This window comes from Clavelina lepadiformis, chromosome 1 (genome assembly GCF_947623445.1).
Source record: "Clavelina lepadiformis chromosome 1, kaClaLepa1.1, whole genome shotgun sequence".
NCBI lineage: Eukaryota > Metazoa > Chordata > Ascidiacea > Aplousobranchia > Clavelinidae > Clavelina > Clavelina lepadiformis.
The window spans coordinates 20,673,815-20,904,864 of NC_135240.1; the positions used below are offsets into that span (position 1 = coordinate 20,673,815).

The 231,050-nt window shown below is 35.4% G+C and overlaps 23 protein-coding genes and 1 long non-coding RNA gene across 46 annotated transcripts; 14 read left to right on the top strand and 10 right to left on the bottom strand.

Moving 5' to 3' along the window:
• Positions 1-7,346: 7,346 nt before the first annotated feature.
• On the top strand, positions 7,347-21,716 carry LOC143455227 (uncharacterized). Its single transcript, XM_076955072.1, has 22 exons — positions 7,347-7,534; positions 9,599-9,685; positions 9,772-9,859; positions 10,027-12,473; positions 12,558-12,690; positions 12,795-12,838; positions 12,965-13,035; positions 14,570-14,664; positions 15,143-15,193; positions 15,291-15,377; positions 15,543-15,638; positions 15,812-16,787; positions 16,894-17,038; positions 17,116-17,225; positions 17,356-17,501; positions 17,689-17,763; positions 18,452-18,544; positions 18,706-18,792; positions 19,690-19,817; positions 21,135-21,198; positions 21,278-21,438; positions 21,546-21,716. Exons 1-22 carry the CDS (start codon positions 7,436-7,438, stop codon positions 21,585-21,587), a joined length of 5,325 nt encoding a protein of 1,774 aa, XP_076811187.1. The 5' UTR covers positions 7,347-7,435; the 3' UTR covers positions 21,588-21,716.
• Positions 21,717-21,841: 125 nt separating this feature from the next.
• On the bottom strand, positions 21,842-23,226 carry LOC143469500 (WASH complex subunit 3-like). Its single transcript, XM_076967225.1, has 5 exons — positions 23,085-23,226; positions 22,578-22,742; positions 22,303-22,493; positions 22,099-22,194; positions 21,842-22,029 (listed from the first exon to the last, which is right to left on the bottom strand). Exons 1-5 carry the CDS (start codon positions 23,142-23,144, stop codon positions 21,924-21,926), a joined length of 618 nt encoding a protein of 205 aa, XP_076823340.1. The 5' UTR covers positions 23,145-23,226; the 3' UTR covers positions 21,842-21,923.
• On the bottom strand, positions 23,196-24,245 carry LOC143469494 (RPA-interacting protein B-like). Its single transcript, XM_076967211.1, has one exon. The coding sequence runs from the start codon at positions 24,147-24,149 to the stop codon at positions 23,496-23,498; it is 654 nt and encodes a 217-aa protein (XP_076823326.1). The 5' UTR covers positions 24,150-24,245; the 3' UTR covers positions 23,196-23,495.
• A 4,577-nt stretch (positions 24,246-28,822) lies between these two features.
• On the top strand, positions 28,823-33,466 carry LOC143453689 (tyrosine-protein kinase JAK2-like). Its single transcript, XM_076954958.1, has one exon. It carries the CDS (start codon positions 28,904-28,906, stop codon positions 32,315-32,317), a length of 3,414 nt encoding a protein of 1,137 aa, XP_076811073.1. The 5' UTR covers positions 28,823-28,903; the 3' UTR covers positions 32,318-33,466.
• A 12,444-nt stretch (positions 33,467-45,910) lies between these two features.
• Positions 45,911-49,709, top strand: LOC143444349 (wee1-like protein kinase 1-A). Its single transcript, XM_076943554.1, has 10 exons — positions 45,911-46,096; positions 46,504-47,398; positions 47,471-47,540; positions 47,735-47,904; positions 47,973-48,094; positions 48,192-48,338; positions 48,424-48,516; positions 48,612-48,865; positions 48,953-49,098; positions 49,175-49,709. The coding sequence occupies exons 1-10, from the start codon at positions 45,994-45,996 to the stop codon at positions 49,341-49,343; spliced, it is 2,169 nt and encodes a 722-aa protein (XP_076799669.1). The 5' UTR covers positions 45,911-45,993; the 3' UTR covers positions 49,344-49,709.
• LOC143444348 (uncharacterized) lies at positions 48,400-84,985 on the bottom strand. Of its 3 annotated transcripts, none has more exons than XM_076943551.1 (93): positions 84,799-84,985; positions 84,603-84,725; positions 83,957-84,357; positions 83,768-83,816; positions 82,111-82,210; positions 81,875-81,983; positions 81,286-81,457; positions 80,609-80,687; positions 80,059-80,269; positions 79,687-79,797; positions 79,354-79,464; positions 78,892-79,134; positions 78,683-78,827; positions 78,459-78,549; positions 78,239-78,344; positions 77,903-78,011; positions 77,593-77,773; positions 77,241-77,401; positions 76,688-76,814; positions 76,408-76,580; positions 76,079-76,251; positions 75,821-75,886; positions 75,587-75,702; positions 75,379-75,520; positions 75,146-75,264; positions 74,934-75,028; positions 74,713-74,862; positions 74,355-74,464; positions 73,743-73,924; positions 73,374-73,561; positions 72,968-73,126; positions 72,750-72,859; positions 72,322-72,494; positions 70,800-70,990; positions 70,492-70,661; positions 70,201-70,302; positions 69,967-70,091; positions 69,730-69,840; positions 69,506-69,648; positions 69,290-69,411; positions 69,127-69,199; positions 68,858-68,986; positions 68,312-68,441; positions 68,032-68,196; positions 67,772-67,900; positions 67,544-67,692; positions 67,264-67,467; positions 66,921-67,086; positions 66,054-66,251; positions 65,777-65,981; positions 65,539-65,704; positions 65,274-65,420; positions 64,231-64,404; positions 63,865-64,109; positions 63,451-63,621; positions 63,176-63,272; positions 61,849-61,931; positions 61,493-61,669; positions 61,125-61,301; positions 60,772-60,948; positions 60,490-60,663; positions 60,290-60,375; positions 60,133-60,223; positions 59,696-59,881; positions 59,487-59,580; positions 59,098-59,237; positions 58,864-58,977; positions 58,554-58,737; positions 58,279-58,448; positions 58,089-58,192; positions 57,739-57,905; positions 57,287-57,460; positions 56,938-57,089; positions 56,581-56,741; positions 56,368-56,494; positions 56,078-56,251; positions 55,826-55,999; positions 55,338-55,517; positions 55,168-55,269; positions 54,861-55,038; positions 54,487-54,587; positions 54,176-54,394; positions 53,690-53,920; positions 53,223-53,454; positions 52,917-53,044; positions 52,544-52,730; positions 52,186-52,333; positions 51,642-51,833; positions 51,249-51,463; positions 50,775-50,950; positions 50,430-50,567; positions 50,207-50,363; positions 48,400-50,101 (listed from the first exon to the last, which is right to left on the bottom strand). In XM_076943551.1, the coding sequence occupies exons 1-93, from the start codon at positions 84,935-84,937 to the stop codon at positions 49,845-49,847; spliced, it is 14,163 nt and encodes a 4,720-aa protein (XP_076799666.1). In that variant the 5' UTR covers positions 84,938-84,985; the 3' UTR covers positions 48,400-49,844. The 3 variants fall into 3 exon arrangements, with proteins under 3 accessions (XP_076799666.1, XP_076799665.1, XP_076799667.1); XM_076943550.1 differs by having other exon boundaries at positions 67,264-67,476; XM_076943552.1 differs by lacking the exons at positions 48,400-50,101; positions 50,207-50,363; positions 50,430-50,567; positions 50,775-50,950; positions 51,249-51,463 and having other exon boundaries at positions 51,808-51,949; positions 67,264-67,476.
• Positions 84,986-87,907: 2,922 nt separating this feature from the next.
• Positions 87,908-95,991, bottom strand: LOC143453330 (protein O-mannosyl-transferase 1-like). Its single transcript, XM_076954624.1, has 14 exons — positions 95,135-95,991; positions 94,911-95,043; positions 94,150-94,301; positions 93,498-93,644; positions 93,113-93,348; positions 92,769-92,912; positions 92,555-92,648; positions 92,296-92,408; positions 92,084-92,221; positions 89,858-90,004; positions 89,381-89,557; positions 89,002-89,242; positions 88,663-88,846; positions 87,908-88,167 (listed from the first exon to the last, which is right to left on the bottom strand). Exons 2-14 carry the CDS (start codon positions 95,030-95,032, stop codon positions 88,011-88,013), a joined length of 2,052 nt encoding a protein of 683 aa, XP_076810739.1. The 5' UTR covers positions 95,033-95,043; positions 95,135-95,991; the 3' UTR covers positions 87,908-88,010.
• On the bottom strand, positions 91,443-91,839 carry LOC143453339 (uncharacterized). Its single transcript, XR_013115159.1, has 2 exons — positions 91,709-91,839; positions 91,443-91,575 (listed from the first exon to the last, which is right to left on the bottom strand). It is a non-coding gene; the product is annotated as an uncharacterized LOC143453339 (long non-coding RNA).
• A 1,659-nt stretch (positions 95,992-97,650) lies between the features above and the next one.
• Positions 97,651-99,974, top strand: LOC143452583 (BTB/POZ domain-containing protein 19-like). The gene has a single exon (XM_076953616.1). It carries the CDS (start codon positions 97,723-97,725, stop codon positions 98,617-98,619), a length of 897 nt encoding a protein of 298 aa, XP_076809731.1. The 5' UTR covers positions 97,651-97,722; the 3' UTR covers positions 98,620-99,974.
• Positions 99,659-107,445, bottom strand: LOC143452574 (high affinity cationic amino acid transporter 1-like). Its single transcript, XM_076953606.1, has 13 exons — positions 107,274-107,445; positions 105,927-106,046; positions 105,073-105,201; positions 104,498-104,653; positions 104,083-104,187; positions 103,653-103,802; positions 103,345-103,567; positions 102,443-102,582; positions 102,168-102,314; positions 101,967-102,101; positions 101,590-101,750; positions 101,358-101,466; positions 99,659-101,149 (listed from the first exon to the last, which is right to left on the bottom strand). Exons 1-13 carry the CDS (start codon positions 107,383-107,385, stop codon positions 101,052-101,054), a joined length of 1,785 nt encoding a protein of 594 aa, XP_076809721.1. The 5' UTR covers positions 107,386-107,445; the 3' UTR covers positions 99,659-101,051.
• Positions 107,446-113,009: 5,564 nt separating this feature from the next.
• On the top strand, positions 113,010-117,685 carry LOC143461734 (protein O-mannosyl-transferase 2-like). The gene is made up of 12 exons (XM_076959614.1): positions 113,010-113,988; positions 114,097-114,233; positions 114,356-114,561; positions 114,654-114,769; positions 114,882-115,050; positions 115,128-115,296; positions 115,439-115,581; positions 115,718-115,795; positions 115,912-116,107; positions 116,195-116,322; positions 116,852-117,070; positions 117,138-117,685. The coding sequence occupies exons 1-12, from the start codon at positions 113,936-113,938 to the stop codon at positions 117,645-117,647; spliced, it is 2,124 nt and encodes a 707-aa protein (XP_076815729.1). The 5' UTR covers positions 113,010-113,935; the 3' UTR covers positions 117,648-117,685.
• On the bottom strand, positions 117,593-121,641 carry LOC143461606 (mitotic spindle assembly checkpoint protein MAD2A-like). Of its 2 annotated transcripts, none has more exons than XM_076959498.1 (5): positions 121,493-121,641; positions 121,194-121,343; positions 120,891-121,023; positions 118,243-118,337; positions 117,593-117,967 (listed from the first exon to the last, which is right to left on the bottom strand). In XM_076959498.1, exons 1-5 carry the CDS (start codon positions 121,560-121,562, stop codon positions 117,801-117,803), a joined length of 615 nt encoding a protein of 204 aa, XP_076815613.1. In that variant the 5' UTR covers positions 121,563-121,641; the 3' UTR covers positions 117,593-117,800. The 2 variants fall into 2 exon arrangements, with proteins under 2 accessions (XP_076815613.1, XP_076815531.1); XM_076959416.1 differs by having other exon boundaries at positions 120,891-121,044.
• Positions 121,642-124,706: 3,065 nt separating this feature from the next.
• On the top strand, positions 124,707-131,506 carry LOC143461429 (retinol dehydrogenase 14-like). Of its 2 annotated transcripts, XM_076959251.1 has the most exons (8): positions 124,707-124,914; positions 126,808-127,009; positions 127,451-127,638; positions 127,760-127,892; positions 129,135-129,244; positions 129,931-130,099; positions 130,457-130,676; positions 130,811-131,506. In XM_076959251.1, the coding sequence occupies exons 2-8, from the start codon at positions 126,835-126,837 to the stop codon at positions 130,917-130,919; spliced, it is 1,104 nt and encodes a 367-aa protein (XP_076815366.1). In that variant the 5' UTR covers positions 124,707-124,914; positions 126,808-126,834; the 3' UTR covers positions 130,920-131,506. The 2 variants fall into 2 exon arrangements, with proteins under 2 accessions (XP_076815366.1, XP_076815414.1); XM_076959299.1 differs by lacking the exon at positions 126,808-127,009 and having other exon boundaries at positions 124,715-124,914.
• Positions 131,507-137,633: 6,127 nt separating this feature from the next.
• Positions 137,634-138,830, top strand: LOC143461544 (coatomer subunit zeta-1-like). Its single transcript, XM_076959285.1, has one exon. The coding sequence runs from the start codon at positions 137,737-137,739 to the stop codon at positions 138,265-138,267; it is 531 nt and encodes a 176-aa protein (XP_076815400.1). The 5' UTR covers positions 137,634-137,736; the 3' UTR covers positions 138,268-138,830.
• A 43-nt stretch (positions 138,831-138,873) lies between these two features.
• On the top strand, positions 138,874-139,755 carry LOC143461536 (methyltransferase-like protein 22). Its single transcript, XM_076959274.1, has one exon. The coding sequence runs from the start codon at positions 138,874-138,876 to the stop codon at positions 139,744-139,746; it is 873 nt and encodes a 290-aa protein (XP_076815389.1). The 3' UTR covers positions 139,747-139,755.
• Positions 139,756-143,432: 3,677 nt separating this feature from the next.
• Positions 143,433-148,222, top strand: LOC143461197 (neutral amino acid transporter 9-like). 3 transcript variants are annotated; one of them, XM_076959061.1, is made up of 11 exons: positions 143,433-143,682; positions 143,833-143,934; positions 144,053-144,210; positions 144,390-144,563; positions 144,682-144,783; positions 146,222-146,455; positions 146,550-146,656; positions 146,802-146,906; positions 146,993-147,141; positions 147,281-147,370; positions 147,472-148,222. In XM_076959061.1, exons 1-11 carry the CDS (start codon positions 143,588-143,590, stop codon positions 147,635-147,637), a joined length of 1,482 nt encoding a protein of 493 aa, XP_076815176.1. In that variant the 5' UTR covers positions 143,433-143,587; the 3' UTR covers positions 147,638-148,222. The 3 variants fall into 3 exon arrangements, with proteins under 3 accessions (XP_076815176.1, XP_076815257.1, XP_076815339.1); XM_076959142.1 differs by having other exon boundaries at positions 146,249-146,455; XM_076959224.1 differs by having other exon boundaries at positions 143,433-143,660; positions 143,833-144,210.
• Positions 148,223-150,081: 1,859 nt separating this feature from the next.
• On the top strand, positions 150,082-154,741 carry LOC143470124 (uncharacterized). The gene has a single exon (XM_076968035.1). The coding sequence runs from the start codon at positions 152,570-152,572 to the stop codon at positions 153,947-153,949; it is 1,380 nt and encodes a 459-aa protein (XP_076824150.1). The 5' UTR covers positions 150,082-152,569; the 3' UTR covers positions 153,950-154,741.
• LOC143470053 (uncharacterized) lies at positions 154,718-160,571 on the top strand. Of its 6 annotated transcripts, none has more exons than XM_076967911.1 (20): positions 154,718-154,852; positions 154,945-155,042; positions 155,392-155,465; positions 155,616-155,664; positions 155,843-155,910; positions 156,142-156,269; positions 156,711-156,849; positions 157,008-157,150; positions 157,253-157,354; positions 157,627-157,682; positions 157,844-157,928; positions 158,040-158,114; positions 158,254-158,385; positions 158,476-158,598; positions 158,717-159,072; positions 159,265-159,392; positions 159,512-159,643; positions 159,739-159,861; positions 160,026-160,116; positions 160,196-160,571. In XM_076967911.1, the coding sequence occupies exons 2-20, from the start codon at positions 155,024-155,026 to the stop codon at positions 160,216-160,218; spliced, it is 2,046 nt and encodes a 681-aa protein (XP_076824026.1). In that variant the 5' UTR covers positions 154,718-154,852; positions 154,945-155,023; the 3' UTR covers positions 160,219-160,571. The 6 variants fall into 6 exon arrangements, with proteins under 6 accessions (XP_076824026.1, XP_076824043.1, XP_076824034.1 ...); XM_076967928.1 differs by having other exon boundaries at positions 154,719-154,852; positions 154,945-154,999; XM_076967919.1 differs by having other exon boundaries at positions 154,720-154,852; positions 154,945-154,995.
• LOC143470076 (chondroitin sulfate N-acetylgalactosaminyltransferase 1-like) lies at positions 160,355-167,462 on the bottom strand. 3 transcript variants are annotated; one of them, XM_076967968.1, is made up of 12 exons: positions 165,735-167,457; positions 164,031-164,086; positions 163,561-163,650; positions 163,182-163,271; positions 162,940-163,016; positions 162,599-162,783; positions 162,232-162,442; positions 161,941-162,125; positions 161,681-161,797; positions 161,324-161,497; positions 161,027-161,179; positions 160,355-160,672 (listed from the first exon to the last, which is right to left on the bottom strand). In XM_076967968.1, the coding sequence occupies exons 1-12, from the start codon at positions 165,871-165,873 to the stop codon at positions 160,563-160,565; spliced, it is 1,587 nt and encodes a 528-aa protein (XP_076824083.1). In that variant the 5' UTR covers positions 165,874-167,457; the 3' UTR covers positions 160,355-160,562. The 3 variants fall into 3 exon arrangements, with proteins under 3 accessions (XP_076824083.1, XP_076824092.1, XP_076824100.1); XM_076967977.1 differs by lacking the exons at positions 164,031-164,086; positions 165,735-167,457 and adding an exon at positions 163,717-163,999; XM_076967985.1 differs by lacking the exon at positions 160,355-160,672 and having other exon boundaries at positions 161,033-161,179; positions 161,324-161,466; positions 165,735-167,462.
• Positions 167,463-167,476: 14 nt separating this feature from the next.
• On the bottom strand, positions 167,477-183,522 carry LOC143470096 (uncharacterized). 5 transcript variants are annotated; one of them, XM_076968003.1, is made up of 9 exons: positions 182,507-183,521; positions 180,530-180,985; positions 180,072-180,313; positions 175,379-175,596; positions 171,313-171,394; positions 171,098-171,175; positions 170,575-170,834; positions 170,244-170,424; positions 167,479-169,278 (listed from the first exon to the last, which is right to left on the bottom strand). In XM_076968003.1, the coding sequence occupies exons 1-8, from the start codon at positions 182,692-182,694 to the stop codon at positions 170,395-170,397; spliced, it is 1,554 nt and encodes a 517-aa protein (XP_076824118.1). In that variant the 5' UTR covers positions 182,695-183,521; the 3' UTR covers positions 167,479-169,278; positions 170,244-170,394. The 5 variants fall into 5 exon arrangements, with proteins under 5 accessions (XP_076824127.1, XP_076824135.1, XP_076824139.1 ...); XM_076968012.1 differs by lacking the exon at positions 170,244-170,424 and having other exon boundaries at positions 167,477-169,278; positions 170,725-170,834; positions 182,507-183,522; XM_076968020.1 differs by having other exon boundaries at positions 167,477-169,278; positions 170,244-170,834; positions 182,592-182,739.
• A 2,306-nt stretch (positions 183,523-185,828) lies between these two features.
• On the top strand, positions 185,829-190,278 carry LOC143448270 (small ribosomal subunit protein uS11m-like). Of its 2 annotated transcripts, XM_076947931.1 has the most exons (3): positions 185,829-186,954; positions 187,217-187,311; positions 189,213-190,278. In XM_076947931.1, the coding sequence occupies exons 2-3, from the start codon at positions 187,241-187,243 to the stop codon at positions 189,910-189,912; spliced, it is 771 nt and encodes a 256-aa protein (XP_076804046.1). In that variant the 5' UTR covers positions 185,829-186,954; positions 187,217-187,240; the 3' UTR covers positions 189,913-190,278. The 2 variants fall into 2 exon arrangements, with proteins under 2 accessions (XP_076804046.1, XP_076804040.1); XM_076947925.1 differs by having other exon boundaries at positions 185,830-187,311.
• LOC143448265 (voltage-gated potassium channel subunit beta-2-like) lies at positions 187,222-189,208 on the top strand. Its single transcript, XM_076947916.1, has one exon. It carries the CDS (start codon positions 187,341-187,343, stop codon positions 188,331-188,333), a length of 993 nt encoding a protein of 330 aa, XP_076804031.1. The 5' UTR covers positions 187,222-187,340; the 3' UTR covers positions 188,334-189,208.
• Positions 190,083-196,272, bottom strand: LOC143449490 (uncharacterized). Its single transcript, XM_076949709.1, has 4 exons — positions 196,215-196,272; positions 195,489-196,022; positions 192,795-192,995; positions 190,083-190,988 (listed from the first exon to the last, which is right to left on the bottom strand). Exons 1-4 carry the CDS (start codon positions 196,270-196,272, stop codon positions 190,459-190,461), a joined length of 1,323 nt encoding a protein of 440 aa, XP_076805824.1. The 3' UTR covers positions 190,083-190,458.
• A 14,474-nt stretch (positions 196,273-210,746) lies between these two features.
• On the top strand, positions 210,747-228,658 carry LOC143444250 (calcium-activated potassium channel subunit alpha-1-like). 5 transcript variants are annotated; one of them, XM_076943421.1, is made up of 31 exons: positions 210,747-211,176; positions 211,325-211,458; positions 211,601-211,781; positions 212,387-212,448; positions 212,948-213,041; positions 213,780-213,891; positions 214,279-214,430; positions 214,622-214,702; positions 215,364-215,545; positions 215,895-216,005; positions 216,161-216,349; positions 216,729-216,834; positions 217,029-217,148; positions 217,268-217,377; positions 217,452-217,520; positions 218,208-218,240; positions 218,821-218,907; positions 219,862-219,953; positions 220,414-220,470; positions 220,892-220,939; positions 221,458-221,574; positions 222,399-222,528; positions 222,821-222,968; positions 223,738-223,962; positions 224,184-224,376; positions 224,533-224,628; positions 225,065-225,195; positions 225,366-225,560; positions 226,136-226,209; positions 226,418-226,567; positions 227,457-228,658. In XM_076943421.1, exons 1-31 carry the CDS (start codon positions 211,117-211,119, stop codon positions 227,836-227,838), a joined length of 3,921 nt encoding a protein of 1,306 aa, XP_076799536.1. In that variant the 5' UTR covers positions 210,747-211,116; the 3' UTR covers positions 227,839-228,658. The 5 variants fall into 5 exon arrangements, with proteins under 5 accessions (XP_076799536.1, XP_076799538.1, XP_076799537.1 ...); XM_076943423.1 differs by lacking the exon at positions 221,458-221,574; XM_076943422.1 differs by lacking the exon at positions 218,208-218,240.
• Positions 228,659-231,050: the final 2,392 nt, after the last annotated feature.

Here is a 231,050-nt window from a genome sequence, read left to right on the forward strand (position 1 = left end):
ATAGATCTTATTAAACGTTGTTCTCATAAAATCGCGAAGATTAATGTTGACAAGAATTGGACTATGATAAAGCTCGTGTGTTATCATTCGCAGCTCTTCTATATAACTCGCTTCTGAGGTTGCAATAGAAGAGTGCGTGGAATCTGCCACCGTTGACAAGACGCGTCTTCTTGACCCTGAATAGATAAAACCCAGATGTAATATTTACAGAATTATTGTTATCGCTTCGTTTGAACATGTTATGTATAGTTTATGTAACAAGGCTAATTAATGTTGACATAGTTGGGTATAATCGGATCTCTTAATAAACGTTTTGAACAAATAATTTGTATTGTTTTGTAAAGATGTTAAACGGTTGAACCCAATAACTCACTTTTAAGGCTCCAAAGGAATCACTTTGATTGCACCGCATTGTATACATGTGTTTGCAAATAAAGAAAGCTACTTCATTTTGAAAAAACATGTCATCAATAAACAAATAGATTAGGACATAGGCCTATATCTATATAATCGTAGAAAAAAGCAAAAAATTTTGTTGTTAGATTTAAACTATATGCTGTTATAAAGTAAAACGATATTTGCCAAATATTTCCTTAACCAAAGTGAGGGGCAAGTCCAAAAACAATTTGGTATTAAACGAAAGAGTAATTGTCAGTAAATATACTACAGAAAGGATTTGTACTAATATGTAGCGATTAAGCAGTTATTGCCATACATAAATGGCAATAAACGCAAATTCATGGCTTAATTAGACGAGTTGGCGGCTCTTATTACGACACCATAGCAGATAATAGGGATGACTCAGGTATTTGTATCAAGTGTGAATGGAATTTTTCCGGTGACAGACAAGTAAAAAGTAATAGGTATAATTATAGTGTATCGTTAAGTGTATAACAGGAAAATTTTGCGTTAAATAAGTCTAAACTAGCTTACTTTTGGTGTATTTGTACCGGTTAAAGAAAATGCTAACCTACAATACAGTTCAATCTTGGCTGTGGGTTCTAGCCTGGTCCGGTACCGGTGTCGAGCCAAAATTTCTCTGGCTGTCAAATTTGTTCCAAATTTGCTTTGTGTCGCATGACTCAACGCAAGTTTTTCGATCAAAAACTTTGTATTCCTGGTAAATTTGCATGTATTGTTTTCTTGTTTGTAGGTTTAGCTTGTAACCTTATAAGTTTTCCCAGAACCCAATGGGAATATCCTAGGTTTTCAAGCGGAAAAATTATGTTGAGTCAAGCCATACCTCTACGGCACAATGCCCGGAACAAATTTGGCATAATAACAGTAACTGCGATAAAAACAAGAATGCTTTACCAGTTCATATACTGTCGTCAGTGACAGCCTTATGTTGAAAATAAACATTACCTGTTACTGATCACGTACCTATAGAGACGTATTCCATCCAAAACGTGTCAGCTAGCCTATCACAGCTAATACAAACCCTAGTCATCAGACATATAGTTTTTACATGGTGACGTCATAATTACCACGGTCTTCGTCTTCGTTATAAGTTATAACAGGAAATTAAATTTGTGATACAATTTTGGCAATAACTGTTTAACCAGTACATATTATTAAAATCCTTTCATCAGTATGTTTACTGACAACTATTCTTTGATTTACGGCCAACCTGTTTTTGGACTTACCCCTCACATTAAACGGCTTTGAGTTTCTCATTTGCAAGTTAATGTTTTTGAGCATAATAATTAGAAGCCACAACAGTTTTATCTAGTGTAGGCTTACGTTTTTCTTTTCTTAAATCATCTCTCTAAAAGTCTTCTATGTCTTTAAAGCTGCAGTAATTTAATTTGCAAACCAATGTTAGCCTATAAAAAAATTTCCTTTCACGTGCTGCTTTCCTTTCAGCAAAAGCGCGAAGAGTTTATGTCAATAGAGTTGTTACTACTCTGCTTTTAATGTAGAGAAAATTACAAAAACGATAAACGGTTGTTGCTTTTTTGCCAATATCAGAGTGCCTAAAAGTAACTTTTTTTAGAAACTGAAAAAAACGGAATTTCAGCGTTAATTGTGACATACGTTGTAGCAACGATATGTGCATGACGTTTTTCTTCGGATGAAATATGGATAGAACGTTTCTATTAAAGACAAGATACTCGAATAACTTATCCGAATAAGATATGAACTTAAGTAGAACATAAAAGAAACATCTTGCTTAAGTCCGATCTAACGTAACTTGTACTTTTGTGTATTATACTGGTGAAGTATAGATGCTAATTTATAGCACGCTAAGCGAAACTTTCGCTAGCACATGCATAAAGCACTAATAACAATTGTTGCTGCATAGTATTTTATGGTACATACTCGTATACCCTAACCTGTGACATTTCCGTGCTGAAAATAAACATTACGTATTTTTTCAACATTACAAATTAATCGCTTACCTGTATAGTCGTATTCTAGCCAAAACGCGTTTGCTAGTCTATCACTGGTTTCTACGAAATTTGCAAGATACTTATTTGATAAAAAAACTAGTCGTCAAAAAAGTTGATTTCACTTTGTTACTTCACATCATCTCCGACATAATTATATAGCGCGATTTTGCAATACATTTTTGGCAATAACAATTTAACCATTTTCTATTTTTGAAAAGCTCATTTTCTAGTATACTAATTGACCAAAAAATAGCTAGTCTACTACTATTCCACTTTCTCACATCACATAACTTCTTGTCGCATACATAAACAATAGTTAATTGTTTCATTGTTGTTGAACATGTTAATAATTTGTAAATAGTCAACATGTGGGCTATATTTTGTCACGGTAAAACGTATAAGGCAGTGATTTGCACAGACATTTCTAACTGCAGATTTTGCTTGTTGACGACAGCCATGGTTAAATCCATGCTTTGAATGTTACAAGAGTCTTCTTTTTACACCCAGGAGACACACCAAAAAAATCAACATTTTAAGATGGTTCTGATCTTCTCAAATAGTTCTGCTTGGCATGTGCACAGTAACTTATTGCTTACGTAAACGGTTACTTTTGTTGGTTGTAAATAAATGACAGTGAAGTGGCCAAGTGAATAGGCGATAAAAGACGATTTTTACTTTAGGTGAAAGTGAAGATTTGCAAACCAGAGCGAAGAGCATTTCTAGTTTTGACCTCTAGTTTAGTATGCAGTAGATCAATGGTGCTTCCGGCATTCAGACTTTGCCCGAATTACAGGTTATGATTAAGCTTTAGAAAGAGCTTTTGCTTTTTTTTTTCATATCAAATCTTTGCTAGCAAAAAATTTTGGTAATTAGAGAATTCTACATCTACCGCACTTTTCGTTTTGCTATCTTGGCACATACGAACCCCGAAACTAATCTAACCTGTAGCGACATCCAGCGTTAAAAACTATAGTAATCTCATTTCTATTCGACTTGATCATAACTTAATTATCACGTCAGCAACTATTGTACAAAATTTTCTATAAATACATAAGTTTGTAAGCTAATGTTGAAAGTAAGATAACACCAGAATCGGCTTGAACGAGCTGGAAACAGAAATATATTTCGCCTACACTTGGGCATCATTAGTCTGTTAAAATAAAATTAAATAACATAAAAACACGACCAAAGGCCAAAATATAGGAAAGCCTACGCCACATAAAAAATAAAACTACAAATAAAACTAAAATACACTATAAGCTCCGATGGAAAACTTAACCTGTAACCTGTTCGAACAAAGATAGTAAATGAGGCCGATACAAAAAGTGTGACGTAACCGTCATAAAATCGCAAAACAATTAAAACACTTAACAGCAGACTTAGGCTACGTTGTATGACGAGTGGCAGAAGAATACGTGGGAAAACGAAAAAGCTATTGAAGAAACAGCAAAAAACACCTAAGTCGAGCTAAAATCATTTTGGTTATAGTCAATTTGCGACCTTTAGTCACGTCTGGCAGTTCAATGAAAAGTTAAAAGAATAAAGGAATAAAATTTGTTACCAGGCTTGCTCACTCAAGTGTAATTGTACCACCTGGTTCTTGGTCTATTACCGGTCGCAATGTCCCAAGTATATGCCTCGTTTTAGAAGGTTTTCCTAAGGCTTAATCCTGAAATGGCGGTATTGGAAAACGGCGGTGACCAATGTTTCCGTGGCGAACGATGGATATGAAGGCTGATGTTTCCTCTGGATACGCTCCTAAAAGCGTAGAATGCTTACTGAAAAGCGACTTGGAAGACGCTTAACGGACATCACCCGCAGGAGAGAGAGAGAGAAATAGCCCCAGATAATTAATCTGACTACAGAAAAAGTTCTGTGCTCTTCTCTGTTAGCGTTGCATGTAGAGTTGTAGACCGCAGGCTTGTCCATAGGAATGGGATTCCCACGGGAATCCCATGGGAAATGTCCCATGCGATGGGAGGGGATGGGACAGGCATGAATTGATAGACATGCCTGTCCCATCCCATCCCATAATTAATAATTTGACAATAAATTGTCATAGATAGACAACTTTTCTGAACTTTAAAGTTAACAAAGTCAATAAATTTTGTCGTTTTGTATCTCTCTTTGTACATGTAGTCAATTCTAATAGACATTAGACTTAAATTTCCATAAATTTAATAACACTTATTGAATTGTATTTTGATGGGAATCCCATGGGATGGGATGGGATGGGACAGGCATGAATTGCTATGGGATAGGATGGGATGGGACAGAAAAAAATGTCCCATGGACAAGCCTGGTAGACCGACATTGCCAACAAAAAAGCGTCGACAAAACTCGTATTAAAGCGAAGCAAAGCAAAGCAAACTAAACCAAATAAACTGAACGGATCTCTGCACAAGACGTTCGCATTTATCTAAGAAGCCAATACATTGATTTATAGGCAACTAGCGGAAAACGTATATAAAAATGTGGAGAATGCAGGGTGCTAAGATATGGGATAACATTTAAGTTAAATTAACAAGAAATTGTGGAAAATAGCTTCATAAGCACGACTTTCGTGATTAAGCACGATGGCTGCCTTTTTCATATTTTTAGTCACAAAATTGGTGTAAGTGACGATGCATGAATGCTTTGAATAATAATCTGCTTTTTGAGTTTTTTTCAAAAAGTTTTTAAATTTTTTTGCCGGCAATGTACTTATGTTCTTGGTTATTCGTATTTTTGAGAAAGTGTACAGCACCTACATTAAAAACCTTTTCTTGTGAGCTATTTCTGTTGTAATAGAGACAGATAATTCAACAGATAAAATAAATTAAGATACCCTTATAAGTCAAAATGGTCTCTGCACATTGTCATTTATTGCTGATGCTGCGGAGGCAACCATAGATATAATAACGACTAAAAGTCACATAATACTAGTTATTGTTTTTGGATCATACACATTGTAAAATCTTTGTTACGAACGATTTTGGGTATACAGTATTTAAAATTTTTGTTATGAATAAGACGAAGACGTTTTTGGTTAGTTTTGTTATGCATCACTGCGCCAAACGTTCGTGGGAAATTTCAAGCGGATGAAATTGTTTTGATTGTGCTGGGTTTTAACCGACCAAAGGTTTGAAATAATAAGCAGGTTGAGTGATTGTAGTTTGTAGGTACGTTGAGCGTAACCCTCTTTTAAGATAGATTTATTAAACTGGTTTGGTGTTCGAATTTTATTACGAAAACCTGGATCGGTACTGGTACTGGCGGTAGCTATGGTTAGCTTATTCCAGTTTTGCAACATTTAGTCCTTCGCAGACTGGTGAAAGAGTAGAAATAATTTCACAGACCGTCGTCACGAAAGTGTGCAACTAAGCCTAAACGTGTATTTGATGTGTGATAAACTTATTCGCTTGTTTATGATAGCTTATTTAATACAGGATGAGTTGAATTTTCGGATTTATTTAGCCAGCGTCTATTTCACCAGGAGCTGGTCTATTTCACCGAATTTAGAAAAAGCTACTTCGATAAACGGCTAGCCGGTTACGCAATTGGTATTTTCTTACTTTGGTAAACGGCGGCTGATGAAGTAGACACTTATTTTACCGACGCTCTTTTCCGAAGTAGGAAAATACGAAGATGGTTAACGGCAATTACGGTTGTCAGTAAATTGAAATGTATGCTAATTTCAACTTAAAACCACATACTAATTTTTCCAAAATTCAAATTAGCCTAAAACTAATCCCCCCTGACCCAAACTCTCACTTTTTCACTAAATTACTAAGGTAGCTTGTGAATTGAAATAAAGGCTATTTTTCAACTAAAAATAATCTTTTTTCGAAAGTAGAAATTAAAACTAAAGTTTTAATTTAAAACTAATCCACTCTTACCTCTCACTACTAAATTAAATTAAAAATAAATTTCAACAAAAAAAGGAAATAAAACAATGGCAAGAATCGAAAACGAGGCCTCTAGCATACAAGACCCAACGTTAACCATTAAGCCACTGCAATGCAATGTTTTTCTTCTCGCCATACAAAATGAGAGTCGTGAACTCATAAGCAAAAATCTGCTGGTCACTCTATTTTTATTCTGTAACTTTGGTGAATGGACGCCGGTGAATTAGACACTTCGATTTACTTACGGCTACCACTACATCACCAGCAAAAATCTTGCATTCAAAGCTATTTTTCACAGTTTTTTCGTAACCTAATTTAAATGTGATAACATAGCAACCTATATCTACCTTCTAAAGCTAACTCCAATAGAACCTTTAATAAATAAAATCTAATTTTTGCATTGCTTTTTTGCTAACCTGATCGCCTATCTTTAGCAAAGGGCTGTGCGATCTACATAGAAATACAAATAATCACTCTATTTATTTAGGTCTGTGTAGGCTATATGATGCACTCTTTAACGAATGTAAAATTATGAGACCCAGACTCATCATCAAGCTAGGCTGTGTATATTGTCAAGCCAAGTCTTATGCTTCTGCTTACGTCATTGTTTTGGGTCTAATATACAAGTGCACAACCACAGGATACCTTTCTTTACTAGACCCTAGCTACTAAAATTGTGACGTAATCTGGTTGTGCACTTGTATCCTAGACTCATTTTTTTCTCAAAAATTTCCATGTTCTAGTTTGGGCCAGTAGGGTTTAGCCAGCACTATTATGTATGGCCAGATTTTTCATAAAATTATAATATAATTTTAAAGAAAATATACCAGTGCATATGTCAATCTTACCACAGTGGTTTATGCAAAAAATTAGAAGTTAAGGAAATGTTTGCTAGTCTTATTATAGCAGTATGTGTACTGTATATATATACATACTTATATGCATTTAAGATAATTATGGTTCATTGATTAGATTGTTTTCTCGTCTCGTAATAGAATATAACTGTAAACACAAAAAGTCTGATAAAAAAGTATGGTGCTACTAAAAATTTCTATTGTGCAGGCATATCGTTGTAAACTGTAGCTTTTATTTCCTTATGATAATACGTAAAAATGTATTGAATACAATTTTTGCATATGCTTGAGTAAAATTAACATGTCTGAAACCTCATTTGATACAAGTGCAGCAGAGACAGCTGCTTCAATGACAAGTGGGCTGTCACTTGGGCAATGCATTAAGCAAACAGCAGAAGAGGTATGAGTGAAATTGATTTTCAGCATGCCACCAACATGCTGATATATTAACTGGTTTGCTTGAGATGCGGAGGGTGTCAAACTCATTTTAGGTCAGGGGCAATGTAGAGCATTTGCTTTCAAGTGGGTCAAACCACAGTAACTCATGTTTCAATTATTGCGGCATATATGTACCTCTGAGTGAACTTTATGATAGATATGTAATTGAATATATACAGTATATGCAATTATAATTGAACTGTTACTTGTACCATGACTGCGACTATTATCTTGAATTGATTTTTTTGTTGAAGCACAAGCAGGTGTCAAACCACAAGAAAATTTGAATTTTGGGGACACTTCAAAAAGTGATTTTGCACATCCATGTCTAAAAGATGAGTGCATTAAACATGAATTGTGATAAATGATCCTTTTTTTCCATTTTTTCTGCCAATAGATATGGTGTCCTGCTGCTACTAAACAATCAGTTTAGTGAATGTTACAAATTAAGCATGCCATGAATTATTCCTTGACACAACTGCCCACGAATGTCATGTTGTCAAATCAAGTGTGCGTAGTGCATATTACTTACTATTCAAGAGGCTACCATCTTCATATTGGTGGAAATAAGGGCTTCAAAAGTCAAAATGTGGATGTGCTGAACTAAAATTATTTGGGCTTGCGCGAATCCGAATATGTTCGTTTGTTATGATCAAATTAATAACTTTATTCCTGATAGAAAGCCTGTTTGTCTGCCAATAATTTGGCTAATGATACTAAATATTTTTCTAAAGAAGTTTTTCATGACATCTAATGATACGTACCTGGTCAAATAATCATTGTAAAATAATTGCAAGTATTTTGTCAGACCCAAATCACCCAACATAAATTTTCGTAATTGCATCTAACACTTTACATTGTTTTGAGTAAAGCAACAGACACATTCATTGCTGTTACAATTGTTTTAGGAGCAAACTGTCCTTAAAAAAAACATAACCAGATTGTTAAATTTCTGAAGTGATACATAACAGCAAACAAGGCAGCATTCTTATATCACATCGTAGTAAAGCGGGCAGCTTAATCTCGTTTTTATTTAATTAAAAATGGTCATGTATCTCGCCTAGATGGAAAGCAAAAGCGAGTTTCTTTTCTCATATCAGCGTAAAGTGGATGGAATTGGGTTTATTAATTAAAATAAAATAGTTTTTGTTTTTTACATTGTTAAAACAAGGTATGACCAAACACTGTTTAGTATCGTTGCAAACAGTGAGTTAACGCAATAATTGATCATATATTTACGTTGGAAAAGCAACCTGAAGCTCATAATTAACTCATTATTAACTTTTGAGATGCTATTGTATTCTGCTTTTGTTATCCCATTGAGGTCAACATGGTTCTGCCTACTAAAATTAACAGTATTGTGACCAATGGAATTAATTTAATCACTAGTGCAGTGGAATAAACCTAAACTCACAAAGCATTTTCATTTTACTCCACTTCACAACAACAATAATAGCGTGTAATGAAAAGAACCTTGTCCTCTGGTTTAATAAAAACCAGGAAACTATGGATCAATTCACGCTTAGTTACAAGTGATAACTTCCCCCGGTGGAGCTGTAAAATTATAAATATTCATTCATCGTATTCGTAGACGAATAGAGCACATTATTTGTATGAATACGGATGCTGCTGATACGCTAATTTATTCTCCGAATATATTCGTGTTCGTAGTGGCACATCCCTAATCTTCTGTATGGTAAATAAAAGGCTCTACCAAAATTTAGTGGTTTTAGAAATACAGAAAAAATCAGTCTATGTCATTATATATTTCACTATTGCAATCATCATATTTGGATATTTGTTACCATGATGCGATTGGTTTGTACTGGGGTAGACTAATGTGTCTTCGTGATGTTTTACAATTTGCAAAGTTTTTCTGTGGGCCAATAAGATGCATAGCGAAGCTGGTTTTGGCCCACATGCAATATGTTTGACACCCCTGGGTTGGAACACTACTACTAATATGTGTAATAGGTTTATGAAATTTATACCAGTACTAAATATTTTGTACTGTTATGTATTTTAGTTTAGCAAACCTTCTCAAGACTGGTTTGAACTTAATCCATCAACAGAAAAGGAATGGCACACTTTGGAGGGAGAAGTTTCACCCCAGGTGATCAAAAATTCAAAATTAATGTGTACTGTATCAGCCTCTGCTTTGTTATTGCATATTGTATTCTAAGTCTGCATCTGCATTAGATGACTCTGCTAGATGAAATGACTGAATTGCCTATAAGTGATACTTCCACCTGCAGTGCAAATGCCGCAAAGGAAAATGAATCAAAAGGTTAAGCAAAGTAGCTTACTGGCTTTCTATAAGTGAAAGCTTCTTGTAAATTTGTCTTCCATTTATTATATTGTGCTTTATCATTAGTTGCATTGTGATATGCTGTAGTAGAATATGAAACATAGTACATAGATTAAGTTTTTAATAATTTTATGATACATTTTTAGTCTCAATGAACCCTGTGTCACGCTTGTTGGATAAAACTAGCACCAAACAACCGGATTACAAAGAGCATGTCAGGCAGTATTTGTCTGATGATCGTCCAAATAAACAAATGCTCACTAAACCCCTGTCAGAAGATTTATGTACTCCAGCTATGACCTCCCAGAGGGGAAAGTTTCATGCTTCAAATGCAGCTAACTCTTCAATGAACTGGCATTTTCTCCCTCCAGCAATGAAAGATCAAAACACAAAGGATAGTATGCTTCTTCAAATGTCAACCACCCTTCATTCGTCTGGAATTTCTAAAGATTCTAGTCAGCAAGAAGGTTATTTTAATGATCGTGGTATATCAGTTCAAAATTTATCCAATATTCTAGAAAAAGATGATTCTTTAGCTCAGCGTGTACAAGATTTATTGGAAGGTGATAGAATGAACAAAGCCCAATCCTTGCAATCGGATGCTTCTTTGCTTTCTGACAAGGTTACTGTGCGTGATGAAAGAAGCAGATCTTACCAGAGTGACGAAAGTTATAAGCCTCTTCCAGAAGCAACACTTTCTGAGTCCGACACCATTTGTGAAAGTGAACTTAGTGAAAAGATTCAATTGTCGGACAATGGCATATCAGCTACTCCAAAGCTCACCACACCAAGCATGTTGCTTAAAACTCTTAATCTGCTTGGTGAATCAAGCTTCGATACGAGCCATTTTACTGAACCTCAGTTAGCTGCAGAAACCCTGGACAGTTTGAACACATCTAAAGGCACAGAGTATGGTGATTTACCTGACGCTGTGGATATCCCTCATGACATAGTGAAGCGCTTGCAAAACATGAGAATGATCGGCAAAGAGTCGTCACCAACAACTCAACCACCAAAGAGCGCGTGGATGAAACCATCGACATCACAGCCTGTGTTGATGAACAAGGGAACTACACAACTGAGTGGTGGTGTTCCTATATCTGGAGATGTCCAATTCTATACCGGGTCGAATCCAACGACTCCACAACTTCCAGTAGAAGAAGATAAATTGAAGCAACTTCAGTCATACATAGAGAAGAAAACGGGAATTCCCCAAATTTCACCTCTTGTTGTTACTGAGACTGCAACTGCAACACCTGACGCCTATGTTCAAGTAAATAATGTTGACGTGCCCACGTCTTGCAAAAGCCAAAAAGATGTTTCTCCTTCACCAGACAACCCAACTGTTTCAACAGATAACCAAAATGTGGGAAACGTTTCAGTAAATCTTACATTTGGATCTCCTGAAAATCTTACCACGGTGCCAATTTCTCAGATGGAAATCTCTGAACATCCTTTGGTCTTTTCATCAAATAGCTCGCCATCTTCTCCTAAAAATGTAGATAACATAGAGAGAAGTGAGCCTGAAGGTATGAGCCCTCCTGTTTTAAATGCAGCATCAGCATCAAGTGGTCAGAAACTGGCCTTGGCTGGCGATAAAAGCAAGGAGGCTCTTGATAGTGGTCTAACAAGAGCCAACACTTCTTCCATTAAAGATAAAAGAGTTACTAAACACAAACCATTGGATAATTTGGCAGCTAACCAAAGCCATTTTGATGAGAGCCTTGCAGATGAGTCACTTTTGGAAAGAATTAAAACTGTTCTTTCTGATTCCCTTTCGCAAAAGCAGTTTGGATCCAATGTTGCAGTTGAACAGTCTGAACTAAGTTTGGCAAGCAGCATCGATTCTTTAGCTGTCCAGGTGAAAGCATTGCTAGAAGAGGAGATGCCTCATATGATGGAAAACAATGAAGATCTTGAAACCTCTAATCTCAGTGAAGCAATAGAAAAGTTTGAAAATACAGATCTATGGAAGTTTGTTGCTCAGTTTCTACCCACAGCAGCTGACAACATCAAGCTGTCAAGTTTGGCATCATCTAATGGAAGCATTTGTTCTCGAGCCAAGTCACCAAAGACTGCAGAAGAAATTCAGAACTCATTGAAACACATTTCCTCAGATGAAAGCACGTCAGGATTGCATACTGTGCCATTCAATTTACAGAGAGATGAAGAGTATAGTGCTAAAAGACAGTCAAAAACTAGTTTAAATGTTGGTTCAAAATTGCTTGATCTGTCAGGTCCTGCTAAGTCGTATCTTTCCCAACCTCAAAATTCATCGAAAGTGGCAAAGGCGTCACCCCATTATCTTAACTATCCATCCATGGCAGCAACACCAACTGGGTCTTCATTGCAAGGTGTGTTTCTGCCTGCAACAGAGTCCAACAGAGTATCTGTAGAAAACAACATCAATATGCAGCGACACACGGCAGCATGTAGATTGTATGCAAATAGTACTTCCTCTGAAAAAAACATCGTTGATGGATACTTAGATCCCATCCCTGGTATACCTGATTTCAATCCAAGTGTTTTGCGACCTCCTAGTTATGAAACTGTTGTCTCTGTAAAAGCGGGGAAAAGTCAAGATCTAGATAAGGTACGTAAGGTTTATGATTGAGTTTTCCATTTTATGCTTTGCATTTTGCCAAGTTTAATTTCCATCATACTGTATACTTGTTAGGATCCACGAACCGATTCGTACAATGATGACTTCACTGACTATAGGACAAATGCAAAAAGTGTTATAGCTTCTCAGTTAAACAGAGCTGCAAATCGGAACTTTGACGTTACAATGACGCCTGCAAAGCACCATGGTAAGATATCTTTACACTTAGTTGCAGTTCCTGGTATTTTGTGCATTTTCCTTTAGATTTTAATTGTATGTGAAATAACATGTTAACTCAATTTGAATTTTTAGCGTCTCTCTTTCCTGAGTGGAAATCTAAGAAACATGTTGAGAAGGTTAGTGTGAGTAGTTACCTATATTGTATAAACTAGTGTTACAATTACAATAATATCGTATCTAATTCATAACTTACTGCTATCATTTGTTCGCAAGTTACTTGCAAACTTTTACCTTGTGCACAGGACCAAGAAGATTGTATTTCACACAACCATCCTGCTTGTTCTAACAAATTACAGAAGGATGTGTATGCTAAGTAAGTACATATGTATTCTGTAGCAAATTGTGTTGGTAATTATTGTGCATAATGCAGTCAATCCTCGTTGCTACACACCCCATTTATCACATTTTCACTTTAACAATATTCAGGTAACACATTATGCCTTTTGCTTGTATCGGTTACAGCAAACACGTAAGTTTGAAAAGTAAATATGGATACAATGTCCAAGTTTACTTCGAAAATATGAAATGTTGCCTTCATTAGTTGATAAAAGCATTTATTACTCTTAAATTAGCAATTATTTACATCACAAATGTATTGCGAAAATGACAGACGATTGTAACACAAGGAAACTGAGTGTTTTTCAACGACCATTTGATTTTGGTATTTTTCCGATCAGCAATGAAAATCTGTGTGATTTAGTTTATATTCCTCAATTATGAAACCAGAAGAAAATAACTTCTGCACTAAATCACTGATAAAACATGCTTTGTAAGTTGTTGTGATGGTCCTCCCATGCTGGTGGCTACTGATAACTCAAAATACGCTTGCTACACTTGCACACAGCAACTTCTAAGCTGCTTCAAGTGTACAAAATGCCATTGTTCTGTGGCCAAGATGGCAAATCATGTGATATGCATTAGTTTAATAATATTTTGTGTTTTTTCCTGCACTCTACATGAATCTTTTCATCACTTAAATAGCTTGAAACATTTACAATGAACTACAGTATAGCAGGGATATGGCGTACACATTTTCAACGTCCCCAGGCTGATGTTATAATGAGGTTCAACTGTAATTATTATGTAATAATAATGAATAAAAGAAATAAACCTAGAAATGCACTAAGAGGGTATTTGCTTCCCCCAAAGTACTTCCAGCTCATTGTTCCTAATCCTATGTGGCATTTGACGGAACACAGCGTTGTTTCATTGAAACTGGTTTTTGTATTAGTACTGTATGAAATTATTCTAACATTTGCAATGCAGCTAACATCTAACTCCACAGTGAGTAATCAGAAAATTTCACATGGTGTGGCTATATTCAAGGACGGCTCATATGTTTTTTGTCGTTTTTGTACAGCCCATGAGCGGCTTAGAACTGAGCATTACAACTCATAAATATTATTTCCTGATGTTACCTGTTTTTGGTTAGTATAAAACTGAACAGACAGGCATAAACCTGTGCTTTTATTAACCCAAATTTTAATTAGTTCTTGAATCATAGCCAAGCTATCCTGAAGTTTGATCAAAATCAGGTAACAAGTTTTGAATAATGTAGGCTCCTTGGCCTAGATAATTTGTTAGTATTTATCGTTATAACAATGTGGAAATTCCAAGATTCATAATGCTTTGAAATACATGTTCAGTGCAATATGAATGATGAAAAGTACAACATGCCTGTTGCTCCATGATTAAAAAACTTCACCTCTTTCATTTAAAATTTTGCTTGTGATATTTCTCTATGCCACAGTTTTTGTTCTGTATTCCGTTGCATTACAACTAAAACAGCAACACCTAAAGTGTGAAAACTACATCTTAAATGTTGACTTATCTTACTTTTAATCCAGGACTGATGAATTAAGAAACCAAAGTTTAAGTCAACAAGCACTTTGTCATACTAGCACACATTCCTTTAAAAGTTCAAGTGAACCAGAACACTCTGGTAAGTATAATGATGTTGCAAATGTAAACATCATATAAATTTCTATTTCTTCATAAATATGGATATATGACCTCGACTTGTATAAAAAGGCACTGGAGTATGCCAAGTAGAAAATGATTGTTATTTGTGATAAAATGAATAATAGATTTTGATAACTGTGCGAATCCCAATCTGCCAACTACGGTTATAACCATAAAGGTTAATCGAAATTTCTGTGATGAGAGGGAAGCATGCTCAAAGTTGTCACCTCTTAATAAATGATAGAAATCAACTTATTTTTTGCTTATACAAAATTACTAAAAATCTTGGCTATCATTCCAGGCCAGTGTTTGTTGAAAGCTGGAAAATAAGAAATAAATCATAAAGATTAATCAATTATAATTGAATAATTATTCTAGAAACAATTGATATTTTTTTACCAAACATTATACTATATTAAATACAACCAGGCGAATCTGACTCAAACTCTCCTTTTTAGATGCAACTTCACAACCAAAATCATACAGCGAACCTTCTGTCACACACACAGGTAGAGTAAGTCCATGGCCGAAGGATATACTTTTTAGTGAGATATGTGTTACACTGAGTGCTGAGCTTCACTCCTGATCATTTGTGATTTTTTACAGAATTTAACAAGGTCACGTCTACTGATGTACCTGTTTACTCAAAGTCAAATGCAACACAACTTTTTAAAACATATAAAGAAAATGAAGGTTCGTGAACTCTAGATTTGAATGAAAAATTGTTCTACTGTAAATAGCCAAATGGAGTTTTTTAAATACAGTATTTTTCTTTGGACATTGGATGTTTTTATATTGCAACGCACCATTAATATTGCTTATTGTCAAAAACAAGTTGAATGTATTATTAAATCGCAGCAACACTACAGCCAGTAAGCGGCATCCCATTGGAAGCATCCGTTTCAAGCAGAGCTGCAGAAAAGTCTGCTTACTTCCATTCAACTTCTCAGTCAGGTTTGCTCTTTAATCATAAATATTTTCAGTGGAAATGCCTGTGCTAGTATATATTATTTTATATCACAAACATGGACATAACTATCTTGTACTGAATAATAATTAATACTCGGTGAGGTGTAGATAATTAATCTTTGTAGATATTTAAAAGGAAATGCATTGATTTTCCTCAGGTCAAAAAACAGGCACAAGGATAGAAAGCTCTAAACACATCGCTCTATCCTTACCAGAAATGACAATGTCTTCTCCAAGAAAAATATCACCATTGCGTGAGAGAATGACTGTGCAAGATTGGTTGTCTTCACCAGAGCGCAAAAAATCTTCCTCCAAACAACTTCCTACTTTTCAAGAGTTGATGCAAAATCAGACAAAGACAGAAATTAAAAGTAAAGAAAAGGTCTCAAAGCAAGATGAACTGGACATGGTGCCCACTTCAGACCGAGAAAGATCCTTGAAACCTAAAATACTAAATATATCTACCACACCTCTCCAACATCCATCTAAACCGGCCATGACTAAATCCTCTTATGATCAGATTAACCCAGCGCTACTCAACTCAAAATCTGCAGCAGAACTGGATCAGGCTTCTCTGCAGACACAAGTTGACTGGAGTGACTCTTATCAAGGTGCATCTTTGGATATGACTGAAACGCAATCTCCCCGTGTTTCTTCATCATACAAGTTTGACAAATGCTCATCATTAGTCAATGGTAAAAGTTCTGGTACAACAAAAAGTGTTACCGAAATACCAAAAACACTCAAAGATTTTGAATCCCTTGATGATGCTTCCAAACATCAAGTTTTAAAACGCATCTTGGAATATTTTAATAAATCAAGGACAAAGAAACATCAAGGCAGTCAAGTGAAAAGCAGTTCCAGTGCTGCTCCAAAACGAGATTCTATGAAGAAAGCCTTGTCAGTGAACGACATCTCTCTGAACTCAAATCAAGCTGTATGTGACAGTGACAGCACTGAATATTGCGATCTGCCATCATCTCGACCGACAACAGCACAAACAAATGATGATACCTTCCAGCGCTTGCTTGGTGTTGATGAATCTAAAGCAGAACAAGTAATGAAGAGACTTCTAAAGAAGATCGAAAATCAAAAATCTTCACAGGGTGGTAAAAGAAAGACTTCAACAAAAAGGTAATGATATGCTGGCGCTACCTAACAAAGCATATAGTTTTTTTCCATAATCTTACACATTTTTGTGTTGATTGTGAATATGGAAAGTATTCTTGAATGATCACAGGGCTCCAACATCATCAAGCACTCCTCAGAAGAGTCGACCACCGCTTAGAGTACCAGAGGCAAGTTCCATTGCGTCAACCGACACAGATGGTGACAAGCAAATAATAAGGATGTACGAAAGATCCAAGCACAGTCATAAGCAAAAGGTGAACATTTCTTCCATATTCTGATCCTAACCATTTCCCACGTTGTTTTATTTCACAAGTTGCAAAATTTCAAATAGATTGCTTTTGTTGAGGAATCATCAAGCAGTGATCCTATCATAATCAAAGTAAAGAAACGCCTTAAGAAATCGGATATGCCATCTGCTGAAAGAATCTATCTCTATGACAGGTTTGAATCATGAAACATGTGCTTTAAATTACAGTATATTATTTTATTGAAAATAAGAATCTAAATACTTTGTTGCGTAAACCTGGACCAGTATTTTTCCAACATAACACAAATACTTATTCTTTAACAGAGGAATTCAGACAGTTTCACCACGAAAGACAAAACAGGAATCTGGTGGACAAGATGCTGCAACAAACTTTCCTTCTCCTGTTAGGCGAGAAAGAACTCTCAAAAAATCAAGAGCTGTTCAGACTGCATCAACGCAATCATCAACCGGTATTTATTTTTTATCATTATGTCCTTCGTATTCTGAAACTCATTGAAATGGGTGTTTCAGCATTGACCTCGTGTGATGGATTTTTTGCATTTTCGTTCATTAGAAGTCTGTTGAAGTAAAACATTCTGTGTTTGTGAAGAAATGTTATTGTTATTTTAAAATACTTAAATAACAATGTTAACCAAGGTAACGATGAAGGGGAATTCCTGAATGATACTATCACAATTGTCGAGAATCACACTGAGGAGAAAGAAAACATAGGTACAAATAGTTGTGGTGGTGGTTACAATGATCTGGATTCTGTAAACATCTATGATTTTAACACTGTTTAGTTCAGCGTACTGTTGTTGTGTAATTAAATATAGCGTTAGCTGTCTGTATTTTTTGCAAGTTGTCTAAGTTGCTTAAACTGAGGGGAACAAGTTGACCTTAAATCAAAAGAGTCGTCGAAAAGGATACCAGAGAAAGAATTTTTCAATAATATCTAGTGGTAAAAAAGTTATTGACATATGTGTATGACGCTGGTACTTAAATCAAGTTTGAGTAATAGGTAGTATGGTTTAAACTTAAATGCATAATGGAATATTTTGCATAAGTTCGGCCAAGCACAGCTTACACTTGGTGTATTTATACTTATGATGCCAAATGCTAAGTTACCCCTACAGCTCACTGGTCTTGGGTGTTAGCATTCACCTGGCCTAGTAATTGCCATAAAGACACGGTTGATTCAATAGTACAGTATATGTACTATCAGCAGCAACATGTTTTTATGCTAAAAATGAACATTTTCTGCATAGGTACTCGCCTACCATTGAAGGCAATTACTGATAAACCACAACATATTATTGAAAATTTCTTTGTCCTGTGTGGTTACAGATAACTATTCTTTGATTTAAGGTCAACCTCTTTTTGGACTTTCCCATTATTTAAAGCTGCAATTATTCTGCAGATTCCAATGGTCAACAGCCAAAAACACATAGATATTCTAGCTTTCATATTAATATGACTCCAAAGCTGAAGAAAAAACCTTCTGTCAAACCAGGTCTGAACTCATTTCAGATAATTTTGTTTGTAGATGTCCGTAGGTAATATGTTTTAATATGTTTTCCTGCAACATTGCTGGCTGAACCAACTGCACAGTGTTCACAATTTCTCAATTAGACATCTATTATGACATGCTGTCAGCCTACGTTTGTGTTTTAGAAAAATCTTGTGTGCAACCCGGTGTGGCATGGTATGAACCATATGAGTATAGACCAGCGTGGTTACAAGAAAGACCAGTATGTTCAGGTATGCTTTTTTGAGACCTACAATTTAATGTAATGATGTGACTCTTTCACCAGCTGCCATTTATCGAAAGTGGTGAATCGCAATAACATAGCCGAGTACTTTCCCGCCTAATTGTACATGAGCACAATATTTTGATCATTCAACAGACAGTGACACGGCCTAGTGGTTGGGAACTTGGAATGGTGTAGGTTTAGGGTTCAAATCTTGTGTTTGCCATTTGCCTTATCGGTACTTTCTGGATTTGGTAACCAGCTGCCATTTAAAATATTGACAAATAGCATTTATACTAGAAGACATGCTTTTAACTGAATTACTGTAGCTTTTGCTAATTTCTGTAGTTGGCGGCTGCTGAAGCACATTGTTTCACTGGTTGCAGTACTGTAGGAGTAGAATATTAATTATCATGGAATCATAGTCTTTGTTCTCGGACTGACTGCAATAAAAGAATTTACTTTTTATTACAATCAAAATCCTAAATGGTTATTTTTGTTTCTTGGTCATTAGGATGGCATCTCTTTTCAAGGCTTAAAGCGGAACAAATTAAGCAATAATATGCTTTATAAAATCACACTGGGTTCCTTTTCAAGTAGTTAGAGTTATTTAGCTTAATGCCAGAACAAAAAATTGACACTGATTTTTATTCAAGCAGCAAATATCCATAGTTTATTGTTGAGTAACATAACAGATATTCCATATTTGTAATATTGACTTGTGATCTTTCCCCTCTTGTTTTTGAAAACACCATTATTTGCATTTTTAAGGTTTTTATCACATAGCTGGGACCGTTCTGACGCAGAAATGTAGCCAAAAGTGCTAAACATAACTGTTTACTAGAAAAATAACTTTGAAAAGCAATAGGTTTCAAAAGGTTAATCACATTGTGATCATAATTCGCAGAACAACCTGGCCTTGTCAGATTAACCCTACAGGAAGCTCTTGCGACTCAGAATCCTGCATTTGTATCGAAATCTCGTGAAAGACAGCGTCGCATCACGATTAACTCAGATGAACGCAGAATGCAAGAGGTGGGAGTTTGATTCATTGCAATGGGATTTTAATGTACTATATTACTATTTAATGCATTTTTAATGTTTTGTGTGTGACACATCAGTTACAAACATTAACGATCATGAATAACTCGAAGCCCTTTAACTTGAAATTTCATGTTGTGGTTCATAGGGCATAACTAGCATCAGTTATCATGAAATTAATCAACAACCATCTATTATGATGTTAACATCATGGTAATTACCTTGGTTCATGGTTTGTTATAGGGCAGGCTATAAACGTCAAACGTTAATTTTCCATCTATAATTCTATTCCTTCCTAACGCTGATTTCCATGTAAAGCATTTAAGAACTTGAGTTGAGGTGTTTACAACCCCGTAGTTTTTAAAAGGTTGTAGAGATGCATGCAACACTAGAAAGAAGCAAATGTAACATGAACTAATTAAACTAGTAAATAAGAGAGACAAATAAAAACAGATATACCAGTAAAGTGCCTGGTAAAAAGGTTTTAGTACTTCTTGAGAACTAGTCTAAATGAGGTTACTGACAAGTAAATATGCTTGTAACTCAAAATTCAATTTTGCTATTTCATATTGTATCATTTTTGTTGATTGGCAAAGCAGGTTTATATCACAAGTACCGTAATTACTTAATATTGAGTTTCAGTTTCCCAAAATTTGCATTTCTTTTCGACGACAGTCACTGAAATTTTCCCAGAAAAAAAATCGATTTTTGTAATAAAGCATTTTTCCATTTATTCTTGTTTTATGTTAAAGGAAAGTTGAAATGTAAGTAAGGTAATTAACAAAACCCTTATTAATCGGACTTATTTTCTGACAAACGTTTTCTCAAACTTAACTGCTATCGTAACTTTATTGATGTATTGTGTAATCCACTTATGCCCGAAACGCGAAAGCGATATTCTTTATGGGTTTTGTGCAGTGTGATATCACTTTAGTGTAATTACAATTAAGCAATGTCCCTGCCTTACTGCGTTTGAATCGCTTTTACATGTAGTGAGTACAGAGAGATAAAAAGCTAGTTATCGATATTTTTTGTATATAAAATATACCGAAACAGTAGATTGTGCAACAACGTAATTTGTGCCAATAGTTCGTAACAGCAGCTCCTTGGTTATTGTCAATTGTGTGCTACGCTACTGACAAGAATAACGTGTTGATTGATTGCTGGAATTGCATTTATTATCCCCAGTCACATTTTGCTAGTTATTTGCTGTTACTTTAAGCTTTGATGTCATAGTTGCATTTGAATACTTAGTTTTTTTCTTATTAAATGTGATATAATTTCACTGCATATTTTCGTTTTATTTTGTAGATTTGGGAAGAAGAACGTCAAAGGGTGTTTGGGGTAAAGGATACGAAGTCTAGAAGAAGTGCTCGTAGGTTTTACCACTATTTCTATCACTGTGAAAACCATGTTTGACATGAAATTTAATGACACTAATTTTTGTTGTTTAGCTCCGTTTGTACGCCCAAAGCCAGAAATTACTCGCAAGGAAGCTATTGCTGAGACAAGAAAAAAATATCAGCTACTCCCTGAAGTGATCAAGAGGAAGCAGGAGGAGGAAAGGAAACGGGAATATGCATCTCATAGACTGAAGGCACAACTTTATAAAAAGGTACAGTACCTAACATTTTCTGCAGTCAGTTTTGAATTGATGCCTAAAATCCTAGACAGTACATACGTTCCATATTTACGGTTGTGTTTTGTCTTTGTTTCTTTCAGAAAATTCAAAGCAAAGTACTGGGAAAGTATTTCTGCAGCTGAGATGCTTCCAAGTGTAATTAAACATATTTTACTGTACGGTGCCAAATTATATAGAATACGTATTGAAAGCTTGTGTATTTTTAGTTTTGTAATATTTAACTATTCTATTAATAAAAGGAATTAATTAAATTTTTGTGTTGACTTGAACAGTGTGACGTGACATGGTTTAAAAAAGTAAATTAGCATGAAACTACCTAGGTATAGAACAGAATGCCCACTCTTTTCTTATACAGTAATAAAAAGCAGTCTGAATATACCATATTCAAAAGGTTGCATGTATTATTGCACATTTAAATGAATTATTAGAAGGATATAAAATAATATTCAAAACGAAATTCAATCACTAAAGTCATCATCACCAGATGACAAACTTTGGCTTTCATTGTCAGACTCATCGCTGTCTTGTGGTGGTACAGCATCAGGAACAGGTGCATCTGGTGTACTAAAATATGTATATTGTACATTTATTGCGTGGACAAAATTACTGCAAATAAGTTAAGCAATTGCTTACTCCAAAAGTGACGAGTCTAAGCCATCATTTCTCATTTTGTTTTCGATTGCCGCTTTTGGAACACCAACCATAACCATTTTGAGGTATTTGGCATATCTACATACAGCATAGGTAACTTCAAATAACAACTTTCTATTTTTGCGATTGGAATTTTTTAAACATGTTGACCATTTTCATATCTGTTGAATTCTCCACAAACATTACCTTGGATCTTGTCTTACAGTAATCACATTTTTGACTGGAGCCGTCTCTTCCGGTGGAGACGTAACTTCAACAGGGAGAGATGCATCTGATGTCGAAGGTTCACTCTGAGACACTTCATCTTCTTGTTTTGAAGCAGGTGTTGTGTTATCAGTTGATGGCGCTATTTTATCAAGTCCGGGAATGGAAGCAAGCTGGGTGGGTTCGAAAAAATTCAAACTCGTTATCTACAGGATCTTAGTAGCTCTACTGCATGTAATTGCAGTTATTAAATAAACCTTTGCTTCCAAGATATTGAGGGAAATCTCCAACTTTTGGATTTCGGCTGACTGCTTTGCCAGCTGCTCTTCTGACACAGCAGAAAAATTATTCAAAAAGTTTGCTGTGTTCATGAAAAATTGGTTCATAAATGTGACGGATCTGCGATGATTAAGTGAAGGAACCTACAAAAATGTCATAAATGCTTTTAAAACAACAAAAACGTGCATGTTGATTTAGTTCATTGTAACTTGGTTTCCGAGTCATTGGTGTAAAATCATACAACTGGTGTAAAATGCAGTGTCTTTGTGTCAAATGTGTCTTTTGGTAACCAAGGAATTGCATCCATGGGCGTAATGAATTATTTGATCACTGGTCACACTATTTAATTAAGTTAGTTTTTATTATCGATTTTTAAGGCTGATCATTATTATTTGTTGTTATTAAAATAAAGTTCCTTCCAAATACATAGATGTAAAATTCACATTGGAGCAATTCCTAGAGAATAGTGTGTTTTTATACGGTACCTTATTTAAATCCACCGCAGGCCCACTCAATCCAATTTCATCTGTGGCATCCTCCATCATTCCAAAATCTATACTTGGAAAAATCTAAGCTGGTAAATCTTTTCTAGAGGACTGGAAACAAAAAATAGCAGGTGGCAGTACCATAGAAATATCTTCCAATGTAAAGTGCATTGACCGAAAAAAAAACATGAACAGTATATAATATGACATGGAGATTATATACAAATGATAACTGCATCACAATACATAAACTGGCAAAAATTAACTTTTGAGAAATGCGCCACACTAGCAAGATAATAATAGCAGAAATAACAGATGATAAAATATAGCTATATGCAATTGCTTACACAAGTAAAATATTTTCCCGAACCAATTTTACTTAATTTTCTTGACTTTTAAAACTAATATTAGCTAAATTACAATAAACATGTAATCACAAGCTGAGCAGGTTAACAAAAGATTTGTACAACCAAAACTTTCCACCACATTAAAAGCCGGAGCCGTTGAACAGTTTTGTAAGTGTTCTGTCACACCCTGTTCCAAACAGGTTTTAATATGGTGAACACCTATTGAGTCTTGGCCCATATCTATACGAAGGCCACATTCACATCGCACCGAACCCAAGTGGACTTGAATGTAATTGTTGTTACATACTGGGCAAACTACAACTTTATGTTCATCAATACCAAAGTCATGTTGATATACATCGGCATCCATAGCTTTATTTTCATATTCCAATAAGATTTCAGTTTCCCATTCCAACAATTCTGCTTTGACTTCCTCCATTGTCTTCAAGACATCATCAAAATGCAGCTCATGTTCCGAGTCTGATTTCGAATCAAATTCATCCATCATTTTTTGCCATTCCTCATGCATCACGTCATCAAGAGAGTTTCGTTCACAAATGTCAGTTACGTTACGAAAACGGTTCAACAACTTTGATCGACTTGAACGTAAACGTTCTGCGCAACGTTTCTTGTAATTATCTTTCCATGGCATGGACGAAGTCAATTTATACATCGCTTTATGTTTTGTAATTGAATCAGGGGTTCGTGGAAAAGCCATCTTTTCTGAGAAAGAAGCACTTTTTTTGCTCAAGGTAGTAATTAAGAACAATTATCTAACCAGCATATGTACCTGTACAATACAAACTATAGTAAAAGAACATGTTGTGATATATCAGTCCTTATTACTGGACATCTCTGTACTCAAGAGATAATTCCTTTTTTCAATAGTCTACTACAAGAAGAAGAACATGTTTTCTATGTTTACAAACTTACTCTGAGTTGAAAACCTTGCACTTTGGCTGTCAAATATTCTACCATTTCAATTACTAAGTAAATACTTTTTAAAGCATTTAATTGGAGTACTTCCAGACTTCATGCTCTTGGGTAACATGAAAGACATGTTACACTGTCACATGCAAATGAGGGCGGCAATGAGTAAAAACTTCTATTGTGTAAGATTAACCTGTGAGGGACATATTTGATATTAGCTTCCGAAAGTAGACCAAAACCATAGCAAGAATTTATGACAGTATCACAGGTCATGATTGGTAAGCATACTCTTTGTCACTGTCTGAAATTTCTTAACCAAAACTAATTTATCACTCCACACAGACAGCCAATGGCGAAAATAAAAACACAATAGCTTACTGAGAACTGTGAAAAAATAAACCATGTTCAAAGGATAAAACAAAGCAATAGGCCTATGTAATGATCAATGAAAATAACCTTGGAAGACATATTGTTTTTATTTTTCGCCATTGACGATGGCGGGCAAAAAGATTGATGCTAAACTTGCTATTACAAAACATAAGAAATCCACTCACAAACAATAAATGAACGGGTTAAAAGTGGCAAAGCCCAAAGGCTTAAAACGTGTATGATGTTTAGTGTTTAACTATATACTGGTACTGCAACGATGGAAGGTTAGCATGGCCACCAAACCCAAGGAACATCTCTAGGCTATGGTTTGCAAGTCAATCCAAGCCCAAAACCTTGATCCCGGAATTAGTTGTATAGTCAATAGTCATCCGAAACTGGGGTTACAATCATTAAATTTGGATATTTACTCTACCACAGTTTGGCAAGTACTAAGCCTAGTTAGTGCCTCTGTATCAGAAATAGTCCGCCTGCCCGACTTAAACCAGTGAAACCGATTTCAATATAATTGCGACCATATTTCATGAAAAGATTGGTACCATAGTGTCCTAAAACATGTCTTTTAGTATACTACGCTTATACTTTCCTTCGAAGTTTCATCAAAATCTGAGATAATGGATGCCAATTTTCAAAAATTCTAAGTGAATTGACATGAAATGACCCATTTGCATCATATCCGATGCATGAAGTTTGGTGCGGCTTGCAATTTGAAGGATGGATAAAACAGCCAAGATATTTTTTTCTTAATTAGCAGACATTTCGTTTCAATGTAGAAACATTCTCAGGTCTTTCGCCACCCCACACAAAAAAAACTTAATTTTTATTGTCATCACCTCTTCCAAAGACTATCATTTTTGCTGTACAAACTCGGGCTGATCAACAACACCTTTCGTTAGTGTTGTGGCCAAAAGAAACTGAGCTCTTGCCCTGGATAGGTTTTGTTTTTCTATCAACTGATGTACAGCTCTACTAGGCATTGAAGCGATTTTCATTCATCTGTTGCTTGAACACACCACCTGCTCGTATGCTTAATTTCTATTTTTTTCAACTTACGTTTTAATGATTTAACTAATTAATTATAGGTTTAGTGGCCGTGCCATTTATTTCCAGCAATTAGTAACGTTGTTTTTCTTGAGCACGTTTTAAGCCTTTTTGGCTTACAAAAAAAATTGCACATTTTGAACATGTTGTGGTTTGTTGTTTTATCCTTTTCTTATAGGTTGTTTACAAGTTTCTTCCTGTATTATCAACGGTTAATTAGTACCTTACGTTTCGTTTTCTACAATTAATGGCAAAAAATAAATGTTACAAAAGAGGATGTCACTATATTTCCCTTACATTACCAATCTTAACGAATAAGCTCAATAAGAAATAGTTTTTCTCATTTGCCAAGTGAACACTTTAAAACAAATCAATTGCTGTTCCTAAACGATGCACGAATTTGATATACAAGTTGATATACAGATATACATATAAAGGCAGCTGCGCAAAGCTGCACATGCACAAAATAGAGGGACCCCTGGAGTTTAAATAACTCCGGTGTTAAGGAAGAATAGGAGTATGACGTCATTATTGCCCGTGATTCGCTGTGGGCAAGCGCTTGAAGGGTCCATTCGACTGATTCGACTAAATAATGTAAATCAATTTCGAATCTACGTATGTCATAATGATCATAACCATTATATTATTATTGTATTAAATTAAATAATTTAATAATTGGTCAGTTAATTTGGTTAATTAATAATAATCCTTGATAGACAGCTTTTCGGTCCTTCAAAACATGTTAAAAATATGCTGCGCACCACAAACAGACGCCATTCCACAAAAGTATGTTTAGGATAACTTTACTTTCGTAAACAAATAGGGTCTACTGTCTTGAGTACAAGAGTAGTACGTATTTGATCGTATGTTGTATTTGTATACAATTGTTATTAGTATTCTATGATACAAATGCACATTGCACAAACAGATGACGTCACAATTTGAGTACTTGGGGTCTAGTATACAAATGCATCCTGTGGAGGTGAACTTGTATATAAATTCAGCATATGTTGGTTTCACTTCAATTTTCGCAAGCTACCACTACTAGGCCTATTTGCCAAATTAGGACAAATCAATTTAACAAATTGTACCGGTAGTCACCAAATTCTAAAAGTACGAATTTATTTTCTGCTCAAATTAATTGATCTGATTAAGGAACAGGGTAATTTTCGAAGACTGGCATACACCAGTTGGCAACAAAAACGGTTCACCGACATGCACGAGTGTGCACCAGATGTTCCTGTTTGGGAATTAGATAGCTTACAAAGTAACTTTCTGACCCATTTTGTGCACCAGATAGGTACGTTGTGCACCGGTCATGCCCGGTGCACAACACTTTCTTTCCATATGGGCCTACAGGGCTAGGCTACTTATGAGATTCTGATCGTAATTCTTTACCCACTTTTCATATAAATATGATCTTTTACCATGGCCCCTTGTCCTCAAACTATCTCTTGACAACAGTGATTTCTGTAGTTCCACAAATATTCGGGACATTCTATGGTATTTAGGTACATTTAAGTGAAAAAAGTCTGGTCATAGCTGAAATTTTATTTACGATACGCCACCTCATACAAAGTAGTTCTTACGGATACCACACGCTGGATTATACACTCGGCTTATGGACCCCAATCCCTAGTTTGGAAATATAGTGGAAAGGGGGCACTTGATTGCATCAGATTCGTCAACGTGCACACTGAACTTTTTCATCTTTACGTCAATTTGTCATCTTTGAATGTCAATTTATTATAAGTATATAAAAAATGGAGATTTCAGTGCACGCTAAAATAAAATTAATAGAATTACCTAGAATGAAATTAATAATACTTCTTATTGCCATTAACACTATTCTTTAATTGTTGAGTGCAGTGTTTTGTTAGGTTTGATGTATATAAACCTGTCATAGTCCAAGCTTAGTAAATATATGTCAAGTTGTTTTGAAGCTAATGTAACAATTAACAACTATTGCAGTTGATTTGAAGTTAGGTGTAGTACACCGCTTTGCTCTACTGTATTTTAATTATTTTCTGAAGGTGATTATCCAAGGTATGGTAGTTATTGTAAAAATCAATCATTAATTTCACCCAAAAAAGCACTGTAATGTATTTGGATTAATTGACTACCAACATTGAAAAATGGTTTATGTTTAAATCAAGTAATGCATGAATAGTTGCGTAATCATATGTTTCATTAATTCATTACAATAGTATTTAAAGGCCAAGTAAAAATCGAACAAAGCATTTTAAAGTTATGTAATTGCCTACCTTTAACTTTGGTCACCTGCGGTTAATCTTTAAAATTCACATACAACAGTACTATTGTCGTTTTTATGTATATGCAGTGAGACCTCGTTAATCCAAACCTCAAACAACCGGAATCCCCGTTATCCGACACAAAACTGCCAGGAACGAATTTCTTTCTATGCATTTTACTCCGTTAATCCGGAAACCCCGCTGTCCGACTCCTACACAAAAGTTTTGGAACAAATGTGCTAAATCAATAGCAATAAAAGCCGATAAACCGGATTATTAAGAGTGAAGTGAAAATGATTCACGATTTTCCTAGATACAGTAGTTAGTTGACGAAAACATCAGCCGGTTATCTACGCATACTAATGTCGCACTTCAATAAGATCGCGGAGATAACCTAATGATTAAAGCATTTGTCTTATACGGTAGTTCTGGGTTTTGACACTGGTGTGGATCATACAAAAAAATATAACAAAAAATAAATATAGTTTCTGTCCAACCAGAAACTACCATATTAAAGGTACGGTAGTACCTTAGTAGTACCATACTTGAATTGGAGTAAGGTGCATACTGCTTTTTAAACACGGTGCTGCATTTGCAAGATTGATCGATTTTTCGCTTACCAACAATCCGGATATCCTGTAAAACCGACATTTTATGACGAAACAAAGTGGTCCGGATTAATGAGGTCTGACTGAATATGTATGTAATATGAATACTTCTTATCATCAGTATAATGATAGGTGTTGTTATATTAAATTTCTCTCCATTCATACATGATAAATGCTGAATACATTATTGCAGGTATGTCCGTAAGTTAAAATGGTTATAAGGTGATCTTAAAAACTGCCAAGAACAGTAAAAAATGGATTTTAAGGTCTCTGTTAAAGTGTATCAATGCAATGTTTCAAACGATCAAGTTAATGACCAAAAGTACTTTAAGGATTACACATTTCAGGAATTGAATGAACCAGGAACAACCACATGTGATAACATTCTCCAGAAATGTGCTGACAAATGCAAAATATCACCCCTTTATTTGCTACATTTTGCTTTGCGTGACGTTGTGTCAGATTGCTGGGTAAATCCTCGGATGCAACTTCAGGCCCTTAGGCAGACTAGTAATGGTACTTCAAGTCATGAGAGTACTAGTTTGTTGTCTGAACACAACCAAATTCAGCTGGAGCTTAGAATTCGATTTATTATTAACAGTACAAAGAATGTACAGCCACATAGGCATTGTTGTGTGGATGGTTCCTCCAAGTCTGTTTTTAATGAAATTGGAATCAAATATCTATTTCATCAGCTTCGATCTGACTTCCTTGAAGAAAGAATAAAATTAGAAGGTACTGTAATGGAAACTTTCTCAATTGCACTGGGTGCTGCTGTGTTGGATGTACTGCGTCTTGCTTGTGAAATGAATACAGACCTCACCAGAGCACTTCATTATTTCAAAAAAGTTTACAAGCTCATACCTAAATCATATTCCGTATATATGAAGTCACTCAACGTTATTAATCAGTGGCAAATGATACGAAAATTCAAATGCCATGTGAAGAGATTTTCACCATCATATAGCAGGTGGTGTTTGGATGATCAAGGCCTTGCATTCTTTTGTGACAAATACATTCAAAATCTGCAAATGTTTGTGGAAACTGATCATTGTGAAACATATACTATAGAATCAGGAGAGAGCCCAGACCAAGATTTCAACAAAGTCACGATTGGTGCGGAATGCGGTATTGCTAAGGGTGATAAAGACAGGGCTAGATGGTGCAATTTTGACCAAATTGCTGATCTAACACTGCAAGCTGGTCGAAGATCCCATCCTGGTGATGATAATTCTAAGCAAACGTGGGTGGTGACTGTGAGTCAATTAGATGGTTCTACTCTTCACCTTCATCTGCCATCTCTGACCAAAGCTGAAAACTTGGCGTCTTGCATCGATGGCTATTATCAGTTATTTGTGGACCCCCACCATTCTTTGTGTAAAGAGGTTTGCCCTCCCTCATTAGTTGAAAGGCTGGCATGTCGTTGTCATGGTTCTGTGACAGCACAACTTGCAGAGGATATCATCAAAAAACAACCAGGCTGTCAACCTGGCACCTGCATTCTTAGACAGAGTAGAGAGTCATGTTTTGAGTATTTTATAAACACTGTTATTCAAGTCAACCCGGAACTTAGTATTAAGAATTACAAGTTGGCTTGGAGGGACGGAAAATTAGGTATTTTTGGATTGGAAGATTCTTACACATGTCGAAATCTTACTGCTTTCATTGACACTTACAAAGATGAAGATCCTGATAATCTTGTTCCGTTCAAGTTAAACCAGCTCATACCTCCATATGGCAAAGAAAATGCTGACTTGGTGGTTTGTTTGTGTGATGGAACCCCTGCTGAAATAGAAAATGGCTCAAAACTGAAAACTAGCATTGGAATTATTCAGTTAAAAGATTATTTGTATAGTACTCAGCTTGGGGAAGGTAAATTTACTAAAGTTCTGCTTTATGAACACAAAGAGCAAAAAAGCAAAGTTGCAGTAAAGAAGCTTAAACTTGTGAAGGAGTATGGACAGAAGCAACATGTGGAAGACAGTTTTCAAACAACGATATCTATGTCCATCTTTTGTGAGAATGCACACATTGTTCAAGCTATAGGAATTATGTCAAGTATGTTGGTGCTGGAATATGTTCCTTTTGGTTCAATAACAACATACCTTAAGCAACTGGTAAGCTCAAGGAGAAGTAGGGAATGGAACAGTTGGTTTTTGTCTGCTTTATGGCAGTTGACTCATGCATGTAATTACTTGGAATGGAAAGGTATACCCCATGGCAACATACAGGGAAAGAATGTTTTGCTGCAGAGGGATTCACCTGATCCACATATAAAACTTAGTGATGCTGGAGTAAGCACTTACAATAAAACCTCAGAAGAAAGGCACATTGTTTATACTGTACCTATGTTACAAGCACCATGGCTTGCTTGGGAATTTTGTCATATGAACAACAGGGCACCATTGAATAACAAGCCGACAGTTGCCGGAGATAAGTGGAGTTATGCAACAACAGTATGTGAAATATGTGAGTGGGGTGATTTAGGAATTCAACGTGCAGATGCATGGAATTTATCGGCTGATTTAAAGCAGAGATATAATGGATTTGACTCTGGTATTGCTCGGGTCGTAAAGATTCCAGAGATCCTCACATCAACGTCGAGTAGCATTGATGGCCTTATTCAAGAGTGTTGGCGTATTGATCCGGGCAAACGGCCACCTTTTAAGAAACTTTTACGTGAACTTGGAGGAGTTTTGACCAGTGACTATGTTTTACCGTTCCCTGCTTCTGAAAGTTTCACCCCTGGTGCAAGCATAAGTTCTGGTGCCAATGAAGCTGTTGTTAACACAGCCAACCTCACAAAGTACAACGATTGCAACTTAAAAATCTTACATTGCCTAGGACAAGGAAACTTTGGCACTGTTCACCTTTGCTTGTATGAGCAAGTTATAAATGGAAGATGTTATTCGGAAAAAGTGGCAGTAAAAACACCACATGATCCTCATACATCACAAAGCATGTATGTACTAAGCCAAGAGGTTAAAACAATGCTAAAAATTAATCACCGACATGTTGTAAGGATAAAGGGTATTACTGTTTCACCACAAAAAATTGTGATGGAGTATTTAACAGGTGGGTCCCTATGTGATCATCTGCATAGAAAGGCAGATGAAGGGATACCAATTACTAGCCTTCACCCACAGTTGTTAGATTTTGCAATGCAGATTTCGCAAGGAATGACTGCTCTGCAAGAAAAGCGTGTGATTCATCGCGATTTGGCTTTGCGTAATATTTTGCTCGCCCAGGATTCCCCAGACAGTCCATGTTATGCTAAAATATCAGACTTTGGCTTATCTAGAATACTAAACGAAAATAGTACTTACTATTCCGGAAATCCTGTTCAGTCTCCTATTCTTTGGTATGCTCCTGAGTGTTTACAAAAAAATGGCCCCCGGGCTTTTCACTTGCAATCAGATATTTGGTCTTTTGGAGTGACAGTTTGGGAAATGTATTCCTATGGTAAAATTCCAGAGTACTCAGTGAAGGTCATAGATGCTGAGCAGCTTCCTCAGTTGCAAGAGCGCCTAAAGGTTGGAGAGAGATTACCAAAGCCCGAGCATTGTCCAAGTATCATGTATCACTTGATGAATGAATGTTGGAAGAATAAACCTACAGACCGTATGTCCTTTGAGGCGCTCTGCAATGAACTTGAAAAGATGAAATAACACATGAATAGTAGATATGTTGAACACATGGTGTAACTAACTTTATGAAGTGACAGCCCAATTGAAAAGTGGAAAGGTTAGTTTAAGGCCAAAGGAGTTTGCATTAAACAGCCGAATTTTTTTTAGTTATTTTTTTGCAATCTGTCTTTTGTACAAATGTATTCTTGTCTGTTTTATTGAACTTATTGCAGTACTAATAGACTTTGTCTTTTTTGTTTATTTTAGTGCATCAATCTAGCATCTTGCAGTCTTTTTCTTTATGGTAATGTTGGCAGTGTTGTTATTAACAGACCAATAATAATTTGTCATGTCTTTGGTAATCTGTGATCATGTTATTTTCAGTTAAACTCAATACATTCTTTGGTCTATGAACTAACGTGCAATTCTGTGAATCAAAACATATTTTCGTACTATTTCAATCAACATATATGTTTTTTCTGCTTGCGCAATTTTTTGGAATATCAGTGAACTCGAAGAAAATGAAAAATCTATCATTTGATTTGTAACACCAATCAAAATCACATGATCATGTTGTATTTACTGTCCTGAAAAGTTCTTAGCCGATAGGCATTATTATAAATTTTCAATATTAATTACACATTCCTTTTATTTTTTTGCCAGTGTACTTCAAATTTTCCTTGAGTTTTTGTTTAAATTTGCAATATTAATTAATGATGCACTACTCAGCTAAACCAAAACTTAATTTTTATCTTTAACATGTTAAATGCCAGATAATTATGGTATATTTTAAGACGACCCCTAAAATGTCAACTTTTCGTGAAGCAAGTTATTGATATTGTCATATTTTGTGCATACTTTTGTCTGTATGCCTTACATTGTATTATTTTGTACAGAAAGTAACATGTAGTGTTGTAAAAACATGCAATTCATATTTTAATGTGTCTTTTTAAAAACTAAGTTGAAAGTGCTTCAGCTCCTGCCTTTGCTAGCTAATAATATAATGTTGTTCTGTGCTAGTCATAATTTGGAAAGTGTAATAATTGTCATATGAATTTTCTATAGTGGCGTTACAATAACCAGTTTCGTTTATATAATTCTCTGGATATTTCAGGTTGTTTCTATTGTCTGGATTAGTCATTGTATGGGTGTAAGATGAGGAAGTTTTTTTAATAAAGAGTAAGGATCTTCCCTGTTGTAGTATTATACTACAATATTTTCTGTATATTCAGGAAAAGGTGAAAAAAATATATCAACAAACCACATATTCTAATACAGTAACATTGATTATTTTTCACTATAAAAGGAGTTCAATTTATTTCTAGAGCGCCCAAGCCGTCGGTGTTAAGATACACCTAAACAGTTAGTATATGAGCTGAAGAGTGCTATAGACGGCAGATTTTTACAGATAGTGACAAGATTATTTGTCACACTACACCTTAATTGCAAAAATCAAGTTTACCCGGTATTGCGATGTGCACAGCCTTTTCTCTAGGGTTAACTTCTATTTTTAATTTCACTACACCTGCTTGTTTGTACATAACTTCTGCTTTTTTATATTACTATGTACTGATTATGTCTATATACTTTGCATACAATAGAAATTCCAAAAAAGCTTTGAATTTTTTTAAATTGTCAGCGTTCAATATACATGAAATCATATAAATTTCAACAGATGGATGATGCAAAGCTTCTATTACACAACAAAACAAACCAATTTATAAATTATGTATACACTTCAGATCTTAGGGCCCATTTTGTATCATTTATGGTGCGTTCACGTAAGTGTATAAATTTTGTTTGGAAACAGGAGCCCATGTAAACTAACTGGTACAAGATTTTAGCAGACTTAGCATTGCATTTTCAAACTTTCCGTTTACAATAGCAATGCAGATAGATTTCAAGTGTCACGTTGGAAAAAAGCGTCTTGAGAAGTTCTATTTTCACTAGATGGGGCTTCTCCACACAGTCACAGCAAAACGTGACGTACAGTTGCATTGTTTGCTGTAGAAACTTGAAAGTTGGTGACTTTTCCTAAAAAAGTTCATAAACATTGTTTTATAAAGTTGGATTTTGTAATTTTTGAGAAATTGCCATATTTTCATAATTTTACCCTCTCTCCGCATTGAAGCGTATCATTTTCGTTTACTCATTTACGCACCACTAACTCGACTAACTTTTCTCTTGTGTTCTCTTCTCGTGGTCAGCTGGTTTTCCGCACAGCGGGGCGCGGTGTAGCAAGAAAAACTTCTAGAAATGTATCACTTGTAGAAATACTTAATCTACACTAAATGCACTTTCTTTAGTTTTACAATTATGATGTATACAGGAAGCCAGATGTTTTTGCTACTAACCTGTAAAAATCCGAACAGTTTACGAAGTATAGTTTTCGAGTAATTAACGATTGAAAATTTGTGTGCAGTGTCGGCCACACCAAGTTGAAATAGTAATCTCGTAAGCCTGGTTTGGATAGGTTGTGACAACCAAACCACAACCACGTGATTATATGTTACGTCATAAGTCTACGTGTGGAAAACATCTGCATTGGAAATGATCATGTGAAGACTGCGTGATCAGAAGCGAAGAAAAAGATCTTACCTCGATTGAACTGGTGCAACGATTGGTAAATACACACGTGGGAATTGAGAGGCCAAAATTAGCCAAGATGGTGGAAATTTCGAAGTCAACAACAATGAACAGAAGAAGGATTTATGCATCACAAACAATTTACGTCATCATATAAATAAGCGATGAATTTCATTTTTTAGGAATATAGAGAGAGAGAGACAGATAGAGGAGAAATGAAAAGTTATTTTTTATACTGTAAAACGAATGTATTAAAAGCAAACGTCATTACTACGATCGGGCGACTGGAAGTTATAAATAAAAAGTGTATTCTGTTTGCTGCTGTTGTGTTTATTTCCTTGCAGGCGATTAAATCAATGAGTAAGTGTGCGCTAAATTGCATTTATTTATTGATAAAAGCGGAACCACCAAACTTCACGGTTATAAGAGAAAGAGACTCATCAGTAGACAAAAAGATAGCTAAATCCACGACAGCTATCTATTGTGACGTTTAATGGACTTTGCTTAAGTCGTAACGAGTCACAGTGACGTCATAATTACGTCAAATACGACTAGGCAACAAAACAAAGCGTCATAAGGTTAAAGTCCAGCGGTTCTCAAACTTTTTTAAAAGAAAGTACACAACGGTCTCCTAGCAATTTTGTAAATGCCTCACGGTCCCTTAAAAAATCAACACAAAACAACACGTTGGTTTTTATGGTATCAATGTGACGGGTGTACCTGCTTCTTTGCAACCAGTTCAGCAATGTTTGGTTCCGTTTTGGACAAAGCAACCCTAATATCGTGAATCACATTCAACCGATTTCGAGCTTTTGGCTTGATGGCAAGAAGTGCCGTTTTTTTGGAAGGTGCTTCGCGGTCCCAGAAAATTGTCTCGCGGACGCCAAAAGGACCACGGACCCCAGTTTGAGAACCACTGGGTTAAACAATATTCCCTAGAAAAAGAGTCATTATTTGTATGTTCCTAAATTTAGTATCTCTTTGGTACAAAATAGTAGGCCTATGGGCGATTAAAGGTGTCGAAATGTCAAAAATAGCCCTAAAATTAAGGAGCAAGTGAAAATAAAGACATTTCTTAGAAATAAAAACAAAAATATTTTCTAAGACACAGACCTTCAAAATAAGGACGGTAAGGCAACCCTGCGCTTGCGTAATAAATAATCGTTGGAAAGGACAAAATAACTATTGTTGATTCTTTATATTGTGTTACACGAAATAAAGAGTACTTTTGTTTGATAAGGAGACGTTTTAATTAGTGATGTAACCTGTTTAAGACAGCGTTGAGGAGAAGGGTAGCCAAACGCTTTTAAACTTTGCCTTTAAATTCCTACTTTTCTCACCTTGACCAAATTGCAGGCGCGCAAAAAGACGGGAATTTACGTTTGAAAAACGCTTTGCAACGCCTCAAAATGAAATGTATTCTCAATTTTTAGTTTACAATTTTTAAACGTCTTATACCCGCCTATTATATGTTTTCCTATTGGTGAAAGCTGAACAGTTATCGCATGCAAACGTAAAAAAGCCAATAGCCCAAAAAAATTTGGTTCGTGAAGCAGGGCCCCAGGGATTTAAGGGAGCCTGGGCCCCAGGCTCCCACCAATTTTTTGGCCAGCTATAGGCCTACATGACGTCAAAAATGAGAAAAATAAACTGATGTATGGACTAATGCAAAAATATTCACTAAATTTGAAGTTTTGCCTTAATTTAACATTTAAATTGCATTGCATATTTATTTCGTTTTAATAGTTTCAAACTGCACTGGAAAATGTTATTTTTTAAACTAAAACTAATTGAAAGCCGGCTGCACTCGTCGACGACTCCAAAAGGACTTGCTAAGATTAATGTATTTACGGAGGAGACCATAATTGGGACATAGCCCCCCTACAACGAACTCAATTTTTGGAGACCATAGGTGTTTCCACGTCTGTTTGTTCATTGTTTTTTTTTTCCTTTGTGACTCCTCGTCTGCTGTTTTATGTTGCTATAATAACCGCTGCAATACTTTGTATTAAGTACCATGCTATGACATGAAAGCTTTAGTCAGCATTATTGTAAAACCAAAGTCAAGAACGTTATTGGCTAATGTCGAAACACGACAGGTTGCTTGTCGTTCAGGCTATCAAGCATCGAGAGAAAGTTTGTAAAGAGTCTATTTCCAACAATGCAAATTGAGCATTGCAGTTGCTGATACGGAGTTGTTCACTGTTTGATCGAGTTGTTAAAGCAAAATAAAGTAATCCACGTTGATGGTGAAGGAAATGGTATAACAAAACTCATTGTGAAGTGAGTACGGCTACGGTCCCTACCAAATACAAACTTCCTTGACAGTTATGCCCAGATTTTTTTGTTAAAGTATAAGTGGTCAAGAAAGTATTAAAATTTCGTTGATTCCACTAATCGCCTACTATTGAATTGCATAGGTATTTTCTAAATATGTTTGGGACAAATCTATTTTAGCAGATTGGCGTAAAAATGCCGTTCAAAAAAACGTTAAAATCTTAAAACATTTTCAGAGAGTCTGCCATTTACCTTCATAAATACTATTTAATGCTAACACTAGCATATTTAGGGAGGGGCATTGGGCCATTCCCCTCACGAACCTAACACTTTTACATCATAGAACTTCTTACGTTTTCAGTCTTTTTCGTTTATTGCTTTTTCTTGTTTGCTACTACTTATCAGCTACAACCTATACAGAAAAACGTATATTAACGTAAAACATATTATGTAACGTAGATTAATAAGCGGGTTTATGGCGTTTCAAAATCGATGTACAATGTGCGGCCTTACAATTTGTGCAGGGCGTCGCAAAAGTAAACGAACACTATAATTTGGCTGTTGTATTGCCCACATAAATATGAAAATACGTTTCGTGTAGAGCGTTTTAAAGCGGTATTTGAGGCGCAATAACACAAAACGCAACGCGAGATAAACATGTTCAGGAATTTTAAAACAAATTTTAAAACTTTTTGGCTCCCCTCAACGCAACCCTAAATACGCCGCTGCATGCTAACTATGCGCAGTTTTCCTTGCTAAAGCAATAACTTATTACAATGATGGTTATCGATATTTTAATATTTTCACGCTAACGCTGTTTTTTTACGTATAGGGTAGTTGCGCGATTTTTTATCGATTTAACAATAACAGCAGCAGGCTAGTATAATAATTAGACATACAAAAAAGGTGTTCGAGTTCATAAACCTAAACTTGGCACATTGCGCTTAAATTATAATTTTATTAATGAAAGGGTCCCCGCCAATGCTGGGCTCCAGGGCACTCCACTGTGTAAATCCAGCGCTGTCGTGGGGCCCAATAGCCCCCTAGACGCTAGTGGTTATAAGTATTTAAGTTAGTATTAGTATGAAACAAAACCTCTATAGATTTTTTCTGCTGAAGTTAGCCAGAATAAATCAATCAAATGGAACGAGTAACCTACATGTCATACAAGTTATGTATACATGGTAATTACGAATTATCACGTCAGTGGTGATAAATATGATTTTGAAATCAACACGGTGACACCCTGAAACTTTTCAAGTCTAATAAGCGTGAATTCAGAAAACACAGCTGAAAAGCGGTACGCATATGCGTACTGTGCGTATACGCTGCGGGTGCCTATGATAGCATAGATCTTGATTTGAGCAGAACTTCTGGGAAAGTTTAACTCTAGGATCGTAACATAAAAAAGAAAGATCGTATTTGAATGTTAAAGGCGATAAGTTCCCAAGATACAACGAGAGAACAACTGGCACGGCTGGTTTTTCCGCACTGCGTAAATTGAATTGCTTATTTTTCACCATTGACTGTGGGGAGCGAAAAGTATGGTGCTAACCAAATCCATAAGAATGTCATAACGTCTTGCTATAACAGTTTTCATGACAAAATGTGCCAGCCATGCGCCAATGTGTGTTAGTCACATGTCATAGACTAGGGCTAGGCGTATACATGATAACATCTCGATAAGAATTATGGACGCTTAATACTTTATTCCAGTCAGCTGAATAGACTCAATTACTGAGTGAGTTTATTCAACTGACTTTATAAGTGGTTTAAGTAAGATATGCCAGCGCAGCTTGTTAAAACAGTTTTGCCGGTTTAACTTTTTTTCTGCTTTTTGTAAACACTTATTAATTGAAAATGGTATGAAGTCAAACAAATGAAACTAAAATATATGCATAATCACATGCGTTTATGTAAGATCGCGTCAACTGGGGACAAGTGTGTTTTCAATCCGTACCATATGCTCTGTTTCCGTAAATAAACTTTTAACTTACGAAGAAAACGAAACAAACACTTACGCAAACATGACGTGAGAGCAACATAAATTGCTGGGCAAAACTCTTGTGCATCAATGGTTTACAATACATTGCAATTTACATTTACACAGTACGCTACTGACGGAAATAATGGTCAGTTGGGTAAAGTAAAACATTTTCAATTGAAACGAAAAGTGTGCATAGGTTTTCAGAAAATAATATATGTAAAGATTGGTTGTGTAAATGAGGATAGCGTACTGGTGTTCACGTAGACTTTGAACATCTTTGACATAAACAAAAGTTTTTAAAATTGGTTCAGTGGCTCTCAAAATCCGTTGCCTGTTGCTCATCACTAAAAAATGTAGGTTGTTGATTGCAAGGCACGTTTTTATTCACTACTGCGTGTGAAGGAGCCTTCGCGCCGCTAATTTTCCACCGCACGCATGCTACGTAAGCAAGCACGCACTGCTTACTAGTAACTATAACAAGTGCATCCGGACACAGAGAGCCAAAAAATATAAACGTGAGAGACTTGAAGTGTCCCGTTTTGCCTCATCTTCCCACATTACTACATCATAGCCCAGGAGTGACGCCTCTGATGCTGGCTCCTCTGTGGGGGGGGGGGGGACTGTTTAAAAAAACCCTGAACACTGCAATAAGCTGTCCAGTTCTCAACAGTATTGAATTGAATTGAATTCTACTCTATCAATCACGATCTGCTGTTTATTACGTCACGAACAACAGCCTGTTAATTACAAAGTGGCAACCAAAAGCAGGTGCTACTCGAGCAATCACAGTCTGTTGTTCGTAACATCATGAGCAGGCAGCCTAGCATTAAATATCACCAACAGCAGCCTGTTAATTACTGAGCAAAGACCTATTTTCAGAGGGATGAGAGATACATGTCACCCCCAACTTTCGAACAAGAGGAGACCTAAAAGTAGGAGAACAAAATCCAGAAATAGACACGGTCATTGAGTTTAAAAGAATTCCGCCCTGGGGTGGGTTATAAAACGGTGACCACTGTAGTATAAATATCTAATAAAAAAATTAAAGAGACAAATTTGTTTCATTTCACATCAAAACTTTTATCAAGACTATTCATTTTATTGCATCATTTAATACGTATCATAATTAGAAAAGTATCCGGTAACGGCCAACAGTGGTGGGCAGTCGGTACTTTCAAACTGCTGTACCGTCGGTCACGGTACAGGTACTTGGCAAAAAAATGTGGCGACGGGACCGATAGTTAACACTGTTTCAAAAAAGTAGTTCCGTACTTGGTCGGTACCGGTACTTTTTGCATAACAGATCCTACTACAAGTACAATTTTTGCCCTTATTAAGGCACAGCTACAAGTTACTCCAGGCACCGACCAAGTAAAAAACAAAAAACATATACGTGTAAACTGACTTTTTGCGACTTTATTTACTGCCATGCCTTTCTAAATCAATCTATCAGGATCATCAACAGCAGGGTTCTATACCGATTAGAAACGACACGCGACATCACCAAGTTCAAGGTGCTACTCAAAAACAGTAAGGTGCAACTAGTGACGTCACGAGAAAATTTTAGCACGTGCCCAGTTAAAACTTCAACAAGATGACGCAAGACTAATTAGCTGTTCTTACTTCCAGCTATGTCTATGTAATTAACGACGCGACGTTTAATCTATGGGTACGCGCAAATGTGGAAAAACTAATTTCGCTTTATCTCACAAACTAGAGCCAATTCGAAAAAACTAAGTGCATTTTCGGAATCAAGGGCTCTGAAATAGATGTGGGAATCATGGGCCCTAAAACATTTCTCACATTCCGTGCCTTTAAAAAAAAATTTTTTGTTGGCCGGCAATTAACGGCGCTTGGGTTGTGACTTTTCCTTCCAAATGCATTGCTTTATGAAGATAATGACCCGCTGCAGCAACAGTCTGGGTTCTTTCCTCGAAGAGTAATTTTCTAATTGCCTATTGAATTAAAAGTATGGGCTGACTGGTCCCCTGCTGTGAAGCCGACAGTTCTGCGCTGTACAGGCAGTTGTGAAACTTGCGTTTATTTATTTTGATGTTTATATACTATTAGGCCTATAACGCTATAATATTCTACAAATGATATTATGCATGGACAGATGGATCGGTACGGTTGAGTACGTCCATGTGAAAAAGTTAGCGAAAAGTCATTTTAAAGTAAAAGCGTTTTTAGGTTTCCTTTCCTTTTCTTTCATCGCTTTTTTGTTTGCGTCTCGTGATTGGTTAGAGCCATTGCAATAAGTACCGTAGGAGTTGCAAGCATTGTTTTAAGACAATGACTGTACTCAAAGAACATAGCTTGACAAAATCATTGTATACAAGGCGTCTCAAAATTATATGCCATAAATTGAATACGTGAAAATACCGTTAATTTTGAGGTAAGCTTTTTAAGCATTTTTTGTCAGACGGGAAAAAGGGTGGGTTTGTGGTCTGCGCAGTTTAGGCAGATTGGGTACGCGGGAATTTTAAAAGCAACTTTCAAAACATTTTTACCTCCCGAGGCAATCCTAAGCACGCCACTATGCTCTTTTGAACATTTTTCGGTAAAACTATGAGGTCCAGTCCACCCCTAATTAGAAGCTGGCTTTCCTGATATGCCTATTAGTTAGCGTTATACGGAGAAATTGGCATATTTTTTGCGCTTTTTGGTAGGGTAAGCGAGCATCAAATAGAGAGTTGGTTCCCCGCACCACGAACTCTTCACACAGCGCTATACATGGCCCAAAACAGTAAGTTAGCTACGACAGATTTGGAATATAACTGACAGACTCAAAATTTTGTGTCGTTGCAGATTATCTTCTATTCCTTGTGTTGTGTCTTTATGTCGCATGTAGGCCGCGTGACGATAGAGCCCATCTGGCCGATGTAAGACAATGACAAACACTGAGATGAAACAAACATGCACACTTAAATTCAAAATCCAATTGGTCTACGTCTCTCGCATTTAAAATCGTAGTGCAAAACCAAAATGCATGTTAACACGGAAAGTTTCTTGAATTTTAGTTGCCCACATATTGCAAAATTTTTTAGATTTTTCTGAAAGAATTTACTGCGGTTTGTTATGAAATGAATGTATTCTGCTTTGAACGACTCTTTTAGTCTCTCTAATAAATCATAAATGATTTTTCTTTCTTAGGACGTCCAGAAAGACCGCAATGGACTTGGCAATCTTTCTATCGGAAAAATGGAAATATTTTATATTTTCTGACAGAAGTTAAGGTAAAATAAATAAATAACTAAAATAAGCTTAAAACGCTCTTAACAATAACTGTGAGTGTTGTCGACATCAATTATGAATTTTATAAAGATGGCTAACATATAGGCCTGTCGCCCTGACCGGACTGTTTTAGAAGTATAGCCTATTTTGATATGCGGAAGACAATTAAGCCGGTGGATTAAATTTTAAATAAGCGAAAATGGCTTAAACTGCATAAAAAAGTTTCAATAAAATTTTGGATATGAAAAAGCATTTACTCGCATGCACCTCATTAATTGAATCTGACCGAATAAAACGGATGTTATCCGGTATAACCTTTTGTCTCATTTTGACTGCATGTCGATTAAATTAATTATCAAAAGGGGGTTTTATAGTGATAAACGCGAACATCTGTTCGATTTCGTGCAACACTTTTTAGCTGGTCTCAATCAAAGGTAACGACAAAGCGTCAAGCGGAAGAGAGGTGCGAATATATTTGCGGTCGTTTCTTGAAGCGTTTGATGTATGTAGTCAATTTTTTATCAGATTACAAGGGCATTACAAGGCGAGGAACTTCTTTCGACACTTATCCTGCGACTATGATGAGATGGATAAAAACGCTAAACTAAAAAGTTTTGCTGTATTCTGTCAAACCTTTTTCCCCAAACATGCTCTACTTAAATGTTGTTATAAAACACACCTACCTAGTTCCACTAAATCATTATGCAAGTCAATTCATTTGCAGTACGTACTGGCGATAGGAGATACGAATTTTTGTGTAATCATTTCAGCAATATGTCAGTAAGAATCCATTGCGAACTAATATGTCGACTAATGTAGCCATATACAGTATGATTTGATACAGGTAATAGCCTAGGCGCCAACAGAAAAGCAGTAGCCTACAACGGGTATAGGCTTGTCATAATTAGTTGACTTCAGTTCAACAATTATTTAGTAATTCGGTTTTCATAAATTTTATGTTTGGTATCACCGTATTTGGCAGTTAAAATCTATGATTTTTCGAATGAAAGCAGACTACGGTGTGGTTAGGTTTGTTTGGTACAATAAAATATGATATTTTCAAGTTAATATACAAGTAAATAATTGCTTATTCTTTTACCGTATATCCTTTTTTACAAAAGTTTAAAGCCTATTTAAATTAAATGCGTCTTGTCATAGAATTATAAACGTGTAGTAATAATTGACATCTTGTTTGTTCTTAAGTAAGTGTAAAAATAGCATAATTTATGTATTTTTGTGCGAAGACCTTTACCGAAAATTTCAAAGCCAATATTGTTTTTATTGTTTTTCCGATCTATTTGAGTTTAGTTTTAATGGGTCGGATATTGCTTATTTCTTGTCTTTGGACTTCACTTTGTCTAGTCCTACTTATGGTCATTATTAATTATCCAGCCATCTGTTTTCGTTCGTGCCTCGCAAAAAAGAAAAAGGCACGGGTGACGGGAATGTCGACACCCGTACTAATGAAACCCGCTTTGATTGGCTGGTAGTGGTTTCCCGCGCTTGTGAAAGCAAAAAGTTACCAGAAGCGCGTGAAGGAAAATGACGTTTTGAGGGACAGTTGGAGTGTTTTTATCTGGGGTATCAAAACAAACTATACCTGGGGTAGTCTTTTTATAAATAGTGTTCACATGTTGATGCATCATGCTGAAACTATCAGTTGTTTAGCTTGCGGGAACTATTGTTAAACGAGGCAGGTAGGCATTGTGGTATGAGGTATGTTAATTATTGGGTTTTCATAGACCCCGTAGGCTACCGCTGTACCGTGGGAACTACAGAAACAAAACTAGGCTAACAGTCAGAAAAGAATTTTTCATAAATATAGCCTATCGATTAGTGCAGAACTGTTCACATATAGCCTAAAGCCAATGGTTTCTTTATTGATTTAGTTTTTAGGTTGGTTGATTTAGGAAATAGGTTACTTTGGCTTGCCCATTGTCTACACTCTACAGGCTGTCAGGTAGGTTTATAGGCGGGTAGGTTTACACGCCATAAGCTACTGCTTTCATGCTACGACAGTTCGGTCAGTTGGTAGTAGACAGATAAACTTATGCCTGGCAAGTTCAAAGTTAGGGAATTTCACAAAGTCAGTAAGTGTTTAGGCTAGTGTAGACACATACCGTACTGGTATAGCCTACACACAAAAGAAAAACGGAAAACATGCAGTGGTTTGTTATGTCACCATTTGACTATGATAGTTGTGACTTTTATCTTAGGCCCCGGTAGTTAATAATCCAGTACCTCTAGTTTATGCCCCGTCAACTGCCCTAACTCCAGACAAATTTCGTTTCCAATCTTCAATATATATGGGGTCTAGTAAACAATTGCACAAACATATGATGTCACAAATTGAGTAATCGGGATCTAGTATAAAAAGGCATCCTGTTGTTGTACACTAGACCTTAAATTATTTTTTTGATGCTTTTCCTTCTATGATTAAGTTAGTACCAAATGCCGTGAGTAGTTCCTTGTTATCTAAGAAGCACAACTTTCGCTCACAGCACACAACTAACTTTCGTTCCGCACAGTTAATGGCTAAAAATAAATAGTACAATACAATATTTTAACTTTTTATTGTCCGAAGTTAGGGACCTTTTTCCTAACTTTCAACAAGATACTTCGAAAATTGTTTTCTGTATTTCTACTAGGATACAAAATTCAACACAATTTGAAGTTTTTAAATTGTTCCGAGAGAAGTAATATTAAGAGCGATATATTAAAAATTAGATAATAGTTTTTTTCACATTAAAGTTTCTGTTAACAAAGTGTCAATACTATTATTCCAAATTGTAACCAAAAATTGAGACTGCTTTGCGCTACCTGTCAACTTTTACAGCCCTAACTTCAGATACTTTTCCAATTTCAACCACACTAGACATATTCCATATATTTTATTGCACACTTATATTTGTAACAATACATCCTTAATCTTTCTGTTTACACATGATTCAGCTTTCAATGTAAAAACTTTTCTTTTTATCGGCATCAATATACAGACTACTTCAAAAACCACAGTAAAAATGCGTACACTGGGCAAGAAAAATTTTTTTTTTAAAAACAAGTTAAATGCTCCCTACCATAACCTAAAAAGGCAAAAGCGCCCTTCGGTGTTCGTAGCACTGAGAGTTAATGAAATTGTCCAAAGTTAGGATGATTGACAGTATGTCATGCGCTACTTAGTCAAACTATCCAGTAGCTTGTGGGTTTTTGCCCCGCTTACATTGTGAGATTGTGTCATTGGCTACATGTAAGTTTTGGGTTTTTATGTACTTTTGCACTTTGGATTGAAGGCCTGAATGGGAAGGAGTTATAAGGTTATAGATACATTTATGATGTTATTATTCATCAACACTGGTTCTCGATATAGGAGTTCTGAATTAATATTGTTTCATCATGCCGGGGGATTTCTCACCCAAAAACAGAAAACATCTGAACCTAAAGTTTTCCTATGCAAATCATTTGGCCTCCAACTTAATCATGATGACACAGTCGAAAGTTTCAGCAATTAGTGTAAAAACAAAAACAGCAACACTAGCTGCAGAGGCCTGGTTTTTCATTATGATGCTTTTTAGGTATGTAGTAAATTTTGACTGTGTATCTGACATAACATATTCTAGTTGTTTCTCTTGTGGAAATGGCGCTTCTGTCCTCTTCACTGGGAAATAATCACCAACACACTTCCGAAGAAATTACAACTGCTATAAATTTTAGTAATGTAGCTATGGAGGAAGATTCAGGTTTGATTTTTGAAAAATAAATATGTTTCTCTAGCATATATGTGTATTTACATCAGTGATTCCCAACCTTTTTTGGTGTCGGGGCCAAATTTCAAACTTCAGAGTACGTACGGAGCCGCATGAAAACACTCAAGTAATTATAACAAAATTTTAAAGCATGTAGGCCTACCAACGAATAGCAACATTAACAAGAAAAATAACACAAATCAATTTAATGTCCAACTTGACTCCAACTCCAACTGACAAGTCAAAAAATAATCGCCTAATTATTATAAATAGATGTTTCATATTTTTTGAGGGATTTTCAGGGATCAATGAGAGCCGCAAGAAGGCTAGCTTGGAGCCGCGGTTGGGAATCACTGATTTACGTTATATATTTAATTTAAATTATGTGGGTAATTTTACAGGCTTATGCATTGGATCACCCCGAGCACTAAACAAAAGTTGGAATAATGATGGACCAAAGTCTTCACCTTCACCAGTGAAAAGATTATTTGCTCAGTCTCCAGTGAAAAGCTGTCGGACTAGATCTGCTCTGAGGAGAGTAAATAGACCTGCTCCATCAGAAACACCTCGCACGCGTTGTACTCCACTTATGGCTGAAGATTATAAGCCTAAAGATATTGCATCTTGTCCTGCTAATTTACCATTTAAAATGTACACCCATCGCCAAGATTCTGGATGCATGGACAATGATGATGAAATCCCAAACACATCACCACTTCATCCATCGATGTTAAGCTTCAGCTCATGCAGTAGTGGTGAAGAAAACGGTGATAGTTGTTTCTCATCTCCATTAAGACAATCCGGCTGTCATTCTCCGATTCACAATCCCATGACCAGGTTATCAAACTCACCTGCTTCTTCATCTGGAGTGTCATGTACATCCCCTGTGCGCTCTCCTCCAGAGACTCCACCACACACTAGAAAGCTGAGAGCCCTGACCTTGTTTGACACCCCACGAACCCCGAAGACTCTTATGAGCAAACTGAAATCACGTTTGGGGAACAATACAATGGAAAAGCTGCAGACATCTACCAATATCTTATCAACGAACACTGGTTTTGATAAGTGCAAAAACACATTTCATCAAACAGAATCGTCCATGCAAAGCCCCTTTTCAGCATACAAAAACAAGCATACATCTGCAGATGAAGATGAGGAATTAGTGATACGACGCTCAAACGTCCATTCAAGCATTCCCAGGCAATCGGTCTTGAAACCGTCACCACTGGTAAATGTAAATCCATTCACACCTGATAATCGATCAGCTTCCAAAAGAATGCGATCACATAAGCATGGGTAAGTCCATCCTATTGCAGTAAGTTATCATATATATTATGTGATGGTTTTAATTTTTATTTGTTGTAATAGGGACAGCTGTGGTGGTATTCCAATGATTGGTATGGATGAAGACGTGGAAGAAGAGGCAAGGCCTGCCAAGGTATATCCAGAAAAGTGTAGTGTTATAAACATCACACAGGAATGCAATAAAATATTTGTCACAGACAATTCTGACATGGAATCGACCAAAGTAGAAAAAACAGCATTGTATTGAAATGTGGTTTTCTGTTACTGGAGGTTGATAATAATTCCATCTGCATAACTAACAAATTTGCTGGAAATTTTTGTCTCCAGAGAATGCATCTTCGAGAAAACAACATTTCTAGATATGCCCAGGAATTTCATGAAGTTTGCAAGATAGGAGATGGGGAATTTGGCTCTGTCTACAAATGTGTCAACAGATTAGATGGTTGTACTTACGCCATAAAACGATCCAAGAAACCTCTAACAGGATCAATTGAAGAGTAAGAAAGGCCACTCCGGACAGCAATGAATATTGAAATGATTCACTAAATACCTAAAATATTTTTAGAGCCAATGCTATTCGTGAAGTTTGTGCACATGCAGTTCTCGGCAAACATCCTCATGTTGTAAGATATTACTCTGCCTGGGCTGAAAATGACCACATGGTGATTCAAAATGAATTTTGCAATGGTAAGATCAAACTAATTTTCCAACTACGGACTTCATAATTTTTTTCAGTCACTTGAACATTTTGTTATTGTAAACATTTAAACATCTTGTGTGGTAGGTGGTAGTTTGGCTGATATGGTAGCCGAACTGAAGAAGAATGGTGAGCATTTTTCGGAGAAGGAATCGCAAGATGTTCTGGTTCAAATTGCAAAAGGCCTTAAATATATTCACTCTCAGAACTTAGTTCATCTGGACATAAAGCCTGGTAACCTTGCATAAATGACACCATATATGTATCATTCTTTCGTTTTTCAAAGACACAACACTGAAATTATAACATTTATTGTTAGGGAACATTTTTGTGTGCAAGGAGCTACGCACATCCACACCAATTCAACAAGAAGAATTTACAAGATTTACAGAAGAAAGAATTTACAAGATAGGTGGGAGTTAATACTGCATAAGAAGCTATAATGTATTTATTTACAGTAGCTGTAATGACTAGGATGATTTATGGGAATGAGCAAACTGTTTACAGGTGATTTGGGTCATGTGACTTGTGTGGAGGACCCACAAGTGGAGGAAGGAGATTGCCGTTATCTTGCTGATGAAGTACTTCAGGAGGACTTCTCACAGCTTCCAAAAGCTGATGTATTTGCCCTTGGTCTTACCATATACGAAATAGCTGGAGGAGGTACGCCACCAAAGAATGGTCCAGAATGGCACGAAATTCGCAAGGGTGAATTGCCAACGCTCCCATTTTACTCAAACGAGTTTAACTCGTTACTGAAGGTAACATCTCCTTTTTAAGTGCATATAATCAATAAATCGTCTGCCGCATTGACCATTCATGCTTTACTTGCTCGTTCATCTATGCAGAGCATGATTGACCCAAACCCATCTATAAGACCAAGTGCAGCTGAGCTCTTGCAGCATACATTATTGTCCTCGTGTTCTAACAAGACGAAACAGCAGCTTCGAAAAGAGCTAAACGAACAGAAGTTTAAAATCGAAGTTTTAACAAGGTATGTTGAAAATTCCGTTTATTAATTTTTCAGTTAGTGGAGTACTGTTGTATTTGACATTTACTGTCTGTTAAAGGGAACTTGAATCTGCTCGCAAGGAACAAGAAGCTTACCCACAGTGCAATAACCACGGAATTCGTCGCGGCGGTGCAACAACAAAACCCCACAGCTCAATGAGGGGCGGGAAGACCGCTCGTCTCGTTGGCAAGAAATGCAATCGTAGCATGAGCCTAAATATTTGCTGACTAAAAAAGCCATACACCTTTTTAGTGCCAAGATCATTATTTATTACCAGAGTTAACGTGCCTTTTTATTACATAATCACGCTGCCACTTTCCCCAATCATGCCACTTCTTAAAGTGTCTACAAGCACCATGTATTATGCTTTCCTTTTTAACGATTTTCATGTTCCATGTATGGTACCCTTCTGCTTAGAGTCGGCCTGCCGTTTTAAGCGTGTTATCAATGCTGTCTGTCACCTTACACGCTTGTTCTTCGTTTTTTCTCCTGCTATTTCATTGTGGTTTCTTCAGCCTTTCGGCTATATGGTTCTAGTTCATATTGTAGCGTGTTGTTCGTGGAGGTTAATTACAAAAAAGCTGCCGATTGTACCATCTTAAATATATAGGTAAAATGTAAAAATGACAAACATGCAAGCAGTGGCTGTGTACAAGCGTAAAATAAGGTTGATAGTAAGTAAGAAAGGTACAAAATATAAAATTGATGCTGTTTGTTAGGCGTTATAACTAAAAAGTCGGAGTGTTTGACATGTTGTCCATAGGAGCCGCTTCAATAGCAGCAATGTTATCAGGACAATGTAAGGGCGAAATGCAGCTTCCTTCGTGTTCGACATTACCCGCGACGCACTGACAACCGGAAACACACGGCAGGAAGCATTGTTCCTCCACAGCGCCAGGCGGAAGGTTTTTATTCGCGCAAGTCCTCTTGCAGGGCGATCCGCACTCATCAAAAACATAACCTCGCTCGGTGGGACAATGAACAGCTAAATATAGTAATCTCAAATTAGTCTACACAGCTTCCAACATTTTGCCGGTCATAATTAAATTAGATTATAAGGCACTTGAGAAACCGCGTGAAATTGACATACCACACAGAGTAGGTGATCTCCATCTTACAACTACACCCGATCTTCTGCATTGGGCGGCGTACGCTTCAAGGGCGTCACACAAGCAGAAGCGGTTATTGTCACCACACGCGCACACATCATGGAGACAAGCCGAAAAGTACATCTCGGGATTAACGACCTAAACAATACGTTAATGTAGTGTGTAACTTTTTCCCATGCGATACGTATAAAACAAGGAACTCACTTGATGACAAGCGGAAAAGAGCTCTGATCTGATCACTTTGCACGCGTTATTAACTCGCTTTCTTTGCGCGTAAGTGAGTGACTCGCAAGGATCTACGTCTTCCACATCAGGGCATGCTGGGATGTTACGGCCAGCAATCTGCAATGTACATGGATAAATTTTGTAGCCACTTTTCATTCTGAAGGCCGAGTGTAGCGATTTATCTGATTTTATCGTTTTCATGTTCATGGCCAGTGTAAAATCTTGACTATTCCAACCATTCCAATGTTAATATTAAATTCCAGCATAATCTGTACGTGCCAACTGCAGCAGCCAGCGATCAGCTACGTTAAAGTCCTTTGTTACCTTCCAATTATTTCCAAACACAACTTCACTGCTCGTCATTCTAGCATTCCGCAAGCGGAGATCGTCCTGTGGGTAATTATTAAAGTTTCCGCACAAACCACAAGTCCGCCGTTTGTACGTACCCGGGACAAAAACTTCGAGATGTCGCTGTGCCGCATTCCACAACACCTGTACCCCTGCAAAAACGACTTATTACTATTGGAGTAGTTACACCTACTTCCAAAGGCGAGCGACTCATTGCCAAATAGAAGAACTTTAAAGTGAGAATAAAGTGTTGACAAAGAGTTTTTCAATAATATAATTAATGGTCAGGCAGTTATATGGTATACTTATTATAGCTCTTCTTTGATTTAAGAGCAACTTGTTTTAGCACCTGCAGCTCGCTTTAACTTCGAAATGCTTCAGAAAGGTGTTTTATTGGACATATATAGGTCAGAAGATGACAAAAATAATTTAGAATGACTCAGGAGTTACCAATGTGAGAGTTTAGTAAGATCTGATTCCCCGATTTTCCTATGAACAAGTGCGGTGGAATCAGTATGGGCAGCTGTCGTATGTCAGTTCCATTGATGGACACGTTGTATTCGCTGTTTAATACGACTTTATGAGACGCGATCGTAATAAAAACTTTATCCGTCCAGGTCACGGCACCGTACGACCCACCGCGGTTGCTGTTTTCAACTTCAATCCTGTAATTAAAAACAAATAGAAAATGGAATGGAAAAGGTTGTGTTTTTAAGCCGTTATGCACACATGGCGACGACAGGAAGTAACAAGACCGCGCTATCCTTCCTTGATCTTTCTAGCACAGGATCTACAGTACACACGGAGCAATTAGATATGAGGTATGACGCCATTTGACGTTACCTGAAGTGCCCTTTCATGCAATCTGACGTCATTAGGTATCGACAGGTACCCTGGAAATGAACCATTCTTCCGTCAAAAGTTCTGTAATGGGGGTCGCCGAACGCCATGCAATTGCCAGGCTGCTCCACACATCGAGAACAGCATTCGCCCGGTATGACGGTGGCCACCTCGTCAGAATTACACATCGGCATTCTAAATATCAACGTCATGTACAGTCAGATGATACTTACTGTTCCATCAAACAGAATTTACTTTCATCCACCACAACAGGGATCTACGGGTCGGCTATTACGAAGTCGTCTGACAACCTTTTCATTGAAATTACCATAGAATAATTCCAGCAAAATTTGAATAGTAATTTCAACACACGAACCTTAAGCAATTATGTTTAATAAAAATTATGCATTTTCATCCTTTAACTGTACTAGCCCCCATTTTAGTATCTATGCAACGTTACAACAATAGCAACGGTTCGAAGCACGCTCCGACCAGTAACATACAAACATACAATGTAAGTAACATACATTGGTTACAACGCAAGTACCTGCATCTCTGGGTGACGCAGTTTACTTTACCAGCAAAGCAATGGCATGTTGTGCATTTATCAACTAACCACCTCTGTTGTGGACCTATGGAGTGGCCTTCATACACACATCCCGCTCTCGGATTTACACATTCCTCACAGCATTTGCCTAACAGTACGACGAAGGCCATATAAGAATAATGCTTAAAAGATCTGGTTTTATATACAATCAATGATAAGTCTACTGCTATCCATAAACCAGATAGTACGTTTCCAGTCCTACCATGCAATTAACAATAAAAAATTAAAAAATATACAAATCAATCTTCAAATCGATATTCGGTTTTGCATACAACATGTTGACGCAGCATGAGCTAACCTGGTTGTTTGTATTTTATCATGGGCGGGTCACAAGTCACCATTTGACAATCGTGCCCCAGGCAAATGATTGATCCATGGTCGCAGCGACATGTTCGGCATTCATCGATCTTCCATACGTAGCCGTTGGCAACATCACGATTCTCCATTGGCAAGTGACATGCATCACATATGGGACAGCATGAACCCTGTAAATGTCAGTGTTGACAATCAAGAGAATTGAACTACCGTATATGAAAACAAACCACTAGCACAGTAACAAATGAGTAATACATGTTAACCGAATTAGCTTTGCTACTCTTTTCTTGGTGTTCAATATAGGACCTATATTAAAAATAAAAAACATTAAAAATTCACGTTTCGGTCTTAATTACCTTTGGTGTGTAATGTCTTGGTTGTGGGCAGTCCAACTTCGGACAGTTCATGTGAGCACATACCCATGTGTCATTACTGTTACAAACGCAAGAATAACAAGGGTCATCGAAAGGGTGAATTTGTTGGCCTGCGAGAAAGGGTAAATTGTAGTCGCTTCAACAATATTAGTACACAAGCATGCATTAAAGAGTTTGCCAAAACTTTGCTACAACGACCACAGCTAGGTGGACACTTTTTGGTCTGCGTTGCTTACTGCGGCTATTCGCACTACAGGTAAAATTATGCTATTTCTTGATAAGACCAACCGTGAATTGCTGGAAGACAATTTCCGTACGAACACTCAGGTCTGTTGGTACAAGTGGGGCAGCAGGTGCCAGGCTCGGGCTGGCGAATGCATGAACGAGGACAGTCCGCCATGGATGGACATAACACATGGTGGCAGGAGAGAGAAGGCGAGCCGTTTGCAGCTGCCGTGCATTTGCATACTTCGCACGGGTCCATCGGGTTAGGCTCAAATGTATCCCCAATTGAATACGCCTAAACGGAAAATTTTCATACAAAAGATAAAGCGAAAGTTACTATGTTCCAACGCCTTTGTAAGCAATGAACACGTTGTAGTTTCTTTTATTGCAAATTTCAACTAATAAGACTGCGGTTCTTTTATACAATAACGCTTCAGAAATAAAATTTCCTCATTCAACCTTAAGAGAAAAAGGCTTAAAGAAGCAAAAGCATTACAAGCTATTACAAGTATTCATCCAATGCCACGCACCTTACTTCCAAACGAGCACCCACGACACACAGGGCAACATTCTCCAGGTACATGGTCCATAAGCTGACATGCAGGTAAACATCTGGTTTTGCTGCAAGTAATTACGCCATTTTGACACTGACACGATGTGCAGACATCGTTCGGCAAAGTCCAAGTATCTCCATCGGCATGCTGCTGATTTTCAGCTGAACAACTGACGCATTGTGGACAGCAGTTATTGCCGACACGAACCTAGGTAAAACGGAAGATACTAAATTCCAAACCTTATGCTTTGAATTACTTAAACTCCTTTGATATGGTGACGCAATGTACAAAGCGATACCGTTAGGTAGTAATTGCTGGTTGAATTTGTCAACAACAAAAATGTACTGATTTAGCAAGAAAAAGACATGGAAGACATGTAAAACACATAAGGAATCTAAACCAATTGCCTTAGAAAATACAGAGCAATTAGTCTTAAAAAGAATACAAAAATTAAGTAATAACCTGTTGCCTGGCTGTACAGGAGAGAGGCGCGCATGCCTTGGCAACGCACCTCACGTTGCCCCCGGTACAAACGCACTGTTGGCAGTTGTTGGGTTGAAACACAGCGCCGTTGTCGTAGGTGCGATTGGCGTAGAAACAGGACTCGCACACCGGGCAACATCGATTCAAAATCGGTACCGGATTCGAACATTCGGCCGAACATCTCACCGCTATGCAAGTCTGCATGGAAGCGAGCTCGTTAATGGAAGCATTCAACAATAGCTAATATATCTGGGAAAAATGAAACCGATAAAATTTTGTCTGAGACGTACCACGTCACCGGTATCGTCGCAAGAGCATTCACTGCAGAATGTTGGCGTTCTCCGTAACCATCGAGACCCGGCTTCGTACAAACGGCCTTGTTCAAAGCAACCTGTAAGAATCGCAACGCCTTTTGCTCGAATTCAATAGTGCCAGTTATTGAGTTTAATTGACAGTCTGGTTCAATAATGTTAACTTTGAAATAATCTTCATTTATTAATGGTATATTTATTTCACAAACCATATTAAAATTAAACTAAAGCTGAAATGGGGGAGTGTGATTGGTTATTATAGTTAATCGACACGAAGAAACTGTTAACACGTTTCCCTACTAATGTCAAAGAAAACTGATTGCAATAAGCAAAACTATCACAGTTCTAACTACCATTGCTCAGTTCTTCAGGGCATTCGGGGCAGCATTTTCCTACGGGAACGCGTGGACTGGCGCATTCGGGTCGAGGGCACCGCTGATCCTGACATAAGACGTTACCGCGATAACACGAACATTTTCTGCATGGATTGTTGTGTGACGTGAAAAGTTGGCCTTCTTCATAAACACGACCCTGCGCATGTCAATTCCGTCAATATTTCGCCTCGCCTACTTACTGTGAAATTCTTGATCATTTTTCGACATAGACTAACGCCATTACGACTGCGACACATAAACTCCGATGAAATTCCAACATCTTTACCTGATAGCTGCAAGCAGTGCAGTCAGGGCAACACTGCGTCAGGGTGCGTGGATGTGAACAAGATCTTTCGCATCTCTGTTTAACGCACCGAACCTCACCAGACTAAAAAAATAACGAAAACATTAATCCACGAATGAAATTCTATCGGTCTGAGCTTATCTTTAACTTACGTTGCAGGTACACGTAGAACATGAATCCGATGGCAGAACAAAGTTGGCGCCGTTTTCGAACACTTCACCTTCCACAAAACAAGTGCCAATGCATTTGGGGCAACATTCACCGTACGAGGTTACGGGGTTGGAGCATCTTACTGGCATGCAAGCCAATGGAGCACACTGCACTGTTCCCAACTGATGATGATTAGAAAAAAATGTTTTTAGTTTATGTGTTGGGTTTAGTGGCCGTGCTAATCATCATTCATATCTGTCAAGTTAACTTATAAATCTTACACGTTTTAAACCATCTGTGTTTGTTCGTGGAGTTTTATTTTATCCTTCTATTGTGGTAAGCAATTATTTTTTGCCCCCAGAGACAAGGATAAAAATTAGATATTACTGTAAAAAAATGTCAAATGGACATAATACTGGCTTCATAAAGCAAGACCCCAAAAATTGCAGTCTTTCAGTAAAAAATTTAACACGTTGTAGGTTTCACTTACTCTGCATACGCATTGGTTGCATTTGTTCATAGTATCAACCAAGTTTTCGTTATTTTCGTACTCAACGCCAAGGTAGTTGCAGTTAAAGCACACAGGGCATCCACATCTGTCTATACTGGGATTCACGCAATCCACCTCTCCGCATACTCTGCTATGGCAAACGACGTTGCCATCCTAAAGCAATGACACAAAAGTGTAAGAGTTGCGAAAGGAAAATGATTTTGCAAATCTATGCGCTGTAATACTACTGACCTCGCACATACAGCTGTTGCAAGTGTCTTCCACGTCCGAAAATTCCTCCCCATTTTCATAAGTGTCCCCGTCATATTTGCAATTTTCACATTCCGGGCAGCCGCAAGTGTCGAGCGTTGGATGCGTGCAAGATGATGATTGACAGTGATTACGTCCACAGTTTACATTGCCATCCTATAAAATGCCACCCCCTTAAATTGTTAGGCAAGTTATTTATGTAAACCTAACTACCTCACCCACACGTAAACGACCAGCTTGGTTAGGCTCAGCTTATGTAAGAGATAAAATACCTGGCAGTAGCATTCTGAACATCTTTCGTCCTCTGGGTTGGTAAATTTGGCGTGATTGTTGTAAAATTCTCCCAAGTAACTGCATCCTTCACAAACCGGACAGTTACAGGCTCCCGCAGTGGGATTTCTAAGAGGGCGATAAAATATCAAACTTAATTCTCACAAAAATTTATTTTCAGCCAAGATACTACCGAAATATAAAAACAAATCTACCTGCAGTTAACTTTGGTACAACTTTTGGCTTGACAAACGATTGATCCCTTTTCACAAGTGCATGAACGACACTGGTTATCTGAATCGATAAAAGTAGACCCATCGGTGTACAAGTCATCCCCGAGTGAACAATCACCGCCGCAAAGTGGACAGCATGAGTTCTATATTAAACACACCACCACAATACAATAATAATAATAATAATAATAATAATAATAATAATATTTCAAATAACTAAACTAAAATATTTTTGCATTAAGAAAGCACGAAACTGTATAAAATGGCTATGTAAGAGTTATTGAGCAAGCGTCTTCAATCTTATTACTAAATAGCCAAGTGCAATCGATTTGAACTAACGTGAGATAGCACAGGATGAGTGCATTCAGGATCGCCACAACCTTTCCTTTCACATACAACATTTCCTTTCCTACAGGTACACTCATTGCAAGAATTATCAGCTGATTCAAATCTTTCACCATTATTGTACATTGTTTCGCCATACAAGCAACCTGTCATTGCAGATAAACAACGCTTAGAGTTTAATGTATGTACAAACCTTTACGCTATAAACAATATCATAGTAAATGCTTTAAACATGCTCAGTAATGCTGGAATTATGCAACACTACTACACTAGCAACAAAACAGAAAAATATACAGTATAGTGCAAACTCCAATAGAGGTTAAACGACAGATAATGATTTTACCTTTGCATGATGAGCAACATCCATCTGGGGCAGGATGGGAACACGATAAGTCTGGGCATGAACGCCTGGCACAAACTATATCTCCGGACATACATCGACATATTTCACACTCATTTTCAGACCCATTTGGAACGACGTCGCCATTCTGATAATCAATGCCAGACATTTTGCATCCTAGTTTTAAAATTTTTCAAAGGTAAGTTATTAGAATACATCCAACTTAAATAATTAATTAAAAAACAAAAGGATATTATTAAAAGTACAGCTATATCAAAAAAAAGTATAGTTATTTTAAAAATGATAAATCATTACACAAATACAAAGTTACAGTAATAATAAATGGCGAAGTAATTATTATTAACAAGAAATATACAAATAAAATAACAAAACCAAGGTCTTAGTTGGAAAGTAAATTCGGGGATATTCTATGAAGTCTTGAGAAAAATTCTTACCTCCACAATATCTACAGCAATCTCGAATAGTTGGATGACTACATGTGGCAAGTGGACAGCGTTTTTGCTTACATGATACTAAACCATCACGACATTGGCAGATCTTGCAATCATCTCTGAATTGTTCACCTTCTCCAACTACACGACCATCATGTTCACAACCAGCACTGAGTAATAATAAAAAATGTTTTGACTTGACATTATTTTTTGTGTCAGGTACATAAAGCAAGTTATTTAATTGCTATATTGCAATAAAAAACCACCGTTATATTTAATTAGACAGAATAAATAATTGCTTTGTTTGTAAGTAATTTGAAAATTACAAAATTTCCATGAAACTAAACACTTACGTTAATGCTGCCGGACAGACGGGACAACAAGCTCCTTCAACATTATCGGGATTAGCACATTCTAAAGCAGGACATTGCTGATATTTGCACCTTACATTTCCATTCTAAAACAATACAACATAAAAACAGGTCTTTATAAGTCTTAGCCCTGTAGGTAAGTTATAAGCACTACCAGTGACATGTCACTCACTCTACATGTGCACTTCCTGCAGTTATCACGGTGGTGAGTAAAAACTTCACCATTGTAATATTCTTTTCCATTATAGTAGCATCCATCACAATTGTTACGACAGCATTCACCACTTATTGGATGAGAACAACTGGGACTTTCACATGCCCTCTCACACTGGAGTGTTCCTCCTGTTAAGTAATTAATATGGAATAACCTTTCTTAAAAGCAACTTAACATATCTGGTATTCTACTTTTAAATCCACATCCAATTTTATTAAGTCAAATTAAGTTACTTCTGCATGTGCAAAGCTGGCAAGGATCATCTGGTTGTGCAATTTTTGCTCCATCTTCAATAGAAACGGTTTCATCCACAATACATGAAGTAGGGCAGATTGGACAACAAGAGTCTCTTTTCATAACTGAGTTGCTGCACGTAAGAGGTGGACAACGAGATGTTTCACAATGAATGTTGCCAAACTGGAAAAACGTAGTCAGTTAGTTTCATACTGTGTAGGGAAATATGTTTGCAGACTGAGAATATTTTTAGGTAGAAGTGTGACTTCTCCAAAACAGCTAAATATTTAAAAACAATTAATCAGATACCTCGCATTGACAGACTTGACAATGAGCTGTTGGATGATCAAAACTTTGTCCGTTAGAAAATACCCGGTTGTCCATCATACACATTTCACATTTCGGACAACATGTTCCAGAAAGCTGAAAAGGGGCAATACCACACAAGTTACGACCATACCGCATAAACATCAATCAAAGCTAAACACTGCGACCATCAACAACGAAATGTTTAAAGTATATAAATGTTCATGGATAACTTACCATTGCTGGATGGGAGCATGTTGTCATCTCGCATTCATTCAACTGGCACTCTATTCTGCCTGTTTCACATGTACAACTAGTGCACAGGTCAGCAGACCACGAATCCCCAGATGAATAAGTAACATTTCCAAATTCACAAACTGCATTTTCAGCAAACCGTAAACAATTTTTTTACAACTGAGTAAGCAATCAGCTTCCAACATAGCAAGATGGCAGATATAAATATGTGTAAGCTAAGTGGAAAATCCAAATATTAAAAATATTACAATTCTGCAGCACAAAAAAGTGACAGTAAAAAGTTACACATGAGTTGCAAGTTGTAACGTGTTGTTAGCTGAGTACAATAAAAAGGAACTGTTTACAATTCACCATTTTGGATAATCCTTTACCTTCACAAACAGGACAACAACGCTCAGGTGACTGAACTGGATTCTGGCAAGCGATCCCTTCACATTCATCAGTTTCACAAGTGACAATGCCGTTCTAAGACAAAATATTTCTTTGAAACTTGAACATTAACAAATGAGTGCTACGTAAGTTGACAGTAACCAACAAAGCCATAATAATAAGATCCAACATTGTATCAAATTCTACTTACCACACATGAACAGACGAAACAAGGTGATGCTCCTGGTGGTGTAAAAGTTGCTCCATTTCTGTAATTTCTTCGTTCATACTCACAGTTATCACATGCGGGACAACAGCTACCATATTCTCTCCCAGGATGTGAACACTCTAATTCAGGGCATTCTTGATCAATGCGACGACAAGTTGTTTCACCAGACTGAAGTTATGAGTATGACAAGAAAATCATTAGAACAACATTTAACATTTATTGTCAAGTACTGGTGAAAAAATGATGTCATGAAAGTCAGAAAAAAAATTCCATTTTGGGTTTCATATGTGCAGAATAAACTACAACACAATGTAGTATTATAGATAAAGTATGACAAGATGACATGGATAACAAAATTTATATCAGAGAAGTCTAATAATATCACATAAGATTTTCGTATACAAATTGTAAATAATCACCTCACAAAGGCATTCTAAACAAGGGTTTCGTGAACTTATAAATGTGGAACCTTCGCTATAAATTTCTCGTTGATATGTGCATGATGAACAGCTACAAAATAGAAAACATATTATGTGTAGCAGCGGTACAAAGTTAGACAAGTTTTAAGTAAGTTACCTTGGGCAGCATTCACCAGAAATCGTAACTTGAGACAAACATTGAAGTTCTTCACATTCACGTTGGCTACAGACCACGTTGCCATTCTGCATGAAAAAATGAATACAACTGCAATTTCATTACAATGTATAAAGGAAAACCAAACAGCTATTATAGTTATTTCAAGATATCACGTTTTATATATCACAGCTGAAGTATACCTGGCAAGTACAACTCTGGCAAGTGTCAAGTGATTCTACCATGTCACCATCGTTATATGTAACACCTTGATATGCACACCCTGAGCAAGAGGGACAACAGGTATTTGGCAAAGTAATGGGATTTTTACAATTCATCTCATCACAGTCTTCAACTGAGCATACAATCCTTCCCTCCTAGTGAAGGAGAAATAAAGACAGTTGTGAAACAGAATTGGCATAAACGACACTGCATGACACAAAAAAACAAACACCCCCAGAATGATCACTTTTTTTAAACAATACCTGGCATGTGCAAATGGTACAAGCATCGGTATTTAATCTCCAACTTGACCCATGTTCATGACTCTCCGATCCATATCGACATGCTTCACACGATGGACAACACTCGCCCACTAGTGTGCGTTGTGATGAGCACTGTAGTGTTGGGCATGATAGTATTTCACAAGTGACATTTCCGCGCTGCAAAGCAGTAAAATTTTGCATGGTAAGAAACTGAATTGATTGATTTGTTTGATTGAATTGAAGTATGTGGCCTGACAAGGGCAGAAATATTTGCCTGACTATAACCTGTCAGGCTTCCACAACACATCAGATACATATCATCTCAAGGCCCTATCAAATACAAGCTAACTCACATTACAAGTGCAACGCTGGCAAGGGTTGTTTTGAGCACTAAATACTTCACCATCTTTGTACATTCGGGAATTGAACGAGCATCGAAGACATTCCTTGCAACATTGACCTCTGACTGTCACACCATGAGAACATTGTCGCATGCAAGGATTTATACTGACGCAGTTGATGTTTCCATTCTAAATGTAAAACTTGCATGTTAACAAATGTTTTAGCACGGACTAAAAAATATAACACAAAGTTGGAGAGTTAACAGAGTCATAATAATCAAGTGAATTAAGACAAATATAGTCTATAAAGTCCACAATATACAAAATGCGGCAATAGTAACTTAAAAGTACAAGCTTTATCTCTTTGTTTGGTTACAGACCTCGCATCTACATCTTTCACAGCCATTTTCTGACGTCCAGACTTGACGATTACGATACACACGATCTCCATAATGGCAATTGGTACAGGTGGGGCAGCAACTGCCACCAGTCATTACTGGCCTTGGACACGTGCTAAGTGCCTGACAAGCTCTACCATGACACTCGACCTGATTATTCTGCAAACATAAATTTATCAGTTAGCCGATTTGCTTAACAGAAATGGTTAGAAAAAAAATTTTAAGTTTACAAAACCACAATGAACACAAAAAACAACTACATGGGAAACTAGTATGCAGTTGATAAAATGTTGATGAAACTATTTTAATTGTGGCATTCAATCTTCATTTTATTTTACCTGGCATACACATTCTTGGCATGGAGTACGAGGTGGTCTGAATGTATCACCATTTCTGTATGTCTGACCATCGTATTCACAACCTGTTTTATAAAACATCCTACTCAATAGCTTACATGTCCTCCACGTTTAGCATGAAAATTAAACATGGCTATTAAGAAACAAACACTTAAAGGTCATGCAAAGCAATGGCGTGCAGTATGTGCATCATGCAAAGATTAAATGATGACTTGGAAATTTAGAAATGTATAAGTGAAGAAAGAGTAATTTAATGTTCAGTCATGGACCCCAAAAACTTCAGTCACCAAGTTGTCGTTAGTATATTTCAAGTCTCACAAACAAAACTTCCATAAAAGTGATAAGGTTCAAATGATAAATAATGACGAAAAACACTTTCCACCATCTAATCGTTATACACTCTTTTATATTTTACCTAACAGTATCAAAAATAAGATTTAGCAACATACCTTTGGTAACTAGCTTTTCACGCAGTTTGCACTTTGGCTATACACTTCAATAAATGTTTGAATTCTATACAAAATAAAATGAGTGCAATAAACCCAGATTTAAGATCACAGGAATTCCACGTAATTAAAACCTATTTTGAAAGCATACACGGCGCTACAAATGGTTTAACCAAACCAAGTTTGTGGGAAGTTGTAGGTTTGCATATAACAGACATATCAGATGCTATAACCAATCTATCCTACACTTTATTTTTGTTTACCACTCTAACAAGGAAAGATTCTGATTTCAAACAAATAAAAAATATTACCGGTACATATTAACTGTTACATGGTTTCAAGGCTATACCTGGCTTTGGACATCAGGCCACTTGTAGTTTGCATGCAAGTCGTATTAAACAATTTAAAAAGAGACCAAATCATAGCTTGAATTTGCTATAGCGATACCATAACATTTTCTAATTACATGCGTGGCCATTTTCTGAATTGATAACAAGTGGTAATTTGTAGTAAGCTCATTTCAACGGACCTTGCAAGGTTAGCATGCAATATTAGTAAACATTAAGCAATGTACAATTAAACATATTACAGTGAAAACTTGTTACCTTGAAACTAGAGAGACCAATCAAATTAATTTTCAGTTATACAAAGTCTGACTTATCCAAAGTTTTGAGTCAAACAAAGTTGAGTTAACAAGTTTTCACTGTATATATTCTAAGTGATCTGAAGTTAACAATGGAAACAGGTTGCTAAGGTTTGTCATGATTGGCCAATAAAAAGTAACACTTTTAAATGTCAATAATTTAATTCATGAAAATATCAAAAAGAATGGCAATCAATGAAGTGGTCTCAAGATATTCTACCTGGAACACACACTGGGCAACAGCTATCTGGTGGAGTAACTTGGTTAACACACTGTAGAGGTGAACACTGTTGTACAACGCAGTTGACATTCCCATGCTAAAACAAACAATCAGCTACATGTTTCACGATATGACATTAAACATGAAAAAAGGAGATATCACCAAAAGGTAACGACAACCATAACCTATAATAAAGTATAATTTCAATAATTTCACACAAAATTTACTAAGTTAGAATTAGTATAACATGGATTTTACTTGATTTGTTTACTCACACTGCAGGTGCATTGAGTGCAGACATCTCTTCTAAAGCTCTCTCCATTCAAAAATATTCGTCCTTGGAATTTACAGTCTCTACATTGTGGACAACATGATGTTTCTGGTTTGTAAGGATGATTGCACTCAACTGCAGGACAAAGATTTTCTTCACAGCGCATTTCTTTCCCCTATGCAATAAATGAAATAATAAATCAAATTACAAAATCTGTTTGCCATTATGTAGTAAGACCAGTTGCCAAGAGCTATTGCACGAGATATCAGAATTATACTAGCCTAGTGCACCATTTTGTTTCCTTGTCAATTATATCTGCTGTTGAAACTGTGCCTTACAGTTATGATAGCAATGTTTTTAATTCCTAGATATCTTTCACTTTATATGATTAAATTAAAACAAATATAGGGAATCTTACAATACAGCGGCAAGTGCGACAAGGCCCCATGCTCCACGCATCGCCTTCTGAGTGACCTTCACAACCGATTGGACATGATGGACAGCATTCACCTGGTCGCCTGACTGGATTTGTGCATGCTAGGCGTGGACAGCTTGTGGTAACTGCATGACAAACAACAGAGCCCATGTGGCACTGGCATGTTTCACACCGGTTGCCTTGCATCTGTTCTCCATTTCGATATACCTTGCCTTCATATGAACATGCTAAAAATAAACAATCCAAGATGTTTGTTAAATCTATCTATGTTATAGCATCCAAATTACATGTCACAATTCAAAGCAACTATGGTATTGACAAGGTATAGTCTTAATTCCGCTGACCAACCTTCACAAGATTCACAGCACTGTCCAGGTAACTTGGCAGGATGAGTGCAAGAGGAGGTTGAAAGGCACATAACAGGAGTACATGATATCATGCCGCCTTGACAAATACACGATGTACAGTTTTCCTGCCACGTTGAAGTCTCAGAATGAACTCTTCCTGAGTTATCAATGCACCCTGAAAGAGAACTTTATTAGTTAGTAATTTTAGCGCAGCGTCTTTTAAAACAATTTGAAGCTTTTGTGGCACGCTGATGAAGGAAAATTTTAGAAGGAACATAAAACAGGAGGATACAGCAACAAAATGAATAATTTACATTACCCCATTAGATATGGGAAACAGAAAAAGATTCGGTTTTATAGGAATATAAATATTGAAACTAAAATTTGATTTTCATGCGAATCCAACTTTACCACCTGCACTTAATAAATATCTATCAAGCAAGCAAGAGAATCATACTTAAACTTATCTCATCAAATAGCAATAAATCTATTCTACACTTGTATAATATCATGAAACTTTCTTGTAACCATTTCAGCATTTTACAGTTATTCAAACAACTGAAAAATTGAACATTTTGGTAAAAGTTCTATTGCTTCTTGCAAAGCAAAAAATTAGGTCCGCATCTGCTTGGAAGATTCGCACTTGCGAGAAAATAAAAAATGACCATGTTCGAGCATATTATTAGAATCTATTTTAAACTTGGCACATTTCTAGTTAACATTTATTTAAAATTTAATGTGATCTGTTGGTCTTGGGCTCAGAACACTTTTTCCCATACCAAGAAGTTATTGACAATATGGCAAACGAACTGCATTTTGATTCTTGAATAATATTTTGTCTGTATAGTAGCTAAATCTGGTCAAATATGTGGCGAATGAAAGCAAAATGCGAAGTGCATTGCAGCATCAAAATTTTGATTTGAACAGAAGTTCTGCGGCGACCCTGGAACTTGTCCCAGCGCACATTTTTGGGAACTGCTGATTAAAATTATAAGCGGCCATCCAACTTAAAGTAAATAAGCTTGAATTCAGTCAGATAGTTACCATAACAAGTATGGATTTCCCCAGAAGCACCATCATAAAATTCCGCATAGCATGATCCACAATTTTTCGTACGACATTGAGCATCAGGATTACTTGCGCATTTGGACATTGTGCAAAAGTCAACCGGACAGTCAACTAAAGGTGTTCCTTGAATGATACAATGATATAACAATTTTAAATAAGAAAATGCAAATAAATTAAGCCAAAGTTCTTAAACAATGCTGCATATAAAAAGGTGACATAATTATGCCATTATCCAATTTACCCAGTGGACAGCCACTATACCAATGTAGGTCAAAACAAAACTGCTTGTCTGGAGTCACAGGGGCCCACAGGCCATCTTCCGTAACGGAAGATTCTCTTCCCATCCATGTTGTATCAGTGGGGTGAATTCTAGCCCATGCCTGTTCCAGCGACTTCACTCTTTCAGCCTAAATAAAAACCATCAGAATTTAATGACAATGATGGTGAAACAATTGAAGGCTTCATATTCACTGACTCACATTGGCTAACCATCCCTGTGAAACCCACATAGGCAGTGGTGTGATTGGAGAGCAAATACGTTTTATGTGCTCCAAACTATCTTTTTGTAACATCTTCAGTTGCATATGTGCAAAGAAGAAAAAGCGCATGTAATGTGGCCCTCTACTGTAATAGTTGCAATTGTCTTGATCATACCCACGCAAGTTGAAACCGTAAGCTGAATTACTGCAAGCAACAAAAATCACATTATTTTACAAACGTTTTTAGATTAATCCAAATCCATACTAGCTAACATACCCATTGTAATCCTGTCCAAAGGAATTTAAACCAAAACGATTGAATCCAAAGCGATCAAAGAGCGACGCTGCATAACCCTGATCTGCTCCTACCGCAAATGACCCATTTCTGAACAATCCAAACGGCGTTTTTCCATCACGATCAAATCCAAATTGATCATAACCAGCTTTGTCATATCCCTCAATATCAATTCCGTCTCTTCAAACCATACAAAAAGGCAAAGGTGAAAGATTTTTTTTGGTTGATGATTTTTTAACAACAAATACTGCATGTCTCAACCATAGGGGAAAATATATGTTTACCTATACAGTGGATGCCTATTAACCTGACTTTGTTTAACTCAAAAAAAAAACTAACAAGTCTTAAAAAAATGCTTATATTTATATTGTGCTACCAGATCTCTCAGTTTTGGATAACTCATGTAAGTATATGACGGTCTTGACCAGTGATTCTCAACCTTTCATGGTTCTTGCCCCCCTTACAATTATCCTCAGAATACATGGCCCTAAGCTCATCAATGAAAAATGTAGATTATTGATTGCAATTCACTTTTTACTTCACGACTTTGTGTGCAGTAGCCTTTGCGCCGCTAATATTGCACAGCAAGCACAAGCATAAAAATGTGAAAAACTTGTGTCCCCCTTTGCCTCGTTTTCCCCTACTACTACACTATAGCTCACTAGTGAGGCATCTGCTCGTGCCCCCCCTTCACCCCGTAGAACTCCCAGATAGGGGACATTCTCTCCCAGTTGAGAAACCCTGGTCTGGACCTTCAAGTTGACAAGCTTTCATGTGCAGAAAACTGCAAAACCATCAGTGTTTTCGGAGATGGCAAACATATCATAAATTCTGATTCTACATTGAAACCTGTTAAAATTCATCCTATTAAACCCATAAGAATCCCAGCCTTGTGAGTCAAATCCTGAGCGATGGTAACCTGCCTTTGAATATCCAGTATTGTCAAACATATTTCGAGCGTCACGGCGACCAAATCTGTCTCTGCCATTTCCATCAAATCCTTCAATGTCAAAACCTGCACAGAATTATACAAGCTTCATAATAATTATTATTTAAATCTTATAATAATGCATGCAATGGTATTGGCAACATAGATTGTAAAAATTGCTGTCAAAAATTTCTGGCAAAAACAGAAAATGTATTTGTTCACTTAAATGAATTAGTTAAACATTCAACTAGAAGTAATTCAAACCATTTCTGTCATATCCATTTCTGTCGAAACCATTTGAATTTATTGATAATGTATGCTGAACAATGGATGAGTTGCATGGCGATCCAAGTGTAGGAGAAATGTAGTTGACACACATTTGCTTCTGTGATGACAATACATCATCAGGGGTGACATCAAATGGTTTCAACTGGACATACCGCTGAGCAGTGGGGAACCTTGATAAACCTGACGAAACTAAAACGTTTAGATAATTTGGAGATAAAAAAATTTAAAAAAAAGCATTTTAATATAGAAAAATTACCCATCGGATTTCGCTTTTGCCATTCTGACCACATGTAGTCCATAAATGCCCAATGAGACAAGAATATGGGATCATAAGGACTAAAAGGAGATGCCATGTGACCACCAACCCACAAGTGAAACAATGCTGACATTGCCTCCAACTGCAGGCTACACAAAAGACATAAATAGAAAATACATAGTCAGAAAATACCAAGAAGATTTTGGGCCTAAAAAACACGCATTCTACCTAAACGTTTCAAAATCCGGTTCACGAAGAAGTAAATGGAAGTTTATTGCATCAGGAAGTGATATTGATGAGTTGAACTGGCGTCTGATGCAAGGATGCCATCTGTCCAGCCCATTAAAAGGGTGGTGGCTGCATATAAAATGAAACATTTAATTTACTTACTTCACAATTAAAATTTACAAACAAAAAACTGAACCAATAGCAATGACTTAAACATTTAATCCAGCTGCTTAGGTTTTATTGTATCCAAATGAACTTACGCAACACAGTTTGTTTCACTCTCTCCGTTTCCACCAAAGTAGGCTACACTCCAAACATATGACTCATTCAATGAACCAGAGTCAATGGTCCAGTCAAAATAAGGTATGTATACAGTGCAACTGGACAGCTTTTGAAGCTCACGCTCAACATTTGCCAAAAAGTATCTAACACAAAAGAGGATGCATGAAATGCTCTGTTTTATTAATAAAACTAAAAAACAGTAATGTTGTAGAAAACCTTAGCCGAGGTTATGGTCTATTTTAACGGCACACATTGTACCTATGCCATGGTAATGCAGTTAACCTTCCATTCGCATGAGGCATGTGTTCCGAGTGAATGTTAACAAAGTAGTCCCATTGCCCTGACTCATATAGTTTTTGTATGGTTGACTGATATAAAGTCCTTTCGCCTATAGAAAATATATCCTTACTGAAAAAGAACCTGGAGTCAGATATTGCAAGGAGACTAAAGCAGTGGTTCCCAAACGATGCATTACAGCAAGTTGCCAGAAGCACCGCAAATCTTGCCTTTGAATTTTAGTTTCTTTCAGAAAAGCGTGCAATTTTACGGCAAAATGTGAAATCATTTTCCAGGATTGTTTTATATCACAATTCATTCATTAATGAATGACAATTGTACAGAGGTGAAACAGCAACCAGATTCATTTTAAAACATAATCTCTATTTTATTGCTTGTTTTGATTTGATGTTGTTTTGTATGATTTCCTTTAATAAGGGCGCTGTGATGATTTAAACCTTAATATAGGGATTAGGGAGCCATATCAAGATATGTTTGGAAACCACTGAAATAAGGTGTAAAATTTACTCTTGGTTAAATCTCTAATTTCCTTCCTTTTTCCAAGACGCAGGCAAATGCAATCCACTGTGCCACCAAGTGTGCAAGTACACTCCTGACAACCATGTTGAAACTTTTCACCAAATCTTCGAACTTCACCTAAACATACACTCACCATCAACAGTTAATGCAAAGTAAATTTTGACACCTATGCTCTGGCTCTTGACAGTTCATTTAAGTTAACAATAAAATAGCTAACTGATACATCAAATTTTTTACAACATAAACAATTTACAAACCATTGAAATCACATCCGCATTTATCACCACAATGTACTTCTTGACACGATTTTCCAGGTGAAAATGATAAAACCTAACAAACACAAACAAATTAGAAATAAATTAGATAGAAGAAAATTTATCATGTTGAATAAGGATCATCTCACAACGCCTTTAGAACTACCTCATGTGTTTCACTCATGGCACGGCATTCACTGTGAGACAGGGACTGACATTCATATGTATATTCCCTGTAATAACCAAAAGGGTTGTAGCCTTGCAAGTTGAGTCCATTACAGCGGAAACCTGAAAAGCAAGCGTTTATTTACCATAATTGCATGTAATACAAAATTCCCGGGGCCAAAACATCTTTTAAAACATTTCGAATAAATTAGAATACCTGCCCTGTCCAGGCCTTGACGATTAAAACCATCCTGGTTGTATTCAGTTAACTGGTCATGTCCACCTTCCCTGTTAAAACCGGTTCTGTTGTAGCCCGTTACATTGTGGTAGCCATCCCTATTATATCCTTGGCGATCGCAACTGCAAAAGTTTCATTTTACAATGAAAAGTACTTTTCAATAGAGTATAGGATCCAGATTCACTAATCAACAAATTTTTTACCCCAGCTCATTAAATCCATATATGTTATAACCATCATAGCCAAAGCCTTTTGGACCCAGTACTTGATTTCCAAGAGGTAGGGAATTTCTCGATGTCATAGGCTGACCATTTCTAAATCAAAACAATGTAACAAAGTTTTCAGTTTCTCTGTTTTCATTCTGTTGTTCTTAACTGCCATGAATTCCAAAATATATTCTGATTGTTTCCGAAAATAATATCGTCCTATGTTAGCATCACCTGTTAATTCCGCTTTTGTTGAAACCATACTTGTCATATCCATCTTTGTCATACCCTATTATTTGTGAGGTATTGCCAAGAAATCGATAGCAGCAGGCACCCACAGCACAGCGAAGGTTGCATATCTACATACACAGATGCAGCGGTTTTATTGTATGTTATGTGCCGTGACGTTGTTTTTATTTAAACCAACAGAGCAAAGGCCTAATAAATTTGCTAACTTCAAAATGTCACCTGTCTGTTACGAAAGTTGTTGAGATTTCCACCACAACCAGAGTAAGTGAATTGTTCACAAGACTGAGTGACCTTGTTGTAGTACCATCTTCTAACACGTCCCTGATCATAAAAAATATCAAATTTTGCACAAAAGTAACATGGTTTTTCCTCATCAAAGGCAAAATGACACTATAGTTTTACTACCAGTAACATTCCTATAAAAATTCCAACAAATCTATGTTCAATAAAATACAAAAAACAATGAAAGATGCTGTTTAGGCCATCTACTAAGTTTTAGCACAAACATACCGTACAAGAACCAGGTAGTGATGGTAGCATACATAAGTCACCCATCTGTCTCTCACACAAAGATCCAGAAAATCCACTGGGACAGGTGCACATAAATCGTTCGGAGGCAGATGAAAATCGTGAAGCCGTGCAGGTTCCTCGATTTGCACAAGGATTTGACTGGCATGGATCTAAGTTTACCAAGCATTTGCATATTATACGTACAAAATAAAATCCTTTTTCATCATCAAATTTACACAACTAACGGTAAGCTCAAGAAAAATTGAGCTTAAATTGGTCAGATAAAGAGAAGTTTGTATCCTATTTACCTTCACAGTTCACTCTCCTTCCATTTAAGAAGAATTCTGCAGTGCAAGTCCCACACATATTAATATGGCATCGAGCATTTGGATGAAGTGGACAATTTGCATTGTAACAAGGATTTATGTGACAAGTTGCAGGATAGCTTCCCTCCAAGCATGGACACCATGACATTATCATATCAACATCCAAGCAAAACCTTGAGTTGAAAGAGTGATGGTGGAATTATTGTGTTAATGGCCACATTTTATACATAATCACTTAACAGTTTTATGGAGGCGTATGGTTCAAAAAATAAGACTTCTCTGATTTCGTTATACTCTTATGTAGGGCTTTCAAAAACCTGTTTATACCAATAAGAAGGCAGCATGGTTGGTGTTGTTTTCTAGCCTGGGCACATTTCAAAGTTATAGGTTGTGCGAAAAACTTTGAGAGAAATTTGCATGAAAAAGTGGGAAATGTGTGTTTCAGGCCCAGCAATCTACTTTTGACTTTGAACCTATGTAATGGAATATAGAGATATGTGATTTTTTCCATATTCCAGTATTAGATAGTATCAGACAGGCCTAGTTCATGTGCAAAATTTCAGGGATCCTCATGGAGCGATTTTCGAGTAATTGAATTTTTAATAATTTTACTACATAGACAAATAAAAGAAATTGACCCTTTTTTTAAAGTAATTCGCCTCCTTAAGATTGCTGTACAATGTACAATGTGTGTGAATGTGTGGTCCAGTAATGGAATGAAGACAGCAAATTTGTAATGTGCAACAGTGTCATGCTTTTCCACCTTTTGCAGTGAACAGAGAAAAGCAGGCGTACTGGATAATGTAGGCATATTGTATAATTTAATTAACTAAAAATCCTTAACGCAAAAAGCAATTTTGTATGCAATTACTGTATTAAAAAATAAAATCACAGTAACATCAGAATTGCTGTGTTTTATCAACTCAACGACACTTTACACACAAAAATGTACATTCTATTGAGAAAAATAACTATTTTAAGTTCTTATTTGATAGTTTAATTGGAACAAGTTCTAACAACCAGACATCTTATTATTATTATGTATTTTTATACATATACAGTAAATCGTATTAAGTGTGTGCCTTGTGCAAATGTGCACAGCTAGTCACCAGGATTGTTGCAAGTAATACAACATCAAACTGTTGCAATTGGTATAATAAATGCAGTGATGACTTGTCAACTTCGAGAATATGTTAGGTTTGTCAATAAAGTATATATATCTGCATTTGTTGTATTAAATTTAAAAGAAAACATCAACCAGAGTAAATTCGGGTTGCCCTTGACAAATATTATGCAGCAAAGCAAATGTCACGTTAGCAAGCTTTGCAAAAGTTAATGACATTGACGCGAGTTATTCACTGGAGCTACATTACTGGAGCTCGACTTAAACAAAGTCAGAACAAATGACTTGGTAGCAACTTCGTTGAAGAACCAGCTGTACCCGTTTACTAAATCAGCATTAAAAAAATCAACATGGAAAAATTGAGAATTAATGTAGACATACTTCTGGGATAAAGTTGAGTTTATCGAATCACTTGCTTGCAAGATTGGTATCTGATTGGAATGTTTCAGCCAGTTCAGCTCTAAAAATGTCCTGGGCTGTCCTGACAGTGACCCACATGGTCTTGATAAAGTAATCAGAAAAGACCGTGGTTGAATGGAAAGGGCTGTCCACAGCTTAATAAGAAAATACAAGCTGGAGTCAAGTCAACGAAAACGTCATGTTTACTTACAGTTACCCATAACAACAGCAAGGCAAAAACAGACCATCGAAAGAAATAACGTATTTAATATTTATAGCATGCAAGTATTTGCATTAAGTGAGTTTAATTAATAATTAATAATTGCAATTTCCAACAACACTGAGTGCCTATGGCAATCTGCAATGGTTAATCAAAACTTTAGACATAAAATGTACAAAAGATATGATACCTTATCTTGGTAATATAAAGAATGAGGGCCATGAAAAAAGTAGCTGCACTGATACATATCATAGCCAGCCGGTGAAAACCCAAACCTATCAAGGCCAGATACTGTAAGACCTGCAAAAAAGACATGGGTAAAAAATATTCATCGCAATTCAAACATGCAGTTGGCAGAAGCATTCTATCTATTCACTCCCTGTGGCTGCATTGAAGTGAAACACATACCATCCCTAGAAAAGCAGCAGTCGCTATATCCAGTGTCACTATCATAGAAATCTGAATTATCCTGCATTCCTCTGTTTGAAACACCATAGATGTCAAACTTGTTCCTGTCAAATCCGTTTTTGTCAAAGCCATAACGATTGTAACCACTGCGATCAAAACCTTAAATGGGCAAAAGAATAAATTAGAATAACAACAGAGATCAAAATGACAACTGTCATTTAGATTTTACTGTGTCCTGATATGTCAGGAGGCATATAAGGACACAATGACATAACAGACAAAAACATAAAAAATATATGCAACTGTATGTTCCTTAAATAATGCAGTGATACAAATTTTAGCTTTCAGTCTTTTGCAACATAGTTGTATTAACGACAAAAGAATAATTATTAACACTATGCCGTACCAAAAGCATCATAACCATCTCGATCGAAGCTGTTGCAAAAACCATATCGATTAAAGCCCCTGCGATCAAATCCAGCCCGATTGTAACCTTCGGCGTTATACCCATCATAAATAAATAGGGAACGAGAGTCAGGGCGGCCGCTGCGATCTTGTCCCATTGAATTGAATCCATCTTTGTCATATCCTTGTCTGGTATAAGTACAGCTTTTATTACAGCAATGTGTGAAAAACTATTTTAATACTGTTGATCTATTGAAACAGTGTTAATTTCTAAACTATTCTCTATTGCTAATTTTCTTTCAGTTGAAGATCTGGAGTACGTAGCTCTTGGAACGAAAAATAAATTTAAATAAAAATAAATAAAACACACCTGTTAAAACCTTCTCTGTTAAAGCCTTGGAGGTTATATCCATCTTCGCCAAAAACATTCGAAGACACATCGCTTCTATTGCATGGTTCCATATAACCCATACTAACATACGAAGCACAGGCACCAGACCATACCAATTCAGCAGGCATACCAAATGGAATAATTTCTAATCCAGAAGGCATCTGGAAATATTAAACATCACCAGTACATGCTATGGTACAGTAACTTCTTTTGTTCACGTTACATACTGAAATAGCAAGCAAAACATGGCAGAACAGCTTTAGAAAACTTAAGCTTAAAATATGTGCAAAACTACACACACTGTTGTAAAATATTAATTATATTAGTTGTACGGGGAACCTAAGTCATAGTCTTGGTGCTAAAATATAATTCTATATCGTGAGTTTTTGTAAAATACTGTATATCAACCAATGAAAATGTTTGACTTCATATGTAATTTTTATAAAAAATAACATAGTTAAACAAACAAACAAAGCAAGGTATTTGTATTACCAATACATAACTTACAAACGGTTTCATAGATAAAATAGCTACCTCAGAAGGAGAATTATTTTCCCCACCAGAACCCTGATTATTTTTATAAGTACCTACCCCAATATCAGGGTGCATTTCTTGCCACTGTGAAAAGATGTTATCAATGAAAGCATGAATGGACAAAAATAAAGGATCATAAGCACAGGCAGGTGTTGCCATATCACCTCCTGCAAACACGAGTTATCTTTGTTGAATATATAGTTGTTTACCATGCAAATAAGGTTTTCGATAACGTTATCAAAATTTCTTTAAATAGCGTCTTGCCATTTTAAGAAAATCTGAAATAAAGACTATACACTGATTAAGTCCCACAAAATTTTTGAAAGTTACATTCTCTTCACATGTCATCTATTTATTAATAATAATCTTATCGTTGTTTGTTACAGCACACTGCCAAAATTTCCTAATTTCTAACCAATGTATGCTTTCACATGTGAAGCCACTTGCATCAAGCTGGAACTTAATTCTTCTAAATTTTTAGATGACATCGTCATAGCAACATCCACAATATTAGGTATAGCTACATTTCTATCAAAGTTCCTGATCAAACATGGATTCCAATCACCTTTGAATTAACAAGAAATTAGAAATATATATTGCTAGGAAAATATGATGATGTTCTAAAGTATATTTAACCTTCTTCTGTGTTTTTAAATGGATGGTCAGGAATGCAATTTCCATCACTTACACTGCCAAAATAGTTTGGCTGCCACACAATGGATTCATTAAATCTGCCTAGAAGAACAAACCAAATTGAAAGAATTGCAATTGACTTTAATACACTGCTGTGCTAAAATTTTTTACTAGCCTTCCTATACATGATGATTACTAACACAAAAAATTTGAACTTGCCCGCATCCATTGTGAAGTCATAATACGGTATTGCAACTTTGCAATTTACTTTTTGCAAAAGCAGTTCTATTTGCCTCAGAAATACACGATTCCATAGAAGAAAATGAGCACCTGACTGAGGAAAGAACCCGTTTCAACAAGATTTATCATCAAACATAATAAAACATTAAAACCCAACTTCAAAACCATTAGCAGCATAAAGGAAGCATAGTCATACTTGCGCATTTACCTGTGCTATTGGTGCACGATGCATGTATTCATCACGCATTGCGTCCCATGCATTTCCACCTGATTCATAAGGTGTCATTTTCAATGTCCGAATAGCATTCTGGTAAGATTTTAGGTCTTCAGCAGTAAGACGTCGTATTTCTCTGACAATATATTCAATATGATTCAAAATAAATCCTCAGACCATAGTTGCATGAAGTTACCAGTACCTTCTCACAGATGTCTCTATACATGGACAGTCAAAAACACCACCATCAAGGCACAAACATGTTTTTCCACATCCAAGATCAACAGAATCACCGGTGTTATATGATACTCCACCAAACTAAATGCACCAACAAAAGACAAAGAAACTTGAGTATCTCCTAAAACCTCTGTATTCTGGACAGAAATCATATTAGTAAAAGAGGTAAAAATAATAGCTTAAATAGCATAACGGTTACCATGCAAATTTCAGAACTGAGGCATGTTGTAGTGGCACATTTTTCACCAGGTTTAAATCTTATAACCTAACAAACATAAATACAACATTAAAAGTTTCATCATTAAGCAATATCAGTGCATAAAATCAACAAAAACACAAATATAGTTTATAAGAAAAATCCACCATCCTTTGAACATTGCGATTGCATGTTCATAAGTTTTAACAACATCAATTCATTTACTATTTACTAATCATTTTAACATCATGATTCATTTACTTGAACATCACTTCTTTCAGAGTTTATTCGTTTACATTGCCCAAGGGATTTCATTCTACATATTGTTGTTTTTCGTCTGCTGGCCAATAATGGCACTAAGCAGCAAGCACCGATAATACACTTCTGTCGGCAATTTTGTCTTGTTGCAAAGTTGTTACTGTTACCACCGCAACCTGCAGTACAGACATATTTTGATAATGTGCTAGTTGTAAAAATTGCCGCATTATTAAATCAAGGAAATTAACTGTGTCGAAAAAAAGTTTAACTCAAAATTTGTTTCAGCTTGGGTATCATTCATCTAGAATTTAATTGAAATTATTTTCACCTACCAGAATACTGCAGTGATTTGCAAGACTGGGTGAATTTATCATAATACCAACGCTGTTCAAAACGTGGCCTTCTTTGTGATGCATGTCTTTCACACTGCATGCCCCGATCAGGCAAAAACATGCAAAAATTCTGCTCAAACTCACAATGAGCACCTTCAAGTGTTGAGGGACAGCTGTAAGAAAAATATTGTTCTTTACTGAAGTAGTTTTCGAAAATTTTGCAACAAAGAAATCATTGAACAATACTAATCTTGCTGCATTAAAACAGTGCGGATCGTACTTGCATGTGATAGCTCCGTCATTATTTTGGCATTCTCCTCCATTTTGACACGGATTATTATTAGCACAACCATCCATGAAGGAACAATCAATACCATAAAATCCTTCCAGACACATACACAAAAAACCTGCATTTTAACAAACAGTGTGGTAAGTGACTCAAAATATCTTTATAACAGATAAAAATCGAAACCATAAAAATTTGCGCCATAGTACTATTCTTATACTAATAATATACTATTAAGCTGAAAAAATACTTTATAAAAAGGTACTATGAAGCAAATTAGCGTGATTTATCATGACTATTCAAACTATCTACATATATTTCTAATAAAACTTTGCAAAACAACAAGAAAGAGCCTTAAAAGAAAGGACACCCACACTGCAGAACTAAACTCCGTTTCAGGTGACTTATAACTGATTCACAGGTAACACCACTGAAATAAACTTAAATGTTCACACAAGCATGGGAAAACAATTTCAGTCAATGATATTATGTTACAAACTACTGAGTTTAGCGTACAAATAAAATATAACTACACTTGGAATATTACCATCCTCAGCATTCACGCATGAAGCTCCATTTTGGCATGGGTTACTGTGGCATGCATTGAACATATCACACTGTGAACCATAATGGGTAGAAGGGCATGTGCAAGTGTAACTACCGTCATCATTTGATAAGCATTCACCTCCATTGAGACATGGATTGCTCCTGTACATTAAAAGGTTTGCAATAAAATCTTATTATACATGGAATTTGAATCTCATCGAATTTAATGTTAGTTTACAAACTATACAAGACCACCTACTACCACAGATAAAACAATAAAAATATCATAGAATTATTCAATCATCAGTCAAGATTAATCAGCTGCAACATTAATGATGATTTTATAATATTACCTGCAAGGATGAGGATTTTCACATCTTCGGCCCATATGGGTTTCAGGACAAGAGCAAACAAACCCTCTGTCTTGATTGGTGCATTCTCCGCCGTTTAAACAAGGACTTCTTTGGCAATAATCCAGATATTCACATCGGCTTCCAAGGTAAGATTCAGGGCAATCACAGAAATATTCTGGTCCTTCACATGAAAATAAATGCAATTATGTTGAGTCAAATTAACAGTAAAATTGAAAGCAACAAAATACAAAACTATTATATTTATATGGTAATATAACTTACGGCATTTATGTATATTAATTGAAAATACCTCTTACAGAACATTTGCCTCCATGTAGACAAGGGCTGGAACTGCAAATATCCCGTGTTTGGCAGGTTAGACCAGTGAAACCAGCAAGGCAATCACAAGAAAATGGTTGCTAGAACAGGAATAGAAATATTCAAACCTTTGTTTAAAATACAATCATCAAAGGACAAACAATTTTTTCATAATGATTTACATGTCAATCAAACTTGAGTATAATTGGTAATTGCTAGAAGTACATATAAACACTACTACATATCAAGGAAGCAGCCAAACCTATAACAAAAAAGACAAGCGGAAGCAAATTTGTCAAAAACCACAACTACAAGCTTTTTTAATCACCTGTGGGTTATGCGGTGTGTTTCTACATTCACCACCATTCCTACATGGGATTGCTCGACAGTAATCTGTCTGCTCGCATCTGTCGCCATAGTAATTTTGTCGGCATCTGCAAACACAAACCACAAAACCAATCATTCATCATCCCAGCAAACACCACGTAATTTAACTTCAGTGTTAAATTCAAAGTAATTTGTGATGGATGGGATCCTCCTTTTTGCACCTGCAAGCAAAACCGTCGCTTTCTGATACACAGGTTCCTCCATTCATACAAAAAATGCCAGAGCAGAAATCTTTTCTTTCACAGAGTGAACCTGAATGCAGACAAAACGAATTAGTTTAACTGCAAAAAATCAAACTGAGTAATGCATCAAAGTAGACCAGCATTGAAAAAATGAACCTTCTTATCACAAATTAAGATTTGCAAAGATAACCAATAACACTAACCAGAATATCCATCCGCACATTGACATTTGAATCTATCGCCAATATTCACACATGTCGCTCCGTTCATGCAGGGTTCAGTAGAGCATTTATCAGAAACTTCACATCTTTCACCCACAAATCCTGAACGACAGTCACAGCGATACCCCTAAGGAAATGGCATATTAATAGCTTATCTCATATTGGTCATTGCCTGAGCAGTGGTGACTCACTTCAAGCTCATTTAAACACCGGCCTTGATTATTGCAGGGCGATGAAGCACAATAGTCATACAGCTGGCAGTTTTTTCCAGAGTAACCCGAGGGACATTCACACTCGTAATCATAGCCACCATGGTCTTCGCTGGTAACTAAGCTCCTGCACTTTCCTGTGTTCTGACAGGGAGAAGTCTCACAGAGATCGCTATATTGACAGTGATTGCCCACAAAGCCACGCCGACAACGACATCTATAACCCTGATGTATAACAATTTATTATTTGAGATTAATAAAACTAAAATACATAAACGCACACAAAAGCTAGTATTATGCTTGTTTTCATACTGTTTACAATAACGTATGTTTAGGTTTGCCAATTTATTTCAATTTATAACATACAATACTTCAAAATTTATAACATCGTAAAAGTTTGGAAAATTTCGCTTTAGAAAAAGTATGACATATAAATCAATTTACCTCAGATTCACTGACACATTCCCCATGGTTTAAACAAGGCGAGCTGTGACACCAATCTCTTCTTTCACATCTATTACCCACATATCCATTTTGACATGTGCAAGTAAAGCCCTAAAAGGTGTTGTAAATTTATATTTTTTTCATTTTAATTAAGTGTACATATATATATACATACAGTATATATAACATACTATTAAAAAAGAATTTAAAACATGATTACATTTTTCAAGATTAAGCCTACTTGTTAGATTAAACTTTTATACAAAGGAAAGTATATACTTTTAGATTTCTGCATGGTGTACAGTAATTCAAAAACTTAAGTAAGATCAATACCTCCACTTGACTGTTGCATTCACCACCATTCAAGCACGGTGACTCATAACACCACTCGCGTATCTGACACTGAGAGCCAGAAAATCCATTTTGACATGAACATTCATATGTCTGTTAGCAACAATCACAGTTGATATATCACAAAAATTTAGGAATTCTTTTAAGTTAATGCGGCAATTTCACCAAAAATTTTATGCTAAACCTTTATGTAAAATTGTAAATGCATGAGGTAAAGCAGTTTGCTAGCATCAATTTCTATCTCTGACAATCTTTCTGTAACTTGATATTGCGTGAAATTGAGCATAAACAAATAGGGCAAATGATATCTGTTGCGGCCACAAATCAATAGGAAAAATAAGCAGTAAAATGTACCTCATCCCCGTTTGTGCAGACTCCCCTGTTTCTGCATGGTGAAGACATACACCAATCAACAAGTTCACAATGCCTTCCAAGAAACCCAAGCACACAAGTGCATTGGTAATTATTATCTGAAAGTAACTGACACCGTGCACCATTCTGGCAAACAGATCTGGCACATTGATCTATGAGTTCACACTGATTTCCTCGATATCCTATTTGGCACCTGTCAAGTGTTTTGGTAGGCAGGTTTAACAATGATATATATAATCGGACATCTAAAATGGGAAAAAAATTAAGTAATTTTCCCTTTCAGAGAGTTTGCCGCAGACTTTGTTTGCAGAGAAAGTTAAACCACTTGAGCATGTAGTATTATCATTGTTTGTGGGAAGTACATTTACAGACACTTGACTCTAGATAAGTTAATACAACTGCACCACATATAACTACTTGAAAACCATCTTAAAATTCAACAACTGGAGACATCATAAAAAATATTCCATTTCATTCATTATATAAATATGTAAGAATATAAGATATAAAAGCAAACATTTTCACAACTTACTGACACACAAAACCATTGTTTTCAATGCGACATTCTCCTTCATTTTGACATGGTGAACTGCTACATGAATTTCTTAAGCCTGTAAATTTTATGATATGTTGATAAAAGTCAATTATATCATATGGACTGTTTACATAAATATATACCCACATGTGCTTTGTACTGATAACCCAGTGCTTTTACAATTAAAGGTGGCTGTACACTTTGCAAATGCAAAACGAAATTAAACGAAAAAGAATGCCATGGGCCACAAAAAATCACACCACATGCACTTATCTTTACACCAATTGCGTCACACAGCATATCTGTTAGTGACGTCTACTTTGTGTTGTGCAGCAGTACAATAATATAGCCTATGGAGTTGGTGTTATAGTGGAAATAATGCAACTTTCTCTAATAGTCAAGTGTTGAGATTATGTGAACACACTGACTGATAGTGTGCACCAGGTACATAGCCAGTCACATGGCCACCTTGTATGCAATGCAGGAATGCAAATAACATTCATGTCGATGTAATTGTTTCAAGACAAACTCACAACGTAATCCATGGCATGTCGTCGCAAAAGACGTTTTTTATGCAACTGCATGTAGTGTACAACCACTTTTAGTAAAAACAACTATGCATGTAAAAAGAAATACTATGATTTAGGAAATATATAGCCATAATTTTCACAAACCTTCGCAAGTGTTATTTATCTGGCACGCAATGCTACCACTATTACAAGTACAAGTTGTGCATTCATTTAACTGCCACGATTCATCTTGGCCATATTGCTGCCCATTGTCAGCAACACAAACAGGTTTACATTCACAAGTTTCCAGGTAGCCAAGCCTCTCCTGAATGTGATTCTATAAAATAGAGAAAAATTTAAATAACTCCATTGAGTTTCTATCTTGCTTTGTTAATCCCTTAACAGAGACGTCATCTGACCACTTCAAACACATCAAGAAACACTGAACAATTCACAGACAAAGGTCACTAATGGCCCATTTTCACGCATAAATTAGCAGCCATAAGCACTTCAAAAGTTGACAGCCTCAAAATGCCAAAAGATTCTTGGCACATTTATCTAAGCTATATGTATTTCTCTTTTTAAGAATTTCCCTAAACAAGGTTGAGATAGTCAATCAAATTCTCTTTAAACTGTCAAGGAAAATTGATGACAGAAGAAAAGCATGGAAAAAACCATTAAGAGCTTGGGTAGATGAAATCTATTATAAGCAAATATAACCAATTCACTATTAACCAAAAAAAAAATGTTATACTTGGGAATCTTTGAGCATTGTAAGCATGTTGTTGACACGTCTATTTTCTTCTTGACACTGTCTTATCTCTGATCGTAAGGTCATTAACAGTGTTTCATCTTCAGGTTCTCTAAAAATTAAACCAAAACATTACCAGTACATAAGTATGACATAACACATTAATTATGGCAATCTGTTAACATCAGTGAATGTTGAATGGTGGTAAAATCTCACGGTTCACTTGGTACAAATATTACCTTGTTCTCAGCATATGACGTGATGGACTTGTTGTCTCCACTGCAGGTAACGGTTTCCTTGGTGCTCCTCTCTTTTTAGGTTCAGACAGTGATTTTGTGTCTGAGAGTTAAAGGCCAAAGGTAAGATAAACAGAATAACAACCACCTATATTACATGAAACAATTTGATTGTTATGTGGCATATAACATTTCTTGGTGATTTAACAGAACAGTTGACACTATGGTGATTTAACAGTTGACACTTGGTGATTTAGCAGCTCACTTATGATCAATCAGTATTTAAGAACATGTTATCTGTACGCAAGTAACACTTTGTGGGTAAATGAATTGAGGTGTTTGATCCAGATAAATAAAACAAAACGAACATACTATTTGTTTGTTTGTGTCAATCGACAAAGAAACATGATGTTATTAAGTAAACTAGTTAACCAAATATTTTATATTAAACCAAATTATCAGAATCAGCTAACAAAAGAAAATAATCGCAAGCATATTTATCTTAAAAACTCTCATTAATAACGATAAATGAGACCAGAAGAATTATTAATAAACTTATTCAAACATGAATATTCTTTGCAAATGTTAAGTGAAGGTAAAATGTTTGACTCTACATTCTACTACTATAAAGTAAATATATTAATATTAAAGGAAGTGCAACAAAAAGCACAATTTATACTTTGCACAGTAATTGGATAGTTTGTGTTGATCAAGGTTACAAAATACTGCATGTTACAAAATTGTACCGAACTGTTAAAAGTTAATTAAATTGCTGTAGTTAAATATTTGTGTTAACAGACTCACATTAGATTAGATGCTCAAACTACTAAATTAAATGTTTACTGCCTAACCTAACATATTAGCACACTAAGTACAAATTCCCTATATGCATTGGATTAATTAAAGATCATAATATCAATAACTTTATCAATAAAAGTTTAGGAAGTTGTAGAAAACCTTCTATCAAAGAGCTTTATATACCGGTGCCGGTAATTGATGACACACTTAACACTATTAATTATTTCCTTTATAGCCAGATTAAGTCAGTGTTAAACTTCTGACCTTTAGTAGAGCGCACACATGTCAAAGATAATAAGATAAAAAAAACATTGAATAGAACATAGATAAATGTAACATGACAAAGGTCTGACAGTCTTATTAATTTACTGTAATAACAAGGGCCTGTCAATCAGGCAAAGTTTATTTAATACATATACCCGTATATAGATATGTGATTTTGGCAATAGTGTATCAGTAAAAGACACAATTCCTAAAGAAACCACAAAAATTACGATAATATAAAGATCAAATTGTTGCATTTAAAGAACATCGTCAAAAAGTGTGGTATATGTTACTTTAGGGAGATATTGGTGAGTATTTAAATTGCTGCCATAGCCTGTAATCTTATGCCAATAAAATTGATTTGTTAATAGTTACATAACCTATCCTTTCTAGGGCAATGTCTATAGAAAGAAGTGTTTAAAAAATTTGTAGTGTTATCTTAGCAAGTTTCTTCAGAGTAGACATTAGATAAAAAAACAAATAAAATTACTCTGCTGCACAGGAAACTAAAAGCATATGAAAAATGTTTATTAATGTTTAAACAGCAAACAATTCACAAGTTATGAGTGATTATTTTCTAAATTTAGTATCATTTTACCTCCAGCAGCAGGTATAGGAATATAGACCATAGCTTTGCTTATCATGCCCTGAAATAAAATAAAATCAAAAAAATAAATTATTTTGTAAAAAATGTTTATTACACATAAAAGCAGACAAATGGTGCTGAACTATAATTTGAAAATTAATAAATCCAAATATTAAAGTGATTGTTTTAACAGCAACTTACAGAAAATCGTTTTGGTGAAGTAGCTCCTTTGCCTCCAATATGAAAAACAGTATCTTGAGGAAATGGCAAATATATACCATCAGTGACAACCAGAGTTTGTACAAAGTCTGTACCTGCACTGCGCATTGACACAGTTGATAAATCTCTATTTTCACTCAACGTAACTTCAAATAAAACCCATGTTTTGTACATGGAGTTTGGCCAATCAAAGATATACTCCGTCGGAACTTCCTTATTGTTCATGACAATTAGATCAATAGAACTTGTTGGATAGTTTAAGATAATATCCAGCCAAGTTATAAAATTTCTTTCATCAGTGAAGGAAATCGCACGAAACAAAGAAACTTTAGCTCTTTTGTTTAATTTCACACGAAACTCCAGTGATATTGTACTTGAAACACCTGAAATATAATATTAAACAAATATAAGCTAATTCAATTAAAGTATTAAAAGTGATAGACACATTGCGCGTGAACTACTTTAAAAACCAAACTAAATAAGCATGCATTATAAATAGCTACAAATGGATGTAATGTTAGATACCAGCATACATATTTGAATTTAAATGTATGCAACAGCAACGGTAGCAAAAATAAAGATTGCAAGCAATATCGAGTTTATAAATAGTTTGAATTGTAATAATTACTCTGCAATATCTCTTCTCTAACATGCTCCTGAACAAGAGCGTGTTTGGACTTTGACTTCCATTTCCAATGTTTGTTGAATGTAACTCGATTCATTGGAGCCATTTCAGCAAAAAGATTTATACCTGGAAGCCAATAAAAAAAATTACAGTCAACGGAAAATTAGAAAGTAAAGAAAAATTTCTTATTGTTAACAACCTGCAACATTTGCTGAAGTGTTTGCTCTTCTTCTGCTAACTTCCTTTGAGTTGAGAAGGTCTGCTCTTTTCCTAGAAGCATCAAGACCAAGCATGATTGCAAACAAAACCAAAATTTGCAACAGTTTTGAGGGCAACATATTCTATTTTACAAAAGTGAAAAAACACTCAACAAATGTATCGATATATTCATCTACAATAGACAGAATTAGAATAAATTTAACAATTATGTTACCAAATATTTATTCATATACATCATTATTTTAATTTGAATCATATAAGGTTAGGCATTATCAAGATACTTTAAAATTCCTCTTTGCTTCAATTTATTTAACCGGAAAACAGATAAAAAGGAAAAAAGTAATTTCATAGCACAATCTCATACTTATTTAAGATGTTTCAACTCAACTAATTGCTGTATTCAAAATTAACTTCATTTGACCTTCACCGACATATCGTAATTACTGTGATAAAATCAGTATTTTGCTTGCTGTACAACCATCAGCAATAACATATTTACACAAGCAAAACTTTTCCCTGAGTCTCTCCACCCAACCAATTCGTGAACACTCAAGATACAATATCAAAAAAAGTTTAAGGTTTTTGACTGTTTTGGTATCTGCGATTTATATGAAAAAAATTTCATCAGTACATCACAAGACTCTCTCCGCCTTCTAAACTATTACACAGTCATAGCTAGACCTTTTTCCGTAGCCATAAGATGGCTACCTAATGAAGTTTTAAATGATGTCTGTGACGCAGAGTGAGGTCATGTTAAACACAGTAAATATTATATAGAAGTAGCTGAAACAACTGCATTGTACCACAGTATGCAGATTAAAAATTATCAATGTAAACTGTTCATACATATGTAAGTTTCAAAATTTTCTCAAAACCAGGAGTAGAAGGCCCCAAAATTAGATTATGATTCAACAATCAATCGAATGCACCAGAAACAAACAAAACATAAAACAAAATTTTCTTAACTTTAAGTTGGTCCAATACAAGAGTTCTTTAGTTTTTCGCACTGCATTTTTTTTATCTAACCTTTTTTATCATCTAAATCTCTAACATTTCATCATACAACTACTGTAAGTGTTTCTTCAGAAAACAGTACAGTTTTCCAGGTGTCAGAGAATAAGGCAGGCATTATTTTATAAAAACGCTGGCATTACAATTTGCAAAGTTAGTAGTCCAGTATTTAGGCAAAAAAACAGTAAATATGCATAAGATTACTTTTATGACTGTTACTACTTCCACCTGCATGCTCAAAATTCATCAACGTGCACACCGAATTTTGTAATCTTCACGCCGATTTTTAACAAAGAAACAAAGAAAAAGTGGTGGTTTGAAGGCCAATTTAAAATAAACAAACTAAAATTAAAGCTTCAGTGCACACCTTCATGCAAAAGTTTGCGTCTTTGCATGAACAATTTCTGGTCTAGACGGGCTTAAACCTAACGTAAATGTTTCTTCTAATCTAAATCTAACTTCAATCAAACCCTACGCAACTAAAATCAAGTTTTGCAAACCCATTCTCCTAACCTATACTCCTGTCTTCACCTAAGGACGGCGTGACCTACTTACGATGAAATAATTACTTCGTACATTGTCATGCTATTTATAAAATCTTTTCCTAGAATTATTTTTACTACACCATTTTTTAAACCTCAATACAAATGCTTCTGTAACACTTCACCAGAATTATAGTCATTATAAGTTTGTGGAGTGGATGTGGTGTCAACACTAGCAGACAAGCAGCAATTAAACCGGTTAATTACACGACGGCAAACAATGAAGTAAGCCCGTGCCACTTAGCTTATTTAGGTCGCTGTATAATCCTATTTGCTTTTACCTAATAGACACTGTTGCCCGGCAAGCCTTTTTTTTTGTCTGACCTATGCTCATAACGAAAAAACTACCTCTTTGAGTTCTTGTTTACAGAGAATGGAATAGGGGATCTCCCGCTAGTAACAACGCTATCTGATTTGATTGAGCATTCGATTCATATGTATTTGATACTATAGTCATTATACAACAGAGAACACCCCCAGTTATTTATATTCAGCATATAATGCGCTATAAAACACTGTCTCTACACATTCTGTTAAATGGCAAACGTTTTGGCAACAAATGCCTCCGGGCAAATACGATCTAGAGTAAACTGTATGCACAAACTGTTTAGGATTTCTTCCATCCCATTTTGTTTACGACCAAAAGCGAATTTAACGAATTAACTGCAGTTCGTTTAAGATGATGCAAGAGTTTTAAAATTTATAAGTAACTACGTAAATAAACTAAAGCAAAATATACCAACTACAAAAGTGATAGCATTGTAAAACTTAAATTTTGTTGGTAATTTTTTTATTTTTGGATAATTGGAGAGTTTGGGTTAGTTTTTGGATGAATATGGAATAAAATTAAATAAATTGCTACCATTGTGTAGTTATTATTATTATCAAATAGTTTAGTTTTCTAAACATTGCAATTAATGACAGTGTGCACACTGTTCTTCCTAATAACATCATTCTACATCAAACGAATATAACGTCAGATTCAATCAAGCTGTTATTTTTTTGTATAACTAGTGACGCCTAGGTATTTATGTTTATATAATAGCGTACAGTAATAACTAATAACATTGTTTCGTAATCAACTACGTAACAGTAATCGGTGTCGTATTTGCAGTATGCGCGTTTTTCGTGTTCGCGGATTCTTTGAAAGGACCCGAGTTGATACAGAACACATCGCGCCGTAAACGATGGTTCGATTCTAATTTATATCGCTTGTGAAAGTTGTGATGCATGCCATGGAACAGCCCCTTTAGGGGAGTCAGATAACCAAGGAGTTCTACAGCTCAACCGAGCTCTATCAACGGCGGCTTCTTACATATCAAATCTCACGGTTACATTGCAATACTATATATAGTTACGCCGTAAATCCGTCTAAATAATATACTGCAGAGAGCCTGGATCTCTTTCATCATATAACTGGAGCGCTGACTAGCAACCTTTTTTCACTTAAGGCACACAACTTATAAGCCTACTCACCCCTACACTGTGTCCTTCGACACTCCTAGCATAGTCTTCTAACTCTAACACACTGTATGGTGTGTTTCTGAGCGCTGGAATATATTACAGCTACTGCAATTCACTATAATAAACACATGACAAAGTTATTATTTGGTCATGGAAACTTCATTTAGCAGCTTGTTCAAGTTAAGGGCAAATCCCAAGACTGCCAAAGTTGAAGATGCTCCAGTTCCTCCTGACATTTGGTCGCAAATCCAAAAGTTATTGAACGTAAAATCCAGTAGCACCAAATCACTGACGCGACGTAAATAAAGATTACAATTAAAGCAAGACGTTCACTAGATAAAAAAAGACAAAAGAGAATGAAATACCGGAGGCAGCAGACTAAAACAAGGATAAAACATGGATAACAGTAGACTGGTATAGTAAGGTAATGTTTATCCTCGAACTGATGTTTATTATCTTTGCACGACTTAAACCCGGCAATGATTCCTCATCGCTCGAGCCCCGGTTAAAGAGCTAACGTTTGTGCAAGTTCCGATTGTGACACATTTTTATTTTGTTTTTTTGAATTTTACATACAAGCTTTTTGCCCGAATTTAGAACTGTCCACTAGAACCAGTGAACAGGAGCAAGTGTTGTTAACGCCTTGCCCAAGGGAATTATAACGCCACTGGGTATCGCCTACGGCCGCATTTTTCGCGAGGCCCGCGCTCGAACTACAAGGCTACCGACGCGACTGATAGAAAACGAAACTTCAAAATAAACTATTTTCAAAAAGCTACCACAAACATATTGTAAAAGATGTTGTTGCTAATATGTAATATACTCACCAATAACAATAAAATACTTCCAAGGCACATGCTTGGAGCATATGCAAGCACACAACAGATGGCAAATACTGGTAAGCAAACTTTGGCGAAGGAACAACAATTATGTAATATGCCATGTGGAAAACATATGCACTACCTAATATCATCAGAGCATAGACGGATTTCTGCCATAAATGCAGTCGATCTAAAAGAAATGTTACATGGATGATAAATTCTTATCACCAGCTCTATTTTGCATATGAAAAGAGCACCATGAAAAATTTTAACAGTTAATTTTTATAAAATGTCAATTCTTATTATCAATACTGATAAAGTTTATCAAGGAAAATATAAGCCTACCATTGGCAATAGCATGATTACGTCGTTGATATAATGCAAATAAAATGCAGTTAATGATGAGCAAGCTTGAAATCAGAATCCCTCCACACCAGCTTGCAATATTTCCAGTGAAATGCAATTGAGCGTTTGTTGTACTATTGTACCAGTACGCTATGCTTGACTGACCAAAAGGCCACTCATATGGTTCCGATGCAAATCTGTGGTCAGGCCCACTTTGCAAGGACAGAAACCAAGTCATGCCCTTTGAAAGAAAAATCGAGGAATTACTCCAAAATCTAAACTAAGCTACACTAAACAGTTGACTGAAGGACAATAAACAGATTCAACGTCTACAACTACATAGATGAATAGCATCAATCATGTCGCAGTGCAAAACTACCAAATATTCCACCACATTATTAAATGTTTCATGAATAATCTTGTATGAAGATGTCTTTTTTGAAGATGGAATCGTTTCAGCATTCCATTCTGTTGCACAGTCACCAGTTTCATCCAAGCCTTCAGTAGCAACTTCCAAGCTTCCTAGACCCCATTCTGGAAGTGTATTTCCAGTGACCTTCATAAACAAGTCGAATATCAGTAAATATTTCCCAAAGAAGTTAGAAAATGATGCTTAACCATACTAACTGATTAGAAACACTAAAATTCGATCTGCAAACATAAACCTCAAAACTGTGCAAGCAAAAATATAAAAATAAACTACAAGAAATAAACATCAACATTCTAGGTAAGTCTTAAAAAATTTATGAAGCAGTTAATATACATGTAACACTTACAATAAATTCCAAATAACCTTAAAAGCATTTATGATGTATATTTCAAAAACAAGGACTTTATTAATTTATACTTCACATACAACGAGATAAAATCCAGTGTTAACATGCTCAAATAAAACTTTAGAATGCAAATTTTTCCAAGCTTTATTTCCATTAGTGTTGACTACATGAACCTTCCACGTTTGCATCTTTGGGGAATGCATTTCATTGAGATTGACACAAGATACCTAAAATTATCAAAACACAGTTTATCAGATTACACTGGCCAACAAAAAAAGTTTTTTTTCGTGGTGCCAAATGATGTGTCAATGCTTTTAACCTAACTTTGGGTCGCTAAATCCAAATTGGACTCAGTTTTTCTCTATCAGGTCTGGTTTGTCTGTTATGATGCACCCACTATGGTGACAAAATAAGTTTATAAAAGCATCGCCGGTGTTCATTGCAAAAGCGATAAAATGGTAATGTATGAAAAAAATGCATGTTTATTTTTTTAATCAACAAATAATAAGCCAACTTAGTGATTTTAATCAAGTATAATCAATGTAAAATCTTTTAAAATGGTCAAATATCAGCCATAAATGGGCGTTTTATTGATCTCCAAGAATGAGGGGCAAAAGCATCGCCACGTTTAATTGACCAAGAGTAATCCGCTAGTATGACAGTATCCCAACTCTCTTGATATCTGCATTTTAATTCACTGATATCCTGATGAAACTGCTCCCCCTGTTCATCACTCAGATCATTGAGGTTTTCAGGGAAGCGATTTAGGTGACTATATGGAAAATGATGCTTGATGCTCATGTTAACACCAATATCCTGTAAACTGATCAGTAAATTAATCACAACCTCTTTGTAGCTTTGGAAGCTTTCCTATTTCCCAAAATATTTTTGACAACTTTCACAAAAGCACTCCAAGCACAGCTTTTTCATTCATGGAAGTTATAATTAATAAGTATAAGATAAGTTAGGATCGTTTATAAGTTTTCCGATCTGAAGCCCGTCAAAATGCCAGCTTTTAATTTTTCTATTATGATCCCGGAAATTTGATGCTAATATATCTAAAACAGCCACCATCCTTGTTGAGTGCTTTAACAAATTGTTTCATAATGCCCAGTTTGATATGAAGAGACAGAAAAACTATTTTAGATCCTTCCACCATGAATGAGGAAGAGCTTGAACATTTTTCACGCCAGGTGCCAATTCTTCTCTCACAGGCCAAGTTATCTTTTATCCAGTGTTGGGCCTTAGCTCTGCTATCCCACAAGCACAAAAAGCATGGGAGCTTCATATATCTACACTGCAGACCAAGTGGAAACTCAACCATTTTTAAATCACCACAAATAATCTAGTTGTGTTGATAATTTTCTGGTACAAAATCAATTTCGATATACTTTTCTTGGAGAATTATTGAGTGCCCTAGAGGAATAGATCCAAAAGCGTAAACATTATGCAGAAGAACACATTTCAAGATGCTTTTACAGCTGTCAACGAAAAGTCGCCAATCATTAAGATTATATTCTGAGATGCCAAGCTTTTTAGGAGGCCTTCAACATTTCTACCAAAAACGATCTGATTTTCTTGTGCGAATTATGGCAAGAATTCAGCATAATATTTCCAACAAAAGCTGATGAAAGTGCCTTTTTTTAAATGATTTTTTTCTTTAAGCCTAGAGGTCATGAGCTCAGAAGATTCTTTTGAAAGATTTAGAGCTCTTGCCAAGTCAATAAGATAAAAGAGACGGGGGAAATTGTTATCTGCAAGGATGTTGTCATTGTCAGTTGAAACATCTTCTTCTTCACTTGAAAAAGAAGATTCTAGTTGTGGTAAACTCTCAAAGACAGGAACTGGAAGTTCTTCACTGTGTGGAACTGGCCTGATTGCGGAGCATAAGTTTGGATATATCACACAATTTCTATTTTTCCTATTGATACCTTTAGCTTTCACTGCAGAAAAATAGCAGTTGTTGCAGTGGTCTTTAGGTTCTCGCAATACCATTGCACATAGGTTCACGCAACACAGAACATACGAATTAGGATTTGGGATTTGTGCTGTCATACGGAAGTCAAAGAGCATGGCCTATTTATTCATTTCGGCCATCACTGGAAATGAAATTTTTAAATAACTAAAAAAGTTGACCTGACAGAGAATTTTGCATTGCAATTTTGCAATTTATGCATTTCTGAAATCAGCGATCAAAATTTAGTTTAGAACAGCTCTAAAACCCGGGCACCAAAAATTGTGTTGGCCAGTTTTATAACTAAATTGAAATAGAAATAACTTATAGCTGTAAAACAAAACTACTATACCTCTTGTTTGTATTTAGAAACAGGGGCAGCAACATCATGAGTATTTAAAGTCCCATTAGTATTGGAATGTATCAACAAAATAAAATCTCCATCCCTCACTTCCATATTTTGACTGTCAAAATTTGTGGGATGCAAAACCTAAATACCATTGAATGCATTACAAAAAAAAAGCAAGCGCACTTGAGAGTATAAGCATGAGGCATTCATCATACATTCCAGGAAGAAGCTTTGTATGAGCAACCAACGACTTGCTGGCCTGAGCTGCCTCTACCATCTTCATGTGTGAGGGGGTAAATCTGTGCAATGGAATTCAAGTAGCAGGATCCTGTGTCAAATACAAACTTGACTTTAATTATGACATTAATAGACTACACGTAAAAATTAAATAATCAAGAAAATAATAAAGAAAATATCTTATCAAGAAAGAAAAAGCTTTGGGAAAAAATAAATCTTTGTTTAAACGAATCAAACCATATGGAGGAATATCTCCAGTAGCACGTAGCCGGATCACTGACCCATACTTAACAATGCTTCCATCACTTTTTAACCCTCCATCAAGAGATGCCTAAAAGAAAATTGTATACTTAGATCAGTGACCAAGATTTGACCACAGTTCCAAAAAAATTAATTGATAATGACAATATTGTTAAGAGCAAAAGTTTAAATCTTTGAAAAGTTCTCTTACTTGAAAAGTAGAGGACATAAGTATGTCATGTGGTCCACTTAAATTAACTGATTTCAAATGCACTGTAGTGCACATCAATAATACAAAGATTGGTACAAGTATGGAACTGACAATGTACAAGCATCCTTTCCCAAATCCATGCGCCTTTGAAAACAACTCTGTTTTAAAAAATAAGTTTGACTCGATCTATATTTCAATTAAACTCATTATTAGTCACATTCACACACCGAAATGCAAGAAAATTACATACTGTCAAAATTAACCTTGTGGCCACAAGCTACCATAACACAACAACAAACTAATTTACTTCAACTCATGGTGACATAACAAAAAACAAAAATTACCAGCGAAACTTTGCGGTCTGTACATATCTCCCAGGCCTTACTTAGTGCAAGCATTATGATGACAATCCACAAAGCCAGTGATGAAAGGTGAACGGACATTGCAAGACCAATAAAAATGCTTGATAGCACAAAACAAAACCAGGACTTTATGACAGCAAAGAATATAGACAGTAGTACCAGGATAAGTTGCAGTGAATCCGCAACCATAAATCGACTTTGTATAACCAAAGCATTATCTGCAAAAACTTACATATATCAGTTAAGTACCACACAGCCTTCAAAGAAAACCTGTATTCCAGTATTTCAAGTGTATTACTCATATACAATACAAGAATTAATTTAATACAATGACAATTCTCTTTATGTAGTTTTAGTTTATACTTACCAAATGTAACCAATATTGCAGCAAGTAGTGCAGCGTCAACAGTAAATCCTAGTTTTAGAACAACACCAAAAGCAGTAGGTATCAAAAGTGTGCCCAAAATAGCGGGTAATAATCTGATAGCCTGCGGACTAAATTGGTCTGGAAAATCTTAAAAAACACTTGTATAAATGATCGTCAAATTAACACTGAACAAGCTTTATCTGATTTTCATCGGAGAAAAAACAGTACTTTAAATTGTTTACCATGTTAAATTACGTTTTAAAATTAAAAAGTTTACAGTTTAAACAAACAGCTATGACACTAATACAGACCAATAACACATTAGGATCTAATCTTGGGATAATATATATTAAGTAAGAAAGACGGTAATTGCCAAAAATAAATTTATAGTTATTCATGATATTAAACACAGTACAGTAGAACCCGATTAATACATCCACAGTTAATACAACCAACCTCTTATTACATCCAAATTATTTTATACAGTACAATACGTTAATTAGATTTTTATCCCCTAGTGAGCTGTTCAGTAGAAGTTATAGAATACCGGTCATTACTACCACAGATTATTGCATCCAAAATTGCCTGGACCCGAGGTGAAGAAATTAAGTAAATTCTACTGTATATAAAAACTTCAAATTCATATCTTTACCTTTTCCAATATTTTCCCACATTGAAACAGTGGAGAAGTAATTCGGAAACAAGTTAAACAGCAGAAGCCTAAACAAAGGTGGTTGTTTGTCGATGTGAAATCTTTGACTTGAATATAAAGTTGTTACAGATCCATAATGGACTTCATCAAATCTGTACCACATGAATGAGTTAATTAAAAACTTTAGTTCTTTGTATGTCTATATTTAACTAACATGAAAATTTTAAACATGCAGTTTATGATGTCCTGGTTTTATCAAATACTTCTAATACTGTGCCAAATAATTTTAATATTTATTATAAATTAGAGTGAAGATAAAAAAAGTTTAGCAAGCACGTCAGATGAGTCTTGTTCGTGCAGGTGCCACACTTTCCACTACAGTGCAAATCAAGCAAAATTTTTATAACTTTTCTAACAGTCCAATCTGTCCGCTTGGTGGTGGAATAGTTAACACACCTGGTTTCTAGTTTTGTGACCAGGGTTTGGTACCCTGTTGCAATATTGTTGTACTGTATTGTCCTTAGGCAAGACACGAACAACACTTACTCTTGTTCAGTGGTACTGATGAACAGTTCAAAATTCGAGCAATACGTTATAAAAGATCAAAAGAAAAATATGTATGTGACAATGAACACCTTCATACTAATACAATCTAGGTAGCCGGTACCCAACGAGTAGGGATCATCGCCGGAATTAAGTCGTTCAATTTCCTCAGTCCAAGGATAAATATCGAGATACCATACCATAATTTATCGACTCACGTGACAGAATTTGGATAATGTAAATCACAGCAACGGTTGTACATCCCAACAACAGTCAAAAAACATATTCCCACTATGCCATGATCAATCTTGCAAAGGTAATCCATAAATTTTTGTAACATGGAAAAGCATACTGTGAAAGCAAAATAACTTAAATAACGTTATACGCAACAGAAATGCTACATACAATTATGTTCATACTTCTGGTAAAATTTATGTAATACCTAACACGGTCTCGCAAATTCAAGCACCAACCAAGCTTGCGATTGTCTGGTCAAATTATCAGACTAAATGAATAAACATTTAGATAAACTTTTGATTTTGTTCTTTCCTGACTGTTAATACGGTTTTGTAATAGGGAATTACCCAAAGAAGATAAACACTGCAAGGAAACAGGAGTTTCAATTTATGGGGGGTTGAAGAGTCAAAATCAAAGTGCTGAGAGAGAAGAACCCCAACTAAAATAGAACGCTTTATTAAAACGTCATAAGGTAACTACGTTTTAATTGCCTTGGTTTACTTATATATCTTATATCAATCACTTGAGCTGATGCGTAGCTAGGGTTTCCAGCGCCCGAGACAAAGGTAGCTTTTGCAGCATTTGTCAAAAAAAATAACAAAAAGGAACACCGAATGTGCATGTGGAGTTGGCTAAATTCCTGGGTCATAGCTGTAATCACACACGATGAATGAAAGGAAATAAAGATGTGAAAACGCCAATGGCCCCCAAAGTTATCTTTGTGAAGAAGCGTGACCCAATGCCCAGGTAGCAGCTATACGCAGATTAACAGTCTTTATTGATCAACTGCGACACTTCAACACATGTAAATTTAAATTAACAAAAACAAATCATAATGATGTCATAATTAATAGCAACACTAAACTGTACTTTTATGTTGTTGCATTGTGGGAGTCTGGAATATGCTTTTATATTAGACAATCATACTTCAATATCACCAGCACATTTGCCATTTTGTAAGTTTTATGAAAAATTCTGACCTCGATTGGCGCCCCCATGTGGCCGCGACCGGGGACAGATGTCCCCTTTAAAAAGCGCTGAGCTAAGCTAAATCAAAATCATAACAAAAAATCTAAACGCTCTGAACATTGGTCTTAATAAATTCCAGTTGCACAGGTCACATTGTAATGCACAGTATGACAAGTATGGCACTGTGGTACCAATAAGACCATCTGGGGCCTACGGGAGAGTGGATGTCGCCCGCAGGATGAGGAAATATGATGTAGAACGCAAATAAATGTCTGTCAAGAGGCAAACAGCAAGTAAAAATGTGATACTTATATATCATTTTATTATAAGATGGCTTTGTATACACACATCACGCTTGAAATTTAAGAAGATGCAGTGATGTGTTATACGGAACTACGACCGACATAAGAAGGCTATGTCAATTTAACCTCTAACATCCGCAGCACTAAGAATTTTTTTATTTTTGACATTCCTGAGAGACGCGTTGTACAGTAACTTATATTGATATGCTATACTGAATATGCCAATATACTCACTATCCAGTATCCTGTTAAATAGCCTACGATCAGCAAAGACCGGAAAATCAAGGTTACAATTTTACGAAGAAAGCTAAATCTGTTTAGTGTTAAATCAAATGGGACTAGTTAAAATTATACTTATATATATTTTGGAAGCTGAGAGTTTATAGAGTGTTAATTTATAAGTCATAAACTTCACTTAGCCTTGCTGATATCTCCCTGGGCTTGTTTTCCATGGCGATGAAAATTTAAGACATGTTTTAGTCATACTTGAGTAATTCTTCTTCTTCTTTTTAACGAAGGTCGCGCCGAAAAACTTAAGCTTATACTATATAAATGGATACTTTGCTTTTTGTCGTTTTTGTATCTTGCAAACAGTTGGTAATTAAATGGTTTAGGCTGTAATTAAGAAAGAGTAATAATAGCCTATACCCTTTATACATGTTTTTGCCAATGAAGTAAATAGGCTTATTTGTCACATCCACAACAACCATTACTTACGTCATCAATTCACGCAAATTGTTAAATGCGGTAGAAAATTACGACGTAATTCATACATAATAACGGACAACGTATGCTCGCCTCCTTAAATATTTTGAAAAAAATACTCGTCGGTTTATGTTAATTATCATCAGAAGCAACATTTGTCAGAAAAGAGAAATTCGATGATTCACCATGAACCGTTATAACACCAATAAACAAAAAATAAGAGTCGCAGCTTCTCATATAAGACGATGCCGGATGAGCCAGTTTGCGCACGGCCTAAGGCGATATACTTCAAGTGCGAACATCGGTATAAGCGTATATAATGGAACAGTTTTACATAGATTAATGACCTTCAATAGAATCTCCAGCACTTTTCTGAAGGAGTTAAGTAAAGTATAGATTGGAGAAAATGTTAATGTTTGTTCCCGCGGTTAGTTTTTTGAATTGCGTCTTTTCGGGAAAGCAGTTATTTTTTTTGTAGTCGGAATAAGCAGATGTTGTTGAATTGTTGATTTGTGAGAAAAACCTTTGCCATTTAGTAGCATATATAGTAAGCCATGTAGGCCATATTTGCCGTTAAATGTTTTGTAAAGCAAAGCTGTTGCTCTAAGATGGGAATTTCTGGTATTTTTTAAAAACAAGTAATCGATTTTAAGTAGTTGATGTTTATTATGTTGTGTGTTATAACTAATACCTACATGTGCCTGCGTGCCAAAAGCAATTGAAAAAGAAAACACCTAAAATTTAGCTCAATGTGTAAATCGTATTAGGTATCTTTTGTTTTACACCAGGTCCATACCCGTTAGGTTAAATTTGTTATATGGTAACCTATTTGCAAGTGATGGATGAAAAGTTAGTGCGCGGTGACCAAACAGCGTTTTATAGTTTAATGAGAAAAAGGTGCATCAACCACAAAGACTTCAGTGATTGCATCTTCTTAGTCGGATCTCAACGACAGCTTATCTACGGTCATCGATGCCTTCTTGCAGGCCGCTCAGAGGTTTTTCGGTCAATGTTTTCCCAGCAACCAATACACGCAGTCGCAAGTAGAGATTCCCCTTACGCGCTTCCCAAGGTACGACCCGAGGTCTTCCTTACAGCTCTAGATTACATGTACACAAATTGCTGTACCTTAACATCGGATCTTGCTGCTGATGTTATGTCTCTTGCAATGGAGTATGGTCTAGATGGTCTGAGAAGGCTATGCGCGCGATATCTTTTGGATGGTTTGAATGTTGAAACCGCATGTGACGTTCTGCAGGCTTCGGTGATTCATGCTCAGCCTGATATGTTACAAAAGGCCTTGGATTTCACAATGCGAAACGGTCAAGACGTCATGAAAACTGAAGGGTTTCAGCAACTATCGACTGAATCACTCGGAGCGTTTCTTCGTGGCGATTCACTAAACGCTGACGAGATGGACATTTTAAATGCTGTCCGACGCTGGTCAAAGAATAACGCGTCTGTTACAGGAAGGCACGTAAAGGAGTTGGCGTCCCCAGTGATTCCTCTTGTGCGTTTGCCTCTATTGACTCCAGAAGAATTAACAAAAGTGGAGGAAGAGAACAAGAAGGATGGAATTATTCCGATGGACCAACTAGCTGCTGCCTGGCGTTTTCATGCCTTGAAAGAAAATACGCCCGCGTCATACAGTACTTGCCTTCGCGCTGGCACAACCAGCAGGGAAAGTCATGATTACTTGCCGAAAGCAAAGTAGCAAAGCAACTGCATTTCGATGATCTATCTCTACCTTGAACGTAGACGATATGCTTACAAGAAAGCTCGATATTGTCTAAGCCTGCACCAAAGCGACTCAAGTATTCGGAATATAAATAAAACCTTTTCCAAAAAAATTGTTTCTCCACTTTCCTTGCATGCACAACGTTGTTATTATCGAAATCCCAATATTATGTAATCAATATGGTTGTAACCGTCGCTCGCTTGCCATACTCAGCTTTTGATTATTAAGTAAATGCCTTCGATGGCGATCTTGAAACTACACACTATTGAATGTGGGTGCTTTTGACTTTGTTTAGATCTAAAACCTTTCTGCATTACTAGAAGGCGAGCACGTCATTCAGTACTTTATTGAAAGGCTACTTACAAGAAATGTCTTTCTTGTATAGCATCGAATGATTTTATTGCTTGGCTAAACAACGGAACACGAGACGAATAGCGTAATACCTAAACGCAGTAATTACCATGCTGTTTATACTTTTGTCACCGACTGTAGCTCACTGCGAAGGTTTTCCTTCCCTTAACCGATTTTTTTCTTTAAAGTTAATTGCGGTGGTATTTTTTCGTAATTCCAAATTATATTCAAAAATGGAAAAGTCATTTAGTTAGCATGAGAAATATGTTGAAATTCGTTTATTAATGATTTTCTTATTTTTACACTGGACTGATATTGCGCAAAATAACAGCACTAGTTGTATGGGTGTAAATAGCGGCCCATGAAGGACTGACCTGTGACCAACAATTCATGACTTACCTGTGAGGTAATTCCAAAGTTCCAAACTGCATTCGCAAGCCTACACCAATTACAATAACATACTTGATTGAAACACCGGGCGTCATGCATTTCATTTTGCATTGTGGCGTTATGATTGATGCCACCTCCGTCACAATCAACTGTAGAATTTCGAAAATAGGGTAACGAGCAAAAATCTAGTTGGTTTACTGCTAACTCTTCTTTGATTTAAGCTTTACTTGACTTCTAATTAAGCCGAAATAGTTTACAGTAATGAAATGCAAAACAAGGAGAATGTCACTTTATTTCGAGGATAAACAAGAACATGATTAATGTAAAACCCTACTGTGAAGTTTATTTAAACAAAAATGATATATGGCGACTCATGCTGCCAACAATTATATATCATCAAATAGCATATTCAATGTACAAGAAATGAACAATATATGAAAATGTGGAACGAAATACTTTTTCACAAAATCATGGGCATATTGTATAGTTGCATAACTAACAAGAATATTGCAATTATTAAGTACACCAACAAGCAAAAGAATTATTGTTGCTGCAAAACGATGATTAAATTACTAAATTGCAATGAAAATTTGCAGAACACAATGTACTTGTGCTGGGTTAAAATGTATAATTGCTAAACACCTTAAAAGCATCAGGTAATATCTTGCACTAAAATTAACTTCGACACGATTACTTTATAATAATTAACCATTAACAAGGTAAAATATTTTAAGTGCCTAATAATTTAACACGCATCAAGTACCTTAAAAGTTCAAAAAGGTGAAAATTTGATACAATTACATAATTGAAACAATTATAATAACAAAATAGAAGTCACATAGAAAAAATTAACAACTGATGTCTTTTCTTGACATAAAAATTAGACCAAGATGCCAACCAGTACGCGGTGCAAGTGAGATGTAAGTAAAGTTGTTATAGACAGGTAGAGGTTTACTTTGATAACCGGATGTTTCATTCAAAGATCATTATGATGGTAGTTTTTTAAACGAATTTATAGATAACGGAAAAAACTAGATCCTTTAACGATGAAAACACAGCGCATTGTGTTTATACAGTCCAAAGCTTATAACGATGTGGTAAGACGTAACGCGTTAAATAATTATTTATGCATAAAATTGTTGATGTCATTCAAAAGTGTTATCCTAGATAACATATTTTAAGACAAAACACAAACAAACATGCAACATTATACGAAAAATCATGAGTCAAGTAATCAGCTTAAGTGATTAAAAAACATGGTTCGAGTTAGACATTGCTTGAAGTAAATTATTTTTTTGCACAGAAACACAAAGTCTAACAGCAACGAAGAAAAGAATCTGCTGTGGACGTTTTTAACATCAACTCTTTACCAAACATATATTAAAATTTTGTGCATCTGTAATAAAGAGTTATCACAGTAAGTAGACTCCTATGTTTTTCTTACAAGAATTGCAACCCAAGAGCTAAAAATGATAAAAGGACAAGCTTATTTACATAAAGTTGATTAGGTACCAAGTACAACGTATTGAAAATGTGGTGTGGAAGTCTGTTCCACATTAACTGCATATAATTGTAAAATTACAATAACACGAAACCACATTGAAAGCAGATAATAACACTTGCAACTTTCAAAAATAGTAACACTGCCTTTTTAAAATAAGAAAAAATTAATCATGTTCATTAATTATATCTGAACTTTTCCCTTCCACTGAACGCTTTCCTTCCGTACTCTGTCTTATGCCATATCCAAAATAAACAAGTAAGCCTAAAACAAATGGCAAATATAATATGAATTTATAATCATTTGTTTTCGTTCTTGGTATTAGCAATGGGTACACTCAGTGTATTACAGTGTACTACACTGTATTACTTAAGGTTCATTTTTTGGCCTCATTAAAGTATTTTGTCATTGAACATCACACAAAAACTGAGTGAATATTTCAATGACAAAGATTTGCAAATTTATTTCTCACCTATAATCATCCACACACCAAATCTAACCCAAGTCATGGATGGCAACTTCAGCATTAAGTAAATGTTGAAACACATGCTTAACAAAGGAATTGATGGAACAAGTGGTGTCTGAAAACAGATAATTAAAAAAATCTGAAAAATTTACTACAGTATGGAAATACCATGTAACTAAGATACCCATTATGTTCTATCGAAAGGACAGGGACCAATACAACATTAAATAAGTCTCACCTTAAACAAGAGGTGCTTTATGCTCATTGGTTGTCTACTTATTACAGTTGCTAACGTAATTTGGAGCAGAAGAAGTATGCAGATGAGAAGTATTCCTGACCATTGGGAAAGGTAAGCATTTCCCCAGACAAGTAGTACACCAAGTAGTATCATAAGCGCCACTAAAACGCATAAAAATGTTCAAGAAACCAGATTGTCTAAAAATTAAACGCTTTGTGATGAACATGTACTACTCTTTTGAAGTTTCCACATTATTGTTCAATAATTCACTTTATTTAATATTACATTCTGTGACATACATGCTTTGGTGTCAGTAATGCAATAAGCATTATGCATGTAAAACAATAAGTTGTTCAACAGTTTATCAAACAACTCACCAATCAATGCAGTTGCCCAGGTGACCATGTTACTGGTGTGAGGTGTAACGTGTTTCTCCTTGGGAAGGCAAAACTCACTGAGTTCAGGAAATCTAGCATTTGGGGGTGGATTTCTACCAAGGAGTAAGGAACGCTCTGAAACAAAAACCTCAGTGACAGAGATTTCGAAGATGCTCAATATATCAAATCAATGATATTTACCAGTGTCTTGGGCAGCGTCATTATCACAGTCATCTGGCTTGTACCTCAGCACAAGTACTGAACATGCAACTAGAGTGTAAGCCATCAACGTTCCAATAGACATCATGTTAACCAAGTCATCCAGATCAAACAATAAAGCCATGACACCTGAACAGCAGTTAAGTTACACAAGATAGTCCTAATTGTCTGCCAGGTTAGCATAACATTTTCTTCTCACCAAATCATTATTGTACCGATTTGGAATGTTAGAAGTAAAAGAATAATTATCCACACACTTGAAAAAATTCCAGACAGGATGGTTGCAGCAACTGGAGTTTTTGACTTTTGTGAAACTTGCGATAGAAATCTGAAGATCAGACCATCCCTTGCCATTGAAAAGATTATTCTGGGCATTCCTACTGCAGCACCCAGGACACTTACATAAGAATAAATGTTGTGAGAGCATTTCTTACAAAAGAAACCAAACATAATTAAAAGTAAAATTGTGAAAATATGCATGCACATGCAAAGGGCAAATTTATTTATAGTATATTATAGTAGATGGTAATACGAAACAACCACCTACTGGTCATGCATGATGTAAACTGCTTAAGTATAGTTCTTGGCCACAATGGAAATCAAAACGCTGCAAACTCCATATATATCATAACAAAATTATCAAGCTGAAAATATGAACACAGAATTATTTTAATTTAATAATATTCAAGTATTAAGTAAAGTTAAAATCATAACCAACGATAAATAATAATGTAGAGAAAATGCAATGTTTCTGAAAAATCTGCATAGAAAATCGAAATTTACAAATCAAAATAAATCAGTATTGATTATTAAAATTAACTCCAATGAAATGCTAACATGTATGCTGTATATATTACATACAAGGTTTAAATGCTTACAACTGACTGAACCAATGACGTTATGATTGATAATTTAAAATCATAGTTGATGTCAACACCAAGTAACAAAAATGTCACATCAATTTCATTAATGCACTATTTCACAACCATGAAAACATTGCAAAATTGTAATCTGCAAACAGAATAACTTAAAATTAGGCAGATAAATACAACAGAAATTTTTTGAAATGATGCAAACAAGGGAATCAGAATAATTTTCACCATTTTGTTATGTTAATGACTGCACTAACTTCAGCAAATTATTGGATATATTTGCATACCTGGCAATAAGAGCACACATGGAACCCACAGCAACAGGCTTTGCAGCCCATGACAGACCTACGGCTTTAAAGGCATCTGGAAGTGGTGCGTTCTTGTCCAATGCATAATATGGCTTCATAAGTGTAACAGCTGATGACACACTGACATATGCAGCAAGACAAATTATTAAAGTTATGACGATTGAGCGAGGAATTGACTTTCCAGGATTCTTTGCTTCTTCACCTTTATCACAACCCAAAGGCATACAACATAAAAGAAAGAAATTTTTTTCCAAAACATTGCGTTGTTTGGTATGAACAACTATTACCTACGCAAGCAATCGTATCAAAACCAACAAAAGCAAAAAAACAGGTTGCTGCCCCTTCCATCATTTTAGAGAATCCATAAGGAAGAAAACCTCCATTTCCAAAACCATCTGGTACTTCACTAGCTGGAATGTTCCAGTTATGGCTATCCGCTGTAGAAAAAGTTCATATTACGGTATGTTGCTAGGAGTATTTTAAGTCAATATCTAATTTATTAACGCCACTTAAGATCAATCAAATCAATTAACTCCTTTCAATTTTCAACAATGTCTGATTAGTTTTAACTCTTAATAGGAAAAATCAGAAAAATGTGAGATGTGTAAAAACATTGGTATATTTTTGTTGAATGTGTTAACTGCATGTAATAGCAATGTAACGTAAACATTGTGACATAATTCATGATTCTACAACAAGCCAATGCACAATAAATACCTTTTATGAAACCAGCTATGGAACAGAATATCAAAACAACAATATTGATTGCTGTTAATATAGTCATTAGGAGGCTGGATACTTTCATTCCAACAGACAACATGACTTGCAAAAAAACAGAGATTCAATTAGGGATTCTTAAAGTTTGAAATTTGACCATAAAATGAACCAGGAAATAGAATATCACTAGCCCTAGATTAATGACACTTATAAGCAAGCAACACAAACTAGTAAAAAGTTAAGAAGGGCTGTTTTTGCTCAAGCATATGTCTGTATAATTGCACCATATTTCATTTCATCTTATTACATCATCTCATTTTAAAACACATTGCCTAATATTCAAGCACAGACAAGTTGAGCAGACACTTTTCACATGATCAAAGACAAAAACACAACAGCTTTAAAGTTTACTTACTCGTGACAAGTAATATTAATCCAACAGCAAGAAAGTCTGGGTAAGTTGCAAGCCCAGAAACATTCATTGGCATTGCATTACGAAATGCGTGGGCAATAACACCACCAGTCAAAGAATCCAAATTTGCACTCCAAGCACGAGCCACACTTGAAACTCCTAATGGAAAATTAAGAGCTTTCAGTTGGTGATGCATCATTTTGCATAGCTTGTACATACAAAAGATATTACACAAATACAGGAAAACCCTGATTAACAACCACTTAAACATGGTGGGGTAAAGTATAAATTTTCATAAACAACAGGATTGCGAAAATACACGCTATACTTATTACTTAAGGTCTTATACAGACAATAATGATGTCATGCTCTGATGTGAAATATACTAACGGCATAACGTAACCACCTCACTAACACTACTACTTGATTTTTGACAGTGCCATGGATTGTAGACTTACAAGGATTGTGCTGTATACCAGAGAGATACACAAATGTACAAAAGCAGCCATATCAGTTTATTATATTATCAGCACCTGCTAATGACTTCTGGTACACTAAAAGAAGAAGATTGTGTTTACCAATGATATATTCTAACACAAGATTCCAACCGATGACAAAACCACAGAACTCTCCCATGGTTACATAACTGTAAATGTAAGCTGAACCTGCTTTTGGGACTCTTGCCCCAAATTCTGCATAGCATAAACCTAACAAAACATTATATTTACACCTAGATTGTATATCCAATAAGCTGTAAAATTTATTATAGATAGTTCAAAAATTTTAAGCCTATATTGCATACATATGATACAGACAACAGGGTTGGGAATTTAGCCAATTTTGTCTGGCTGTTAGTTGAATGGCATTAGCTGCAAAATTGTCATTAATTGAGTCACAGTACTATTAGCGGTAGGCAAACCTACAATTTTCATAGGAATTGAAATAAAAAAATTTGTATATATTGATGAAGTATGTCATGGTAGACGCCACATTCCACAGTTAAATGTGGAACAAAAATATTCAAGTATTAAAATAATTTAACAAAGCAACGCATTTCCATGGGTCTACTGATTACCAAAAAGTTTGCCAAAATTCTTTCCAATTCCTACATGTGCGTTTTCTACTTATACCTAACAAATTTTTCAATGACTAAAAGCTTTAGCCACTAATTGACCAGTAGCCGGATAAAATTTCCCAGCCCTATTAGATAAATAATAATTATATAACAAACATATAATGCTGTAGAACTTATATATAATTTTTGTCTTTTTATTTTATCAAATAAAAAATAGAATAACACATCGCGCCATCATTATGATACCATAGTCAATAGAAAATGCACTACACTTCAGTACAAGACACAAAGAGGCACTAGCTCAAAATTTGTACAACCATTTGAGTAAATTTCAGGCAATTAAAGAATAGTACAAACCTGCTAACATGGAAGCAATGGCAGCTACTGTGAAGGACAGAACTATTGATGGGCCAGCATCTTCCCTAGCAACAGAACCTGTCAACACATACACTCCGGCTCCCAAAGTACTTCCCACACCTGCAGAACGTGAATAAAGTTAATCTTATATACATGAAACAGATATAGAAAAGGCTTCACATGACACGAGTACTGAGTTTGTAACTTATATTGTTAAGCTGAAATATCCGCCAGAACAACCTGAGGGTAAAGAATTTAACTTATCCTCCACTTGCATTTTATGCAAATCAATGGCAAAATACAGCGGAAATTTATTAACACAATACTTTGCTTAACCAATACTATTTCAACCAGGTTTGGATATAACTTAAATTTTGGATAACAAGTAACTGTATATGTCAACTCAGATTTCACTAAACAAGCTTCCACTGCATAGCGTAGTACAAGTAATGAAATAGAAGTGTTTAAGTACATGTAAAAGATAGCAAGCAATGAAACAAAATTATTTGAAAATAATTTTTTCATACAGTCATATATACAATATACCAGACACTGTGAACCCGTTTGGGGATCTGTGGTAAGGCTTTAGTCTGGGGTTGGTGAATATCATGATGAACTTCAAGTAATTAATTAAAAAGAATTAATTTTATTTTTGATTTTATATACTACATTGTTCAGTTGTAGTGGCCTGCATAAAGCTAGACAGGGTTTTAAATTGGTTATTAAAGCAATTATAGAATAATGTGAGCAGTCATTATGATAAAGATACCATAGTACAGACCAACAACGGTTAAAAAATTTAATGAGTTTGTTGAACCTTATATATGAGAGTTTGCATTCTTCAAAAACTCTGAGAGGTCTGTGACCAGAAAAAAGTTGAGAATCAGTATAGTACATCATTAAACGTCTCAACATTGTACTGTAACTGTGGTTTGGTATCAAAATATTTATCCTTGAAGTGGGAAAAATCTTAACATGGCTTGTTTTTGTGCGTTTCTCATTGATATAAATTTTACATAGTTTTTGTTCTTTTTGTGGTCTTGTACGAATTTGATACTGTTCACTCTGACTGGAAAGTATGGCAGTTTTAACAGAGAACTTGCACATGCAAAGCCGTACATTTCGGCATGATGGTGTGCACTGTGCACTATCTATTTGTTTATTCATTTATTATAAATTAGCGTTAAGATAAAAAAGTTTGGCGTGCATGTTGATGAACTTCGTACATGCAGGTGCCACATTTTCCACTATGGCTGTTCAGTGTTCACCATGTTTACTGAACAGAAACAAGGATGGTAACTGCTTTGCTGGCTTCTTTTGAGAGTCATGAAGCAAACCAAAACTTACCTACAGCCACAAGATTAAATGTTGAAAGGCATCGAGTAAGATCTGTTGACTCAACATCATCTTCATCAAAATATTTCTTGCGAGTAAGTTTGTTTAGAAACTCTTTAAACATACTGCAGTTTCAGTAACAGCTCCAATAGCACTTAATACCTATGAAATCTTTTAAAAGCAGTTGTATGTAGTACATATAAACTTCAAATAAATTGATGACAAGTTATGCCACTTTCCTGTCCGCCTCTAGTTATACCCAATTGCAGTTTCCAATCTTATCCAATTTCATAACTATCTCTTTCTTCCTTAATGGGTGTCTGCATCTCTGAAGATCCAATCATGTTTACTCAGAGGCTAGCATATCTCTCCTGTTTCACTACGTTTTTGGAAATTCAATTTTGCAAAGCAGCTGGCTTTAGCTTATATAAATTCTAGCACTAACACATCGATGATTATTAATTATTGATGATTCCATTTTCATCATGAACGATTTATGCTTTTTGTATAAGTTATTACAGTATTTGAACTACCTGCCTTAGCTTTTGTACCAGAAACTTTTAGTGTATTCAGTATATTTTCTCCAAGCATTTCCAGCAAACTTGCACAAAATATGTTTCTATTACCTAGATTTGTTCTACAATCTACATGCTTTCATAACATACATTATGTGGGAGAAATGTATATATGGAATTTATGAACTATGGTCACCGAGTTTGTATAAACACCTGTGCAAAAGCATTGTATCTCAAAGAGAGAGAGAGAGAGAGAGAGAGAGAGAAAGTGAGACTGACAGAGCTTCTCTCTCTTTGTACTATTCTTCATTTTTCAACTTGGCGATTAAATAAATCAGTCAACAGACATGTTATTGATTGAGGAAATGTATACCTATGAGAAAGTGTCAGACTAGTCATTTTTTAACCCGGACACAACAACATTATCATAAACTTTGAAGCAATAGCAACTCAGGCCAACACAGTTCATGACTGGAAATAGGGATGTTTTCGACAAGAAAAAGTGTGTGCAAAGACGCAAATTTTGGTGCTATGGCATGCACTGAATCCTCAATTTTTTGCTTACTAATAAATTGGCATTCAAACAACCAGTTTTTCTTTGCACATAATAATTTAGCGTGAAGATAAAAAAGTTTAACGTGTGTGTTGTTGAAGCTGGTGCTTGCCAGTGATGGAAACAACCATTAATGGTCGTGACACAAGTCAAGTCACTAACAGCGCAAGTCCAATTCAAGGCATTTACTTACATTCCCAAGTCAAGTCGAGTCAGTGACGTTTATCAAGTCAAGTCTAAATCTTAACACATGCCAAGTCACCATTTAGGATTTATTTTTAGTTTTAGGTCGATAATAAGCTTTCTGAACACTCATAACGTAAATATAATCATAAAACCTAATTTTAACCATTTCTGACACTTGCATAGTGATTTTTTACTTTTTACAACTTTTTTTACAAATATAAAACTAATTTTACAACGATTTGATATAATTTGTTTTGTGACTCGAGCCAAGTCAACCGAAATTTACATGTTAACAAGAGTCAAGTCAAGTCTTTCCGAAAACCTGACTGGAGCTAAGTCAATGACTTAAGTCTTTCCATCTCTGGTGCTTGCAGGTACCACACTTTTCACTATGGTTCATCGGCTTCTGCTCTTTGTATGAATGCAAAGCAGACTAGCCAAGCAGTCGGCCATAACAACCAACAAAAACCTTTTTATTCGTTAGGCTACAAGCTTATAGGCTACTTATAGTTTTAATGAAATTATTCAAGTAACATATAGGCTATGATAGCTCACAAAAAATTTTGTGTTGCTTCTACTGAATGTCTAAATGTTCCCAATGACTGCTAAATGAGTGTTCATGAGACTCATTAACCTGCAACTGGACTTTTACACGTTCAAGCGGATATATAATACACAAACAAAGCTAAGCTATGGTTGTTTGAACGCCAATTAAAAATAAATACAACCATATAGTGGTGGTGCTAAGAAACGTTCACGTCATATTTTTTTAAAGAGAATTCTTGCCATGTATTTCACAAGCCATGCGTTCCCAAAAACAATATAGAATCTTTTAAATACCGTAACTATGATAGGCTATAAGGTTAGAGTACAAGTACGCTTATAGGCCTATACAAAAAACATTTGCAAAATCTTTTGATTGCCTTAATCAATTTGTGCACGATGAGATGAAAATTTTTTTATTGCGCCAATTTCCGTGAGTTACTTTTTCAGGAAGAATTAATTTTCAACTGTTTTAAGAAAATTTTTTGGAAAACAGCTATACTTCTTTGGGAAGCTAATGCCTTAGAAAGAAGTTTTTCTCGTTTTGTTCTAGTGGTTATACTGGTCGTGTCGGTCTTGTACGCTACTGAGTCAGTAGTACTGACTACACAACGGAACGTCGTTGCGCTCCAAGTTAATAGAAAACCTTAAACTATTAAAATTATTAGATAGGCCTAGTAGCCTATACTAACTGGAAAAACAGAAATCAGCTGATCGCACAATATTTACACACGGTCTATGGTGTGACTTACATAGATATCTGATTGCTGATCTGTGCACAGACTGTGACTGCAGAGAAGTATGTGGCTGTAACCCCAAAAACATGCTGAAATGCCGATGTTGATCAATCTTTGCAGGTTAAAAATTAAATTTTAAATGCTCTTGAGTTAACTGGAAAAATGCACTGCTGAAAACGACGTTGAAACTTTGTAATTACAATACTAACATAAACCTTACAAAATTAAGTGATTTGTAATCTTGATTGTTTTCCCTTGAAAAACTAAATACTGTGTAGGTTTCTCCAATGACGACGATAAAAAATAAATTAAATGGCGTTACAATTTCACGCAGATGTCCAGTTTCTCGACTAAGTAAGATATGGAAAGTTACCAGCATTCGTGGTTGAATTATGACGTACCAATCACTCAAGAAAAGGCACTATGAAACGAACAGCATAATTTACGAATTCTAACTATTTTTGTCATTTTTATATCAATTTGTACCCAAGAGACAGCTGTTAAAGTGGTCACAATTTACAGCAGACGATGTGTAATGGTTGAATTGCTGATTATGCATCACAATCGTTTTTTTGTGTGGCTAGTGAATGAACTGGCCACTCTATTGAGTCTCATAATGACAAGGTCGTGAGTTCGTTCCTCACTTGGGGCACCAAAATTGTAATGGTTCTGCGCATTCTGTAACATCACCTTGCTGAAGAATCTTTTCCAATTTAATGACTATTGTCTTATTCAAGTGCCAAGTTGAAAATTGAAGAGCAGTGCACAGAGTGTGGAACTCTGTCCGACTCTGTGTCATCCAGCAGAATGAAGGTTGCATGTATGTAGAACGAGAACACTATCAATATGTACAAGTATATATATACAAGCGCTACTGCAATAATCAGTAAACATTTCTCATACATTCAGGACGTTGGTCATAGTAATACGTTGAAGAATTTGATGTAAATTCGCTGAGATTGTTCGGAGAAAATATACTGAAACCTGGTACTGAAACTTAGATAGATTGTTCAAGTACGACATTTATACCAATAATGCTACACATGAATTATGAATACGACGTAAAACTACAGAGAAAAGACAATATGCAAACATTTTATCGCACATAACTATACTACAGTACTAAAGTTTACATTCGATATGGAACAGATGGTCAAATTGCGAGTACAAAAATAGCCAATACAGGAAACATGAATTGGAGACAATTTCTGGTATGCGATACCACAAGGCACAGCGCGTGATGTAATAAAAAATGTGTAATCAGTAGGGCAACCAAAAGTCAATATGGTCAATTTTTTTTAACCTGCTCAGAATGCTATCAAACAAGTACAAAACAAGTTTCAGCTTTGTACGACGTGTGGTATAGAAGTTATTAGGTCAAATAAAGTCAAAATGTTACGTTAGGTCAAAATACGGTCAAGTTGTTTCTTTAGGTCTTCTTTTTAGGTCAAAATCTATTAAACTTGTAATTTTGTAACCATTTTGAGGTTGGAAGTTTGACTTGACATTTTCGAACTATGACTGTGTGCGGGAGAAGCAACAGTCGATTCGATCAACAGTCGATTTGATCAACTGTCGCTTTGATCAACTGTCGGTTCGATAAAGTGTCGTTCGATCAACTGTCGGTTCGACCATCTGTCGTTTCGATAAACTGTCGTTCGATTAAGTGTCGTTCGATAAACTGTCGTTCGATTAAGTGTCGTTCGATTAAGTGTCGTTCGATTAAGTGTCGTTCGATTAAGTGTCGTTCGATAAAGTGTCTTTCGATTAGGTGTCGGGTCACGGGACTCCCAATGCCCTGTGATCATACACACAAGGTCTTCATTAAAGGTATTTGCTACTGTACAACAAGTTGCATGTTTTGTGTTCACACTTAACTTTCCACACTATTCCAACAAGCATAATGACTACTTTCGGGAAAAACAGTCAAGTGCTTTTATTAATACCATTTCATGAGAATTCAGTTATATGTACCATTTCAAGAAAAGTCTGTATAAATATGTATAGGTGAATAGTAAAGAAATTCTAAATGAATATAAGAAAACACAAATTTATGCCTAATTTACATGGTTTGACATAAGTAGATGGGAAACAGGAGAATCACAATTTACACATTATTAAAGATGTGTGAGTAAAGCTTTAAAGTCATGTTCCATACTTCAGAGTTTTTCAACTGATGTATTATCTATCATCTTCACCTACTGTAAGCATGAAGTTCATTCTTTGGTCATAATCAACTACAGCTTTGACAAACTTATTTGGCTTGATTTTGCTTTTATATAGCTGTAACATAGCAATTTACATCAGTTTACTTAAACTATGACATACAGTATATATAGCAGTGGTTCTTAAACTGGGGGGCGTGTAACATTCATAAGGGGGGCGCGAGAGATGACAAACTGTCTATTATATGAGCTATGTCTAAACATGCTTTCTTGACTTTCGCTATAGGTTCATTTTTATTAAAATTTTAAAGTGTGTCACGATGGCAATTGTATTTTTGAAATTTGATTCTGAAATACGTCAATTGTTACGTCATAATATCTGTTGTCTCTCCGCGTTGAAGCGTATTGTTTTCCTTTACTCATTCATGCAATCCTAGCTCGACTAACTGTTCTCTTTTAGCGTGACCTGTTTTTCTCACAACGGGGGGGCGGTGTAACAAGAAAAACTTTTACAAATGTATCACTTGTAGAAATACTTAACTTACATGATGTAAAACTGATGATGTAAAACTATGTAAAACTTAAATTTAGTATTGATTTAATAACCAGATATTTTAGTAATTAAACTAATTGTATTGAGTGGAAAAAAGAGAAAGTATGACCAAAATTATCTGACGTATGGCTGTATAGATACCACAGTGAACGAAAAAGTCGTACCGCAATGCGTGATATGCTTAGAAAAGCTAAGCAACGACGTTTTGAGACCAAGTCGTTTGCAGCGTCATCTTCATGAATATAAAGACAAAACCTAGGAACAAACTTGACTGTGCAGCCGACCTAAGATGTGCATTATCTTCCACAAAGCCTCGAATTAATCGTTTGGTTTCCCAAAAACAACTACATCCTTCTCATTAATGAAAGTTAATTGAAAATAAATTGTTGTTTTGTTTAATGCTTTTTTATTTTGCAATGAGGGGGGGTGCGAAATTTTTAGGTACCGTCAAGGGGGGCGTGTGCCGAAAAGTTTAAGAACCCCTGATATATAGGGTCCCAATTTCATGCTTTCAAAATGTCAAAGTTACCATTCATAATTATAGCAACTTGCAGATGTACTGTTAAGCCCTCAAAGATTACCTTTTTTCTCGTTCGTTGATAGTATCATTGGTATGTGAGCATATTTTTCTTCTATATGCTGGAAAGGTTAGCACTAGGGATGTGCCGTGAGGAAGATTATTCGAGTTTGTGTGAACCCAAATATCATGAAAGTCGACACGAACGAATCCCGAATCTATTCGTATTAGAACCAAACAATAAAATTTCCTCCAAAAGTTGTCAAGTCTTGCTTCTAAAATGATGTGATCGATAAACAAATCGCTTTCTTTCAAAAAATAGTGTTTAAAAAATGATCGAAAAAGCAAAATCGTTAGGAAAACGACCTTCATTGTAAAAACTGCTGACTCTAGTTTAGCATTGTCGGGAAACTAGATCATCATTTTTTACGAAAGTCAGTAAATTTATAAGTAATATTATATTCGGGTTTGCCATTGTTGGTATTCGTGTTCGCCCGAATCTTCCATAAAGGTGATATTCGGCGAATCTATTTGAGTTTGGGTTCGTATCGGCCCATCCCTAGTTAGCACCATCTATTTTGCTCCCCACAGTTATGGTATAAGCTGTGATTGTGATAAAATGCTTTTAAAAAAAAAAAATAATTTTAAATAATACCCTAAAATGCAGTGTTCTTAACTTGTCTTTGCTTATTTAACCAGCCCATTCTGTAGGTTTCAAGGTGTACTATATTTACTTGTTCTAATGAAATTGGAAACTGCGGCAATAGCAATAACTAAAGACAAAGCATGATGGAAATATGAAAGAAAAACGCTGAGCGGAAACATACAACTTTTTTCTTTGAATTTTTTGAATACTTCGAGGGTTTTCAGTTCCACAAAATGTGAGGACTGTTATCTTCAAAAACATGCAATCATCATTGTTGTTTGTTTGCATTACTTTTATTGGTGTTACTAGCAGGTAAGCATGTTGGTGATTGGTATTTTTTAACATTTTATAGTGAACATTAACCTAGAATATACTATCAAGAACATGAATATTTATGAAATCATGGTTTATTTTTGGTAGATTGTTTCGCATTAATGAGCCTCGGTATGTATGTTGGGATGAGACACACTTCGGCAAAATGGCTGGATTTTACATCAACAGAACAATGTTTGCGTGTGTACATCCTCCTTTGGGGAAGTTAATCATAGCCACCATAGGTAATTAATTTTTTACAACTTATATGTTTAAAAACAAAATTGTTTTACAAAGCTTCCATTGGTTAGCGTAATTAAGTGCAGGTAATTGAACGTACAACATAATATCTGAAGTTTGCTTTCAGGTTTAGCTGGTGGTTATGATGGCCATTTTTCTTTTACACAGCCTGGTGATACATACTACACAGAAAATGGAACGCTATTAACACCTTACATTGCTATGAGGGTGGGGTGTGCAATATTTGGCACGTTAATGATTTCTGCTGTGTATTGTATCATTCACACATTGACCAAAAGTGTTGGTGCGGCGGTCCTTTCTTCGATGCTGCTGGTATTGGAATAATGTGTATGTGAATATTTATTGTGTAATGTATTTACTTTATGATACAATCAACTATATTTCCTTAATACACTTGTTTTTAGATTTGTGATGTTGCCATGGTGACACTGTCTCGTTACATTTTGCTGGACCCAATCATGCTATTTTTTATGTTTGCTTCAGTTCTGGGTGTTGTTAAGGCATCTGCTTTACAGACAAGGTTCCTTATTTGGTATAGATATTTGTTAAACAATTAATATCAGCACTTGAATTTTCTTTGATTTGTATTGTGTTTAGTTCTTGTTGTAGTTTTGGATTTGTTTTTAAACCAGGTGCTCAAAACAGGACAAAAGTTTTACCTCTTACTGGTGGGGATGGCTTGTGTTTACTGGAATTTGCCTTGGTTGCACTCTTTCTGTAAAATTAGTTGGTGCTTTTACAGTCATGTTTGTTGGTGCATGGGCAATAGCTGATTTGTGGAAATTGTTAGGTGACACTGAAGTAAGTTATAAGATTTTTGTTGGTGTGTGTGGAAATTTAGCCGTATTGACAAAATTTGTCATTTTTTGATTCTGTAGATGGTGTCGTTGCAATTACTTGGAAAGCATTTTGCTGCTCGTGTACTTTGTTTGATATTTTTACCAATAGCTATTTATGTTGGTGTTTTCTACTTTCATTTTCACATTCTTCACCAGTCTTCAGATGATGATATTTTTTACAGTTCAAAATTCCAATCAACCCTACATGGTAAATATAAATCTAATGTTATAGGTGATTTTAAATTTAATGTAAATTTTGTATTGTAATGTATTTGTAAACTTTTTGTTATTGTTTATAATCCCTATTTGATGGTGAACCTTATGCTGCTGCTTGATGGATGTTTCTCCAGGTAATCTTTTACACAAGAAGAGCATGCCAATGCATATTACTTTTAAGTCTTCCTTGACTATGCGTAACACTTTAATTGAAGGAATGTTTTTACATTCTCATCCTCATTACTACCCTAACATGCTGGAGCAATACTCTCAACAGGTTTTTACTTGACATGCTCTTTTTTATTTACAACCAGTGAATAAAAGTGGAATTCTTCAAAGATAATCATTTTATTTGACATAACTGACATTCAATGGTAATGTCTTTCGTGTCTAACAAAGATATAAAAATTTAGGTTACTGGTTACAAAATTAGAGATGGAAATAACTGGTGGAACATAGAACCTGTAATCCAACAGGCAAAGAAACTGATGGTAAATTTGCAATAAAGCTAAATATAATGATCCACTGATATCCCTTTCAGTTGTAATTAAATTTTTAAATTAAAAATTAAATTTTACTTACAATGTCACAAAATTTTTTGATTAAGGACAATGTACCCTTACACGATGGTGACCTAATAAGTCTTCATCACATGGTTACAAATAAAAGTTTGTCTGTGGTAATTGACAAAAATGAAAAATGGCATGCAGCTCCTATTTCTTACTGGAATTCTATGGTGGCAAGCATTTCAAGACAAAACTCTAGTGGAAATGACTACAAAAATTGGAAAATTGAGCTGAAGGGTACGAAAAGATAATTGATTTCAATCGAATGTACAAATTGAATAAGTTACGAATTACTTTTACAAAACATGGGACGTTTTTGTTTAGCTTTGCAAAACAGAAGTTCAGGGATATGTGCAGTGGACTGTGTATTCAAGCTGGTCAATGTAGCAGCAAGATGTTGTTTGTTTGCATCCCTTAAGAAACTGCCTGGATGGGGAAAAGATCAGTATGAGGTTAAATATTTATGTCTTGCTTCTAGGCAGCATAAATATTGCATATGTGATTTTATCTAAGTTTAATCTGCAGAGTCGTAACGAAGTCATCAAACTCGAGTCGCAATTCAAATCATTTACCATTTAAGACTTCAGTCAAGTCGATTTTTTTGTAAGAAGTGACTTGAGTCTAGTCAGTTGATGAATAAGAGCCAAGTCAATGTTTGAAAATTTGCTTCATTTTGCACCCCCAAACAAACTTCATTTTAAGGATATATTTCAGTGTTTGGTTAAAAGAAAAAAAAGGTTATACTTTAACACTGAAATCTAATCAACAAGGACTGAGCCAATTCGAGTTTTTGCAAATATTGACTCAGGTCAAGTCTTTTACGTAATTTTCTAGACAGGAACTCAAGTCAAGTCTTTGCAAAAGGTTACTCAAGTCATTGCGACTCGGGTAATCTGTTTCATCATCTAAAAATCATTTGGTACTTTTCTAATTTCTAAACTGGTATGGTATACTAAACTATTATTCACTATCAACAACTAGATATCATGTTACCATGGAAGGAGGTACGAACAAGGATGTTGGTGGCATGCTGAGGAGGTTTTACCTTCCAGCAATGCTGCCACTACCGCAATCAAACCTCCATCATTCCTGACTAATCTTTTTGAAAGCCATAAAGTTATGTTCCACTTAAATTCAAAACTGAAGAAAAAGTATGGAGACCGTGTCTCTAAGCCATGGCACTGGGCAGTTAATTACAAGGCAAGTATGATTTCATGGATAGTTACTAAAACTTGCAGTAGTGAAAAATTTTCATGTAACTTTGCAGCCGCAACTATTTTCCAAGAAAGAGGACAAGCTATATCTCACAGGAACTCCAGTGGTTTGGTGGATTAATGCCACTGCCATTCCAACATATATTCTTTTCTACCTCTGTGTTGCCATTACGCGAAAGAGAAAGTACCACTTAAAACGTGATCAAAATCTGAAAATAAAATCAAAATCAATTTTACAAAACAATTGCATATGCTGCAACGAGATAATATTAAATGCTTGCTTTGTTGGTGGATGGTGCCTCCTGGGCTGGTGCTTACATTACCTACCGTTTTTTGCAATGTCAAGAGTTTTATTTTTTCACCATTACTTTCCTGCCCATGTGTTTGCATGCATGTTATCAGGAACACTGCTAGATTGTTTTTGTAAAACCTTAACCGAATGGTGGCATTCTTATCTAAAGCTTAGTCCACTAACAATTCATCAAAGCCTTATGGTAACAATTATAGGTGTGTTGTTTCACAATTTTTATTTGCACTCACATTTTTGTTATGGCTCAACATAGCAATGCAAAATATCTCTAATAAATGAGACTCAACCACAGGAGAATTAATGATTTTTTTTATAAAAACATGGCAGCTGGAGCATATTAATTCTAAACAACATAATCACAGACAGTATCATGAATCGTTGAGTGTAGGTATCAGTTATGGCAAATTTACATTGAAAACTTGTATGAAACAGCGCCATCAACCCGATGCACAGATGTTGAGAAAGAGCGTAATTTCACTTCTTCAGAGTTGGTAATTAAACAAGCGCTAGAATCTTCCCACTGTGATGGCGCTTCAAGATTTTTGTCAGTATAAAACAATAAATCAAAAGAACCTGCAATACACAGTAAAATGTTTAAAGACATACTTGCTAATTATTTCACTGCATTTCATTCATAAAAGCCTCAAAAAAATCTGTTAAAAAGTCTGGTTAAACATGCTGCCACTACGTGAAGCGATTTTCTTATAAAAAAGTACAGTGTTGCATGTATAACTGACTATCTGCATTACCTAAAGCCACTTCAATTGAAGACAATTACAAATACAGTTTAATCACAATACTTGATTAATCTTGATAATTAATCACAACAATATACCAAACTTTCTTACATGGTGTTTCCAGAAGAGGCAGAAATGTAACCGTTGCCGTGATCTGTCGAATAACTGCTCGGATTTCTGAGTTGATTGTATTTACATCCTTTGGCCTACAAAAAACAATTATCACGACACAACAATTGTCACACAGACAATATATTTTTGAAAGATACAACATGTCCTGGGCGCAATGTTAACCTACATCCAGGTAATAGAGTTTAGCTACTGTACTTGAATGCCACTGCTTTCTTTCAACCAAAGTGAAGTGACCGACTTACATCTCAGTGGTCGCTAAAAGCTGTGTGTATTATACATATATTTCATTCAGACATTTCTGTTGTGGTACCAATCAAAGTTGAGTATGTAAGGGCAAGTGAGTCGACAAACAAGAAATCATGTGTCGGGCCAGGAAATCACAGATAATGACTACAGAAGACCGTTCATTTTCTATTCTGCATCTGATTATTACTGTGTAATGTGTCCAATGTCGCAAAATTTCACAGCCTCCCCTTGAAAAGGAGTTGGGATTGGGTAGAAGGGGCTTGAAACTTTGGTTAAAATCTTATCTAGGAGAGGTGCACTATGAACACACCTGCAGTAGGCAATGACAACTGTCGTACCTTGCCAAGAAAGTCATACGATGCCAAATGTAATAATTAAGTAATGTATAACGGTGTAAATGGATCAGCTTGTCAATGGTACTTGCAAACTCCATATCCGGTTCTTAAAACAGTGAGCCACAGGTGGTTCTGTCACATCCATCATCCTGTCACTGTGAGGAAAACGGTTAAATTTTCTACATCAAATGTATAGATACTCCACCAGCATGAAAAGTTTGAAACTGTTAAACAGGAGATGCTGCAGTTAAAAACATAATTCGTTTTCTAGTGAAAGTTTTGTAGAGTTTTTCTTCGTTAGTAACAAGTATGAAAAAGGTTTTGGGTTCATTGTAGACCCTACCAAGTCAAAGGGTTGGTTTTGGCCCGTATAAGGTGGGGTAGTATTTAAACTTCCCATGTATACATTCCTATCCCTTCCCAGCCTGCACAAACTTCATAATTTAAATTTCAGATTAAACTTTAGAAGAGTCATCATAAAAGAATATGCACCTACCACAAGATATAAACCCTACTTGATAGGTTGAAAAAAGCTGAAATGTTCATGGGGAATACTATTTCAGTCAAAAAGAAGTAAAACCTGCTTAACATACTGACAATTCGACAGCATTGAAGACTGCAGTTTCCAATACAACTACCGTGATACATCCAATAGCAACAAGGTTTAGAATTAAAAAATTAAAATGACTTCAACCAATATTTCTAGACTTCTTCAGTGAGGTTCTAACTTCAAAATAACTATGACAATGAACATGAACATGAACAACAAAATAATACGAAATGGTGTAAAAAAAGGGTTTATTTTGACTTCTTGAATGTTTGGAAAGTAAAATTTACAGGTATATTGAAAAGTAAAATTCAGCTTATTTGCAAATTCATGGTTAAAAATATATTGAAAATTTTGTATGACTATGGACTCCGTATAGGTTAAGATTTATTAACCAAAAATTTGAACCGAACTTCAATGGTGCTTGTTCCCTGATTTTAAACTCTAATATGGTTACGCTGATAACTGCAATAACCCAATTTTGTGCCAAACTCTGAAAGTCACTTCCTCCAAACACATTTCTGAATCTGCCCCCGAGTACAGTGCACAAGTCTATTATGAGGACGATGACATGCAATCTCCAACATACGTATTCCTGCTGCGAATGGCACAACCTGCATAAAACCCAAATCGAATTGACATGGGCTGTAATGAGTAAATTGTAAAATTGTTTCATGATGAGAGAGGAGCAAATCCAACAGACAAAACATGGATTGACCCTAATCTAAAATTGCCCATGCACTGAAACAAACCAAGCTGCAGGGCCAGAAGATATAACAACTGTGCTTCCCAAGATCTTGAAAACTTTGGTGTGAAAAAGTTGACAGAAATAGAAACTGTAGTCCATAACAAAGGAAACATTCCAAGTGTGCAATCTTTGCAGCAAGGCAACTTTCTGACATTTGCAAGATCTCCGAAGAGTGAAAACGAATGACCATATTGTATACAACATTAGATACACTGACGTTCCTGCGTTAATAGCAGAATAAATTGGAAAGTTGACATCACAACTGAATGCATTGATTAGTGCAAGTGCAGAGGCTGACCAACAATGCCTCCAAGACAAAATATATGGTCATCACTAAAAGCAGAAAAGAATGTGGCAATAACCCCAGCGAAGACTTCCATATCGAACAGGTAGATTGTAATGGAAATACAGTGTACAATTGGGTTCGTCCAAAGTATTGTTAAAAAGATGAAAAAGATTTTTCAGAAACAAGACAACAAAATAAAAACCAAGACTCATCTCTTGAATGGTTGTGTGTATTCCACTTTAATGGCAGCAGGACCTGGCCTAAAAACAAGTTCTGCACAGACTATATGCAACATATATGTAGTTCTTACATAACTTGCTCAGCATTTCATGGTTAGGCCTAGAAAATGAGAAGACAGGCACCTAGAGATCATTATTAATGATATTTGATAGTAAATAGTGGATCCTGATGCTCGAATTCATTATTGCACTGAATGAATGACATTGCAAACAAATGTACACTAACTTTGGTGGGTTATTGCTATTCTTCTGCTCTTCATCTGACTGAATTTCAAACTGCCATCTCTCCAAAGTTTCATTTGTTTCTGATTCTCTGATGACAACAACGAGTCGGCGAACAGCCCCCTTTTCAAGCCATTCTGTTAAGTTACAAACAATGGCTGTTTTTGATTAGTATTACGGCTAAAATAAATTTTGCAATGATATGAGAAATTTATACAGAATCCACCTAAAGAGCACCCATTGAAAAGATGGCAAAGAAAATGGCTCTTTAAATCGGAAAATAAAATTTTTGGTAACTTCTCCATACCTGTTAACTGGGGCAAGATATTATCTTTTAGATAAGTCAATAAGCCTTCATCTGTGGTTACAAGTATTGTCAAACCATACTTCTTTTCTTGCTTAAACATCTCTGGCGGGTAGACCCCACGTTGATATAAAATGTTGTTTATTCCATAAACTAAAACAAAACATAACGTAATTAGAAGTATCTACAATACTCTAATAACTATAGTATAATTATAATATACAAATTTAAGGAACTACGCTATTGATGTTGTTAAAATTTAACCTACCAACAAGTAAATTAACTACACCACATATACTTACAAAAAAATTCTGAAACAATTGCTGCCGATCCTTTTAAAGTAATTTTATTAAGTTGCTTGGTCGATGTCATTTTTCTATGAACTGATTATCATTGAAAACAACTAATAACAAAATTAACTTTTAAAATGCTAAAAATGTTAAATACTTGAAAATTTAGAAAAGAAGTAAACTCAGACAGAAAGTAATCATTGCTCTTCTTGCACCATGGCGATTTACTTGTATTATATATCTGCTATATTTCATGAGCGTTGAAAATTTTTCATAAAAGCTGAAATACCATGTCATTGTGTTCAAAATAGACTTTCAAAAAGTTATGACAAATATTATAATAAAATAGCAACCAGTACCCTACTATCTGAGGTTGTTAGGTTACTACCCTCGTATGTAAGTAAGGTTTCGGAAGATAGATTCACAAAACCTCTCAGTATGGTGCCGAAATATAGGCTAGTTTCACAATTCTAATACTAAAATCAACCCTACGGAAGAAATTTTTCAAAGCAAAAGGTAAGAAGTTAAACATGAAAAAAGCATCAGAGCCAAAATGATCAATAGATTTAAAACAAATATTGTAGCATAACGTGTACAGTCGATAACGTTTTATTTGGCCACTAAATAGCAGTGGCGATCAAAATAACAACATAAGTTACTTAAGTAGAAGTATCTATCTAAAACTACTAAAATTTGAAGTAAACAGTAGCATATTTTAAACTACCCAAGAGAAAAGTAGTTTGGGAAGTAGTTATCGATCTAAAATATGAGGTTGTGAAAGCACAAATTACCAAGAGCTTGCTAAGCAATAAGCAGGGAAATACATATTTCTATGAAGATAAATAGTTTCAGACATACTCTTGTCCTTCGTCAGAGCATTGTTATGCGAAAATCAAGTTGTAGTCTGTACATAAACGTTTTGTGAAGTGGACTACTTAAGTAAAACTACTTCGTTACCGACCACCGCTGTCGAATAGTCTGAACAATGTCCAACAACTAAAGAAATTCAACATCACCAATATACCGCTAATTCTCTCATTTATTCGGACAAATCTCTGCTGATTTTGGACGACAGTATACAAGCATATATGCATGGATTTTGAGTGATTGTAGTGTAACATAGAAATGACAATTATGTTTAAAGATCACAGTAATCTCAAGACAAATAACGAGATCAAAATTGAACAAAGGAACAAATGCTTCTGTATTATCGGAAATAAGATAAACCAACTTCACTAGCTGTAAATGAACATTGAACACCAATTACCTTCCTGTATGGAAAGTTTGTAAAATATATTATCTCTAGCGTGTTGAAAGAGCAAATATTGTTAAGACGCTGGCGTAAACATCATTCGGCCTTGGCGTCATAAAATTTCACGAAAATTATACACGGTTATAAATGCAGTGAAATTCGCTTTAGTTTCATCTCTAGACGGTTGTAACTCGACAGTTGCAGTGGAATTGATGAGCAGGGCAAAGCAAACGGTCTTAAAATTCGCACATTTATTAAAGAGAGTGACTATTTCACCGTAAGTAGGTCACACAGCCCATAGTAAAAGATAGGAGAATTGGTATGCAAAACTTCATTTTATTCAATTAGGGTTTAATTAAAGTTAGATTTAGATTAGAAAGATTTGGGTTAGGTTTAGGTTACTTTGTTATAACATTTAAACAGTTTTTGCGTAAATCAATAATTTGTTAAATTCTGCGTAATTTGGTGAAATGCAAGGTTTCCATACAAGACCACCTTTTTATAATAGTAAAAATAGATTGTATAATAGTAAAACACGATCTAGAAATAATATCCCTTTGGCGTATATCTCTTGGTAATTCAGACAAGCTTGTATCTCCACTTAATTTTTACAAATCAGCCCTAACCACAGTGGTCGAATAAAGATTAAAAAAGAATAAAATTCAATTCACATTTCATTCATTTATTTTATTTTTTGCCTTTAATGTGGGGGACAAAAAATTTTTCTGACGCAGGTGGTTGCAAACATATTAGCAGTTATGATGATGATAAACAAATTCGACGGGCAAATGTAGCAAGGCCTCGAGGGCAAAAACGTGCGTTATGGAATAACACGAGAATGTAAAAAGTTAATAGCGTCAGCACGACCACCAAACCCCAAACTAAGACCAAGGCCCACCAAACCATTCCATTTACTGTTTTGTTTATTATAATATTTTATAATTAGAAGTGTTTGGTATACTAGACTGTTGCTATACCCAAATTGTGATGTCTTATGGCTGAGCACTTCGGCACTAGGTTACAGAACGTAAATTAGATTTTCGATCAAATCAACCTTTTTGCGCTGTTTCGAACACCGAAGATGCTCTATTGCAGATATAGACAAAACGCAAAGTTAGCTTATCTTCCCAAACCGATGGTGAAATTTCTCCGTTAAACTTCTACTGTCCTTATCCTTAGCCTACTTTTCCTCCGATTCATTTACCGCCAACGCAGCGCGCAGTTTTCATTGGTACAAGCGTTTGGTCTTCTATCTTGGGTATTTCCCTAAATAAAGTATCTCCTGTAAATTGACCTTGTTAACACGTAAATATTTACACTTTTTTTCGACATAAAATATATAAATATGCGTTATGGGTATAAAATATCGTGATTAGAAAAACTGTTTGAAGTCTGTTTAATGAATGCATTTGTTCTTTTATATACAATGTTAACAAAGATAGGCCTATAACCTATGCCTAACTTAAAAATTGCTTAATTACATTCACGTAACATTTTACAATTTTTTTTTGTATAACACCTTTGCAAAGCACGGTTTTTTATTTAAACTGTCGCTTAAGTTTTAGTTTAGTTTATTACTTGTCTGCGCATAAATGCTGACTTATAGGTCTAATTGTATAATGTATAGGCTAAATTGTTTTCTACTGTTGTAAGCACCAAAGCCATAGCCAGGGTTGCCATCGGTCTCAAATCAAAAATAAGGACGACTAGGAAATGAAAGAGGAAAACCACCTTAAACAGTGCACAACAGAAGAAAGCAACCAATGTTCCTAAAAAACAAACGAGACACTATCTGCATGTTCTTAATTTTGGTATCTCTTTGGTACAAAATAGTATACTAAAGGTATCGAAATGCCCAAAATACGAACCTCTGTCCTAAAAATAAGACGAAAATAAGGACGCAAGTGAAAATAAGGAATTTCTTAGAAAAAAGGACAAAAATATTTTCTAAGACACGGACCTTTAAAATAAGGACAAATCTTAGAAATAAGGACGGTATGGCAAGTGGCAACTCTGCCTATAGTCAATACTAGATACTAACTCCTTCTGCTCTGTTTGGCAATGCTAATCTTTGCTGTAGTAGTTGATTAACAAAAATTCATTGCTGTTGTCCAAGTTGACTGTCTCAGGATTTTAACCATATGAAAGCTTTGTATTATCTGCAAACGTATCATCATGGAAGGTACCGTACTATCTTTCAATTAGGCTAAATTTAACGCTTTCAAGTGTTTGTTAATTAATAGGCATTTGTTCTGTAGTGTGTTTCTATGAAAATTGTTGTCGTTGCTACTTTATGCCATATGTGTTTTAGTAAAACTAATAGCTTATATCAATGTTGAATTGAGATTATATTTATTTTGTTAGAACAAAAACCAAACTTGCAGATAACCAAAACCTATTAAAATTGACTTCATGAATTGATTTCATACAAAGCCGATGACAATCATAATACCATCGATCTTAGCAATTCTTTTTACACATCGTGGTTGCTGCTTTGTAATGTTTTGTGTTTTGGTCATTAACAATTGCTATTTATACGATAATTAACTTTGCACGAAATTTCTTGTCATAAATTAGGGGTAACGCATCGGTAGACAGATATACATTGATATATAGGTATACAATTGAATAAACTTACCCAGGGATATCTAAATTTCGGGATGGGGAACTTGTCACAAGGGCTGACAAATGGAGGGTAACATTCGTGAAAACACTTTTTATAAATAAACGATTAGCTGTTGTGTTAGAAATGTTAAAATATAATTTTATTCCTTGCATTGCAATAAATCACTTTTAAAACGCGAATTTGGCGAAACTGTATTTGCTAACAAAACCAAATTCAAAATATTTATATTTGAAGCTTACAAAGCTGCCAAAAGTTGTTTTACAAAATACTGCATTGCACTAAGAACAAACAATTTGTGGACAACTCATATGGTAATTAAATAATAAACAGAACAATATTTCGCTTCTTATTACTACTGCTTGACGTTAATTTCCTAATTTTTCTGTTACTAGATAATGTGTCAGGAGTAACTTTTGAAGCATTAAAACGTTTCAATTGATTTCTTGCAAAGCAATTAAAAGCTGTTTGCATGATCAGCACAAAATTGAAATGACCAGCAGAACATTTTTGTTGTAATAAACTTTATTTGAATCGCCTGCAGTAACTTGACTGGCAGCAGTGGTGAAAGCTGAATGTTGGTTAGGTTGAGCAAGCAGTTTTGCTTTGATCGCCTCATCAGCTGCAATTGCTGTGTAAAACTGCACAGCAACTGCAGTCGTCACAAAGCAAAGTTGGGTTGGTCCAAAAAGACCACCATGATCAGCAGTTTCAAACAGATGAGCATGCTCTTTTGGCATGCATGCTTGAGGTTGTGGCTTGTCATAAGTGTCCACAAGCAAATGTTTGCAACCAGAGCATTTTCTCCAACGACAAATACTGCGACCAATATAGCACATTTTCAGAAAGTTTGTCTAAACTCACTGCAGATAAGAAGTCCACCAGCCATGAAAGTTCAGGAGTGCTTCCAGAGAAAGCTGTTGTGTCATTTAAAGGGACAGTGTCCACAGAAACCAACCTAGATGCTGTTGCCAAAGCTTGCTGCTGAAGAAGGCTCAAGCAGTGAAATTTTTTCTCTGCTTGCAGAATTTGCTGAAGTGACACATAAAAATTTTCCTCCATTTGCTTGTCGATACCATCCAAAAAGAACATCGATTGGGTCTGATAAAAACTTTCCAGGCAGCACATAAGAAAATGCATGTCTTTGTTTAAGGTACACAGCAAGATCATGAACTGTACCCATGCTACGAATGCATGCCGTGAAATTTTTGTACAATTATATCTTAGGTTAACTAGGCTAGCTCAAAATCTTTACATAACACGTAATTTTCATAAAGCCACATGCCATACCTGGAACCACAACCATCACACACTCCAAACTGAAAGCATGCGTTTTGTAACAATTATCTTTGCACTCTATTTGTCACGCAAAAAAGAAAAAAGGGCGAGTTACATGATATTTAACTTTTTCTGGTACATACTTACGTCACTGTCAATGTATGCATATTTAAGCAAGCTGATTAAACCATCAGACTGGACATGGGTGAAATAATTGACCGTCTTCAACTCCTCCCCACAACCGACCTGTGTAAAAGATCCTTACCTTTATCTCTTCACATGCCACCTGAACTGGACTTTGTTCCCTTGGATGCAGTTCATTTTATTGGGGTATTTCTTTTTCCATCCAGACACTCAGGTCAATTCCATCTTGACGGTAACACATTGCTTGTATCCTGCCAAACTATCAGCTTAACCTTGGTTTTATTTTGATGTGTTTTGTCAGTTATGTTTTGTGGCCGTGCTGACACTAAAATATTTGTTCTTTCACTTCATGCCACTGTAATGCATGTTTTTGCCTTAAAAACCTTGCCAAATTTGCCTGACTTATTTGTGGTAAATATCATCGATATTGCTTATGTGTTTGCGACCACCTGCGTCAGCAAAATTTTTTGTCGATGATTTTTTTTACTTTCATCAACTTTGTTTGACGTCAATCAAATTTACGAACGCTTGTAGTTATGTATTGTAATACAAATATGCGCATAAATGTATGAGCTACATTCACTTCTTATTACTACTGCTTGACGTTAATTTCCTAATTTTGATGATTTTGCTAATTTTTGTTTATTATTGATTTTACTAACCCTTTCTTTAGACAAACCCAAGAAATCAGCTGTAAATGGAACAGTTCAATGTGATGTGAAGCTGAATGGAAAAACTGTTCTTATAACTGGAGCCAATCAGGGCATAGGTTTTGAAACTGCCCTTGACTTGGCTGGAAGAGGGGCACGTGTCATATTAGCTTGTCGTGATCTTGAAAAGGCTGAAGCTGCCAAGGAAAAGGTTTATAGATTGTCAGCTTTTTAACTGAATCTTTCCTTTTATTTATTGGCCTACATTAAGTATGTGGCAAGCAGTGTTTATAAACATTTAAAATTGCATTCTTTTTATCATGTAAAAATAGATAAAAGAAACTGTATCGCCGTCTGATATAGTTGTAATGAAACTGGATTTGGCATCACTAGATTCCATTCGTGAATTTTCGAAAGCTGTGAATGAAAATGAATCACATTTAGACATTCTTATCAATAATGCAGGTACAGCCATTTTCAGCAATGTGTTTAAATTGTTTTGTATGGTATTGTTATCAGTTGACCTTTAAGTTTTTAAAAGTGTTATATTTATTATGCAAAAAATACTTCGTTATTATGTAAAGATTTGTGTAGTTCATACATCTTGTTACTGTACTTAAGTCGTATTATTCCACCCCACAGTTTAACTTGCACAAGTATTGTGATATTTACAACAGATGTTGGTTTTACATTAGATGAAAAAGTTATGCACTGTATCTAGGAAAATATTAAAAATTTGTTTGTCAAAGAACGTAGGACCATGTTTCCTCATGGGAATATTGGACATTTCATAAGAATATTTTGTACAAATATGTCAACTTTGGAGGGTTTGGGTAGTCGAGAAAATCTTTACTCCTACACTCTGATAATACTTTAATGCAGTTTTGCTACTAAACTTGCATTAGTAATTAGAAAAATTTTCTCTTTTTGTAACACAACGATCAGGAATTCACCAGAGTATCATTAAAAAATAAGAGTAAATAATGACATGTCATTTTATGTCAAATGTGTATAAATTTACGTTGAATAAATGTTATTATGCCATTTTTCATTCACTGATTTGTAAATAGTTACGGTAGTTACCTCCAATCACAAAGAATATAAAACAAAAATAATATTCTTCAATTAAAGATCCAATTGTCTTCACGATTATCTGAAAAAAATCACATCACACAAGTGACACAAATTATGGACAAGGTAATATATGCAGTGCAAATCAACTAAACCATTAACACAAAAATTATTAAATAAAAACCAACACCAGGACATCATGGTGTTATTCAAACAAAAAACTTATTTGATAGTTAAAAATTCTGTTATCACTATAACAAAAGCAGAGGCATATTACTGGGTAGAAATCTAATTATATTCAACCCAAAAAGGCAGCATAATGTATTGCAATGAATACGATGGTTGAAGTTGTTTATCTACTCTAGGGCAAGTTAATAATTAACTTCTTGGAAAGTTATGAATAGTTAAGGTGCCATATTTTGTTTTCATTCACCACAGTCCACAATATCCCTAATTTAATCCGATTGATTTTGCAAATTATGAACCATTTTGATATGTTACCTAAAGTATGTGAAATAATGGTAATGGTGCACATGCTTGGCACCATATCCAAACATACTCAAAGAGAATATGAAAAGGAAAAAATTTTGTCTCTGTTGTTTGAAACCGCATTAACCTAAATTTTTATGATATTAGGAATTATGGCCTGTCCACAATGGAAGACAGCTGATGGCTTTGAAATGCATCTTGGGACGAATCATATTGGACACTTTCTATTAACAGAGTTGCTGCTAGATCTTCTTAAGGTATATGTTCTTTGCCATACTTCTGCTACCGTAGCCATTTGTTTTTGTTTCAGGAATGTATACCATGTATTTTTGTTAGGTTTTTACACCATCAAAAGATCAGGTTGTGTGGACATACAAACAAAAGATCTGCTGACTTTGCTTATTTTATTTAATCAAAGTACTTGACGAGCTAGGGGGTCATGCTTTAACTTGTCACCTTTTTGGTGAATTAAAAAAAAGTTTATGTATTATGAGTTAATTACTAAAAATTCTCGCAATCATTTCAATGTACAGTCAATTACGTGATTCAAAACTTGAGTGGTTTGTTATTGACTTCTTACTTCATGCAAAATAAAGGATTCAACTCGAATCCACTTGATTCGGATTTTTGAAAATGTCAAAAATGATAAATGGTCAATGTGTGTGTGTCAGATTCGCGTTAGTAATTATGGTAGAACCCCTGTCTATGACCACCGTGATAATGAGACCATCACAGTATCACGATCACTTAAACTTAGTTTGAAATATCTTGTTTTCTATTACAATGTATAGCATTCTGTTTCACTGACGCCACCCCACAGACATGGTCAATTGACAACCGGTGGATGATCAACTTATCGGGGTTCTGCTGTATGTAACGATAATTGCATGCATGTATGTCAGATAAAAAACCAACAACTTCGTGAAATTTTTGTGTTTGTTAGAAATCCGCTCCAAGTCGTATTGTTATCGTATCCTCATCTGGGTATAAAAGAGGAAAGATGGACTGGAATAATATGATGCATGAAACAAATTATGATCCTTTTTATGTTTATTGTTGTAGCAAGCTAGCCAATGTCCATCACTGTTTGGAATTAAGTAGACGTCTAGAAGGTAAAAATGGCGATTTTTAGAATTGTCATATTTTGTTTGGAAAGGTTGTTTGTGTCTTTTCATAATAACTTTCACATGTGCAATATAAAGTATTGTCGATTTCTAAATTTTTGGATTAAGTTACTGTGTGTTTTTTAGTTTTGGTTTGCATGCTATGAAGTAATCATTTTGTAGACCTGGAACTTTTTAATTTTGCGTGATCAGTTTGCATTTGATCTGAACTCTTTAGAACAAAGTGGCCACAGCTTTTTCCTCATTTTCTACTTAAGAAAATGGAACTATATTTATATATACTATATTTGTATAACTATATTTTTAAGAAATTATGCTTGATAGTTTAATGTTAATGTTTCGCAGGTACAGGTGTTACTTGTAACAGTTTGCATCCAGGCATTATAAAAACAAATCTTGGTCAGTATATGCGAGGAGATCACACACCATTTTTTCGTAGAATGCTATATACAATAGCTTGGCCTCTTGCTATGGCATTTTTTATGACTCCAAAACAAGGAACTCAAACCTCAATATATTGTTCTATTGCCCCCGAACTGGCTGATGTAACTGGAAAATATTTTGCGTGAGTAGAGTAATTTGTTTTTTATATTTAAAATAATGCAGAGGTTTTACATGAGTATGTGCAGATCTTTTTGTGCAATTTCCATACAGCCATTGTGCCCATTACTTTTTGAATTTGTTCACAAAAATATTTAGGAAATGTGGTGAAGAGCCTTTGATGACCCATGCTTTGAATAAAGAAGATGCAAAAAAATTGTGGGAATTGTCAGAGAAATGGATTGCTGCCAAGGAAACAGCTGACTGATAAATCGGATTCTAACCTTCAAGTGAAATTGTTGACAAACTTTGCACGTTTTGTACAAATAATATATTTACTTTTCATCACAATAGGTTTCATAGCGACATGAGGTAGTTTTGTAATGTATACGTAACAACTTAATTAAGAAGCAGTCAGAAGAATCAATCCTATGGTTTTAAATGGATGTGGCCTAGTTGTAGTAATATTATTAGGTGACTTTCTACTGCATGCGAGTGCAATATTTGCAGTGTTGTTATGGAATAAATAAACATAGTGTTATTTTGTTTAGGATATATTTGTGATTCTATGCTGATATTGCTATCACACACTACTCACACCCTGTTTTTATATGGCTAGTAAGAAGAAATTGCTGACACTATTAAAGTCTTTTGAGCCATGACCATTAATATTCTGTTTCGATTCGTGATTGCTTTGTGTACTGATGTGGGCCATATTGCAGTTTACAATCCTTTTGGTTTTATTTCAGTAAAAATATACACACTATACTGTTATATACACTATATATTCATATTATACTATATATTATACACTATATCCATGTATTTGTAATATACTTGTTATACCAAAATTGATTATGCCGCTACACTCCTTAAGGCTGGAGTATATATTGTTTGTTGGCTTCAGAAGAGATTCAGCTGCTTAACCATCGAACTAAACCAGTATACTTTAATAAACTCGTCAGATATAAAAAAGTTTTCCTACATTTCTCTCTTGGTTAATAATGGTATCAAGGAATACAATCAATTGATTGATGCAAATGGTGATTACATTGATTTTGATAAGCTTGTGACCGAAAATAATATTGAACCTAATAACCAGCTCTTCGTAGAGTATATTAAACTGAAATCCGCCATTCCGGTTGAATGGGAATGCAGCATCACACCAGCTAACGATATAATAAACACATTGCAAACGCTAAAAGAATACATTCTGCTTACGAATAGCTACGAGTATTTTCGGAAAAAAAGGGACAACTATCAGCAAGGTCCAGAAAAACTGTAATAAAGAACTTAGTTGCTGCAAGCCCCAACAACTTTGGAACGAATTATATTGCGCAACAATGGATACAAAGCTTCGTTCTTTTCAAATAAAACTTAACTTGAGGGCAATAGCTATAAATCAGGCGCTTTATGCATTTTGAATCTCTGAGACTGAGCTTTGGGGGTTCTACGAAAATAGTGTTGAAACTTCGCTACATGTATTTGTACATTGGAAACAAACCCTTCTTTACGGGGAAAATGTTGTAAACTGATTGGCTGAGCGCTTGAGATGGCCTCACAGCCTTTGAGTAAACAACCTACCTTTTGGTATTTCTGAGTGATCTGCTTTCTTAAACATGTGAACTGTTTACTTCTTATTGTCCGATTTACGATTTGTAAGGCCAAATATTCAAAATGTAAACCTTGTGTGCAGAGATGTTTGAACTGATGGTAAATTGTATTGAAATGTCTGAAAGAATAAAAGCGATTAGATTAGGCAAGAGGAAAGATCACCACAAGTGGGATGTTTGCTTACCTTGCCCGGTGTTTTGATAACGTCGGTATTGATTACTAATTTACCTTTCCATTTTGTACATATTTTTCTTTGCGCCTCTGTCTATGATGGTATTGTTGTTTTATGCCAATAAAAACATGTGAACGTTATGACGAATGTTTGATAATTATTTTCCAAAAAACCTTCGCATATTTAACAATTCAGAGTTCTCGTTAAGCTTACTAGACATAAAACATGCCTTGTTTATTTAACTCAGGCTTTGACCAACTAAAAGAATTGAGCATGTCCTTCAATACACAAAACACGTTACTTAGACTAAAGCATGTTATAGCAACCAAGTAAACGAAATAAATTAAGGAACAGAACCTAACTCTAGAAGAGCAACTAAAGCACTGTAACATGAGTTAAATGAAAGTAAAAGAGCTGAAAGTAGTAGAGGTCCAGGTTTAGGCCTATTGTGAAAACGTCTGTGCTGAATCGGCCTCACAGCGCTCCGTATATCTTCCATGCTTCAACGATCTAAATTGCTCTATTCGAAAACGATTCACTGACAACCCTTCATTTTTTGATAAACCCTTCCTCGAAACAAACCAATCAAGATGAGATTGGGTGCTTATATTCTTTGGATAATCTCAACAGCGAAGTAAGCCTGTGGCAATCTGCTTTGAGCTCTGAAGTCAACAGCAAATGTTTGCAGGAGCATCTTTCGAGCGCTCAAGATTAACCAAGCGAGCGCAACACTATCCAAATCATTACGGAGTTACCCACACAGAGTCTTTTTCGTGCATGAAACGAGTCAAGACATGGTTACGCTCAGCGATGACTTTCGATTTCTCTGACCTCTCAGACTTGTGTGGACTTCATTACCATCGTGAATGGATCAGTGAGGAGAAGATCAGTTGAGTTGTAGCGAGCCTAGCTGACGGGAAGCGACGAACTTACTTCTTTTAATCGTGGTGTTATTTGCTAATGGCGTTGTAAATATTTGTTATGCTTTAAATAAAAAAATTCTTTGGAAAAGTGGATTTTATATTGTTAAAAGCTAGCGACTTAACTTTTAAATTATTAAGTTAGTTTGCCAACTAAGCATTTTTTCGTTATTTTCTCGGATAAGCGGCGCCCCAAACAAAGTATCGTTAATCGCTTAAAGTGAAAATATTGCCCCCACAGAAAGAATTTTGGGGCTGGCTACGCCACTGAGCATGAGGCATTATTTACAACACTAACAAAGCTCTTCAAAAATACATAAAGTTATCCTTTAAAAGCTCTTTGAGGTTGTAATACTTGTTGTTGTTCAGTCATTTTATTGGGTTTTGATATTATGCGGTAAGCTAGGCTAAGTTCAAAATGATGATTCTGTAGGAATGTAGGTGGTATGCACAGTGAATGATGCTGTAGAATTGGTGCGAGGCTACGACTTATTTTTGCATCATGAACATCATCAGGTGCAGGGTGCGAATATCATAACGACGAGAGCACAGAACAGGACAAGTTAACGATTCGTTAAAAAGCAACTTAACTCATAACGAATAGCGGCAGTGGTGGTGAAATTATTCACATAAGTTACTTCATCAGAAGTATTGTTACTCCCGAAAAAAATCTTTTCTATTGCAAATAGAAGTATTGCTGTTCAAAACTATTCAAGTATGAAGTATAACGTAGCCCATTTTAAACTACTCAAGTAAGTAGTTTGAGAAGTTGTTATCGATCTAAAGTGTGAGGTTGTGAAAACATAAATACCAAGAGTTTGCTGAAAGCAACACAACTGCGAAGAAATGCATAATGTTATGAAAGCTAAAAAGTTTCAAACATAGTTTTGTCCTTCGTCATAACATTGTTACGTGAAATACGCGAAAATCAAAGTTGACTTTTGAAAACAGTGACTCCTTTTTACTTCAGCATTTGGTAACCTACTCAAATACGTTGCTTCAGACTAAAAACTACTTAAGTAAATGTAGAAGTACCCATGAACAAAATTACTTTTAAAAAGTGAGTAGTCGAAGTAGAAGAAATCTACTTAAGTAAAACTACTTCGTTACCACTGAATAGTGGATAGAATAGAGATTATATTTATGAAGCACAGATAAAGGCCCCAGCTTCGAACCTGGTTTTATTGCATTTATTTTATTCATTGCATTCATAGAAATATTATATTTTACAGTGCAAAAATAAGATGTTTGTTGGACCGCTATTTGTTCTTGAGAGCGAGAGCAATGGGTACACGTCGATCGAAATTGCGTTTTGACGTCGTTCCAGCATGGCTAGTCTTCAAGGAAGATTGATATTATTATAGTGCATGCTTTCCGAATGCCGTAAAGTAGCGGTATTCCGCAGTCAGCCTAGTTTTTATTAATTCACAGATGTTATTATCGACTAGGCCTATCAAGGCTTTCATCGTTTTTTTTGTTTTATCGAACTTCATCTCAAAGGGCCAGACTGGAAAATAGGGCAGGTTTCGACAATAAAGCGTGCGTGAAAACACGCAAATTTTGGCGTGATAGCGTGCACCAAAGCCTCAATTTTTGTTTATCATAAATCTGTGTGAAGATAAAAAATCAAGGTGCACGTTATGACAGCATGAATGTCGTGTTTGAAGCTGCCACACTTTCCACTATGGTCAAAAGATAGGCTATAACTTTTCAAACAACAGTCTAAAATTTCTAAAACGGTATTACTCACCTGTTCAACCCAGTGTTGCCAAAAAAAGACACTATCTTTTGCTCGATATCTGATAAACCGATATATCACATAACAAGCTTGGTAAACCAGCTAAAACCTGCTCAACTTAAAGCAATATCAATCATGACTTGATCATGTATCCCTAATGTATAATCACGTGAGGCCTTTATGCCATCACAACCAAAATTTTCTGTTCTTTTTCATCCACTCACAGCAATAAGCACAGCTTACCAATGTGTAAAAAATGGTGGAAATGTAAGAGCGGCACAACGTTTTTGTTGTTGTGTACTGTAGTTGTAAATTCTATGTAGTGACTTGCAGTTCCAGTTTGTCCCCTAAACACATTATGCCTACGTTTATTTGAACTATAAGCATAAAACGAATGTCTTAGTTTAGTGTGAGCAAGCGTTATTTGTCAAAGAAGCAATCAAAAATTAATTCAAGAACAAGGCAATTTCAAAATATATATTGTAGCTAAAATATGCAAATATAGCTCATTGTGCAAAAAGGTTTAAAGGGAATCACTCTTTACTTGTTGATATGATTTTACGTAGTTATATTCAAAAGTAACTACATACGGGAAAAAAACATTTGACGTTATTGAATAAATTGTATGTTTGAAGCAAGTTTTTGTTTAAATTGTGTATTTAGATATTGAACTCGACAAAACTGAACAGCTTTTTTGCATCAGTTTTCCGATAATCTAATTGCCTAGCATTGACAGAAGGTTGGTTGGGTTATCTTTCTTTGGCAAAATAGGTATTTTTAAATTTTTTTTTTTGATATTGTTTTAAAGCTGATTAACAAACTTTCAAAGATCTCCAAGGTTTATTTTGCAATGTTTCTAATGCCACACTTTATGGTTGCGCTTCAGTTGTCAAACTTGTTGGTCAAACACTGAAGAAATTGAATGAATAAAGTCACAAATTTGTCTTGGTTAGACTGGATATTTCAAAGTTTTTTTACACAGTTAAAAGTTGCTTGCAACTCTCAAATTGAATCAATTGATTTAAACATTAAAAAGTTCTTTAATTTCTCATTTTTTGTAAATTATTTTTGGTCATATATTTATTCATTATTTTATATCTGCGAATAAGTGTCGCATTTCTAACTTTCCTCATTCCGTGAATTAGTGTTGTGTTCTGACTGGCTAGTCTAGAATTGTTAAGTACAGTCGACTTTGCTTTATCCGGCCATTTTGGTCACAGCTGAACTTAATCGAATTAAGCAGAGATATGAGCTTGTTTGAATAAATGGAAGACTTGTGTTAAGGGGCTAATATGTCTTTTTAACATATATACAGTAAAAGTGTGGATGGCTACCCAACACTTATGCAATGAAAATTTCTAGAAATGAAACCCTTAGAATGATTTATGTGCAATAAAAAGATTAAGCTAAAAAAAGCCTTAAGTGTAAAAGCCTTGTTTATTTCAAATTGAACTGAAAAATATGTAGCTTTGTGGAACAGAACAGGCAAAGAAGTTGGCTTCTCTAGTTTTTTATAATTCAGCTGCAAATTGCAATATAATTTTATTGCTACACCACAATTGCTCAAAATGCATGGATATCATAATCCGAAATAAACGTAGTTTGTAATTATACAAAAGAATTATATGTGTGATTAATGATTGCAATTTTGGGCCAAATTTTAAAACCCGGGTTTCGGGTATGTGGCAGCAAATAACCGGGTAAACCAGTTTTTTTGGGTTTCGAATAAATGTGATTTTTTTTCTCTCAATAATGAACTCGATATGTACTATAAAAGACCGTGTGTTTTGGTTCAGTTTGTTTCGATAAAGCACACTTTTTCACTGATTTTCGTAATGAATGAGGTTCTATAATCAAGTTTCAAAGTTTGTTCGCCTGTCTATAATGGAATAGAAATGAACTGCTTGAAGTTTTGGCGCTTGTATGCCTGTTTCTCCGCACTCCCACTTTGCGCTTATGTCATGCGCCGGCGTCCTTTGTCAAGGTGCTGCGTGTGCCTCTGTGTTAATATCCTGTCACACAAGCAAGGATTGAAAGTATGGACAACGAGCGAACATTAATTGCGTGTATGCGCAAAGTGCCAACGAGCGTGTGCGACGTAAGTGCAGAGTGAGAATGCGGGGGAACAGGCACAGAAGCCCCGAAGTTTTTTTCTTTCGCAACAATCGTATTGCGATGAATGACGAAGCAGTAAGCAAATAATGAACAGTATGAATAGCATTCAACAAATCGCACATTAAAACATTTTGTAATCTTTTCCTAAAAAACCTGGGTTTCCATTTTTTTACCACCCGGGTATCGGGTTGAAAAAATAGCAAAAAAACAGGTTTTGGGTTCGGGTAAACCCGGGTTGCAAATACTATGTGTGATGTTTACTTTGATTCATTCTTGAGACCTTGCCCAAACAAAGTGCTTGTCTCGATTATCTGGTAACTGGATGAAGTGCAGTAAACTGTATTCTTTATTGTATGCTTATGTAACATCTCTATAGACACTAAGTAGCATCACTACCACACTTAATGGCACTTTTATTGTACATTAACATGTTGACTTGCCTTAGGTCATTCTGTTGTAATCTTTTTGACTTGTTTCGCTTTAGATTAATCTGTACTGTATAAACATCATCCATACTAATTCCACAATGGAAGGTGTCTTGGAACCATCACTTTATACAGTAAAGGCTATACTAATTTTGGATAATGATGGAGAAAGGCTTTTAGCCAAATATTATGATGATACATACCCTACCGTACGTGAACAGAAAGCCTTTGAAAAGAACTTATTCAACAAAACTCATAAATCAGATTCTGAGATTGCTTTGCTGGAAGGTTTGACAGTTGTTTATAAAGGAAATGTGGATTTGTTTTTCTACGTCATTGGAAGTGCTCATGAAAATGAACTCATGTTGATGTCTGTGCTAACGTGCGTCTATGATTCCGTTAATCTTCTTCTTCGGAAGAATGTTGAGAAGCGAATTTTGCTTCGAAATATCGACAGTGTCTTCCTTATTATTGATGAAATTGTTGACGGTGGAGTTATCATGCAAGTTGATGGATGCAACGTGCTAGATCAAATAGCAACAAGAGGTGATGACATACCATTGACAGAGCAAACCATATCCCAAGTTCTGCAGTCAGCTAAAGATCAAATCAAATGGTCCTTGTTGAAATAAAATGCTGATAAACTAATGAACTTGGTTTATATTATCTGCTGTGCATAGTGTTTTGCATCTACAGATGGTTTCAGGTTAACTTACATATTTTATATAATGTTGCGTTGGTGCCTGTGTGAAACTTTTCCAGATAATATTTTAGTGGAAAATTTTAGAGGTATTTGCTCGTTTTATTATGGAAACAGAAAAAATAAACTGTTGCTGCAGTTGTAAATATGGTCATCAACAACTAAAATTGGGAACTTAAATATGATCTCTGTTTCATCATATCCTGTTGCACCTATTCTGCGTTATGTATATTGTGCAATACTTTTATCCACTTGGGTTCCTACTACATATCACTACTAGATAGGAATACTGGATTGTGTTGTAAATTGAAAAATGTGTCTGGATAAAATTTATTGTTGTCACAAAATCTGAAATTTTGCTTTGAAGTTAATTTCTGTTCTATAGTGGCTTGTTATATTTGCCGTAAAAGCTCACTTTGATGTTTAGCTAATTGAAAATATCATAATGTCTATTCAAGTATCAATGTGAAAAACTGATATACAGTATATCATAAGGTTAGATTTATAGTAATAAAGGATAAGAACTTATATACCAATAATGTATGATGATCTGGTTTTATCAGACGTCCATATGAACAAAGCGGCACAGGACTCAAATGACATTCAATTCACTCGATTTAAATTTTCTACAAAACGTAATGAAACTTGGGACATTCAGACGAAGGCTACATATGTAGAAGAGAACATTATTTATGATGAAGACGGGGACTTGGTCATAAAAAACAAAAAGAAAAATGATGACTGTGATGTAATTGGAATCTACCACAGAATGTCAACTTCACTCGACCTGGTTGGTTTGCAGCTGTGGCGAGGTTCATTGTTAATGTGCGACTATGCCATACACAATGCAGAAATGTTTAGGGACAAGAATATTCTTGAACTAGGTGCGGGAGTTGGGTTAACTGGGATCTTGTTGGGGCAATATGCAGCTAGTATTCTTTGCACTGACTTTAATGATGGAGTTATTGAAATGTGTAAGAAGAACATGCAAAACAATCGTCGCTTTTTTAACAGTAATTCTAGCTTTTCATGTCAAAAACTGGACTGGTTTAAATGGCATAAAGAGGAATTGCAAGCTTTGTGCCCTAATGGAACTGACATAATAATTGCGTGTGATTGTATTTACAGTGACTCTTTGACAGATGCCTTGTTCAAAACTATTTATTGTCTTTTAAAGCACTGCAGCTCAATGGGAAAAATGGAAGCGTATTTACCACTTGAAAAACGATTAAATTTCACCCTCGATGATCTTGAAGTTACTTGTCATGAATACGATTACTTCAGAAAATGCCTTGATGCCTTGGCAGCAAAAAATTTGAATGTCGAAATTGTTGAAATTGATTGCCTTCCACAATATTTTGAATATGACAGAGTAAAACAACTGGAGTTATGGCGAATAAAATGCATTTAGTTCTTGCAATTTGCCGGTTTTGGCATGTTTTTGGAATTTCTATTTGCAGCATAAAGTGACCTTTTGTAGACTTCCGTTTGAATTCGTTTCTCCACCCCTTTCAAAGTTTTCAAATCCATTGGCTGTTTAAAATGTTTCAGGAAAGATAAGCTAAAACGAACTGTCACTTTCTGCTCTGATGTTCCACAGTACCGGTAGAATAAATACGTGAGAATTTGTATCAAAACGCACTTTGTGCGATGCGATTACCCTTCCACCCCCCATATTGGGTTGAGTTCACTTTTGAATTTTGCTTGTATTTAGCATTTGTTAACTTCAACTTTTGTTTTACCATGTATGCCCCAGTTACAATCGTTTACATTATTTAAAATTAAATGAAGAATAGGAAGAATCACGGTTATCTAAAAAGGGGACAAACAGCCAAAACGAAAATAAAAAACGTATTTGGAAAAAAAAGGGTCATCCCCAAAGTGGAAAACATGTTGTCAACAAATGATGTCAAAGCTATGGGTGTGTAGTCTCCTCAGTTTAGTTTTTTCTTGAAGCCAGATACGCTTGGTATGCCTTACGGCAGCATTTGGTGCAACATTGCATTAAGTTTTGTCAGACCCTTTAATCGCAAAAATCAATTCTTAAAAGGTTGAAAGCTGACATTACAATGGTTATGACAATACGATAAAACTAACAACTTCATATTTACAGTGTACGGATAGGCTATAACAACAACGTTTAATATAGGGGAATGTTGAAACATTCCACAGTGAAAAAGCTTTTAGATTAAAAATTTCCTTGCATAACACTTTCGCGTGTATGCAGTAGAGCGCAGGAATGCGACTTATTGCCGCTTTTGGCTTTCACAAAAACTTTAATCGAAATATTATTTTAACAAATAAGATTTGCAAATTTAGATTTATGGATCAGCCCAACAACGCAACTACACTAATAAAAAGTTCATGCTGAAAATGTTTAAGTTATATTACAAAAACAAGCTCAACTAACATCAGAAAATTCTAGCTTAGGCCTATGTTAATTTTATAAACTGGTGAAAGAATTATGAGAAATTGTTTGTACTTGCAGACTTTTCTATCCGAGTCGACACTCTTTGAAGCCAGTTCACTTCACTCCTAAACCAGAGGGAAGCGTTCCTGTAGTGTATAATAAAGGCTTATGGCTATAATATCACACTTTTAAGCCCTACTCTACTTACGCACATCGCAATGTTCTTGCATTAAGTTAATCAGAAAGTTTTAATCTACATTGTATGCTGCATTGTCTGTTTTTAGTAGTCAAAAATTAGCAAAAAAGAATAAAAGAGTTTTGGCATTCAAGGCCAGGCCCTTTCAACTGAGAGCGATTAGCCTTTCTAGGTTTTCTGTCACGATTTCATAGAAGAAATTGGTAGGTTGTATACCGCCATGACCTCCAGACAGCCTGTGCCGACTTCTGAGCTTGTACAACCAAACACGCACTGGTTCAAAATTTGTGGGCCTCCATCTGGGAGAGGCAAATGTAAAATCAAATTGACCTTAAATCAATGAAAAGTTGTCTGTATGTACTGTATAACAATCAAAACATTTTATGTAACGGAGCACTTTTTGAACATGTATTGCAAACTTACCACTATTTATGACGGAATTGGCGGCAATCACCTTACAACATCATTATGTGAAATCAAAATACCTCTTTACGGGCTATCGCTAACGCGCATGGGTTGGAATGGAATATAATACGACTCTGCTAATAGTACATGTTGCATAGTGTTACATGTTGCATAGTTTTATTATGCTTATTTATCACTGTTAAAAGCAAATTCTGGAGATCTCCAAGACGCTGTTGCATTTTCAAAGTCGGCCATGTAAACATACCTACAGATTGTCGTGATATGAGCTGTATAGTTACTTTGAATAACATTGCTTGAGATTTTGCAAACACACATAGCAAACTTATATCACCATCTGTGTAACCAGTGATTAACCACTTACCAATGTGTGCGACTTAGCATCAGGTTTAGAAGAAAAGGCTATAAGCATTGACACATTTTTGTGCATCACCATTTATAATTACCCAATAAAGTTGGGACAAATGATTTACTGAATCTACTATATGCATAGGCTACTAAGCTTACATAGTGAGTGCAACAACGGTATTAAAATTTGCCACGTCCAACCTATAATTATAGGATATGGTTTACCGACTGTAACCACGTGATGATGACGACTTCTTCAATAAATAATTGAGAAACCACGCCAACAAATGGTGTTGTGACCGTTACGTCACGAGTCATAGGTTGTTTTGTAAATGCTGAAATTTTATTTTGGAATCTTGCAATTCAGATGTTGACCAATTTTAAATTCTCCTTAATGACGTTAAGATAAATTACCTCGTTTGAACTGGTGTGCCATGTTAATACTGTTGTAATGTTTGCAATCTCTTCTTTACCTTTTTACTCTTTCACTTGTTACTACTGCGCAATGTAACATTCAATAAGCTTCGCCCAATAGTGTAAGCCTTTGTGTCTAATAATAAAAATTGGAACTTTATCATTTAGTAATATATATAGACAGAATTAAGCAACTAAACGGCATAGTCACGCCGTTTGAGGAATGGGAACTCATACCATCCAGTCACAAGTAAAACAAGTTATCAACCATCAATCGTCCTCGCTCATATAGTAACAATAACCGCCAGTGAAGCCGGTCTTTATGGCGAATATGGTTGTTGTGTAATACTTCATACAAGTAATACTACAATCGTTCATATTTGTCATAGTGTAAGCACGTGACAATCGTGACATAAATCTCACAAAAGAACGATTACGTGAAGCATGCCTCTGGGCCGGCAAAGTAGAGCAATCCTTTTGAAAGGCACAATCGTTTCCTCTTGTTTTGCCTACTGCAATGCGATTACTAACTGCATGTTATGTTACAGTAGAAGTCCAGGGTAGATGTTAAAGGGAGCATGTGAGGTGCAGTGGATCATCCGTAGCTGTAACGTAAATAAATACAAAATAACAATTGATTAAATTAGGAGTGAATCCGTTTTCAAACATAGGCAGAGTGCAGACGGGCAAATTGGCTATATGCAGGCAAATATAGTGCAAACAGCATCGACTACACATTCTTGGATTCATTCAACATTCAGCAGCCACAGCATATAGCCGGGTTTTAGCCTCGTCAGCCGTGTGGTTAGAATGCTGGGCTTGCAATAATGCGGCCCGTATTTCATACTCAGTGGCATTACCGTTGCAATGCCCTTGGCAGTGGTTTTTAAGGTGTTTTGAGAGAGCAGAAGAATAACGGTTTCTTAAATTAGATACTAAAATTAGAAGTTAGTCTTAAAAAGTTGTGAAATTTTCTTAGCGTTCATCAAAGTCAAACCGTAAAAAACATTTCCCTTGGGCAAGACGTTAACGACGCTAGCTTCTGTTCAGTGATCCTGCAGAAACAAGAACATTATGATAAACAGTTACAAATTCGGGCAATGCGATTCAAAACAATAAAAAAAAACAAATAAAAAATATTTGTATTAATCGGAAATGCACAACGGCGAATTCGGTAACATGGGCTCAATCGATGAGGAATTAATGCCGAGTTTAGGTCGCGTAATGACTTAACCTCAGTCAGTCCGAAGATATATAAAGGTTGTGATACCATATGAATTAATTTTATTCTTTCTTAGAACTAAAACGTTTCCACACATTGTAATTAACTTGAGGTGTATCAGACGAAGTACATTTTAAAGCTTATATTTAGAGATTAGAAACTGATAGTGAACGTTAAATAAAACAAAGTGGAAGTCATAAATAAATAGCCGATCTCCGCTTTTTCATCGCTCTTGAGTGATGAATACCGACATAAACGAAACGGCAAGGCTTCTGCCAGAAAACTCGTGTAACCAACAGTTGTACGGATCGAGTAAGCAAACTGGACCGTGTGGGCAAGTATAAAATCGATATATGTGGATAAGCTGTTTGTTTTATCAAGACGAGTAATTACTATGTTTTTACTGAACCTTGAACCTTCATATTTATTGTGTCCTAACGATTCTAAGCAAAACAAAAACGATAACTTTTTTGCCTCAGTGTAGCGTTGACAATTTGCGCAATACCGATGGTGATCAAGATGCCAAGATTGTTAATTCAAACTACCAAGTGGAAGACGAAACATCACAAAACAGCGCCGTGACAATGTTGGATCGTCCAATACTGTTTTCACCACTATATAACTAATTACAATTTTATGGTTAAGTACGTATACAATGTTATCATAATTGCATCGTTAGCAATTGTTGCATCCTTTTTTTATAGATTTTCTTTTTGGAATATGTTGATGGGAACATCTTTATTGTCTATGCCCTGGGCTTTCCAACAGGCAGGAATGGCGCAGGGAATTATAGTTCAAGTGGTTATGTGTGGACTAGCCGTTTACACTGCGTACCTTTTACTGATAGCTTCTGAAAAATTAAGTAATAAGTTCATTTTATCCAGAATTATTTTATTGTTTTAGGATGTGCAATATAACCTGTGAGTTTGCACTGGTATGGCGGCTGCTAATCACGATAAAAATATGCTACATGTTTAACGTTTTCTTTAATTAAATCACTTTTTTATCTGTTATGATTATTTGATATCATTTAAAAAATAGCGGACCCTGTCACGAAGAAAGCGCCAGAATATACGGAAATGTGTCGAAATCTTGTTGGACGTTGGGCCGAATGGCTCAATATATTGGCTTCAACTGTGATTCTAGCCAGCGCTCTGATCGTTTATTGGATTCTCATGGTGGAACTTTTATACAACGCGGTTAACTCCGTTTATTGTAAGTTACTAAGAAGCATAGAGAAAACTACACCGGACAATTTACGATAATAAATTGGTCAAGTACACGGTCTAAGATTTACTTGTATCTTGCACGTACGTAATGTTATAATTTATAGATTTCGCAGGAGGATTGAATAATATACACCACTCCAACGTTACTAATCTAACCGGTGAATTCGATAATGAGAGATGCATGGTGCAAGAAAAGACTTTTAGCTGTAAGTACGTAGGCTCTATGCAGGGTTATCAGATCGTACTTTTGCCTGAGATTTATCCCACTTTGTATCGTGAAGAACGATGTTCTAATAGCACACATTACGTTTATAGCTATGATTGCTCGTTGTGTTTTATTGGTCGATAGACTTCTCTATTGCTGAAAAACGTATGTAAAACCAGTTCATAAGCAATGATTTTATGTTCGAAAATAAAGACCTCCGTCTAGCTAGCCTATAAGCTTTAATTGATGATAACTTCCGTTCAGCACGAAATGAAGTGTTACGGCTCCTATTGGAGATAGGCCTATATTCGGCTTATATCTTACCCAATGGTCTACATAAAGTTGCGCGTGGAGTCGAGACGTTTTGAAAGCTTGCTCCAAAACTTTCGCGTTCGCCCACCCCGCTTGAAAGCACCGAGTTAAAAAAGATTGCGCTTTCACGCCTAAAACACTTAAAACGCTTCAGAATTAGATACAGAATTTTCTCATATGTGTATAGGCCTACGTAAGCTGGCAGCTTAGGCAGTACAATTTTAAAAGGTGTATACTAAGACTTTTAACGCCATATAACCCGCCAATTACAGCTTATAGGTTCTGCTAGGACGTGCATTTACTTACATCAGTTGTAATATAATTACATCAGTACATTTTGTTAGCAACAGCTTCATTGGCGAATTCTATAGAATAAAATACAGCCACCCAGTATTGATTTATATGTGGGCCACGAGTACGCCACACGTGACAGCCGAGTGTCAGCCGATCGGCTGGCCGTTGGTATATGTGTTTAAAAGTAACATTGGGCCATTCGTGGATGGCCAACCAAAACACGCGCCACAGATCCCCGCGCGCAATATCCAACTGTATGCCTTACAAACTAAGCTTCACATTACCCTCACAAAATTCTAATTTCACGACAACAGAAAATTTGCCTCTCCATAAAATCTGCTTACCCGTTTGCAATTTCTATGCCTTCATTATGAAACAAGGCTGCTAATATGACTTTACCAAATGTTAAAATAATAACAATAAGCATCTCTAATAACGCAAATAACATTTCATGTAACGCAATAACTCGTACAAAAACGTATAATCACAAAACATTTGTCAAGGTATGAAGGAAAAGCAATTTTCAGTTAAATCGTCCATATAAGGATTTAATTGCTCTCTTCGTCGTTCTCTTTCTTTTAACGTCTCTCCCACCCTCCCAATCAAAAGAATTTCGATTAACAGCTTTGACTTGATCTTTTACAATACTTACGTCCACCAGGTGTCCATAAATCAGGCTTAGTGTGTCTAAAAGGAAGAAATAAATGTTAGTAAAAAATACGTAACTGTTGAATTTTAAGCAGGCATACTTAAACTCTATAAGCTATAAAGCTTGAAGTGTTTGTGTGATGTTTCGCTCTTGTGCAAATTAGATATGAAAACTTTTTATACAGATGATCCATCTTCGTCATTGATTCCAGGGTGGAACAAAAATTTAACTGTGCCTTTACTTTTCATTCCAATTTTTTTGCCAATATTACTGTTGAAAAAGATGAGTTTCTTCGCCAAGCTTGGTGCATTAGGAGCTTTATCGGTGTTTGCGTTGATGAGTATCGTGTTCGTGAAATACGTACAATGGGGCTGGAATGCTGACTTTGCCAACACCAAAAACAAACATTACATCCCACGTATGTGCATTTCTATTGCTAAATTTTTTGTGGTGGGCTATACGTTAATACTTGGATCAATAAGCTAGGCCTATTGACTGCAAATGTTTTACAGAGATTCTCGGAAGTTTTCCATCATTATCCGGATTGCTTGGAATGGCATATTTTATTCACAACTCTGTAACCACTATTTTTAAACACAATAGAAATCAAGGAAATAATGTAAGAGAATTGTGATAGCAGCCTATTAATGCACATAAATACATTTTTTCTATCAAAAGTAATAGTTATTGGCCCATAAGTAGAGTATTACGCTATATACACGATAAGATGTAGTCTGCATAACCTTAAAGTGTTTTTTTTACAGGTACGTGATTTAAAAATAGCTTACATGCTGGTTTTGATAACTTACATGTTCATTGGCCTTGGGGTATATTTAACTTTCCCTCTGCAGAAAAGCTGTATTAAACAGGTTAGGCTTGTGTAATCGTATTAAAAATTACTAAGCTATGTGCTCTTAGCCATATTAGGTTAACAAATTAGCCTTTATTTTGAAAGAATTTTCTGGAAAATCTCCCTTGGAATGATTACCTCTCGCTGGCTGTTCAAGTTCTGTTATTTCTCCGCATGGTCACAGTTTATCCTATTGTTGCATATATTCTACGAGTACAAATTTTCGCGGCTTTAGTTGGTAACGAATATCCCGGGTATGTGAAATGTAAAAAAAGCATAGCCTATATCAGCATCAGCTTCGCCGTAAGGGACGTAATTGTTGTCCAAACAAAACCCTTGTGTGAACTAACAGCCCTAAGCAACATACCGTCTAAGTAAACTACTATTTTGTAGAAAATTTTACGTCTTTGTGTTCAACATCATTATAATGGCAGCTTGCGTACTGTGTGCCATTTTTTATCCGAACATTGGAGATATTATCAGGTGAAATCCGAAAGCATGAGAAAGTTCATTACTTTTCATTTTACCTTATAGCGTTGTTTGGGTTTATAAACTTTGAAAATGACTGTAAATCTTTTCTGCAGGTACGCTGGAGCGTTTTGTGCAATGGCATTGATGTTTATCCTGCCATGTGCCATTCATGTGATACTTTTAAGAAGGGATCAATCTTTATCCAAAGTTTCTTGTTTTATTCACTTCCTTATTGCTGTTGTTGGAGTAATCAACTTTGTGGCACAATTCACTCTTTAATCATAAATACCAACAATAACGAAAACATTTACTAAGTTAATTACCTACATATTATGTAAGGATGTGTAGCCTACGTAACCTAACTATGCAGTGTGTTACGATTTACGATAAAGATCGGTCATTTTCTACAGCTGTGTTGGATTACTAATTAACATCTTTCATTAACTGGTCATGTATTGCCATTGGTAACAAAGTTTGTTATTAGGCTTTGGAGCTGGTTAAATGCTTACACCCACGACATGTAAGTGTTACTTTAGATATTTGCCCGCCCCAGTCTGCCCATTCCTTTATAGCGAACGATGAGGCTGTTTTTATTTATTGGAATCACCTTAAGCGAAAAGGCTTTTGTCCTTTACGATTTCGCTTGTTTCTTCTAGCGCTTCGTTTTTTTTTCGCAACGAACACGACTTCATGAAATGTTTAAAATTCTTATCTTCCGATTGTAGCCACATTTTAACTACATATTAGAATAAACTCATTAAACATCACTTTTTAGATGTTTTCTAAACAAAACAACAAAATCGCGAATGTCCTAAAATCAAAAGTCTTCTAATCATGTTCAGTCAATAAAACATATTCATACTTCAGATGTGTGATAAGTTGATAACCAAATAAAAATCGACACCTATGCAATGCTTCATAGAAAGATATCCTTTCTAACCAAAGAAAATCTGACAGGAAGATTATACGTCAGCAGAGAAATGCTAACAAACAATCGTGGACATTTCTAGTATTTTGTTGGTCAATTTCAATATTTTGTTTCAATACATGCTTCATAGTTAAAACCCAACAAAACTTTTTATTATTTCAAGTATCATATCAATCACCAAACTAAAACACAGCAACATTTCGAATATCAAATGACACATTTTCTAGCTAGATGACAACAAAGATCATTTAATTATTACGCCAATTTATGCATTGTTACAATTCACTATTAATATCGTCATATACCGAGATTAACTAAAGTTACTAAACACATAAGGTTATTTACGGTATTACGAAAACACTTGCATAAAATGATTAATCCATACCATAACAAAGCTTATTTTTATGGATTAATTCCTAACTAACGATCATAAGATGTAAAAAGGATTTTAATGATTTTAGTTTGATTTTTTTGAACTTAAAATTTTTTTTACCAAATTTGTGAGAATTAATTAAGCCAGTGGTTCTCAACCTTTCATGGTTCGTGGCTCTCTTACAGAAACCCTAAAAATTCGTGTTTGCAGTAGCCTTAGTGTCGCTAATTTTGCACAGCAAGCACAAAAACGTAACAATAGTAAGGCATCTGTTCGTGGCTCCCGTAGAACGCCCCCATGGTCTCCCAGGAGAGCCACTGAGCGCCTGTTGAGAAACCCTGAACTAAGCAATCAATCTGATTATTATTATCAACGATCGTTTTTAACGTATAGTGAATAGGCCTATGTACAAATACAATGTTTACCTCCTACCTGTGTACATACATTCTGCACTGTGCCATGTGTCACTACTCGCTAGCTTTTAAAAATATAAACAAAATGTTTGTTTTTTTTAAATTTTTATCCACCTCACAACAGTGTGAGTGCGCGAATGTATAACCTACAGGCTACTCCAGGTCAAACGATCTCATGCACTAATAACATCGGTCCCTAAGATTTCATTAGCGATGTATGCATAAAAAAGAAACATCAGGCCCTGGAAGTTGACAGTAAAGTTAGATTAAAAACATACATTTTTTTAAACGCGAAAAACGAATGAAAATATATATACTAAGACTATACTAAGAAATGTCCTTTTCTTTTACACAGTTCTTAGTACACCTGAAGAAGCAAGCTTATGTTAGCGAAAGCTCGAGTAGAAAAATCTAAAATCAAATTAAACATTACAGTGCCAACCTATATCTTATTTTTTATTTTTCTGTATACTATAGTAACTAGGTTAGTACGGTGCAGTCACCATTATCATGATTTTTATGTGGTTTTACATAGCATGACGTCACACTTTCAAAAACTTCGCCTTATAAAACAAGGTGACTTATTCTATGCATCGCAATTACATAATCTAAGAATAAAGTTGATACTAGCGTTCAAATACGTGAAGAATTTCTTAGGACAACATTGCGGGTACAACTTACCCCTTTAAAAGTTCCTGGCTTCATCACTGTCAGTCTCTACTATCCACTTGGCCACAAATTCGACAAATTAAAGATTCATCTTTACGAAGGGGCCGAGTTGCAACATTGTAAAGGTTTTTCAAAAAATACTTACAAGATTGCTTTCAGCAACATCTTTCGTGTTAAGTTATTACCTTTAGATTTTACCCAATATTTTCAAATTAAGTGGTGTGATCTTTTTAAGTTCAAGAGTCTAATGGAATTTTTAGATTTTAATGACAGCGCTCAGGCGTATCTGGTATTTTTCTTCGGTTGCTTTAGCAATTAACAAACTTTGGTGCTTTGTAGGTAGTTGGGCATTTGGAAGTGATGCGGGTAGTTAACAATACCAGGAGGTCTGGATCTCTGGAAAGTGAATTTATAGATATGAGCAAAAACGCTTAAAATGCCCGCCAGCTCGCGAGCTGAAAAATATTAAGAGCATGCTCAGGTTTTGCGCAATTAACAATGTTCGATATCATCTGACCGTATTATAGGCCTATTATAAATTCTGAAATTTACAAGATCTGTTACTATTGTACTCCTAGCAGAGGTGGGTAGTCGGTATTTTGAAAGTATCATCGGTAACGGTACTGGTACTTACTAAAAATGTATAGACGGTTCCGGTACTCCGTACTATTTTAAAAAGTAGTTTTTTTTCTTTGTCACTACTCGGTACCGGTGATTTTTGTGTAAAAGATGCTACTGCAAATGCAATGTTTGCCACTATTATGCTCCCGGTAAAGGTTATTCCAGGCCAAAACATGTGTGACATTAATTGCTTGCAATTTTGCTTGACATTTCTAGATTGAAAAAGATCAACAGATGCTAAAATTAGTATTAAGGATTAATTAACATGTACTTTTGAAAGCATAGGATACTTGTTAAAATTTTGAAATTATCACGTGAAAAGTACGGAGTACGGGACTGACTGAAATTTCTTGAACAAAGTAATTCGGTATTTTTTTCAAAAGCACCGCGGTGCAACAATTCAGTACTATCCACCTATTACCGCTAGGCTATTAAGATTAACAAATAATGAACTAAAAGAAGCGAACCTTTACATGGAGACCTAAGAGCTTACGAGTGCCTTTAAGTAATTTTACCTTTTTTCCTGCTCGTTAATGGTTTGTTGTTGGTGATCATATGTTTCATTGTGCTATAACTACAACGGTTAGTATCGTAACTATCGCTCCGCACAATTAATGGCAGTAAACACTATTAAGTACAAATTTAAAAAAATTATACTAATACAAAATATCGAAAAAAATTACGTTAAACTCTTTGTATCCATTCAGACTTGCTCAAAAACAAGCTCGGTAGCTGGGATCACCGTCGAGTTTAAGTTGCGGAAAGACTGTCGGGTGCAGAAGTGCACAATCAAATGATGTTGCAGATTTACGCCAACAGTCAAAATAGTTTATTTAAAAATCTGTTGACTTGAAAAATATGCATGTAGAAAATTTATACTCCAAAATCCACTGGTACAAAATTTGTGTTTGTTCCATCTTTCATTTTCGGCGGAAAGGGCCTAGATTCCAGTCTGGTAGTTTGCTAACGCCCACATGCAGACCTTAGACTCTTGAAGGTATTTATATATATATTAATAATCAGTTAATTTCTCCCCGAAATGCTAAATGAGAAGCTTGGTTTCATATATCATAGGTTATTCGACCTATTTGTCTGTAATTACTGGAATTTTTGTTGTTTACACCCATTGCCTGACTGGGTCGCAAAAATAAACAAAATTATATTTTTATTACCTTTTGCAATTTTGGACTTTCATGTTTTACTGTGTGCCAGATATGGAGTGATAATTTTTGTGTATTGCATTATACAATGAAATTTATATGCCTGTTTCAGAGTAATATTTTTTCTTAATATCTGTAGAAATTAGAAAGTGACTTTCATAAATAAGTAGGCATTCACAGAATGCGTGCTGAATGACTGACTGACCATCAGTGGTTTTACTTGGAAAGCATATTTTATATTTTATGTGTATGTTACTAAAAGTTTCATAATGAATTGAATCAATAACTTAAACCCATGTAACAAAAATAACGTTAAAATGCAATTTAAATAGTAGGAGTTTTTATATGGGCACATGGCACAGGGAAATAAAGCAAGTTTTGTAAAAACTAGAAATATTTGAAAACAGCATTATTATCCTTTATGCCTTCAATGTTTATTGCCTGAGATATTAAATAACTTAGTTGACTCAAGTCTCATTTATACCAAACGACTCAGCTTGACTGTTCCTACTGGGACCAGAACATTTTGGACATAATCCAAGCTGCTACAGGACTGTTTAAGCACACCTTAATAGATCTGGTTAGGCATAAAATGACAAAAAGCATAAAATTTATCATTAATTTCATCAACATTAAACAGCAACAATTGAAGTTAACATCATTAGATGAATTGAGAATATAAGTAGAATAATTTTCACTGTCAAGCTGCCAAAAATTGACACCAAAAATTGATAGAAAAGTTTGAGAAAGTGGTCATAATATTCGAAGATTGGTGATAGTAAGCGCAGAATTTTATATGACAAAGCTTTGGATCGTACGAAAATAGTCATATAGAGTGGGTGGTCATATTGTCTGAGGTCATATCCAACAGATTCTACTGTTGTTGATATATGTGCCAATTTACTGACTCAAAATTTTGCCACAATCTTTTCTGTGTAGTTTTTATTTTTATGTGAATCAAGCTCCGTTTGAAAAGTTATTAAAATATATAGCAGTCTTGGTAGGTGATGTTTCATAGTAAATGCTTGTATATTTGTGATTTAAATTATGGATTTTGAAGATCAGTCTAACGTTCATCTTGTACCATGCAATTACTGTGGAAGAACATTTTCAAAGGAAAGTATTCACAAACATAGACAAATTTGTCAGAAGACCTCCCAAAAAAGGCCTGTTTTTGATTCTAGTAAGCAGCGGGCATTTGAAATAACTGATCGAAAAGCTAAGTCAAAAAAAGCTACGTTTTCTGCAAAGCCAACAACTCGTGGCACTCATTCCAATTGGAGGCAAAAACATGAGGATTTCATAAAAACAGTGAGAGCTGCTCGTGAGGTGACTGCCGCCATCAAAGAAGGGCGAGAATTACCACCGCCCCCTCCTCCCACCATTAACCCTGATTATATCCAATGCCCACATTGTATGCGCCGCTTTAACGAAAATGCCGCTGAAAGGCATATAAAGTTCTGTGCTGAACAGCAGAAGCGACTAGTAAATAAAAAGAATTCTCCAAGTAATACTAATTCTTTGGCTGCCACTAGATCTTCTGCCAGGCAGAACTATCGACCACCACCACCGCAACCTTCAGCTGGTAGGAGAAAGCTCGATGATACCAGATCGGCTCCTTTCCGAAGCACACGTGCTCGAACCAACAATGATCATCAGATTAGCTCAAACCAATTTAAAAACAATACGTACAAAATTAATTCAGTTTCGGGTAAAACTAACTCTGCTGCTCATGAAAGATTTTCCAGCACTAAACCTCGCAGAGCTACAAATCCTGAGTGGGATGGTACAATTGAGCCTGCATCTTTAAACACGGAAGTTCGAACGAAAACCGGTTTAAAACCAGTGGCTGCTGCAAATCATAGTAATGATAGAGCTGGTCAACAAAAAATTTCCAGCAATTCTGCAAAACCAGCGGTTCGGAAAGTTGCGGGAAGAGACAAAGCGGATAGATACTCTAATGGTGGATGGAACAAGAAGTCGTCTCTACATCAGCGTCCTCGGCATGACTGGTCCTCAGATAGCAACGACACTGACTCTGGTGGGGAAGTTGGCAGGTATAATGCTAGTGCATATGACAGCTCTTCTAGAAATAGGTACACTGTGGTTAATGGAACTCGTCGATCATCTGCTTCTTCAGATAGTAGCAAAAGAGCAAACAGTGTTGGTAAAGGCAAACAGATGCAACATAAAGGAGCCATTAAAGGTTACAGTAATGGTTTGCGTGAAGGCCTTACAGACTTCTCTCATAATAGAGATGATTTTTATGACTGGATGCAAGCTCGTCAGCCGAGTCATGAAACCACTGTGACAAATAAAAAAGCTAGTTCACAGCCATCAAAATTTTGCCATGAATGTGGAGCGCGTTACCCTGTGGTAAATGCAAAATTTTGCTGTGAGTGTGGAATCAAAAGAATTACACTTTAATCTCTGTATGTTTACTTTTTTAATGTCACTACTAAAGAAACCGTTTTTGCTTTGCTAGCCAACGTACTGCTGTTGACAAAAACAGAGATCTTTATTTTTTTGTGATTTTTTTATATTGTTTTTAGTGTGAATCTTCCATTTTTCTAAAGGATATAAAGTATGTTACAGAAATATTTTCTTGCATATTAGAAAGTTACGTACTAGCAGCATGTATATACATATCACTAAAAATTAAAAATAAACGTTTTCGCATACTACAATCAACCTATGAGCGAAAATTATTAAAAAGAAAATTAGCCTTACTTTTGTCGCATCGTTATGCTTCTAGCCTTGTACCAGTTCTAAGGCAACCATTGCTTGTATTCAAACTGTCTGATATGGAATTAAGACTATTGGCTTTAGCTTAATGCTTAAAGTTAAATCTGTTGAGTATGTAAAGTATTTTAGAGTGAACAGATGCGATGTTACCATACTGTTGATGCTACAAATGCATCAGGTTTGTTGCTGTAAGTACAAATGTTCAAACTCTATCGCGAAGTTCATTAAAATAATCTGCAATCAGATAGTTTCTTGGTGTTAGGTAGACAGTTGATTGTTGAATTTACATTAAGGGTTAAATCAGTGACAGTATTGGATTTATATTTCACCATCTGTTTTGTATTTTTATACTTTATTATTCACCATAACTTCATTTGCTGTATATTTACTTGTATCAATTTTTTATATTATTTAATTTTACAACGCTCAATTTTTGTCATACGCGGAATTGTTGAAGTTTTAACCTGATCTAGATGTTGCACGTAGTAGAATAATATCTGATGATTACAATGTAGTAAATAAAGAATAGAACTGGAAAAAGAGCTTCAAGTTGGGATCTTCAACACCTACCAAGGCATTATTTAAGTAAGAGGTTTATATATTTTGTTTCAGTTTTATTCAAGTATATTACTTAGCAAACGTTATTTATGTCATTGTTCATTGCACTATATGTTTAGCACCACACGACCTGTAATTCCTATGATCCAAAACCCATCTTGAAGACCAAGGTGGGTGCGTAACCAAAGTTGGATTAAAATGCTGATTACTGAAATAGGTTCAATTCTATATCTATTTGTCTTACATATCAAGTCATTTTTAGTAATCTCTATATAATCACTTAGTCCATATCTTCACATCAGTCAAACATTTTATAAATACTTTACATCACTTTAAACTCATAATGGCCCTGCAATAACATTCAAAGTATTAAAAATGCTTACTCCTTAAATGTGATAGAAGTGACATGGTCAGAAATGTATTTTAATCATCATGCCTAAAGCTCATTATCATAGAACTCATAATTCATGCCATTATATTTTTTTGTAAAATATTTAAACAATCAATAGACGTGTGTCATGTTCATGTATATTTTGTCTTACTTGTTGATAATTATTTTTGCGCAGATATGGAAAGTACTTCTGAGTTTGATGATAAAATTGAGCTTTGTGTTAGTGAAGACAGCATAGCAGGTTTTTTGGTGAGTACCTGATGGTTGCTATCTACATGTTGTTAACATTTTTTTGTTTAACACAAAGTAATTAATTTGTGGTAGCGCAATATAATTGCAGGCATTGAATTGTTAATTTCTAAGTATCTGATTGTAACTTTTTATTTTTCTGATTTTCAGACAAATAAAGAAACTTGCAAATCTGCTGCCGTGCAGTGTGACATAAAAGGTACAAGTTACTCTAAAGTTTATATACTCTTTGCAAATGCGTACCATAACTGGTTGAATGTTTTCTTTACAATTTTGTTGCTTGAACGAGGGAAAATTCAACTATGCACTTCATCTTTATGTTGTGAGGGTGGACACCTTGTTGAATAGTACATTGGTTTTTTTTCCTGCATTTATAGGTAACCTGTGCGATCAACCACAAGAATGTTTGTACAGTGAATTTTCGACAAAGCTCAATGAGTTACGAGTGTGTTTGAAATTTGATTACGATAATTTTGTGGTTTAACCAGATATATAACTTTTAATTATATGTATACATTTTAAAATGAATGAACTTGTTAGAAGTGGTAAATGTCATGACGGTAATAATTTGTACCTCATTATGATACGTAGTAAATAATTTATAACAAATTTAAGTTGTTGACCTAAAAAAGAATGGCACATAGCATGATTATTTATTGTGTCTAATCCTATTCAGAAACAACACTGCTATTGTGATACCATACTGAAGATTGGTGAGAAGTCTTGGAAATGTCACCGAATTATTCTTGCTTCTGCGTCACACAAGTTGCATGAGGCTATGACTCACATTTTGGTCAGACTAGGGTAAAACTCAAAACTAAAGTTTGTTTTGTTTATACTTAAACAGTTCTGCGGTTGCATTTACGAAGTTGTTTCAGTATAATATACCTGTGTTTTATTTAAACCTAAGCAACCCTCAGGCATGGTTTTGGCCAGTATTTATATCCTTCAGTAATGTTTGCTGTGTATCAGGTTCATTGATCAAAGTTGATGTGTCTTAATCTATAATCTAGGTTGATATCGGTACTTGCATTTACGTCCCATAGTGTAATGTTAGGATTAGGACTAGGCGATATATTGAATTGGTTGAATTATTATTGAATTAACTTGAATTATTTACTTATTGAATTAATTATTGAATTATTATTAATTAAATTGAATTAACAAACATATCGGAAACTGGGGTAGTATTGTTTTGAACAGCCCAGCTAGCACTTGATTAATGAAAACATGTATCCCTTGCAGAAGCATGATTGAAATAAAACTGCCAGACTGCTTTAATACATGTGCAATGGATGCTCTGATGGAGCTCATTTATCTTGGAGATTTAAAGCATGAATCAGAGTACGGCAAAGAAATGTTAATTATTGCAAAATACTTGGAGGTAAAATTTTTACTGAGAAGGAATTATTTTGCTATTTTTTTCCGTATTCGAATGTACCAGATATTTTGCCTCACTAATTGTATACTATTATAATTACGGTCATGAAAAAGATTATTTAAGTAACATGTGCTAAGCTAAAAACATGACTGTGGATATAGATATCTTTGCCAAATTTATCCAGTATCTCAGCGGTGGATGACAGTGACCTATTGCGGGCAGACAATTCTTTTTCTGATAATTATGTAACTACAATTGCTGAACCAGTTGTTCTGAGGCTACTATATGATGACACTGCCAAGGGGTAAATGATTGAACCGATTCAATTTTGTGGTGTTTGTGAAAATAACAGTTTAAATAAGAATAATAAAATTATCTCTATCCAGTTACATTTTGTTTTGTTCAGGACACAAAGACAAAGGCGACAACAACAAAAGAAGCACCGATTGAAAGATTATGTTTATGAAGATATTTCTGAAAGAGAAGAAAAGACAGAAATTTGTGATAGGTAGTAAGCTAAATAGTAAAGTAATACATTTAAATTGCATAGTATATGAATTCTGAATTGCAATGGTAAATATAACATATGTATGTATGTATGTATGCATTTACAAATGTTTACAGCATTTCCCTGCAGGTGTTATTACTGTGGCTTACATGAAGTGAAGCCATTTTCTTGGCTATTAGTTTAATAAAAGTGTTAGTAGTAGTCTTATTCAAATGAGTTTAAACCAATACCAAGTATCATACCAATTAAATTTCGAACTTTTTCTTTGGCAGGTTACAAAGCAAACAAGCTTGTAAACTTTTAAGCCAACAATATGAAGACAATGCGAGTAAGGTTATTGCAGTACATCTGTTATGAAGTTTGTTTTATATACGACCTAGGACCTAGGTATTAATGTTTACGGTAATTGTTTTAAGCTATGTATTTTGTCTTGGGAATGCTTGTTTCAGATGAATTATTAGAATTTAACCAATTGTAGTATATTTCTAGACATCGAAAAGAGAAACAGTTTTTCCAATCTTACCAAAGTTGCTTCTGATGCTTATGAGAACCTGGAAACTAAAGAGGCCAATAGGTTTGTGAATTTGAAGCATATGCTCAGCAATTTGTCTTGTTTTGTAGAAATTTCGTAAACATTGTCTGCATACTACTGTATTGATATAAAATGGTTTTATTGGTGGTGCAGGTGTTTGCCATGTAACATGAAGTTTGAAAACAGAAGACAGTTTTTTAACCACCAACGTTTGAAGCATAAGAACAAGTAACTTTAATCTCGTGTAAACTGTAACTAATCTTTAATAGTCTAAGAATTATGTTAGAATTAGTTACTAAAATTAGTTTACAACCAGTTGGTTTGACTTATATTTATATCATTTATTGAATTACGCTATATCTTTTAGGAAGTATCCTTGTGGATTTTGCAAGAAATTATTTAATCGTAAAGCAGATATGAAGTTACACGAAAGAAGAAAACATGCTGTGACCAAACCGTATCCTTGCAAAGAGTGTGATGCATCTTTTGCTCAAAACAGGTCTGATAAGGTGCCATAGTTGTCTGGCAATCGTGTAAAATATTTAACGCAATATCCATGCATCATCTCTGAAAACTTTACATATTACAGACAACTTCAGCTGCATTGTCGTGTGCACACTGATGGGCATGCGTTTAAATGTGAAACATGTGACAAAACGTTTATATCTTCAGAGGGATACAAAAACCATTTGCAACATGCTCATGCTGAAAAGTGAGTTCTAGCAAAGATTTGTTTTGCAGTTATGTGAAAAAATAATTTCCTATTTGTTTATTTTATGAGATGCTTTCCTTGACTTAGATAAAGTTAACAATGCTTATACATTTTGCAGAAAACACATTTGTGACAACCAAGGCTGTAGTTCTGCATTTTCTTCAGCAAAGCAACTCAAAAGGCATAAACTAACTTGTAAAAATGACGTCAACCTGTCCTCTTTTAAGCAGTTTCAGTGTGAGAAATGTGGCAAAACGTTTCGCTGGTCACATTTGTTGAAAAGACATTGCAGTTCGGTTCATTTGAAAATAAAACCATTTAAATGCAGTGAATGTACTCGTTCGTTTAACAGAAGTGAACAATTGGAACAGCATTTAACAACACACTCTGGTAAACGAGATAATAAGTGTAGTGAGTGTGGAAAAACCTTCAAGCAAAAAGCAGGACTCTATGTTCATCAAAAAATTCATTCAAGTTCGTCTTCCATTTATCAGTATAGCTCTTACTGTAGCAATCTTATAATGAAGAGCAAAATTCCTAATGATCATTTTTTACGAAACTGTTACCCTGATTCCTGAAACACAAAATGCTAGATAATATTTTAGTTAAATAGTTTATAATTATTATTTCTATGGAACCTTTAGCATGCAAGTTTTTCTGCTTTAGATATTTTCAAAGAAGTTTGTGATGTGTGTGGTTATTGCTGCCATTCAAAAAGTGTTCTGAGAGTTCATCAACTCACTCATTCTGATGAAAAGCCTTTTTCTTGTGAACGATGTTCAAAGAGTTTCAAGGTATAATTTTATTACCATGTTGCATGCAGTAAAATTTAGTTAATGCAAAACTTAAAAAATTGGAAACTACATAAATGAATTTTACTAGAACGTAGTAGTTATGTTTGTGCTATCTACAGGCAATGAAATATCTAAAAAGACATGAACTCATTCATAACAAGGTTAAGACAAAGAAGAAAACTTTCACCCCTGGAAAAATCCCCCTTGCAAGTGCCACTCCTACTACAACAATCACATCTGCTGTCCTTACGGTTAGTTTCCAGTTAAATTTTGTGACAGAATGCATTGCAGATTGCATTATACTGTAATCGCTGTTAACAAAATTTGCACCAAAAATATTTTTCAGAGTACTTCATTACTCCAGCTTGATCCTGCACTGTCGCCGTTGTTGCCAGTTCTTCCTCAGTCCAATGCTTCCGAGTTGTCAATTTCAACAGAACCTTGTTTTGTGGCATTAACGCCTGCTGTGGTATGGTGGTTTTATTGTAGTTAGGCGTCTCCAGGTTAACCCAGATAGAAGGTTATGGTCATTTGTAAACACAGGTTTAAACAGTTCCAGAATTATCAAGTACGCTAAATTATTCCGGCTATAACCTTCACTCAACAAGTATTCAATTTAAACAAAATTTTTAGGCTCCATTGGCCACAAATGAGGAAGACGCATTGAGTATTTACTTCAACCAAGAAAGTTTACAAGCTTCTCTTTTTTCAGTAGAACCTACCGGTATGTTTGTTAAATAATAATTAATTTAAAGGAATTTTGCAAGAATTGTGTACATGATAATGCTTTTTGCTTTTGTCAGATTTTGTGCCTCATAGTCAGTGAAGAAGACTCTTCATTTCAGTGGTCAAGAGAAGATTTACTTGAATCATATTAGCGCACTGCAACGGCTACCTCAGTAAAATATAAAAAACTTTAAAACTCACATGTGCCTCTTACTGCAGAAATACTGCGAAAAACATTAGCTGAGGCAAAATATGTTGTTAATTTAAGCAATCATCAAAAAAGCAATACGGTGAAAAATGTAAAAAAACGATGGCAAAGTTTGTGCTGAAAATTGTCAGGTTGCAAGACAAGAAATTAATAAATTAATTCAAAGTACATAAACGTTTTTTTTTATAAAAATACTCCAATATCACAGTGATGTTTATCATGAATAAACCACGTGGTCAAGTGTGCTTAGATTCCAGTTCCGCTTTCAGTTGAAAATATTCCAAACCCAAGGAAAGTTGTGACCCTTCTGTTCGAGCTCTAGATCGTAGGCAGGATTCATACTGCTCTAAACATCATAAAACATGGAAATTGACACATACTATTCAGGCAACGTTGTAATATCTACCCAGAGTTGCAAACCAAGTTATTTTTTCTGACTCAAGCTATGTGTGCAATAAATTTGTTACTGTAACGTCATGGCTGTCTAGTGTCTACAAACTAGTCTGGTTGATACTTTTTACAGGGAATCACAATTTTTTTGAAAAATATCCGTTTCTGTTACCTAAAGTTGTTTTTCTTGCGGTCAAAATCGTCATAATATGACTCGAGTCAATAATAAAAGAATATCAATGAGCACTGCGTTATTCCATGTCCAAGACATTGTTACCATTACACCATGAATCAAAGTTGTTGCACTTACCTGTTGCCCAAGTTTTATCACAGTGCTTTGTATGCCAGTGATGAAACAAGCTGTTTACTGGACTTCTTATCACCATTGTGTTGCTTTGTGTGTACTTTCGAAATAAGAGAGTATCTTCAGTTCCCCAACCTTTGATAGTCAAATCAAATCCACCTGAAAAAATTGTTTTGTATGACAATTGGCGAAGCATAATAGTTCGAAAAAATATTTACTTATGAAATTTATTCTTAAATGTCATTACTTAATCAGTCTCAAAACTTTCAAAAAACCATATAGTATTACTCGAGTGTCCTTTACCAATCTTTTTAAAATCAGAGAGATGTTGGCATGACATTCCAAACCCAAAGTCCCTCCACAAACCATTATTGCTTTTAATGACTTGACGATCACGCAAAGTAGGTATCTCGTTGTGCTTGTAGACAAGAGAAGGATTGAATAAACTGAAAACAATTGGATAGAAGACAGATTTTCCTGCGCCATAAAAGAAATTTTATTGGAAAAAGTTGATTTTTGAATTACCTTTCAAGTTTTCGCCGCTGTCAATTTTTTATGTATTTTGGTGTAAGCATGTGTTTGCCAAGACAAGCAGCTAATATAATAAAAGCATTAGCAAACCATAAATTATTTAATGGCATAGTTACATCTTTTGTTAACCTGCAATAGTATGTGCACGACACTGGTGCAGAAATTCTTTTGTGAAACCTATGTCAACATCACAAAAAAACATCAAAGGATCATCAACATTTAACGAGCTGGCTCCAAACTGAAGTGCTGAAAAGATTTAACTTTACTTCAGTGTTTGTGATTTACATGTGCAGGATTTACCTAAACCAATACAAATTGCTGTATAAAACAAGTAACATTCTTTAATTCTATATTCGTGGCTTTTGTAAAAAAGCTTGAACAACTTGCACCTTTCCCTCTTGAAAATTCTTCATTTTTCATTGTGATGACTTGGTAATGCTTAAATCCAGTTTTACTGGAAAGTTCATCTAAAAGTTGAATGATTTCACTTAATGCTTCATTTCCAAAGTAGACCACAGTGAGATATACATTGCCATCAGGAATGCAAAAGTCCTTGAAGTAATCCAAAAAAATTCTGAAAAATGCACTAGGGAATAAAACAATATGTTGTTACTAGTAATTTAGAGAGGGTCACAATATAACAATTTTATCGAAAAGTTAAGACAGTTTTATTACAATACCTAAATGTATCTTCCCTCCCTTGCAACGGCACAATAAAATAAATAGTTTCAGATGTATCCGTGGATGATGAGCTTATGTGAGTGACTGGAGCAAACGGTCGAAATAAAGTTACCCGAAACAACTGAGATTTGTTGGGTACATTTGAACTAGACTCTGGTTTGTATACAAGTTCGTACTGGGTACCAATGTCTCTTTCCGTGCGAAACATTCCTTCAAATTAGCATGAAAATAAACCTTGGTGTGATATTGTGTTAAGCCAGGTTATAACAAGTGACATTAAAACTAAGAAAAAAACAATATATAAATATACCTATGCCAAACTTGACATATCTACTGACTAATATACTAATTATATACCAGACATACCATGCAAAAAGTCTTCTGAAGTAAAACGATATGTTGGGCTAACTTTAAACCTTTCCGGGCCTCCGTTAAGGGAACGAAGAGCTTCATCACAAACTTCATTCAGTTCTTTGCTCAGGTCACCTCTGCGTAATATGACATCCTGTGGCTTCGTTCCAAGTCCGGTGTCAAGCTGGTAAACGTAATGCCTGCATAACACATACAAATGCACTAAGCCACGTATACTAATCTTTGAAAACATAATCGAAAATTAATGCATAAACAACTGGCTCAATATATTCAGTATAATCACACTCTAATAACAAAATGTGCAGTAAAAGTGCACCAACACTGTAAAAAATTACCTATCAAACATAGTGTATTCGTTGACATTGTATTCACTTCTTAGAGGTGATCCTTTTAATATCTTGGACCTTTCCATCTATAGTTAGAAAAAATATTCAAATAGAATTATGTAAATCATGGAGAACTTATTTGGGTAAATTTTGAAAAAACACATAAAAAAGATAAGATAATTTTAATGACATAGCAACTAAGTACGTAAATCAAGGCTTAACAGTGAGTCTTTCTTTAAAATATCACTTACCTGATCTTTGAGGTAATGAAAGATTCTGTCACCATCAGCAAACATCTCATTGTCAGGTAAAACAATACTTCGCACATTTTCAAAGTCAACCTGAATCATAGCATAATACTGTTACTTACACATCACATTTACATTGGAATATTTTATACACAAATACGATTAAAAGCATTTTGCTACTGCTAGGCGATATGATGTTTACTAATGAAGAAGCAGTAGTATGCCAAAATGAAGGTTGAGTAATCACTAATGTAATATCAAAAAGTAAGATACTTATAACTACTTTGGAAGTACTAAGTACTGTAGAACAGAAATCTTCAGGAAAGATTTGGTGCACTGTTAAAAGAAGTGCTTATTAAACCTTGCTATCAAAAACTATTACATTAATTTTCTTGACAGCTTCTAGTTGATTTGTTTTTGTTTCCAAAACCTTTCTGAGATCTTCAATCTGATGCCGTAAACTATCGATCATCTAAGTCAGTAAAAGCAAATAGTAAACCAAACTATCAACTACATAGGTATAAAACTGACTGCTTACATCAGCGTTTCTCAAACTTTTTTAGCCACAGAACACCAAGTACTATTATTTCGCTTCACGGAATACCTAGAAACAATACGTATTTAGGGGGTGGTTGGGGAAAGGGTTCGATAAATAGTTAAATAGATAATTGGTTAAAATAAAAAATATTAATAACCCCACAATAAATAGTTGCATGCCCCAGTGCTAATATCTCAATTATTAGTATGCAACATAACTGTTACAGTGGATTACAGAAATGATTTGTTTGGCGGAACATTTTGATGAAGCTAATGGAACACAGTTTGAGAAACGCTGGTTACACATTCACTCACCCTGTCATTGCTTTCTCTTTGAAGATGGTGATTTGCGCCTCTAGGCGGCATACCAACTGTAAATACAAGTTAAAAACTAAAAATGGAATAGCATAGTAGACACACAATTTGATAGTTATGAACACTTGGTAATATGAAAAGTTATACACTGTGTTAATGATTCTACTTTTTTGCAAAACTAATAATAACAATTTATAATAAACAATAATGATATATGTCACAATCCCATACAACGCACACGGCTATAGTACATTAGCGATAGTAAACAAGATAAGTGAAACCAGCTGTGAAGTAGTCATCATACAAAACTGTTTGGTGTACTTCCCAATTTTACAGGAAATTCTATGGACAAGCATATACTAACCAGTAAAAACACGTTTGACTAAGTTACAAGTTAACCTAGATATTAATATCTGTGGGATTTACTCAATCATTCACAAACCAACAAAGATCCTAAATCAGTGGTTCTCAAACTGTGGTACGCGTACCACTAGTGGTACGCGAGAGCTTTTTAAGTGGTACCGCGTACCGCTGAACATGATTTTCGATGTGCTGTGAGTAATGTGTTGCCCCGGATAGACAAGCTTGTGCAGAAGAAACAGTTGCTTCTATCAAATTAAATCGTGTTTTCTTGCTATTCATTGGTGTTATGGTATAGTAATAACGGTAATAACTAATAAATACCGGTACATTTGAGTAAAATAAGTCATTCAGGAGCCAGGTGGTACGCAGTGTAGCAAAAAAAACGAACGAGTGGTACGCGATCGCAAAAAGTTTGAGAAACACTGTCCTAAATGTACCGCAGTGTGTAGAGACACTGAGTTTTAACACAAGATAAAATTTGTTACCGTACCAGACAGTTTATGACACCTTTCAGTCAACTATTAAGATCTAGGAAATAACAATGCAACATTGAAACAACTAGTCCCACATCTCTTTTCCTGTTGTTCGTTAGTTATTTCAGACGAAGAAATGTGGGACCAATTGTTTCAATTTAACTGATTTTAAAGTGGAAATGGCAAAGTAGGCTCTAACAGATAACCAAATAGGATGATGTGAAGTAGCCACAAAACGTTCTAAAGGTAGCAAGACTCTATGACTACATTTTGCAGACCCTTGTTTTAGTATGCAGTGTTGGATTTTAGTGGGATTTGGTGCCAAATTTTGAATTGGCACACAGAGGTTGCCCATTTAACTGACTTCTGGATAATGCTATTGTTTAAGGTGTGATTCGTGCCATGCCATGTGCACAGCATGATGAGATTGTATTAAGAGATGTATTTGCAACAAATGACTCTGGTAATTGTGGCTACAACATTGGGGAGAAAAAGAGCAAAGTTTTTATAAAATTTTTAACCTCAAAAAACTGCATCGTTGATTGTGTCTGTTGGCAGATTAAGCTTAGTTTACCAAAGTTGGATATCCACTAAACACAGTTAAGGGTATTCACTGGTACAATATGAAATACATTATATCAGTCTTCTAGTAAACTTACTACACAGCGTTAATGTGCTGATTTTTAAATTTGAGATCAGTGGGATGTATTTTTTTGCTTACCTTGACCAAAAAAAAAAACTGAGCAACTTCACAACATATTTTAACAATATCAAACATGCTACTTAAAATAACCCAATTGCAATAAATTTGTATTGTTCAGTTAAATTTTCAGCTAAAGCAACATATAATACAGAGCACTAAACTCACCTGGATCATTATAATATTTCTTTGAGTATGGAAAAATATGACCATAGTATGGCAGAAAAACATTCAAAATCATTAAAAAAAGAGTGACGAAAAAGGCAATGTATATTCCTCTCAAAAGTCTTTTGTAGTTGCTCGGCATGATAATGTGGCAAGGCAAGTTACATGTATATATATATAATACGACCTACAAGATAGTTTGTGCCAACAATCACAGAAACTATAATACCACATAATAATAAAAACTCTGTTCAAATTCAATTAAAATACAGTCAATATGTATAAATAAATACAGTTAGGCATTTGTGAACTATGGTTGGTTTCTTTGCTTGCAATGCAAAATTTTCTACTATGTGTTCATTTTAAAAAGGTATCCAGAGGGTTCTTACTATGGCAAGTTATTACTGTACCACTTTAATCTGGTGGGTTCACCTCAATCCCAAAAGATTCACATGACTGCATGGGGTGCCCAGATTCGCTTCGCTGGATAAGTCATTAATGAACAGTAGCTTAAGACTCAATTATGAGCTCTCTTTTTTGGAGTGATCTCGTCAGTGATGGTCTTTTTTGAAATTAGGAGCAGAAGCATGAGTGCACTCTATATATAGGGTTTACAACACTACGAATGCGTAAATAGTGAATAGACAAATGACTGCTTTTGAGACCAATTCACGCACAAATAATATAGGTCAATTTTTTGGAAATATCTAGACTCTAGAGCACCTCTCCCAAAACCCATTTCTGAATCCGTTCCTGGCTAATGGTTCTTCCTAAACTGACAGATCGTAAGACCATTCACTCATTCATTGTCTATACCAGTGGTTCCCAAACTTTTTCAGCTTGTGGCACACTAGAAAAATTAGAAAACGCTCGCGGCACACTTACAAGAGAAGAAATGTTGCTTTAAAAAATTACCCTACTCTATCGACAATGCTATAATTGGTTTCATCGTCACATGTGGTTATTTCTCAGCTATTGAAGCAGCTAGAAAGCTTTTAAGTCGCATATGCTTGTCTGCGTGCCTTATTTTAAATATTTATACAGTTCTTTTCCAAAATTCCAAAAAGATTCGCGGCACACCTGAGAATCTGTGGCGGCACACAGTTTGGGAATCACTGGTCTATACAATAGACCTCTTCGGAGTCACCGTAGCCATTTTTGCCATCTTGCAGATTTTTTCGATCGCCTTTACTTAACAATGGAAATTGTTAACCCACTTTTACAAGCATTTTGGGCATTGGATTGTAAAGATTTCACACGAGTGAGTACCGTAAAAATTTTGAAAATATGTTGCCTAGTTCATATTTTACATTGGATTGAAATATTGAATCCTATGCACTTAACTTGTTCCATATATGACGTCTAAATATGTGGTCAGTGAAGCATGCGACGTAAAATGCGTAGGAATTTGCGTGTCATCTGCGGCGGTGTTACATAGGTTAATTTTGTTTTGCATATCAAGCAAAGTTTAAAATAATCAACTAGAAGTAAATACAAACCGTATTATTAGATTCTAATGCGTCACAAGTACCACAGAACCATCATACCATCTGGCACTAGGTTAGTTCAGTAGTTAGCCTAGGTCATTTACTTGAACATAAACAGAGAAGTCGACTTATTACTGAGCCGGTGTCATGCCAAAACTTGTCCCCCAAAAAATTTTAGACCCAAATTTCATTCTGATTACGATTTGACTCAGCAGACAAGGAGCAGGCCTTGGAGAGCATATTTTGGCACAACATAGGCCTGTAGAGGTTGGGGTCGTTTTAGGATGTAGAGGTTGATGCCGACAGATGCAGATACAGATGCAGAGTTTATCGGTCTTAGCTTACGTTACGTTATTGACTTAGTTAACCTACTACATTAGTATCTGACTCTATTGTTGCGTGCGGTTAGAATTCTCTAACCTTTCTGACAGCCGAACGTTCGTATTATATTATAACAAATACCGTTTGCCAGAAAAGGCTTTTATTGTAGGTGCTGTACACTTTCTCAACATTACAAATAACCAAGAACACAATTCATGCGACTGTTTGCACGATGTCTACTGATTTACGTCTGCGTCACCGTTTGTGTCTGAGGCTCTCCGGGAGTCTCGCACAGAAGTTCAAGCTTATAAAACGTGCTGCGATGTGGCGGAAATATATGACAAAAAAGGCATGAACATTTCAAGGCGTGTGGACGTGAAAAACAGTGCGTTTGCAATGCAAATTACATTCGGTTAAGTTGGAAACAGTTTCTTGGAAGCGACTTGGTAACGTACAAATAAGGAGCTTTCACACGAAGTTATTCGTAGCAAGTTTACAAATATACCAACAGTAGTTTGCAGTGTTCTGAAAAGCAAGATTATAAACTCCAATTACTAGCTGGAAAACTCCTTCCTAAGAATGATGTGGCGGAACTGAAGGTTTAAAAACTCCAATTGTTCTGGAAAACACATTTCTAAGAATGTCGTAATGATTTTACAAAAGCCAGCCAAGCCGCCACAGGCCTTTGTGGGAAGTTCTTGCGGTAGAGACAACGGCAGCAAATGGTTACGCAAGAGTGATTTTGAACCTGCAGGGTGGCAAGCTTGGTGGAGCCTTTTTTCCATGATCCCAAAGAAAGCACTCTCCTTTTGTCAAAAATGCACAGAGCGGCATAGGATTTTTCTGAGAAAAATTGTAGGCTATGACAATAAAAAACGACATATGTTTTTTTATGATGATGTGTAACTGATTCAGTTAATGTTGAAAGGAGTAACTTAATAGCAAAAAGAATTACCGTACACAAAGATGATGAGATTAACAAACTTACAAGAAAAAAGAAACGTGCATATTACATAGCCAGTAATATTTTGATTATTGCCACAAACATGCTTAGCTTATTTTGAAAATAAAACCCTTTCATACAATCTGAAGTATCCAAAAGAAGCAATAGTATTGAGTTCGCATAATCACATTGCACAAAATAGTTGCTCCATTACAATAGTTGCTCAATTACAGCACTAATTTTAGCATTTGAGATGATTCCAATACTAAACATTCAAGTTGTGGTTTTTAAAACCTACAAACATAATAAAACAATGCGTACAGTATTTTGTTTACTTCATTTACATCCAAAGAATTATTTAAAACTCATATTTTGTGCAATTAATTCCAATCCTCCAAAAAGGTAAAGATCAAAGAGTGAATTACTACATTATAAATTGAAATAAATAAATGTAAAATTAACACGAATAGGAACAGTATGTTTGTCAGGAAACTGCACTGCAGTCCATTACCGCTTGCTTTGCATTGGGTTATTAAATACAGAATAGGAAGGCAAGGTTCCAGCCTTACAAAAACCTGATCCAATTCAATATTCGGAAAATGCCAACTTTAAGCATGTTCAAATCCTTTATAAGGGAGATGGCAAAACCTTCTTTCCTTTCGTTAAAATGTTGAAGAAAGTTACTTATTAATTGAAGTTAACGCACACTTGTTAGTGGTTACTGCAAAGTGCAATCATCTCTTGGTGCCCTGCGTGCTTGCATGTAAGTATTAAAACTTACGTAAACCTTTGGATTCTGAAATACATAAAATATGGCAATTGTTGAGAATTACTTCATGGCTCAAAAACGGCAAGGCCTGAAAGCTCTATGGCACTTTGTCAAGGGGCTTGCTTAGTTAAAGCCAATGTTAATTTTATTAGGTACTCAAGTTACAAGAACAATCGATTTCAAAGGCCTTTGCCTGAAAATGAGTAAAATATGAACAAAACACGCTCATTGACAACAAACACTGGTAAACAGCAGAACTGTATACAAATACTTATTTTGCATATTGAGTACAAGTACTCAGTTTATCAAAATATTTCAGTACAAGTGCCAGGCCAGGTGAAAAGTACTCAACATAGGTACTGGCGCACTTCATTATTACATGGAAACTATGGGAGAAAAGTGTTTAATTCCTTTATAATCAATCTCTGCTGTTAATCAGGGTCATCCCATTCTTTCCTCATGTCACCCTATAATATCTTATACATTATACCAATAATTCTAATGGTGTTATAAAAACATTGATAAGACGGTCAGTACTACACTGTTGCCCATAGCTTATTATTTAATAAACTTAAATACGAAAGTTAAAAATACAATAACAATTTAATTATAAAAACTGAAAAACAAGTAGCTACTAACTCAAGTACTTTAAAGGCAATCAAATGCTGTACAACTGAGTGTTGGAAAAATGGTACTCAAGTACCAAAAAATTATACACGAGTAGTACTTGAAACAAATACTTTTCTCCATTAAGGCAGCTCTTGTAAACTCTCTTATATACCATGACAATAAACTACACCAGCCGTTTACATTTCAAATCGTAAGTTATTACCAGCTACATGTGGTATGTTCAAGAACAGCAACGTTTTTATGAGGTACTGTATAATAAAGTGGAATGTTTCACCAACAGGAAAGTACATGAAAAATATGATTAATTTAAAACAGCTCTTGGCACATACGGACACCATGTAGCAAAAAAAAGATTTTCTTACTGAGGTTCTAAGATTGTTAAGAGCCATTTGCATCGCCTTTTTTTTATCAGTAACGTTGACATCTTCATTTGAGAAATAACCCGAAAGGCTTAACCAGTCAGTAATTTTTGGGAGAATGCTGGCAATTTCAGACACTTTGACTTGCTTAAAATCATTGTAACCAATATTCAGCATTCCTAATCTAAAGCAAAACAGTTCTTGGTAAGTTTGGCGTTTCCAAATTGAAGGCAATAGATTAGGCCATGCTGGGGTGGGTTGCCTTAGCTTTCAGCATGTTAGATTTGGTAGAGTAGGTTCCTTATGGAGTGATAGCCCAACGCTTTGTTTTTACCTGTGCTTTCCTTGCTTTTATTGCTAATGATATGTTACGAAAATCAGCAGCTCCTAACGTGCACCAAGACAAGTCCAGTTTGTGTATATGTGTTGGACTCTGCTTCAACATAAAACAAAGTAATGAAACTTGATTACTGTTCAGCCATACCCATGACATATCAAGGACACGGGGAAAATATTCAGCTGCTTTTTGTATAACATGATCATCATTCAATTCCTTGACATGTTTCCATAGATCCAATATCTTGAATTTGTGATCTGTTGATATAAAATATTACAAATCACTAAATGTGTAATCGGCATGTTGACTTCCAATCTTAATACTCTGGTAAAAATAGTATACCAGAGCATAAAATATTAAATGTGAACAATACTAACTTCTACATTACCTGTCCTGAAAGTTAAAGTTAAAGGATATTCAACCCAATTAGGACAAAAGTATTTAGCAAGCATATATTTTGAAATTCAGTATAACTGGTAAGCTTACACTCTTTATGACTAAATCCAGTAATTTTCATTACCTCTTTTGCTTACTTCGGATTGCATTTTGCGGAGTTGTTGGACAAAATAGTTTTCCACAATTTCCTTCCGGCTATTTTCTAAAGGAATAAGAGTAAAAATTGCGGTTGTGCAAGTTTGTTGAATTTAACGAAGTGAGCTTAGCATGGTTCCTATACAACACAATATTTCAGTACTGCTAACAAACTTATAAAAAATTCAACAAATCACCATTTACCAGCTTGAGATTTTCTCATTGGCACATTGTTGCTATTCACTGGAACTAGACTCAGTGTTTCAATTTCCTGCTGAAGTTGTTCCTGTAAAAAAAGTTTTGGGACATTTTTGTGACTCTCACTAAAATGCTTCAGTACAGGAAGTCATTCATGATCCATAACATGATAAAATAAGTAGAGTTAGTCTTTTCTCATTAAAAAAATATGTCGGCAGTGGTTTGTTGGGACAAATGGAGTCAGCCGTTGCACAAAGAAATTAACCCAGTAAATATTATGCATTCCAACAAAGAAAGCCAGCTCCCAATCCCTCTAACTTAACATTGGGCAAATAAAAGTTGCAATGTACAAATAAATTAAGACTTGATGATTTTTTCAAAATATCTGATAAAAATCTTGCACTATTGTCATCGGGTTAGAATTTTTCAAGCTATGTTCGTGTTTTAACATGTAGGTCTATAAGTTTACCAAATGTTTATAGTATATCATAATGTTTTTTAGTATTATGTCTTTTAGCGATGCCTTTGTTTCTTTAGAGCAGGACTTTCCAAACTGTTTTGTTAGCAGCTCCTTCCGTTTGACAGCGATAAACAGTTCCAAATATACACAAAATTTAGCTTTACTAGTAAATCTCTACCTTAGATTCTACAGTCATTCTATTGTTTGGAAGTGCATTTTTATGACACAATAAACCACAAAGTTAATAAACAAAAAAATGCATTAAGCTGGGCACAAATAAAAGCATTCATTTCTCATTTAATGTGTCACACCTCAGTTAAGATTTCTGTTTGTGATTAGTTTTGAAATTTTTGATTAGTAATTGTTTCGAAAGCAAGAAAAAGTAAAATTTATGTAGATGTTGTTCTTTAGGTGAAATTGGTGTATGCTTTGAGACTCCTAAAACTCATCGCGTGACCCTCAATTTGGGAAGCCCTGCTTTAGAGGATGCATCGTTATTGAAGCGTGAAATTCTTGTTGCACTGTCCATCAATAGACCATTTATACATATGCATTGCATACACTATTTTTGCAACTTGGTTTGGTTTTAAAAAAATACTGCCACACTATTTTTATACATGCCATGTTATCTTGCAGCTTTTTGCAAAAGTAAAAACAATATATAACCAATCATAGTTCATCACAAATTTCTTTCAGATTAGATCTAGTGAACGTTAATTGTTTAATAATTAAGCACGATGTAAATATATTATGCTTTAACAGCAAAAAGTGAGTAACAAGGTTGGTTTGTAAAATGTGCAGTCTGTTATTTTCGATAGCGTAGTATTATACCGTACATACAGTACAAACCAATCAAATCAGCTTTTATTCTCAGCAAGGTATTGTGAATGCAGATACAAACGCAAATCAAGTTTCACACTTCATTACAAAACGAACAAATGTGTGACATTCTAGTGATTTGTATTATAAATCAACATATTTCATGGTACTATGACACCTTATCGAAAGACACTTTATCGAAAGACACTTTATCGAACGACACCTGATCGAAACGACAGCTGATCGAAAGACACTTTATCGAACGACAGTTAATCGAGCCGACAGTTGATCGAACGACACTTTATCGAACCGACAGCTGATCGAACGACACTTTATCGAACCGACAGTTAATCAAAACGACAGTTGATCGAACGACACTTTATCGAACCGACAGTTCAAGCAAGATTTTTGCGTGTTTCTCAAACATTGAAACAATGAGCCATTGTGATGTGCGGTCTTTGTAATGGTGTGCATTAATGAATTGTGATGTATATATCATAAAGTTGACGATTTATATTTTATATCTATATTTTATATTTGTATCATAAAGTGTTCGATTTCGCATGGCGGCCGGCCCGCCCACATATTAATAAGATATCACAAGAATACGCACGAGAATTACTAAGTACGAGATTGTCTGTACAGTAGACTAGACTAGTCATTATAGATACAAAGAGTAAGGAATTGAAGGCAAAATTTTATAGCAAGGGGCATGTCGCTGCCTGACTTTTACACAAAGTAGCTTCTTGAAAGTGGTCTTTATCCCAGCTTGACCGACAGCGCAAAATAAATGGCTTCGATGCTTGGTAGCACGTACACATGTGAACAAATATTTTCAACAATGAAATTCACGAAAAGCAAGCTAAGATCACGCATTTCCGGCGCCTATTTGGAATTGGAATGGAATATGATATTAATAATGATATTGGAATGTCTTCCACCGGGTTCAAGATGACCTTCCACGAACGAATAATAGCATTGAAGGATGGCACAATGCTTTCAGCAAGCGTGTCTCAATATCCCATCCGACACTTCGCAGACTCGTCAAAAAAATTAAGCAGGAACAAGGTTCCAACGAAATGTTAATTGAGCAATTGAGTGCTGGAATCGATGGCCCACCTCGGAAGAAGCGCTACGACGCTGTCAACCAACGGCTGAAGAGCACAGTCGAAAATTATGACTCAACGAATATGGACATAAAAAGTTATCTTCGAGCAATTGCACACAACTTGTAATTAAATGAATGCGATTGAAATGTGCACTTCGTCAGTTGTCGTGCTTTTAACAGTGCATATCGTCAGTTGTTTCGATAAATTGTGGATCTTTTAACCCTATCCTAACCAGGCTCGCGAGTTTACTAAAAAAACTAGGTGTGGCCAACCCCGCACACACATTTGCAATCGTTAATTACTAGAAACCTATGCGTCGTAGACTGATGAGATTATTACAGGTTAGTAGAAACATCATCTGGCTTCCTGTATACATCATAATTGTAAAACTAAAGAAAGTGAATTTAGTGTAAATTAGGTATTTCTAAAAGTGACACATTTCTATAAATTCTTCTTGTTACGCCGCGCCCCCGCTGTGAAAAGAGAACGAAAAAGAATAGTTAGTCAAGTTATTGGTGCGTAAATGAGTAATACGCTTCAATGCGGAGAGAGAGCAAAATTATATAAATATCACAATATCTCAAAAATTACAAAATCCAACTTTATCAAACAAACATGGACAGATAGCTGAACATCACAATGACTCATTGTTTCAATGTTTGAGAAACACGCAAAAATCTTGCTGGAACTGTCGGTTCGATAAAGTGTCGTTCGATCAACTGTCGTTTTGATTAACTGTCGGTTCGATAAAGTGTCGTTTGATCAACTTTCGGTTCGATAAAGTGTCGTTCGATCAACTGTCGTTTCGATCAACTGTCGTTTCGATCAGGTGTCGTTCGATTAAGTGTCTTTCGATAAAGTGTCGTTCGATTAAGTGTCGTTCGATAAAGTGTCTTTCGATGCTAGTTAATTTGGGGCTAATGATTAACTTACTACAGGTTATCTAAAGCTGGTAAATTAGGTAAATGGTTGCTGAATCTGGGAAAGTTGCAAATCTTATACGAAAGCTCTTATTAAGTAAATTTGAGTTAATGAGCTTCCACTGTATATTGCAAGCTTTTGTGCGGTGTCTAATAACATCATTACTTAGTTTAACTGGACAAAAGTTTGAAGTAAAATGTGCCCTAGAGAAGGATCGCACATGTTATGCTAGCTCACCTTTATCAAAAAATGGCATGAAAAAAATACATATTTTCTGTATAAAAAATATAGTTAATGATTGATAAAGTGTCGATCAAAAATCTGTCTCAGCTAAGAAGTGTATTTTTAAAGAAAGGCCAAAAGCTTGCTCTTGTACGTTTCATGCGTCTTCAGAGCCCAATATGGGGTTAAGTATCAAACCTAAGTCAGCCCAGGCCGCATTCTAACAAGGCCATATCTCTATAATGTTAAACCAAACTGCTTTAATGACACAGCTATTTTCATTGTGGTTTATCATAGTACCGGTATTTATAGTTATTTTATTAAGTGCACTTATTAATCTTCGTGATTTTTTCATGATTTGGTATTTAAATAAAATAGAGTAATTAGACCACAAATCTCTACACAAGTATCTAAAAACAAAACTAAATCAGAGTGGTAAATTAAATCACCTGATTAAATTTTTTCATGTTCATATCAAAATAAAATCATGCATTAAACATTTTAAATGGCGGTGCACACTGCAGAATGATTATATTAGTACCGTTTTCTCTATTGAAGGTTGTTTAGAATGAGATGTTCCTTTTATACTGCTTTGTTCTGGCTTTGGTCCTTCAAGGAATGGGAATGTAAACTCATTCAGCTTTATTTTCATGCTGGAATTAGATTTGGACGTGTTGCTTTGAGATTTAAATTGACCAAAGTTGTAATCAAGAGAGCCACATTTTAAAGAAGAGAGTTTCTTTTTAATCAGTGGATAAACTGAAAATACAAAAATGTGATGACAAATATAATACTGTACACAAAAAACTCACATTAATTCTGATACTTCAAAAATGTGATGCATTTGGTGATAAACAGGGACTTTTGAAGTACTTAAAGCAAGCTTTGCTTTTACTGGATTAAACGACAACAAGAACACTCAGTAAAATCGGTCAAGTTCTTTCCCTATTACGAAAGAAATCCCACCCACAAGACCAAGACACAAAAAGGATGTGAGGCAAAAAAACTGAAGTGAAAAAGTTGTTGTTGACTTATCATCTGATAGTTATGCACCCTGCGAAAGACTCGATAAAAAGATTTGTAGTGTGGCTAGAATGGTACTACGACACCTTATCGAAAGACACTTTATCGAAAGACACTTTATCGAACGACACCTGATCGAAACGACAGCTGATCGAAAGACACTTTATCGAACGACAGTTAATCGAGCCGACAGTTGATCGAACGACACTTTATCGAACCGACAGCTGATCGAACGACACTTTATCGAACCGACAGTTAATCAAAACGACAGTTGATCGAACGACACTTTATCGAAACGACAGCTGATCGAACGACACTTTATCGAACCGACAGTTAATCAAAACGACAGTTGATCGAACGACACTTTATCGAACCGACAGTTCAAGCAAGATTTTTGCGTGTTTCTCAAACATTGAAACAATGAGCCATTGTGATGTGCAGTCTTTGTAATGGTGTGCATTAATGAATTGTGATGTATATATCATAAAGTTGACGATTTATATTTTATATCTATATTTTATATTTGTATCATAAAGTGTTCGATTTCGCATGGCGGCCGGCCCGCCCACATATTAATAAGATATCACAAGAATACGCACGAGAATTACTAAGTACGAGATTGTCTGTACAGTAGACTAGACTAGTCATTATAGATACAAAGAGTAAGGAATTGAAGGCAAAATTTAATAGCAAGGGGCATGTCGCTGCCTGAGTTTTACACAAAGTAGCTTCTTGAAAGTAGTCTTTATCCCAGCTTGACCGACAGCGCAAAATAAATGGCTTCGATGCTTGGTAGCACGTACACATGTGAACAAATATTTTCAACAATGAAATTCACGAAAAGCAAGCTAAGATCACGCATTTCCGACGCCTATTTAGAAAATGTTCTGGTTCTTGCTTCATATGACTTGTCACCAGATGTTGAAAAACTTTCACAAAGCAAGCAGCATCAAGTGTCACTTTAATGCTGTGTTGTTGAAGTGTGAATACAGATATTTTGCTCTTCTTGTGATTGGTACGATTGAGATTGCAGAGTCAATGTACTGAAGTGAGTGTGAATTATTGTATTAATGAGGCATCAGGTAAGTAAATGAAACTACTTGGATTGGACGATTGTGTCGCAGGAATCGTTGTCAACCTCTATTTCCTATCCGGTGTTGGAATGTTTTCCACCGGGTTCAAGATGACCTTCCACGAACGAATAATAGCATTGAAGGATGGCACAATGCTTTCAGCAAGCGTGTCTCATTATCCCATTTGACGCTTCGAAGACTCGTCAAAAAAATTAAGCGGGAACAAGGTTCCAACGAAATGTTAATTGAGCAATTGAGTGCTGGAATCGATGGCCCACCTCGGAAGAAGCGCTACGACGCGGTCAACCAACGGCTGAAGAGTATAGTTGAAAATTATGACTCAACAAATATGGACATAAAAAGTTATCTTCGAGCAATTGCACACAACTTGTAATTAAATGAATGCGATTGAAATGTGCACTTCGTCAGTTGTCGTGCTTTTAACAGTGCATGTTGTCAGTTCTTTTAATAAATTGTCGTTCTTTTAACAGTGCATATCGTCAGTTGTTTCAATAAATTGTGGATCTTTTAACCCTATCCTAACCAGGCTCGCGAGTTTACTAAAAAAAACTAGGTGTGGCCAACCCCGCACACACATTTGCAATCGTTAATTACTAGAAACCTATGCGTCGTAGACTGATGAGATTATTACAGGTTAGTAGAAACATCATCTGGCTTCCTGTATACATCATAATTGTAAAACTAAAGAAAGTGAATTTAGTATAAATTAAGCATTTCTAAAAGTGACACATTTCTATAAATTCTTCTTGTTACGCCGCGCCCCCGCTGTGAAAAGAGAACGAAAAAGAATAGTTAGTCAAGTTATTGGTGCGTAAATGAGTAATACGTTTCAATGCGGAGAGAGAGCAAAATTATATAAATATCACAATATCTCAAAAATTACAAAATCCAACTTTATCAAACAAACATGGACAGATAGCTGAACATCACAATGACCCATTGTTTCAATGTTTGAGAAACACGCAAAAATCTTGCTGGAACTGTCGGTTCGATAAAGTGTCGTTCGATCAACTGTCGTTTTGATTAACTGTCGGTTCGATAAAGTGTCGTTTGATCAACTTTCGGTTCGATAAAGTGTCGTTCGATCAACTGTCGTTTCGATCAGGTGTCGTTTCGATCAGGTGTCGTTCGATTAAGTGTCTTTCGATAAAGTGTCGTTCGATTAAGTGTCGTTCGATAAAGTGTCTTTCGATAAGGTGTCGCGTCACGGGCTAGAATTGGGGGACTGAAGGCTTAAACAATATTTATTCTGGAGTTTTCTATTTTCCACCTGTGACATTGAATTCTTTTGTTATTATTCTTCTTCGTTCTTTGTGTGAAAATGTGATTTCAGCAGTATAACACCTTCAGCGTCGTTTGACGTAAATCTACAGGTTAAGTTTTTGCAAAACAAGCCAAACACTGTTTATTTACATCATTTTTAATTCACCATTTGACATGATACTAATAAAACAATGATACTGATTTTACACTCCCATAACTTTGTCAGCTTTTAACTTTCACTTTTGACAATTTTCCACTTTCCTGAACGCTTTGAAAACTAAAAGCCTGTTGGAAAAAGGAAAAAGGCTGTGCTTAGTTTCCATTAAATTGCATAGAGTTGATAGTGACTGGCCCTTATTGTTGTTTTAATGTTTGAAAGTGGTCCACCAACAAAAAATATTGCACAATCCTGCTCTATACTTTGAAAAATGTCTAACAAGTAATACTGAACATATTCCCAAACGACACATTTCTAATAACATCATATAGCACACATCACCAGCTTATAAGAGAAGTTATAAAATTGGTTAACTGAGGTTGCATAAGTGCATCAACCATTGACGTACCAAATCAAAACCCCAAAACCAAATACAGTGGGACCTCGTTAATCCGGACCCCGAACAACCGGAATCCCCGCTATCCGACACAAAACTGCCGGGAACGGATTTCTTCCTATGCATTTTACCCCTTTAATCCGGAAACTCCGCTGTCCGACTCCGACACAAAAGTTTTGGAACAAATGTGCTAAATCAATAGCAATAAAATCCGATAAACCGGATTATTAACAATTAAGCGAAAATGATTCACGATTGTCCTAATACACTATGTACACTGGGTAGTTAGTTGACGAAACAATAGCCGATTATTATCTACGCATAATAACGTTGCGGTCTTTATTGATTCAAAAGTACAGTACTATACAGCATTGCGCTTTGTAAAAATTTTTAGCCGCACAGCTTTTTAGTCATACTATGAAATACTGTACAGTATTTTAAAAACGAAAAAATAAATTGTTCATCAACAGTAACAAACAACGCTTCCGCGGTCGCAAAAAAATACGTACAGTACATCGGTTGAGTGCGGCAATCTATTGAAGACATACTGCTGCAACTCAATCGTGCTATCAGCTTTTGATATCGCATTGCGCAAAGATTGGAAACAGGTCAAAGAAAGTTCAAGACTGCTGGTCCCGCCGGAATGCTTTGCCATGCAAGAGCGGTTGTCAAACCGATTTGCGGCCGAATGTTCGTCACTTGGAGAGCATTCGTCTTTAATACGGTGGTTCTGGGGTTCGACACTGGGTCGGATCATACAAAAAATATAATTTTATTTTAGTTGCTGTCCAGCCAGAAAGTCGGTACTTAGAATTGGAGTAAGGTGCATACTGCGTTTTGAACACGGTGCTGCATTTGCAAGATTGATTGATTTTTTACTTTCCGATAATCCGGAAACCCCGCTAAACCGACATTTTTTGACGAAACGAAGTGGTCCGGATTAACGAGGTCTCACTGTATATGTACGCATCGGCGTTGGTATACCATACACCACAATTTATAATAAATTTTGCAAGCAACAAGAAACCATACTGGCATGTATATATTTTTTCATTCAACAATATCAATTATACAGAATCATGAATCACATATTGTTGTACTGTTAAGAAAATGTTACATATTTACAAGTATTGATATAGTTAAGGAAGGTAAATTTTTTTTGCAACATTTTTATTTATTTTATCAGCTTATAGGAGCTGAGCAGTAGCAAATGTGTAAAAAAGTTTCTGTATAATTGTACATAATCCAGAAATATCATGAGATTACTAACATGGCACTAGTTTAAGAAAACAGGTTTTACCTTTCTGCATCTCAGGTCTTTCATTTGGTTGAAAATTCCAGCATTGCCTTACAATGTCCATGAAAAACTTATAAATATCATTGTCGTTAGGCTTTGTCATTAATGACTTTTCCACGTTTTGAAGATGTTTTTCATTTGGTTTTTGTCCACGGCTTATTATCACTGAAATAAGTACTGCCAAATTTTGAGCATCATGAAAAACTTGCAGTCTTGTAACAATTTCATATCCAATCATTCCAACACTATTTAAAGAAATAATAATTGATGTAAAATATATATATTGTGATCAGTTAAGGACCCGTCAAACCTTGTACCAACAAGATATGCATCGTGAGGGTAAGCTCTCTCAAATAATACTACTTAGCAGCAAAACTTGTAACTATGCCATTTAGCACTACCCAGATCAAAAGAGGTAAGTTAAATAAAAAAACTACTTTACTTGCTATTAACATGCTTGCCTGTACACATCCATGGAAGGTTTCTTTTCCATCGTAGGATCATTGAGAAATTCTGGTGCGGTATATATAACTGTATGCTGGTTCTTCTTTGTTACACTGAGTGAGGTGCTTGCACCAGATTTAATTGCAATGTTCGTTGATCCAAAATCTGCTATTTTTATCTTCAATGTTTTAGTTAGTAAAATATTTTCTGATTTAAGATCACAGTGAACAAACGTTTTCCTCTCATCATGATGATGCAAATAGGCCAAAGCATAACAAATTTCGTATAAAAACCGCAATCGTAACGGCCATGGAATATCCTGTACTTCTTCAGAAAACAAAAATTTGTCAAGGCTGCCTCCATCGACGTATTCCATAATTATACCCATGCAATTTTTCCATTTTGTGTTCCCAATGACCTGGACAATATTGCAATGTTCCAGCTGGAGAAGAACTTTAATTTCATCTTCAACCCTGCAAAACAAAACCTTGATATTTATAGCAGAATCTGATAAAAGCGAGGGGCAAGTGCAAAAACAAGTTGACATTAAACCAAAAAGGAGTTTGATTATACTGATGAAAAAAGTTTCAATAGTATTTAGTTGATAAATAATAATTAATTATTGCCAAAAATTGGTTACAAAAGCACAAATTTGGCACTAACTATTACATACGTTGGTCTACTTGGGCATGTACTGTGGTAGCTTGGCCCAATGCTTTTCACAGACCACTAGCTGGTAAGATCCTTAGAAAGGAAAAACTTCATATTCACTAATAATTTCAAAAACCCCATAACAAAAACACCACAAAATATTTGCAATGGCGCATAAAATCTGAACCTTGAAGCCAAAAATTGGTTTATCATGGCCTAATCGTGCATAATACTTGTAAATAGAGAAAACTGACATAATACATAGTGGCAATTATGATATCATAATGTACAGAAATGTACATGAAAGTGGTGTGTAGACCAAGGCTAAATGAAACGCTTTGTGTGCGCGACAACACATAGGTATGGTTAAAGAATACTTATGTGGGTAACAGGAATATCTTGCGTCAATTAAGCCTAAGTGAAGCTGCAATTGGGGCATTTGTACTAGTAAAGATAGATGTCAAGCTACAGCTCGCTGAGCTCAGCCTTGACTGAAAATTCCTTGGCGGTACTAAACTAACCCGGTGCCATAGGTAATTGCCGTAAAGACACAAATGTTTTACCAAATGTACATGCACTCAAGGCTGTGAACTCAATATTTTGCCAAACTTGAACTCGAAAAATACAAATTCCTGCACCCAAAACTCGAAAATTTTTTATTTCACTTGAGTTCACTAACTAACCAATGCACAAAATAAAAACATTTTATAAATTCTGTCACAGCAACACTACAGGCTATAGAACTTTACCCATAGAAGGCTTTACCATGTAACGATTTGAAAAGCCTTTTACTCAACGTTGAAATGGTGTACGAGAGAGTGCTATGCCCTATTATGCTTTTGAAAGTGAGTTTGAACTTACAGACTAGTTAGTTTGGTAGAGCCTTTTTCTACTATTTACACAAAGGCATCTACTTTGCCTTCTTCATTTGAGTGATGGGTAAAAGACTTAACCAATTACTATCTAAAAGGATTATAAACATGTGTTTTGGACTTAAAACAGCTGTTTGTATTGGGCAGTGTTAGATAAACTTTGATGCTGATTTGTACGAAGTTGTTGATGGTTATAGACAGATTATTAGCTATTTTACTGAGTATTAGTTTGTTACTAGCTAACAGTCATATGCTATTAAATGTGATGTTTTGTACGTAAAGGTGTGAAGCAGTATTGTCATATGCACCGTTACAAAATATTATACTGTTTTGCAAGGTGTAATAAAAACCAATCAAAATGACAAGTTGATAATAAAATGACCCATCAAAACTCAAGCAGAAGATACAAACATACACAAAATGTTTTTAATAAATTTATAGTAAAATATAATTTGTGCCGTATTAATAAACCTTATGGTAGCCTTTTTTTGTTGATCAGGAGTTCCTCGTATACAGAAGCATTTAACAACAACTGTTCCTAATTGAGTATGATTACATTTTCGCACTGCAGCGAAAGCCCCTTCTCCCAATAAATCTTTATCATCCCAGCTTGTTAAGAAATCAGATGCATGATGCGTGAGAACAGGCTTAGAAGGCATAAGCAGTTTATTAGTGTTTTCATTAAACACTGTATTAAATGTAAAGCAAACAAAAAAGAATGTAAAATAATATATCAGTACCTGTACCACTAAGCTATACTGTAACTACTTGTTTGCCATACCAATAGTGTAGTATATACAAACTTTTATAGTCTAAAAAGCTGTTAACACTCAAATTAGTTTTTAAAATATTTATTTTTAGTGTTTTCTACTTTTTATGGTATTAGCATGCATACAAATAATCTGGGATTTTGGTTTAAATATGCCTCTGATAATTGTCAAAATGGGAAGACAACAATCCACTAATCTGAGTAATACCATAAAAATTTTTTGACAGCGTCTAACAATATTTATTCACATGCGGATAAAACCGATACATGCTAAATTACTGTAATCACATACAGCAAACTTTATAGTCTGAGAAAGACTATCCAGTTTGATACCACATATTTGGTTCATCCTATTTTGATAGTAACTGGCAGGGATTCTATGCTGGTTATTGGACTGAAGATACCTTATCTAACGGTAATAGAACCAGACTTGCATAATTACAAATCAGACACACCAACAGCATCGCCTCTGAGCTGCCTATACTGCTGCATTTAAGATGCGTTATTTTGCAATTAATGACTTGGATAGAACTTCTGTGCCCTCAATTTTTAATTGATTTAAAGATTGAATAAGTTAAACTGTGTACATTACTGTGTAATTGCGCACCCAAATGCGCACTACTATGGCTTCTGAGCATTTTTGCGCACTGCTCTTGTCCTTTTTGTTTGTTTGGCGCGACCAAGATCTAGCTGAGAACGGCCATACTCTGCAGTTCGACTGTTTACTGGATCTGGTAGACACTAGACAGTTTTAAATTCGAGCAATACCTTAAAAATGAAAAAAGGCAAAAATAAAATTACAGACTTGTGATTTACCAATTGGGAAAACATACCTGGGAAATTCCCCTAATTGAACTCTTTGTAGTGAAATGTTGTTTGTATTTCCAAAAATTACTAACAACAATTATTATTATTAAGGTACGATATAATGAAATCCTATGGTTTTGAAATAAATGTAACCTCAAGTTTGAGCTTAATGGCCGACCATGCAAGCTTTTATCAGCAAATTAATACCATCGGAATTTTCAAAAACGTTTTAAGCTCTTTAGGCTTTGTCACTATTCCTCCATGTATTAATTCATGTCATTATTAACTAGTACCGGTAGTGCTTTTTCGTCCCACCGCGGCAATGACGAAAAAATTAAATAAGTTATACAAACTGTAATTTATATCAAAAGTTGCCTTCAAAATTTACTGGTTTACTTTGCTTGCTCGAAGGTTCACCTCTGAGAACGATATTAGTTACGTTCTTTTGAATCCCTAGGAAGGTTTATGTAGAATAAGGATTGCTTGCGACGATTGTGGACAATCTAAGTTTACTTTTCAACTTGTGGTGATACTCTGTTGTTGTTTCTATCCGTTTCTTGTAGTTACTTTGTGCTATGCTTTTAACTAAAGACGATTAATGTACGCTTCGAGCTAGCAGTAGCCTATTTCGGACTTGCTGTACGTATGGAATTATAATTTGCTCGCTACTATATGTATTCATTGATTTATATTGTATGTTGGGTTTAGTGGCCGTGCTAATCATTATTCATCTGTGATTGAGGCTGATCTCACCTATATTCACGAAACAGTTTCCAAAACCTTTAAAATCACCTTCTTGCACATGCTTTCTAGTATTACATCCCCAGATATTAATGGTATTTTGTCTTTGCTCATCATTTTGTCTCTTCTATGGAGTATTATGTGGACCATTTTGTTTTTTAAACTATATAGTCATTCAGTTACTGATAAACGTTACTCGCCCCCGGCTCCTTCGCTTTCAACGTCAACGTGACAATCGTGTTGACCTAACTTGCAGTGCTGTAACCAAGTGATTTTTTATAGGACTCGAGTGAAGTCAAGTCATTTGGGAAGTTGACTTAAGTCAAGTCGAGTCAAATTACTGATTGGATCAAGTCAAGTTAAAATATAATGCAAGTCAAATCAAGTCATGCCATTGGCTATTCCTTTAACCGATCGTTGGCAATGAAGTCAAATGTCTGTAATTCAGTTGGTAAATAAATTAACAACCAAGATCTAATGACTTGGTCAACTTTCCGAGACTTGAGTCAAGTCAAGTCATTTCAAGCGTTGACTCGAGTCATTACAACACTGCTACCTACTAGCAAGGAGAGTACACCATTAGATGGCCGTGATTCTGATCCCACACCTCGTGCTACTCTGTATCCTGAATTGCCCAATAACGAACCCTATTATGCGAGCATATTCCGTATTTATGATTTGGGTGTGTTTTTTTGTAATAAATTATGAAATTGCAACGTTTGTATGGTCTGTCATATGCTCTAGTCTTTTCGAATGTGTAACCTCTCCTGTTTTTTGAGTTTTAGACATTATGCGCTGTTTGTTGTGTTGTCGGTGACATCATATGTTCTTTGCCATTCACCATGTGTTTTTCGACCAATCTCACTCAGTCGTCTCTGGCTGTTTCCTTCGTCTCATGCCTCGTGCTTTGTTTCACTACGCTCAAGCATGAAATGGTCTGGGAAAAAGGACTAATTGTGACAAGTCACCCAGTGCATCAAGTGACCAGTACCACGTTATCGAAAGAGTTTCGGACAGTCGCATATTAATGATAGGTACCAAAGTAGCTTAAGTAGGCTGCACCATTTGACACGATATAGGGCAAAACTGTAAACAATAAGGTTGAAAGAAATTTCATATTATAGAATAATATGCAGTCATGATAAAAAGTTATTATAAAATGTCAGCCATCAAAACTGCAGTGTGCAACTACAATACAGTAATGCGTTTCAGAAGATTTTTTTTCGTACGAGCTGGGCATCGACGCCTCTATGTTAATCCGCCGTGAAGCAATGCTTCAACAGATTAGGCTATGCCCGAAAATATACCGAAAAGACAACACGACGTCTCGTCCATTCGATGCGACCCCTCTTCGGAGCGATGTTGGTTGTAGTTGATAGTTCCCAAAGGAATCATGCTAATTCATAGACATCTTATTTATAGTTAGTTATTCATTTGGTGTTTATGCTAAAAAGCAGTTTGGTTTACTTTCTTCCATTGAAGTTGAAAATCGGTTACTGGTAAGCAAACGGATTTAGGCCCTACTCTTGGCTATAACCGGGACGAGTAGCGACGTACGAGCCGAACTGCAATTTTTAGCCTTTTTTGGACAATATCGTGATTGCACAAAAGATCTAAGAGTACACTTCAAGTGCGCACTCGCAAACTGCCAGGTGACGGTTTTCATGTTTTGGCAAGCCTCCCAGGGAACCTTTAAATACTCTGGGGCCTGAGCTCCTACAGTTGCACAGATTACTTGAGTTTACCCTTGGTTCACTTGCTTTCATGTCTGTATTTTGTGGCAGCTGCACACCCGAGATAGTTTGTACATGAGAGTAACGTAAATCGGTTGCAGTATGACTGCCAAGCAAACAGTTTATTTTCAATTCCAAGGTCATAAATCGGTGTTTTTCCAAAAATGTGTAGTTGAAATCGCTTGCCATGTAACTAGATAAATTTATATTTGAGTAAGGCAGCAACTCTAAATAAATTGTGCCCGATAGAAAGAAGTACAAAGTCTTGCAAGCTCATATTTAGCCTGACCTTATGAAAAGCACAAATGCAAGAATCATTATTTGTCAATAGGAATTCTCTGAAGAGGTTCATTAATAGAATCGCCAAGTTTCATAATTCTAACTTAAGCAAAATATGTATTTTAGGGGAGGAGGCACAAAGCCCCCTCATGTGTATTTTGAGCTTCTTTAGTACCTCTGTAAAATAGGGTTAAATATATTCAACTGTGCAAAAACTTTATTTGAAATTTATCTTGGGTGTGCAGCTGCCTTGAAATGCAGACTGGGGTCCTGAAGTGCGCTACTGAATATAATTATAACTGCACTTGAGTGCACTCTTGCCTTACTCTGCTGACCTAAAGATAAAAACATTTTGCAATTCGATCATTGGATGTTTTACAGAGGTTTAAAATGTTAAAAAAATTGGAGTTCCTTTTTAATAAAAGATTATGAGATCGAATCGACGACCAATTTAAGTTGCATGTAGAAAAAGTATATATATGTATCCTTTCTGTGGTGTTCTGGAGAAATTTACAGCATTATTTAATGGTCATTTTTGACTATTTTTGTTTGTGTGATCTGTTCTGATTTGATCTTCTTTAAAATCAGTGGTAAGTTTATTTACTACCAACTAACAAAAGAAAACATGATCGGATGTGGCTACTATAGCATTCTAGTCACTCAAATTCAAGAGAGGTTAAATTTATTGATAAAGAATAGAACAGAGAGATTTAGGATGAGTTCACAAATGGTCAAAACTCATTTTTTACCAACTATCAACCACTGTTGTTTGTGAATTTCAATTTGATCAGAACAAAACTAAACCATTCAACTTTTACTGAAAATATCTCACAAGGACTTTATGTATTGCAGAGAAAGGCCATACTATTTCCTTCAATGTTTATTATTATCAACAACAAAGCTTATAACTACATACACAAGTTGACAACAAGCATTTCAACAGGCAGGTTGTGGTCAGTTATTTGGTTGTTGTAAAATGATTTATAGGAATTTAGGAAGATCTGGACTTAGGGTGTCTTGCATTGGATTGGGAACATGGGCAACGTTTGCAAATCAGATTTCTGATGAACTTGCTGAAGAACTAGTAACAATTGCTTATGAAAATGGTGTCAATCTATTTGACACTGCTGAGGTTTATGCTAGTGGAAAAGCTGAAATACTGTTGGGCAAAATAATAAAAAAGAAGAAATGGAGAAGATCAGCATTAGTCATAACAACAAAGTTATACTGGGGAGGTGTTGCAGAAACGGAACGTGGTCTCTCTCGTAAACATATAATTGAAGGTTTGAATGGTTCTCTACAAAGACTTCAACTTTCATATGTTGATGTTGTATTTGCAAATCGCTCTGATCCCAAAACACCAATGGAAGAAATAGTCCGTGCGTTTACACATGTCATAAACCAAGGTTTGGCTCTGTACTGGGGCACATCTAGATGGAGTGCTGCTGAAATAATGGAAGCCCATTCTGTTGCTCGTCAATTTAATTTAATACCACCCATTGCAGAGCAAGCTGAATATCACTTTTTTCAAAGGGAGACTGCAGAAAACTGGCTACCACAACTGTCACAGAAAATAGGAGTGGGTATGCTGACATGGTCACCTTTGGCTTGTGGCATAATAAGTGGAAAATATATAAATGGGTTTCCAATGAACAGTCGTGCTGAAATCAAAGGCTTTTCATGGCTAAAAGAAAAAATAGCTTCTGAATCTGGGAAACGACAGCAAGCTAAATTAATGGAGTTACAGATTATTGCTGATCGAATTGGATGTACTTTAGGCCAGTTGGCAATTGCTTGGTGCATAAGACATGAATCAAATAGTGGTGTGCTTATAGGGGCATCATCTGTTGAACAGTTGTATGAAAATCTAAAATCTCTTAGTTTTCTTTCTCATGTCACAAATAGTAAGGTTTTGAAGGAGGTAGACACAGTTCTAGGAACTGGTACCAATTCAAATGGAAATTTATAAAACTTTATTATGTACTGTACTTGTATTGTGTTAAAATTGTCCACTTTTATTTTGATTTTCCGTCACATTGGTGATTACCATCATTTATTTTCCAGTATTTTGTAGCATGTAAAATTAGTACAAAAAACTACAGTTGACCTTGCATATGACGAATGTGTATATAATGAATATTAGCCTATATTGGACGAAGTCTCTGGTCTGAATGGTTTTCTATCCCTTTTAATAGATTGATTATTGTATATAACGAATAAATTCTCCAGGCCCTTTTGAGTTATAACAATCTAAAATACTTTGTATGCATATACTGTAATAAATTCAAAATTTTGCCAGCTCAAACCAATCAACATTTCCTTTCTAATGATAGGTCAACTACATTACTTTACGGTAGTTGCATATAACATTACCACAGTCTACCAATTGCAGTTTGTGACAATTTTGTTTGACCATACAGTGTTCAAAAACATATCAATTGAAAACTGTCCAATTTTGTAACATTTTACTGGCAGTGACACAACATAGAATATAGTAAATCATTTCGTACAGAAGTATGTTTATGAATTGTACTGTAATAAACTCAAGAGTGTGAGATGTGGGAACCTGAATGATGTGCCTAGGCCTAACTTTGTATACCACATATAACGGACATGTATTGCCAGTCCCAACTTGACCGTTATATGTGAGGTCAAATGTAGTTTTTGTTTAGTTTCCTGCATGGTGCCTAGTCAGTAAGTTGTACAATAAATTTTGGCGTCTTGATATAGTACACACTTGTTTTTCATACTTTTTTAGTACATCACTATTCTGTATTTTATGATTACTTCTTAGTTTTTGTATAATTGGACTGTGATAAAATATATATTTTTTTTAATTTTTAGGTAGGCTGTTCAGCAATATGCTTACCAAACTGGCAGCTGGTATTTTGCAAAGGTGCACAGTTTTATATTCTGATGGCTGCTTGGCTGCCTTGCAAAATGGATCTATTCAGGTTACATTGAACAGTGCATTGCACACTGTAAGTGGTGCACGAAAGCTATCAACCTCCACACCAAAAAAGGACCAGATGATATTAAATTTAGTGGACAAACAACACGAATCTGTCAAGAATCAAAATTTTGGACCCATTCTTTTAAATGAATCTGATGTGAGTGAAGGCCATACTGCCAAATCATCTTTTGAATATGCAAAAAGAGAAGACTTAGTTTTTAATGGTATCCCATATAAGAAACTTCCAATTGTAAAAGTAAATGCAAGATGGAACAATACTCTGATTACTGTAAGGGACGCTGATGACCCAGAGATGATGTATTCTAATTTGTCGTGCCGAAAGGTTGGATACTTTAATGCTGCAAAAAAAACTGAACTTGCTGGTGAAACGACAGGCGCAGCTGCTGCTACAAAAGCATTGGAAAGAGGATGTCCTGATCATGTTCGGGTTAAAATTTATGGTATTGGGCCAGGCAGAAGACCTTCCATTCGTGGTTTAGTGTTAGGTGGTTTTAAAGTGGTATCTATAACTGATGTTACGCCAATAACCAATGAGGGTTTATCGCAGCGACCACGTAAAATTCGAAGGATATAGTTCAAGAATTCGTTGGGCTTGGCGAATGACTGCTAACTATTTTAAATCTTTGGTTTCTTTAATTTACTTTCTTTCCTTGCTGGAGCTTACACTTATGGTAAAAAAAATTCCATTATTTTTTCACTGTTTCGACTATTGCTTACTGTTGTTTTTGCAATACAAATTGGGAATGCAGGTAAAAACGTTTTGTTTAATGACTTAATAGGTTTAGGAAAATAAAAGTTTAAACCCAATGCAAAAATACATCTTTTGGCTTTCGAAACCATTTATGAAATCGATGTTCTGAAATACATTTGGGTATTTTTGTAATTCTTAACCATGTGAAGTGGAATTATTAGCTTCCAATAATAAAAGATATAACTTGTACGACTGAATGCAAATGCTTGGCTGAAATGAATAAATAGACTGTATATCAATTTATCGAATAACACAAAGCATCAAATGTGAAGATAGATGTTTTCTGCAATGCATTGCTGCTGTTTCAACAGTTCATCAACGCACAGGATTGTAGATAATGTAAGATTTTTTCAACATGCATAGATGAGGCTAAACACTCGTTTCTCGTCCCACAACCAAACTGGATTGGCATTGGCCGCAGCGTTCTGAGTTGGATGAGTTAACGTTTTCAGACTGATTCGCCCTGGAAGCTTTTGGAGTTTTGTGCACGACGGCTCCATCTATTGTAACACCATGAATAATAGGCGTACCTGGCCGGTTTCGATATTCCGGTAGATTGCTACCGATCTGACTGTATAATTTTGCCACAACAGCTTGTACTAGATTGTCGTCTGACTCCAGTGAGTTACGTGGTGAGCCGTGGAGCAACTTCTGGTCAATTTTTCTTGCTCTTGACCGGCATCCGAACCAACTGCTTATTAAAACTGCTCCCAGAATAAGCATAAAAATGCCCATTACCAGCGGGGCTGTGCTGAGTTGTTTAAGACGTTCCTTGTCTTTTCCAGTATTTGTGTAAGCGCTGATTCCGATGCACACGAATACAAGACCACCGAAGACCATCAACGGAGCAAATCCACTTGATAACTTAGAGCATCGACGTGCACGTTCCGAATCTTCTTCTACGGGTACAAGGAAAAAATTGTTAAACGTCCTGTTTAAAAACGTGATTTTTACAAGTTTTTTCATAACCAACATCAACATATTTTATAACCTACAACAACTGCTTAATAAATTGAACAGCCAGCCACAAATAAAATTAATACGTAAGGTTGAAATAAGGTCATGGCTTACTTTTTCGTAGTTATTTACTTGAGTTTGCAATTTTAGCCAATTTTCAGAATTTTTGTGAGTTAGTTTAACTATGTAAGTTTTAGTTTTCCTGTTCCTGCGAATTCTTGCCTTTTAGGCCTTTTCAGTATGACACTTCTTTGTTCAGTATCACGTGCTAATAACAACTGGTTTGATTTTTTCGTCCCCACCGCACTTTTGACAAAAAATAGAATGATTGGTTGACTAGCGTAAAAAATCTTTCGAGAATGTAAAAATAATTGGGCGAACAAAGTTTGGTCGTGGTTTTCAACTCCCTTGGGCTTGAATAGGTTTGTCGTCACTGCGCGGAAGTGTTATCTTATTTGGCTCTTGACAAGTAAATATAGATTTTTTACTTATTATAAAGTTTAAAGTTTTAAAGTTTGTTTGGAGTTTTAAAGTTTGTTTTAAAGTTTTAGTATGTAACTATGTAGTTCTTTAGCCTTTATTTGTCGCTTTTTACCCTGCTGTTCTGGATAACCAACTTATTTTGTAGTAATTCGGCAAATTTTGATATCAACCAATAGTTAAATTTTACATAATCTAAGGTCAAAATTTTCCGCTTTTGGGGAACAAAGTTGGTTACTTCATCAATAGGGCCATTTTTATTTTGACCTAATAAAATTTTTTTTTGACTTTATTTTTATCAAATTTTGACTTTATTTTGACCTAACGAAATTGCTTATTTGTAGAGGCCACAGTTCTTCCTCCAGTTACCCAAACATAATATTTTGTCGAAAAGTCAAGGTGTTTTATGGATTATAAAAAGTGCGTCGTGTTTTTTGGCGATAGATTTAGGTAGCTTGTGTTATTTTGTCCTTGTGAAAAGGGCACTTTGCCTCGATTTTCTCCGCATGATAAATTCAAATAAACAGCAAATTAAACAGGGAATGCTTGTTGTTGCTCCAATCCAGCTTGATGGCGTTTACTTTTCCTGTGGCTTTCAACAAAATACTTTTTATCGCACTTCACTATAACCTCGCAAAAATTGCACCTTAAATCACCCCCGGGAGTTGCATTAAATTCATCAGAAAAATCTCGACAAATCTGTCTAACTTTTGCTGAAGACGATTTAGCTTGCTTGGGCATTTTTGTATTACAGAATGTCAGTAGGCTATTCCTAAAATCCAAACTGTTGATCTTCGAAAATACTACGTTTATGAAGAGGAAGTGTTTTATAAGAATTATTTAAATACGTAACAATGAATAAACAATGGACAATTTGCGATAAAAGTTACTGCTGATTCAAGTGGGCATTGTGACTTATTTCCTGCTTTTATGGGTTAATATGGTTTAATTGTGTCGCAGTTCCTGATTTACAATGCTTCCACGAGGATTTTTACAAGAATTACTCTCAAGAAACACAAAAACTTTGTAAAAAGCCATATTTTGACAAATTTTGACTTTATTGAAAATTTTGACTTTATTGAAAATTTTGACTTTATTGTAAATTTTGACTTTATTTTGACCTATAAACTTCTTAGAAACAATCCCCTAGGTGCTGAAAACAACTTTATTCTTTGATTCGTGGTCAGACGAGGTCCTTAAAAATTTTTGACTTTATTGACTTTTGCGGGCCCTATTCATCAGGCTAATATCCTATTAATTAATTTTACCTAAATCTTTGATTTTATGCCAATGATGGCGTGTCCATTCCTGCCCAATACTTCTTCTTGTGGAACTTCTTGATATTCTTGTTGCATTTCCAGCTAAAGGTGATTGATTCAAAGGTATCACGGTGATGTCACTTCGAATCGATGACGTCCTCGAAATGTAGGATATTCCTCCGGCAGACGGTGTACGAGAGTGCACTGGCCCTTTGAAGTGAGTAACACCTACGTTAATAGCTACTGACCAACCACATTGCTAAAGACAGGTTATAAAATTCTTTCTAAAGTCGTGTGTAATAGCATTAAAAATATTTGCCTACAATCATGGTCCACTCCGACCAAACTAAATTTATTCCAACAGATTAATCGGAGATAATACAAGATTACAATAGCCTCCTCCGAAAAAGAAAAGCTTCCTGCTAGTATATTCTATGTAGATATGTAGGGCTACAAAGTTTTAGACAGGTTAAATTGGAAGTTTTATTTGAAATCTTTCCGCCGTTTTGGTTTCGGAAAAAATAAGCTATAATGATAATGATACATAATCAAGTGAGGCAAAATATTTTATAATAAACATCGGTGCGTTATTTTCAATAACTAGTTTATGTCGATAATAGCAAGGGTGCCCTTACTCAAGGGGATCCTCTTTTATCAACGTTATTTGTGCTGTTCACCGAATATCTAGCAAACGCTGTTAGGAACAGTAGAGTTAATTGGAAGATTACAAGTGGGTCCTACAGCGCTCAAAGTGTCTTTATTTGCTAACGATACCCCATTAATCTACAGGAAGGGTAATACGTTGTAATTTAATGAAATTTTTCCGTTCTAAACTTTTTCAAGAAAGCTTCAGGATTCAATGTAAACATATCAAAAAGCATTGGCTTTTACGTAGGAACCTTGACAGGTCAAACAAAGTTAGAGGATGTAAAGGAAAATGTATTTTGGCCCCCCAATATCGTGGGAATTAAATTCCACTGTTTTTTTAGATAATGACTTGTTCAACGTGTGCACTTTTGCTTCGTGCTACAAAAATTATTTCTAGAACGTTCATTTTGTGGAAAGTGTGGCCTGCGTAATCTGATACTTTTAGAAAGAGCGACAATGTCATAATTAAAAGCATCATTATTTCCACATTTCTATGCAAATTGTATGGTTTGTAATTTTACTCAACAGCCAGTAGTGGCCTTAGGTTTGGGGAGAGGGCGATGCGATATATTGTGGGACTTAGTTTGGAGGTCCCAAAATTACTTGAGACGTTTAGCAGTCCACACGAGGGGTTCCGGGGGTGGGGCATGCTCCCTCGGAAACTTTTGAATTTTTATAATCTAAAACGACTTAAAGTGAATAAAGTTTTGCTCTACTTTAAAAAAAACAAACTGAGGTTTTTATGTGCATTTTTTTCGTTTATGACCCGATAAATTTTTCTCTAGGGCCGAAGATATATTCTTCATTTCGTTGTTCCTATCGAGTGCCAAATACCTCAGCGGTTCGCCTGCTAAGAACACAACTTTTTCTTCGTCTTGACAAGATGTCTCAAATCACGTGGCCGTTATGAAAGTAATCTTAGAGCAGGAGGGGACCAATTTTCACCGAGATCCGAATTACACAACTTCTCCTATTTTAAATACAGTTCATACAACTAATGAAAATAAAACAGTGAACGCCTCCTGTCCTGAAAAGCTGTGACTGGTTAATGATAATAACAAGAATACTCTTATGCAATGTTGTTCTTTAAGAGCACGTTTACAAACAAGGCTTCACTTGTTCACTTGCTTCACCCTACAGCCACTATCGCTAACAGAAAAATTCTGCTTGTTCTACACTTGATCCTGTATCATTGAATCATTTAATTCACCCATTATGCGTTTTTAAGCAGACGTTTTTCAGTTTTAGCTTCAAATTTTAATTCAAATTTTAGCTTACAAGTTTAAAAATTTAATTTTGTCAATCACAATTTGGTAAATTTACTTGAATTGCAATTACACATTATGTATAAAAATACCCACTGAAAACAATTAGACTTTGTGTCTTTTTGGTTTGATTAAGAAGATGTTATTATATTTTAAGCTATTTTTTTTTTAAATTTTATGTTATTCTCGTTTCGCTATGCGTGTCCAATTTCTGTATGCAAAGAGTAACTTCGTGTTTCCGTACTATGGGAATCTAATCCAATTTCAGACAGCGTTACCAGCACTGCGGTTAACGCGCTTAAATTTAAAATAGAGTAGTCAGCAAGTCATCAAAGCTGATATAAAAAAGGCACCAACAGCAGAGAAAACATGACTATGTGACGAAAGACCATGCAAGAATAAATTTTTCAGTAGAAATTGATAATCTTACACTGAGAGTTTCGGTATAGAAACGCGTACGGCGTAATCACCAAAAAAATGAAACATGTCTCATAGAATGCCAACCGGCTCAACACCAACGCTTCATAAAAAGTTATCGACGATAAAAATAACATTTCTTTTATCAACAATAATGTCTATTGCCCATTTGTAACACAGGAAGGTTTTTATTAAAAAAATTCACTCATTTAGGCTTAAAAATGGCCAAAATACAGCTCTTTTAAAGCTAAAGGTTTAAAGAAAATTATTTTTGCTGCCTGTAAAAGGCACTGAAATCAACATTTTTTTCTAAAATATGTTTTGTCACTATATTCATAAGTTACCTTTACATAAGCTTTTAGAAATATTTTACCTTGATTATCCATAGAAGAGCGCTGTACTTCGTTAACATGGGCTATTCCAGGTGGTAGGAAAACGTCGGAATTATGATATTCCACGTGTGAACCTTGCATCCCATGATAAACATCATCCATTGAATAGGAATGAATTATTCCTCTTTCAGTTACACTTCTGCCAAAAGCAGGAGAAGGTGTTCTACGAGCAAGGCTCCGCGTGTTATGTCTTTCGGCATTATCCGAAAAGCGATGAGAAGATGGCGCTGAATGAAGATCTTTCACACTTCCTTGCTCCACGACCAGCTTTGTCGTAAATTCGCATCCTTTCAGCAATCTTGAAGTGGAAGATTCAGATGATGGCGAATCTTGCTGATCTCTCCTCTCCTCCGATATCAACCTGTGCGACGAAGTTGGCTGATCGTCTTCCATGGACGGCAGGTAATAACCAAGTTTAGAAAATAGTAAAATACATTCTCTTCCTATCACTATACGCGCACTTTGTACTGAAATACAGAGAAAAGATGAATCCACGTACCGCAAACTGCTGTGGACTGGTTATAATTTATTACACATCCATCGTCTGCAACGTATTTATCCAGTATTACGCCACAAACATTATCGCGTCATGTTTCCTGCAGTGTGACGTATATACCAGGGCTCAGGGTATGACTGTATACTGAGCGTTCGAGAATAATAGGAGTGAATTTATGACGTTCTTAAAATGCATGCACGTATGAAATCACTTAAAAGCTCGATGTCCAGAACAGCAGTTACACAATTGGACAATTTTAGCATTTGCATTTGCTCATAATTTCATGCTATTTTTTTCATAAGATATGAATATAAAGCTCTTTTCGAAGTTTCTATGGTACAACTTTCATTACAATGGTGGTTTCTATCACATGAAAGACGATGAACGTATGGTATAGCTTTGACATGAGTTTTGCTAAATTACTTTGTACAGTATAACAAAAAGTGCATGGGGCTATATATAACTATTTGTACTTCATCAAATCATAATATATCCTTTAACCGGTAATTACTTAATGTTTATAACCTTTGCATGCGTCATGGCAACCAACCCTATATTTGGGCCAGCTTTTTTACGAGTTAACGGAAAGGGTGTATTATATTGTCAAGTCAAGTTCAAATATTTGTTAAAAGCTGTATGTCGTAGAATAAATCTGATTTTAAAAAGCTGACATTAAAATTGCTTGGCTTTGTGTTCTCAACAAAAATAAGAAAGTCCCTATTTAACCATAAGTCACGTACGGTCGCGAAGTCTGTTGTTAAAATAGGCTTAGGTTAGGTTAGGTCGATAGGACAATGAGTACATGCAAAAAGTTGGTTTTAGCTGTTCATAGTTTAATCGAGGTTATATTTAGAGTTAGTAAGAAAATTGAGGTTAGCTTACTATATGAATTATACAGTACTTCACGATAGGTGAACAAGAAACTACATGTAAGTTTTGAACTAGTACGGTTTTTCTTATAAAATGTTGAGAGCAGAAAAGCGCCACCTTTGTTTAATAAATTTGAAAATTTTAACACTTTCCTTTCAATTGATACACTCAGGTTGTGCGCAAATCGCTTTTCTTTCTATGTAGTACGATTGATCGATCTCTCCGAAAGGATTAATGAGTATGATGAATTAATTTCAGATCGACCTAGCTTGCTGCAACGGATAAATATGGTAGTAACTCTCACGAAAAAAGCAATCGCTCTGTCCAATCATGTTTGTTGTTATAAACCAGACTAATGTTGGTGTTTTGCTTAAAATTTGCTATGACTTTTTGCTTAAAAATCGTTTTTGTTCGACCAGATCGAAGAATATGTGACGACCGAAAAGTTAAAATCTGTTCTCATAAACAGCAATAAATTCGAAAAAGACCACAGAAAAGTCAATGATACAAGCAAACAATGTGTTGCAAGGTCAAACGTGTACCCCTTGTTATGTTAACCAGTTATCGAGCCGAAAAATATCATAACTGTTTTTAAGTTGTGCGCGAACTTTCCAAAGATAAAAATACTGCTACGGTTTGAAAAAAGTAAAAATACATATATATACTTTAAAATATATAAATACCCTTGTTTTACAATAGGCTGATGCAGCAGTCCTCCTCTCCAATAACGTGAATTAACATTCTCCCTGTTTTTAGACAAACGCTTCTTTCACTGAATGACCAGTGTTTTTTTGTGTTTTAGGTTCTATACATAAAAATAGTAAAGTACAGCTAAACAAAATGTAGCTATAGCTTTATACAAACTCACGAGGTATAAGCTTTTTGTTTCACTTCTAGCAAGCATCTGAGATGCAGTGAATGAAAAACTTTCTACTCGTAGCTGTAGGACTTACTGGCATCTTTCAGTTAATATGTTTGGGCTTTTCCACTATATGCTTATAAGTAGACTATAAATTGACATATAAAACTTATCTAATTTTGCAGCGTGTTTTTTGATTGTATAGTTGAATGCAACGCAACAAGCATTCTTTATAGTATATTTAACCGTTTTATTGTCTTTCATATCAAACGCAAATCATTGTGCAAGCGATGTATTGTCTCGCAGCCTTTTATCACAACAAATGTAATCTTCCGGCTATACACAGCATTTCTTTTTTACGCCATAAGTCATGATGGCACGTAATTTCCGGAACAAGTCTGCTACCGAAATACCATCAGATTAAATGGTGTGGCTGAGGTTTCGTTCAAAAAATCGTTGCGTAATGCTTGGCTATAGCCGTATACGTATACGTGTGTAGGCATAAGAGCACCTATAGCTTAGCGGAAACAGCTAATAAATTTAAGCAAATATGTCAAAATAAAAGGAGGAAGCACCCATGAAAACAAAAGACTCGGCCAAATGTCGTCACAAGCATTAATAAGCCAATCTAACTCCAATTATTGTCGACAATTTTGTATCATTGTTTCCCAATGTTTTTTAAAGAAGCGTATGCTTTTTGATCTAAGGCGTCTCTAACCAGAAGCCTTTGCCATTTATGTAAGCCTATATATTTTATTTGACTGCTGCGAGACGAAAAAAAAGCACGTTTAAGTTTTTTTATTATATCCTTCTAATAACAGTATTGTTTACTTGAGAAAATTGTTGACCAAAGTCCAGTATTATAGCAAAATAACCGTTTGCAACATAAACTCCGCATATAATTAATTGTTCGACCGTTCTTTCCGTTCAGATTACAAAGTTATCTACATGTGAATTGTGAAGCTTTCTCTTCTTTGTCAATTAGATGCGTAACAGTTACTTATTATCTAAAATGCATCTCATCAGCAACAAGATTCTTCTTCGCCATTAATTAATTAAACTATATAGCATTAAACTCATACATGTACTTTAATCGTATATATCCAGTCCAAGTTTTATAAAGCGTTGAACATAAAAGAACAAACTGCAACCGCTTTTTGACGTTTAAGCGTTGTATAAAGTGCAAACCCTAATTCGCAAATGTCATCAAAACATTGAAAATGATATAACGTTAAACACAATAGAGCAACAAATGATTGCTGGGATTTGAATATGCGATTTAAGATAACCATAGGTAAAATTTATCAATTGTCTAAACTTTTATGACAACGGATAGGTTTGTGTAACATGTTTGTCGTTAAAGGTGAAACCTGCACAATAAATTTCCTAATTCATAAATCTAAGGCGGCGAGTCACCAAACAACTTAGCAGAACATAAAATAATTTTTTAAAGAATTAAAATCATGTTTTAACTGTACAGCAAGTGCCACTTTTGCAAAACAAGTACAAATAAAATAATTGATTTAGGCCTGCTGGTTGAAGGTATTTCTTAGCTCTTTAATAAACTAAAAACATCTTATTATCCAAATTCAGGACGAAATGGTAACAAAAAGTTGTTTGGCGGAGTGGTCATGCAGTGCCCGCCCATCATCATCATCAATATGAAACTCTAATTAAATGGGCGTATAAAAATGCAACAACTTGAACCCGTAGTCTAATAATTGAGCATATAATAATTATGGAAAATATGAAATATTTTAGAATTGTAGAAAATAATAGCCTATTAAAAATACAATATATTTAAAAAAATGGAACACTAACATGTAGGTTATGGTGGTTTGTGGAGCTACCGTATGTGTTTTCTATCTCAACGCGTGCAAATGGCAAATACCAAAACATCATTGCGACAATGAGAACAACACAAGAATAAAACCAGCAAATGTGTTAAAATTTAAATTCAGTTGTTTGATCATTTTAATTTTTTTGGTTCATTTTTGTCTGTTTTGATTTCAATGTTCAGGAATGTCTTTTAACCTTATCTTTGGTTAGATTTTCTTTTCTTGGACTTTATGTAGAATGACGTACCCTATACTTTTAAATGCTTTGATTTTCTTGATTCTTTCGATTCTTTGGGTTTCCAATATAAGCTCATAATTATAGTTTTATAGTAGTTAGAAATATCTACATATTACATAAAATTTTAAGTGTCATTTAATTTTATTCGCAACGAAACTTTTGTACTTTGACTTGGTGAAAGACTTCAAGTAGCCTATCATTCATATCTTGAGTATTTTTTATTATAATTGTTTTCAGTAAAATTAGAAGCTTTTTTAAAACCATATCATGATAAACTTGTTTATCATTGAAAAGACTTAAAAATACAGCCAAGACAAAGTCGTAATTGTTTTTTAACACGTCCTTTTTTTGTGCGGAATAGCCCATGTACTATCTAAATATAGTAAAGTTCATGTTTATAAAATGGTACTTTGTATTTCAAAGGTTAAATGTTTTTGTAACAATGTCAGCCAAATTATATTTGACGGGTTTGATTACGAACGGACAGTTTGTTCATTGTTTTATCGCGTGTCAGCTCCGCGATATAGTTTGCGAAAAGAGGCTATGTACTGCAGGCTTTATGAGCTGTAGTTAAAATACCACAACTAATCGATAAGATACAAAGAGGTTTTCAGTTCGTTATCGCAAAATAATTTTCACTTTCAGCGCGTCAAAAACATGTTTGCTTGAATGGAAACTTTTGTTCAATCAATCAATCAATCAATCATTTTATTTTTCTTCGAAAGCGCGGTGGGGACGGAAAAAATCAAGCCGGTTGCTTCTAGCATGTGCTAATCAACGGGAAAAAACGACAAAGTCAAAAAAACTTAAAACGTGCTAAAAAGTTAAGGCAATAATTGCTGGTAACAACTATAGCGCGGCGACTAAACCCATAATGTTAAATGTAGACAACAACGTTGCACGTACTCTTGACAACTGACAACGTAGAAAACACGATACAAATATAAAAACAGTGCTGAACTGCTGTAAACAAGAAATACAACACAACGCAACGATCCTGAACACTTGCCTTTCAATATGAGAAGTTAACTACATGTGTTCCAAGAAACTGAATACACGATTTGCATTTTAGCAGCACTATACGCTGATGTTTCTCTTATAAGCATGATCATAAACCGACTTCTTTGGTAAAGGTCACAAGCCATGCGAGGTTGAAAAATGTGTGTTGTCTAACTCTAAAATATACTTAAGACAAAAATGGGCTGTGAATAATCGATCCATATAACGTATAGGCTAGTACCCGCAGAATTGAAGTTCGCAACGCAATCTGATCATGATCAATGGAAATTATGTTTACATATTTGAAACGAGGTATTTCTATCTTTATTAAACACCACTGAAATACAATAGTTTTTCAAGAGTACTTGTTTTAACTGGTTTAACTGTGTAGTGCACAGTTGAAAAGGCAACAGATATAATCAGAAAATACTGAAAAAGGGCACCTCGTGAGCAAACACTTAGCATCGATGAGTTAGTCAAACTTTGTACTGCTATGCGTAGCATTCTCAGTAAATTTATTTGATATGCGTGTGTTTTAGCTTAGTTATACATGCGTGCGCAAGACGCGTTACGTTACGGATAAAAATATCCGACGTTTTTTCAAAAAAAGGAAAAAAAGTAGCTTGATCATTTATAATAAAGAGGAAACGTTGTCTGCTGTTGAGTAATGATTTTTCTCCAGATGATAAAAAATGCTTTACAAAAGGACATCGATGGGTCGTATATAGAATACGACGTCATGGCAAACGTTTTGGTCATTTATTATTTATCGCCTGTTGCTGGAAGGCAAGCTAGCAATGTAATTTATATCTGGCTGCGATTAATTCCCGGTTAACCTTAAGCAGTCAGCTAAAATGGTAATTATTGATCGCTTAGAATAAAAGCTTTTGTATGGATCGCACATCTCATTTTTACGACTTTTTATACCTAAATTCTGAGAGTACAAGGTTAAGCTAGAATTGGTCGACCTTGAATTGCAGTCTACTTATAAGTATATACACTAATTTTTATGAAAAATTGCGGGTTGGAGCTTCTAATAACTTGGTTTTAAACAGGTTTAGCCACAAGTGTTATGGTGTAAGTGTACAAATCTTTCTTATTTATCAGGACATGAATTCATTTTAAACAAAGCTCCCCCAGCAAAGACCGAATTAACCATGTTGAGTTTCGATAACAAAAAATATCGAGTTTGCTGCAAAGGTTTGAACATAATCATATAAGTATGTGAAGGACAACAATTCATCAAAACTACAATTAACCGGTTGAGTGTTATGCAACAAACGAGGAATGTTAATAACTTTTGATAGGCCCAATACAGTACTATAAAGTTCTGAAAATAGGCCTCAACATTTTTTGGTAAAGGCAAACAAAGGATGACAAAAAGACATTGATACACTTATACAAAGGAATAATCCCACCATACAAAAGGTTGCAGCTTAAATTTTGATATTTGTCGATAATTCCATCGTTTTCATATAATTTGGGGAGCTTGAGTTTGAGTTTCCATCAATTGTGTTGTACTAAATTGAAGAAGTAGGAAAATATTTTAAAGCAGTATTCTTGTTACAAAGTTGAAGTTATTTCGGTGTTAGGAGTAAGGTAGGTGTCCAAAAATGAGTGCATGCTTGAGGCGCACTTTCAAAGGTAAGGCATGATGACTTAACTCAATATAAAAACTAAAAGTGCATATGTAACCTAGTCTTGGTCATTGTTCTTATTGTGGTGCACGTTGTTAGGGGAAAAAAATCAAAGTGGGTTGCCGAAGGTTTGACTTTTTGTTTCTTTCTAAATGCAAATTGAAAAATTGAATCCCTATATAGCAAACCATGTGCTGCACTAGCGCACAAGAATTAATTAGTTTAACATATATAGTTGTGTGCAGGATTTTTATGCTATAAATGTTGTATATCCTACTTAGCAATTTAGAATTCTGCGTGTCTCGTTAACTGTAAAACACAATTAACTACATGGCTACATTAGTTGATATATACTGTATAATGTATATATATATGAACAATAACATGAATGACAACATTTCCAGCAAACGCAGTGTACTAGAGCTTATACGCGTAGCCTTATTTTTAAAAGTAAGGCTTTCTCGCTTCTTTGAAGTTATTGCAACAAATCTTTTAATGTAGTTCAAATCTACGGGTTTTCTGAATTCCTTTATAGTTAAAAATACTTTCGATACCTCAGTGTTTGATTTTAATATGTGTTATTTGCCTTTTCGTGAAGCCTATGTTAGAGGTTAATAAAAACGAAATATTTGTATTTTTAGAACTTTTCATTTTATAGCGAAACACCATGGCAATGTTCATTGTACAACGAACAACGAACAACGAACAAGAAACATTTTCTTTTCTCCGTTTGCAGAGCAAAATAATCTTTGAAAATGGCGCCAGTTTGTCTAGCTAAAGTCTTGGAATTTTTAAAGCAAATGTTAATGATAAAATACAAATTATAAGCAAGGACTTTAGACTATACTGTAAATTACACGTTTTATACTTGTGGTTTTAAATATGTTAGGCTTATATCTTATGTAAGATAGTTGGGGTTTTGTTGTTCTTATTTAATTGTTTATACTTAGTATACTCTATTTTACGGTTGTAAACTCTATTATAGCTAGAAATAAACGATAACTTACTTTTTTGTTGTTGCTCATTTAAGCCAAACACAGCATAATTTTATAACGCGAATGTTTAGATGCACGGTTTGATGCATATTCAATGTCCATGTTATAGGCTGCTTCGATGCACCATAAGCTTTTTATGTGTATGTTTCTTGGTCTGGCTACTATTTGCTGGCCTTTCGGTAAAATTTATTTAACTTCTTGTTTTTGTCTTTAATGCTTTCGAAGCGAGATAGCCTAAGCTGGATTATGTTGGAAAAATGTATTTTTTTCAGCATATAGTCCAGTTGGACAACCGACCGCAATAGCATGGCTTCTAATTTGTGCTACCATAGCGAGAACTGTGAATACGGCTTAGGGCAGTACTTTGCTTTCAAAATAGAAAATCCTAAAATTTCGAATAACTTATACTCATATAGTCTGCATAACTAATAACATATATTCCGATTAATTAAATATTTTTATTGGATCTGATGTTCTGAAATGCACCTCCTTGGACCTTAAATCTACTTTCCATTCGTGTTATTTATATTTGTAAAAACATTGCATGATGTCGCCTAAATTTCATCAATGTGACAATGTCAGCTGTATAATCAAAGATCTAGCTAGAGTTTTCAGCGCTCGTAGACAGAGGCAGATTCTGCACCCCATCTTGTCAAAGTCAATGGAAAAGCAAACACCGAAGTTGTAAATAATAGCACAGTTTGCTAAATCCTCGCGGTTGGTCATCCGTCCAAAATGCACGGAGCACAAAAATTGTCAAATTTTTAACCGTGTCAATTTTTTATGACTCGAATCAGGTCGAGTCATTTTGAGTTGTGACTCGAGTCAATTTATGTTAGGACTCTAGTTAAGTCGATACGGTTTGATACTGCGGCTCGAGTCAAGTCAAGTCAAACGCTATTAACTTGAAAACGACTCTGAGGTCACACTATGCGTTGCATTAAATCGGTTACTATAACGTCATGGCTGTCTACAAATTAGTCTGATTGATACTTTTTACAGAGAGTTAAATGTTTTAAAAAAATTCTGTTTTTTGTTACCTATCAAGTTTGTTTTCTTACCATCGTAAACATCATAACGTGACTTGAGTCATTTTAGACTTTGCCTCGAGTCAAGTGAATGGCTCGAGTCATAATATTGCTTCATTGCCACCAACACATTTGCGATTTTGCATACTGTATTATGAAAAAGTCTGATCTCATTTTGCCCCTCCATATGGCTACGCCCGGGTACAGACCTTTGTTACAATGGTTGAAGAGGAACGGAAGTCATTTTCAATTTAATTTCTAAAAATGGATAAAAATACGCTGATTCCGAAAATGTAAACGAAATTCCTCTATCTGTTTGCGTTAACCAGTTATTGGCAAAACCGTTTTCAAAAAAACTGTGCGGGGAGCTGACGATGTGACGTCACGAAGTTGGTTTGTCTTCAAACATAATTCAAGCGCATCTCAGGTCCATGAAAAGTTGTTGTTTGAAAAATCAATGAAAAGTTGCTTTTGGAATGTAGTGAGCGTGTTGGACGGCCTTTTTAATATTTCTTTAGTAATACATGATTGACTAATTATATAAGAAAGGTTTTTAGTTACATAAATATTATCTGCAAAAGCACGGCGTGACCGTGACTACTTTAGGTAGTCTAATTCTAGTCCTCAGAAACTACACACCTGATATACCAACAGTTGTATTAGGCCAATTTGAATTTCAGCTTTCCAGTAATGTTCATCAATGCAAACTTTTATGTCCTACCAAATTTAGCAAAACATTGTTCAAGATAGCTGTTGCTTGAGCGACTAAAAATAAAGTTGACTTGGTAGTAAGATAGCAGGACAGCGTGAGTGAAAAGAAGCTTGCCACGATAACCACTAGCTAGAACAGCAGGATCAAGCTAAAAGTCAAGTGCACAACCATGTTGCTTCGTTGCTTGACCTCTTCTACTCAATGTTTGACATCATGCTGTTCTGCACTACTAGAGCAAACAGTTGAGTAAGAAAGTGTTCTTAATTGTAGGTTGTAAGGTCACACAGTGCACATACAAATAACACATGTTTGCTTAAAAACCCTTCTTATATAATTAGTCAATCAAACATTACTGAAGAAATATTAAAAAGACTGCAAAACGCGCTCACTACATTCGCCAAAACGAGTTTTCCAAAGGCGACTTTTCGTTGATCTGATATGCGCATGAATCATGTTTGAAGACAAACCAACTCGGTGATGTCACATCGTCCGCTCCCCACACAGTTTTTTGAAAACGGTTTTGCCAATAACTGGTTAACGCAAACAGATAGAGGAATTTCGTTTACATTTTCGGAATCAGCGTATTTTTATCCATTTTTAGAAAGTAAGTTGAAGATGGCTTCAGTTTCTCTTTAAAGCTGATTCATAAACAAAATAACGTTGTTATATTTGCTATTTGGATTAAATAATATGATTTATACATATTGACTATTGGAAGTTTTGCAATGCCGTTTTTCATGGCATAGGCGATTGGTCGGTATACAGGTTACAACTGTACTTGTTATCTTCTTATGTCAGCATTGTTAAATTTCTTACTTTAAGGTAATCAACAGGGATACAACGTCGGCTAACCGCTATTCCATAAATTATTCATTTTTGTCCATTTATTGTTGTGTCTGGCTTAGGTCGTTCTCTTTGGCGATTCTAATATAAGGTTATACGGTGTCAATTCATTTCGATAGGGTGATTCATGTCAATGGGGTTACCGCAAGTTAATACATGTTCGGCTGTACTTAACCTTAGAATTTAGTATTCTTTTTGTTCAGTGAAAGTCTTGAAACGCTTAAACAGCTTAAAATAGTTTATTAAAAGTGAGAATTTTCTAGGGCCACGGTTTTAGCTGTCGGTTAACTGGCTCTGCGAAAACAAAAAAAAATCAACTACACGAAAAGTAGCAGTCCATGAATAAAATCTTGCAACTTTTCGTTTTATAAAAGATAACTTTGAATCATAGTATATAGCACAAAAACTGAAGAAATTCTCACAACTAAGTAACTCGGATCCTTACGTGGTTTGGATTAGGATTGGTTGGATTAGAATAGGACACCAAGGATTGGGTGAACAAGTAGGCTATATGCTACCATCCAAAACTTTAAACAGATCCAAAAATTCATATTGGGAGATCCTGCATCACACAATTTTATTGCATTTAGTTGTTTGAATTATTTAGGTCAAGCCATCCAGCTTTAAAATTAAGATAGGAGACCTTTCAATTGTATAATCGCTGTAACGAAGGTGATTAAACTACGAGATTTCTCTAATTTCAGTAAATGGATTGCCAAAGTTCACCTTGTTGGGTTGAACAGGTTATCTAATGAACAACCGTATAGGTCTTATTTTGCAGTGAATATAGGTTTATTGACATGTTTTAAACACCCATAGGCCCTATGATGTAGATTGGTTAGGAAATGATCATTTGAACATGTAATAGGTATCCCTCTAATCTTCACAATTGCAAAATTCGTACGATCGCTGGTAACCGTGGTAGATTTACGTTTTAGCATTGAGCGTTTGCTTTTTGCAAGCAGAAGTTACCCTTGGGAATAAACTGGGAAGGGGAGGGTTGAGATCCATTCATTTGCAGTCCACTAAGCGGTAACTTTAATGCATGAGTTAGCTGTGGCTAACTTCACGTTTTGCTTCTTTTTTTAGATTGAACGTCTGGGACGTAGCCTACGACATAGTAGCACTGTAATTCGTTTCAAGTTCAACTTAGCTCTTTGCGACTTAGTTAGAAAGAAGCTTTCTCGATAGGCCTACGGTGGGGGATACATCTGCTAGTAACCTTTTTGCCTCTGTGGTATTGAATATCTTACCTCGTAACAATTTCAAAAACAATTAAAATCAATAGTAGGAAAGGTGTGAAAAATCAGATTATCTGTCGTCGCGTTGCGGAGCGTATTTCGCCATGCGTGCCTGCTACGTCAATCACAACCGTGTTGCGTCACGATGAAGACAACGGTTGTTAGAAAACGGGAATTGGTCGTGCTTGGAATAGAAATTTAAGCATCAATAAGTGCGTTCCATAAACAGAGCTATCTTAGATAGGTATTTTGTACTTGTTGTATTCGTTTATTGATACAAAGCGTAAACTAATATATATTGTTATGTGCAAGATTATATCAAGGTAAATAGTTGTTAACAGTCCGAGCAGCTTATTCATGATATGAACACTATACTTTGTTGATATGAAGCCATATTTTTTGTTGAGTACATCCATGTAGCTTTTTTACATTTTTCTATGTGGCTGATTAATTAATTATTATTTTGCTCAGTATGATGACAGTCTTTATTGATCGGCGTGACTATCTCAAGAAATAGTTTGCAAACTTAGACTTTTTATCTGAATACGAATGACAATGACAAGTGAAAATATGGGTATGTTAAATAAAATGACTATTTTACCGCATTTCACTATGCCACGCAGCCCGTTATCATATAATAGGCGGTTTGGTTACGCGAATAGGTATGCAAAACGAGCTAATGAAGGTTTAAATGAAGTTAGAGTTAGATTAGAAAGCACATAAGGATTTAGTTTAACTTAAATTATTAGGTACTGTATGTTATAATATTTAACTTTGTTAAGTTAAGTTGTTGTTAAGTTTTCCAGAAAATTAGCTTTAAACGTACGATATTTTCCGGTAAAGTAGTAAAAACACATATTAAATTATGATACTGTATCCGACACCACGTGTGTGGCCCTTCGTGCTGCAACTGTGTTCAAAAGCCAGTTTTAAAGTTAATCTTTTAGTTCACCTGATGAAGCAAGCTAATGGTTACGGAAGCTTGCGTTGAGAAATTAAAAATAAAAGTTAGACCTGGAATGCTATCCAATATTCTTTTTATTTTTGTTTTGGTATGTGTACTGATTATATACTAGGTTAACACGGTTCAGCCTCCACCAATTGCGTTTAAATGATAAGGGGATAACGGATAAGATAGGCTGATTGTGATTTGCTAACTTTACAGGATGGTGTGGTATCTTTTTTCTCGCACTGAAGATGTTTTTTGTGCTACTTTTTTACTTTTTGTTTCTATACCGTACTGCCCGAATTTGAAACTGTTCACCAAGACCACTGAACAAGATCATGCATCGCTCAAAAGCATTACATTACAAGACAACGTTGCCGCCACAATGTATCATTCGATGGCATCGTTGCGAGCCAGACGCTAATCACTCCACGTATAATACTTAATCACAAAAAATATATGTGAGAAAGTGAATTCTTTATCTTGCGTATTTATTGCTTTATAGTTATACTAACAAAAACATTGTATTTCATATTTCCTACTAAAACTCACTAAGAGTTATTTTATAAGTATCCTCTATCTCAACGCTTCAAATAAATCCCGTGTGTTTGTATCTGGTAGACAGGTAGAGCAACTGATTACAAAGTAAACATCATAAGTTTTTAGTTAGGGTTTTACTTGAATTAAGGTTATTCGCTTGTTGTTTCACTCTAAAATGTAACTTTCTGAATTATGCGGCGCAATGAACTGTGAATTGTAAACAGGTCTTACCTTTTGCTGCTAGGAAGCGAAGCCCAGTGTCTTGTTTGCTGTCTGCGTGCTACTCGGAAGCAAACTAGCCAAGTGGTTCGAACGCTGGTCGCGCAACAAATGTGATTTGAGTTTGGTATTCGATACCCAGTGGCGTCACACCATTATTATGCCTCTCGGCAAGGCATTAACGACACTTGCTCTTGTGCGGTGGACCTAGTGGACAGTTCTAAATTCAGGAAATAGTAAAGAAAAAAAAATCAAAACAATACGAAATATGTTTGATAATCGGAACTTGCTTACAGGCTAGCTCAGTAACCAGGGCTTGCGCGACGAGGAATCATCGCCGGATTAAAGTTATGCAAAGACTTTCCTCAGTTCGAAGATAAAAATTATCATATCATTGAAAAGAGAAATCTTGTTAAACACCAAGCGTTATTAGTCATAAGGATTTTTGAGTTTATTTGTATGGGCATATGTTGTTTGTATGCAATCGGTCATTGGATTATTTATCTGGTGCTAATGTTGCATGATGCATATGCTGTAATTGGATGCAACTATTTAAACAGACATGATGTTTAAATGAAGTGTTCGTACTAGTAGATTTGCTCATTGCAAAAATTCGTATTCATTTTCACAAGGCCTAGGTAGGGCTAACTATCAATTCTTTTTGTGGATCTTTTATTTTCGCCCACCTCCATTATAAACCATAAATGCTTTACTGGTTGTATACTAGGCCTAGTTTAGATGAAGTATACTAATGTTGCATTGTAGTCAGATGATGTAAGCATATTTTTATCACTTAATTATTGTATAACTTATACAGTAGCCTATAAGTTAGTAAGTTAAGTAACATATCACGCCATCATAGTGAAAATATAACTTTTAGGGCCTAGTGCAGAAGTGCAGTAACCAAATGACGTCACGATATGAGTAGCTGGAGTCTAATATACAAAAGCATCCTGTGGTTGTGCACTTCTGGCCTATTCATAAACTTGGCCTATTAAGTGTAGAAATAAGCAGAGTGGCTATTTCGCCGTAATTAGATCACATAGCCCGTTGTTAAAGATAGGTGGTTAAGTTTATGGGTATGTAAAAAGTTGATCTAGGCTTTTTAGGGTTTAATTAAAGTTTAAATTAGAAGATAGAATTAGGTTACGTTTAGGTTACTATGTTATAACATTTAAGTTAGGTTAACAATAAACCATCAAAAATTGCTTTGAACATGCAATTCTTCTGGTGAAATAGTAACAGCCAAAATAAGAGAGCCCTTTTTGTTAGGTTCTAAAGCTCAGGTTTGGTTGATTTGATTAGGTTTCTTGACTGTTTGTTATAAAGAAAAAATGCAAGCCTATGTTTTAGTCTGAACAGGTTTTTGTTTTATAACACTTAGGAATTGTACTTGACCGTGTGTTAAAGTCAAAATGTACAGGCCTTAACATTTTAACTACAAAGAAATAAATCTTACACTTCGACACACTTGATAAACATCTGCTAATGTTTGCATACTTACTATGGGCAAACAATACAAAATTTTAGGCTTAAAGTATTAAAAGTACTATAGTACTAGGCTTTTAAACAAACACAGTATTTAACTACTTCGAAGTGAAGTAAGCTTAATTTAATGTCTTTTAAGACTTCTCCCTTCAACATAAATGGAACTTACTTTTAAAGTGTTAGTCATTATTTTATACCCATAATGGCATTATACACTATGAAAACTTGTTTACATCACAGTCTGGAAATGTGTAATGTAACTCTAAAGCCTTAAATGTTTTTAACCTAAGAAATGTGTTATGTTTTTAGCTAAGGCGCTGCTGTCTGGTATCAAAGTAAGATTGTCACTGTGGTATTCTGACAGTGTTTTCAACATTCATCTTGCATCTAAGGATTAAGGATTTTTTCTTTGAAAGCAATAGTTGCGGTCATAGTCTTTTTGATTTACTCTGTTCAATCATTTCCACTGACCAAGTTCTGTATATTTTTATGCTGATGGACATTCATATCAGCTATTTATTGAGCCTTGGCTGAACTTTTAATGTGCCATACTAACTGTACATCAAGCTAGTTTGTGCAATGGGAATACCAGATGTTTAAATCGCTTGGAATATTTCATAATTGTTTATTGCTTTTGTTGGAAACATTAAATTTTAAAATATGACAACTCCTCCTAACTGCAACTGCTCATCTACTCCAGGACCTCTTGTAGAAACAATTGTAAGCCTGTATGCTATAGATTTGCTTGTTTATCAAATTATATCATTTTTTACTTTGTATATAAGTATAAAATATGTGACTTGGTACTTGTGAATATGAACTTACTTTGCTTTATCATGCTTTTTTTATTAAATGTTTGTGATTTCAGACAAAACCAGCACAATGTGAAGATACTCGTATGTGGTATGCTTTTCTTGCTTCCTCTCTGGTTACCTTCCTTGGCGGTTTGGTGGTTATTCTAGTGTGGAGGGTATTCAATTACATGTGCTGTCCAAATTATGGGTATGGTGGTGATGATAATAGTTTAAGCATTGACTTAGTTTACATACAGCAATATGTATAGCTCACACATGAAAGTATTTTTAGTTGATTTGTTATAAGCTGCCATTGCTTTGATTTTCAACTTCCACGCTGTTGTTTTTAGACAAATTTCATCGTTCAATGCCTCTGAAAATCAATCTGATTTATCAGATGAAAGTGAGGATGAAACAAATAATTCGAAAAAGAGAAGAAGAAATAACATGATGGAGGTTGGATGGATGACTGCTGTTAAAGACTGGGCTGGAGTGATGATTTCAGCTCAGACTTTAATCGGAAGAATTTTGGTGCATTTTCAAATATATATACATTCATAATATGATCTCTCTCTATATATATTATATAAGTTATATATATATATGTATATATATGTCATGTTTGTATGTTTATAGTTAGCCCATGGTCACTTACTGGTACTACTCCTAGTAATTATTTCTAAGATGAACTCTTTAAACAACTCTTTAAAAGTTGCTGTTGGCTTTAACTTCTCATATAAAAGAACTATGATATAATATATATATATATATTTATTTTTGTTTGTATATTAATTTATTGTGCTGCAAATATTTGTGTACAAATTTATGAGCTTATCTGGTTAAAATTTACTGTAATAAGAAGCTTGTTTTTACTTGCAGTGATGTCCAGTCTGTCAACATTTACTCGAATTTATTGTTTACTTTTTTTTGAAAAGACTATCTAGGAATAAGAATGAGCTTTGAACGCTATGTAGTTTGCTTTACGGATATTAAAAATTTTTAATGAGTAGTTTATTTTGCTCATTTATACGTAATGGCAAAATCAATGACAAAATCATCGATAAAGTTTTCCTCAAATAGACTTGTCTACTATATACATTTTGAGATTGTGATTTTTCTTTTAACGTCTTTTTCAGGTGGTGCTGGTCTTTGTGTTGAGCATTGGAGCACTCATTATCTATTTCATTGATTCTTCAGAGTAAGTGTTATGTGGTATTAACTAAAACAAACATATGGTGTTTGCGGGCAATAGATAACATATTTATAATTCATTAAAGGCTTTTTATGTTTATTATCTTGCATATTTTGCTATGTTTGTATGAGTTTAACTTTGAGATGAACCTGTAATGCAATACATCAAACTGACTTGTATATACTAATAGTAATGTCGTTGAGGTATTTCTCACCTGTGCTGGTAAAAAATTGTGAATTAATTAATTTACTATTAACTGCTTCATCAGTTTTAAATGTAAATGCAATGGACTGAACATTTAATTCTTTTTAATATTCCTCTGATTTCCATTACTTTGAATTTGTTTGTTCGATTTAATTTATAAAGTGTGTATATCTGAATGCTTTTGTCTGATTCTATCTTTTCCCAAGTATTAAGTGCCCTGTTACAGATATCACTGAAATTCAATGACTATTATATTATTACTTACATGTCCATTAATATTTTATGAACATTGCTGTTTTAGGGAGATCGAGACTTGCAAGCATTTCTTTACAGATACGACTCTGCAAATTGATTTGGCTTTTAACATATTCTTTTTGCTTTACTTCGGATTAAGGGTAAGGATATCTCTTTAAGTGATCAGGTCGTGCTCAGCTTCCCCACAGGCTGGATTTTTGCAAAACTTATAACTTAAATATAAAAAGTTATATATATCTAAAGTTGACCATTATTCTTAAGAACGTATGTCACTTGTAACTTTTAAGCTCCAGTTAGATGACAAAGGATTGTTGAAAATTCTGACTGGAAAATTAGTTGTCAGTAGTGTTATGCGTAATGACTTTTTGCAACATTTATACATCCCTAAATTTATAAACATGCTTTTGACAGATTCAAATACAGTAGAATCCGCTTAAAATGACCACCTGCTTTAAACGACCGTTTTGGTACGGCCCCGAATTTTACTATATAAAATTTTCTGTTTACTATGACCAGTCTTATGACCACTTTTTCCCGTATTGTTTTCATTTATGCAATGTGACAGTGACAATTGTGCCATGTGTATTCTCACTTCACTTACTGAAATTGACCGTAATGTTGTTGTTTAATGTTAATGAAACACATGATGAATTCCAGGTGTTTTGTTATTTTGTGCCTAACTGTATCGACCCTGGTTTGGTTAAACAGCGCTGTAGCCGGTTTGGTTATTGTAACCATTCTGATATTATGACTTAAATGGTCTGGTCCCAAGGTGGTCATTATACGCGGAGTCTACTGTATCCTACTTAGTCAGTTAAACAATGTAATTCATAGCAAACTCTTAGATATGCTTTACCTGATTGTTGTTTTGTTTTTAGTTTATTGCAGCCAATGACAAATTGCTGTTCTGGCTGGAAATTAATTCCATTGTTGACTTTTTCACTGTTCCACCAGTATTTGTTTCTGTGTATCAAGGCAGAACATGGCTTGGTAAACTGATATATACCAGATGCTAACATGCTATTTAATGTAAATTATGCTTGCGCATTTAATGTTTATTGTTGCATCTATTTAGAAAACTTTGTAACTTTTTATTCAATTACCCCTACTCTCGTTTGAGATTAATTATGTTTCACTTGAAATCAAATACCCAGGTTTACTTTGTTCTCTATGTTTGGAAGTTTACTGTATTACTGAGTTTATTATTACTTTAATTTATTACCCATTCTGTGTTGCCACACTTGTTTAAATGTGTAAAAAGTTTTTTCAGTACAAAGGTAAATATTTGATTTCATAATTTCACCGAATGATATTGCAGGAGCCTCTCATCACTTGCATTGGTAGAGTGTAAAATAAACTAAGTTAAATATTTTGTAGGTTTGAGATTTCTTCGTGCTTTGCGTCTCCTCCAGTTCTCTGAAATTCTACAATTTGTGAATATTTTGAAGACAAGCAATAGCATTAAACTTGTGAATTTAATCTCAATTTTTATCAGCATATGGCTAACTGGTGCAGGATTTATACATTTGGTGAGCGTACCATTTAATCTTCCTGCAGGCGTAAACTGTAATATAACATAAATTAAAAATCCACAACTATCGTAGTTTATTTACTTCGAATAGACCTGTTTGATTATGCACGGGCACTTAATGGCTTCTACGGGCACTTAATGGCTTCTACAGGCACTTGAACTATATTAATGTATCCAATCAATTTGCAGGTTGAAAACACAGGCGACCCATGGCTTGGTTATACAAATCCTCAGAATATTACTTATTGGGAAAGTGTCTATTTGTTAATGGTAGGTGACTTCTAGCTAAAGACTCAAACAGCATTACCAGTATTACTATTTTAATTCATCCATTTACTTTGTATCTATTAGAATAAAGATTACTTTTTGCTTGTTTGACAATTTTGCAGAAACGTTTAACCAAAAATCATGCTCACTTTCAAATTTTAATGAAGATTAAAATCTCATAATATAGGAGTATTCTCTTTGAAACTAAATCTTATATAATACATGATTACAGATAGGTGATATTCAGACGCAGTTGACTAAACATGACCCCCCCCCCTGGTAGGCGAACCAGATTTTTCCATCCTCAATACCATATCCATTTTATCCTTTTACACCCAGTTTATTTTTAATATGACCTTTTGTCACATGTTTAATCGATTGTTCCCTATGGTTTGAATATTCTGGATGACTAGTAACTGATTACTTGTTTTGGACATACCCAGCGTATGGCATCCCTAAGGGAAATGATGTCATTGGACATCTATCATTGGGACCCTGGGTTTATTCATGACATTTTGCTATCATTTTTTTTTGTAATTCTGAACTAGTTTCCTTTGGTGTTACATTGTTTTTGGTGTACAACACACATAGCATTTTTGCTGTTGTAGAAATTACTGTTTTATGGCCGTATGATATATGAAACATTTATATCATATTTGTTTAGGTCACTATGTCAACTGTGGGGTATGGTGATATTCTTGCTAAGACAACACTAGGTCGATTTTTCATGGTTTTCTTTATATTTGGAGGACTTGCTATGTTTGCTAGCTATGTGCCTGAAATTATTGAGTTAATAGGAACAAGGAAGAAATATGGAGGCGCCTACACCTCTGTCAGTGGCCGAAAGTAAGTTAATTAAATTTTAAACTAATCTCTTGAACCCAGATTCCAGACTGTTTGATGCTGCTATATTAATGTACTTGGAGAAAAGTAATTCACAGTGATGCTTTGGCAACACCTTCTCTATATGGAGAATGACTACAATACATCAAGCAACGTTTCTTGCGTTGTGGTAATCTCTTGGGATCTTTAATTCATGTTTGCTATAAATTCTAAAGAATGTAATTGGGTAATGAACACGAATATTTTAGTGGATGTTAAGTGATCTTCATTATATGTAAACCAGTTATAGCGCCTCAACAGACTGGTTTTTCTAAAATGGTACAAACTTTTTAGTATTTTACCACATTTACAGACATATTGTGGTCTGTGGACACATTACTTTGGAGAGCGTTTCATATTTTTTAAAGGATTTTTTGCACAAAGATCGTGATGATGTCAATGTCGAAGTGCTATTTTTACACAGGTATGACATTATAAATTTAATGCATGAATCAGCTGACATGATATCAATTCATGCTTTGATGAATTTGTTTGATTGATTTTATTAGTTTTTATACCACACTTGAAAAAATAAACAATATTATTTTATGGCTTGTGTCATACTAATTTCAAATTTAGTATCCCACCCAACCTTGAACTAGAAGCATTATTCAAGAGACATTTCACGCAAGTTGAATTTTTTGAGGGTTCTGTATTAAATTCAAATGATCTTTCACGAGTCAGAATAGAAGAGGCAGATTCTTGTGTTATCCTTGCAAACAAATACTGTCTTGATGCTGATGCTCAAGATGCTTCAAATATAATGAGGTGAGAAATGAACTCGGGCTTTCAGTAATTTGATACAAACAATCCAGTAAGAATAGTATAATTTTCTGCCCTTCTTTTGTAAATCGGTGCACTTGATGATAAGCGTTAAGGTAAATATTGGTTCCAATTATTTAAAGTACTTTCTATGGGACTCGGATTTATTTTATTTCTCTATACTGAGTTGCGAGAAATAAAATGCTAATTTAAAACATGGTGCAATGATAGCGTAATATCACTCATTTATGGTTGTCAAACTTGTAGAAATTCATTTACTTTTATGATTAATGTTCTGCTTCAATTAATCTTTTATTGATCATAAAATGAATTATTCCAGATGCATTAGCAGTTTGCTTCACTAACCTTATTTTATGACTTTCAGAGTTATATCCATAAAAAATTACCACCCAAAAGTTCGAATTATTATTCAAATTATGCAATATCACAATAAAGCCCATCTTCTAAACATTCCTAGTTGGAACGTGAAGGTAAAGCAGTTTATGTAGATTGTTAGAACTCTTTATTTTACCCAATATTATCTAGTAGCATTATATACTATATGTATTTGCATGTATCAGTGAGTGTTGTTCAGAAACTATTCTTATTATTTGATTAAGTTGCTAATGCTATATGACCATGTTATTGTACAGCCTTCACAAATGGTATTTTCTTCAATTCCTAGGGTGGAGATGATGTTATTTGCTTGTCAGAGTTGAAGCTGGGATTTATCGCTCAGTCCTGTTTAGCTCCTGGGTTTTCTAGCTTAATGGCTAATTTGTTTTCGATGAGATCTACCATGAAAGTAAAGAAATTTCAATTCTGTCATGGCATATAGCTTTCGTTTCGAGAAAAATAATTGTTTGTGAGCAAGTTCTCCAGCAGCACAACTTTTTTGTTTGTTTTTATTCAACTTTCTTTTAGTTTGATGGCGACTCATGGCAAAAACACTATCTCGCCGGTGTTGGCACAGAAATGTACACGGAATATCTTTCTAGTTCTTTTGTTAATCAATCTTTTCCAAAAGTGTGCGAGTAAGTACTAACCACTATTTTGTGTGTATGGATGGAGATGTCTTTAATTTGTGGTTCATAATTTATTGCTGCAGACTCTGCTATAAAAACTTGAATCTATTGCTGGTGGCAATTGAAGTTAGATATGAAAACGACGAAACAAAGTAAGAAAAATTATTGCTCTATATCTAATGCAATGTATCATACTCTACTTTTTTATTATAAGACCTACCTTGAAGGTAAATGTCAGCATGATTTTTTGGATACCCAGTCACATGAAACCTTCCTAAATATAAACCATATTTCAAAACACGCTAGAAGACAAAAGGTTTCACTCTGCATTGTTATGGAATGATGCCGTTCATTTTTTTCATTCAATGTTACGGCTTGATAGTTTTATCATGTATGTTTGAATAAACTTCAATGTATTTTCACTACAAACAAACCAAAATTGTTTCATGGTACAATAAGTAAGACTGTTACATGATCGTAGTGTGAAACCTACTTCAAAAACAAGCCCTGTGGACTGTTTGTTAAAAAGATATAAGAACTTGTGTTATAATATAAAAAATTTGATAAACTAGAAATATGTTTTGTGCTTTTGTTTTTTCTTTAAACCAAATGCTAAAGATGATTTTAAAACATTTTGTGTGCATGTGAAGTACAAGTAAATTGACAATCTTGGGTTTAGTTTTTTGTGTTGTATATTTTCTGCAACTACTTTTCTTTTTGCCTAGCTTTTATGCAGTAGCTATTTCTGAGGCTCAGATTCTACTGATAGTGATAAATATTACAAGAATAATATTTCAGTTGTTTTAGATTATCACCTTTCCTGATCCGATTATTTTTAGCCCTGGCTTTCTAACACCCATGCGTCAAAAGCGGTTAGTAGGTCATTTAAAAGCACATTGGTAACTTGCACATCACAGGGCTAAGTTCAGCTTCATGCACAAATCTTCTGCATTTCAACCTTACGATATATTTAGTTTGCAACTGATGCTTGTGCCTTTTTCTGACTAAACTGCAAAAACTCGCAAGTTATACATTCCTTTTTAAAGTTACAGTAAAAGCGAACCTTGTTATGCAAGATGTTTTTCACTATCATATGTTGTAAAGTTTTGCAGTGCAAATGGTGTCACAACCTCGGTTGTCACTTTTTCTGGTGTAGCTGCAGTAATGCTCTTATTTATTAACAAAACTTACTCTCTGTTGCCTCTGTTGAAATTTTAATAATCTCATTTTGGTAATATGAATTATTTTGTGAGTGTGCAATATTTCTTACCATTCCCAAATTTATATTCCATTAATACATCAACCACTAACATCAACCACCATCAAATCAAAGAAACAGTTTTCTTGCTACAAAGGCTAAACATTGTTAGAGAATGCCCTGTTGCTCGTTACAATATTTATTTTATTTGTCATTAATAAAAGACATAATAGTTTATGTGATGTGTTTTTTAGAATCCTAATTAATCCAGGAAACCACGTCAAAATCCAAGATGGTACGCTTGGCTTTTTTATCGCACAGTCTGCAAAAGAAGTTAAACGGTAATTAGTTCAGTGCCAGTATGGTTAATAATGCCTGTTATTTGAAATAACATCAGAAGCATATTTCCGTTTGGAATTGTATGTCTGTGTATCTTTGCTTTGCTTTATGTAAACTATCATTTATGTTGCGAATAATGTTCGAGGTTATCGGTGAATATGGCTGCTAGTAGCTATTTATTATGTGGTATTTTCATAAACAATGATCTTGACGTATGAAGAGGACGGTTGGCAAAGAATTACCGTAAATGCTACGATTATTTTAAGAGGGTTTTTCATATGACAAATAATAAATAAAGGAGACAGATATTGTCAACTACATTTTACCTTTCTGAATTTAACCATGATTAGTTCATCTTGTATGTAACCATGCATATGGAGCACATGGCTGATATGTTTCATTTTCAAAATTACGCCTTCTCATGTGATTGTAACCATGCTCAAGTGAATACGTAATGTGAAAACCTATTCAGTACCGTTCTTACTTTATTACTTTTGCTGAACCAAAGCAGTTACTTTCCCATTGCATTAAAAGCAATCACCACGAATATCGTCAATATGAAGTTCATATTTTAAACATCTATAATTTGTATTAGAATTTGTCTCATCTACTGGTTCTAAACGTCAAATGTCTGTAGTAACTTTAAATGTTCTGATTTTCAGAGCATACATATATTGCCTAATATGTCATTGAGACTGTGAAACCCCTGAGCAAATGTGACCTTGTCTGTGTAAACGTAAGCTTTAGTCCGAAAAAGCTATTTGTATAATACTCGCATGTTAACTTTTAGTTTTTATGAAATTCACAATTAAACTATTCGGAAAGTGATACAATGTGTACTGAAAAAATGCAGAAATTGTATTGGCAAGTACTGTAATTTGAATGACGTTATATAACTTATTTTGATTTTTTTCTAATTAATTCCTTATTAGTGCACACTCTCTCTGACTTTCTAGAGCACTTTTTTACTGTAAATCTTGCCATGAAGACATCTCTAATCCTGACATGATTAAGTCATGTGACTGTAAGAGAAAGCAGGATTCTGGAAGTAAGTAATGGTGTAAAAAACAACTTTTTTTCTGTAGATACAAATCGTGAAAATATTTGTTAAGTTTGGTTTGATATGAAATACCAACAATAACAACCAAAACTAAAATTTACTGAAAACAATTGCTTTACAAATCAAAAGCTTCATATTTTGCATCATTGATTCATTATAACAAGCCGTTGTTTTGCATTCAACTTTCTACGATTCAGTAATGACTCATAAGCAAAACTAATGCAGCTGATTAAGTTGTGTTTGTTGTGAAGAATGATAACTTGAGCTTGGTGTTAAAGTTATGATGTTACAGTTATGCTTGCTAACTTGGTAAATGATATTTGTTATTATGTGTACTTAAATTATAGTTTTTGTAGTGTAGTTGTTTTTGTGTAATGCATGTAACATCATGTCAACTAGACATTTGTAGAAAAGGCATGTGTGTCGTAAATCGCATTGCATGTTTCAGGAAAGCAAGCACTTCTTGCCTGCCTTGGGTTTACCAGTAAATCAAAATCAAAAAATGGTAAGTTTTTCTCCGTCATGTTTAGTTAAAATTGTATTTTAGTTTAGGTTAATTGTTTCGGTTATTGTGGAAATAATTGCAATGCAAAATTTTACAAACAATGCTTATCAGCTAAAGTGCTGTTTTGAGGAGGATAATATTTGTTCCAAAAAGATGCTTGCTTCTACGGATAATGTTGCATCGATGTTCATACTGTTTGCCTTTGACACGTTCGAAGACCGCTTTTTGTAAAAAGTGTTTGTGTTTTACGAAAATGTTTTTACTGACCTCACATCATATTTCACGGCTTTAATGAAGAGTATTCATTGCTGCTGTCATTTTCTCTTTCCACTTTCTCTTCACAGTCTAATCAATGTATGGAAATTATATATGTAAGTTCTCTGATAAGTATTGATTACTAATATTGACAAATTTGATCCAGTCAGAGCACGTTTGTTGATTCCAATAGCAAAATATCGTGATGGCTCAGGTAAGACTGAAAAGCTACTAAACCATCATCACTTAACACATGCTTAGCAGTACAGAACAAATAAATTGTTGAGCTCTTTAAAAAGCATTGTTTCAGTTAAATGCATTGACAAGCATGGTGTATTACTTACAATCTTACATCAAGAAAATATTGCAGCTCATATAATAGACTACCGATACTTATTGTCAACTACAATACATACATGCCATTATATCATATTAATGCATTTTAATTGTCACTACTTCAATAAACAAAACAATTGGTGCCTAAAATTGCTTACAATTGGTATTGCACTAAAACTTTGTTAAGGTTTTTATGGTTGGGTATGGCAGTGCTGCTTTGGTCATGATTAAGCGTGTGCATGTTTATTTGTGCTGGTTCAGTTTACTAACATCGGTGCAGGCATTCACATTGTTGCACTTGTATGTATGCTGCTAACCCTGGTCAGCATATGCACTGAACTATATTTCTGATGGTATTGGATTCTTCGATTTCAAATACTTTGATCATAACTTTAGACACCTTGCCACAAATCATGATGTCAACAGGTGAAAAATCATATTTGCTTACTGATGATCTCATGTCCACCGCACCATTAAGTAAAGTCAGACCTATCCAAGGAGAGACACAGATTTGTGAGTTAAACTGTCCAAGGCATAATTGTATTGTTTATATTGGAATAACTGCTTGTTGTCCCACTTTAATGTCTTACTTGGCCATTCAGTATATCAGTTAAATTCAAAGCCAGAAAGTTTCTGTTGAGTACCCTTTGGTAAATAGATTTTATCGTTTGTTGTTTGAAATGCTGAAAGTGAAACTTAGAGACTAGAGCTAAAAGTAAAACAAACACAGGCTTGAAATCCAAGGGCAATTGATGATAAAACTTTAACATAAAAAAGGAAATCGATGTGATTTTGTTATGGTACAGTTGCCATTCAATCCGTTAAATAGATTATGGGTAAATGTACGAAGCTGAAGTGTATGTTTGTCACTGTAAAGTGTTACATTTTCTAGTTGTGTATGTAACCTCGAGTTTACAGTTTTCTTCATTTGTTTATTTAAGTTTGGAGATGTGCTGTGAGCACTTTTTTCTGCAGGAATATTTTTATCGCATGTCTTCTATTATGTGGGTATTAGTTTGCATGGTGATAAAATTGGAGTGTGGATTTTATGACTTTATAGTAGTGATTCTATAATTGCAGTATGCATTATGAAATGTAGGCTTCCTGTGAGCTGCAGTATTACTTAGAATAGTGAATCTGTCTGCATGTTTCACTGCTGAAATTTGCTTTGTTGATAAATTTGTTGTCAATTTTACTTTGCCATTTCTGGATGTTCATCTCAACGGTAATAATAAAACGGAAAATATAAAAAATGATATTTACTCAATAGTACACACTTGCTGTATAGTGTAAGGGTTCAATAAAGTCACTCACTCATTTGTAGCATTTGATTTCAGCGGACCGCTTGCCGCCACCTCCATCTTATTTAAGTGTAACTCAGAACAGACCATCTGCTGGTAATCGTCAGCAAATTGCATCACAGCAAGCAAATAAAAATGATCGGCAGGCAGAAAATATTCCAAGCAGGTATGCTTGGTCCTTACTATGCATGTTTGACTGACAAAATATTTTTTGATATGTCAAATTTTAAACTAAGAAAGCTGTTCGAAGATGTGTCAAAGTGTTTCTAGTAAATTAACAATCACGTTTTTTTTAGAACTATAATCTGATATTCTTGACCTAACCTGCTGAGCTGCAGTTCTGTCAGTTTTTCAAAATTATTTCAAATAAATATTAAACAAAAATGAATGCCGCAACACTTTTTGCAAGTAAACCATACAACCACAGTGAGATCATGCTTTATTTTCTGACGTAACAGGAAAGGGAGTAGTCCAATTATAACGACCTCTCTGGCACCGATGCATCTCGGCCAAGTTCAACAACAAGATGTTGAATCAACAATGAAATTTGATGTTACAGGAATGTTTCACTGGTGCCCCACCAGAGATCTCAACAAATCTTTGCTGGTATTTATTGGTATTGTTACTAGTATTTGATCTAGAGTAGCTATGTCTAACTGAAATGCTTTTCTCGGCCAAATATAAAGTCATTTTTTGTAATGAGCGTTGCACATTGAATAACTTATCAAACTTGGTTTAAGTTTAATACAATGTACAGTAGAATTCGCTTATATCGACTTCGAATATATCGATAGTTCGCCTATATCGACACCTTTTTTGATCCCCCAGAACATTTTGTTTGTTTATAGTGACAGTTGTAGCCCTTCTTTTCAGTCCGGGAAGTAGGAAGGAAGTGAAATACTTGCACTTTTTTGCAAAAAGTAAATGCTGCACTGTACCTTACTGTAGTTTTTGTTTTTTTTTTGGTTCAATTTCCACTGGCCAGAGCGTTCTCAGCAACTATTTGCTGCTTATGAAAAATGAAGAATAACTGTGAATACTAGGCATACATAACAACAAAACCTTTAACTTGGCTGCATAAATCCTTCACCTGGGCCGCTGGTTGGACGTAGCTGAATTAGAGAGTAGATAAACAAATTTTAGTGAGCACTACTTAGGCACAAAGACATAACTGCATCATGCTGAAAATTTTTTTCAATTTAAATCGCCGTCATCAATGTGTTATGGGAGTGCTGGTTTAAATGTTTAATTGCTCGGATTTATTACAATAAAACTGTTTACTGCAATGTTCTTTGAGATCAAACAAATAGTCTTGCTGTTTTCCTTCGACGACATGTTATGGGATTTTCAGTTGGAAGTGTTTTCATGTCATCAGAGTCGGGACCGCGCTGCAATGACCGTTCTCAGTGGACACATCGTTCTTTGTATATTCGGTGATGGAAAAAGTCCCCTGCTTGGTCTAAGAAACTTTGTCATGCCCTTAAGAGCATCTAACTTCCACTACCACGAACTCAAGCAAATCATCTTACTGGGAGATTTAGAATTCATCAGTCGTGAATGGGACACAGTGTGCAATTTTCCCAAGTTATCAGTATTGCCGGTAAGATGGTTGTTACTATATTTATTTCCAGAATACGTTAAGCCTAATCAAGAAGTTTCTAAGCCTTGTTGTAGTTTGCTGTGCGCCATACACGATACAGTATAAATGTTTTCTTGTTTTGCCATTTAATACAATTGCGGTATGTTCACCACCACTAAGGTTACATTTGTATGGTATACGAATATAAATAAGAAATGTTCGGTGTTATGAACACATCAAAGGGTTCTCCACTAAGCCGAGCCGACCTTCGGGCGGTGAACGTCAACCTTTGTGACATGTGCGTCATTCTCTCGTCCAATCAAAATGCGATTGAAGACCCGTCGTTACAAGACAAAGAATCCATTTTGGCTTCGTTGAATATAAAGTCAATGCAATTTGAAGATAGCGTCGGGATTTTGCAACTTAACTCCCATGGTATGTACATTGTAATTAAAATTGTGAAACTCCCTACTCAGAAATGTAAATTTTCCTGACGTGTTAAGTGTGCACATTGCTACGACATATGTACTTTAATATCTAACTTAGATCTAACACCAAAAAACAATGTTACGTCCACTTATGTTTTTTCAGGGTTTCCTCCGCACAGTGCAAGCGCTACACCCGAAAAGTCCTTACCGGTTAAGGCGATCACCAGCGGTGTTAACATACCTATGATTACTGAGCTAAGTAAGACTGTGACATGTATAATTGTATATAAGTCAATAACAAAGTAACAACAACATTCCATCAAAAGACCCTGAATAAGTCCGTTAAAAAATTAGTTCAAGTATTAAAAAATTAATTGAAGGCCTCGCTGACGTTAATCCACCCGCTTTTGGTGTTATCCCAATATTGATGGTACCCGTAATGATGAATTTAAGATGAACTTGCAGTAGTGCGTGTTACGTTTATCTGGATTGCGCGTTGGTTTTTTAACTGATTAAAAGCGCATTGAGACTCACTTCTGTTGTGTGCAGTTGTTGACACAATTCTTGGAACCGATATAATTACTAAATTCGGGGATTTTCACGATTGTTAATGTTTAATTTGTTTACCACGGTTCGGTTGCTAAATGCGCAGTAAAAGTTATTTGCCATTTTCTAAACAATCTTTCTTTGTGCAGTAAACGACACCAACGTGCAGTTCTTGGACCAGGACGACGATGATGACCCAAACACCGAGTTGTATCTCACTCAGCCATTTGCTTGCGGCACCGCTTTTGCGGTCAGCGTGTTGGACTCGCTCGTCAGTGCTGTAAGTCGGTGCATTATGTTGCTCAGTTGCGTTTGTGGACGTTTTCTGTAGTTTATTCCTAGTCTTGCAGATTTTCGTGGAACGTTTTTTGTTTCTTTTTCGCTGTTTCTTCCATGCAAATTTTCAATCTTTAATGATACGTTGTGTAAGTCGTGTATTTTGTTTCGTAGACCTACTTCAACAGTAACGCGCTGACCCTGATTCGCACCCTAATAACAGGTGGGGCAACCCCGGAGTTGGAAGCGATTCTCGCCGAAGGAAACACCCTGAGAGGCGGCTACAGCAACAGTGAAACCTTGGCTAATCGGGACAGGTGTCGCGTGGCTCAGCTAGCCATATTTGACGGCCCGTTTGCCGATATTGGGGTAAAACCTAAACTATGGTTTAGACCAGGGTGGTCCAAGATTGCCAGCATGAAGGGCCACATTGAGGTTTGAGGAAAACATTGTGGACCGCAAATAGGAAAAACTCTGTAGTCTAATGTAAGCAAAGAACTCAGTTTACTGATCTAGTCGACCTAATGTTTTGCCGCACTTCTTAAAACTATCTAGTTCTAAGCGACTCCAACAAAGAGCAAAAATCATCGCATACGTGCCTGTCGTCATACCATGCAGTGACGTTAGCCGTAAAAAAGCATTGCTACTCCATAATAATCACATATTGACTTGCAGTTCAAGGATGTACGACTTATCTCGGGCTGTTGGCTAATGTAATGATTTTAAATGAAACATAGTTGTATTTTAACATCTGCTCGTTTTGCACTGGACATAGCGATGTGATGAAAGTGTCCCCGGGCCGCATGCGGCCCCGCGTGCCAGGATGTGGACCACCCTTGTTTAGACGATTGTAAATCGGAGAATTTCTAAAATGTGCGCTTTCGATTTTGTTTTTGCTTCGAAAATTACTGAATATTGTTTGTTGTTTTTATATTTTTGTCTAGGACGGTGGTTACTACGGCGACCTTTTCGTCAAAGCATTGCAAACGTACAACCTGTTGTGCTTTGGAATCTACAGGCAAGAACCCATTTTTAGATGGATATTTAGTTATATATTGTGTAAATCGCCTGTTCCAGATACATGTCATTATCTTTCGAAGTGACTGACGATTTTGACAAGTTGCTCGTCTACATTTTTCCAAGTGCCAAAGCGCTGCTTGGTGGGAAACTTTCCACAACTTACAATGATCGCATCATGCTTGACATTAACTTCCTTGTCATTTTAGGTTTCGTGACGTCAACGATCCCGTCGCAAACCCGACTTCCAAACGTTACGTTATATCCAGTCCGCCTGATAAATTTGTGCTGGTGCCGTCCGACCTTATTTTTTGCCTTATGCAGTTCGACTATTGTGCCGGCAATTCTGCAACACTCAGGTAAGGGCTGTCTATTTCCACTTAATCATTAATTTGGTCATAAGTTTCATGCATCGCTCCTGCTTCATTCATAGATTTCTTAATACAACTAATTGCCTCTTTGCTCCTTTTTTCCTATTTTAAATGTTAGGATGCTTTTCTAATATTCATTTTAATCTCGTAATTGCGATCCTCATCATGTCATCTTTCCTCATCCATGCAGCGGTGAATGCTATGATAAGGCGAATGTAGTAAATCCTGATCTCTCTGCCTTTTCTTCTCATCCCGTCCATTTGTCTGACGACACTATAACCGCCGTGATCTCAACTACGTCTTCTTCTTCATCTGCACCAATTTCGTCGAATACAGGGCGTCGCCCCTCCTCGCCACTTCCAACCTCCATGAGTCTGGATGCTGACAAGTTGAAACTTCCATTAACATCTGTTTCGAGTTTCTCGCAACCTCTGAAACTGAACACCTTGACCCCTGCGACTGTATCGCGATCGAAGCGACAAGTTTTAGCGATGACAACGTTCGATTCAAAATTTTCCACCTAATCTCAGTCCTTTGGCGCCATTTGCACGTAAAGCTCTTCATAGCTGAAACATTTTCGCCATCGTATCAGGGAATGAGCTTTTATTATTTCCATCCCACACTTACTTACACTTGTTTTTTTCTTCCTGTGATGCCGTTCGTCTTGCACTGTTGCCCTTTTCTATTTATAACCCAATGCGTTTACTTTGTCATTATCGCTTTCTGTTTTTCTGTTTCATTTCCACCCGCTTTCATTTCTTTGATGAGCTTCGACTTATCTTATACAAGGTAAAGTCTCCAATGCGCACAGATTTTCATCAGATATCATCAGCACTTGGCCATACTTATCACTAAACGTTCACTTTTTCATCAACAGAAAAGCGTCCAGTTCGTCCTGGGGAGGGTCGAAGACCGTTGATCTGCCTCAACTTCAACCACTGGACAACGATGGTCCGCCAGTGTACATCACGCAGACGTCATCGTCTGCGAGCCATCTAAAAGCAAAGCCGTCCAGATCGTCTTTTTCGTTTCACTCGCCTCAGAACAATGGATCCAGACATACAAAGCGGGGCAGCGTCCAGTACCAACCTTATCCGAGCGGGAACAACAACTCCCGACGTCAAGACGACGAGGTGTGGGGAAACCCCGGACTAGCGACTAATCATAAGCACCAAGCTTCGACCGGGTCAATGGACTCCGCCACTCGGCAACCGCAGACACGCCGGCGGACTAATAAATATGATGTAATCGTTGCATGACGTCATGCTTTTATCATTATTGATATCCTTCCACGAGCTTGCCTGTTTGACCATACTGCCAAGCTTAGCTTAACTTGCATATAGTAGCAGTAGTACAAGTCTGTAAGTAATAGATGATGTTCTGCATTGGCTCAAAATTATTTTAATTTCGTATATTGTGCGTACTTTTTTGTGTTGTCAATTTCTCGTAGTGATTAAATTTTTTTGCCAATGTGAAAGGCGTAGGCCAATTTTTTCTGTGTATGGTTGTAGCATGTATAAGTAATTTGGGAAAGATTAATTTTGCACATGATTTATCTGTGATATAAAGATGTTGTAGGTATGAACTTTTTGTCTAGAGTGCGCCTTAATATAGTATTAACGTTATTATCAGCACGTGAGTTTTGTTGCAATTTTACAGGTTATATTTTTAATGCAATATTTGCACAGATAATAATTTGTTTCCAAATAGTATCATTTTCTATTGAGATTAGCTTTCGAAATTTTCAGCACGTATTTGTATAGTAATGCGGTGTAATTTAATCAACGTTTGTTCTTCTATACGCAGCTTGGGAAAAGCAGTATTACACTTTATCCTGTTCGGCCATAAAATTTCTTGAAAACTCTAGTTAAAAATGAGGTATGAGTTTTGAATTGGTAAAAGCTTATCCGTTGAAATTGTTTTTATCTACCGTCATATTTTGTTGTTTGTAAATTTCTTGTTCGATGTACTTTCTGCTTTTTTATTGTAATTGAGATTCAAGAGCACGCAGCTGTTCGTGCAGATATGCTTACGTTTAGTTGTGTATATCGATAATACAACTTTGTCCTGCTTCAAAAATTTTTTACTGTTACCCAGCAAATTTTGAAATATTTAAGGTCGTTATAGTCTACATACTATAGCGATATATTATTTATTAATAGTCCTTCAGCTCTGGGGCCAACTTGGAAGGGTCGCCCTGATACCGATGCTGTGACCGTTTTTATGTGAGAGAGTTCTCTTGAAGGCCAGCATGTACTTTTGAAGCTTTGTTTGCTGTTGAAGATGTTTGCTGATGTCACATTTAGAAGAATATAAGAACAAAAACTATTTTAGATTTCTCACAGCTAAGTTCATAAATCTAAGTTTTTCAAAATGTTTGGTTTGGGGGAATTCCCAAATTTAGCGATTTTTAGTGAAAACTTCGGGGCTCATGAGCGTGGTCAGAAAGTTAAAATTTTCCAAATTTTTTTGTAAATTTAGTTTTGGTTGATAAAGAATGGGATTAGTTTATTTAACTTCAACTTTTAAAACATGAGCTGAATATGAAGAACCCTAACGCCACAGTCACATTTTGAGTTATCAACATCGACTCAAACGCGACATCTATCGTTCGAACTTTCTAGCATAAACACTTGCAGTATCGTGGTTTGTAGCAAATTACTTGCTTGCAGATGAAGCTGGTTACATACGAGATCGTTAATAATTTAGCTAAGTATTATTAAACAAAGATGATTACGGATATTGAATAACCAGGGAATTGGTAATCAGCTTCACGCCGGTCTGAAATAGTACAAATTTATAAATTGTTATGACGTCATCTTCTGTTCAAACAAAGGACAAGAATGAAATAAGTTCCTCCCTATATGAAATCTATTGCTCTGTTATATTAGTTAATTCAAATTACGTCAAATTACATTTAAAAAATGTTACTTTTGAAATTAATTAATGAAAGATTTAAGAGTGGAATAAACACGATAGTTGGACACCTTCAAATGAGGAAGATCGTATATTCCAACGCGTGCTATCAAATGTTGGCATTTCTTTTCTTTACTCATGACTGGCCATTCACTGACCGACTTTAACGCAAATATTCTCTGCTTTCAAGCCTCACTTACACGGGTCTGGAGCCGGAGATCACGTGTGGATTCCGATCTTGTAAACAATATCGTCTGCACCATCAACAAATCAAACAGTTTTTGTATTTGTAGCCATTATGTCCTTTTGTCTGTCATTCTCCTTTTTAAGTTTTCAACCGTACTGGCGTTAGGGTGAGACGAGCAAGGCAGTCGCCTCACCCCTTTTTAAGAGGGCCCTCCCCGTATGTGTATACGAGCTCTAAAAGAACAAACATTGCATATGAGTATTATTGTTAACTATTCGCAGTTTTTCAGGACAGGAGACATTCTAAGTCTGGTTCATGCTAATTAGCTGTTTCAGCCTGTATGAACTGTATTTAGAATAGTGGAAAGCTGTGTAAATCGATTCTCCTTGTAAACTGCTCCCCTCCTGTTTTAGATTATTTTCATATAACTTTATGCTTAAACGATCACGTGATTTAAAACATCATGCCAAGACGAAAAAAAGTTGTGTCCTTTGCTGGCAAATCTCTGAGGTATTATGTGCTCGATAGCAACAAAGAAATGAAGAGTGTGAGATGTTAGGAGGCCAAAAGGCAAAATTTAGGGAGTGAACAATCGAAAAGAAATGCACAAAAATCTCGGACAGTTTGTTTTTTCAAAGAAAAGCAAAATTTTATGAATTTTAGACCATGTAAATTCAAATCTTTACGGGGGAGCCATCCGCCGGACCTCTCTAGAATACATTACTTCTCCCGTAATTCTAAGGCCCCCAAACTTAAGTCGTGCTATACCTCGCCTCGGGCCCCTCAATCTTAAAGTCACCATTATTCTTCAACTGATCACCTTTGAAAAAACATTCACGAGAGTACACATTTCTTGACGTATACCTTCATCTCTTACATGAGAGGTGTTATTATGAATGGCGAACTAGGCAAGTGTCAAATGTCTTGGCAAACTCGGCGGACCTAGCCACAACTCAAACCAACCACTTCATCTGTTAACAGTTTGTACACATCATTTACTGTTTGTCTTGGATGTTCTCGATTGCAGACTTCACTCTTGTGTTGGAACCTCATATTCTACCATCGGTTGTTCCACAGCGAGGGTTTGTGTAAGCCTATCTTGTGAAACGCTTTACTGAAATCGACCAAATTGATGGAAACAGGAAAATTCTATTTGATTACACCTCTCAACGATACGCCATACAGAGTAAATATTTTTTCGGTAAAGAAACGTTTAGGCCCAAATTTTGCTGATGTAGTAGTTCGTTGCAGAAGTAGCGTCGCAAGGCCTAAATTATGAAACATATCATAACAGATTTTACAGTATAGCTGTTGACAAAACTTTATTCCATCACACTTCCATCTTTTGTTTTCAGCATTCCACCGCTA

Excerpts from the sequence above, each read along its gene's own strand:
- LOC143444348 (XM_076943550.1), bottom strand. The coding sequence starts at position 84,937 with ATGTTGCCCTCAAAACTGTTGCAAATTTTGGTTTTGTTTGCAATCATG. Across the intron at positions 70,303-70,491 it reads CACTACCTGGTTCTTGTACG|GGACGTGTTAGAAGATGGTA; the intron begins GTATGTTTGTGC and ends TTTTATGATCAG. Across the intron at positions 68,987-69,126 it reads ATGCGGATGTGATTTCAATG|GTGAAGTTCGAAGATTTGGT; the intron begins GTTTGTAAATTG and ends GTGTATGTTTAG.
- LOC143444250 (XM_076943421.1), top strand. The coding sequence starts at position 211,117 with ATGACAACTCCTCCTAACTGCAACTGCTCATCTACTCCAGGACCTCTT. Across the intron at positions 216,006-216,160 it reads GAAGTGCTATTTTTACACAG|TATCCCACCCAACCTTGAAC; the intron begins GTATGACATTAT and ends TTTCAAATTTAG. Across the intron at positions 218,241-218,820 it reads ACACCCATGCGTCAAAAGCG|AATCCTAATTAATCCAGGAA; the intron begins GTTAGTAGGTCA and ends TGTGTTTTTTAG.
- LOC143470124 (XM_076968035.1), top strand. The coding sequence starts at position 152,570 with ATGGATTTTGAAGATCAGTCTAACGTTCATCTTGTACCATGCAATTAC.
- LOC143461734 (XM_076959614.1), top strand. The coding sequence starts at position 113,936 with ATGCAATCATCATTGTTGTTTGTTTGCATTACTTTTATTGGTGTTACT. Across the intron at positions 114,770-114,881 it reads GCATCTGCTTTACAGACAAG|GTGCTCAAAACAGGACAAAA; the intron begins GTTCCTTATTTG and ends TTTTTAAACCAG. Across the intron at positions 115,051-115,127 it reads AATTGTTAGGTGACACTGAA|ATGGTGTCGTTGCAATTACT; the intron begins GTAAGTTATAAG and ends TTGATTCTGTAG.
- LOC143461429 (XM_076959251.1), top strand. The coding sequence starts at position 126,835 with ATGGGTGAAATAATTGACCGTCTTCAACTCCTCCCCACAACCGACCTG. Across the intron at positions 127,639-127,759 it reads CTGAAGCTGCCAAGGAAAAG|ATAAAAGAAACTGTATCGCC; the intron begins GTTTATAGATTG and ends ATGTAAAAATAG. Across the intron at positions 129,245-129,930 it reads TGCTGCTAGATCTTCTTAAG|AAATCCGCTCCAAGTCGTAT; the intron begins GTATATGTTCTT and ends TGTGTTTGTTAG.
- LOC143461536 (XM_076959274.1), top strand. The coding sequence starts at position 138,874 with ATGTATGATGATCTGGTTTTATCAGACGTCCATATGAACAAAGCGGCA.
- LOC143470053 (XM_076967911.1), top strand. Across the intron at positions 158,115-158,253 it reads CGTTTGAAGCATAAGAACAA|GAAGTATCCTTGTGGATTTT; the intron begins GTAACTTTAATC and ends TATATCTTTTAG. Across the intron at positions 158,386-158,475 it reads GCATCTTTTGCTCAAAACAG|ACAACTTCAGCTGCATTGTC; the intron begins GTCTGATAAGGT and ends TACATATTACAG.
- LOC143470076 (XM_076967968.1), bottom strand. The coding sequence starts at position 165,873 with ATGCCGAGCAACTACAAAAGACTTTTGAGAGGAATATACATTGCCTTT. Across the intron at positions 163,017-163,181 it reads TTCATTACCTCAAAGATCAG|ATGGAAAGGTCCAAGATATT; the intron begins GTAAGTGATATT and ends TTCTAACTATAG. Across the intron at positions 161,498-161,680 it reads TCGTGCACATACTATTGCAG|GAAAATCTGTCTTCTATCCA; the intron begins GTTAACAAAAGA and ends TTTATGGCGCAG.
- LOC143469500 (XM_076967225.1), bottom strand. The coding sequence starts at position 23,144 with ATGATGGAGGATGCCACAGATGAAATTGGATTGAGTGGGCCTGCGGTG. Across the intron at positions 22,743-23,084 it reads CTGCGGTGGATTTAAATAAG|GTTCCTTCACTTAATCATCG; the intron begins GTACCGTATAAA and ends ACATTTTTGTAG. Across the intron at positions 22,494-22,577 it reads TCAATATCTTGGAAGCAAAG|CTTGCTTCCATTCCCGGACT; the intron begins GTTTATTTAATA and ends GAACCCACCCAG.
- LOC143448270 (XM_076947931.1), top strand. The coding sequence starts at position 187,241 with ATGTTTATTATTATCAACAACAAAGCTTATAACTACATACACAAGTTG. Across the intron at positions 187,312-189,212 it reads ACAAGCATTTCAACAGGCAG|GCTGTTCAGCAATATGCTTA; the intron begins GTTGTGGTCAGT and ends ATTTTTAGGTAG.
- LOC143455227 (XM_076955072.1), top strand. The coding sequence starts at position 7,436 with ATGTCTGAAACCTCATTTGATACAAGTGCAGCAGAGACAGCTGCTTCA. Across the intron at positions 18,545-18,705 it reads AAAACCTTCTGTCAAACCAG|AAAAATCTTGTGTGCAACCC; the intron begins GTCTGAACTCAT and ends TTTGTGTTTTAG. Across the intron at positions 21,439-21,545 it reads AGGCACAACTTTATAAAAAG|AAAATTCAAAGCAAAGTACT; the intron begins GTACAGTACCTA and ends TGTTTCTTTCAG.
- LOC143448265 (XM_076947916.1), top strand. The coding sequence starts at position 187,341 with ATGATTTATAGGAATTTAGGAAGATCTGGACTTAGGGTGTCTTGCATT.
- LOC143461606 (XM_076959416.1), bottom strand. The coding sequence starts at position 121,562 with ATGACATCGACCAAGCAACTTAATAAAATTACTTTAAAAGGATCGGCA. Across the intron at positions 121,344-121,492 it reads AATTGTTTCAGAATTTTTTT|TTTATGGAATAAACAACATT; the intron begins GTAAGTATATGT and ends GTTTTGTTTTAG. Across the intron at positions 118,338-120,890 it reads AATAGCAATAACCCACCAAA|GCCAAAGGATGTAAATACAA; the intron begins GTTAGTGTACAT and ends TGTTTTTTGTAG.
- LOC143461544 (XM_076959285.1), top strand. The coding sequence starts at position 137,737 with ATGGAAGGTGTCTTGGAACCATCACTTTATACAGTAAAGGCTATACTA.
- LOC143449490 (XM_076949709.1), bottom strand. The coding sequence starts at position 196,272 with ATGCAAATGCTAAAATTGTCCAATTGTGTAACTGCTGTTCTGGACATC. Across the intron at positions 196,023-196,214 it reads TCTGGACATCGAGCTTTTAA|TCCACAGCAGTTTGCGGTAC; the intron begins GTGATTTCATAC and ends AATTATAACCAG. Across the intron at positions 190,989-192,794 it reads GCATAAAATCAAAGATTTAG|AAGAAGATTCGGAACGTGCA; the intron begins GTAAAATTAATT and ends TTGTACCCGTAG.
- LOC143461197 (XM_076959061.1), top strand. The coding sequence starts at position 143,588 with ATGAATACCGACATAAACGAAACGGCAAGGCTTCTGCCAGAAAACTCG. Across the intron at positions 143,935-144,052 it reads CAAAACAGCGCCGTGACAAT|ATTTTCTTTTTGGAATATGT; the intron begins GTTGGATCGTCC and ends CTTTTTTTATAG. Across the intron at positions 147,371-147,471 it reads AACATTGGAGATATTATCAG|GTACGCTGGAGCGTTTTGTG; the intron begins GTGAAATCCGAA and ends TCTTTTCTGCAG.
- LOC143444349 (XM_076943554.1), top strand. The coding sequence starts at position 45,994 with ATGGCGCTTCTGTCCTCTTCACTGGGAAATAATCACCAACACACTTCC. Across the intron at positions 47,905-47,972 it reads CTAACAGGATCAATTGAAGA|AGCCAATGCTATTCGTGAAG; the intron begins GTAAGAAAGGCC and ends AAATATTTTTAG. Across the intron at positions 49,099-49,174 it reads AAAATCGAAGTTTTAACAAG|GGAACTTGAATCTGCTCGCA; the intron begins GTATGTTGAAAA and ends TGTCTGTTAAAG.
- LOC143453689 (XM_076954958.1), top strand. The coding sequence starts at position 28,904 with ATGGATTTTAAGGTCTCTGTTAAAGTGTATCAATGCAATGTTTCAAAC.
- LOC143470096 (XM_076967996.1), bottom strand. The coding sequence starts at position 182,694 with ATGCCTTCTAAGCCTGTTCTCACGCATCATGCATCTGATTTCTTAACA. Across the intron at positions 175,597-180,071 it reads AAGACCTGAGATGCAGAAAG|TTTATCCACTGATTAAAAAG; the intron begins GTAAAACCTGTT and ends TTGTATTTTCAG. Across the intron at positions 171,176-171,312 it reads AATGAGAAAATCTCAAGCTG|AAAATAGCCGGAAGGAAATT; the intron begins GTAAATGGTGAT and ends TTATTCCTTTAG.
- LOC143452574 (XM_076953606.1), bottom strand. The coding sequence starts at position 107,385 with ATGTTTAAAGAGTTTCTAAACAAACTTACTCGCAAGAAATATTTTGAT. Across the intron at positions 106,047-107,273 it reads ATTTAATCTTGTGGCTGTAG|GTGTGGGAAGTACTTTGGGA; the intron begins GTAAGTTTTGGT and ends CACGTTCTGCAG. Across the intron at positions 104,654-105,072 it reads TGTGTTAGAATATATCATTG|GAGTTTCAAGTGTGGCTCGT; the intron begins GTAAACACAATC and ends ATTTTCCATTAG.
- LOC143469494 (XM_076967211.1), bottom strand. The coding sequence starts at position 24,149 with ATGGCTTTTCCACGAACCCCTGATTCAATTACAAAACATAAAGCGATG.
- LOC143452583 (XM_076953616.1), top strand. The coding sequence starts at position 97,723 with ATGGTAACCTATTTGCAAGTGATGGATGAAAAGTTAGTGCGCGGTGAC.
- LOC143453330 (XM_076954624.1), bottom strand. The coding sequence starts at position 95,032 with ATGTTACAAAAATTTATGGATTACCTTTGCAAGATTGATCATGGCATA. Across the intron at positions 90,005-92,083 it reads TTTCTAAATACAAACAAGAG|GTATCTTGTGTCAATCTCAA; the intron begins GTATAGTAGTTT and ends TGATAATTTTAG. Across the intron at positions 88,168-88,662 it reads GAAGTATTTTATTGTTATTG|TGAACGTCTTGCTTTAATTG; the intron begins GTGAGTATATTA and ends TTTTTTATCTAG.